General features: G+C 40.3%; 2 protein-coding genes across 7 annotated transcripts; one reads left to right on the top strand and one right to left on the bottom strand.

Annotated features, from left to right (window-relative positions):
• Nucleotides 1-3455: 3455 nt before the first annotated feature.
• On the top strand, nucleotides 3456-121118 carry LOC149310687 (lysocardiolipin acyltransferase 1). 6 transcript variants are annotated; one of them, XM_089529538.1, is made up of 7 exons: nucleotides 3456-3827; nucleotides 22340-22508; nucleotides 26007-26205; nucleotides 36490-36636; nucleotides 40306-40422; nucleotides 85243-85309; nucleotides 103392-103480. In XM_089529538.1, the coding sequence occupies exons 2-7, from the start codon at nucleotides 22344-22346 to the stop codon at nucleotides 103393-103395; spliced, it is 699 nt and encodes a 232-aa protein (XP_089385664.1). In that variant the 5' UTR covers nucleotides 3456-3827; nucleotides 22340-22343; the 3' UTR covers nucleotides 103396-103480. The 6 variants fall into 6 exon arrangements, with proteins under 6 accessions (XP_089385664.1, XP_089385663.1, XP_089385666.1 ...); XM_089529537.1 differs by lacking the exon at nucleotides 85243-85309 and adding an exon at nucleotides 120314-121117 and having other exon boundaries at nucleotides 3457-3827; nucleotides 103392-103472; XM_089529540.1 differs by having other exon boundaries at nucleotides 3457-3827; nucleotides 85261-85309.
• A 45334-nt stretch (nucleotides 121119-166452) lies between these two features.
• On the bottom strand, nucleotides 166453-267621 carry LOC149310686 (calpain-13-like). Its single transcript, XM_089529441.1, has 23 exons — nucleotides 267385-267621; nucleotides 250684-250753; nucleotides 245954-246072; nucleotides 235905-236038; nucleotides 229715-229889; nucleotides 227323-227397; nucleotides 222478-222563; nucleotides 217658-217732; nucleotides 216754-216917; nucleotides 212602-212738; nucleotides 209729-209788; nucleotides 205873-206036; nucleotides 203742-203796; nucleotides 203196-203255; nucleotides 197197-197256; nucleotides 194227-194284; nucleotides 189378-189451; nucleotides 186703-186771; nucleotides 185573-185651; nucleotides 179663-179779; nucleotides 174039-174094; nucleotides 171259-171312; nucleotides 166453-167029 (listed from the first exon to the last, which is right to left on the bottom strand). The coding sequence occupies exons 1-22, from the start codon at nucleotides 267604-267606 to the stop codon at nucleotides 171286-171288; spliced, it is 2136 nt and encodes a 711-aa protein (XP_089385567.1). The 5' UTR covers nucleotides 267607-267621; the 3' UTR covers nucleotides 166453-167029; nucleotides 171259-171285.
• Nucleotides 267622-288358: the final 20737 nt, after the last annotated feature.

Below are 288358 nucleotides of genomic sequence, written 5' to 3'. Positions count from 1 at the left end.
CCCCATTCCCTTGCTACGGCGACTCCTAAGCTCGCCAAAACAGAAGGTTTATCCCCACTAGGCCACACTGTCCCCAATTGCATGGATTTCCCCTCTGCCACTCCGCACCCACTGTGCTCTCCATGGGGACTGGACAACAAATTACGTTTGTACATTTTTAGATCAATTTCCCTGGTTTGTTAAGTCACTGAAGATAAAACCTGGGATGTAAAGTGCCTTGAGTATCTTTTGGAACGACAATATTAGTACAGTCAGCCCTCCATGGATTCAAGCATCTGTGGCTTGAAAATACTTTAATAAATTCCCAAAAACAACCCTTAATTTTTCCCATTTTACATAAGGGATACTGTTTCACTCTGCCACAGTGTATTTAATGATACTTGATCATACATGGATTTCGGTATTCCAAAGTCAAAGCTGAATTTGAATCAAGAGACTCTGCCATTTCCCCTCTAATTTTTGAATCACTTCACAGAAAACTATTGCAGAGAATAGTAAAGCCAGCTTTCCCTTTTCCTACTTCGTGGAAACATATCTGAATAGTCAAGCAATTCCAAACCCAAATTTCATTTCTGTGCCTATTCTAGTCTGATTTAGCTTCACAAGGCCAGGTCATCTAGGGTTGTGTGAGTCGATATCTTTAAAACTGCCCAGTCTGGAATGAGGCCTGATTGTAAAATAAATGTTGCTGTTGTGTGCCTTCAAGTCGTTTCCAACTTGTGGTGCCCCATAAATATTGGTGCTCTACTGGTAGCGAAGAGATAAGATTAAACTGCAGTAGAAGTGAAAGGTGCCTACCTGTACCTGTATAGAAATCTACCTGCCAAATTGGTTAGTCTTGCCTGTTCATGACCCACTCCTAATTAGGGATGCCATAACCCGGCGGCCCCCATGACAATCACGCTATTGGGGGGCCCCTCCCGGTCCCGGCACGGGGCTCCAAAACAGGAGCTTGTCCCTTGCTTTGGCCAGCCGGCCATTGGCCAGCTGGCCAAAGAGGACGGGCTCCTCGGCACGCGCCGCCTAGGCCTTAGCAGGGGCCAGCGGCAGCGCGCGCACCTGCCCCGCTTCCCTCCGCGCGCGTGCCTGCCCCACTTCCCTCCGTGCGCGCACCAGCCATCCTGAGGAGGGGGGAGAGGAGGAGGAGGAGGAATGAGCCGGAGGAAGGGTGCCTGAAGGCCAGGGCAGAATTGGGCCGGAGGAGGAGGAGGAGGAGGAGGAGGAAAGCTGAGTCAGTTGCCATTAGGTCTGCCTTGGTTTTTGGGGTTTTTAAATTATTTTTAAAAATATAAAATACTTATTTTATTTTATTTTATTAATTTTTATTATTGCTTGTCTTTATTTTATTTCATTAATTTTTTATTATTGTTTGTTTTATTTTATTTCATTAATTTTTATTATTGCTTGTTTTATTTTATTTCATTAATTTTTATTATTGCTTGTTTTTATTTTATTTTATTAATTTTTATTATTGCTTGTTTTATTTTATTTCATTAATTTTTATTATTGCTTGTTTTATTTTATTACATTAATTTTTATTATTGCTTGTTTTATTTTATTTCATTAATTTTTATTATTGCTTGTTTTTATTTTATTTTATTAATTTTTATTATTGCTTGTTTTATTTTATTACATTAATTTTTATTATTGCTTGTTTTATTTTATTTCATTAATTTTTATTATTGCTTGTTTTTATTTTATTTTATTAATTTTATTATTGCTTGTTTTGTTTTATTTTATTAATTGTTATTATTGCTTGTTTTATTTTATTACATTAATTTTTATTTTGAAATATATACACCCCTGCCTTGTTTTTTATTTTTTCCCCGTTATTTTTTATTATTAAATATATGCAAGTGCATTTTCTGTGTATTTATGGCGCTTTGAATGCTAACAAGTCTGCCTTTCTTGGACAACAATGATGATGATGATGATGATGATGATGATGATGGTGATATTGATATCAACAAGCCTCTGAGGCACGGCCAATGTAACTTGCTGTGATTTTTACAAACTCATGCGCAGTGAAGAAAAACCAAAGTCCCTTGCCCAAATACACACTTCTGAGAAGTACAGTTGAACCCGAGGGCAAGTACATTTCTGCCATCTGTCTAGGAATAATGCCAAAATGTCCTCCATTTTGATCATGCCTAAAAAACACGCATTTATATTCACATTTTTAAAAAAGCCTCAATTTTTTGGCACGTCCTCCATTTTTATAAAATGTGTCCTACATTTGAAAATGTTGCCCTACATTTGTCCTACATTTGCCCCGGTTTGGAGCTCCTGACTTATGGCAACCCTACTCCTAATTAACCAACTATTAATGCGGCTAGGGTTGCGATACTGAAAAATGGAGAGGGATTTCTATACCTCTAATGGCAATGTAGGAGAGGGATTTTCAGCAGGTGTTGTTTTTGATGCAACTGGGTAAAATATGGGACCAAACTGTAGGACAACTGCAGGACAAAACTCAGCCCACAATGTAGGACATTTAAGAAAAATGGAGGACCTTAAATGTCGTACGTTTTGGGCTGAGTTTTGTCCTGCAGTTGTCCTACAGTTGGGTCTCGAATTTGTCCTACATTTTGTCCCTGGTAATAGCGGACAGTTATGGCAACCTCAGATGTGACCTAATAAAAGCTAAAAAAGCTCTCATGGAAATACAGACTTCTTAATCCTGGTCGAAATGGAGGATCTTTGGACAGAAGGCTGAAATGTAGGACAAAATGTATTGGAAAGGGAGGGCATGTCTGGGTTAGTACACTAACACACACACACACTCCTGCCACCTCAGCTTTTTGTGGCAGCCCTACCTAGTCAACTTTAAACCACGTCTTTATAACTGGTCTGTTTTAAAGAATCTATTATGTGAGTGTATTTTAATGGGCTTACAATACCTTATGTTAATTGTTGGTTTTATCTTTGTTTTTAAATTGTGTTTTGTGTTTTAACATACTGTAACCTCCAGGAGAGGCAGGAAAGAAATACACTTTATTATTATTATTATTATTATTATTATTATTATTATTATTACCATTATCATCATCATCATCAATAATAATAATAATAATTGTATTTCTTCCCTGCTGCCTCTCCTCAAGGCGGACAACATTATTACTTTATATTAGATCATATCCTATATTACTGCTGGAAAATAATAATAATAATAATAATAATAATAATAATAATATAACATATTAAATTTATTATATTATTATATTAATTAATAAAAATAATTAAAAAATCAGGACTGGAGTTATATATATGAGTTCTCGCCGGAGCCAAAATCTCGCGAGATCTTTGCGAAGTTCCATATATATTCCACGCCGGCCTCCAGAAGTATATATGAAACGTCGCAAAGGTCTCGCGAGATTTTGGGCTCCGGCGAGAACTCAAATCTCGCGGGCGCTTCCCTTTCCCACCAAGCCCCCAGCTGCGTCGCCTTGGTTGCGGGGCAGCAGTTATCGCGAGATGAGAGGATTGATTGAGGTCGGAGGGGAAGCGATAGATCGAGGGACGGTTGGCTGCGGCGGGAGCAGGTGCCTCCCTGAGCCGGGCGAGAGAGGCGCCCCAAATGCCCTCCCTCCCCGGCCCCGACGTCCCCAGGGAGACTGGGCCGCCGCGAAGGCTGTGGCCTCTCTCGCTTCGCAAATACACCCCTCTCAACCTCATGGTTTGGGCTTCGGAATAGGAGCCCTACCTCCGCCGGGCAGCTCCTCCGAGGGAACCGCCCTCTGGCCGCAGAGAGGAGCGCCCCAGTCATCATCATAACCATAATAATACCATGCCAGCGACGTGACCTGAGGCCACAAGAGGAGGAGAAGGTAGGCTCAGCCTTGGCCTGGGGCTGCTGCTGCTGCTGCTGCTTCTTCACTGCTCCGCCCTCATTATCATCATCATCACTAGCAGCCTCTTTTTAAAAATAGGAGCAAGGGTCCCCTTTTGCTGCTTGATCATAGAGTTGCAAGAGACCAAAGTCATCTTATTGCCACCGTTCCTTTGCTTAGATCTATCAGATCGTTGCCTCTCATTGTCACACCAAGGCATTAATCAATATAATATTGGGGGCATACTTATTAAATTTGCAGATGACACCAAATTAGGAGGAATAGCTAATACTCCAGAAGACAGGATCAACATTCAAAATGACCTGAATAGACTAGAAATCTGGGCCAAAGCTAACAAAATGAAATTCAACATGGAGAAATGTAAGGTACTGCACTTAGAACAGAAAAATCAAATGCACAGATATAGGATGGGTGACACCTGGCTGAATGAGACTACATGGGAAAGGGATCTGGGAGTTCAAGTAGACCACAAGTTGAACATGAGTCAACAGTGCGATGTGGCAGCTAAAAAGGCCAATGCAATTTTAGGCTGCATCAATAAAAGTATAGTGTCTAGATCAAGGGAAGTAATAGTGCCACTGTATTCTGCTCTGGTCAGGCCCCACCTAGAATATTGTGTCCAGTTCTGGGCACCACAATTCAAAAAGGACATTGAGAAACTGGAGCGTGTCCAAAGGAGGGAGACTAAATTGGTGAAGGGTCTGGAAACCATGCCCTATGAAGAAAGACTCAGGGAGCTGGGGATGTTTAGCCTGGAGAAAAGAAGGTTAAGAGGTGATATGATAGCCCTGTTTAAATATTTGAAGGGATGTCATATTCAGGAGGGAGCAAGCTTGTTTTCTGCTGCTCCAGAGAACAGGACCTGAAACAATGGATGCAAGCTGCAGGAAAAGGGATTCCACCTCAACATTAGGAGGAACTTCCTGACAGTAAGAGTTCCTGCATGGCAGAATGGGGTTGGACTGGATGGCCATTCCAACTCTGTGATTCTATGCTGCATTGTTTCTATTCCACTATATATTTTTTGTTACTTCTATACCACTATACAAATTGGTGGTCTGTATCCCGCCTATGGAACGGCCTGCCAGACGAGATCTGCCAAATTGCCATCTTAGACAGCTTTTAAAAAGCTGTCAAGACAGATCTCTTCTGGCAGGCCTTTCCTGAATAAAAGCGCCCGGCCACAGAATGACTGCCCCCCACATCATGTATTATCCCACCACTTGGTCCTCATTGTATTTTTTATTGTGTTTTTAATAGATATTTTAATTGTAACATGTTTCATCCTGTTTTAAGGGGGGGAAATTTGAGACATAATGTTGTAAATGTTGATATTTTAATATGTTGTGAGCCACTTTGATTTTCTCATCACAGAAAAGTGGGATAAAAATAAAAATTTTATTTATTATTTATTTAGGAATGAGCGACTCTGTAGTCAGTATCTGCCAGACATTGGAGTTTATCACACGGGAGGAATTTGTCTTAATTTCAAATGAAAAGAAAGTGGGGCCAGAACGCATTCACGTGAATTTGCTAGTTCTGAGAATTTACGTGAATTCGAATTGCATTCGAACTGACTTCCCATTGCCCCAAAATAGCTTGCCATTGCCCGAAATTGCGTATGGTAGTCTATCACGCAATAACGTTAAACCCCATGATTGCGTTTGGATTGCCATTGGATTATACTTCCAATTTCCCTTGTCTGATAAACTCCATTGATCCTAGATTTGTGCTGGAGGAGCTACAAATGCTTAGTGGAATGTTCTCTCTAGGAATCTATTGGTAGAGTTGTGCTAAGAGGACCTTGATATTCCTGAAGAGAACATATTAATAAAACCTGTAAAAGTCAAAGCTGCAAATGTGGAGGGACAAGTGTATTTCTGCAGTGTGTTTTGGACCATAGAAGTATAAGCCCATGCTTCTGAGTCCTGAATTTTGGGAATTGTCGTTTTGTGAGACATGTAAACCTTCTCCATTAGAGTGCTGTTGCCACCAAAGACTACAAATCCCAAGATTCCATGGCAGTTAAAGCGAGGTCAAAGTGAATTATTTCTGAAGTGCCGATGCAACCTGAGTCTGGAATATCAGTATGCAAAGTGATCCTGTAATACCTTTGAGGCTATCTAGTGCACAACACTGTAGCATAAGCTTTCATAGACTTGGGTACAAAACACACTGCAGAAACAATCCAGTTTGAGACTGCTTTAACTGCCCTGGCTCTGTCAGAGAGTGCTGTTGCCACCACAGATTACAAATCCCAGGATTCTATTGCATTGAGCCATGGCTGTTAAAGCGAAGTTACACCGGATTACTTCTGTAGGGAGGATGCTGTGCAGCAACTGTAAGGTTAGTAGAGGGTTATCAGATGTCCTTGCTGCAAAGGAGGACAAGGTGCTGCAGAATGGAGGACATTCAAGAAAAAATATAGGATGCTAGAAAAGCATTCATGGAAATATAAACCCATGCTTCTTAGTCCTGCTCACAATGGAGGTCTTTTTGGAATGAAATGGAGGACAGATGTCCTGGAAAAGGAGGACATGTCTGCTCACTACTACTCCTCCTCCTGTCCTGGGATGTTTTTTCCTTCCTCACAACAGGAAGTGGGGGAAGCCAAGCCCAGCAACGGAGCAGTTTAGAAGGATGCACCACCACCAGCACTTCCTCCTCCTCCTCCAGTTTATTGTGGCACCAGACCTCTCTGAGGAGCTGAAATGTCTCACAAAACTATAGTTCCCACAATTCCTTAGCATTGAGCCAGGGCATTGAGCCAGTAGTTTTGTGAGACATTTAGCCTTCTCTGTTAGAGAGCTCTGGTGCCACAATAGACTACACATCCCAGGATTCCCTAGCATTGAGCCAGGGCAGTAAAACCAGTCTCAAAATGGATTATTTTTGCAATGTGTTTTGGACCTGAGATGAGGCTGAGGTCATGTTCTCTGACATTCCTAGCACAGGCATAGGCAGCTATGTTAGTCTGGGAAATCACTATGCCAAGGGATCTTGTAACACCCTTGAGGGTATCTGGAAAACATAAGCTGGGAGCATGAGCTTTCCTAGACTTGAGTCTAACTTTCTCAGACAAATGAGGGTGATGGCCCAGGGACAGACTTATAGGATGAATCTTGTAGCACCTTAGAAACTAACTGGACGAAAGAAACTGGTAGCATGAGCTTTCCTATACTTTACTTCCTCAGAGGAATGGCATAGAGTTGAAAGTCCAGGGACAGACCTATAAGATGGATCTTGTAACACCTTTGAGACTAAGGTCCGATACAGAGCGTCCTAAAAGGATGCTCTGCCGGTGCCTCCTTTTCCACCGGTGGGACACCGCAGTGGATAAACCGCGCAGTTTCCCGCCGGCAGAAAAGGAACCCGCAAAAAGCGGGTTCTTTTTTGGCCCACTTGTGAAACCTGAGTGCACCAATGGCACACTCGTGACGTCACAAGTGCGCCGTGACGTGTGGACGCTAAGCATCCGTCACGTCAAAATGGCGACAACCATCTGTAGAGGTCACCGCCATTTTGACATATGGAATACGTACTAGGGTTGTGGGGCGTCTGTAAGTGATGCCCCAAGACAACCCTTGCACGTCTGTAATGGGGCCTAACTGAAAGAAAGAAGCTGGTACCATCAACTTTCACTGTCCAGCTCTCAAATCCATACATGGTGGTGTGGAATACAGTGACTTGGAGTATCCTCACCTTAATGTTCAATGTTATTCTGTACACTTCATCATCTTGTCCAGTTCTTTCATAGCTGCCCTTCCCAATTCTAGTCTTCTGATCTCTTTTTTTAAAAAATTTTAAATTTAAATCACAACATTAAAAGACAAACATCAAGGAGGACAAAAAAATTAAAAATATACATACAAAAACATAGATGTAAATGTACATACTTACAATAAACAACAAAAACCCTACCATAATAGTTTCTTGTAATTTTCATTGATTTGTTAAATCTTCCTCATCTTTACTGCTAAATCCATATCCTTGAAGTTAAACATGATTCTCCTGATTCTGCAAACTAATTTAATAACAGTAAACCGTCTCTTTTTCAATTATTTTTTACAAATTGATAAATGTATATTTAACTCTCTCTCTTATTTTGTTAATACTAAAACTCAAAAGTTGTCTATTAAAGAAAAGCATAAATTATTCATGTGTAATATCTTACAACCTTTTATACAGTATCTATGTTCTTATGTTTTCCTTGATTTCCCTTAGTTTTTTCTAATCTTTCTTTTTAATTTAAATTCCATCCTGAATTTTTCTCATATTCTTTCAAGCATTTCCAATCATTTTCTGCCTCTTTTGAGGGTTCGTTTTTCATTATTTTGGTGAGTATATCCATGTCCATGTCTTCTCTTAGTTTCACCAAACATTCCACATTAGTTGGTGTTTGTTTTCCCCCCAATATTTCGCGTAGAGAATTCTCACGGATGTCGCCACATACAAAAGAATCTTTGTGAATTTCTCAATCTTTTTATTGAACATTTTTTTTAATTATATTGAGTAAAAATAATTCTGGTTTTAGTGGTATTTCTATTTGTAACATCTCAGTCATCATTTCTTGTATCCTCCTCCAATATTCTTTAGCCCAGTGATGGTGAACCTTTTAGAGGCCAAGTGCCCAAACTGCAACCCAAAACCCACTTATTTATTGCAAAGTGCCATGTCCCTCTGGCTTTCTAATAATAAACTCTGGTAAACTCTGTGCTGGGGCGACAGCACATGTGCCCACAGAGAGTGCTCTCAGTGCCACTGCTGCCACGCGTACCATAGGTTCGCCATCACTGCTTTAGCCTTTTGGCACGTCCACCAACAATGGTAGAAGTTTCCTTCGATCTTATCACATTTCCAACAATTTAGCTTTCCAGTTTTGTAGATCAAATTTATTTTTTTGTTGGAGTCATATACCAACGATACATCATCTTGAAATAATTTTCTTTCAAATTTTGACATAAAGTGAATTTGTTGGTGTCTTTCCATGATTTTTCCCAAGTTTCTAGTTTTATTGTTCTTCCAATATCTATTGCCCAACGTATCATTGAATGTTTGGCTACTTGTTCTAAGTCTAATTTTTTCAGTGTTTTATAGAGTTTGGTGATGTGCGCTCCGTCCTTATTAAAGAAGATATCGTCCAATTCACTTGTTCTTTTTGATATTCCAAATTCTTTATGATCTTTTTTAAACTGTATTGTCAGTTGGTTATATACGAACCAGTTTATATTTGATAATTCTTTCTGTAGTTGATTCATAGGTTTCATAGTATATTCATTGTCGCTCCCTTTGTTTAGTATATCTTTATATCTTACCTACATCTCATTTTTGATTCTAGTTCTATATAAGTATACTTCTTGTGAGGATGTCCATGATGGTAGTTCTTTATAAAATTGGTTTTTTATCCTATTCCACACTTTAAACAGGGAGCATCTTACAAAATGATGGTCAAAGTTTTTGTCCATCTTCAGCTTGTTGTACCACATGTATCCATGAAATCTGTAACGCAAATTGTAACCTTCTGATTTCTTGACTGCAGTAATTGTTTCATGTCTTTGGCGCGTTACAGACCGCCGGATTGCGGCGGTCTGGCTCCGCCTCCTCTTGCAGCGTCCAGGAGCTGCAGCGGCCAAACCGCGCGGCTCCCGGATGCTCTGAGGAAGGAGCATGGAAATCGCGCTCCTTCCTGGGCCCCGGAAGAGATGCCGCGAGGCGCTAGTCGCGCACTCGCAGCATCACTTCTGGGGCACGACGTGCAGATGCACAGCGTCCGCTACGTCAATATGGCGGCGGCCGTGTGGAACGGCCGCCGCCATTTGTCACGGACTCTGTCCGTGATAGGGTTAGGGGCGTCTGGAAGAGACACCCCTTTTTCAAACTGGGACGTCCTCAGGATGTCCCTAATGGCAGTCTGTAACCCGCCTTTGTTTCTTTTAGTGGTATGGTGTCATCTGTGTATCTTAGGTTGTTAATGTTCCTTCCTCCTCCTTCACACCTGCCTCTGAATCGAAGTGGACTCTGCATATCATGTTTGTTGCATACAGGTTGAATAGATAAAGTGATATATGCAGCCTTACCTAACCCCCTTGCTGATCGGGGAACCATTCTGTTTCTCGTTATGTATGTACAGTCCTCCCTCTGTTCTCATGGACTTGGGATCTGCATCCCTTGACTATCTGTGGGAGGCGAACGGAGGGGGTTAAAATAGGGTTTGAATATGTGCCATTTTCTGTTTTTGTGGGGGAAGATCCGGAATGGATCCTCCGTGAAAACGGAGAGAGGACTGTATATGCAAATGTAGGTATTCCAAAATGCCGAAAAAATCCAAATCACCTCAGGTCCCAAACATTTGGATAAGGTGGACTCAATACTGTGCCCCCCACCCCCAGTGTTCTGCAGCAGATCTTCCTTCTCACTGAAGAAAATTCCCACCATAGTCTAGATCAGCAGTTCGCAAACTTTGATCCTCTAGATGTTTTGGACTTCAAATCACAGAATTCTTGACTGTTGACCAATCTGACTGGGGCTTCTGGGAGTTGAAGTTCAAAACACTTGGAGAACCAGAGTTTGGGAAGCACTGGTTTAGATGAAATGAATCTGCCAGTCATTGGTGTGAAGTTGAACACTGTTTTGCTAGTCTTTCCATTAATCCGACTGAATTCAATTTCCAGTCCCAGCTAGAATAGCCCTATTAGCCCTATTGAATCATTTCCAGTTCACTAAGGGGTGATACAGACTGCCCCTTTGCTCTGCTGTTTGGCGGCTTCAGAGTGCAACATTTTGATGCTGCACACTCAAGCCACCCAGAAACCAACTTCTGGCTTCTCACACATGAGCCAACTTCCAGGCATCGGCGGTTACATGCCACAAGTCCCCAACTTGCTGGGAAGCTGTTGCAGGGCTGTGCAAGAGCCACTAAAGGTGTGGTTTTTTTGTTTTTGTTTTTTTTTTGGTAGCTGAAAAAGCAACAATTGAAGACCGTTCCTTTTTTGGCCGGTGTTGCAGCAGATTGGCAATGGCTGGATTGCCATATGTCAGGAATGCTTTGATTGTGTATTCCTTCATGGGAGGGAGCTAGACTTTATGGCCTTTGTGCTCTCATCCAACTCTTATGATTTTGTCTCCACCCTTTTCTTCTTCTTCTCTGTCTAGCTAAAACATTTTTAGCAGTATTGACACTTGGATGATGGTGAGGGGGAACTGAAAAAAAATCCCTATTCCCAGCATGTTCAAAAAGCACAAATCTATAAATGTGCCCACCTGAATGAAAATCATAAGAAAAGTGGGGGCTGGTGAAAGAAAGAAAAAAAAATCATCCCTGGATGTATTTTAGAAGAAGCTTTCAAGTGATCTCTAAAAAGCTGAAAATGTTTTTGTTTACTTACAGAAATCTTCTTTGACCTGGTTATTTCATTTCACATGTGTATATGAATAGTTTTCTGAGACATGTTGAACTGCTCTTTTTTCTGGTGTTGGAAGCTATTCCTATGCTATTTATATCTCTGTAACCAAACTTTCTGTTAAAGAAATACAGACCTCTTCATGGATCCTTTATCAATGGATTCATCTACCCACGGCTTGAAAATATTTTTAAATATATGTATATATATAAATTCCAAAAAGCAAACCTTGATTTACCATTTTATATAAGGGATACCATATTACTTACTTTGTATTTAATGGGAATTGAGCATCCAGAGATTTTGGTATCCATGAGGGGTCCTAGAACCAAACCCCAGTGGATACCAAGGGCCCACTATAATCTCCAGGAACTCACCTGTGTTCATAACTGAGTTATACAGGTAGTAGTAGTAGAAGTACAGTGGCAGTAGTGATTGGAAAGAGGTCTATATGTGGGCATATATTTGGCTTACCTGAAGATTCAAGGTGTTTGTTGCTGATAAATGGATTTGTGAGTGCTCTATTGATTTTTCACATGTGTATATACTTGAATATATACTAGCATAGCATAGTGGTTTGAGTGTTGGATGATGACTGGAGACCAGGGTTTGATTCCCACGCTCAGCCATGAAACCCACTGCAAGTCACATGCTCTCAGCCTCAGAAGAAGGCAGTGTCTCAACAAATCCTGCCAGGAAAACCTCATGTATAAGTTGGAATTGCCTTGAAGGCACACAACAAAATACAGTGGGCCTTTGGTATCAGCTGGGGTTTGTCTTCAGGAATCCCTGTGGTTACCAAAATTTGTGGATGCTCAAATCTCATTAAATACAGTGACATAGTGAAATGGTGTCCCTTATATAAGAAATGCAAATGTTTTCTATTATCATTAAGTCTTTAATATTTTTAATAGCTTCCTTGGAATAGAGTCTAAATGCATGTTAGGAAGTAGACTAAATATGGAAAGCTTATGCTACAACTTATTTTTTATTTATTTTTTGAATATTTTATAGCTGTGGATGGTTGAATCTGTGGATACAGATGACCAACTGAAAAGGTGCAAGGGAGAAATCATATAAACAAGAATGGAAAACTGACTTGAAACCCTTCTTGGGTATCTTGAAAATAACAGTTTGTCAGTTGAGCTGTAATAGCAAACTGTTATTTTAGTCAAACCAGCAGTTATCCATTAAACAAAAAATATAGTGCTACAAGAGGGTGTAGAGCTCTAAATCAGGCAGTTCTCCAAATGAGCTCTTACACAGAATAACTGTTGCATTTTATAATGAGATTTGAATTATATGAACAGCAGTGCAAGATGACAGCATTTTAACATAGAATGAACTGTATCATTCCAGAATGCAGTTGAAAACAGTGTGTAAAGAAAAAGATTACTTCCTGCCAGGTGAAGGGTAGCACAATAGGCACTAGCCTGGTCTAAAACATTTTCTTTCTTTCTTCTAATTCATATTGAGAGAGCATTCCAAAATATGAGGAATTATACTTTTGTAATGTATAGGTTGGCTTTCACAAGGTCATTTAACAATGTAAAAATCTTAAATGGAGGAAGCAGATTTTATAAATAATTCTTCCAGTAAATGACTTCTTTCCATTATGCCACATTCTTGTAAATGTACATAGGAGGTAATCGGCCTAACAAAAATCTCTAATTAAGTTTGATGAACTCAGATTTCCAGTTTGGGCAGGTGCCTTTGAGCTGAGCTCATTGTTTTTCCTATGTGTTTAACACTCCAGATTCTCTAAAATTAAATAAATGCACTTACTTCTGAATGTGGAACAAGTGATGTCATAAATGTAGTTCTTGTGGAATGGAAGATATTGGCAACTTGTTGCTTCTCCACTGTTGAGAAAAATGTTGATTTACTAATTGTAGATTATGCTAGAATATGGATTTTTACCCTGCCTTTCTCCTGAGATGGGATCTGAGGCAGTTTACAAAAATATAAAACAATATTACATTAAAAATCCTAGTCTACAGAAGTTTTAAAAAACTAAATATAGAGAACCTTTGGCCTACTTCCCACTTACCTGTTAAACTGGGTTCCAAACCAAATATATCATTAGTTTGGCCCTGAATGTGGTTCCCACTATCTTTGCACCGGAACAAGGCTGATGCCAGAGAGGGGAAGGCCAGGCTGCGCAGTGGAGAGACTTGGGAGATGGAGGAGGCAGGCCAGGCCGGGAGGATGGAGGAGACAGGCTGGGAAGAAGGCCGGGGACGGGAGGAGGCATGACCAGGGCAAAGAGGCTGGGAAAAAGGTGCTGCCAGTGGGAACCAGGCGGATTAGAATCCCCCTGGTTCCCACTTGGGCTGAATCGATTTATTTCTAAATAAATTGATTCAGCCCAAAAAAACACTCAATTTTACTAGTGTTTCTTTGACGTGGGTTAAATGGGTAAAACCATGGCCCCCTTTCCGAATTGCTTCAGCAATTCAAATTAAGTGGAACCATGGTGGTTTATACTGAATCATTTGGAATCACAACCTGGTTTAAACCATGGTGGAAATTAAGCCTTTGTTAACCAATAGTTCAAGACAAAACCTTAACCAAAGCCCATTAAAATACCTAATGCACCCACCATACTACTGGGCACTTTATTGCTTATAGTAGAGTAGTATTCTTCAGCTCAACACTGTTATTTTTATATTATTTTTTGTTCTCTTCCTATATTGCCCTTTACTGAATGCTTTGAAACACAAGATGTTTTTGATAATTAATTGACACTAGTTTCTTTCAGTTTTTTATATATTGCAGGATCCAGCAGTTCCTTGATTTTTCGTTTGTATTGTTCTGTTTCCATGATTACTATGGCATTGCCTTTGAGTGCTAGGAGAATGATGATTTCTGGGTCCAAACTGAGGCTTGATGGCTTTTCTTTCTTTTTTGGTTATGTTGCTAGGAGGTGGTTTTGCCTTGCGCAGAATTCTCTGGGAGATGGTGTTTCAACAAGACCCAACCAACAAAATCACCAGGAAAATGAACACCCTGATCAAAAGTTCCTTAATTCAGCCAACCACATGTCAACGTTTGTGCAAATCTGAGGCTCTCCCACCCAGATTGTATGGACCTCTCGAGATCCACAAGGATTCCATTGCACTCTGACCCATAGTGATCCCCCACATACTGTATGACTTGGCCAAGTTTCTAGCCACACAGTTACGAACCCAAATAGGGCAAACCTCCCACTACATCCGGGACTCAGCACACTTCATTGAAAAAGATTATCAACCTTGAACTCAAACCTGGAGACATACTAATCAGCTTCAATGTAGTCTCCTTGTTCACCAAAGTCCCCATAATGAACACTGTGGCACACATCCAACAATTTTTTCTGAAAGACATCTCAGCCCTGTTCAAACATTGCCTCACCACCAGCTACTTCCAGGGGGACAATGGATTCTATAAGCAGAGAGATGGGGTAGGCATGGGAAGCCCTCTGAGCCCTGTGATAGCTAACTTTTACATGGAACACTTTGAAAAGCAAGTCCTAGAAACAGCACCCCCAAAGCCCACAACATGGTTCTGATATATGAATGACACTTTCGCCATCTGGAGCCACGGAGAAGAAGATCTGACTGTGTTTCTGAAACCATCTGAACAACATCCACCCAAACATCCAATGCACAGTGGAAAAAGGAAAGGAAGGAACATTGCCATTATTGGATGTCCTGGTCATCCACAAACCAAACCAACGTTTGGGCCACACAGTATACAGAAAACCTACACATACGGGCAGATACCTACACAAGAACGCCAACCATTACCCAGGACAAAAAAGAAGCACATTAAAAACATTTGTAGACCAGGCAAAAAGGATCTGTGACCCCACTTCCTGAAACATGAATTGCAGTACCTGGCCTGGACTCTACAAGCTAGTGGTTTTTCCAGCTCAGAAATCAGAAGGCCTGTCAGACCCAGAAAAACCCAGAGGAGTGAAGACAAACTACTACACAAAGGGAAGGTATTTTTTCCATATGTCAGAGGAGTCACAGACACAATAGGGAAACTGGTGAGGAAACACAACCTCCAGATGATCTGTAAACCGACCAAGAAAATCCAGCAAATGCTGCACTCAGCCAAGGACATAGCCACAGGAGTTTACTGCATACCATGCAGCTATGAACAAGTCTACATAGGGACCACCAAACTCAGTGTCCAAACACAAATCAAGAACATGATAGACACTGCAGACTGAATCAGCCAGAAAAATCAGCAGTAGTAGAACATGTTATAAACCATCCTGGGCATAAAATGCTGTTTCAAAACACTGAAATTCTGGATCTTGCCAACCACTATCAGGTCAGAATGCACAGGGAAGCCATTGAAATCCACAAACACCTGGAGAACTTCAACAGGAAAGAAGAAATGCTTAAAGTAAACAGTTTGACTACCAGTCCTGAAAAACACCAAAATTAAGACCCAGCAAAATGCAAATGAAAACCACACAGAATCAAGGTTTTTTCCCAGCAGACAATGGGATCACTAATTAAGCAGACTCAGATCTGCTTTGTATATCCTCCCGTCCTGAAGTCTTGCCATTCAACAACAGAACAATACACAGATTAACCTGTAAATCAATCCTCCCAACCTAGAGTCACATAGCCTTCTATTCTTAGCCAAGAACGTTTAAAATTAACTGACAAATAAAACTATCTATCTATCTATCTATCTATCTATCTATCTATCTCCCCCCACTCACTTTCATTCCAGCATTCTCTGAAGATGCCAGCCACAGATGCTGGTGAAACATCAAGAATCAACTCTTCTAGTACCTGGCCACATAGCCTGACAAACTCACAACAAGCTATAGAGTTATGGTACCATTGATACTAGAGGTAATATATAATGATAGCATATTCCATAGTTTTATGTCCTGCATCTCCCATTTTTTACTTTAATCAGAAAACTCAGGATTCTAATAGGAGAGGGAGATTTTTTTTTTTTTTTTAGAAAACTCCCTTTTTAGATTAATCAAGTCAGGTGGTAAGACATAGACAAGGGGAACAGCAGTAATGAAGTGTGTGGTCTTGTTCATTCTTAGCTGCTGAAGTGTGGTTTAGCAAGCTGGGAACTGAGTATGTGAACTTGACTGTGATGGATAGATTTGAAGAGCTGGTGACATTGTTTTCAGAAAGATGTAATCAATGAATCATTTAGAAGAGTTTGTGAATAGTTGTAAATTAGGGATTCTATAGCTATTTGGATTCCTGTGTAGACTATTAAAACTTTGATCCCTTTGTGAAATTTGGCTTGGAGATAGTTTTGTATATTTTTGTGTGTATTGTATGTTTATTATAAAAATAAACTTTGTAATAAAAAAAGCAACTGTTTTGGAAAGTAGTCCTCTATTCTTAGCCAAGAACGTTTAAAATTAACTGACAAATAAAACAAAATATTTTAGGATTTACTGTTCTCTGTTACCTGGAAACTGAAAATGTTTTTCTCTTGCTATGGCAACAGGAAAATGTGAATGTACAATAAACCAATAACTTGGAGTTCTGCCACACAATAGATGAGAAATCTATTTTGTGCTGAAGTAGTGTTGCGTCTCAAAATTTCCAGCCTCCACTTTGAATTGTAACCTAATTCTTCCCCATACTTCTCCTAGTTTCCTTACAAGTGGAAAATTATTTGGAAATAAAGCTTTTATATGGTACTTCAGAAACTTTGTAGACTTATTCATGTCATCAGAAAAGAAAATGGTCAAATTTAAGAAAAATGTTTCTTTTTCTATGGCCTGTTACAGACTACCAAAATAAAGCTGCTTCGGGTCTCTTTGGAGGTATGCTATTTAAATGATGCATGGGTCCTAAGAGTCCGGAGGTTGCACCAAAGCCACACTCCATTCCTAAGCACTGGAGTGCAGCTTTGGTGCAGCTTCTGGATTCTTAGGATGCATGCATCATTTAAACAGCATACCTCCAAAGAGACCCGAAGCAGCTTTATTTTGGCAGTCTGTAACAGGCCTATATGACTAATTTACATTATTCCAAATCGTGCTATTTTTATGTGTGAAGCTGTGTCAGCTCACAGACTACCATTTGCAAATATCTGCTAATCCAAGAAAACAATCTCTAATTCGAAACCTGTTTTTAAACTTCTGTTGCTCTGTATTGCTGTTACATCTGAATTAATGAACTATTGATAGGCCATGCTAATAGCTGTTGCTCTGTTTCAGGAAGCTAGGGCTCCATGGAAGTGGAGGTTGCTTCAGAAACTATGATGCAAATATAAGTAGATGGATGAGAAAAAGGAGACAGACAGCTCTAAAATATGGTTTAGGAAGTGTGTATCTGGAAGCAGAAGCCATGGTGTAGTTTCCATAACTATGATTAACAGAAACCATGGTTTGATGTGATTCTCAGTAGCTGATCACATGTAATGACAAACCACGGTTTAGCTTTATGTACACAAGTCACAGGCTTATAGGTTTCCTTCTCCCATCTCCTAAAATGCAACCATGATAAGAATTCCAAGTCATCATTAATTATCCTCACTTCTTTCAACAAACTGTAGATAATTCTGTATCTCCCACCTTAGAAAGAACAGATAACTGTATTTGGTTTAAAATAGAATCATACACTTCTGTGGTGCTGTTTTGCATCTTTTGCATGGCTGGAATGCAGGGAAACCATGAGCCTGAGGCTTAAGCATACAAAGCTGTCTTACTGCTGCAAGTAAACCAGGCCATCATACTGGTTAGACTTCAACCCGTGGTCTCCAAATTTGAATTAAGCATTACTGGGTAACATTACTTTTATTTACTCATCATTTGTGTGACTTTGTAGATGAAGAACATGAAAAGAAGTCACTCTTGCAGGAAGGAGTGGCTATATGTTTTGATAAACCACATATATTTTCCTTTCTTGTACTCTGATATTTATAGATATAGAACGATGGTTTTTAGACACATTGTACATGTTGTACACAGTATCTGTGCCAGATAATTTTGCTGTTTCCCTGTTCTACTTGTGTTTACATCTCATTCAGTCTGTATAAGCAACATTGGAGAGAGCCAGAGTGTGTGTGTGTGTGAGTGTGTGTGTTTAGGGGAACTTGAAAATACATGAGTTCTGATGACTTAGTATAATGGATTGCTTTTCCACTGCTGTTTTCCCCCTGAAATTGAAAACACAATTTTCCTGTCTGCCTTACGTGAATTTTTGTATGTAATTCTTAACCAGACATTTAGAGGGCTGTTCAGAATAGTGAAAAAGAAGAGCCTGCGCAAAGCCCCATGTCTTGTGAGCAGCCCATTTAATTCTAAATAATGGAAAATAGACAGTTCCTAGATTCTAATTTGGAAAATTAGTGTTTCCAGATGTACAGTATTTAATGATAGCAAGGTGCCTACTAAGATGGAATGTTTCCTAGCTAATGAGCGGATATGCTGGGATTGTTCCACATTTAGCCAGCAAAACACCTCACTATATATATAGTCCAATAAATAATCAGAAACAAATTATAATCTTGACTGGGAGCAAGACTCCTAGAGTATTTGATCCATAATGTTTTATAGATGTTTGCCAGTACTGAATTCCTCTGTGAATGTGCTGCAACAGGGATTTAGGCCAGTAACATTTTCTATAGAAGAAAGTGAAGACACTTGGAACAAGGCGTAGATGAGGTAAAGACCCTCTTGAATTCCTGTTATGCTGGGGAAAAAAACCCCTGCTTTCTTGATATTAATAGTTTTGTGTACATTTCAAGAAATTCTATCTCTTTCCTGGTATTAGGAAAATCAGTCAATATGACCTAAATGAAATGGAGGTCAAAGAAGGTGATGTTTTGAAGGGATGGTGGATTCAACTGTGGTATGAGTTATCTAGGCAGGCGTATGTCTAATAAATGTGAAGTTCCTGGACCAAATCAGTTCCCAGAAAACTTGCCAAGAATCTGGCTATCTACCTCATTCTTGACTTGGGAGTAAAAGGACCATGATCATATCAGTAGGAACCTTGAAATTGAAAATACCAGTTTCTTGTCTGTCTGTAGCCCTAAAGGCTAAGGTAACATTTTTAATGCTACTTTTTGAGCATAGTTTCACAAAGTAGAGTTTAGAGAATACGACAGTATGTGATGGCAGCAAATTATGGCAAAACAGTAATCAGGTGTGATTATATTTTTAAAATGCACAAGATCAGAACCTCAGTCATTATAGAAAGACTGTCAAAAAGAGTGTCTGTTAAGAGGTTAGGTAGAAATGCCACCAATTAATCATGTGGACAAGTGGGTAAAGTAGTAGTAGACGAACTAACTGAGTTAGGAGGACAAATTCTCCTATCCAGAAAGAAGGGTTTTATCAGTTGTATTTTGCGTAGGGGCTTCTGGCCAGTGGCACCTGACAGGGGCTTGCTTAGAAAGTTCCAGTCTACAGCTCCTCTGTGCAAGACAGAAAGGATGAGAAGTAGGCTAGGCTGAGTTCTCTTCTGGACAGTACTTCCATTGGGAGTGCACCAGATTGGACACCGTTGCTTAAAGGATTCTTTTGGTCCTTTTAGATAGGAAACCATTGCAAAGAGGCAGTTATGCAACTATCCATACTAGCAGCAGCATTTTTCATAGTTCATCCATATCAATGAGTAACTAAGACAATGGTTGGCCCCTGCAATTGCCTCTGTAGAGCCAAACTGAGAAGTAAGGGTGGGATACAGACGGGCAAAAAGGGGTGTATTCATGACGTCATGAAGGTAGAGCCTTCAGACGGCCCTTACCTGAATGCCGCCATGAACACGCCGCCCGCACGCCCCAAGCGGGAAGAGGCGGCATTAAAAAGGTGCTGCTTTTCTCTGCTTCTTTTTGATTTGCGGCATACGTGCGCATCTCCGTCTGTAAGCTGCTGCACCGGTACGTCAGAATTGCTACGCCGCAAATATAAGTTGCCCGTTTAAAAGCTCCGTGTCAGCTGCGTCGCATATTGGGTCGGGGTCCGGGACATGCGTGGTTTGCAGTCAAGCTTTAATTGCAACGTCTGCTGCCATGCAGCTGTGGAAGCTGCGGCACAGCTGCGGCGCATTTTAAGACTCGTAACCCTAACCCTAGAGCTCCATGTGCGCATGCGTTGCTGGAATCGCGGGAAGTTGTAAGTTTTGCCGGCGGATGTTTTGGTTGTAGAAAGTGATAAGGGAAAGTTTGGAATTTAAAGTGACCCCCTACACACATTCCTGCGCCATTTTCACCTGGGAACGGGCACAGTTCGGCTGCTCCTGGCACAGCTGTGTGGCGGCTCCCCTTTGCCACCAGGCAGGATGGCACAGCCATCCACCAGCACCCCGAAAAAAGGCAGGGGGACGTCTTGGTCTCATACTGAGACGGCTGACCTCATAGCTATATGGTCCCAGCCAAACATTTTGCAGAAACTGGAGCAGTCCTACCTGAATGCTGACACATATCGAGAAGTGGAAGAAGCCATGAGAGCTGCTGCACCAGTACACCGGAATTGCTACACCGCTAATTTAAGTTGCCCATTTAAAAGCTCCGTGTCTGCTGTGTCGCATAATGACTTGGGGTCTTGGAACATGCGCAGTTTGCAGTCAGGCTTTAATTGCAGCGTCCGCTGCCATGCAGGTGTGGAAGCTGCGGCACAGCTGCAGCGCATTTTAAGACTCCTAACCCTAACCCTAACCCTAACCCTAACCCTAGAGCAACATGTACGCATGCGCTGCTTGGAAAGTTTGGACTTTAAAGTGAGCCCCTACACACATTCTTGTGCCATTTTCTCCTAACAATAAAAAACCCCTAAAACTGTAAATATTTACATATGTACAAGGGAGGTGATGGGGGATGGCAGGGGGACAGCGGTGGCAGCGGCAACAGCTGTGGCTGTGCATTGCAGATTCAGCAGGAGCGCGGAGACCAAAGGAGAGGAGGCATCCATGATGCTGGTGACACTGGCAAAGTGCAAGAGGACAAGGATGCCAACACCAGCTGATCACCAGCTGGCAGGAGACCACTATTGTTCTTGGGCAGAGCGGGGGAAAAAGTTTTAAAGGGGCTTGGGCACTTTAAATGTGCCCATAGGCTTTCTGCCGCCGCTGCTTAGCGCTGCAGCTGCGCAGCTGCGCATCCGCCAGCCGGCAAAGGAAAAAAAAAAGCCGCGGTTTGGGCCGCCCGTGCGGAAGCTGCCCCTTTCTTTGCGGCGTCCTCCGAGGCGGCGGTATAGAAGCTACGGGTCCGAAACGGACCCAGGTGAGGCGTCTTCACTGCCCCTCGTGTGGAAGCCCCGACACCTGAAGCACGCCCCCGGGGCGGGTGGTCTGGAGGCTCCGTATTCAGCAGAATACACCTCCAAGACGTCTTCCCCTGCCCGTCTGTAGCCCGCCAAGGAGTCTCCACAGCCAATTTCCAGGTTAGGTTAATGGGCAACAGCTGCTGTCTCTTAGAATATATAAATAATGGGAAATAGGAAAGAAAAAATGGCCTTGTTCTGATCTTTGTTGAACTTTCCAAGGATTCTCATTGGTCATCCATAGATTTAAAATGTTACTCAGGGAAAACATGTTAATATGGAATTAACTTACAGAAAAATGTAATATTCACCTAAGCTTAATATTTGTCTGTATGGAATATGGGGGTGGAACTGAAAGGTTTTATAATAATGTGCTGTATTATCTATCTATTTCGTTTACTGTTACTTTTTCCTGTGCATGCTTTTAATTCTATTGATAATTTATATTTTGTCTTATATGTAATGTACACTTTTTGCTGTATCTGTTTTAATTTCTTAGGGTTGGGCGAAAAGGCAGGATACAAATAAAGTAATAAAATAATGATAATGATTTTTGTTTTTATTGTTCTATCTTAATTTCATGGAATTGTTCTCTTCCTGTGAAGTACCTGATTAGAAAAGAGGGATTAGTCTCAGTTTTATTTTCCAGTATCTTTAAATACTTACCTTATGTCTATAAATGATTGCTTCCTGACTATCAGTAAGGGTGCCACTGCATTAGGTTTATTTAAGTGTAGCACAAAAAGAAAATACCATCAGGGGGAAAACCCGTGTCAATTCCTAAAAGAAGATATCATTAGAATTGCTCATCAGACACTTGCTTCTTTGTCTTTCAGAGCCATGGTGTCATGGAAAGGGATTTACTTTGTACTTGCACTATTCTTGGGAAGTTTTTTTGGAAGCATTTTCATGCTTAGTCCGTTCCTGCCATTGATGTTTGTCTCCCCAGCTTGGTATCGCTGGATCACTGACCGTGTTGTGGCAACCTGGCTTACACTTCCAGTGGTAAGTTACTTGTATCTGTATTTTATACAAGCCCCGTTTCTGAGATAATTCAGTTTTTACATTAACATGTAGTAGAGTGTTAAACAACATAACCCACTACTTTTCTGTACAGTCACCCCTCCTAACTCGTGGATCTGAGATCCGTGACCTCGAATATCCGTGGAAGAGCCTGTGCTATTTCAAATGGCGTGTGTGCCTGGGCCACATGCACAATGGGGTGCCCAATTCAAGCCTATGAGGCTTGAATATTTGTGAGCCTCTGTTTTCGCACGCGTGGGGGGGGGGGGTCAGTCCAGAATGAATTCCCCATGAAAACGGAGGGCCAACTGTATATGAAATTAATTCTGGGAAGTATAATAGACAGAAGTGTGGAAAAGATTGGTTTCTTTTGTCATATTGTACAATAGATTTTTAAAATGGCTATTTTTGTATGGTAAAGTTATGAAAGAAAGATTAAGCGTAGCAAGTTTCCTTAAAAGTCAGTGGCAAAGTTGCTAGGCACAACTTTATGTTAGGCACAATACAAAAGAGCTTTCAGTATAGCCAGATCTGCTCATCTCCATACTGCTCATCTCCATTTTGAATGAATTTACTCTTTGAGCTTTTTCAAAGAATTATTGGACAATCTTAGAAAAAAATCTCAACCACTAAGAATCAAAGAGAGAGAAATTTTTCTTGACAGGTCTGTAGGTCACACCCCCCTCAATTTCTGTGTGAGGTCACCTTTCTTGAAATGTATCTTCATCAACAACAGTTCAGTTGTCAAGTCAAAACTTGTGGCAGTTCTGAGGCAAACTGTCACAGAGGTTTTTTGGGCTAAATTTGTTCAGGGGGTTTATGCTTGCCTTCCCCTGAGGCTAAGAGACTGTGACTTGCTCAAGGTCACCCAGTGAGTTTCCATGGCCAAATTCTAGTGTCCTTGTTCAACACATCCATACTTCTCCACATTCAAAAACTTGTTGGAATGAGCATCAGAAATTATTCCCTTGCACATTTATGTGTGCATGCACACCTGCTAGTGAATGAATACAAAAATCAGACCAAATTAACATGCACACACATGTGCAACTGGATATATGAGTAGAGCACCACATTATTTAAGGAAATGAGAGGAATGGCCAATAGGGCTGGCTGGGAATATTTATATGTAATCTGACTATTTCACAAGATGGATAGAAATTAACTTGGTCTAATGTTTCTAAAAAAAAAAAAATACGAAATATCAGACCATTTAAATACAAAATCTGGAAAATATCAGTCATGCATTATCGTTACACAGCTTCTCCCACTTACTATTACAACAAGGATGCTTTAGTCAGTATAGTGCTCTGTGTGTGTGTGTGTGTGTGTGTGTGTGTATGTGTATGTGCGTGCGCCTTCAACTCACCTGTTGATTTAGGGTGACCCCAGAAATTTTATAGGGTTTAGCTTTCACATCAATAGATAGAATTGGAAGTACTGTAGCAGGGGTGATCCTGACTTTGGTGTTCAATTATACATAGACTTGAAGATTTTGTATACTTTCATAGTTGCCATTCCAAGTCCTGCTCTTTTGTTAATTTCTTGACTTTAGTGTCCGTTTTGATCTGTGACTGGATCAAATGTATAGAAAATCTTTATTTCAGTGTCTTCATCATCCACTTTAAAGTTATGTAAATCATTTACGTTCACTCTTTTTGTTTTCTTAATGTTCATCTGTAGTTGCATTTTCTTACTTGACTTTCCCCAATAGTGGTTCCAAGTCCTTGATGTTTTCTGTTAATAGTAGAGAAACTAGTAATGAATGATTCATGACATTTCCTTTTTTGGTTTTGTTTGCGGATTGATTTGATGCACAAATTCAGTACTGAAGAGACTGCCTCTACCTATTTTTTCATGAGCAAATATTATTCATACTTAAATAGACTGAATAAGGGGTGTCCAGTGTTTTCGATGCAGGCTTTGGACTTGAAGCCATATGTCTCAGCACCCTTGTGACGCCGCAAGTGCACCATTGGCGCCTTGCGGCGTCACAACTGCGCCGCAGAAAGAACCCGCTTTTTGCGGGTTCTTTTTGCTGTGCGAGGGAGCCGTGCAGTTTGCCCGCTGTGGCTCCCTCGTGCAGCAAACCAGGATGGCGGGAGACCGCCCTTTTTGGGTAGTCTGTATCCCGCCATAGTTCCATTCACACAAGAAACTAAAAACCCTTCATAGAGTTAAGTGGCATCTCAGGTGATTACATGAAGCATAGGGTCTGCCTTCATCTTCTCTCTCTCTTAATTCTAAAGCAGTTTTTACTGCTATACACCATGGCTAAGTTTGAATTAGAAGATTTCACTTTCTCCCTTGAATAGTTTGTAGGGGAAGATCTTTTATAAGTTTATTGGGTGTTCATACTGTTTCAAGGAACACGGTTGGTCCTCCCTGCATTCATTGTTAAAAGGCATCTGTTTTTATGTTATCATCCTTGTCTCCTTACTGTTATCCACTGGGCGTAGGATGACGTATGCATAGTTACCTTATCTTATCATAATAGCTCTGTGGTCACTTAGGCTAAAAGAAAACAGCGTGCTCTTGGATTTGAAGCTGAATCACCTTAATCATCCAGATATCATAGGGCCTAGGCACCATTTATATAGCAATTTTGTATGATTTCCCTCAATACAGCTCAAGGTGATGTACAACATCTCAAAAATCCTACATTAATACAAACACTAAAAATACAGAGCATAATAAAGATCCCAGAGAGAATGAATCCCAAGGCGTCCTTGAAGAGGAAGGTCAATGCCAGTGAAAAGCATAAAATGAATGATGTTTCATGAATCTTATGAGACTCTTCCAAAAGGTTTACTAGTGAGAAAGTTTTACTTCATGATGGCTGGGGAAACTATGCTGTCAGTAGGAATCACAACGAAGAGAAGCTCACATAGGAATAAATGTTCACTATTTTAGCGGATAAGTATGACCACTTGGACCACTTAATAAATCTGTTTTCTGGTAATTTTTGCTGCAACAGAGGAAGTTGTTCATGTAAAAATTTGGTGTGGAGTCCTTCAAACCTTAGAACGCCTACTCAACTCTTCTTCACAATTCTCTAATAACTGCTATGATCCTATATGGTTGGGTGATATGTCACCCCTCAAATTATATTGTTTTTTTAAAAATAGAAAGAATGTTTACATTTACTTCTGAAGAATAAACCTGTGCAAATCTCTAAGATATGTAGAAATACCATTCCCTCAGAATTTCTGTAACATACAGGATGTACACTCCTTTCTAACTTGTACAGAACAAAATAGCTAAACTGAGGTATGTCAAATGTTTTTCACTTAGGCCTAGATCACAGAATACAAGATATCCTGCTTTCACATCAAATTGCTCTATTCTAGTTCTTAGTGATAACCCCAGACATTTTGCTGCCTGAGGCATATTGTGAAATGACTCCTGCTTCCTATTTGTTAATTATGTTTAATACACTTTCAGGGTGGTTGTCATATAATCATATTTTTTTTCTTCTAGGCTTTGCTGGAGATAGTGTTTGGGGCGAAAGTGGTTATAACTGGTGATGGATTCATCCCTGGAGAAAGAAGTGTCATTATCATGAACCATCGAACACGAATGGATTGGATGTTCTTGTGGAATTGCCTGCTAAGATATAGCTACCTCAGACTTGAAAAAATATGTCTAAAATCTAGTCTCAAAGGCATTCCAGGATTTGGTAAGTCACACGTACAAAAACGTTTCTTTCTATCATATCGAGATAGATTGTGTATGTGTGTATATATACTTTTAAATATGAAAAGGTATATACAGTATATTATATCCTGTTAAAATAATTGCTTTATTATGTTGTATTTTAGAAAATTTGATTTTTGCCCTATTTTTCAAATAATGTTAAGTTTTACTTTTCAGTCTGTTTCTTTGTAATATATTGTTTACTGCCCTGGGAATTTTGTGGCACTATTTCAAAAGAGAAATTCCAGAATGATAAATAAAGCTCTCTAATCTTTAAGCACATGCTCCACTTTCTCACTTAGCAAGTCTAAAATAATTTCTGCTTGAAATGTGTGTTTAAGAGATTGCTTTTCAGATTTGATGCAATTTGTCAGAAACAGCCAAGTTCTTTCATATCAAAACCTATCTCATCCAGCATCCTGCATACCATATTGGTCAACCAAATAATAATAATAATAATAATAATAATAATTTATATTTCCCGCTTCTCCCTTCGGATCAAAGCGGGATTACAACAGTAGAAACATCATAAAATTCATAGATAATACAAAATACATCAATCAAAATAAAAAATAAAATAAAAAGGGGAAGAGTTGTTACAGTGTTGTCTATAGAAGCCCCAGAAACATGCATTTATATTAACATTTTTTTAAAAATCAGCAGATTTTTTTTTGCGTGTCCTCCAGTTTTTTAATTAAAAAGTGTCCTCCATTTTAAATTTTTGTCCTACGTTTGTCCCGAAGTATTTATTTATTTAATTTTTAAAAGATTACTTAATTTTTTTTGGCTCCCCCCCCCCCCCCCCCGAGTTGTCTGAGGGACAGCAACCTGGCCCCTAGGTCAAAAAGGTTGCCTACCCCTGGACTAGGTCGACCATGGCAGTTTCAACTCTGTATCCCGCCCTAAAGCCAGTTTGAAATGGGTCCAGATAATCGGTTTCATCGAAGACAGCCTGGAGTTGGAAGGAGACTGCCCTCTCGATCACTTTGCCCAAAAATGGTAGTAAAGAGACTGGCCTATAGTTGTTCCTTATCAGGGGATCTAGAGAGGGTTTCTTTAAGAGTGGCTTAACCACTGCATGTTTAAGTGCTGATGGAAATTTCCCCTCTTTAAGGGATGCATTTATTATAGTCTGAATCAGTGATGTTACAGTATCTCCTCCCTGAACGGTCAGCCAAGATGGGCAGGGATCGAGGGGGCAAGTCGTCCTCCTTACACATCCAAGGAGCTTGTCCACTTCATCGGTACTCACAAGCTCAAAATGATCCAGTCTAACGCAATCCACGGAGTCACTGGATACTTCTCTCATAGTCTCTGTTTTAATGTCGGCATCCAGATCGACCTTTATCTGAGAGATCTTTTTGGCAAAGAAGTCATTGAATGTGTCACAGCAGGCCGTTGTTGGTTCTAGTAATATGTTCGTGGTGGGAGCCAGTTGGATTAGCTCTCTGACCACTCTGAATAGCTCTGCTGGACGAGACTCTGCGGATGCAATATGTGCAGCATAGAACAAGTTCTTTGCTGCTTCGATTGCCACTCTGTAGGAAACTAAAAGGTTTCCTAGGAGCGTCTTGTCAGATAAGCGTCAGTGTTTCCGTTAGCGGCGCTCTTGTCGTCGCATGGCTCACTTCATTTTCTGAAGATCTTGAGCAGGGGTAGGCAGCCTTTTTGAGCCGGGGGCCGGGTTGCTGTCCCTCAGACAACTGGGGGGGCCGAAGCCAGGGGGTGGAGCTTCCACCCTCTGGGGGCGGAGCCGCACACCGGGGATGGAGCTTCCACCCTCTGGGGCAGAGCCGCACGCCGGGGCGGAGCTTCCACCCTCCGGGGGTGCAGCCGTATGCTGGGGCGGAGCTTCCTCCCTCCGGGGGGCGGAGCCACATGCCAGGGGCGGAGCTTCCACTGACGCCCCGCAAGGAGAAGTAGGCATGTGCCTGGCCTCTCCTCCTCGGTCCCTTCCTTTGGCCAAAGCCCAAAAATAAATAATTAAATAATTTTTTAAAAAAATAAAAAATAAATAATTCCTACATACACTGCAAACATTATATGAAGTAAAAAACAAAATGGGAACATACACAATATTCAAAATGAAGAACAAGAACAAGTAAAGTTAAATAAAAATTAGGAAATCAAGATCAAATGCATGCACAATGCCTCAACCCAGAAAGGAGAAGCCAGCCCATGTGGAGGGATTTTGCAAAGAGAATAGCAAGGGATGTAAGCATAAGAATAACAATATTTGCAGCATGGAAGCTACCTAAAAGTCAGAAAGCAGAGGGAAATCATAGAGTTGGAAGAGACTTCAAGGGCCATCCAGTCCGACCCCCTGCCATGCAGGAAATCCAGATCAAATGCATGCACAATGCCTCAACCCAGAAAGGAGAAGCCAGCCCATGTGGAGGGATTTTGCAAAGAGAATACCAAGGGATATATGCATGATAATAACAATGTTTGTTAGCATGTGGAAGTTACCTGAAGGCCACAGAACAGGGGGAAATGCATGCACACTGTGTCTCAAACCACAAAGGCACAGGTAGTAGGTTTAGCTTCCGATAACCCCCCTCCCCCAATGAACCAACCTCTTCTCTTGCGTGGTAGTGGCTCTGGCTCTTTCTTTCTTTCTTTCTTTCTTTCTTTCTTTCTTTCTTTCTTTCTTTCACTTTCTCTATCCTTCTCTGCCTCCTCCTCCTCCTCCTTCCCCCCCTCCCCACTCTTCCATGGGGGGAGGGCTGAGGGCAGAGCCAGGAGAGCCAGGAGAGCGGAGCCAGAAGACGAAGGGCAGGGCCAGGAGGGCGGAGAGAGAAGGGAGGAGGGTAGAGCCAGGAGAGCGGAGCCTGAAAGGCGAAGGGCGGGGCCAGGAGGGCGAAGGAGGAGGAGGGAGGAGGGCATCGCCCATTTGGAGGCCTGGCATGGCCCTGGAGCCCTCGAACAGGGCTCCAGGGAGCACACCGGGCCTCCTAGATGAGCGCCGCCATTTTGTTTTTTAAAATGGCGGCGAAGTCTCGCGCAATGAGAAAGGTCGTGTGAGACTTCGTCGCCATTTTAAAAAACAAAATGGCGGTCGGAGCGGCGGCAATCGGCGGCAGGAGTGAGTGGGGGCCGGTCCTGGCGCCTCCGGGGGCCGGATGTGGCCCGCGGGCCGCAGGTTGCCGACCCATGATCTTGATTGTACCATGGTTTTTTATTTGAAGCAAGCCGGAGAGGACGCTTGGGAGCGATGCTGTCTATTGCCCTGGTTAGGTCTTTATTCCAGGTATCAACCAGGATGTCGACAGAATCGCCGTCATTTCCAACCATAAAACTCTCTAGGGCTTCCTGGAACCTTTTGGGTTCCATCAGCCTTTGAGGAATGCTGCAGGGAAGCCGGTAAGCAGGAATGAAGGTAGTAGCCCTCTATTTTTATCGCCTATATTGCCTCTAAACTAAGAGTTAGCAAATAAGTTTTATGATTAGTCGCAGTTAAATGCTGTTTAATCTGTCATGAAACATTTCTTAAGAAAATCTTTTCTTTCTTGCTCAGAGTTCTGTATATCAGTAGCTATATTTGATAGGACAGCCAACTGTGGTATAGTGGATTGAGGATTAGAATAGGGGGCTGAACACACAGGCCAAAGGGCTCGTGTTCCCCCTAGCCTGGTATCGTCCAGTACAGAAAATGCAGGCCAATAGCCACAAGCTGGGATTGGCCAGACTGGATGCTGATCAACGGTCCTGGCCTGATCATGGCCCAAAAGGCCCTTAGCATGGCCTAAAAAGACTGACTGTTTGTGGTGGAGTTACGGCACGGGCATATACTCGTATCCTTCTCTGTTATTGCCGCATTCCCTTTGAAAGCACCAGTCATGGCCAGTGACTTTCAGAGGGGTGTCTGGCCATGTGAGTGAAGCCAAGCATCCTGTTCCTGGCCTTAAGGTGGAGGCCTTCAGAAGGAATGCAGTGACAGATAAGAAGCACATGGCAGTGGTAGCTCCATGACGTGGTGCTGTGTGTGTCTGAACACCCACTTGTTGCCACGCGGCCTGGGTTTAGAAATGGGTTGGAACAGTGGGTGGAATATTTTGAAGGTTGATCCATGGTATCCTGCTTATGTGTACAGGTCCTAGGGGACTCTGGGAATCAGGGTTCAAATCCCCATTTGGCCATGAAAATCCACTTGGTGACCTAGGTCAATTCACACTATCTCAGCCCTAGTGGAAGTCAAAGGCAAACCTTATCTAAACAAATGTTCAGTGATATGTTTGCCTTAGGATTGCCATGAGGAAGAACCAACTTGTAGACACAGAACTACATTATTTAGTAGAATGGAAATAACATAAGGTCAAATCATATTTAATTATCTCAGTGTAATAATTCATTACTTTTTAAGACAGAAAAGATGGTTAGGCTTGTGTGCTTCTCTCTCTCTAAGAAAACCACAACAGAAGCACTGGAAGCAGCCTATCTGGGGAAAAGCAAAAAAGTTGTACACAGCCACAAACTTTGTACTTGGCTTTAAAAACAATACAGTCCTCCCTCTGTTCTCACGGTCTTCGGATCCACGTCCTTTGCTTATGTGTGAGGGATGAACAGAGGGAGAATGAATGGGGTGCCCACCCGCACCTATATTCAAGCCAGTGGGGCTCGAATATAGGCGAAACTCTGTTTTCGCGATGGGGTCTGGAACGGATCCCCCATGAAAAAGGAGGGGCGACTGTAGTTTATTAAGCTCCATAGTGTACTACATTTGTTTCCTTTTACAGTTGCCAAGGGACAAAAACTGTGCTAGGATACTAAATAGATAATATATTTAAATTTAGCCCAGATATTGTCAACCACAATTTTCATGGCACAATTTTGAAGGCAGTGTTGCTCTTTCCATTATCTTATATATCTTTAAAGTAGTTAATAAAAATATATTTAGTACATGCACCAGTTTTATTAGGGAACAAACAAGTATTCTGTGTTGAAATTTCTTAAGGAAAAAAAGCCTGTTGAACCAAACATTCATCTGGTTCAGCATTCTTATCCATTGCAGCTAATCTGATATTTCCGGAGATAAGTCAGGACATAAAGGGCATATGGTCTCTAACATTGTACGTCTTAGCATCTGATCTTCAGTGGCATGCTAAAGTGGAAAACAGAATGCTGGTCTAGATAGGCCTTTGGTCTGATCTAACAGAGCTCTTCTCTTAGCTTTGTGTAGAGGCTGGTTGGTATTTTAGTCCATAACAATATAATTTGTAATCCAAATAGCAACATAATTCTGGAGTTTATGCTTTTCCCTCACTGGTACACTGCTTTTGAAAGTGAGAGAATCTGAAAAATAGTGATATTTTCCAGACACAAGTTGATAGCTAGATTCAGAGAGCTACATGTAGCTACTCTTGTATGTATATAGTATTCTTGTTTTTCCTTTTGAAAAGCACACGTAGTCATGCCATACTACAGTCAGCCTTCCTTATCCATGGATTCAAGCATCCATGGCTTGAAAATATTCCAAAAAGTATAAATTCCAAATAGCAAAAGAACCAATGTTCCTTTTACATTTTATATAAGGGACACCGTTTTGCTCTGCCATAATATTTAATGGGACTTGAGCATCCCCAGATTTGGTTATCCACGGCAGATCCTGGAACCTAACTCCAACGGATAACAAGGTTCCACTGTACAAACTCCTTTTGAGTATCAAAAATGTTTGTTCATGTAACACAAGAAGAAAACAAATCCAACAATTCTGATATTAAGAACTGGGACAAGATTCAGTTAATCTTAAAGTATGCCCACTGAAAATATGAGTTCGTTCCTCCAAACATAAATTTTTTTAAAAATGTAGTAAAGCCCTCATATTGTGACTTCATTTTTGCATATTGAGTTTGGTTCCTCATCTTTCAAACTTCAATAGTGAATTTGCCATAATATGATATTATTATGGGGGGTGAGCATCTGCAGCTGACATTAGTTTTTACTCCGTGTCTGTTGCCCAGCTGCACCATCGTATTATTGACCAAAGCAGAATACAAAATGTGAACCAGAACTGTCTGAAAGCCTACTTCTGGTTTGCACTTTCACTATGTTTGATACATTTGAAGCCAATGGTCTTAGTTGGTGGATTTGTTTGTACTAGTGGCTGTGCAGAAAAGGAAGCTGCCATCTTTTGGTGACATTTTTGGACACTTTAAGGCATTTTTAAACCTGAATTTCCATAGAAAAAATTGGGGTGGCCAGGGGCTAAGAGGACTTGGAAAAATGCATGCAGCCTTCTGTCCACATTTTTAATCTCTATTTTGCAAATCAGTAAAATTGTACAGCTAGGCTTTTGGCTATTTTTCTAAATTATACACTATAACAAGGCTCTGAAAGGTCAAGTCCACAACTCCTTAGAAGGGAGGTGTCTTCCTTCTTTCTGAAAGATAACATATGAATAGGGTCAAATGGATTTATTATTAATATTACTGAGCATAGTTGCTTGTTATCTAAATGCTGCATAAATAGCTTGTTCTTTGTGGATTGTGGACAGATTCTTTAAGTGAAAGACTGAGCAATGAATAGTGACATGTGATGTCTTCCAGCAATTTCATCAAGAGCTGTCAGACTTAATTACTTTAGGGTTATTTATACTATGAAGTAGCTTTGGGAGCACATGCTGAAAAGTGTTCTCTGTGATGCTATCACTCATGCAGAATTACACCAGAAATATGGATACCAGGTTTTTTTGTAGTATGAACTTCAACCCCCCTCTAAGAAGTGGGACTTAAATGACTTTTAGATTAATATGCAGCTTGGTTACTTGTGATAAATTGTAATTTTGTTCTTCTTTTCATTCAGCATTTAAATAGTTTTGGAGACGAACTGGTGAGAATAATAATCTGAATGGATTAAAAAGTTAAAGTTTTGTTTCAGAATAGGCACATGGCTCAAACACAAAACAGATAGCTGTGCTAGTATGATTTAATCTTATCAAATTTTGCTTGCTGTCTAGTACCAAAATTCTGTGGATGTTCTACAAATATAATAATAAAACAAGTAAAACAAATATTCTGCATCTTTGTATCTGCTAAGCAAATGTACCAGACGCCTCAAGGAAGCCAAAGATCTCACAGAGACATTTTGTTTATGGAACACCTCTCACTAAGGTCCCAAATACACTGCAGAAATAATCCAATTTGAAACCGCTTTATCTGCCCTGGCATAATGCTAGGAAATTCTAGGCACTATAGTTTTGTGAGACATTTAGCCTTATCTGTCAGAGAGCTCTGGTGCCTCAATAGACTACTGTTTCCGGGATTCTCTAGCACTGAGCCAGGGCAGGGAAAGTGGTCTCAAACTGGATTATTTCTGCAGTGTGTCTTCTAGACAGCCTAACCAATGGTGAAGAATGTTGGGAACTACAATTTAAGAACAACTGAAAGATCACATCATTACCACCCCATCTTGCAATAATCTACATTGGGCTACTTAGGCAATTAGCAAACTACATTTGTGCATGCCTTGCAAAACAGGATTCATGCAGTGTTTTGTGGTGTGTCAAGACCTATCTTTTGGCTATCTAATATCTTGTAGAAGGATATGTGAGCATTGGCAAAACTGGAAGATATAATGGTGCTCTAATATGCTGGAACTATCACAGAATCATTGCATTAATTTCTTGTTCAAGCAAGATGATGCTTAAAAATCTACAACAAAGACTCTAACCATATATGGATCGAGAATTGACAGATGTCCCACTGGGGTTCAGGAAAGAAAGAGGCACTAAGGATTGTATAGCGAACATACACTGGATAATGGAATGTACTAAGGAGTTTCAAAAGAAGATCAGCCTATGCTTTCTAATCTATAGCAAAGTGTTTGCTATGGTCGGATGCAGGGGAGGGGAGTGTGAAAATTGGTGGAAGGGATCTAGTCTGCTGCTCCAGAGACTAGAACACAGAACAATGGATGCACGCTACAGGAAAAGAGATTCCACGTCAACATTAGGAGCAACTTCCTGGCAGCAAGAGCGGTTTGTTCTTCAGTCTACAGAGATGAATCTACTCTATCTTTGTCTAAAAGATGTCAACAAGTATAGAAAATAAAATGATGCCCGACAAATTGGAGATGTTCAATAAACATTCCAGTTCTCAAGAAACAGGACAGCAGTTATTGCAGTAACCATAGGAGCATTGCATTAATTTCCTATGCAAGCAAAGCAGTGCTCAGAATTCTACAGCAAAGACGTTTACCATATATGGAGCTGGGTTCTGGAAAGGAAGAGGCACTAAGAACCATATTTCAAACATGCTGGATAGTGCTGGAAATATCAGAAGAAAATTACTCTGTTATTTATAGACTATAGCAAAGTTTTTGATAGTACAGATCATGAACAACTATGGTTTTCTCTTTAAAAAAACCTGTGTGTTCCACAACTTCTGATTGTCATGATGCAAAACCTGTACTCAGGACAGAGATCACTGTTAGGAGAGAATATAAGAGAAATAGAATGGTTTCCAGTAGACAAGGGGGTCAGGCAAATTTGCATTTTATCACACTATTTGTTTAATTATATGCCAAATATATAAGTAAAGCAGGATTAAATTCTGAGGAAGGAAGTGTAAAATTTGAGGAAGAACATCAGCAATTTAAGGTATGCAGGTGATACCATACTACTAGCAGAAAATAACAAAGGCTTGGAACAGTTCCTGAAGAACGTCAAGGCAGAAAGCGCAAAGGTAGTTTATAGTTGAACATTAAGAAAACAAAAATAAATACCACAGATTACTGATATAATTTTTAAAGTAGATGCTGAAGACATTAAAGGTGTTAAAAAAATTTCATACCTGGCTCAGTCATTGATCAGAATAAAGACTGCAATTAACAAATCAGAGGAAGACTAGAACTGGAAAGAGCTATGAAGACACCAGATAAGAACCTGAAGTGTAAAGATATATCATTGAATATTAAAATTAGGATGGTTTATGAAATCATATTTTGCTTTACTTTGTATGGGGGTGAAAGCTGAACAGTGAAGAAAAATAGGAAGATAATTCTATTCATTTGGTGTTGGAGAAGAGTTCTGTGGATATTCTGGCTTGCTAGAATGATAAACAAATGGGTCTTAGACCAAATCAGGCCTGAACTGTCCCTAGAAGCTGATTAAACTGAGACAGATGTACTTGGGAACATCATTTGAAAAAAATGACTAGAAAAAACAATAATGCTTGGTTAGGTGGAAGGATGTATGAAAAAAGGAAGTGCATTCTAGATGGGTAAACTCAATTAGGGTACCTATGGCCTTGAGTCTGCTAAACCTGTGTAGATGATAGAGTGACTAAGAGGTCTCACATTGATAGTGTCGCCAGACGTTGCTTGACTTGAAGGCAATTAGCAACAATGATACTGATCTAGTGTTTCAAAGACAAGTTATATATTTGAACATTTGAAAATTAATTATTGGTACAAGTATGAATATCAACATTCTCTAGTCTCCTGCATCCTAAATGTCTGTTCTGACTTAGATTTTTTCATGTCAGATATGACATGCTTGCTTTATTGGTTATCATGCCTATTAGATTTAAAATTAAAGCGTAAAACAATGCCTGCTTTTTTGTTAAGCTAAAGTATTAGTGAAAACAGACTATTTTTTTATATAGCTGTGTTAGTATAGAGTATCTTTTCCTGAAAACGTGTTGTGCATTTTGCACAACTCTCCTTTAATTATTGAGCCTAAGGCATGGATAGAAATATCATATTTTCCAGCGTATAAGACGACGGGGCGTATAAGACGACCCCCAACTTTTCAAGTTAAAATATAGAGTTTGGGGTATACTCACCGTATTAGACCATCCCTCTTCCAACGCACACCAAATAAAAATTTAAAAAACATCAGATTTGATTTCAATATGGTGATTTTAATTCAAATGTTTATGACATGCAGGTACTCAGCAGGAAACCTTGTCGTATACAAAGCCTGCTTGGATTGGTCAGCTCTCCCTGCCTGTCCAGCCCTCCCTGTCTCCCAAGACTATCAGAGCAGTATTACAAACACAGTTCTTTTTTCCATACCCCGGGCGTCCCAGACGCCTGCAGCTTGCTCCGCCCTTCAGTTACATATGTGGTGACTGCAGATTCTCCAGTCCGGCTCGGAAGTTTCAGCATCTGCCCTATAAGACGACACCTGGCGTATAAGACGACCCCCGACTTTTGAGAAGATTTTCCTGGGTTAAAAAGTAGTCTTATACGCTGGAAAATACAGTAAGTTTTTTTAAAAAAATAAGTCTGAACACGCTGTATAAAAGATTCTTCAAACTTGTTCTAGGTTGGGCTATGCAGGTTGCTGCCTTCATTTTCATTCATAGAAAATGGGAAGAAGATAAAAATCATTTTGAGAATATGCTGGATTACTTCTGTGACATTCATGAACCACTGCAGCTTCTCATCTTTCCTGAAGGAACTGATCTGACAGGTACCTTAGTTTAGTTGTCTTGATGTACAAAAATTGTGGCACAATTATGTATTTGTGACAATGTACAGTTTAAAGTACATATTAAGCTTGCCATGGACAGGAACTTTTTATGGATGTGTATGCTATATTATTGGTATTTTATGACACAAAATCTTTAAAAGTATGTCTACTCATAGAAATAATGATTGGATTGGTTGAAATTCCTACAACTGCATGTAGATCACATTAAATAACTATATTGGTTTCAATGTATATTTAATTTCAAAAATGGTTTTTTTGAGGGCTAGACAACCAACACTTTGATCCCTTAAATTTGAAGCCTGAAAACCTTCTTGACATTTGCCAATGCCCCCATGTAAGATGGCTTTTATAAAGGAAAAAATGACAGATTTGATAATAGTCGTTGCTTCTGCCAACTTCTTTATTTCACTTAGTCTCAAAGGTGCTACAAGATCTCTACAAGTGTATGAAATTTGTTAGAAATACTCAATGCTTTGTGAACCATATTCATAACATTTGAAAATTACGACATTACATTAAAAATGTAATGTTGTACAAATATTTTTTGAAGGTACTAAAAATTCTAGTTCCAGTGTCTGCAGTATGGTCGGAAAATGATGATTTATAGAAAATTCATGTATTAGAGTATCATTGGTGGGCATCACAAGGAAATATAAGCAGAAATAAGAAATTCATGTCTCAAGGAGCTTACAGCCAAATGTTTGACAGTAAGGAAAGAGGTTGAAACAGGAGACACAAGAAAGGCAGTTATGGAATGAGGAAAAAAAGGAAGGGCAAGAGGAGTTTGAGAATAGGTGACTTTAAGATAGCTAAAACCAAAAAATAAGAGGAGCCAAGTCATAAGATGGGATATAGCCCATGCTTTTAAAATAGGTCACAGGGGTTGTGTTGGCTGTAGAAGATGGAAATTCAGTGGAGTGGGTATTGCATGGTCTGAATAACTAGAGATGAAATATTTAAGAAGCAAATTTTAGGTACAATTGAAAAGACAATGAAAGCTGAAGAAAAGCATATAACAGTGGCTCAAAGGAAAAGCTACCCAGAGTTTTAGTTGAAAAAAGGAGATGTTTTTGTAGGTGAACATCATAGTGAAAGACTGGATTTAGTTTATAAGAGGAAACTTAAAGATAAGTTCAAAACTGTCCCTTGATTAGAATGGTGGTGATGAGGATGATGGATGGAAAGAATAATTTAAAAGAAAAAAGACTTAAGAGGTAAGATGAGAAGTGTAATTGTGTACATATTAAATCTGTGATGGCAATATAAGACTTTTTTCCACCTGAAGTATTCTCTCTGTGCCTCTCATTCTAGAATAGGAACAGTTATTTATATATACTCACCACAGGATTCTAGCTGTTCCAGAATTAATCAAGATGTGCCATAGTGCCATAACTTTGTTGCTAGGTAGTTGAAGAAATTTTTTCCCTTATATTTATGAGAGCCACAAGATTCAATTATTTTTGGCTTTTGTTACCAGACAAAATAATAATGTGTTAATGGTAGGTAACAAGTGATTCCTTTACTTTTAAGTATGCATTAAGGAAGATAATGAATAATTAATCAAACTCAAATGTTTGCTTTTGTGCATTTCAGCTAGATATGTTTGCATGACAAATGGAAATGTGTGAAATATACATTTATTCTCGAATATTTTAGAATTTAATCTTTTTTTAAAAAAAACTTCTGTACTCTTTCGCAAGCTTTTAACTATGTTGTGCACTGGTTTTGCTAACTTCAGGTTGTCTAAATAGAGCCATATCATACACAACACAGAGACAGAGAGAAAGAGAGAGAGACATACTAATACAGTTGCCCCTCCGTTTGCGTGGACTTCATTTCCGAGACCCTTGCTTACTTGCAAGGAGCAAACGGAGGGGATTAAAATGGAGTGCATGCCCATGGCGCACACCCACAGCCACTCACAGGCACACACCCCCATTTAAGCTGATGGGGCTTGAATATTTGTGAAATTCCGTTTTTGTGGAGGGGGGGTCCAGAATGGTTCCCCTGCAAAAACGGAGAGCTGACTGTACTATTATACAGGGCATTCACTAGAGAAGATAGGAAAATATGAAGTACCCAAAGGAGGATTGAATTTGGTTTGGGGAGCTTTTCTCATGGTAAGAGTGATCGAGAAGATTACTTTTCACAACATAAGAAGGTTGAATATCTGCTCTGGGCACTAGGATTAGAAATCACTGATCCAGCTAAGAAATAATAGTAAGCTAGGCATCTAGAGAAACTGTCAGGGTCATAAAGACATATTTTTATTGTTGATGTTGTTGATTTATGACTCTGTTTTCTGTGGGAAAAGGAGAAACAGAACAACCTGTTAGGATGTCACAGTAAACCATAGACAGATTTTTGTTAGGTAGTCCCACTAGAAGAAACAGCCAAGATCAGGCAGCATGGACTAGTATGCATCTTTGATCCTGATAAGCTATGGTTCTCTGTAATGTTAAGTCTCCTCCTTTTTTGTCTTATGCAGTTGTCTCTGGATATCAAATGTGCTAAATGTGCAAAGTACAGTATCGTCCAAAATACACAAAACAGTGATACATTTATTGGGCCAACCAAAATGCACATTAAAGATGTTGCAAATGCAGGGCTATGACTAACATCGTCAATTATTTTTGTTTCTCCTGTGTGATTTTTAACACCTTTGCCTGTTGAAAAAGCCAGTGGATCTTCAAAGCTTGCAACATGTATAATGCCCATTTAGTTGGCCCAATAAAGGTATCACTGTTTTGTGGATTTTGGATGATACTATACTTTTCTTATCCTGTTTTTTGTAGTGATTTAGTCCCCCTGTTGGGCAAGCAATTGAAGCATAACTGACTGCTAGGATTCTCAAGGAAGCCTTCTGTGGAATTTTGGATGGACTTTGCTTCAAAATAATAATTAATAATAATAATTTGTTTTATTTATATACCGCTATTCCAAAGATCATAGCGGTGAACAGCAAGTAAGCTAATTATCAAGTAAGCTTATTTGCCCCCCAACAGTCTGGGTACTCATTTTAGCGACCTTGGAAGGATGCAAGCCTGAGTCGAGCTTGGGCCCTTTTGCTGGTCTTGAACTCGCAACCTTGTGGTTTTGAGTGAATGGCTGCAGTACAGGCATTTAACCACTGCGCCTTTTGTTCATGCCTTTTGAGCTATGAAAGCTTCTGGCTAAGATTACGATTGTTAAGGTGTTTTTTTTTCATTAGACTTTTATCTGTGGTTTCTTCCTAGATCCCTCTATCTCTTTGCATTAGACAGAGAATTGGCATAATGTCCAATTAATAGAATTTTACTTTAAGTTCCCAGGGGAGCATTCTGCAAAGGAATATTACATTTACCCTAAGGTTTGTTGTTGGTGATTCTGGAACCAGAAATTGGACTAGTTTTGGTTCAAGATTCTTTGGCTGAGTTTTTCCATTTCATCCTTGCCACTTTTACTCTGCACAACAAGAATACAGATTTTATATATTTATGTAAGATAGCAAAACAAGTATTTCATGGCTTTATTAATCTAAAGAAAATGGCTGTTTTATAATCTCCTTGATCCCTTGTTCCTCTGATGTGCTCTGTGTTGCTGAAATGTTTTAAAGCTTAGTCACTATACTGATTTTAATCAGTGTTTTTCATGCCCTTCTCTTTATAGACAACACGAAAGCCCGCAGTAATGCATTTGCTGAAAAGAATGGACTTCAGAAATATGAATATGTGTTGCACCCAAGAACTACAGGCTTCACTTTTATAGTGGAACGATTAAGAGATGGTAATGGCTCTTAGATAATGTTTTTATCTTCTTGTAACCTGAAAATAACTGATTTCAAATAAGGAATGTAGTTGGCCACTGATTTCTTTGAACAGATTGGTGTCCTCAACTTGGATTTTAGAGCCTATAATTTGATTAACATTATATTTTTACCACAAGATCTAGGAAGGAGAGGAAGAAATAAGTAGCTCCTGTGCTACTTATCCAGTAATCAGTTATTTTCATTGTTATTCCCCTGACTTGTCTAATTTCAGACTAAAATTGCTTTTTACTAACGGTGCCCATTTATGTACACATATTTCGGAGTTGCATATGCTTTGCTTAGCAGCATGATCATATGAAAATAATAGTGTAGATAGCCATTAAAAAAAGACCAACATATAAAAGTATATATGCAGTGACTTAAGTTGGCAGTAGAGATAATCTGCTTGTAAGGACAAAGTGACTAAGCAGTGGTTTGAATCATTAGCAAAACTCTTGTATGCTTAAAGAACAATTTTGGGGAAGGCTGACCAACCTCTGTTTAGATCCTTTGTTACATGCCCCTGAGTTTGACCCTCAACCTATCCATGGGTCATATCAGAATCTATGATTTTGACCCCAAAACCTGCCCTCGACATATATGAGGTTGACTTATACACTAGTGTATACGGTACTCGGCTGTAAGTCAAGCTTGTGTGTAAGTCAAGGTCAACTTTTGAAGCCAAAATTTAGGATTTTTATATGACTCATGGATAAGTTGACACATTGGAGCATGTTCAGAGGAGGGCGACTAAAATGGTGAAGGGTGGAAACTATACCTTACGAGGAAGGACTTAGGGAACTGGGTATGTTTTGCCTGGAGAAGAGACGGTTAAGGGGTGATATGATAGCCCTCTTTAGGTATTTGAAGGGGTGTCACATTGAGGATGGAGCAAGCTTGTTCTCTGCTGCTCCAGAGACTAGAATATTGAACAATGGAACAGATTCCACTTCAACATTAGGAGGAATGTTTTGACAGTAAGAGCTGTTCGACAGTGGAACACACTCTCTCGGAATGTGGTGAGGTTTCCTTCCTTGGAGGTCTTTAAACAGACTGGATGGCCATCTGTCAGGGATGCTTTGATTGTGATTTCCTGAATGGCAGGGGGTTGGACTGGATGGCCATTATGGTCTCTTCCAACTCTACAATTCTATGATTCTAAGTCTAGGGTTAGACTTAAGATGGAGCCCAGTTTGGGAGAGGCTACAGGATGATCGATTGCCTTTCCCAGCCTCTGTCCAGCTGGGCTTTCCTCTGTGGAGAGAGTTCAACTGGGGAGAAGCTCCAGGATGATCGATCTCCTTTCCCAGCCTCTTTCCAGCTAGGCTTTCCACTGCGGAGGGAGTTCAGCTGGGGAGAGGCTCCAGAGTGATTGGTCACCCTTTCCCATCTCTCCCCAGCTGTGCTGTTCCTTGTGGACACAGCCTGGCTGGGAAGAGGCTCGCGTTGTACCGTATTGACCCATGTATTAGTCGACGTAGGTTTTTTGGAGTCAATTTTTTAACCTAAATTTTTCAACCTATACACAAGTATAAACGGTAATACATATTCTGATCAAATCAAAGACTTCAGGGAAAACTGATCAGTATAACCATGATCCAAGTTTTATGCTCCAACTACAGAAGCAGACGAAGATTTAAAAAAATGAAAGATTCTATACTGGAGTCCAAGAGGAAATTGATCAGACACCAAGACAGGACTTCTTGTTAATCATAGGTGATTGGAATGTAAAAGCAGGAAACAGCAGACCAGAGATTGTAGGAAAATTTAGCCTAAGATGAAGAAATGAAGCAGGAGAGTGACTGACTGAATGAATTTTGCAAGGACATCACTTTGTTTATTAGAAACACATTCCTCAAAAAACCAAAGAGGCCACTATATACATGGACATCATGTGACGGTCAGTATGGTAATTGAATAGACTGCATAATTGGAAACAAAAGATGGAAAAGCACCATTCTCTCTGCAAAAACAAGACAAGGAGTAGACTGTGGTACAGACCATGAATTGCTAATATCAAAAATTAAAGTAAAGCTAAAGAGGAACACTTATACCAACCATTGTGCCCCAATACAAACTGGAGAACATCTCTGTAAAATTTAAAAATAATGTAAAAATAGATTTCACTATTAAGACCAGGAGCCAGAAAAATTCTGGATTGAACCCACAGGGTAAGTATCAGAGAGGAATACAAAAAGACACTATTTGCAGCCAAAAAGAAAGAGAAGTCTCAATGAATGACAGGTGAAACTCTTCAAACAGTTAAGGACAGACTAGAAGCAACTTTAATGATTTTTTTAACTTTAATGTAGCAGATAAAGACATTGAAATAAAAATTTCCTAGAATTCAGTCAAGAAATTAGGATTGGAAAAGCAGCCATGAAGAAACTAGACAAGATCCGGAAGTGTAAAGATATATCATTGCATACTACAGTTAGGATTGTCCATGCCATCATATTTCCATTTGCTATGTATAGTTGTGAAAGCTGGAAGAAAATCTATCTGAGATGTGGTGCTGGAAAAGAATTCTATAAATACCATAGACTGTTAAAAAACCAACAACGAATAAATGGGTTCTAGAGCAAATCAAACCTGAACTGTCTCTAGAAGCCAAGATGACTTAACTGAGATCAAGACTTACTGTTTTTTATGTCTTCTCATAATATGGGCAAAATACAACAGTCTCAGTTGAGTGAATCAAGAAAGCCCTAACTCAGAGTCTGCAAGATCTGAGCTGTTGATGATAGGGAGTCTTGGAGGTCTTCTCATTCATAGGCTGAAATTGACTTGGCAGCACTTAACAACAAATTTATTGCCTCATCATTCAACAGTTGATTGAATTAGCCTACCAGGGCCTAACGAACAGGATTCTAGCTGTATAGATCAGTTTTATTGATGCAATATGCTTCTGAAAATGGTATTTCATTAGCGACCGGCTTCTAAACCTGCATGGCTTTCTTAACATAAATAGACACTGAAATTGTGTCCCTTTCCTGTTTCTGTGATTCAGAGCCATGCATTCCCTCTTTCCCAGCAGACAGGGTCCTAGCATCCTGTATTTTGGGTTTAGCTCCTCCTATTTGCTCCTGTAGGCAGGGACTATAAACAAAAGACCGGCCCCTATATAGGGAGGAGCTAGCCCCCCTGAGCCTCAGTCTTGTTCCTGCCTATGCTCCTAGCAGGATGTGTCTCTTCGAGCCAGCAAGGTTTTTTCCTTCTCCGAAAGTGGTTTGAGAGTTTTCTTGGCCTTCCCTTCTCCTCTCTCCTGCCTTTCCCCCTTCTTTGGTGGTGGCAATGGCAGAGGACCCCAAGAGCACAGGCTAAGGGTCATCCTTAGCTCAGGCTTCCCTAGCTCAGGGTCTGCCAGCTCAACAGAGGGAGCTGGCTTCAGAGGGAGACCCTTTGGGATGTGTTTCCTGTTGCTCTGCAGCTTCTTCATTACTGCCACTCCAGTCCTTTTATTCTCTTTGTTTCTCTTGCTGCCTTGGGAGCATGAAGGACTTAATATGGCAAGGGCTCCCAGGATTGGAGAAAGGTCTTGGCTTTGCCAATGACTCTCCCCCTCCTCCAGAGCTGCCCCCTATCATGGTGGGAGCACAGGAGATCTCTGCAAACAGCATTGCAGCACATGGGAGCCGTGGGAACAGATGGTGAGGGGTTTCCCCTCCATGTCTCTGTTTCTCCACATCACCTCTGCCCAGCCTGTTTAAGGCCAGGGATCAGTGAGGAAACTGGCCAGAAGTCATCGAAACTTCCCTCCTCAGCATCTCTGCCCAGCCAGAGTTCAGAGGACAGGCCAGCCAAAGCCATGGCAAAGGATTTCTCTGCATCACCTCTGCCCAGCCTGTTTAAGGCCAGGGATCAGTGAGGAAACTGGCTGGAAGTTATGGAAACTTCCCTTCTCAACATCCCTACTCAGCTCATTGGGGCAGGAGTTCAGAGGACAGGCCAGCCAAAAGCCATGGCAAGGGATTTCTCTGCATCACCTCTGCACAGCCTGAAACAGGGCCAAGGTCAGAGAGGCAAGCCAGCCAGAAGACACAGGAAAAGGGTGAGTACCAGGGGCTCTCTCTCTCCAGCCACCAAATAACCTTTGCCAGATCTAATGCCCTCGCTCGGGGCAGGCATTGCCATGAAGCCTCTGCCATGGCCATTGCAGGCACTATGCCTAGCATATGGTTTGGGACTCTGCCAGGAGGGCAGATGGGGGCATAAACCCTTGGTCTCCCCATTCCTTCCCATCTCTGGCCCCAATGACACCCAGGACCCCAACAGGTGTGGGGATCCTTTTGCAGACTGGTAAACACATGGTGGTATTGCCAGGGCTCCTGCACATTCCTTTTGAATTCTTATAATGAGATGGTGTGTAAAGAGGCAGTGGACACCTCCTCTATGTTGTACAGCCGAATGGCTGTAAAGGAAGCTGCACTTGGCCCAGCAGGAGCTGAAGCTTCCAACTCTAAAATGGTCTTTTTTGGCTGCCACAGAGCACCCCACAAAAAAGCACAAAATGGCGTCATGTCCTCCCCAGAGAGAGCATGGCCTCTGTCACCCACTTCTAAACAGAGGCTGGAGGGCCATCTATTGGTTATGCTTTGATTGAGAGTTCCTGCATGGCAGTATGGGGTTGGACTGGATGGCCCTTGAGGCTCAGATTTACAAGAGATACTGGTTAACATTTTCTGGTGTTCATTTTATTACTGTTAGCCCATTAAGTTTGAGTTGTGCTGTTTCTGCTCACCCCCTCTCCTTTTTCCAGGCCAGAGAAGATGCCTGGAAACTAATTCAACAAGGGAAGGGGCTAGCTATAAGCCAACATGATGATTTTTCTTCCTTCCTCATGGGCCTCCATCTCTGTCTCCATTGGGGCCAGAGCCTTTTTGCCTTAGCTGGAACAGCCTAAGACATAAGATGACCACATGGTTCTGCCTCCTTTGTTATCAGCCATAGCACTTCTCATTGAGAGCATAAGCTTTAACAATACAGATTCATTTAAATGCTAATAAACAGGTTGACTCAAGCAAGGAGAAGGCCTCTGGTCACTCAGCAGACCTCTAATGCTTACATGCATTGAGGATCTTTGGTAAAAAAACATCTCATATGAGGTGATAGATATATTGGATTAAGGTGACCAACTTTATTGTCATAAGGGTTATGTTCCTGTTATAAAACACAGGGAACCTCAGTCAGCTAGCCTCAGGAGAGGTGGCTCCCCTTGCCTTCCCTTCTTTCATAGGAGAGATGTCTGTCAAAGGGAAGAAACTAAAAAATACAGTTTCTTCCATGAGATGGTTCTCACTAATACAGGGGGTTAATAAAAACTCTTATCAAAAACAAACAGACAGACAGCCTTCTCTCCATGGGGGGAGAAGCTCCCTTTCCTCCATGAGTGTTTTAAAACAATATAATCAGGTTTTTCTGCTAAGAGGTTGCTTCAAATCCCATTCATACATCCGACAAAGATCACAATTACCTTTTACCTTGTCTAGATAGTTACATTTTAAATAAGAATGTCTGCTGATGGGCTTGCCATTCAGCTGTTGCCTGGCTTGGAAGACCTATTGTAACAAGGTCTATCATGCATATGATGAGTTGGGCTCAAGGCCATGAAGGTTCACGCTGCCAATCTCTTTTAGTGGTCTCAGGGTGCTACAAATTCCTTTGCATAATGTTGGGCATGCTTTGATTGTGATTTCCTGCATGGCAGGGGGTTGGACTTGATGGCCCTTGTGGTCTCATCCAACTCCATGATTCTATGATTTTATTGTTATAAGGTTAGCCGCTGTGTGGGTGAGTGTCTTATCCCTGACTGGGTTTCATGCCAAGGTTTGGCCCAAATAACACCATTGTCCACTGCCTTCTGAGGCTGGGAAAATGGACTTCCTAGTGCCTATGCTGTGTTTTTCTGCTAGCACAGCTTGTTTTATATAATATATATATATATATATATATATATATATATATATATATATACACACACCAAAAAAAACAACAACAACCCTGCGATTTTACTATTTTATATAGGAGACTTGATTTTACTATGCCATTATATTTTCTGTGACTTGAGCTTCCATGGATGTGGTATCCATGCAAAGTCCTGAATCTAACTCCAGTACATATCGAGGGCCCACTATACTATTTAAAATTTAGGTTTGTGTTCCTTTGACAGATCCTTTTGTGGAGAAAATTCTCTCCTCAAAATTAGATACCGGAGGGCTATCCTTGCCAAGCCCTCTGTTCCCATTTCGTGACTCCTTAATCAGCAGTTCATTCAGCCAGGAGACCCCTCAGCCTTCATACAGTTTGATGATAGTCTGCTACATGGAGTTGGGGTGATTTTTGAAGCCTCTAGACAAGTTCATCCTCAGATGAAATCAGACTTAATTCTGACCACATGCCCTGTTAACACAGAGCGCATCTATGCTTCTGCTTGGACTCACCAATGTCTGTGAGATAAAGGTTAATCCATTGTCTTCTTTGCCTAACCATGGGATTAGTCTTATTTTACACAGGTTCACAGATGTTCCAGTAAATAACTGCACGTTGTTTTGAAATTTTAATTGGAGGTCAGACATTAACATTCCTCTTTCAGAGTGCTAAGTCTTAATTACTACAAGTGAAATCATCTTTAATATCACCTTCATTGCTATAACCAGTTGACAAGATGATCAGTGATAGGCTGGAAGCTGCCATAGGTCCAGATTAGATCAGGTTCTATTCTGATTGATCACATAATCCACTGCTTAGACAAGTTCTCATCAACTGCTTCAGGTTTTCAGTGGCTGACCTGCTATAGTCCATCCAAGATGACATTAAGAAGGGACTTGACCCAACATGGTTATAAGGCAGGTGTCTGCCATCACGTCGGTTCTGCTCCATATGAGAGCAGCTAGAATAGCGACCATCCTCACATTAATAGGCTGTTGAGGGGAGTTTCCAACAGGGCCAGCCCACCAGACATCGTTTTCTAACTTGGGGTGTGAATATGGTCTTAAAGGCGCTGACGGTTGGGCCGATCAAGTCCCTTCGGAAGGCCTTCCTCAGACACCTCTCCCTCAAGGCCATCTTCCTCACGGCCATTACCTCTGCCAGACGGGTGTCAGAGCTGAGGCCCTGTCGGTACATAAAGACATATTTTTAGGCCAGTCTCAGTGTGCCTTCGTCCAGACCCTACCTTCATGCCTAAGGTCAACTTAGCCTTTCAGGTGTCACAGGACATTCTCCTGCCTTCGTTCTGCCCTGATCCTAAGAAGGACTTGGAAAAGACCTAGCACACATTGGATGTGCACAGAGCCCTCAAAATATACATCAAGAGGACTTCAACCTTAAGGTCATCTGAAATGTTGTTCATTTCCTTTCTCCCGGGCTCTTTGGGGTGCAAGGTATCTGCCTTGACTCTGAGTAGGTGGATCAGGTCTTGTATTCAAGAGAGCTACCGAACTCTTGATCTCACTCCCCCCGAGGGGGTGATGGCGCACTCAACCAGGAGTGCATCTACCTCTGCGGCCCTGTCCACTAGCGCCTCCCTGTCAGACATTTGCAGGGCGGCCACATGGAAGTCGCCTTCAACCTTCATAAGACATTACAAACTGGACGTGTCTCAGTCCGCTGAGGCGTCATTTGAAAGGAGGGTCCTCCAACCGATTGTGTCGGGGGCCACAGTCTCCTAGCAGCACTTCACTCCCAGTTTGAGAGGGCTTTTGTAAATCCCAGAATACAGGAGGTTAGGACCCTGTCTGCTGGGAAAACTAACGTTGGTACTTACCCGTGATACGTTCATTTCCAGCAGACGAGGGTCCTAGCATCCTGCCCACCTGGGTGCTGCCTGCGGCCTCCGACCCTGGCTGCCTGTTGGTGGACCTGCCTTGTTCTTCCTGTTGTTGTTGTTGTTGTTGTTGCTGGATTGGTTTTTCTGAGTTCTTGTTTGTTCTTGGACTAGTTTTTTTAAGGTGTTCTAGTTAACCCTTAGCTAATGTTACTAAAGTTCAGTTCCTTGATTTACCTTACTAGTCGCTTGGCTTGTTATTGACTGAGGCTCAGGGGGGCTAGCTCCTCCCTATATAGGGGCCGGTCTTTTGTTTATAGTCCCTGCCTACAGGAGCAAATAGGAGGAGCTAAACCCAGAATACAGGATGCTAGGACCCTCGTCTGCTGGAAATGAACGTATCACGGGTAAGTACAAACGTTCATTTTTATGCCATTCTGTCATATGTAAAATTCAACACTAGTATCTTCATGATGAAATAATATATTTGCCAGTCATAGTGTGCTTTTTGAAGTGATTCCAGCCTACATAACACAGAGGAATGCTTATTATTTTGGCATTAAATCTATAAGGAGGACTTGACAGGGATAATAGATAGGATACTGTTATAAAACTGGAAAGCACAAGTCAATGACAAACAGAAGAGAGTTGATCTAAAATGCAGACATAGCCTAACAATCTGGCCTAGTCTGATTATGCCTTGGCAGAGCATGTATTCAGGTCAAGTTGTTCAGCCAGATTTTCAATTCGGAATGATTGCTTTTGTTGCGAGGTTATATGTGTGCATAATAAATAAGTCTTCTGAATGGTCCACCAAGAGCCCAGATTCCTCCTTGCAGCACTGTAGCAAATAGACTTAAAAGATTTTTGTAGTGTACATCTGGTAAGCCTCTGGAGTGACATCCCCCAACCAATCCAGTACTAACAAATAACAATAAAATAACTCTTTTTAAAATTTAGCACCACAAACTAGTAATGTGACTTGGCCATTATTTATTTCAAAGACATTGCATCAAACAACATTAATGGCAGGTTAATTAATTCTTCCACTTACCTTGGTCCTTTAATGCAGTTAACCTGATAAAAGAAAACAAATTGCTATGCTAATAAGTATGGGCTGCAGTTCACATGGGTCAGAAAGCTGACAGGATTAAGAACATGTAGAAAGTTAATTTTTAGGTTGATATGGTGACGCTTTCAATATCATGCCTATATCTTTGCAAACTTTTCTCTCCTTTGTGCATGGATTACAACAAAATGCCTCATGCTTTTCTGTGAATAAATTTTGGCTCATGGCAGTTTTCCATTCCTCAGGCTAAAATGCATCCCCTTCAGGCATAAATACATTATATAGCTCCAAAAATAGGTCAATGGTGAAGTGAGAAAATGTCACAAGAAGTTTAATTGCTTTTTTAACTTTGCAAAAATTAATTTCAGTTGTCAAGAACCCTGATTAATCTGTATTGTGGACTGTCATATAAACGAATTACCTGTTATATTATAAATGCCAGTGTTATATGAACCATAAAAATGCTAAGAGAGAATCTGAAATAATAACCTTCAAAAAAGAGCTTTACTCACCTTTTGTGTGAACGTTAGCAAAGCCCTAATGTTCACTAAGGCAAAATATTGAATCTTACTTCTCAGTGCTTTATTGCTGAGGCTTGCTTTGGTTTCAAAATTGTATTAAGAGAACATTTTTGCCCAGCATGACAGCCTTTATTTGTAAATGCTTGACCTGTGTCAAGCAAAAATCAGCTTTTACTTAGTGTAGTTTAGATTCATTAAAGTGTTAATGGAACTCATAGCAAGTGGCTTTTCTAGGGCAATTGCTTTCAAAGCCATAGCTGGTACTCACCCTATGCTTTCGGGCATCTCTTCTGTTTGGGTTCTAGATTGTTATTTAACTAACATTGTCATAGTTCAGGCCATGTGGATACTTTACTTCTTTGTCCTGAGTTAAATTGGTTTTGACCTGAGACACCTGTTATTTGTGCATGTGTTAGCGGTGTGCTATAGTTACTACCAGTAGAATCCCACTCACCCCTAGTAAATTGCTTTTCTTCATTGTTTACAGCAAGAGATAAAATTAGCCATTTTCTCTTAAAAAATGGTTGTGTAGGGCTAAAGTATAGTATGTACAGAACAGTTTAAAAGTAAGCCTTTCATTTGTAATCTTTAGGTTGGGCTTCTTGGATTCTGTGAAACACATCATAACTTTCATAAAAATTGTAATGCATCATTTCCTTAAATGTCCAGGGAACAGTCTTGCAGGGACAACTCTCCTTCTTATTCTGTAGGCATGAAAACTTTACACTGTAAGATAGAGTTTCTCATACCTGTTGTCTAGGTTGGCTTTAATAGTGTAGACCATGGTGTGCCAAAGTTGTTGGCAATATTAGGAGCCCTGGTGGCACAGTGGTTAAATGCCTGTACTGCAGACATTCACTCACAAACCACAAGGTTGTGAGTTCAATACCAGCCAAGGGCTCAAGCTCCACTCAGGCTTGCATCTTTCCAAGGTTGCTAAAATGAGTACCTGGCTTGTTGGGGGCAATTAGCTTACAATTGTAAACTGCTTAGGGAGTGCTTAAGTGCACTGATAAGCGGTATAGAGATGTACTTGCTATTAATGAGGATGCAGGTGTTATCGGAATGTCTTACTTGAGACAAGACAGGAGGAGACCTCAATCGGGTGGTCATTCATCTGCTTTGCTGGTGAGTGCTGCTTTGCTTCATATAGGTTTTTCCTCCAAGCATTGCCAAAGTAATGGCTTCAGTTGCCTCGTGCAGGAAGTAGTAAGGGGTGAAGAATGGTATACTGTTTATTTTTTGCCCACATTCAAAGTGTGGCATACAGTTTTATCCTCTCTCTTGCTACTGTTGCAGAAGACAAGATGATAAACAAGCATAAAGGATAGAAGAATACTTTTAATTTATCTTAAAAATCTCACTATGTATGCTATTCTTGAATTGCATTTATTAACTAGCAGACTGGATTAAACAATTAAATAGAGGTATATTTGAATTCATTTTAGGGGTCATTTGACAAAACTTTTGATTGTATAGCTGATCTAAAGAGGCCCAATGTCTGTAGAACCAGAGATTTTAATAGTGTTCTGCTTTTCTTATAATCACAGCATACATTGGCTCAGTATATTCTGCTATTACCCATGTGTTGCAGTTGGTGGTTTGGCACACTACTGCAGTGAAGTAATAACAAATATTCCATTATGTTATTTAAAGGAAATGAAGAGCTTGGTATTTGCTGCTTCTGTCTTCCCTGCAGAAGGGAGTCTAAAAAGAGAATTCAAACGAGGAGAACATGGCATCAAGGACCTGCTCATGCTGTAGCATTCTTATATAGAGAATTCCTAACAGATTAGCTGAGATTCCAGTTTTTATCCCTGGACCATAAAGAAAGAGAGGTTGTAGGAAAAGTCATTGTATAGAACTGGACATGATGGACCATGCAGAAATATATCTTATCAGTATTTTTACACTGGTGAGGCCATTCTGACCAGATGCTCTATTATACAAAGTTCTGATGTTTCACAGAAGAGGGGGAAATAGAGCAAGATAGGAAATGAATAGCTTATGTATCACCATAAAGGTATTTTTGCAATCACATATCTGTCCTTTGTATTTGAGTATAGTAGTGTGTTATTAGTATCATCATAGAACATGTATTCACTAGGCTTTGTCTTTAGAATCAGCATGATGAGGTATTTTACCCAGGCACTTATAACTAAGTATTGGCTAGATTTCAGTGGTCCGAGTAACTTACAGGTTTTTTCCTATAGTTAACACAGAGCATAAAAATGTTTTGCCAACATTCTAAGAACATCCATCAACATTTTAACCATAAAAATAAAGCAAAATGTTAGATTTTTGGCAGGAGCAGTAATATTGTGGAATCTTTACATTATTGAGAAAGTATTCTACTTGTATAAAACTTTCAAAATTAAACTGACCTACCTATGAGGATTCTGAGAACATATTGGTTCACAGTTGTCTGTGCCCATGCACAATGGGAAACTGAAGACCAAAGTGCATAATTAGTTGTGCAATTATCAAATCCAGAATACCCGTGTGGGTGTGGGTGTGTGTGCGCATGCTGTGCTAAAGGTTTATAGGCTCTTGCCCTATGGGATTGTTTCACCAGAGTATCCAGAACCAGTATATATACCTGATAATACTCTTCTCCCCTCTACCCAGCAGAAATTTTCAACAGAAAACAATATCCACCTGAAATACTGTGTCCATTTCTGGGCACCACAGTTCAAAAAGGATGTTGGCAAGCTGGAGCATGTCTAGAGGAGGGCGGCCAGAATAGTGAAGGGTCTGGAAACCATGCCTTACGGGGAGACACTTGGGGAGCTGGGTATGTTTTGCCTGGAGAAGGGGTGATATAACCCTGTTTAAGTATTTGAATGAATGTCATATAGAGGATGGAGCAAGCTGGTTTTCTGCTGCTCCAGAGAGTAGGACCCAAAACAATGGATGCAAGCTACAGGAAAAGAGATTCCACCTAAAATGAGGAGGAATGTTTTGACAGTAAGGGCTGTTTGTCAGTGGAACACACTTCCTCGGAGTGTGGTGGAGTCTACTTCTGTGGAAATCTTTAAACAGAGGTGGATGGCCATCTGTCAGGGGCGCTTTGATTGTGTATTCCTGCATGTCAGGGGGTTGGAGTGGATGGTCTTTGTGGTCTCTTCCAGCTCTGTGATTCTATTAAAAAGAGCCAGAGAGGGGAAAATTATGTAACCTCATCTGCTGTCTTCCTCAGTTTAGATTTTATATTTTAAGTGGTTCATTTTGTTTGGCTGGGGGAAGCAGAAACCTTGCCAGTTTGCAGTGTAATATCCAATTGGAGTGATACATTATGTAGTCATGGTAAGTTGTAAGATTCTAGTAGGAAGTAATTTCATATAAAAGAGATTTTCCAATACAATGATTCACTATTTTTGTAATCTTGTTTGGGGGACAATTATTCAAATTACCTTAGACAAAGTATTCTTTTAGAGTAAATGGCTGACTGCAAATTCTGTTGTTCAAAATGTAGATAAATCTGGATATATTTTTTTCAAATATGGATGAGTTGAATGTTTTTCTGCATGAAGTCCATTTTAACAATCTCTGCCTTCAGTGACAGCTTTGTACTCACCTTGTCATGTGTTGGATTTATGCTTTATGTAGATGAATATGAAACATTTCTGAAGTTTCTTTGACCTAGTAAATTTTAGGATTGGACTGTTACTTTGCAGTAGGATCTTGTTGGAATTACTGTGAAATTCTTAACAACTAAATGACTTTTCCAAAAAGAATCTACTAACCTGTGTGATATGAATTGGAATTTGAGAACACAAGTAGAAGTGTAACTAGCCACTCTCGTACTATTGGTGGCAATATATTGGTGGCAAAATACATATTCTAGGGAGCTGTCTGCCACTGTGAAAGTGCTCTTTGCCTAGATTGCAGCCTAAATTATGCAGTGAGTGAAAATTTGGCTAGTTTTCCTTTCACTTTGTGAGTTCTATAGCCTGCCTTAGAAATGTTCCATGCACAGGTTGCCAGGGTAGTAATGTACATATGTTACAGATTGAAAGGCTCATGGTGGATAATTTCTATTTGCAATCTGAATTTATGAATTAAAAATTGTAAACCATTTTCTGCAGATGTTTAGGCTTGAACCCATTTTCATTGTGCAGTTGCTAAAATCATAGTTGTACTTTTTTCACATCAAAACCACTGTAAATGCATTCAGAACGGTGTTTTCCTTTCAGTCAGAACAACACTGGCCCCTAGAGGACAGTTATGCAAATTCAGTATGTTTTTGCTAATACAGATTCTCAAATTTAGAGAGTGGCTGCACAATAGCTAATTAGTCTAATTCAGAAATGTCAGACTTAAAATCTTAAATGTTTGTGCGTGAGCATTTGCTGCGTTTTCCTTTCAGATCCTGAATCTCTTTAGATATTCTGGTTATCTATATTGACACAGTTCAGGATTTATTTATTATGTAAGCTACAGTAGTTCCCTTGAGAAGCCAGTATGTCCCTCCTATGTGGGGGTTCATTTTTGCTGCTCTCTCTTTTATTCCCATGGCACACATATTTTGGGCTTTGTTTTTGAGGTGACTCACATTTTTTTAAGTCTGGCAGTCAATTGCTGGATTTTACTGAATAGCCCTTGAGAACATTGGCATATTTATTTTGGCTGGATGTTGCCATGGGTACCAGAGTTGAAAAGTCAAAATATACAGGGCAGAGATGCTTGGGAAAAATGTTGTAGCGGAGTCAGAACTCTTTAAAAATATACTTATTGGAAAACACAACAACAATTCATTTCTTTGCCTCTTTCAAAACTACTATATTATTAGAAGCATTATTTTCTTTTTCCAAACTTATTTTTATGTATCATGTTCCAACTGAATAGTAATTTTAAATTTGACACAGGAAGAAACAGAGGCCAGTTGCTAACTAGTTCATTTCCTGAATGCAGAAGGGTACTGAGTAATGTAATGGCCCTGTATGCAGAATTGGTATCCCAGCACACTGAACTTTGCAGGATTGGTGGTGTATGAACATCTCTGAAGATACAGTTAGTGCTCTCAAGTCTGACATCAACAATAATTGTTTTCTACTTCTCCTTGGAGGAGCATATGACATGGCAAGGCATAGAAAGAAATCAAGGGATGAGTTGAAGCCACTTCATCTTGGCCCTGCAAAATGACCCAGACTTTGTCCACAGCTAAGAAGTGTTTTGTTACCTAATTTAGCAGTGTAGTAGATTAAGGTGATGGACAAGGTGATGTCATCATCACCATTTCAGTAGATGCACATGTTAAGATTCTCACAATTCTGCAAAATGGTTGTACAGAAGTACTCACAGATTGTGTCTGATCATATCTCCCAGTATTTTTTACAATTAATTTTGAGTTAACATAATTCTGTGTAGTTGTTGTTACAATCCCATGACAAAGCAGAGGAGAGTTGTATCAAATGGATGGATCATATGTTTTTTGTGTCCCAGGTGCAGTCATGTGCATTTTCAATTTAAGGGATCATAAGTACTAGGACTGACAAAGACCTTGGCCTGAGGCTTTGGAAATATGTCTATTGTGCTAGGTTCACTGGAGTTTAGCTTGGTATAGTTGGCCCTTTGTATCTGCAGGGATTCTGTTCTGGACATTCCCTCCTGTGAATGCCAATTCTGCAAGATCTTAAATTCCATTCTTCTCAATGGAGGTATGATGTGTGCACAAAAGAATATGGGTGGGGCCATCTATGGATGCTACAATCTGCAGAAGGCACGCCTGTAGAAAGGAAGAGCCGACTGTGTAAGTCCATTTCATATGCTTAGCAACGGTTCTCAAACTGTGGAGTGGGACTCTTGCGGGGGGGGGGGGGGGATGAGAATTGCTCAGGGGAGATGTGAGAATTGGAGGCCCTGATTGCTATTGTTCCTCTTCCTAAATACTTTTTTGTCCTAGAGGGGGAAAGAAAGGCAAGGAGGGCTCGTGGAGCCTCTGCCTGGGGAGAGAAGAGGAGCAGAGTTATTTCATTATAAGATGTTAAAATATGAATATACATGAATGTGTGAAAAAAATACACATGCTAAACAAAATATTTTAATTCACATACTATGTGAAGTGAGGGGGAGGGTGATGTCTGGATGTAGGTGTAAAGTGGGTTAAAAGATTAAAAGCTCTTAGAACCATTGGCTTAACAGACTCACTCAATGTATGCCTAATAAAGCTTGACTGACTGACTCACTCACTCACTCGCTCACTCAAGAAAAGTTTTATATAGTAGAGAACACTCATAGCACATACAAACCCAGCTCTAGTTGAATTTACTCCAGCAGGGATAACAGTACATGTGAGTGTTTTTGGAATGGGTTGTTTATTCTCGCTGTCTTGAGTTTCTTGAAGCCAACTCCATTCTCGATCCCTTGTCTGGTTTCCACCCAAGGCATTCTACAGAGACAGCTCTCACTAAGATCTCGAATGACCTTTTACAGGCCAAGGCTAATGGCCTTTACTCTGTTCTCATCCTTCTTGATTTGTCTGCAGCCTTTGACACTGTTGATCACGGTCTTCTAATTGATATACTTTCTGACCTTGGGTTCTCAGACTCTGTTCTCAACTGGTTTAGATCTAATTTGTCAGGCAGATCTTTTGCAGTGGTAACAGGTGGTCAGACTTCATCCTCTGTTCCCTTATCTGTTGGAGTTCTCCAGGGCTCTGTTCTGGGTCCCCTTCTGTTTTCTCTCTACACACTGTCCTTAGGTAAACTCATTAGCTCTTTTGGTTTTTCCTACCATCTGTATGCCGATGACACCCAGTTGTATCTTTCCACCCCTGACCTTTCTCCAAGGCTCGAACAGCAAGTCTCGTCTTGCCTCACAGCTGTCTCACAGTGGATGCGCCATCGGTGTTTGAAGCTCAACATGTCTAAGACGGAGCTTCTTGTCTTTCCTCCTAAGTCCACCCTTCAACACTCCTTCTCTGTCTGTGTGGACAACATTTCTATACAACCAGTCCAGCAAACCCACAGCCTTGGTTTTATCTTTGATTCTTCTCTGTCGTGTATCCCTCAGATCCAGACCACAGCCAAGGCTTGTAGATTCTTTTTGCACAATATTGCCAAAATCCGACCATATCTCTCTGTCACCACTGCCAAGATCCTGGTCCATGCCCTAGTGGTCTCACGACTTGATTACTGTAACGTCCTCCTGACTGGGCTTCCTCTTTCTCACCTCCGTCCTTTAATTTCTGTCCAGCATTCAGCTGCACGCATTATCACATCCGCCCACTGCTCCTGTGTTGGCATCCCTTCACTGGCTCCCCCTCCCTTTCCGCCTTCCATATAAGCTCCTGCTGTCAAAGTTTAAAGTCCTCCATGGGCTGGCCCCTCCTTACTTATCTGACCTTCTTTCTCCTCACCTTCCCACTTGGGCCCTCCGTTCTGGTAGTCAAGGTCAGCTGTCCCAGCCCAGGATTTCCTCTGCCCCATCCCGGATTCGCCCCTTTTCACTTGCTGCCCCTCATTCCTGGAACCTTTTTCCCCCACGAGCAAGGGCCATCACTTCTTTAACCAGCTTCAAAATGGAGTTGAAGACCATCTTGTTCAGAGAAGCGTTCCCAGGCATTGCATAATTGTCACTTGCTATTTGATGCTCTTTTGTTACCTGTTTTATTGAATCATTTCCTGTATTGCTATGAATTTTATATGTATTATCCTACTAGAGAGGCAGGCTAGCTCCAACAGGCCTCCCTGGAAGAAGATTACCCATCCATTAAGAAGCCAAGCCCTCCCTCCAGTCCATCTCCCCTGGTCCAGGCCTCGGAGGTAGAGAAGAACTGCTGGACCTCACCCCCTTCCCCACCATCATTCCCTTCTCCTTTTGTGTCATGTCTTTTTAGATTGTAAGCCTGAGGGCAGGGAACCATCTAATTCAAAGATTGTATGTACAGCGCTGTATAAATTTACAGTGCTTTATAAATAAAGGTTAATAATAATAATAATAATAATGGCTGTGTATTGAATCTTAAATGCATTTTGAACCAGGTGAGCAGAGGAAGAAATCAAGAATCCAAATAAGAGTCTCTTGATTTTCCCCCAAAGGTGGGATGATCAGATTGCATTTTGTTAGAGAAACAATGCTAGGGAAAGGGTTTCATGGCTGGCATCCATAGGTTTTTTGTTGTGTTTTTTGTTTTGTTTTGTTTTGTTGTTGTTTTTTGTTTTTTTTTTGCGGTTTTCAGGCTATGTGGCCATGTTCGAGAAGAGTTTCTTTCTGACGTTTTGCCAGCATCTGTGGCTGGCATCTTCAGATATTGCTTGCCTGGAAAGGAGTTGGGTATGTATATATATATATATATATATATATATATATATATATATATACTGTCTGACTCTGGGAAGGCAGGAGTGATTTGCATGTGTATTGTTCTGTTGCTAATGGCAGGCCTCAGGGTGGGAGGGTCTGCAAAAGATGATTAGTGTCTGCTTGATTAGTGCTCATTTTCTGCTGGGAAACCCCTGACCCTGAGAGATTTCTCATTTCCATTTGTTGAGTCTTCATCTTGCTATTCATTTACTCTGTAGACTACCATGCAGCTGCAGACAAGTCTACATAGGGACCACAAAACACAGTGTGGAAACAAGAATCAAGGAACACGAAATTCAACACGGAGAAATGTAAGGTACTGCACTTAGGGCGCAAAAATAAAAAGCACAGATATAGGATGGGGGACACCTGGCTGAATGAGACTACATATGAAAGGGATCTAGGAGTCCAAGTAGACCATAAGTTGAATATGAGTCAACAGCAGCTAACAAGGCCAATGCGATTTTAGGCTGCATCAATAGAAGTATAGTGTCTATATCAAGGGAAGTAATAGTTCCACTCTATTCTGCTCTGGTCAGGCCCCACCTGGAATACTGTGTCCAGTTCTGGACACCACAATTAAAAAAAAGGACATTGAGAAACTGGAGCGTGTCCGAAGGAGGGCGACTAAAACATTGAAAGGTCTGGAGACCATGCCCTATGAGGAATGACTTAGGGAGCTGGGGATGTTTAGCCTGCAGAAGAGAAGGTTAAGGGGTGATATGATAGCCCTGTTTAAATATTTGAAGGGATGTCATATTGATGAGGGAGCAAGCTTGTTTTCTGCTGCTCCAGAGACTAGGACCCGGAGCAATGGATGCAAGCTACAGGAAAAGAGATTCCACTTCAACGTTAGGAGGAACTTCCTGAGAGCGAGGGCTGTTCAACAGTGGAACAAACTCCCTTGGAGTGTAGTGGAGTCTTCTTCCTTAGAGGTCTTCAAACAGAGGCTGGATGGCCATCTGTCGGGGATGCTTTGATTGTGATTTCCTGCATGGCAGGGGGTTGGACTGGATGGCCCTTGTGGTCTCTTCCAACTCTATGATTCTATGATTCTACGAGAGACACTGCAGACTGGGTCAGCCAGAAAAATCAGCAGTAGCAGAACATGTTACAAACCAACCTGGGCATAAAATACTGATTGAAAACACTGAAATTCTGGACCATTCCAACATCCACCATGACAGGATGCACAGGGAAGCCATTGAAATTCACAAAAACCTGGACAATTTCAACAGGAAAGAGGAAACACTTAAAGTAAACAAAGCTTGGCTATCAGTCCTGAAAAATGGCAAGTGCATTAGAAGAAAACTGATTGATTGACTTGTAATTAGCCTTCAAAGGGTTTTTATTCCTCACAGAGCTTGACTGCCAGTGATGATGATTCCATCCTCTCAGTCTAGAACATTTCTGTCCCTTATTTTCATGCATCTTTGCATTCAGAGAATCTCAGAATTTTTGTTCATCAGCCTTGCCAGAAACCACCAGCTTCTGCAGACCACATTACTTTGGTCTGCTTGAGTATAGCTGACAAAGCAGAATGCATTTTCTTTAACCAACCAGATTTAACCATATAATTGTAACAAGATACCCATTGGCATACCCAAATTTTTTTAACTTTCAAAACAGCAGCAACAAAAACAAATCATTTGAGAAAGTGAGGAGGGCAAGATCATATCAGCATTTCAAGTCTCTTGTAATTCTAAATTCTTTCTAGCTGATGTTGTAAAAATACAAAAGAAGAAGCCTCTTATACTTAAGCTAAAACCAACTTGTTACCTATAATTTTCTGATTCAGAACATATTCTGGAATACATGTGCTAATAATAGCCATTTGTGAAGTGCAAGTATTTGAGAAAGCTGGTTTGTTCATATAGCACAGAGGGAGAAATGATGGAGGGAAAATATTAAAAGCCATTGGCTCATTAGCTTACTATTATGATTAAATGCCAAAAGCAACCAATTATTTTTCTAACCATGAAGTATATTCTTGTTTGTGAGCAACACTCGTAATGCTAATGAAAACCATTTTTTAACTAATGTACTTGAAGGATATCCTGCCTTCTGTTGTATTATTAATACAGCCAAACCACTGGAAAACTAAGTGCAAATGCCAATCCACTTAGTGCTATCTTTCAACTGAGCAGAACTTTCCATTTGGAACTATAGCATGCGGAGAATGGCAATGAAATATACATATGCTTTTCAGTAGATTGTGTCAGTCTCCAAGAAATAATAATAATAATAATAATAATAATAATAATGATGATGATGATGATGTAAGCACCATGCTCACATCAAGTATTATTTCACCTTTGCAATTTGAACTTTTTCTAATAAATGAATACAAATGGAATACCGGTAATCAGTTTTTTCATGATAAGCTGTTGGATCATAGAATCATAGAACCATAGAGTCGGAAGAGACCACAAGGGCCATCCAGTCCAACCCCCCTGCCATGCAGGAAATCACAATCAAAGCATCCCCGACAGATGGCCATCCAGCCTCTGTTTGAAGACCTCTAAGAAAGGAGACTCCACTACACTCCAAGGGAGTTTGTTCCACTGTTGAACAGCCCTTGCTCTCAGGAAGTTCCTCCTAACGTTGAAGTGGAATCTCTTTTCCTGTAGCTTGCATCCATTGCTCCGGGTCCTAGTCTCTGGAGCAGCAGAAAACAAGCTTGCTCCCTCATCAATATGACATCCCTTCAAATATTTAAACAGGGCTATCATATCACCCCTTAACCTTCTCTTCTGCAGGCTAAACATCCCCAGCTCCCTAAGTCATTCCTCATAGGGCATGGTCTCCAGACCTTTCAACGTTTTAGTCGCCCTCCTTTGGACACGCTCCAGTTTCTCAATGTCCTTTTTTTTAATTGTGGTGTCCAGAACTGGACACAGTATTCCAGGTGGGGGCCTGACCAGAGCAGAATAGAGTGGAACTATTACTTCCCTTGATCTAGACACTATACTTCTATTGATGCATCCTAAAATCGCATTGGCCTTGTTAGCTGCCGCATCGCATTGTTGACTCATGTTCAACTTGTGGTCTACTTGGACTCCCAGATCCCTTTCACATGAGTCTCATTCAGCCAGGTGTCCCCCATCCTATATCTGTGCATTTTATTTTTCTGCCCTAAGTGCAGTACCTTACATTTCTCTGTGTTGAATTTCATTTTATTAGCTTTGGCCCAGCTTTCTAGTTTATTCAGGTCATTTTGAATCTTGATCCTGTCCTCTGGAGTATTCGCTATTCCTCCTAATTTGGTGTCTTCTGCAAATTTGATAAGTATGCTCCCAATTCAGTCATCCAGGTCATTGATAAAGATGTTGAATAGCACTGGGCCCAGGACAGAGCCCTGTGAGACCCCACTGGTCACTTCCCTCCAGGATGAAAAGGAACCATTATTGAGCACCCTTTGCGTTCAGCTGGTCAACCAGTCACAAATCCATGTAACAGTTACCTTGTCTAACCCACATTTTACAAGCTTGTTTGCAAGAATGTCATGGGAAACTTTGTCAAAGCCTTACTGAAATCAGGATATACTATATCCACAGCATTCCCTTCATCTACCAAGCTGGTAATTTTATCAAAGTCATAGTCTCCAAACCACTGCACTGTGTTGGTTAATTAGGACTAATTGTCAGCCTAAATATCCTTAAGACACCAGACCCATCTGATCATGACAGCTAAACAGAGTCAACTGTGGCATAGTGGTTTGAGTGCTGGACCATAACTCTGGAAAACAAGGTTCAGTTCCTACTTGGCCAGAAACCCACTGCGTGATCTTGGGTGAGTCACACTCTCTCAGCCTCAGGGAAAGGCAATAGCAAACCTCCTCTGAACAAATTTTGCCAAGAAAACCCCACGATAGGTTCACTTTAGGGTTGCCATAAGTCAGAAATGACTTGAAGGCACACAAAACACACACACACACACTAGTTAGTAACTGCCAATAAATAGCAGGTGCTGTAGCCTATATTTCAGAGGATGGAACTGGCAAAACCACTACTGACTGTCTTTGTCTAAGAAAATCCTATGAAATTTGTTATCAGCTTCGGCTGATACGCCAGCTGCGCCCCTTCCTGGAGCAGGGAGACCTTGAAACAGTTGTACATGCGCTGGTCACCTCTCGATTGGACTTCTGTAATGCGCTCTACGTGGGGCTACCCTTGTGCCAAGTTCAGAAACTTCAACTTGTACAAAATATGGCAGCCAGGTTAATTACAGGTACTCGTCGTACCGATCACATAACACCGGTTTTGAAATCCCTTCACTGGCTGCCAATTAGTTTCCGGGCAAGGTACAAGGTGTTGGTGATTACCTTCAAAGCCCTACATGGCTTGGGTCCAGAATACTTAAGAGATCGCCTCCTTCCATACTGTCCGTCCCGCACTCTAATGTCCTCGGGGAAGAATCTACTTCAGCCAATAAAATCTAGGCTAACGTCAGTCACCCAGAGGGCCTTTTCCATTGCAGCTCCGAAGCTATGGAATGACCTGCCAAAGGAGATCCGTGACATTTCTACTCTTACAGCCTTTAAGAAGGCTCTTAAGACGGATCTCTTCCAGCAGGCCTTCCCTACCTAGTTCTACTCCCCATTTACTGTGACTTATGTCACTCTGTCCATCAATTCTTCTCTTAAATTTAATGAGAAGAATTAAATTAAAATTAATTAAAATAAAATCCTTGCCTCAAGAAGAAGAGCCCTCCCTCCATGACATCACCATCAGACCTGGGAGGAAATTAAAAAGAGAGGCCCAACTTCCATCAGGCCTAACTGTGAGTGTACTCACTTCGCTCTCTTTAATTTTATTGTATTTTATTTATTGTATTTTATTTTATTATCTTTATTTTTACTGTTGTAACCCGCCTGGATTCCTTGTGATTGGGCGGGCTATAAATAAATTATTATTGTTGTTGTTGTTGTTGTTGTTGTTGTTATCTAGGACCTCCAGTACAACTCTATGGTCAACTTTAACCAAAAGTTGTGCTCAGTGACCTAGAGATTCCTAAAGAGAGTACTCCACTAGGCATTTGTAGCTCTTCCAGCACAGTTCTATAGTCAGTGTCTGGCAGATGTTGACCACAGAGTAGCACTGGAAGACCTAAAGATTCCTAGAGAGGTGTTCTCTGAGGCAAAAACATAGTGTTTTTGTTATTTATGGTTGTTTCATATTCACGGGGGTCCTCTGCCCCTAACCCCAGTGAATGTGGAGGGACAAGTGTACTCCCAACACAGTTTTTCAGTAACCCCATTCAGAACTAATTAACTCATCTTAAACCCCAGATTAGAACTCTTAACAGTAAACACCTCTGTCTTGTCTGGATTCAGTTTCAATTTCTTTTTCTTCATCCAGTCCATTATATCCTCCAGACATTCATTCACTATCTTTAGATGAGGCTGTTTGGAGAAGACATGGAGAAATATATTTGGGTATCATTGACATACTGATCGCACCCCACCCCATGCCTCTAAATGATGACTCCCAGCAATTTCATGTAGATGTTTAAAAACATTGGGGATAGATGAAGTTGATTTTCAAAATTCTGTTACATGTATGTGTTATTGAGAGAAGAAAGGGCAACACTGATTTTCCTGTGATCACCAGAGAAAGAATTTTTCTCTAATGATATTTCTAACTTACCGTAGACTGTTTGGCCATCTGTGCAAGTATGTATCCCATGCCTTTTGCACAAGCAGGAGGGTGATGATGATGGCAGGCATCTCAGCTACCTGCTGCAGTCATATGCTACAGCCAAAGTAAGAGAGAGCTCCCCAGAGTACATCTTGAGGCATAGGTGGATGCTCTCTAAAGTGATATGTTATTTTAATCCATTGTCCTTAGGAGTCCTTGGGCCAAGGCACTGGGGGTGGTGTGGCTTGGGAAATCATCTGTGCAACTTATCTAGCCTGTTGTGTTTTGGTTCTGGAAACTCTTAAGGATTTTGTAGCACCCTTGAAACTTATTGCGAGAAATAAGTTGCTGGCATAAGCTTTCATAGACTAAATCTGTTTCATCAGATGCAAGGAGAAAAGTGCTTGTAGACAGAAATTTAGACCTTGGTGTGTATGTGTTTATGTGAATGGCTATAGAGATGCAAAACGTGTGGGTATGGTGATGAGGCAACAAGTTCAGTTTTAAATTCAGTCTCTGCTGGGGAGACAGAGTTGGAAATATATTGCCTAAAGCCAAGGTGAGTAGGTAACTATATGAATGGGTGGAGGGAGTTATTGGAATGTAGTGTGATACTGGCTGGGAATCAGAAAGGCGATATGATAAAATGGGCAACACAGCCCATTTTTCAACCATTATTAAATGTAACTTGTCACCACAAGTTTTACATGACTGGTGTCATTGTCTCTTTTCTAAAACCTTGTGTAGAGAGCTTTTAATAGATCATAGGTGGGGAAAGTGTGGTCCCTGTGTCCTCTATCATTTTGAGAACAATATTTTTTGGATTTTTTTTAAGGAACCTGTATCCCTTAGAAGTTTTTTTTAAAAAAATGTTTTTAAAAGTTTGGGGGATGTGTGTGGCAGAGGTCATGGACCTCCAAGTTCTTGTGGTGTGTCTGCACTCATTCCCCAATAGTTGCTACCTCTGGATCTGGAAAAACCGCAGCTCAGCATGAACTGCCTCCTTCCCAGATTAGCCGGGAGTTCAAAGCAATTTATCCTGTAAGTTCCATGTGCATCAATAGTCACCGTTTAGGGAAGGCATGCCTTTGACTGTTTCAAATTCCTGTGCTTCCCTGGATCTTGGAACTTTGTTTAGGTATCCCATATTCCCTATTGGGGCCTCTCCTCCACACATTAAGAAATAGTGCAGAAAGTGTTTGTTTGTTTTTAAATAAAAAAACCCAAACCTTATTATGTAATCTATGGGCTTGCATTCCATCAGTTTTATATACAAGTACTTAGTGATTAAGATGCCAGTTCTGATGATTGAAAGATCGGAAGGTTGGCAGTTTCAGGCCCAAGTGCTGCTTGATGGAGTGAGCTCCTGTCACTAGTCCCAGCTTCTGCCAACCTAGCAGTTCGAAAGCATGCAAATGCAAGTAGATAAATAGGTACCACTTCTCCGTGGGAAGGTAACAGCGTTCAATGCAGTCATGCTGTCCACATGACCACTGGAGCAGTCTTCAGACAATGCTGGATCTTCGGCTTAAAAATGGAGATGAGCACCGCCCCCTACAGTCGGTTATGACTAGATATTTATGTCAAGGGACTACGTTTACCTTATCTTTACTGAATTTTAATAAATGTGGGTGCTTTTTGTGTTTTTTGTTTTGTTTTGTTTGTTTGTTTATTTGTCTGTTTTGTTGGCTAGCTGGATGATTAGTCCTAGTGAATTTCATAGGGCATACTGTAAGAGACAAAGGGCTGGATGCCAAACAAATTTAACTACACAAATACAAAATTAATCTCCTGGTTTGGTTTTCTCTACAGAAGGGGTATCCAACATGAATCATTCTGAGGGCCACTTTTATGTTCTGAAGAGAGCTGTGTCTCTACTTTAAAAAGAATCCAGAAGAAAAGCAACGCTGACATGGGAATAATGGAAGGGCAGAGGATTTTGGTTTCGTTTTGATCTTCTTTGGTAAACCTAGCTGCAGGGGCAAATATAGATGGTGGCTATGGACTAGATTCAAAGGCACCATGAGATGCATCTTCCCCTAGGGCTAGTGATTTCTCCCCTCCCCTCTTTTTTTCCCCTAGAGCATGAGATGCTAGTAATAAAACCCACTAGAAAAAAATGACATGAGAAATGTAGGGCTTGGTTGTTCATTTATTGATGTCTGTTGCAGTCTATGGAAGCAAGGGCATTTTATAGTCTTTGTAACAATTAACTGTATTTTTTTTTAATTTACTTGATTCCTTTAATAATGTTGCTTAGCAAATGAAGAGAATCATAGCAGTGAAACAGCATCTCATCTATTGAATGGAAACTTGCTATTACATATGCTCATCTTCAATTTCACTGCCTGAGCAGAGTAAGAGTTCCAGGAACTAATTATTCAGCAATGCCTGATGACATGGAAATATATTAAATATACATAGATGGCTACCCATGAATACTTTCTTTGTGGTAATGGGAGAGCATAGCTTATTTTTACAAAACCTACACAGGATTTATACTGGCAAAGTAAAACATAAAAGCAAATTATAAAGTAGCATAACATTTATGTGACAGAGAACAAATTAACCAGTAGGTTAAATAATGAGATTTGTGCTAGTTTGTCTTTGTGTAGATTATTTCACACTAGGATTCTAGTGTATTGTACACATTAGGAAAACACACATAAATTATCTGAACACACTTTTCCTATAAGAAATTTGAAGCCTTCATGGCATAGCATCACGAGACTTGTCTCTTTTTCATCCAGCATGTATTGGAAACTCCCTCCCCCCACATTTCCCAGTGAAAATAGTCCCTCTAGATCAGTGGTCCCCAAATGGTGCCCTTTAAGAGATTTTGGACTTCAGCTCCCAGAAGCCGCAGCCATGTTGGCCAATAGTCTGGGATTCTGGGATCTGAAGTCCAAAATCCCTTAAAGAGCACAGTTTGGGGACCACTGCACTGGATCAATGGGCTTTACATACATGTTGATTACCATTCACCAGTTGATTCAGTGGGTCTAGTTTGGAATGGACTAGCACTTGGATTTAGAGCATAGTATTTTGATTTATCTATCCTACAAATTATTTAGGGATCTGATGTGTACTTGCCTACCCATATTGTTGGCTTTCACCATTGGCTCTGGTATGCCAGGAATCCAAATGTTTATAGTGTGGAAGAGGAAAATAATACCATAGGTTTCAACATTTGCTGCATCTAAATTGCTAGGGTGAAGTTAGTGAAATTTATTATAAATGAACAAGGTGAAGTTGTTGATAAAGTTTTCTTCCTTCCCTTATCTATCAGTCTTCTTCATACTCTGCCATGTACTAAAAATATAAGGCTGATCCTAGCCTTGTAATAAGTTACAAAGTAAATGTTGTAATTCCTGGAATTCTTCAAATGCAAATTGTTTTATGTTTTAATTGTGTTTGAGGACACTTTCAGCAGTAGTATATAGTGGAAGTTCTTTCCTCACCCCTGACTCCATCAGTTTTGTTATAGCACATGGCTCAGGATCATCTGTATTTGATGATGATGCTTAACTTTATATATACCTTGCCTTTTCCCTGAAGGGAAATGTACTGCCTTTGGAGTACAAAATAGTTAAAACAAACAAAAAAGCAGCATTAAAACGAAACCAAACTTTATTACAACCTTTAAAAATACTTTAAAACACAATTATAATATTAAATTTTTTTTAAAAAATAGTACAGTTAAAACAGTACAGCTTGCTCTTAAAAGCCCTTTTTTAAAAAGTCAGTTTTCAAAAGCTTGTTGGTATAGAAAAGTCCTATGGCTTGTCACCTCTAATTGTGCCTCTAAATGTGATGGCATTGAAATGAACTGAATAGACTAGAAAGGTGGGCCAAAGCTAACAAAATGAAATTCGGTATGGAGAAATGTAAGGTATTGCAGTTAGGGCGGAAAAATGAAATGCACAAATATAGGATGGGGACAACTGGTTTAAGAAGACTACGTGTGAAAGGGATCTAGTAGTCCAAGTAGACCACAAGTTGAATATGAGTCAACAGTGTGATGCGCCAGCTAAAAAGGCCAATGCGATTTTAACCATAGTGTCTAGGTCAAGAGAATAGTGCCACTCTATTCTGCTTTGGTGAAGCCTGACCTGGAATACTGTGTCCAGTTCTGGACACCACAATTCAAAAAGGATGTTGAAAAATTGGAGCGTGTCCAAAGGAGGGTGACTAAAATGGTGAGGGGTCTTGAAATCAGGCCCTATGAGGAAGGGAGCTGGGTATGTTTAGCCTGGAGAAGAGAAGATTAAGAGGTGATACGTTAGTCCTGTTTAAATATTTGAAGGGATGTCATTAACCTAAACGAATATAAGTCTCCAGGTCCAGATGAACTACATCCAAGGGTATTAAAAGAACTGGCAAATGTAATATCGGAGCCATTGGCAATAATCTTTGAGAAGTACTGGAGAACAGGAGAGGTGCCAGCAGACTGGAGGAGGGCAAACGTTGTCCCCATCTTCAAAAAGGGGAAGAAAGAGGATCCCAACAATTACCCTCTAGTTAGTCTGACATCGATGCTAGGAAAGATTCTAGAGCAGATCATTAAACAGAGAGTCTGTGATCATCTAGAAGGCAATTCCATAATCACAAAAAGTCAACACGGGTTTCAGAGAAAGAAGTCATGCCAGACAAACCTGATCTCTTTTTTTGATAAAATTACCAACTTGTTAGATGAAGGGAATGCTGTGGATATTCTTGCAAACAAGCTCGTAAAATGTGGGCTAGACAAGGCAACTGTCACATGGATTTGTAATTGGTTGACTGACCGAAGCCAAAGGGTGCTCAACAATGGCTCCTTTTCATCCTGGAGAGAAGTGACCAGTGGGGTCCCACAGGGCTCTGTCCTGGGCCCAGTGCTATTCAACATCTTTATCAATGACTTGGAGGACAAAATTGGGAGCATACTTATCAAATTTGCAGATGACACCAAATTAGGGGGAGTAGCTAATACTTCAGAGGACAGGATCAAGATTCAAAATGACCTGAACAGACTAGAAAACTGGGCCATAGCTAACAAAATGAAATTCAACACAGAGAAATGTAACATACTGCACTTAGGGCGGAAAAACGAAAAGCACAGATATAGGATGGGGGACACCTGGCTGAATGAAACTACGTGTGAAAGGGATCTAGGAGTCCAAGTAGACCATAAGTTGAACATGAGTCAACAATGCGATGCGGCAGCAAACAAGGCCAATGCGATTTTAGGCTGCATCAATAGAAGTATAGTGTCTATATCAAGGGAAGTAATAGTTCCACTCTATTCTGCTCTGGTCAGGCCCCACCTGGAATATTGTGTTCAGTTCTGGGCACCACAATTCAAAAAGGACATTGAGAAACTGGAGCGTGTCCAGAGGAGGGAGACTAAAATGGTGAAAGGTCTGGAAACCTTGCCTTATGAGGAACGACTCAGGGAGCTGGGGATGTTTAGCCTGGAGAAGAGAAGGTTAAGAGGTGATATGATAGCCCTGTTTAAATATTTGAAGGGATGTCATATTGATGAGGGAGCAAGCTTGTTTTCTGCTGCTCCAGAGACTAGGACCCGAAGCAATGGATGCAAGCTACAGGAAAAGAGATTCCACCTCAACATTAGGAGGAACTTCCTGACAGTAAGGGCTGTTCGACAGTGGAACAAACTCCCTCGGAGTGTAGTGGAGTCTCCTTCCTTGGAGGTCTTCAAACAGAGGCTGGATGGCCATCTGTCGGGGATGCTTTGATTGTGATTTCCTGCATGGCAGGGGGTTGGACTGGATGGCCCTTGTGGTCTCTTCCAACTCTATGATTCTATACTGAGGAGGGAGCAAGCTTGTTTTCTGCTGCTCCAGAGAACAGGACTCGGAATAATGGATGAAAGCTACAGGAAAAGAGATTCTACCTCAACATTAGGAGGAACCTCCTGACATTAAGGGCTGTTTGACAGTGGAACACACTCCCTCCGAGAGTGGTGGAGTCTCCCTCCTTGGAGGTCTTTAAGCAGAGGCTGGATGGCCATCTGTCAGGGATGCTTTTATTGGGAGTTCCTGCATGGCAGGGGGTTGGACTGGATGGCCCTTGTAGTGTCTTCCAACTCTATGATTCTAGGATCTGGATACTTCTACCCTATTAACCAGATCAACAGTGTTGGATAGGATCAGATCCCCTGGTTGCCTCTTCCACCTAGACAATGAAATTATCTACAAGGCAAGTGAGGAATTTGTTGGACATTAAATTTTTGCCAGAATTTGACCTCCAAGAAATAATAGGATAGTTGACATCCACCATTACTACTACATCTCTCCTTTCTGAATGTGTGATCTTCTGTTCCAAGATGGCATCATCCATGCCCTCATTTTGGCTTGAAAGTCTGAATAGACCCACCACCACCACAACCCTGTTTTTTCTCTCAGATGCTTGCAACTTGGCATCCAGGATTTAAGTCATAGATCTGTTCACAAGTGTACACATCCTTAATGTATAATACTGTTCCACCTCCCTTCCTGTTTGGTCTGTTTCTCTCAAATAGGTCATATCCTTCTATTACTACATTCCAACAATGAGATCCATCCCACTAGGTTTCAGTGATGTCTGTTATGTCATACTTGCTTTGCTGTGCTAAGCTTTCAAGTTCATCCTGTTATTTCCCATTCTCTGTGTATTAGAGACATCTAAGATCATTGGCCATAAAAAGCTACTTGCCTTTTAATTTTCCCCCCTCCCACTGTTGGGTTCTTATTCTATTTACCTTGCTCAGTGTATAACATTTGGGCTACTATCTCCAGTGCTTGATGTACTGTCTCCCTGCCCCACATAATTCAGTTTAAAGTCCTCCTGACTGAATCTTTCAGACTATTTGTAAAAATGTCCCTGCCAATTGCTGTGAGATGCAATCCATCCCTTGCCAGAAGTCCTCCTCCATGAGATCATGCATCTTGGTCCAGGAAATCAAATCATTCCTTGCAGCACCATCTGCGGAGCCAGTTGTTCACTCCACTATTTTCTTCTACCTTCCTAGTCCATGCCCTTCCACTGGAAGGGCAGACAAAATCACTACCTGTCCATCCAGACCCTTCAGCTTCTTACCCAGAGTCTCATAATTCCTTGTGATATTCTGAAGGCTCTGCCTTGGAGTATCATTTGTTCTCACGTGGACCAAAAGGAAAGGATAATGGTCAGTGGGCTTGATGACTTATATAAAAAAGGGGGGTGTTAACCAGCAGGATAAATTTAGCATATTTTATTAAATTTATTTCTTTATATAAATGTTATACAGTTGATCCTCTGTATCCACAGATTCATTATCCAAGGATTTAAACATCCACCACTTGAAAATATTTTTTAAAATTTCAAATTCCAAATAGCAAAACTTGATTTTGCCATTTTATGTAAGGGACACCATTTTACTATGTCATTGTATTTAATGGAACTTCATCATCCACGGATTTTGGTATACATGAGGCAGTCCTGGAACCAAACCCCAGCGAATGCAAAGGGCCCATTGTACTTATATAAATCTTCTAACACCTAGCTATAATGCAGATGAAAGTGGTTAGTGATCTTACCACAACCGTTTGGAATAGAAACCATACGAAGGAAGAGGAGTAAAAAATAACTTGCGTCTCCATTGAACCAATACAGTGGTTCTGCGTCTCGTATCTTACTTGGGTACTGCCTACTGGAATGGCTGTGTCATGACACCTTGAGGAGAGGCAAAGCCAAATAAAACTGGCTTCCAAACGGCTCACGGTGACCTGCTTTCCTTCCTTGCTGTAGTCTGATAGAATAATGAAGACCTTTTGCATCAGAAAAAAAAATCTTGCCTATTAATAGGGAAAATCCTTCAGGATTAGGAAAAAGTGATCAGTTAGCCCTCATAATTTGGACTAAGAGGCAGGTTGGTGAAAAATTAATTGAAGAAGTATACAAAAGAATGTTGTACCGATTTGTAACATAAGCATTTGTAGGCTCAGTCTACTTCTTCAGGTGCATGATAATTATGGCTTCTTTCTTTTAGTCTCAAAGGTGCTAAAATGCAGGCTGAACATAGCTACATCTTTGAATAGAACTATAGTTGAGGAAGGTTATTCTAAGATGAGGTTTCCATTCTACATTCTTGTAGAAGTCGTTTCATATTTCATGCTTTAAATGTGCTGAGCCATTGCTAGCTTGCTTCTGAGGAAAGGTGATTGAGCAGTAGGTGGTCTAAGATGTCTGAAAGAGGGGAAGGTTAGAAACCTGGCAACCATTACAATGATCTAATAGGATCGACCTTTCTAGTTTGTCTCCCAGTAAAATTTGAAATTTAAATTAGGGACTGATAACATGAAGGTTGCAAAAGTATAGTGATACAAGCTAGATTCACCACATCCTCCGTTTGTTATCAGTCATATTACAAATATTTTGCTATTTGAATAACTGATACTTCAATGAATGTGTAATAAAAGTTGAATACAGAATATAGATATTCATTTTTAAAAAAACCAAATGGCAGGATTCTAAACTAGCCAGTTTGCCACTTGTATATTAAGAAAATGAGATAATGGACAGAAAAATAGCTCAGCTGGGAGGGTGAAAGCCACAAACGTGAAAGCCTGTAGGAGAAAGATTACATTTAGGCTAGTATTTATTTGCTCCACATTACTTTGCTTAATTCTTAATTAGATGTTTTTATAACCACAGATCTTAAATATTCTGTGTCTTTTCACTTTTTTAATACCTTAAAAGGCTTTTAAACTATTCAACCATTGCTTGCTTCATTTGGACTGAATCCTGTGGAATTACTTTTTGAGCCTTCACAGTGCATTGACAAATTGGAAAATATTATCCTAGAACAGAGAGGTTACCAAAAAAGGGTGTGTGTTAACCAGGGGGGTAAATTTAGCACATGTACATCTTAGTAAATTTATTGCTTTAAAATATTCAGCTTACTATTTAGTAGAATGGCCAACTGACCCTCATATTGTTTGTGCTAATGGATTTGCTAATGCTTGCCAAATACTTTTGGAATTACATCTTTCAGAAAAGTGTTGCTTTTTAGCAACATGAAGATATCTACCAGCTTCTTTTCCTTTCAAATCTTGATCCTTGAATACATCAATAAAAATGAGAAATACAGTAGTTTAAAAAATGACATGTTAATTCCTCCTTTGATTCTTTCATCTTTCCATTCTTTTATTAAGCGGTATTTTATTGAACATAACTTTAATTCATCTTTTAGTTAATAGAACTCTAAAATTTCAGGTATAGTACAAGAAATTTTCTGAAGCTTTGGTATTATACCTTAAATAATAGCATGAAATCTGTCGCGGCATAGAGACGCAGAGACGAGAGTGGGGTTCACAAGCCTCCAGCCAGGTTTTTGGCTGGGCTTTTTATTGTCATCTTGCTTACATTAGTCCGTTGTTTGCCTTACAATCATTTGCTAGGTTACGTGCCCTTTTTGCAGTGGAAGCAGGATGTGAAGACCGGCTAAGTCAGCATGGACTTATCTATCTGATTATGGATAAAGCATTGTTATCTTGAGAGAGGGTCACAGTCCTGTGGTTTGCCAGCAGAACTGCCACATCTCAATCTTGATGAGCATTGCTATCCTGAGAGAGGGTCATGACCCTGTGGTTTTGCCAGTGGGATTGCTACAGAAATCTTTACACTTTACACATCTAGGCTGTTTAGAAAAACAAAGTATGTATCTGTATGCATTTTTTTGTTTTTATAACATGATACTGTGACTTTCTTAACCATTTTTGTTCCATCTAGAATGACAAACACAAGAGAGATGAGATTATTCTGCCCTGTTACAATTTTTAAATGTATTAAATATTAAAGTTAGCTCTAGTCATTCAGCTTCTGGATATTAACAGTGTCTGGAATTTTGGTGATTCATTCTTAACATTACACAGCAGAATGTTGGTGTTGACAGAATGTCTGCATTACACTGCAGATTGTCAGTGTTGTCATCCAGATTTGTTTACTAAGCTGTCAGTCTAAGTTTATGAACCTGTGAGGTTTTCTTTTTGTCCTTTCTATTTTCAAATTGTTTTGCTGTTTAAACACAGTGTGGACTACTGCTTTTTGTTTTGTTTAAAAAGAAAAATTCAGATAGGAAAATTCACCATGGTTTAGTGTTGCTGAAAATTAATGTATAGAAAAATCATGCACATCTAAATGCTTAGTCACCCGTGCTCCTATCCTAGTTTTACAGTCAGTACATCATACATTATCCTTTTAGAGAGAGAAAGTGAGCAGGATATGAAGAACCAAGTGTTGTCATGTCTTCCCTCTAGGTCCAGAATTCAGAACCTGAAATTGGCTTTTAATCTCAAGAGGTTTGAACCAACTGTTGTATATTCTAACTGGCAAGGAGACTCAAACAAAGGTATTTCTATCCTTGCTACCTGAGATTGTTTTCAAGTGAGGATGATAGGACCATAAACTGTGCTTCATCAGACCAATGGCATATCTAGCCTAGTGTTCTATACCCACTGTGCCCACCCAGATGTCTGTGGAAAGTCCATAGGCTGAATATGAACATAATGGCACCCTCCTGATGACGAAAATTAAATATGCTCATGCTGATTAGAACTCATTTGTCCTATGAGAGAATACAATTAATAAAATTGATGTGTTCTTGGGCATTACTTTTTTAACAAAAAAAATTGGTATTAGAGACAGAAATAACATGGAAGTAAACAGGGATAGGTTTCTACACCACAGAAAGAAGAGCAGTTTGACCTAGTACTGTGAAAGGCCAAGTAACTTCTACATGTGCGCTTCATGAATACCATGCATTATTTTATACAAAGGTGTCATGTTTTCATCTTTTGTTTGTGTATGTGTGAGCATCCAAACACACACAACTTCAAGTCAACGTATGACAATCCCATGAATTTCATAGGATTTTCTTAAGCAAGGAATACTCAGATGGTTTAACCAGTCCCTTCCTCTAAAATATAACCTACAGCAGCGGTTCTCAACCTGTGGGTCGCAATCTCTTTGGGGGTCAAACAACTCTTCCACAGGGGTCACCTAAGACCATTGGAAAACACATATTTTTAATTAGAAACAAAAATAATTTTATGGTTGGAGGTCACCACAACATGAGAAACTGTATTAAAGGTTTGCAGCATTAGGAAGGTTGAGAAGCACTGGCCAACAGCACACGATATTCATTGGTACTGTCCCACCCAAGTATTAACTGGAGCTGACCCTGCTTAGCTTCCAAGATCAGACAGGATCTGGTGCCTTTAGGATATTTAATTTCTGCCAAAGTATAAATCACTTTTCACTTGTTTAAAGTTAATCTCATTTGGCATTTTAATTCTCATTCCTCTAGTTCAGATAGATCCTTTTGGAGCTATTCACTGTCTCTTTTTGTTTTACCCACTCTAAATATTTAGGTTTCACCAGTAAACCTAGCCACATCACTGCCCCTGTCTCCTGACTCTTGATCATTTAGGAACTACATATTGAGAAATTGGAATGTATATGGGGATGGGAAGTAATTAAGAAAGTTTGTACTGCTGTATTTCATAAGGAATGCAGTCAGAATTCTGCTGGGTCAGGATTTGCCCCTGTAAAATATGAATTGGGACAGATTGTTCCACATACCTTTTTTCTGAATCTTTGAATCGTCTGCCATGGTTTATCAAAGCTGCATGTGAAATGTTTTTATAACAGGTATTCTTCTTTTTCCTTGCTAAATGATCTTGAACAACCAGGGGATCTCAAATGTTTCAGCAAAAATCATATTTGGCACAGAGCAAGGAACTTTGGCCTATGTTTGTCTTTTTTGTTAATCATGAAGATAAAACCCATTCAGAGAAGGCAGCGTTCTGTTATGCAAGCTGATCAGTACAAGGGATTGATCCTGCCATCTCATTCCCCTTTCTTTTAGAAATGTGGTAGAAGTGACTTTACCCAGATAATGGACTTTCCTTCCAAGGCAGGCTGTAGGCCTGAACAGATGGGCAGGATACCATGGGCCAAGCCTGGTTCCAACCTGGGTCAGTCTCAAGACTGGAAAGGTGATGAGCAGGTGTTTACATGCCCGCCTACCACAGCACTCCGGAGCTACGTCTACCCCATGCTTCTTACCTGCTGTTGCTATTGCATCTTCCCTGAAGACTCCCATTGCGGCCCATGTGGCCAGGCGCCCCCATCTGACATTATAGGCTGTGATGGGGGCCTTCAGGGAAGATGTAGTGGCAGCAGATAAGGAGGCCATGTGGTGTGCCAGCTGTTGCCACAGAGTTTTCAAGAAACTGTGGGAAACATCTAACCTTTTTGCCCTGCACTAAAGCCCCTTTGGGCCAGGACCGCTGGATTGGCATCCAGACTGACTGATCCCAGCCCAGGGCTGTTGGCCCACCTCGTCTGTACAGGATGATACAAGGCCAGAGGGAATACAGACATACCCACATTATTATTATTGTTGTTGTTGTTGTTGTTGTTGTTTTTATAAAGCACTGTACATACACAGCACTGTACATACAATCTTTTTAATTAGACGGTTCCCTGCCCTCAGGCTTACAATCTAAAAAGACATGACACAAAAGGAGAAGGGAAAGGTGGGGGGGGGGGAAGGGGATGAGGTCCAGCTGTTCTTCTCTACCTCCAAGGCCTGCACCAAGGCAGATGGACTGGAGGGAGGGGTTGTCTTCATAATGGATGGTTAATCTTCTTCCAGGGAGGCCTGTTGGAGCTAGCCTGCCACTCTAGTAGGATAATACATATAAAGTACATAGCAATACAGGAAATGGTTCGATAAAACAGGCACCAAAAGAACATCAAATAGCAAGGGACAATTATGCAATGCCTGGGAAAGTTTCTCTGAACAGGATGGTTTTCAACTCCGTTTTGAAGCTGGTTAAGGAAGTGATGGCTCTTGCTCGCGGGGGAAGAAGGTTCCAGGAGTGAGGGGCAGTGAGTGAAAAGGGGCGAATCTGAGATGGGGCAGAGGAAATCCTGGGCTGGGACAGCCGACCTTGACTACCAGAATGGAGGGCCCGAGTGGGAAGGTGAAGAGAAAGAAGGTCAGATAAGTAAGGAGGGGCCAACCCCTGGAGGGCTTTAAACTTCGACAGCAGGAGCTTATACTGAATACGGAAAGGGAAGGGGAGCCAGTGAAGGGATGCCAACACAGGAGCAGTGGGTGGATGTGATAATGCATGCAGCTGAATGCTGGACAGAAATTAAAGGATGGAGGTGAGAAAGAGGAAGCCCAGTGAGGAGGACGTTACAGTAATCAAGTCGTGAGACCACTAGGGCATGGACCAGGATCTTGGCAGTGGAGACAGAGAGATATGGTCAGATTTTGGCAATATTGTACAAAAAGAATCTACAAGCCTGAACCTACCTTACAAGGTGATTGTGAGGACAGTGTACTTTCATATATGCTGCTTGAGTATAGAGGAGAAAGCATAAGATGCAAATAATGATGTCATTGAGGATTCAATAAAATCCTTTACAATGCCCACACTATGAATTAAATGCAGCTGAGTGCCCTTTATTGCGGCAATGCATTCTGCATCCAACATTTCCTCAAAAGGGACTTGTCCCTTTTAAAAAACCGTCTTCTCCATATTACCTAAAAGGTAGGTTCTTTTCAGGGTATGCAAAAATGTGTTTGAAAATTTTGTCTTTCCTCATTTCGTTGAGTTGTACACCCCTACATAACCCCAGCTGTTCCCACCCTAGCAGCACCTTTAATAGGCAGTACAGCAGTGGTTTGAATGCTGGACTTGTGCTAGGTTCAGAATTAGCTGACTTCTGATTTACTGTGATTAGTTACTACAGCTACTTGGCCCTTTCAAAGTTACAGCCATGTTAGTCTGGAAAATCATTATGCAAAGGGATCATGTAGCACTTTTGTGACTAATTGAAAGAAGGAAGTTAATAGTATCAGCTTTCGTAGACTTTTACTGTATTTGCCTTTTTATTCACTATATGTATGAGCAGAAAAACAATGTCTAAAGTTCTACAAAACTCTCCTTTAGAGTACTTTTTTTATAAATGTATGAAGCTCCCATGTATACTGTCATACCACCTAGCTGAACATTATTTACAGTACTTCAGTACTCAACAACCTTGACCCCTCTGGATATTTTGGTCTATAACTCTCTCAACCCCATCTACCATGGCCAGTGTTAAGGGATTGTATGGGTTGCAGTCCAAACCATCTTCAGGCTGAAAAAGTCCCCAACCTGGTCTACTTAGACTAGCAATAAGGTTTTAGAGTCTCAGCAGTCACTTTCGTCCTTGATGCCTGAAATCTTGTAACTGGAGTCCTGCTGAAAATACCTTTCATTTGTAGGTGAGCAATACAGCTGAATATAGCACCCAAATATAAGAACTGAGATTAAGTTAGATTTTTGTATGTGAACATCAGGACTGTTTGGTATGCATGCTGTTTATATATCCGTTGTTTTCCATACATATACAGAAATAGGGTTTTGAAGGAAGAAAATAAAGCCCATAGTCTCAATGTTTCTTTGTGCTCATTGTAGTATTTTAAATCAAACTTCTATTGTACTTAAATTTGAACCAGCTACTAACCAGCTTAGACATGTTTGCACACAGCAGTGTCTTCTCATTTAAATTCAGTCATAGTCACAAAGCAAGCCTGTCTTAGACTAGCTGAGGATATAAACTTCATTTTCATCTCATTAGGCCACCTGGAAGCAGCAATCACTGAGTAGTCATGACGTCAGTGGTCTCTCTGCTTCATTAAAATGTTAATTTCATGGCTTTAATTCCTTTTGTAAAACGTGCTGCTGCAGGACACTCTCTGCTGACCCCCCTCCCCCAAATTAGACGAATCTCCATGCCATATTTCTTTTTATTGCTGTAGGGTTTTTCTGCTTTTTTTTAGTGCTCTAAAAGGACATTGAGGACATCAGACAGATGTAAATATTTCTTGTAACTGGGAGCCCTTTTAAGAGCTTGTGAAGTTCATGAATTAATATTGTCATAACTTTGTATTGTATATTGTTCCTTAGCCATATTGAATCGATCACAAGATGACAAAAACATGATAAGCAATTTACCCAACAATGGGTTACTGAAATAGAATGCTATAAATAACATCCAGCATGCACTAGTTTTATACTAAGAATCTTACTGCAGGACTAAGTATCTGTGTGTATACTTTTATTCATACATCTAAAGCTACTATCAATTCATTATTAAACATTCTGTCTCACAGTAGTGGCTAAGGCTGACAACCTCATTCTGGACTTCACTAGACTTCACTTATGTTTAATGCTTAAAAAGGTGCCAGTTTCAGTAGATGTATGATATGAAAGACACACAAGTAGGTACAGTCAGGCCTCCATATCCACAGATTCTTTAGCCATGGATTTAAGCATCCACAGCTTGAAAATATTTTAAAAATATATAAATTTCAAAAAGCAAACCTTGATTTTGCCATTTTATGTAAGGGACCATTTTACTATTACACTCTGTTTAAGGGGCTTGAGCATCCATGGATTTTGGCATCCGGGGGGGGGGGGGGTTGCCCTGGAACAAACCCTAGCAGATACCAGGGACCCATTGTATACAACTCTTGTGAATTTGCTCTTCAGTATCTAAATATTTTTATTTTGGGGGCAGAACATTTCATCAGTTTTACAACAATGGAAGCTTCTCTTAGAACTCTTAGAATACAGCAGAAGGCAATGGTGACAACTTGCTGCAGTTGCTGACAGTAGTACAAAAGTGCAGAACCATGCTAGAGTGCTGAAGCAAGCTAACAAAGTGGACTGTTGTATGTATGGTAGAAATAAACCTCAGTGCTGTCTGCAATTGCATAATGTACTCTACTTGGGTGGGTTCAGAAGAATAAAGCTGGGACACTCCTAGATACCATAAACCATAGAAGGAATCTTTCGACCTTCAGATATTGTTGGCCTCTTTAAATTCAACCAGTTTTAGCCAGTATAACCAGTAGTGAGGAACACTGACAGTTGCAGCCAGCAACATCTGGAGGGCTGTATGATCCCCACCTCTGCCATAAACCAATACTGCCAAATTCTACACAGTGATGTTTTAGTGATATAATGTTTGACAGTTGTGGGACCAACTGAAAACAAGAGGCAGAGAAAAGAATGAAACATGGGAAATACGTATCACTTGTAGGAGAACTATAGAGAAAATACTTTTTTCTCACAATCTAGAGGGTAGTCTAACATCAGAAAAAGCAAAATGGTTGAACTGAAAGCTGAATTCAAGTTCTTTGTCTATCAGAGTAACAGACTTGTCATTCATTTCTTATGTACCTTGTTCCACTCATGCCAGAAGATAGTGAGTAGGTAGAAGTGGAAAGAGAAAATAACAAATCCAGGTCCAATATCCAATGGAGACTGGTACTGCTGAAGACAGTAAGGTGGTGAATCAACTCTTTTAACAGCACTGTCTAAGGCAGTGATTCCCAAACTTTGGTTTTGGACTTTAGCTTCCAGAAGCCCCAACCAGTTTGGCCAACAGTCAGGAATTCTTGGAGCTGAAGTCCAAAACATCTGGAAGACCAAAGTTTGGGAACCACAGAGCTAAGGTTCTAAACCTATTGTAACTCACTTTAGAATAAAGGGAAATATAGAAACTTTGTAGAACAAATCAATTTAAAACTGAGAGCCAAGGAATAAAATCCACAGAATTGAAACACAGATTAAAGATTATGTTTCCAGAAAATTTTGTCCTTTACTAGTCCTATTAGGGTTTTGATATATTGTACTATAAAATTGCACTTTTGTTTAAGGCAGTGGTCCCAAAACTATGCTCTTTTGGACTTCAGCTCCCAGAATCCCATACTGTTGGCCAACATGGCTGAGGCTTCTGGGAGCTGGGATCCAAAATCTCTTAAAGGGCACAGTTTCGGGTTCGCTGGTTTAAGGCACTGTATATTTCTATAGTTTTCTCTTCAGAAAACAGACCTTTTGCCTTATCATGAAAGTTGCTCCCAGTTGTTGCACAGGCTTGGAGAGACTCAGCTGGAAAATAATCTGTTGGCACTTTGGATCCTTTCTAAAGGGCCCCTTCTCCTGCCCTATTAAAGGGTTAACAATTTAGGGGCTTTTTTAAAGTGAGATTGACTTTCTGTATAAAGAAATTTTCTTTTAAAAAGAGTTTGTTTTATTTGTAAGATTAAGCTGGAAAGTGACCAACTTTGTTTCACCTTGGAATGTGTCTTTTTGCCAAAAAGGTCATCTCACCATAAATAGAGAACTCAGAATGCTGCTCTTCTTAAAAAAAATTTTTTTTAAGTATTAGGACATGTCCTTTACTCCAACCAAATGTGTGTGTGTGTGTGTGTGTGTGTGTGTTTGTGTTTGCCTGTTTTCATATTCTCATATCCTACCTCCCTTTAATGTTCGAAGACTGTGGGTATAGTCTTTTAAAAATGTTATTTAGATATTTTAGCTGTACTCTAGTCTACTCAGTGAGAGAATAAATGGATTATATTAATTATCAAAGATAAAGCCCATTTGGAGGTAAAATCTCCACTCCAAAATACAGTATTGATCTTCTTAAAAGCAGATGGTGGGGGTTGGGTGTGATTGAACCTCTTGCTCAGGGATAAATACAGCCCTAGGTTACAAAGCTGATGACCAGGAAGCTCCTTTTTACAAAATCTGTTTATGCCTACCCAGCCCTTTTTTCTTCTAGAGCAGCATCAGAATTGAGGAAATGGAGATGGAAGGCTGTAAAACACACCCACTTTGAAGGCAGAGTGTTTAGATCAGGGGTAGGCAACCTGCGGCCCGTGGGCCGGATGCGGCCCGGCAAGGCCTTGGGACCGGCCCCAGCCTGGTCCTGCCGCCGATTGTCGCTGGAGCCTTTGGCGTCTCGTGTGAGGGCGTGGGGCCTTTGGCCTATCAGGAGGAGGTGGGCAAGGGGGGCAATTGTCTATAGAAGCCTCCGAAACATGCATTTATATTAACATTTTTTAAAAAAATCAGCGAATTTTTTTGCGTGTCCTCCATTTTTTAAAAAACGTGTCCCCCATTTGAAAATTTTGTCTTACATTTGTCCCGATTTATTTATTTAATCATTTTTTAAAATTATTTAATTATTTATTTTTTGGCTTCGGCCCTCCAGTTGTCTGAGGGACAGCAACCCGGCCCCCGGCTCCAAAAGGTTGCCTACCCCTGGTTTAGATGATGCATGCCTCCAAAGTGGGTGGAAACTGAATTGAAGCTATGCTCCAGAGCTAAAACTCAAAGCAAAACGAATCTGGGATATTCCAACTTAGTCCGACAAATGCTTACCTTTGACCCTGCATATAAACGCTCTGACATGAGAGTAGTTCTGAAGGAGGGGTGGAACCTTAGCTTAACCTGCATATAAATGCACCAGCACACGTTCACATTTTAAAAGGATGTAGCCAGCGTACTCAAGCAGTTGGGGTGGCAATGCAAAAAAGTGAAAGCGTGACACCTCCAATGGATTAAATACAACATACACAAACCAGAAAGTCCAAGAGGGACATGGGGTGAAGGGGGCATGGAGGGGGGCATGATTGTGTTTTGCCAGTGTTTTTCTGGGCCCACCGATGCACTGATGCCCTATACAAGTGGAAGGTCGTAGGTGTGACTGTAGGTGATCAAAGGGGCAGCCGTTCAATGGGATGGCATCTAGGCAGCAGGCAGTCAACTGCATTGTGCTTGTGCAACAGTGTGCGTGCATGGTGAAAAGGCAATAAAAGTGGCACAGCTTGATCTTGCGTCGTGTGGTTGGGCCATGTGCATTCAGGCCGCCTTGGAAGAGGCCAGTGCATACGAGGATTTCGACACACTTTTGGAAAATGCAGGTTCCAGACACTTTTTCCTGCCCGTCTGTTCCGCCCCATACTCTTTGTTTTAGGTTGCAGCAGCATGTTTACAATGACAGTGCACTAAAGCTTAATCTGAGAAAGAGTGGGAGTCTTCTTTAGCCAATTCTACAGTAGCTGTGTGTGTCAGCCTACAACATGGAAAGTAAACAGCAATTGCCTCCAGAATTCCTTATTTAGCATGCATGAACATCATAGCAGAGACAACAGGGTAGAGTCTTACTAGCTGTCTCCAGCATGTTAGAAAGGCAAATGTTTTATAAGTTTAGGCATGTAAAAGGAATTCCTAAGAAAAGTGGAGGCTGGTGCACGAAAAATTGTCCTTTGATGCATTTTGAAAGAACCTTTCAATTGTCTTTAGAAAGTTCAAACTATTTCGTTTGTTTAGTCATGGCTTACCTGAGTTGGTTATTTTATTTCACAGATGTGTATTTGTATTTCCAAATAAGTTTGCTAGAACATGATTACCTGCTCCTCGTGTATGTGTGTGTGTAGGCACCTTTCCCTGTTGTTTACTATTTCTTCCTTTGGTACCAAATTTTCTGTTAAAGAGGTAATACCCAGGAACACATCCACTTTGTTAACTGAGGGATAACTGTCTTCCACAGTCTGGATGCCATTATTGAAATAGTCTCCTCTTTTTCTCATTGAACTTAACTTTTAATAAATTTCTAGAGTCACCTGATTGAAACTCTGATAAAAGTTTCATAACCATAGAAGAAATGCCTGAAATTCCCTGGTCCGAAAAATATGTCATATTTTGCCTACTACTTAGCCAAAAATGAGAAAAATGTGCTCTAAAAGTATTCTTCTTCACAAAAATGTTGGCTTGGATCTTAAAGTAATTTAACTTAATGAAGGAAGACCATGGAAAGAAAGCAGCTCCCCCACCCCACTGCCCCCATTCTACATTAAATAGCTCCTTCTGAACCCCCATGAATTTTAGTGGTACAAGTTGAAACAGTGGACTAGAAACTGTTTACATGAACTTCATTAAATTAAGACTCAAGCCAGACTCTGTAGAATCTATACTGTAAAATCTATTGTATTCTTGACATGTTATGATGACTTCAGACTTGTCAGCTAAATCACTTGATACTGAAGTTTTTAATTATAAGAGTTCCACAGAAATTACCATGGGTCAACCTTTTTCATTAAGTTCTATGTCCTTCCTATCTAAAGCTCTTGTGTAACACAGATTTTGTCAAATATTCTTTTATAAAGGCATGTCCTGACATTCTGTGTTCATAAATTAAGTCTCTCCTCTCATTCTTACCCATATATACCTGACTATAAGTCAATCTCATGTATAAGTCGAGGGCAGGTTTTGAGGCCAAATGTATGGATGTTGATATGACCCTTGGATAAGTCAAGGGTAAAACTTAGGAGCATGTAACAAACGATCTAATGGATGGAACAAAGGAAAACAGTGCCAAAGAATTTACAAAATTGTGGCACGTATAACTATTTGGGCTCACATTAAAGGCTGGATCCATTAGAGGATAAGGGGACATCAATGCTTCCAGGACAGATTTCGCTCTTACCTTTTGTGACGAACTGACTTACAAACCAGCCAATCAGAAGCCAGAGATCCACTAGCCAATCAGGTGCTGGCTGAGGAGTTTGAACATTCCTCTTGGCAATTGGGTTGAGTCAGTTAGGGTTTGGAATCCTGAGGGATGAAGCTGGAGTTCAGTGGGGAAGATAGTTAGGATCAGAGACTGAGGGAACAGTATTTTGATAATAGACCAAGGAAGGGTCTGTTAGGTCCAGAGAGGGACAGTATTAGTTCTGGAGAGTCTAGAGAGGAGAGACTCAGTGTAGCCAGACTCAGAAAGAGGGGTTTGGGTTACATAATTTCTGAAGTGATAGTATAGCCTGTGCGGCTGAGTTATTATTGGAAAGTTAAAACCAGACTGTATATATGCAACAAAAGAAGACATAGTAACAACTTCATGTGAAAGTTACCTTTGCCTATTCTGTGTTAAAATAAACTTTTATTCTTGTTTAACTATCCTCTTGGCCTGTGATTTAACATCCATCCATGCTACTGACCTTTAAAAACCCACAGGGGATTGGGTCACAAAGAAGGAAAGAATTGTGAGGTGGTGGGGAAACGTTACACCTTTCACCAGGGAATGTTTCCCTTTTTTATATAAGATGTAAATTACAATACTTACATTGACCTATGGATAAAAAGACTTGGGTTTTTGGGGTAAATTTTTTAACTGAAATTTCTTGACCTACACACGACTATATAAAGTATTTTAACATAGCTACTTTTTGTTAAAACTTGTAAAATGATAAATCTGTTAATTGGTGTACCCAAGGTTTGTATAGTGTATGAGAGAGCAGTTAGCCATTAGCAGTGAAACAGATCAACAAAATTGACTTCCTCATTAATCAGATATTTATGGGACACTGAGGTCAAGCATAGAATCATATACATGTATGTAACCTATTTATGTATTTGGATTTTTGAACACTCATGCATATATTTTTCAATATTTGTGCATGTTTTTTTTAAAAATGTTAACAAATTACCTTATGAGAAAATATTGCACACTTTGAATCAGGTTTGGGGCTGGTGAAAATGCTTTCTGGACAAAATTCAACCTGAATCCTGCCAGTTAATTATGCCTGATCTATGACAGCTTTTTTTTTTCTGATAAGGATTTAAATTTGTCTTCAGCAACAGGTGGCACACTGTTTAACAAAAGATATAACAGGACTTCCTTTCAGTAAGTACTAATTCCAGACCTTTCTCCTGTTGCATTTTTAAAAACTGTTCTAATGCTTCCAATGAAAAGCAGTTGTACTAAACAAGTCATGGGTGCTGCAAAGCAATATATCACCATTAAAAATCCATTACAGTCTAATTAGGCATTTGATTATTAAACTGATGTATTTGGCTTTCTCCAAGTCTCAGGCTAATCCTGAAACAAATTCTTTTTTGTGGATACATATTAGTCAGTCATAATTAAAGAGTGTTTTTTGGAGCCAAGACTTTTCATTAAATCCCTTTCTGATAGATAGATAGCTCTCTCAGTATCTCCTTGATTGAACTTAATAAGATTTGTCCACTTGTGTATTGTGGTATGGCAGAACCTGTTTCAGTGTCAGCAGATTAGCAGCTATAAGATCATTTCTCTGTCTGTCCACTCATGGATTTAAACACCTGTCACTTCCAAAGTTACATAGCCTGCATTCTGATCTGCTTCCTTGCATTATAAAGCTAGGAGATTTTAGTAAGTCATGAGGCATATTAAGTAACAATAATTACTGTGTATGAAACTTAATGTAACTCATCTTTAATGTTAACGGGGTTTTTAAACATCATTTCTGCTCACCAGTGCAGGATGCTCTTTGAAACTCAGCTAGTTTATCCATCTGAAACTTATTTATTCCTGAGCCACACAGATGAACTGGTTTGAGTGGTGTGATATGACCTCCTTTCCATGCCTTGAGATTACAATTTACCTTCTCTTATAGAAGGCTCCTCGTCAATGACAGCTGCCCAGTGTCCACTCTTTATACAAGTTGCTTAAATGTATCAGAGCTAGGGTCCCAAATGTCTTCCTCTTATTAATTTAATGTCTTGGATAGCATGTTTCTCTGTGCCTACAGTCAGCCTGCTCCATTATTTTCTATGGGGCTTCAGCATACACTCTTTTCCTCATACGCAGGGCAGGGATCCAGAACAGATCCCCCATGTATTGGGAGGGCAAACTGTATATGGTCTAGAAATCACTCAAGCAGAGGCTTTTGTTATAACAGATAAATATTAAGTAACATGTGGCAAGAAAGTAGCTTAGGTAGAATAGTTCAAACTTGGTATGGTTACATTAATATAACAGTTGCAGGCATTTCACAGTTTCTTCTTTACAATCTCCAACACGCTTTCTCTCCCAGTCAGTATCCTTCTCTGACCGTACTGAAACCCTTTGTCTCTTTCTCCAGTTTCTCTACTTGCCCATCAGAATACCCCTCTGACCCTCTCTAGGTCCAGTCAGATTCCTTATGTGATCCTCTTCCTAGAACTCTTCCTCAACAACCTCCCTTGAACTCAAACCTTCCCCCAGTTCTTTTCAGCTCTCTTCAACTCCCATTCAACTCTCATCTCCCCCTCAATTGAATTCAGTCACTTACGCCTACCTTTTATGTCTATTCTTTCCCCTGCAGCCCCTCCCTCAGAGTCAGCCCAAATCGTGATTGGCTGTCAGGAAATCATGTCTGCCCAGTGATTCCTTCATAAGTGGGTATATAGAAAGCTCTGCTAGGAATGTTTACTTACAAACATGTACCTGTTTACATGCAGTTCTAATGAAACAGCGAGCCTTTTAATCAGAGTATTAGCTGCTTTAAGAACCATGGACCAGATTTCATCTGATTCACCATAAATAAGTAAGGAAAGAGCTTAACACTGATTAAACTCCAAAATTATCCATTTTTTGATTAAATGGCAGTTTAGTGTCTTCCTCTTAGTTGTATTTTCAAATCCTCCTGAGATAAGACATGCATGACATTATGAAGTGGAGGAGAATTATTGGTTACATCATAATTTACGCAGTAAGCAAAACCAGTTTCAAAATTTCTAATGGCTTCATTCAACAATTATTCATTAAGTAGTTTAGCAGTTGGTATTTTTCCAGTAGAGCAGTTTACTGGAAAATAATTGAGTGTTAACCTTTAGTGGCTGGATCCAAAGAGCTGCTTAGGCTTGTGCTTGCCCAGTGAAGTTGTGCTTGTTTCCCACCTGTTCGAACAGTTGACTGCAGGCATATCATAAACTGCTTTTGAAACTGCCCTCCGTTTTATGTCATGAGATAAGAAGTCATGGTAAAAACACAGTGAAAAGATGTAGAACAATACATGCAAAAATGAATTTTATTTTAAAAACAGAAAACTCAGCACATTTTAAGCAAATGTTTATGGGAGAGGTACTTTCTCCATGCCTCCCTCTCTTCCTTAATTTTAAAATGCCTTTGCATAAGGCCTGTGTGTGAAGCAGCCATTTTCAGATTTTGCTTTAATCTGATTCCCCATAAACAAAGAGCATGGGCTTTAACTTCATTAGAATACAATCCATTTTTTAAAAAATATATTCTATTCTGCCCCTATTTTTCTTTTTATCATCCTCTCTAGGATGAGGAGCTGTTGTTCAAATGGAACTAATCACGAGGTTCCTTAGATCTTGGCTACTCTTAATAGTCATAATATTCACAGTAAAGAATCTAAAGATCTTGAACTAAAAATCTATTTGTTATTTTATTTGCTGAATCCAATCTTGTTATGTCATTGAATATTGTAAATATATCAAGTAACAATCCATAGCCTTTCAGTTATTTCACTTGCTTTTTCTGTTCTATGAAGTATTTGAAAGTCAATCAGTGACTTTTTATATGTATACATATGCATGTACATAGAAATGGTAATGTAAAAACGGTCCTGAAATTCCTAGGGATCCAAACAGAACATTTAAAAAAACTTATTTATGATTATCAACATCAGTTAATATAGGAATGCATTGACAATGAGCACAGTTTACAGCACTTGGTTCCTTTATAATGTGCTTTAAGTGTTGGCAGCCCAAATTTATCATATGGTCACTGAATACATTAATAGAACATTTTTGTGAACTCATGAAACAGACAAGATAGCACATTATTAGAAACCTTTTCCCTTCAAAAAATCTCTTTCCCTTATTTCCACCACACTCTTGAGTGTGGTGGTAAAGAGAGAAGGGCCTTCTGTGAAGATCTCAATACTCAGGCAGGCTTTCAGGATAATACTGTTCTTCAGACAACCTGGACCATTTGGAACTGTATAGGTCATAAGCAGCATTTTGAATTGTGCTTTGAAACAGATTGTAGAAACAGACAGTGGGACTGTTGTAACAAAGGAGTTGTGCACTCCCTGTAACTAGCACTGGTCAGTAGTCTGGCTGCAGTTCTTTGGACCAGCTAAGCTTTCTGCGTACCTTCATAGGTGCCCCATGTAGAGCATGTTATAGTAATCCATATGGATCATTACTCAGAAACTGTCAAGGAATCACTATGTGATTATCAATTGTTTGTCACACTGCAGTGGTCAAAATCAGTTTAATTATAGTTGTGTTTTTGCCTTATATTATTATGCCTCACTGTTTAGCAGATGTAGTTTGCATTAAGAAATAGCAATGAATGTGCAGGTTCTTCAGATTAGTATAGACTTCTGCTTTTACATTTATGCCAGTGCATTGAAGTCTGCACTCATATTCTTGTCAGTAAATGTTTTACACTTTGTGCAACAAAGCAAAGAGAGCAATTACTGTTTCTGTGTGCACTGAAGTCTTCCATTGAGCTCTGAACTTCAGCAGTGTGCAGTTTCTTTTATGTTCAAGAAAACACTGAGTTAGTAGTAATTGCAATGACAATGTCTCACACACATTGTGAAATGTACATGACACCCAGAGGGAACAAGTGTGCATAATCAGGGGAAATGTGCATTTACTAAGTCAGTTAGCTGAGTTAGAGAAGTAATAAAGAGCAGTGAGTCAATTCTGCCTGGTCATCCTGCGAGGCTGAAAATAACTTGTTATTCCACTCCTTTGTCCTTCCTCTACCCCACTTTTCATATGTTGTGTGTTTTTATTTATAGCTCAGTCACTTTGTAATTTATAGAATAGCACTTCAGAGGCTATGAGAGAAAGTGAAAGGAGATAGCTATAGAGGCTAAAATGCAGCAGGCAAGATGACATTTGGATAAATGCAGCTTTTAAATCACAGAACTACAATGCACAGTAGCAAACTTTAGGCAGTTGTCCATATGTCTCCCACCTCACCCCCCCCCCCCCGCCCATGTTCTTCAGTTTGTCCTTTCTGAACACAACAAAAGAGATCAGTCAAAAGGCATCTGCATGTTTTTTTATTGGCATTGCATGACAGTGTTGTTTATGTACATTGGTATTGCCTATCCTTATCCAGAGAAGAAAGATGAAATACCATCTCCATCACTACTCCAAACAAATCAGCCACTCCCCAGGAGATCAGTTATGCATCTTTTGTGTAGTTGATTTAAGTATATCTGCCTGATAAGAAAAGAGCTGTAGTCAAAATTTGGTCCCAGCAGTGATGAAAAGATTTTGATCATTAACCACACTACTGTTTGCCCAATTGCAAAATTATATTCTTTGATTGGAATAATTTGTTAGTGTCAGGAATTTATAATAAATTATATTACAGTCAGCCCTCCCCATAGGCGGGCTTGCCTTCCACGTGGAAGGTGGACCCTGGCAAAAGTCATGGGGCACATACTAGCGCCAAGACGCCCCATTATTTTCTGTGGTGCTTGAGCATATGCTCTTTTCCCCATTCGTGCGGGGTGTGTGTGTGTGTTTCTGGAACGGATCACCCATGTATGGGGAGGGCAAACTGTATCTAACTTTTTTCATTCATTTATGCAAAGGGCTAACTGTTAAAAACTAGTTTTAAAGGATTCAGCTGCACTGAGTTAAACCTCAATAAGAAGGTTGCAGTGTAACTCAGGGTGTTTAAAAAATATGGTCAGGAAACCTGTATTCCAAACTATATGATTACGGTATTTATACCCTGCTCTTCAGCCCTAAAGGCTCTCAGAGTGGCTTACGATTATTATTTTTCATTAGACGGTTCTCTGCCCTCAGGCTTACAGTCTAAAAAGACATGACACTGAAAGAGAAGGGAATGGTGGTGGGGAAGGGGATCAAGTCCAGTGGTTCTTCTCTCCCTCTGGACCATGGCAGATGGACTGGAGGGAAGGCCCTTCTTGCTCTGGCTAGCCCTGATAGAGTTGGACCAGTCTTTTACCTCCCTCCCAGGCCGGATGATGACAGATGGCTCTTCTTCTTCAGGCTAGCCCTGATGGAGTTTGACCTGCCTTTGCACTCCCTCCCGGGCCAGATGATGTCAGATGGACTGGAGGGATGACTTTTCTTCTTCAGGCTAGCCCTGATGGGTATTTCTTTATCATGATATTTTAGCTGTCATATAATATAGTGGTCCCCTCACCTGCTTTCCACTTGGGTGACAACCCTAGTACCCACCAGTGCCTATTTCTTGACATTAGATCTACTGTGTGTGCAGGACCCAGCAGGACAGTGGCATCAGCCATGCCCAGCTCACCACAGTCTCCTCCACTTCAGCCTCTCATATGTGAATACAGCAATGGCCCAGGGCTGCTCCTCCTCTTGCTCACACTGGTCTTACAGCAAAAGGGAAGCCAACCAGCTATCTGGCTGCTTGTTTGCTGCTCCCAGGGCAACAAGGTGCAAACGAAGTGCTTGGTGGCACAGTGGTTAAATGCCTATACTGTAGCCACTCACTCATAAACCACAATATCAGCCAAGGACCCAAGCTTGACTCAGGCTTGCATCCTTCCGAGGTCGCTAAAATGAGTACCCAGATTGTTGGGGGTAATTAGCTTACACATTGTAAACCACTTGGGAAGTGCTTAAGTGCACTGATAAGTGGTATAGAAATGTATTTGCTATTGCTATGAGTGGCTTCTTAGTTGCTGTTTGACTGGGTGCGGAATTGCTGTTCTCTTTGCACCTGCTTACCTTAGGAAAAGCAACTGAACAGTTACTAAGAAGTCAGCAAAGGCTGTCTGCTTAGTCTCTTCTCCCCTTTCGCCTAGTCACCTTAGGAGCAGCAACCAAGCAGTGACCAAGATGTTTCTCGCCCATGCCAGTCTTGGAGCAAAATTTGGCACGAGCGAATGGCTTCTTGGTTGCTGTTCCCTTGGGAGCATCTATCTGAGTTGCAACTGAGAAGCCGCTCACTTCCTGTGGCAAAGACCAGCTGCTCAACTGGTTGCTCAGTTGCTGTTTCCAATGTGACCAGGTGGAAAGAAAGAAGCTTCTCCTCGGTGAGGAAAGACTCTCAGTCCTTCTTCACAGGGGTGCGCAACTGGCTTCCCACTTTTCTCCTTGGTGAGGAAGGACTGTCAATCTGAGAGAGGATAGAGAGGCGAAAGGCTCTTTCAAAGAATTAATCCTGGACACTCCTCCCTCTCATTTCCCTCGGACAGGCCTTCCACACACAGCTTCAAGTTGTCACCCCTCCCCCCCCCAATTCTTTCTTCTGCTACCTCTTCTCTTGGCCATCCAACAAAACAAAACAAAAAAACAAAACAAACAAAACAAACAAACAAAAAAAAAAAACCAAGAGGAGCAGTGCAGCTCCAACCTGCTAGCTGAGTCCCAGGACAGCTGACAGAGCTTAAGAAGGGTTGCAGATGTGAAAGCTCCTTTTTGTTGCCGCTTCTCCCCTGCTGACACATGCTTTAACTCCTGACCCCTACCATGGACCTAAAGGTCACTGGTTCCTTTTATTATTGTCGTCATTGTTGTTGTTGTTTATTTATATAGCACTGTAGATTTACACAGTGCTGTAAATTGTCTTTCTTGCACCCCAGTACTTTGACTAAAAGCCTCCCTGCCATCCCCTTTTCCCTCACTGCCTCCCTGGATCTTTCCACTGTCGGGGGGGGGGGGGGGGAGCATACCATCCACTGATATAATTTACTTTGTAAGGTTCCGTTTATGTTCAAGGAAAGAAAGTACCAATTTTGAGGAAAAATCATTTCCATAAATAATCTTCTGGAAATTCAACTATTTCAGTGAAGTTTCTGAAGATTCAAGTAGTACATTGTTATTGAAAGGGAGATTAAGAGACTCCAACATAGTACAGGAGGTTAAAAGTTTTTTTTTTTAATTTGCTCTTGAAAATGACATTTAACTGAAGTGTGTGATTTATTAGTGAAACTGTTAGTTGGGTCACAAGCTTAGTTAGAATTCTTACAGTTGCCCCTTGCTGGCCTGAAACATAATGCCTCAAAGCAATTAACCTCGCTTTGTAATTACGGAGAGAAAAAACATCACATCTCTAGATGCTGAAATATGAACAACTTTAAGCAGAGAGTGAATGGTTCTAAAGAAATATTAATAAAATGGAGCCAGACAGTAATGCTTTTTTGATGTTTTGGTTGTTCTTTTTCCAGCTTTGTAATTTCTAAGTAGCTGGAGCCATGGCACATTTTACTGCTTCATCTTTATTAGGAATTGTCATGCATGAGTTCATCTTTCATCAGGAGAGTAATGATTCTGTTTTTTGAGGTGCCAGTATAATAAGAACAACCCTATCCCCAAATGAAAGGATAATTCTTCTGCCTAGTGCACTAACTGCAATTCTATACAAGTCTACTCAGAAACAAGTTACACTGATTTGAGTGGGGTGTACTCTTGACTAAGTAGGTATAGGTTTGCAGTCTTATCTGAAGAATTTTAGACATGACATCAAAATTGTAATGACGTTCTGATTAATGGAATATTCTGATCTGCAGTTGCATATAATGTGGCAATGATGGCTTGTTTCATAATTACTGATTGTATGCCCTTTTATATAGACCAATAGCTTTGCTCAATCAAGATTATAAGATATACATGTGAATATTAGGAAATAGATTAAAAGGTGTATTAGCAAAAATCATCCATGAAGACCAGAATGTTTTTTTGCCAGAAAAGACAAATTAGAAATAACATAAGATCTTTGTTAAATATTATTGAACACTATAAAATACATAATGAGAAAAAATTAGCATTAATATTTCTCGACGCTGAAAAGGCGTTCGATAATATTAATTGGCAACTTATGTTAGAAGCTTTAAAAAGAATGAATATTAGAAGTAATTTCTTGGCAAATATTGAACAAATTTATAAACAACAGAAAATACAAATTATAGTAACTGGAGAAAAAACAACTAATATTACTGTAGATAAAGGAACCAGACAGGGGTGCCCGTTATCCCCGCTTTTGTTCATCACAATATTAGAAATTATGAATAACTCAATAAGATCTAACGAAAAGATTAGAGAGACAAGACTTGAGGGATACGAGGACAAGTTGAGAGCTTATGTGGATGACATGGTCATCATATTAGAAGACCCGAAAAGAAATATAGGCTACTTATTAGAAGAATTGAATGAGTTTGGTAAGGTTTCAAAATAAAAGCAAGACACAAATTATGACAAAAAATGTAAAAGAAAAAGAAAAAACAGATCTAACTTTAAGAACAGGTATAAAAATAGAAAAGAAAGTCAAATACCTTAGTATATGGTTGTCAGAAAAGAATTTGGATTTGTTTGAAGATATAGTAACTATAAAAAACCTTGGAAGCAAATAAATAAGGATTTAACTCATTGGAACAATTATAACTTATCACTACTGGGCAGAATTGCTGCCATCAAAATGAGTGTGTTACTGAGACTCATGTTTCTTTTCATAAATCTTCCGATTATAAGCAATGAGAAGGTATTCAAAGAATGGGAAAATATAATACTCAGATTTGTTTGGAGGTGGGAGGGGGGAAGCTAGGATACAAAGGAAAATTTTAAAGAAAGATAGATCCTTAGGGGGATGTGCTTTGCCAGGCCTAAAAACATATTATAGAGCTTGCAGCATTATTTGGATACAAGAATGGGTAACCTTAACAAATAAACATCTGTTAGAACTAGAAGCATCAAATATAAGATTTGGTTGGCATGCGTACCTGTGGTACAGTAAAGAAACTGTGAATAGAGATTTTAATAATTAATTTCGGAAAGTATTGCTGAAAACCTGGAAAACAGTGAAAAATAAGTTCTATTTAGGTTTACCTCATTGGGTCTCGGTCCAGGAGGCTTTCTTTGAAAAGTGGGAGGAGAGAGAAGATTGGATTCGATACCGAGATCTTGTTAAAATAAAACCCGATGGCAAAGTGGAAATGCTTGCAAGGGATGATTTAGTGGGAAAAGGAGTAAATATAAATTGGTTTGACTATATGCAATTAGTACAAAAATGTAAAGAAGATATAAAGAAAATGGCAGTGTTCCTTCCTTTTCTTTTTCCATAGTGAATTGGATGTTGGGGTGGATGTTGTTCAGATGTTTCAGGAACACAGCCAGATCTTCTTCTCAATGGCTCCAAATGGTGAAAGTGTCATCCACATATCAGAACCGAGTTGAGGGCTTTTTCGGTGCCATTTCCAGGGCTTGCTTTTCAAAGTGTTCCATGTAAAAGTTTGCTATCATAGGGCTTAGAGGGCTTCCCATTACTACCCCATCTCTCTGTTCATAGAATCCATTGTCCCACTGGAAATAGCTTGTGGTGAGGCCATGTTCGAACAGGGCCATTTTGTCTTCGGGAAAAATCTGTCGGATGAGTATCATGGTGTCCATTATGGGGACTTTGGTGAACAGGGAGACCACATATTTAATTATGGTGGTCAGATTACTTCTGGCAAGAAATTGGGGGAAAAAATCTATACCCACAATAGACGATTGGCTTTGGAAAGTTATGGAAATAAAAGAATTAGACAAATTAACAGCATTAATTAATAACAAATCCAAAGAAAAGTATTTAAGGGAATGGGAGCCAACAGAAAAATATTGGTTCAAGAAATGTAATATAAATGAAGAATTGATATAGACGTCTGTACTCTTTTGAATTGTAGAAATATAAAAGATATACAGTAAAAGATACCAGACTTATCAAAATACCTAGTAAAGAAAGAGATGGTTTGACAATAACATAAAGTTTGAGATACAATTTATCAAGGTTAACTAGATAAGGAGAGATCCAACAAGTTAATAAATTTTTTATTTCAGCTAAATTGAGAGTTTGAAATGACGGTATTAAGAGGGAAACAACCAGCTATAGATTTATGTATTACCCTGTTCAGATATTAACGGAGTAAAAATAGCTGATGTTGTAAATTTTCTCAGTATTATAATTTTTTGGTATGAAATCTGTATATTGATGCTGCAATGGAATAAATCTTAATAAAGATTAAAAAAAATTGCTGATTGTAATGTTGCAGCAAGGTGTGTGTGAGAAAGAGACTGCAGTCACAGGAAGAGATGGATTTACCCTTTCCCGCATAGCAGATCAGAATGCCGCAATGGCAGTAACAGGAAATTCCCTCAGGCAAAGTCCTGACAATATGGTCATATCAACCACTCCCAACAGTCTAGCTACCCTGTGTTGGACCAACCAATGTTTTCAAATGATTTTCAATTACAGATCCCTGTGTAGTCCATTGCAGTAGTCCATTGAACCACAGCATGAGTTAAGAGTTAGGAGGATAGTCTGGTGCAGGTAGGAAACCACTAACAACCACTAACAGAGACCATTAAGACAGAAATCTTTAAATTATAATCAATAATATGATCAAAATGTCAAGGCATTATGCAGCTGTAGAAATGGGGAAAATGGGGTGGGGAAAAGACAAATTCAGTGCTGTGTTTAATTAGAGAAGGTATTGAAAATAAAACTCTTACAGTATATAGTTCTGGCTACCTGGAGAGATGTTGTAGAACTAGAAAAGATGCAGAAGGGTGTAGACACAAAAAATTGCATTAATCAAACAAAGGTAATCCACACTTCCTATTATGTGCATATGCACCTCTGAATGAAGTGGGACTTCAGAGTAAGCATGTATGTGAATGTGCTTAAAGAAGTAATTTTTCCATGTGCAGTTTCCTTTTCCCATGAAATTCTTATTTAAATTTACTGGCTACTTGGCTTAGAATTCCAGACATTTACGGTGATTGAAGAGCAGTTGGAACTCTAGGTCTGTCTTCCCTAACCTAGTGCCTTCCCAGTGTAATGAATTACAGCTTCCATCATTCCCAGGGGCTGGAGCTGATCTGGGAGAATTGTTGTAACTGATAATCTATATACAATCACATTTATTCCAGTTATACCCAGGAACTTTTCAAAGATTTCAGTCATGCCTTTTTAAAAAAGTATAGTCATGCCTTGGTCAACAGCTTCAATGACAGATGGCATCTCTCCTCTCAATCAGTTTCTTGAAGCGGTAATGGAATGGATGAGGAAAAACAAGTTCAAGTTGAATCCATACAAAACGGAGGCACTTGCAGTAGGGGCCCCCAAACCAGGTATTGGGTTGCAACCTCCAGTCCTAGATGGGGTCACACTCTCCTCAAAGGACTGTTCGCAGTCTGGGGGTGCTCTTAGATCCCTCGCTTCACATGACAAACCAGGTGAATGTGGCAGTTAGGAGTGCTTGTTACCAGCTTCAGCTGATATGCCAGCTGCGCCCTTTCCTAGAAGTAAGGGACCTAGAAACTGTAGTACATGCACTGGTATCTTCACAACTCGATATCTGTAATACACTCTACATGGGGCTACCCTTGTGCCTAGTCTGGAAACTCCAATTAGTACAAAACATGGCAGGCAGGTTAGTTACCGGAAATTCTAGGAGTGACCGGATAACACCTATCCTAAAGTCACTCCACTGGCTGCCTCTTAGTTTCCAGGCACAGTACATGACATGGGTCCAACCTATTTAACAAACCATCTACTTCCATACAATCCACCCCACATCCTCTGGGAGGAATTTATTGCAGCCTTTAAAGACCAGATTAACTGCAGCCTCCCAGAGGACCTTTTCTGCAACTGCTCCCAGGCTATGGAACAGCCTGCCAGATGAGATCAGTCATATTACCAACTTAGACAGCTTCAAAAGAAGATGTCAAGACGGATCTCTTCCAGAAGGCCTTTCCTGAATAAATTCCCCAGCTACAGATTGATTACTCCTTCACACCATGTATTTTCTACCACCCTGCCTATTTTATTATCAATTACTTTTAAAACTCTTTTAATTGTGATATATTTAATTCTTTTTTAAGGGGGGGATATTGTAAATTTATGTATTATATTGTATGTGGACGTTTTAGTGTGAGCCACTCTGATTCTCTTGCTACAGAAGAGCGGGATATAAATAAAAGTTTTATTTTATTTATTTTTAGTGAAAGATTAACTTGTCCAGTCTGTTTCTATCACTTAGAACTAAAACTGTTCTAGCTTATTTGTAGAGATATCTCATGGGTGATAAGCCTACCCTTGAACCTGAATCTCCTGGACTTGAACCTAAATTTCCCAAGTTCAAGGTCAAATGCTAACCAATCTACCCCTTCATCTATACAAAGCATTGCTTGTACAGGAATAGAAATAGACAAATTGAAAGTAAATATCGCAATTTCTTATGACCTTGGACTTAGGAAATCCAGGTTCAGATAAATTGAGCAACTCCACTGGGTAACCTAGTACTATTTACTGTCTCTCAGCATGACTTTCTTCACATGGCCTGAAGATACAACAGGGAGGAAAGCCTTCTGTCTTGAGCTGACTGGAGGAAAACAGGAAATAAATGTAACAAATAAACTGTTGTTGGTATGTTGATAGTATATATTATTCTTCCCCAAACTGATGCCCTCTAGATAAGTTGGCTCATGGTAGATGAAGATGATGCACATTATAATGCAACACATTTGCACTGGAAGGAAAAGTGCCTGCTGTGAAAGTTAGTATATATCTGCCTGGCAGTTAAGGAGATGAAGGACTGTCTGATGTTATTAAGTGTTGTAATAGCATTACTAATATATGAGGGTATATGTGGCGTCTGGGTTGGTTGCATTCTCTGATTTAGGTTAGGTGGCTGCAGTTCTGTCCAGATTATAAGAAAGGGAAGGCTTTTCACCCCAAACCCTTGACATATCTCACTATTGGTTAAGCAAGAACGGTTTTAGTTTTAGGTGATAGCAGCAGTTTGAACAAGAGCAACATCCAGAAGACAGTGCAAGAGACTGGCATAGGCAAAAATAGCACGGGGGGGGGAGGGGGGGGGGCTACAGAAAATAAATCTTAGTCATTGCTCATCAGAAGAAGCTATGACTTGAGTTGAGTGTCTTCTTGGGGAGTTATGAAAGAGCCAGCCCAAGGGATCTTTAAATCAGTTTTCTTTGATGGAATATTCAAATTTCTTAGATGTACTCTACCTAATGACCAACACTTTTTAATAGATGCAATGGAGAACATTTAGCTATATTTACACTTACAAAAAAAAGTGGTATGGCTCTAGTTGCTTAATGCTTTGAGAGGAAAGGGCATACTCCTATCAATAGTGATTAAATAAATCAGCTAAAGTTTGGCATCTCTGGGTAGCAAAACTACCAGCATTTTATTTAAATCTCCTAAAATGCCATTTTGTGTTGATCTGAAATATGCATGACCCAGATAATAGTTATGTTTAGAAGCCTGTAATCCCTTTGCATATTTAGAAATGAGCATTTTTCTGTATTTATACCACAAGGTAGCGAGACATAGGAAGCTTTAACAAGAGAGATCAAGTAAATAAATACATTGTGGAAATCAAATATTTGGGCATAGAAGATTATGCTTTTGCAGCGGATTAGCTTTTGCTGTGAAATCCTGTATATGTTTTAGGCAGGAATCTTCATAGTGGCTTACTCTGGGGTAAATTTGCAGAGAAGAGCAATCTTAAAGAGTTGAAAAAAAGCTGGTGAAATTTTCAACACTCTTAACAGTTTTAAGGTAACGGTGGTGAGAGTTGCCTTCAGTTCTAGTAACATAGGGCAAAATGCAACAGAGCAGATGTTATTGGATTATAGTCCCCAGCAGCCATGGCCAGCATAGGTAGTGGTGAGTCATGTGGGAGTTATTATTTGTATAGTTGCAGGCTATATTTTACATCTTTGTTTTGCAAATAGATGTTAAATTTCCTGGACTTTGAGAATCTCCCAGTGATCACATGGCCAGAAGGAGAAGGTTCCAGCCTGCAAGTAATACTCTTCTATACCATCTGAACTGAGAACAAGAAATAGCAGAATGCAGGCCCATGACTAACATTTTCAATTTGCTTCCTCCCCCCCCCCCCCCCTGTATGGTTTTTAACACCCTTGCCTCATGAAGAAGCCAGTGGAGCTTCAAAAGCTTGCAACATGTAATTGTGCATTTTGGTTGCACCAATATAGGTATCATTGTTCGGTGGATTTTAGATTTGCTCTGTGGCCAACACGGCTACCTCTGAATGTTTTTAAGGCTGTATTTTAATTATAGTTGCAGACTATTTCTTGAGAGTTGCACATTGCTAGCTTCTGCTTGAGAGCTACTGGGTTGTGAATATGTAGCTTCCCCTCTCAATGCATGCTATTGCATGAATTCTAGTTTCTAAAAAGCCATTTATCTGAGATTTTCTTGCTTTGAGTCAACTGGGAAAAAGCAGCAATAGAAATTTGTTGTTGTTGTTAATTATTTTATTGTTATGACTGCTGTTGCTCATTTTTATTTTTCTACTTCACAAGTAAAGAGTTATTCTGCTTTAAAAATCTGTTTATGTTGGTTAGAGATTCCAAGTAAAGCACATGTCCTTTCAGTTGTTATCATAAGCATATGGAGGCAGTTTGCCTGCATTTTATGGATCTCAGTCTGTTTCAAAAGTGCAACTTCAATAGTGCATTAAAATTGGTTCATGAGGGACTGGTGACTTTAGGGAATCTGGTGATTTTGAAAATGCTCCCACGTTGATCTCCATGTCTGAAAACTAGGGGCTATAGCTTGTTGGGTCCCATGCTCACAGATCCATTTAAGGATTCTGTAAGCTGAAAGAGAGCGGAGGCTGTTTTCTCAGAGTAATGGGGGATTTTCAGAAAGCAAAACAAAACACCAAGAACAATGACAGAACTGATGTTATGGATTGCCTTTGGAAACTGTTCGGAAACTCCAGCATGTGCAAAACACTGCTGCCAGAATGCTGACTGGGGCCAGTTATAGAGACCACATAACTCTTTTACTGAAACAGCTTCACTGGCTACTGGCTTGTTTCCGGGAACAATTCAAAGTGCTGGTTATGTCTTATAAAGTCCTGCATGGTTTAGGCTCAGATTATTTGAGAGACTGTATTTCCCCATACAAACCTGCTTGAGTGCTAAGATCTTCTGGGGAAGGCTTTCTGTTGGTCCCTGCACCATCACAGGCTTGTCCGGTGAGGACACGACAGTGAGCCTTTTCTGTGGCTGCTTCTGCCCTCTGGAATGCCCTTCTACAAGAAGCAAGGCTGGCATCCTCCTTGCTTGGCTTTTGTTGGCAGGTAAAAACGGCTTTGTTTGGGCAGGCTTTTAATGTCTAGTCATGGGATGGGTTTTATATAGGATGGGTATTGTGATTTTATTGTGGTTTTAATGTTTGTAATTTTATATCGTTTTTAGCTGATGTTTTAATCAATAAATCAATCAATCAACCATTTATTCTTACGGCATACAGCCAGTACAAGATAAAATACAATAATGATGACCAAACATCCATATAAACAATACACTCAAAATGACCTTTTACAAACAGGTACAAATATCAGCAAGAAATCTAGAATAAAATAAAGCTCATTGCCATATGTCAGTTAGCAGGGGAATTTAGAAGAGTTGTAAAAATATTATAAAAGTGTTTCTTTAGCATAACATTTAACAGTCAACTGTCAAAGTATCCATCTGTTATGGAGTGCTTATTAAAGCAGAATGTAATATTAAGGAAATGGTTAAAAAAATGATAAAAAGATGTTCCATCCGTACACATGAAGACTGGTTAATTGTTTTCTTACAATATGTTTTTAGAATTGTAATGAACCGCCTTGGGTCCCTTCGGGGAGAAAGGCGGGATAGAAATTAAACAAACAAACAAACAAATAAATCTCATTTATTCTACATGCCCAAAGCATCTGAGAGAATGTGAGTTGCCTAAGGAAAACCAGTACACTTGTATGGCCTAGTAGGGATTCGACCCCCATCTCCCAGAGTCCTAATTTAGCAGTTCTACTGCACCACCATGCTTGCTCAGGCTATCAATAAGTTATAATTTGTGAAACTCTTTCTTTCAAGTAACCAAGGTGATGTAGCAATTTGGAAGAGGACACTTCCAACTCCTTCCCCACCAAACATAATATGCACAATAAAACCTATGAGCTGTTAATGTTAAGTACAGGGTGAAAGAGATCCAGCATGGGACCTGCAGAAGCCATCAAGATACTTATTAATTTCTGTTAGGACTATTTTATATATAGCATCAAACGTGTGGCAGGCAGTAGAATGAAGACACAAACAGCTGGCTTTTTGTTCTTAACAGGCTCACTGTCTGGATTAGATCAGGCAGGAGAAGAATGACAGAACTGATGTTATGGATTGTAGTGGGAATTTGTATACAAGAAGGGTACAGCTAAACTGCAGTTGTGACCTCTAGCACAATTAGAAGATAAGAAGAAGAGCCTAATTCTAAGACTACATGGGAGGGTTGTAACTAAAAGTACACCCACCAGTATTCCAAGACATATGACCACTATATAGTACAGCATTGTTATTATGACATAGCAACAGCAGCACCAGTATTTTAAAAAAAAGTCTGGGTAAAAAAAATAAGTCCACAGAACTTTCAAAAACAACGAGAAACAAAAGGTTGAAATTTTACACCCCATAATGCAGCACGGTGCTTATTTCCAGCTTGGGTACATTAATAACAGAACAGTCCTGACTCACTTAGACCTCAAATGCCAGATAGCTAAACTACCTTTGTGTTGAATCTCTGACGCAACCCACTCTCCCTGGATAGCAAATGATTATTTTTTTAAAAAAGAAATACAAATAAATTAATATGCTGGCACGGCTTTACTTAAATGTCATATCCAGTGAGTTCAGCACCTACATTGGAATAGACAAGCTGACTTTATGAAATCTAAAAAAATGTAATCTGATAAATTGTTGAACAAGAAAGTAGTGCATCCTGTTAATACTTTAGTTTGTGCACATGCGCAGCACATCAAATTATACTATGCACTGCTTCTAGATTAAAAAAAAACAGCAAAACATAGAGCATCCACAGATTACTTGAGCATCATCTTTTTGTAGTTTCAGTTAGAACTGCCAACTGGCCTGTCAAAAAGCATTTTTAATTAATTTTTTTTTTTTTTTTTTTTGTACAATTCTTGTTTGTATTTGGTTTCGGACTAGCTCCCAAAGGAACAAAGCTGTACCCCACTCATCACTCCCAGTCCTCTTACCATTTTCCATCATCTCTCCTTTTGTTCTGCGGACAGATAATTGGTCTTTGGACAGTCTTTGGCATAAAATGATAAAATACTAAGAAATAGCCATTGGTAGCGTTAATATTTCCAGCAAAGAGAATAGGATGTGATGCCTGTGGCAGAGATAGAAAATCCTTTCACACCAGGGTTTCACATCCTTTGTTAGCTCTGGGCTACAGAAGTACTCCCACATCCCCAAATTGATAGGCAACATGCTCAATTGCAATTGCTGGGGAGCATTATTCTCACCATGGCCTGGCGGTGGGCTTTCCAGAAACATTTGATTGGTTGATATGGGAGATCCAATTAAATTACCTTTAATATCATCCAACAGGTACCTTCTGTGAATCATCTGTGTCTCTAGGCCAAATCTCAACTTCATTGTACACTAAGTACCTATATGCAAGCCATTAGCCTCCTAGCCTCAGTTTCCCACATGATCTTTAGGTATGGAAAAGAATGTCCATTCAGTGTGTAGAACATTGACTGAAACTTTGAAATTAAAAGGTGTAATTTTCAAAAATCATTGATGGAGAAAATAAATGGCAAAACATTGTTAAAAGTTGTGGCTTAATTTCCTGGATGTAGCAAAAGGGACAGTAACATTTCCTAATGGGTCATATGAATTTTTATGTGATCATTGTTTCCATGATTTAAAGAAGGCGTAGAAATCATGTGGCTCTCCAGATGTTGTTGGACTATAGCTCCCAGCATTCTTCAGCACTAGCTATGCTGCTGAGATTTTCTGGGAGATACAGTCCAACAACATCTAGAGGGCTGCATGATTCCCACCTTTATTCACAGTACTGAATCAGTGTTTCAGTTTCACAAATACTGATATTGGCTGTATTCATAGTCTTATCTATTTTTCCCTAGGTAATAACCTTGATGCTATCCATGACATAACAGTGGCATATCCTCAAAACATTCCACAGACCGAGAAGCATCTTCTATATGGTAACTTCCCAAAGGAAATTCATTTTCATGTCCAGAGATACCCAGTACAGGCTCTTCCAGCATCTCGGGAACAACTGCAAGTTTGGTGTCAAAAGCGTTGGGAAGAAAAGGAAAAAAGGCTCCGTTTGTTCTATGAAGGCAAAAAGTACTTTGATGCAACAGGGAGAAGCAAAATTCCACCCTGTAAATCTGAGCTCAGGGTCATGGTTGTTAAGTGCATTTCACTCTTGTACTGGACATTTTTCACACTGGCTGCATTTGTGTTGCTATACTTATACAGCTTTGTACGGTGGTATTTTGTTTCTGTGATTGTCATTTTTGTTGTGCAACAAAAATTGTTTGGTGGGCTTGAATTGATAGAACTTGCATGCCACCGATTTTTTTGTAATTTTTTTTTACAAAACTCAAAAAACTAAATTCATTTGATAAATATTGTGGGATGGCATTAACTTTGTGCACGCTTTTGGATGTGGCCTGTGAAAATGAGAAATTGGAGAAAAAAATGGGTTTTCAGAGTGGGAGTTTTTGCATGAGAGTCATTGATCTTTCCTAATGCTGTCATTGGCTAATACACTGTGCACTTTTATTGTGAAAGGACAAAAACATGGTAAGCTGTGTGAATTTTTAATATTCGAATGTATTGTCATTGTTTCTCTTGCTGGCAGCTACCATCTGCTTTATTGCTGCTGTTACCTAAACTGCTTCAAATTAATGCAAAACATTTTGCTGACCAATCAAAATATATATCCATTGAACTTTGTAAACATGTAGTTCTAATTAGCTGGGCAGATTTGTAGAGCTAAAGTAGTGATTCCAACACACCCTTGTCATAAATAAAGGGTGAAATGTGAAAGTCCCAGTACTTTACAGGACTAATATTTTGGCTAACTCTAATTCCCTAATAGAGAAATAATACATGATAGAATTATTTTTTATTCAGTAAATTATGTGACCTACAGAATGAGAAAACAAAACTCAGGACCTTAATTTGGATTCAGTCTTTTGTATTTCCTTTTGACATGCCTATTCCGTCTCAGTTGAATTCTTACAACCTGTATACTGTAATCGTATTTTGAAATAACTTTCACTGGAAATTGTTAAAGCATATATCTGAATAAGTGTGATGACAAAAGACTGATCTGTATGCATGGTTGAGTTAGTCACTGTTGTTTCACAAACATTAAACCCTCCTCAACATTCACCTCATTTAAACTAGCTATATCTAAGTCTTGGTCATATCTATGGCCTTTTCAACATCTGAATTTGACTGGCACCATAAACTTCTTGAAAACTATTCAAAAGATAGGGAGGTATATCTGATGTAAAATTGACCATAAAAGCAACAATTCTAGCCTGAATAAAATGAATCTTAACTTGAGTGTAGATTATTCCCCCCCCCCCCCGAAAATCATCTGTGGAAATAATGTTAATATTTTGGCTGTATAATGTGGTAGATTTGTAAGATTTTGGCTTTGATGCTCTGTTTTAATTTTAGGGAAAGTTTTCACATCCCGAGTAGCATACAACTATGCTCACTGCACATTTAAGTGATGTCAGTAGATTGACTACCCCTCACCTCCTCCCCAAGCAGCAAGTGTGAAGTGATAGTCCCCTAATAAAGCCAGAGTTGGAAAACAGAAAGGCATTCAGATAAACAACTGAATGTTTCACCTCCTCTATACTCTACAGAACGTTAAACTGTTATTGAAACAAACTTCAGTGGTACTATGAAAAGTGTATCCTCTCTCCTCCCCTAGATGCTGAGAGCTTTCTGGGAAGAAGAAACCACTTTCAATCACTGGCTAAAATAGGCCCATAATTTTCTAACAAAAATATCTTAATAGTTTCCTACTCTGTAGAGTGAATTTGAATTTCCTTGTTTAATCATTTGTCACCATATGTGGTTCAGCACTTTTTCTTGGGTAGGTTCAACTCTTAAGACAGTTGTTTGTCACCAACTCTTTGGAGCTGCCAGAATAGGCCAAGGCATTTCTCATCCCTCCACAGAATATTAGTAATACCAGAGCCATACACAAGGTTGTGAAGTATTCTGTGTTGAAGTTCCATGTCTTTGTTCAACCTCTGCTGCTTCTGCACTGTTTTTATAGCTTCATTTGATAAATAAATTGTGTTGATACAATGGGTTACAAAATATCTCCAGAATAGCCTTAGTCTTCTCATTGTACCAAAATGCTAGAAAGTTTTAGCCATGAACAAACAACATACTCTACAACAATAAAAAAGTTTAGAATGCATGTTGATATTCTTTTATTGGATTCGTGTGTTTACCACGGATGGTGAAGTTGACGGATCGCTTTGCATATTGATGGTGAAAATTGTCCTTGTTGATACGATCAGTATATTACTTCAGTCATATAGCATTTTGCTCAGCAATTGATTTGTTTTTAGGGTTTCCAGCCCCAAAGGATCAAAGATTTTTTATATTATAGCTGAATAATAAAAGCACGCAAAAGCGAGACATGATCTCATGCTGATTTATTGAAACCAAACATTTTTTTTAAAAAAATGATTAGGATGCTTCATCATGGCCAAAATAATTTAAAGGTTCAGCTCAGAACAAGGCAACCAGTAAGTTGCTAGATGTCTTCAGTGACCATCAGCAATACCATCAGGTATGGCGAAATAGCCTCAGGTACCACTGAAACCCAGTAGTCCAACATTGATGCCTGCCCAGCCTCTCCACTTTAAAATGTATCTAGGTCTAGAAAACAAGACCATTTAAATTTCTAGCAAGTTCTCAATGTAGCATCACTCTGTCCAGCATTCATTGGGAAGAACTGCCCTGGTGATCTCAGGTGCGCCAGAGAGGTCTGCCAAAAGCACTCATAGAATCATAGAGTTGGAAGAGACCGCAAGGGCCATCCAGTCCAACTCCCTGCCATGCAGGAATCCAAATCAAATCATCTCCGACAGATGGCCATCTAGCCTCTGTTTAAAGACCTCCAAGGAAGGAGACTCCACTACACTCCGAGGGAGTTTGTTCCACTGTCGGACAGCCCTTACTGTCAGGAAGTTCTTCCTAATGTTGAGGTGGAATCTCTTTTCTTGTAGCTTGCATCCATTGCTCCGGGTCCTAGTCTCTGGAGCAAGTGAAAACAAGTCAGCTCCCTCCTCAGTATGGCATCCCTTCAAGTATTTAAACAGGGCTATCATATCACCTCTTAACCTTCTCTTCTCCAGGCTAAACATCCCCAGCTCCTTAAGTCGTTCGTCATAGGACATGGTTTCTAGACCTTTCACCATTTTACTTGCCCTCCTTTGGACACGTTCCAGTTTTTCAACATCCTTTTTGAATTGTGGCGCCCAGAACTGGACACAATATTCCAGGTGGGGCCTGACCAAAGCAGAATAAAGTGGCACTATTACTTCCCTTGATCTAGATACGATACTCTTACTAATGCAGCCTAAAATTGCATTGGCCTTTTTAGCTGCCGCATCACACTGTTCACTCATGTTCAGCTTGCGGTCTACTTGGACTCCCAGATCCCTTTCACACATAGTCTCGTTCAGCCATGTGTCTCCCATCCTATATCTGTGCATTTTATTTTTCCGCCCTAAGTGCAGTACCTTGCATTTCTCCCTGTTGAGGTTCATTTTGTTAGCTGTGGCCCAATTTTCTAGTTTATTCAGGTCATCTTGAATGTTGATCCTGTCCTCTGGAGTGTTAGCTACTCCTCTTAATTTGGTGTCATCTGCAAATTTGATAAGTATGCTCCCAATTCTGTCCTCCAAGTCGTTGATAAAGTTGTTGAATAGCACTGGGCCCAGGACAGAACCCTGTGGGACCCTACTGGTCACTTCTCTCCAGGATGAAAAGGAGCCATTGTTGAGCACCCTTTGCATTCGGTCAGTCAACCAATTACAAATCCATGTAACAGTTGCCTTGTCTATCCCACATTTTATAAGCTTGTTAACAAGAATGTCATGGGAATCTTTGTCAAAAGCCTTATTGAAATCAAGATATACGATATCTACAGCATTTCCTTCATCTACCAAGCTAGTAATTTTATCAAAGAAAGAGATTAGATTTGTCTGGCATGACTTCTTTCTCTGAAACCCGTGTTGACTTTTTGTGATTATGGCATTGCCTTCTAGATGTTCACAGACTCTCTTTTTAATGATCTGCTCTAGAATCTTTCCTGGTATGGATGTCAGACTAACTGGACGATAATTGTTTGGATACTCTTTTTTCCCCTTTTTGAAGATGGGGACAACGTTTGCCCTCCTCCCGTCTGCTGGGACTTCTCCTGTTCTCCAGGAGTTCTCAAAGATCATTGCCAATGGCTCCGATATTACTCCTGCCAGTTCTTTTAATACCCTTGGATGTAGTTCATCTGGTCCTGGAGATTTATATTCATTTAGATTAACAAGATATTCCTCTACTATCTCCTTACTTATTCTGTACTGAAATTCCCCTGTTCTGTCCTCTGCTCCATTATCCTCAGGTTGAGCACCCTTTTCCTTTTTTGAGAAGACTGAGACAAAGAAGGTGTTGAGTAATTCTGCCTTTTCGCTGTCCCCTGTTAACATTTTGCCATCCTCTCGACGCAGTGGCCCTACCATTTCCTTCTTCCTTTTGCTGCAGACATATCCAAAAAAGCCCTTTTTATTGTTCTTAACCTCTCTAGCAAGCCTGAGTTCATTCTGTGCTTTAGCTTTTCTGACTTTACCCCTACATGTGCTTGCTATTTGTTTGAATTCCTCTTTGGTGATTTCCCCATTTTTCCATTTCTTGTACATGTCCCTTTTTAATCTTAGCTCAGTTGAAAGTTCCTTAGTCATCCATCCTGGTTTCTTGAGACACCTCCCATTTTTCTTTCTCACTGGAACTGTTTGGAATTGTGCCTTCAGTATCTCTCCTTTCAGAAACTCCCATCCATCCTGAACTCCCTTCTCTTTTAGTGTTCCTGACCATGGGATCACCTCCAGTATTTCTCTAACAAAATCTGCTCTCCTAAAGTCTAGGATGCACTCACTTATGGAAGAGCCTTCCTTCAAGTCTGGAGCATGCTCAGTAGTCACAGAATGCTGCCAATATGACCGCTTTGAAAATTACCTTTCTATTTATCAGTACAGTCTGAAATGCTGGTTTGTATGCATTTTTTAAAACTGTAGATTAATACTGGAAAGGAATAAAGTGACAGACCATGAGTGGAGTCATCTGGAGTAATCACCTAGCCCTGTTTCCTGTAGTTGTGTCTTTCTACTTCCTCAGTCCTCATAGCATGGACCTGAGCCTAAGCCTTTTAAAATGGAATAAAAGTAACTTCACTCTTAGGCAATGCAGCACATCCAGGCTGGAATCCTGTATCAACTTAAGTAGTATGTAGCACCATAACTACAATGCTTTCTAGGAGCCCCAGTGGGGCAGTGGTTAAAGGCCTATACTGCAGCCACTCACTCATAAACCACAAGGTTGTGAGTTCAATACCAGCCAGCGGCCAGGTTCGACTCAGTCTGCCTAAAATGAGTAACCACCTTGTTGGGAGCAATTAGCCTACACATTGTAAACCGCTTAGGCAGTGCTTAAGTGGTATAGAAATGTACTTCTTATCTGATAAATCTTGGGCTGATTCCCCAATCTTCAGTTACCAAACAGCAACTGCTGCAGTCAAAGTGGATCAATTCCCTTGTCAGTCAGGAAGCAGAGGGGTATCATTTCCATTCCACCATCGATTGCCTGTGCAACAAACAAATTGCATGTTGCAGTTCCTCCTCATGTTGCAGATCACTCTGCCAGCTTCCTGAGCAACAGTGGAATGGACCCCATCAATTGTGGCAGCTGCTTCCTGATAAGTACACATTGGGGGACTTTTTCAGTCCCTATGTAGCTGCTAAACAAGATTGTGAATATGTTATGTGTGTGTAACATTGGTACAGGATTTTGACCATATTCTTCCCTAGGGTTCTCTCGTTTAGTTATGTGGATTCATTCTAAAGAGGCTATATTGGCAGTATACCAGTAGTAGAGTTAAAGGTTGAGCATGTTCTAGGAAACAGCATAGTAGTGATGAGGACTACTCCCTGCTTTCCCAGAGCTAAGAGCCCTTGGGCACACACATCATATCAATCAGTATAATAAAGGAAATATGGTACTACAGTTCATGATTTGATTCAGTTAAGTATGTTTTAACTGCATGTCACATTTGCCCATACTTGTTAAGACATTAAAATGATTTAAATGGAAACAATTATTTAAATTGCATCCAGCAATTTAATTACATCTTCCTGATGATTCTTTAATATAATTTCCTTCTCCTTTGCTTTAGAATGTAAGAAAAGGGAGTTTCTTTTATTCCTTATTTGAATGTTTAGATGCCCAGTTGAAGATAATTTGTATGGGCAATTCATTTTTTGTAAAATGTTTTTTTAAAAATGCATCAGTCTCAAAATAATACAGAAGAAAGCAAACATTCCAACACTTGCTTTAAAACCAATTGGAACACAGAAGATAACAATGATTGATTGATTTAGACTTAAATTAAAAAGCCTTAAGAGTTTATAGAAAATGGGAAGGTCATCAAGTGTACTCCTTATGGGAGGGAGTTCAATGAATGGATCCACTGTTGAAAATGTCCTGTCCCATGCCTACCAATTTTACTGATTCTACAGATTCATAGACATATGATCAGTTTTTCTATACCTGATTTGAATGCACAGGAAGGCTTGTCTGAGTGAGGTGGCAGCTCTTCAGTTCACTTGTTCCCAGATAATTTAGCACTGTAATAATAATAATAATAATAATAATAATAATAATAATAATAATAATAATTCAAATCATGAGCTGTAGTACCACATTATTATTATTATTATTATTATTATTATCATCCTTTATTTATATAGCGCTGTAAATTTACACAGTGCTGTACATACAATCTTTTAGTTAGACGGTTCCCTGCTCTCAGGCTTACAATCTAAGAAGACATGACACAAAAGGAGAAGGGAGTGGTGGTGGGGAATGGGATCAGGTCCAGCAGTTCTTCTCCACCTCCGAGGCCTGGACCAAGGCAGATGGACTGGAGGAAGGGCTTGGCTTCTTAATGGATGCTTATTTATTACTTGCCTCTCCCCATGGATTGAGGTGAGAAACAACAATTAACAAACAAAAGTTAAAACACATCAGTTAAAATACACATCAATGTAAAAGGACAAACTTTTAACTTTAAACTTTGAATTAGCCTAGAAACAAATAGGCACAAAGTGTGAATGGCTAATAAAAATTGGTTTAATATGGTCTGAACACTTACTTAAAATTCTTATGTTCTGTACTAGCTGAAGCCCTTGAACCATAGACAGCCATTTGTAGAATGCACCTCGCCAGTCTAGTCTGGATATAATGATGATGTAAGTCATAGAGGCTGCCATTTCCAAACAGAGTTGCAGCCAGTGTTAACAACTTACACTGATTAAAAGCTCTCTTCTGTGCTTCCAGCAAGGTAACACCAACTCCAAGAGGCTGCCAAGCAGTTGTGAACTTGGTATTTCCTAGGCAGAGCAATTTCATCCAGATCCAAGGTACCAATTCCTACCCAGGTTGGTCAGCTTCTCCACCTCAGTCTAGTAATATTGATGTAGAGCTCTTGTTTATTTATGACATGCTTTGCACTGCCTTTAGCACAATGGATCACTATGGCACTCTAGATGTTTTGAATTACAATTCCCATAATCCCTCCCCAAACTATGCTGTTTTAAACTGAAGTGGGTTGTAGGCAAATTACAAAATACAGAACACTTCTTGTCCCAAGCATTTTTGATAAGGGATACTCAACCTGTAATAGAACATCAAGCCAGTGTGGCACAGTGGTTTGAGCGTTGAACTATGACTCTGGAGACCAGGGTTCAATTCCCAGCTCAGCCATTAAATCCACTGTGTGACCTTGGGCAAGTCACATGCTCTCAGCCTCAGGGGAAAGCAATGGCAAACCTTTGAACAAATCTTGCCGAGAAAACCCCATGATAGCTTCACCTTAAGGTTGCCATAGGTCAGAAACAAAGGCACACGATAACAACAATAAGCAATTAGTGAAGGCAGAATCTTGTGATTTAAATGAGCAAACTAGGGAGAGAGACCTTAGCTATAGAGGGAGGTTCAACTGGCAGAGCTTTATGCAGGGTCAAGAGTGTTGCTAATGGTGCAGGGAGAAGGCATTGCAGCCACAAATAAGAATCGTGCCCCCTGATAAAATTTTTGCCTGTAGTGAAATTTTCCTTCAATCCCTGATTTTATATCATCATCATCAATCATTTTAAAAAAAGAACATTCCAGCTGAACATTTAGAAACAGAGTTTAGGCATCCAAAGGAAAGGGGCAGGCAAAATTACCAGGGGAATGTGAACACAGCAAAGATCAAAGTTCTAGATGTGAATGCTTCTCAGCAATCACTGTCTCACTCTACAATGATAGAAACTTGCAGATGGAAGGAATATTTCATTGGGGGGGCAGTATTCTTACTTTAGGGGCAATGCCCTCAATTGCCCCTCCATGACTACACCCCTGGATGGCATATGTCATGTGAGGTAGCCGTACAATAACTGAGTTTCTTCATTACATTTAAACTCAGTCAATTAGCTTACAGAATGCATGGTCTGGTTCCAGAGTAAGCTCTCTCGGTGATACACAAGAGCAGCAAGATTACTTGGAACCTGGAGTACTTCCAGGGAGAATGAAATTACTGAGTCACTCATTAGGTAAATGTGACAGGGCATCATTAAAAGATAGTGAAATACTTTTCAGCAACAACCACCACATCAAGGTGAGGTGTAATGTCTTACTTGTGGCGCAAATGGTTTGTAAATTTGTGCCCAAAGCAAATGGGAGGATGCTCATCAGTCTGTGTAAGAAATAAAATGAAAACACATCTATATTTATCAAGGTTGCATAACGTGTACATCTAAGGTCAGTTCAGGAGATGCATTAGTTGCCATAGGTGGAATCAGCAAAGCTCATGGCCTAAAAATGAGCATATATTTAGCAGACAGGCCGTCATGGGATTGACTTTGTAAGGCAACCTGGCTCTTTAAAAACCACAGTCTTCTACTTTGTTAGAGCAAAGGCAGATGTGACATTTTTCAGAAAGCAAGGGCTGTTTGAAAGAGCTGTTCCTCTTCTGGATTGAGCTTTGCAAAGTCACTTCTCTTGGCTTGAGTGTTGATTGGCTACTTTTTGATGATGTCATTGGAACAACCCTGCCCACTCACCCTTCCTATAATCCCAACATATTATTTCAACCCTTTTAAACACATGTATTTGGTCTTTAACAGCAAGTAAGATAAGGAATGTGTGTAAAAATAAATCAGCACACATTGGCATCTTCTAAAATATGTCTTTAAAACAGGGATTGGGAAAGTGTCCTTCCAGATGTTGTTGGACTGAAGTACCTATCATCCCCTGCCATTGGCTGTACTGGGTAGAACTGATAAGAATTGTCATCCAAGAGCTTCTGGAGCAAAGCAGATTGGGCAAATCTGCCATTTGCTTCAGCTTTTGACTTGTTAGTGGACACAGCCAAGTTTTATTGCTAAAGTGAATTCACATTGTCAGTAGAGAAGTTTCTTTCCCTGCTGTTTAAATATTACAGCTGCCTCCTTCATATAATTCTTTTAAAGGTTTCTACACCACTCCTTCATCTGGGAGCAATCTGGTGTAGTATACATGAGAATGTAAGAACACATACAGTATAATAATAGCATAAAAGTGAGCAATAAGAGGTACAAAAACGGTTAAACCAGCAAGTAACGACAACCAATCCGTCCATATCATCAATTTAAATTGAGCTTATGCCCAGGCAAATGGGGACATTTTAATAAAGGATGGGAAGAATATTTTAAGAAGTTCAAAGAAAAATAATTGGGAAATGCACTTCTCAAATGTTGGGGAAAATTGACAAGTGGAATCCCAGACTAAACAGACTTTTCATAGCCTGGGACAAAGTCTGCACAAAATTTTCACAAATTTTGCACAAACCCCAGCATTTTCTGCATAGGAAATAGCAATTTCTGCACAGAAAATAATATTCTGTTATTATTATTATTAACCTTTATTTATGAAGCGCTGTAAATTTACACAGCACTGTACATACAATCTTTTTAGTTAGACGGTTCCCTGCCCTCGGGTTTACAATCTAAAACGACATGACACAGAAGGAGAAGGGAGTGGTGGTGGGGAAGGGTAAGAGGTCCAGCAGTTCCTCTCTACCTCTGAGGCCTGGACCAAGGCAGATGGACTGGAGGGAGGGCTTGGCTTCATAATGGATGGTTAATCTTCTTCCAGGGAAAATACATACTCTCAAGTAGGATAATACATATACAGTACATAGCAATACAGGAAATGGTTTGAAAAACAGGCACCAAAAGAACATCAAATAGTAAGCGACAATTATGCAATGCCTGGGAAAGCTTCTCTGAATAGGATGGTTTTCAACTCCATTTTGAAGCTGGTTAAGGAAGTGATGGCTCTTGCTTGTGGGGGAAGAAGGTTCCAGGAGTGAGGGGCAGCAAGTGAAAAGGGGCGAATCCGGGATGGGGCAGAGGAAATCCTGGGCTGAGACAGCAGACCTTGACTACCAGAACGGAGGGCCCGAGTGAGAAGGTGAGGAGAAAGAAGGTCTGATAAGTAAGGAGGGGCCAGTCCATGGAGGGCTTTAAATGTCGACAGCAGGCGCTTATACTGAATGCGGAAAGGGAGGGGGAGCCAGTGAAGGGATGCCAACACAAGAGAGATGTGGTCAGAGCGGTGGGTGGAAGTGATAATGCCTGCAGCTGAATGCTGGACAGAGATTAAAGGACAGAGGTGAGAAAGAGGAAGCCCAGCCAGGAGGACGTTACAGTAATCAAGTCGTGAGATCACTAGGGCATGGACCAGGATCTTGGCAGTAGAGGCGGAGAGATATGGTCGGATTTTGGCAATATTGTACAAAAAGAATCTACACGCCTTGGCTGAGGGATACACGACAGAGAAGAGTCAAAGATAAAACCAAGACTGCGGGCTTGCTGGACTGGTTGAATAGAAATGTTGTCCACAGAGACAGAAAAGGAGTGTTGAAGGGTGGGCTTAGGAGGAAAGACAAGAAGCTCCATCTTGGACATGATGAGCTTCAAGCGCCAATGACGCATCCACTGCGAGACAGCTGTGAGGCAAGACGAAACTTGCTGTTCAAGCCTTGGAGAAAGGTCAGGGGCGGAAAGATACAACTGGGTGTCATCGGCATACAGATGGTAGGAAAAACCAAAAGAGCTAATGAGTTTACCTAAGGACAGTGTGTAGAGAGAAAACTGAAGGGGACCCAGAACAGAGCCCTGGGGAACTCCAAAAGATAAGGGAACAGGAGAAGAAGTCTGACCACCTGGAACTACTGCAAAAGATCTGCCAGACAAGTAAGATCTAAACCAGTCAAGAACAAAGTCTGAGAACCCAAGGTCAGAGAATATGTCAATTAGGAGAAAGTGATCAACGGTGTCAAAGGCACACACAATATAATTTCAACAAAATATAGCTAGAACAATTTTGAAAGAAAATGCTTAAAAAGATATGAAGGAGGGAATCCAATGAAGAAACTTAAAAGCAGAGGAGAGGGAAAGCTTTTTCCTGTTAGTACTTACTTCTAACTGGTGGGTGTCTGTCAATCTATAATATACTGAAAATCTATGTTCCTATTTTTTGTGGGATTTTCGAGCTATGTGGTCATGTTCTAGAAGAGTTTCTTCCTGGCCACATAGCCTGAAAAACCCACAAAAAAACTATGGATGCCGGCCGTGAAAGCCTTTGACTTCACATCTATGTTCCTCTCTCAGTAATTTCTGCAGCCATTTCAGCTTTAAGTGCCACTTCACAAAATTCAACATGGTTTGAGTCCCAAGGTTCAGCTAATGTGTATGTATGTGTAGGTAAGTTATACCAGGTCACTCAGAAGGCCTTCTATCAAGTACAACATTGACTCTAGAAAGAAAAGAAAGAAAAGAGCCTCAATGCAGAGCTATGTAAATATAGAGCTACTTCCAAATGGACTTTCAAAATTCTTCCCCTTATTTGTCAGTAGAGAACTTTGGGAAACGATTTCCCCATTTTCTTCCCAGGGAGAGGAAATATTCTGTTTCTTTGAGATGGAGCTCTCACTTAGCCATGACTGTACCACAGCAGCTACAGTTTCTTTTCCCCTACTTCTTTCCCCCCAGCTAGTATTTTTAAGCAGCAATGACAACAACTGTGTTGACGGCCTGGATACTATTATTCCATGGCATTGTGGGATAGGTTGTGGTTGCATCCACCTTCCAAAAAATAACATAACATGAATAAAATAAAATAAAAGCTGGAGAACTTTTGGAAAAAGTACTGCAAAGTTGCTTTTCATTTCTAGGGTGTAATCTGCACTGCAGAAATAATGCAGTTTGACATCACTTGAACTGCCATGATTCCATGCTATGGAATCCTGGGATTTGTAGTTTGTTGTGGCACCAGAGCTCTCAGATTGTTGTTGTGTGCCTTCAAGTCTGTTGTTGTTCACTGCCCTCAGGTTAAATGCTTTGCTATGGTCTGTCTTGGGGATTCTTGGACATGTAGGCGTGTTACAGACCACCCAAAACGGGCAGTCTCGCGCCGCTGCTGGTTGCTCCGCGAGGGAGCCGCAGCAGCCAAACCGCACGGCTCCCTCGCGGAGCAAAAAGAAGCCCCAAAATGGCGCTTCTTCTTGTGCCCTGGATGGGACGCCGCGAGGCACTACTCGTGCACTCACGGTGTCATATCCGGGGCACGACATGCGGACACTATGCGTCCGGCACGTAAACATGGCGGCGCCTGTGTGTATAGAGCACCACCATTTTTACGCTCCCGTCACGTGCTAGGGGTGAGGCCGGTGTGGATGCTAGGTCCTCAGCCAACCCCTAGCACGTGATGGGGGCGCCACATTTGGTCTTAAAATGTTTTTTTTTTTTTCAAATTCCACATTTCCTGCCTTATGTAGAACCTAAATAACTGTCTCCCCCAAGCACATACACACACATATAACCTAACAATTCAAGAATATCCTACTGTACCATTGATACCAGTTTCTGCATTCATGGCCTCTGTAAATTTCACAAGCTCTTTCACTACTGGTATTTAGTTGCATAGTGCTTCTAAAGCTGGATGTTCCATTTGACTTTTATGGTGCATCGTTGTTGGACCAATCATCTGCAAATTTATCTAACACACTTTTAAGGCCATCAAAGCTAGTAGCCTCCATCATGTTTTATTGCAATCACTTGCAGACTTTAATTATGTCTTCATGAAAAAGTGTTCTCTTTACCTTTGGGTTGTGTTGACACTAAGGTTTATTGGCTGCCCCTGTGTTCTAATAGAAAGGAAGAAAAGCAATAAGCTAGGATTCCAGGAGACTTCTGATTTATTAATTTTCAAGCACAGACATAATCTAGCAAGGAATCATAGCTTATTTCTCTGGCTTGTCTGAGGAGAGACAAACCAGAATGCCATTTTAAGACATGACAAGTGAATAGTGAGCACGTCTCTGGAATTCTGAAGAATTTTGGCTTACTGTCTCAGTGTGCCCATGTCTTTTTCTTTCCCTCTCTCCCTCCCCCATTAGACTAACAAGCAGAAAATATAGAATAAGTAGTTGATCAGCACTGAAGGACAGAAAATAAAACTGAGCAGAGGGACCAAGCTACAACACAGATGCATCTTCAGTACTGAAGTTGGCTCATTCCAGTCCTAACAGAGCAGTTTGTAAATGGCTGCATCTGCTATGCAGAAATAATCCAGTTTGACACTGCTTTAACTGCTGTGCCTCAACACTATGGCATTCTTAGATTTGTTCTTTTGTCAAATATTTAGCCTTCTCTGTCAGAGAACTCTGATACCACAACAAGCTACAGATCCCAAGATTCCATAGGATGGAGCCATGGCAGTTAAAGCAGTGTCAAACTGCATTATTTCTATAGTGCAGTTTCAGCCCGGGTTACAAGGGAACCTATAACACTAAGAAGATTATATATTTGTGTATTTCCCAATGGGTTGCAACTCTACAAAGGAAGCCTATTTATCCAGAGAAATGTCAGCTGTCCATCAGAAGGAGACAGCTTTCTCTATGCCTGGTAATGGTACATCTTGATGTTGCAGTGAATTGGCCAGTGATGAATATGATGATGACTTTCAGCATTTATTTGTTTTTAATCAACAAAGGAAGACATACTGTGATACCGTTTGGTGGCTGTGGGAACGAAGCACGTGCCCAGAAGGAGCTCAGTTTCAGAGCTCCTTGTTGCTCTGCAACCAGGCTGCTGTAAGCAGCCTGGGATGGCGCGAAGATGTCACACATGCATTGCCCCATTTGGATGCGGCGCGTGTGTGACGACATAATGGTGGTACACAGGGCGGCGCCATTATCATGCCGCCAGCACATATTAGGGTTAGGGAGCGTGTACATGGTGCACACTCCCTAACCCTAATACCGGCGCCGGTACGCCACTTGTTGGTCTGTACAAGTCTGGAATATCAATATGTAAAGAGATCTAATAGCATATTTGAGACTAACTATGCAAAAAAGTAGTAACATAAGCTTTTCATAGACCTGGTCTATGATGCATTAAGACTCTACTCCAAGGAAGCTTTTAAAAAAATATTAAAGACTTAATGATAATAGAAAACATTTGCCTTGCTTATGTAAGGAACACCATTATTTTATTATATGCTCTGTTTCTTTTTTTTTATCTGGCTGTAATACCACCTCGATCCATAGGGAAAGGCAGGAAATTTAAATAAATTTATCATCATCATCATCATCATCATCATCATCATCATCATCATCCAAAGGGATTTGAGCATCCACAAATGTTGGTATCCACAGGGAATCCTGGAACCAAACCCCAGTGGATACCAAGGGCCCACTGTATATTCAAGTTTTTAATCAACATATATAAGTCTAGAGGCCTGATATACACTGATACTGTACAAATGTGTGTAGCAGTAAAGCCTTTTTGTATAAAGCTGCATGCATGTTTATTGGATTTCCTGAACCTACAGAGAAAACTTGTATCCTTCCCTAATCTGCCCATTGTATGTGGCTGGCCTTTTGACAGTCATAACATTTCTGCTTCTCATGGTTCATCAATAATAATAACAATAACAACAACAATAATAATGTGGGATAACTATGAGGGATCTCTGAGTTTCCCACCTGCTCCCAAACAGCTGGATGGGACCCCTTGAGACTACCTTTCCTATCTAATAAATTTGCCGCCACCCCCAAGTGAATTGAATCCTCCCACTTTAGCAACATAATGGGAAGTTGCTGGGATTCCACTGGTACTTTCTGCCTCTGTTGCTGCAGAGCCTCTTTACATATTTTAACTGATTGTAATCCCAAAAGAAAGCCATGATAAAGGGAAAGACTCCAATTTATCACCTTCCCCTCAAAAAAATTTCAGTTGGTCTGACAACAGTTGGAAGCTGGAACCACACTGGTTGTTATTTCATCCTGTAACCAAGAAAAGAAAAAATAAATAAAATAGACATGAATTGCAAAACACTACAGGTTAACTATACTGTCATATATCAAATATGTAAGACATTCAGCTGAGGCACAAATTGGCCCTCATTATGCTTGATTGTCAGTTCAGCATTCCTGATGCATTGGAAAATGGTTTCAAGGTGTTTCCAGTGGTTCTTCTTGGTGGTTTTTCCAAGGAAAGGCCCCAGGACAACAACAAAACTGTACATGTCATGTTAGTAAAACTGAGGAACATCTTTCAGTATTCTATATTGTCTGTTTAGTTACCTTTGCATAAATAAGTGACATCTCCCGGCCCATCCCCCAGGCCACCTTAAGAATCAACAGCTAGATCAAGAGGAGATCCATTCAGCTTCCAGTCAAGGCACAGGGAGGATGATATTTCCACCCCTTTGCCACCATGATTTGCAATGGGGTGGAATGTCACTCTGAGGGACTAACATGACCGATTATGATGCATGAAGGTCAAAGTTTTCTTTGTTGCATCATTGGTTTCATAGTTTCTCAAAGTCTTGAGCATATTCATTGATAGGAACTGTGGACCATTTTTACCCTTTCCAGGTTAAATTCCACTTGCTTGCATTCTTGTGAGGTAACTACAGCTTGGTTGTGTGAAACATCTATTATGTACAGATCAGTCATTCATAGAGAGAGATTTTTTCAACCAGCAGCAGCCATATCTGCCAATGGGACACAAGCTGGGCTGTGATAAGCATGCCACTTGAAAGCCACTCTTTTATTCTGGGAATCATTTGGTCTGAAAAGATAGCAGCATGTATGATGAAGAGAATAGCCAAGCTGGTCTTGACCATCTTATGCAAGTCTACATTCCCCAGTGGCAGCCACTGTGCACTGAAGCTAAACAACTCGTGATTATGTGTTGAATTTAATCCTGCGCCAAAATGAAACCAGTGGAGATTTTATTTTTGACTGGAGTGGAAATAGGAAACATTTCACCGTAGCAACTGCAGAAAAGCAAAGGGAGAAGGGAAAAAATAGCTCTTCGGCAGGCTTATTATTTTGTGTGCAGTGTAATTTATTTGGAGGGAAGATATTTCTTTTCTTGGCAGAGCCCTCTCAGTACATTTTTTGCTGTTTGCATTGACATTTCACTCCATGGATAAGTTAGTCGTCACTGTGGCTCCTGCTCTCCCTCCCTATCTTGCACTCTTCTTTTCCCACTATCCACCTCACCCCTGCCTTCATTCTTCCCCAGCATGAAATTGCAAAGACTGTTTCTTCTCTGCTATGCCTGATGAAATTGCTTTTTATTTTTATATACTGAGATACAAAAGATCCACCTTTATCGCTTTCTTGCAGCTCCTGCAGCTTCACATCTCCTAATTAAGCGACTACGATCATCAAGTGAGCATGACAGAAGCTGAGGCACAGCAAGCAACCCCTTTCCCAGTGAATGCACAGCTGGTCCTGCCTGTTTTTTTTTTAAACCAAAACTCCAGCAGAATGAGGATAGGAGGAAAAGATCTCATTCATTATTGGGTGTCAGACTTGGAACAAACAAAAGCAACCTTCCTGTTTCTTTTCAAAAATGAAAAGAGCAGGTTGAAAGAGTTGGGAATGAGGCATCTTTTCCTCCGACCCTGTGACAACTGGTGGGCTCTGTCTGATGAGAAAGAAATAATAAAATGCATGCAATTCTATTTTCCATTTCTGGAATCTATTTCTGGAGATCCTATTTTTGTATTTCGAAACCGACGTGCTGCTTTAGCTTGATGCTCAAGTCACAAGCCAAACAGTTTCTCTATTGAGCTTTCCACTTAGAACAGATTCTGATGAGAGGTGCACCAAATTACAGAGAGAGAGACCGGGCTCAGACTGAACTATTACATATAGGAAATATTAGTAATACAGTAATCATCGTACCAACAGCCATTTATATGCACTAGTGAGTGGTTATTACAGTCTCATTAATGTGGGAGCACATTTTAATGGTCTTCTAATCATTGATGTGGCACATGAACTTCCAGTGTTGTAAAAACTCAGTCTGTCTTTTCAGATGACCTTGCTCAGACCACCTTCTTGCAAGTTAATGGGTGAAAATGTATTCCATTGTAATTACACTAACAGTGTAGCCTTTAAGTCACAATAATGAATGGAACAATAATAATAAACCCTGAGGATACTGCTGATATTTTTGTTGCTGTTATTCTTAAAATCATAGAGCTGGAAGGGACCACAAAGGCCATCTACTCCAATCCCCTGGCATACAGGAATATATAACTACCACACTACTGAGAGATGGTCATCCAAACTTTGTTGAAAGACCTCCCAAGCAGGAGAGTCCATCACATTCTGAGGCAATCTATTCCACTGTGAACTAGTCCTATCTGTTAGGGTGTGGAAAGACACGCTGTGTCCACCACAACGACCTACAGAGTTGAACCACGTCAACAGGACGCCAGGGAGAAGGAATCTGAAGAGATGTCTGCAAAGGTATTCAGGCCAAGAAGGAAAATATTCCTTCACCACTGCAAACGGCCTTGAGCTCCCGGCTTGAGAAATAATGACAAGAGCACTTCAAGCCTTCACTCTACACGAGGGCTTTAATAATAAAGTTACTTTAATAAAATAAATTACTTTGCCAACCAACAACCATAACAACAACAACAGCAGAGAGGCAGTTACTTGAACACCAACTGTCATAACTGACACACTCTCTCTGAGGGACCAACTGTCTCACTCTCCCTCAGTGACAGTTGAGAATGACAGTTGACAGTTGCATCAACATTCCAATGATGCACTGTTTGAATGCTGATACATATAACTGCCACTAGAGCTGTAAATAGGTTCCGCTACAGCTCCACCTTGTGGACACATAAATGTCATTTTATCAACCATGGTCTTGACACTACCATCAGGAAGTTTTTTCTAAAGTTTAAGTGGAATGTTTTTCTTGGAATTTGAATCCATTGATTCATGACCAAAGCTGCTGCCACACTGTAGAATTAATGCAGTTTGACACTGCTTTAACTGCCATGGCTCCATGCTATGGAATTCTGTGATTTGCAGTTTGTTGTGGCCCCAGAGCTCTCTGACAGAGAAGGTTAATATCTCACAAAAATATAAATCCCATAATTCCATAGCACTGAGCCATGGCAATTAAAGCAGTGTCAAACTGCACTATTCCTACAGTGCAGATTAGTTTTAGGAATTACCCTTTGTGACATCACCAGAGGCTGTCCCTACATTATAAATTTGGGCATCTCAGGAGCAAGGGTGCGCCTAACCTGCCAACTCAGTGTTCAATATAACCTTTTTACAGACATGTCCCCTGAAATCCTGGAAAGATAGTGTCCTAGGGTCTTCACTGTGTTTGCTGTATTTTTTCTTAAGGGCATCACTGAAGCAGCAAAGTGAACCAGGGTGGTGCAGCAATAAGAATATTGGACTAAGGTTAGTGAAGCAGAGATTATAATCTCCATTTAGCCACAAATTTACACTCACTGGCTAAGAACCCTAGTCCTCTTCAGAATGTCAAAGTAATTGTGTGATGGTGGGAGAGTAAGATCACATATGCATAAGCCTATTAGCATCTCTGCCCAAGAAAGAACTCCTTCTCATAGGCATGGAGACATGGAAGTGGGGCTTCTAAGCTCCTTGTGCATGTGAAGAAGACTTCTGCCTTGCCCTACTTTACAAAGTTGTTGTGTGGATAAAATGGGAGAAGATCTATGTATACCATGAACTATTTGGAAGATGGTTTGGATATAAATGCAATTTATTTATTTTTTTAAAGACAGTCCAGCTCTTGGGTATAAGCAGAATGCAAAATGAAGATGTGTCTACCACTATAAAATAAATGTCAAAAATCTGCCAATTGAAGGATAGCCATTGTTACATACTCACACCACAAAACCACAGTTCATGCTCTCATTTCACTATATGCATTTGATAAAATAGGCTAGGTGGGCAACTGTGGCCCACAATGGCAGTGTGGTCCATGCATGTCCTCAGGAGAAGGGTAGATATTTCACAGAAAGATATTGTATGCCTCCTTCCACAACATCTGAAAAAGAACATATACACGCACAAAGGTTACACATGTATTTGTCATGAAAAAGATTCTAGATAAAGTATGTATGTGAGACAGAGAATCTGGGCATGCCCAAACTATTTAAAATATGTTAATGGAAATCATCATACCTTTTAGAAATTCTTAGAATATATATTCCACTGTAATAATACAGTGCAAAATATACTGTACATTTGCTGCAGTAGGTTTTACCAGAAATGGTAAATTATGCTGATTTTGGCAAAAAAAAAAAAAGGGGGGGGATGACCTTTTGAGCTTCTTTAGTTAATTTAAAAAACCCCACAGTGATGATTATGGGTTGTGTTTGTGTTTTGTTTTGTTTTGTGTTTTTGCACCCCACAAATATAATTAGCTTCAGTACACAACTTCAAATGAAATCATAATGAAGCTTCCTGCGGCTGTCTCTGAAACAAAAATACTCTGCATTTGCTGCTCAGGAAATCTGCTACTGTATTATTCTCCTTGGATCAGAACATGTTGGAATTTGGTGAGCTTTCATTTATTTCTAGAATTGGGGTGGAGCCCACTCTTGACAGTAGACACTGCATTATACTTTAACAGCTTACTGGGAATTAGATGGAAAGGAGAGACAGAAGTGGGTGACACCATCATATTTGTGACACCAGACCCCAAACATTCAGACAACCTCTCTCAGTGGTTTTCATATATATATATTGATCATTATGGGGAACAAAACTGAACCCTGAAGGAACCCAAGAGCCATCAACCATGATGTTGAACAGGAATCCTCCAGCACCACTGTGTCTACCCTTCTAAGAACAGCTGGAACCACTGAAAAAACCCAAGTGCCCCAAGTCCAATTCCAACAAGGTGGCTTAGAAATGTGCCATGGTTGATAGTACTGAAAGCTGCTGAGAAGTCCAGTGCAAGCAATAGGGACACATTCTTTCTCACAGGGCATTTCTCTTTTGGCATAAGCCATCCACCAATGCAACCAAAGCTGACTCTATAACCAGGCCTTACTCTAGAGTGAAATGGATGTGGATAATCTATTTCTCTCCCCCCCCCCCCCCCCGCAAAAAAAATAATCATATTCAAGGGTTGCTGTACTGGTCGTGTAGCAAAATACAATAAAATACAAAATTCACAAAAGAGATACCTTTATTGGCTAGCCAAAATGCAGAAAATACACCATGCAAGTTTTCAAGGGTTCAATGGCTTCTTCATCCAGCAAAGATGTTAAAACTTATACAGGAGAAGAAAAGTGACAGTGTTAAAATCACAGAACTGCAATTTAATGTTCTTTTGTTGTCAGCTAAGTAAGTAAGGTCTAGAGGGATATCACTGCAGGCAGAGGGCACTCACTTTTTTGACCCTGTGGGGATGAGGGACAAAGGGCAATAAGATGGGTAGTAAAAATGTCAGCTCCATTTGCAACAGAAAAGTAACTTCCTTTGACCTTGAGATCCAGGCTGCCTCCCCCTTTCTCAAGCAAAGAACATTGACTTTTTCAAGAATCCCTTGTATTGTTACAGTGGGCCCTCCATATCCAAGGATTTGTCACTCATGGATTCAAGAATCCATGGAACGGATCCTCCTCCAGCTACCGAGGGTCTACTGTATATATGGAAAAATCTTTAGGTGTTGTATAAGTAAAATTTGCAGATTGTAGTCCAAATGAAAAGATTTTACCTTTGTTGAACATAAAGAGTTAAGGGTTAAGTCAAAGAGTTAAGGCCTAGTCCATTAACTCGTTCTTCTTAATGTTTCCTCTATTGCAGCAAAATTCAGTATCTTCAAATCCAGGAAACATATTCAGGGATAGCTGTGTTGACAGTGCAGTAAAATATAACTAAATCCACAAATGTTCACTGGCTTCAACCAGGAACCTATGGAACTGGGAGGTTATCACATGATCTAACACCATGCTCAAGAAAAGGATATTGGTGACTGCCTGATAATACTCTAGTAAGGTGGGGATTCAGGAAGTGTTCCTCTCCCTAACCATAGCCTCACTTCAATCTCTTTAAGACAGAATGGGAACCTGCCCTGCCATTGAGAGGCACTACTAACCTGACTTGCTCACCCAATCTCCCTCTGGTTCCACACATCTGCCAATCCCAGGATTCCATGGGATGCTGGCATGACAGGTAAAGTAATAGGACTACAATTGTGTAGTGTAAAAGTGCTCCAAGTCTCGAAAAATCTCAGCTTCAAAGGAAGATGGACATCAGGGCTGGCCACTGACATTTTGTTTTTTCTCCAGGCATTCCATCCTACAGACACTCTCTCAAACCCTCTATCCCACTTTTCAATAAAAGGGGAACAATGTCTTGTCCTGTGTACAATGTACCATTGCTTCTTTTAATAAGGATGAAGCCTTAGGTGATGTTAAACAAGTATGAATGATTTCTCCACCCACATCTCTTCCTGTCCCCTTTTAAGAATACTTTGATGAATGAATATTGAAATTGATGGATCAAAGAAGAGAGTGTACTAAATCCAATTGAAGGAGACAAGAATAACATTATGCATCATTTGATTCAACCAGAGATGTCACAGGAGAAAATGACAGTGGAAAAACAGGACTTCACTTCTTCTGCTGCTGCTAAGGAGCCTGCATTAAAATGTGCTGGGCTTATTATTGAGCAGAAAATTATTGATTTGGCTTGTATGATGCCCCCTACTATTAAATATAATTTCAGTAATGTAATCTTAATTGTTTCTTTAAATGTCAGCCTCGCTTTGCTGCATCTGCTTGCTAGGAAAACCACACCGAGGATTTGTTTGTTGCATATGGCAGCTGAACCAGAGTGTGGAAGAGTTGTTTTTGTTGTTTTACTCCATTTTCCAAAAGCTACTGGCCAACAACGCAAAGCTGGCTGAGAATTCTGGGAACTATTGTCCAAAACAAAAACAAAAACCTTTCCCAAGCTCTATGTTTGTGCCTTTACCTATTCACCCTGCAGGTAACAGTAATCATGAGATTAGCAACAACCTGAGCTGCAGGTATGGTGGTATTTGTAGTATAAGAATAGGGCTGTGGGTGTAATCTTCACCTTGTCCTACTTCTTCCACCTGACATACAAATGGTACAGCAAAACAGGAAGTTGCTATCCAAAGGATATCTATGTAAATCACTCATAGGACATTTAGGTGGTGTTGCCTCATTATCCTCCTTCATGTTTCAGCTCAACCCTCCTGTCTTCCATGACACCTTGGGCATCTTTTCTGTTTTCTTCCACTGCACTTACTCTCATTCATGCACTTGCTGCCCTTAAATCTTCTTTCCTTCTGTTGTTGTCTCACCAGTTTAAATTTAGAATGTAAGCTTCTTCAAGCAGGGACATATATTTAAATAGAGCCAACTTTCAGGGACACTTTCAGGTGGATCCTACAGTGCAGCATTTCTTCAGCAGAAGGAAGAAGCTCTTCCATTGATGGTCCATTAGTTAGGGTCCCAGAGTATATTCATCAAGTGATTGGTCAGTTTCAATTTTTTAAGGCAATGAAGTAGATGTCTTATGACTTTTTCATTTGCCTTATTATGGGTTTTCCCCTTGCATACTGAGATAAAGCCAATGTGATACATTGGTTTGAGATGGAATTAGGACTCTCAGAGACAAGGGTTCAAATTCTCACTCAGCCATGGGAACTCACTATTGTAAGCTAAGCAGAGTTGGCTGTGGTCAGTTCTTGGATGGGAAACTGCCAATGAGTACCAGGCACTGTGGGGTATATTTCAGAAAAAGGAATTGGCAAAACCACCTCTGAGTATTCCTTGCCTAAGAAAGCCAGAGTCACATAAGTTGACAGGTGACTTGCAAGCACATACATTCACTCAAACTTGGGCAACTCACTCTCAGCTTTAGAAGAAGACAATGACAAATGTCCTCTGAATCTTTTACCAAGAAAAAACTTTCATGGGGTCACCTTAAGTCAGAGTCTACTTGAATGCACATAAGAGCAACAATGTTGTTGTTAAAAACTTTGGACTTTCTTGGAAGAAAAAGTTATAAGGGTGCTCAAGAGTGACAGGCAAGGGCTGATTTGTTGGTAGTCAGATCCAGACACTCATAACTCATTCAGATAACCACAATGCCTCTTGTGACAGGCTTCCAGTTGCCAAAGAGAAGTTCTAATGTAGCATAGACAGAGCTAGGGGAATTTTGGACTACAATTCCTGGAATCTTCAGGTAAGCCCTCATGGGTTCAAAGAGGAAATTTTCCAAGCTCTGCACATCTGGATAACTTGCACATGACCTCTTTCATTTGCGTCTCAGGAATGAGTGATCATTTGGTTTTTTTGGGGGGTGGTTTACAGACCACCCCTTTGGGGCAGCCTGTTTCCCCCCACTTCCCCTGCTGTATCATGGCCTCAGCTGCCACAGTAGCAGCCTCTGAGGCCCCGATCCATCACTTTCCAGGCCACGAGGAAGCGGCAAAAGGCCGCTTCCCCATGGCCTGGAAAGGGGTGTCCTTGGGGCTTCAAGCCCCAAGGACACCCGATGGCGGCGGGGACAAATAGAAAGGGGCTGCTCGGCCCCTTTCTGCTTTGCATTGCTGGCGCAGCCATCTAAAGGCTGCGCCCAGTGACGCAAAGCTGGAAGGAGCTCCGAAACGGAGCTCCTTCTGGTGCTGCGGAAAGGGCGCCCCAGGCGCCCTCGCACGGCACCAGTACCTCACTTCCGCACCGTTCCATTTGGAGGCAGTGCAGTCGTGACATACCAATGGCAGCACCCATGTGTATAGGGCACCACCATTTTCTATGTGCTCAGCATGTACTAGGGTTAGGGGGTCCAGAAGGGATGCCCTTTCCTAACTGTAGTATGTGCCGAGCACGTTCTTTACACGCATCTGTAATGCGCCTTTGATAAGGATTTACCACAATTCAAATGTTTTCACATACTCAAGATTGTAAGAATGTTATATTTAAACAATTTAAGTAAAAGATAAACTCAAACTGACAGAATTCAAAGATATAGCCCTGCTAGTATGCAGAGAGATCTTGTAGCACCTTTGAGACTAACTGAAAGAAAGAAGTTGGCAGCATGAGTTTTCATAGACTTCAGTCTACGAAAGCTCATGCTGCCCACTTCTTTCAGTTAGTCTCAAAGGTGCTGCAAGATCCCCCAAGCTCACAGAACATGCATTTTAGGCTGAGAGCTTTGAAACTTATAAACATCTGGGTTTCACTCAATCCTGTCATGGACCATGGACCTAAAAGAGGAGTTCAAAGTATTATCATTGAGAGAGATCTAATGCCTCCTCAAACTGCAGACTTCAGAGTTCCATAGGATGTTGCTAGGGCAGTTAAAGTGGAATCATAGTGCTGTAATTGTGCAGTGTGAAAGAGCCTGTCTCTGATGTTCAAGCATTATAGTGAATGTCAAGGGAGAAAAGGAACCAAATTTAGATGAAATTCAAAAGCAAATTGAAAACTGTCACACAGCCCTCAAGAGGACCTGGAACAACATCCTAGAAGTTAAAAAATCCTTTTGTGGCTGAGCCAATAATTGAGTTGGCAGACTGAGCATACTGTACCACAGATGAATAAACCTGTGGGACTCAACTGTCCAGACAACAGGTGGTCAAAGGCATTTGCCACACACACTTTAACTGACTTTGATAAAGAACTATAATGAAAATGATCAAAACATTTTGCTTGTGAATCAGACAGTGTCCACACATTCCAGCTAAAGACACTGATCAACTTTCTGTAATGTAGTTAATTTTCTCCTTCAAAGTGCTAAATATAAACTCATTTTGCAGCTCCACAGTGGGAAAGAGCTATTCCCTTCACCCTGTACTGCCAGCTGTTGAGATGCTATGACTCTCTATCGAAGCCTCTTCTGTTCTACTGGTGCTCCTCCTCCCCCAAAGCCACTGACTTTTGCTACCCTTCAAAATACTTACTGCCTAATCCCAGACATCTTCTTTTGGAAAAGTCAAGAGCCTCATATTTTCTCTTGGGAGCCATTTATTTTAATGGGAATTAATTCGTAACTCTACTTTAGAATTCAGCTTTTGCAGGTCAAAAGGCAATATTTACAACATTGTCTCTTTTCCCTAGAAAATAAAACATTTCTATACTCCTTCCCTGCTGTGTGATACTAGTACATATGTTCTATTGCTGTAGCAGGTAGGTATATAGCTGATTGTTAGGAGAAACTGAATATGTATGCAACGGGGACTGAATGAACAAAATGGCAGTTCAGTTGGAGTAGCTTGAACTCCTGGCCATAAGATCTTCCTGGAGAGGAAGGAATATAAGAGCACTTCCTACTGAAGTAAGCTTGCTTGTTATGTTTCTATATCAGGGTTGGATGAATTCCAGTCACTCAGGGCTATTTCCCCCCTAAACTTGGGGATCACTACAGGCCACACCATGTCTAGAAATGTTTTTTAAAAACAAAACAAAATGGAATCCCAAAAGGAACTGGCCAGACATATACTTCCAGGGTTTGGGTTCTCAGAAGAAACTGGGAGTTTGGGGGCCAATTTGTATTCCCATTTAGAACAAAATAGTTTTTCCTGGAACTCTCCAGTATGGGAGAACATGAAAAGATATTGGGAGTCCACAATAATGTTCTGGGCTGTCTATGACCTGCAAACCACACTGTGCTCTCCTATATCAAGGTTCTACAGGAGACTTTGACTACATTTAGTATACGAGCACTGGCAGAGCACATCTCTCCACCAGAGCAATCTTATACTGTTGCCATGAAGGGGCAGAGGCTGGTCTTCATCCCCATTTCCTTTCAACTGACCAACAGAAGCTGGGGGATACTTGTTTGCAGCTTTGTCCCTTATAATTTATCATCTGCAGCAGTGTGTCTGGCTCTTTTCTATCTTGAACACCCAGGAAAGAAGAACCACTGTCTTTTCTCTCTTTGCATTAAGGCAGCCTATCAGAGGCCAGGGGATGGATCTTTGACTAGGAATCCACCACCCTGTTTTGTCAAAGAAAGTGCAAGAGACATTGCATTGTAACGCAGGATCCAGCCCTCAGTCACCCCTCGGTGACCATTGATATCAAATTAATATGAAACAGGGAGGTTGCGAGTGGGTAACCACCAGGAGGCTCTCCAGCTCAGGAAACCAGCCATACATCTGGGTGGCCCAGCATGGGAGAAGCCAGAGGCACTTAGCCCAGATCACTTAAGATCAGAATCTGCATAATCCCTTCTCTAAGGGAGTGGTGGTGGTGAGCCATACTTGGACATTGTTTTCATACAACAGAGAAAGGGAGTTTCCTGCTGGGAATGAAACTCTTTTTGTCTGAGGACATTTATGTCAATTGTCTGGACATTCTTGCATGTCACACCCCATTCTTCTCCCCTTGGAATGTTGCTTAAGGCTTTCAATTCCTGAAATACTGCCCTCAGGACATGATCCTTGCTATAAATACATGTATGCAAACACTAGCAAATCAGTCTAGTTTGAAGCTGGACAAAATCTCTGTTCAATTTCAGCTAGACACCTCAATAGCTGGCCACTCCACATGTCACTGGCAGCTACTGAAAGACACTCATTCCTGCAACCCTGCAATTGGAGCTATGCTTTGGATTGGTACAGTATTTCCTCTTAGCCACACTGCAACTCCCTACTACCCTTGCATCATTAGTTCTTGTGGGGGAGGGGGGTTGAGAGAGTGTGCTTATGTGGATTCTACTTTTTAAATAAACTAAATCATGAAAACTGCCTCTGTAATTTTCTGGGTTGGGAACTGTTATACAAAGCTGAAGATCATGGCTTTCCATTAACAAAGCCCTCTTGCTGCTTCCTATTGAGCTAAATTAATTTCCCCATTGAGTACAATTTGTGGGTGCCCTATTAGGACCCCTGAAATTTAGATAACAGCATGAAGAGATAAAAGATAACTGTAATTGGCTTCATTACTATTCTTATTGCAAGTTCAGGTCCAAGACTGATCATACAAGGCTTTAATGCTAAGCCTGCAGCTGGTAAGATGAAGTTAGCTGATCAAAGACTGGTGAAATGGACCAAATACTTCAAGTTAGACTTACATTGAGAAATACTTTGTTTCACTGATTCAGTTTGCTGGTTCTTAAACATATTTAGTTCTGTTTAGATCAGTGGTGCTTGTCAGTGGTCAGTGAATGCACCCCAAGTTTTAACTCAAAACCTCAAGGAACTATCCAAGGTGTTGAATTCTGTTTGCTAAAGTATGTTTAACACTGTGGAGAGGACCTGTAAAATTTGGACTGAAATCCAGAGTTGATTCTCCACCTGTCTTCCGCATGGGAAAGTCACACACACACACACACACACACACACACCACAGATTAGACACATATTGTGCTTCTAAACCCAGGGTCCTCCTTCTCCCTCCTCCTGCCATCATCTTGGGGCACCTTTTCAATCTTGAAGTCTGCTATTGAATAAAGCATACGTATTTAGGTTTTTGTAGAATTCAAAGACATAGCTGTCTTAGTCTGGAAAATCAGTATGCAAAGGGATCCAGTAGCACATTTGAGACTAACTGAAAGAAAGAAACTGGTATCATGAGTTTTCATAGACTTGGAACTATGAGTGTTCATGTTACCGGCTTCTTTCAGTTAATCTCAAAAGTGCTACAAAATCCCTTTGCATACTGGATTTTTGTAAGAAAGTCTTATTTATTTTGTCTTTGTACTAAAAATGGGTAAGTCAGTCATGGAAGAAGGGAATTCATAAATTAAAACAGGCCAATTTGAGGTCAGTAAAGTGACTTTGAAATCATTTGGCTATGTTGAGCCAATCCTAGTTTAACCTTATCCAGAACCTTTGTTGTCATTTTCTGGTTACTTGGAAAGGGCTTAAATGAGGTACATTTTGGAGATGACGTTTTTGTTTTTTTGCTTGCCCCTATCCTGCTATACCAGAGGGTTTCATAACAGCCATCACTTTTCCCTGGAAATGCAGGGGCAAACAACCACAGTAACAACATCTTAAAAACAGCAAGCCTTTTGGAAGTACAACTTGTGGAGTGGGCAGGAGGGGCTGTCACACAAAAGGAAAAAGGAAAATAAATAGATACCAAATGCAAGCTTAGAAAGCTTTTATGTAATGCCAGCAATTTCCCCTTCCTGTTCTGGAAAGAGAAGGTGCACAACTACATGCGGTTGGCTAGGATTTGCTCTTTCAATCGGCTGAATCAAATGCCATCAAATTACAAACAGCCGCACAGAGATCTAAAGGACACATAATGACAATGTTCTATTATTCTTCCCTGGCTGTGGGAAAGAGAAAAAAGAATTGTATTAGGGTTCAGATAGGACTTTGATAGCAGTTATTAAGTGAGATTTCAGGGCTATTTTTAAACCACAAAACACAGGTGCAACATTAAACATGTGCCCACTGGCAAAGGCTTGAGTGTTTCCTTTTTCTTTCACAGATTTCAGGGACAGTATCTACTGGGCGGGCTGAAACTACAAATGGAGAGAAGATAACAACAACAACAACAACAACAACAACAACAACAACAACAACAAATCATTTCTAGCTGGCCTTTTTCCCAGATTGGGACTCAAAGAGGCTTACAATTATTTTAAAAAAATGAAATTGTTAAAAATCCACAAGATACAAAAGGTAAAACAAAACTAAACTATCAGAAAAAAATTAAGTGAAAACATGTATCATTAACATACACACACAAGCACATCAATTAACAATATCAAAATAATAATGTTAATGACAATGACAGCAGCACTGGTGGCAGTGATGAAGATGATACATTTTTTCCTTGCCAATGGTATCATGATAAATAAATACTACTAGAACAACACTCCCAGGTTCTTTACAGACTGCAAATAAACTCTTTCCATCTTCTCCTTTATATAGTATATTATTCTGAGCAAAAGGCCAGGGCTAGGAGCAAAACTGTAGCAGCAACAATACATTAAATTATCTCAAAAGGGAGTTTACATTGTCACATTCAGCTGAGCTCAGGGTTATTACTGAAATATATTCAACTCCAGAAGTTATTGGACTAGGTTCAGGTCTTAATCGTGCTTAGAGGAGTCCTTTGAAATCAATGGTGCTTAAGTTGTTAATGACAAACTTTAGTCCCATTGGTTTCAGTGAGTCTGCTTGAAGTGTGTCTAGGCCTGGACCCAACCTATATATTAAAAAGTGAATTTAACAAGTATTAAAGTGAACATTTCAGCTCCCACCTTCACCCATAAGCCAGAGCTATTCAATTAAAAAAAATAATGAATTTTAAAAGGGCACCTTAAAACTACTTACCCAGTGGTAATATAGTGTGGCATAGTGGCTGGAGTTTTAGGAATATTTATTACATACATGGTCATGGGGAAGGCTACAAAAATAATTAAAAAATCCTAGGAGGCCCAATACTTTGAAATATATTACCATATGTCCAGTGCATTTTGACACATAATCTTTTATCAGTGTTCTAACACCAGGACAAGACTCTGAATAATAAGTCTGTTGTTACCCAGCAAACTGACACAGCAGACTCTACTTTAATTCAGTCCTGATTAAGACATTATATTAAGTAAATACACAAATAGGGGAGCAGCATAGTTTCATCATTTCCATTGTCACTCTCTGCAGAAAAGAGCCTCTCCTGTCCTTGGAGACTCTAATTTGGTATCCGTTTAAAGATTGAAGTTGAAGGCTTTCATGGCCGCCATCCATACTTTTTTGTGGGTTTTTCGGGCTATGTGGCCATGTTCTAGAAGAGTGGCACATAGCCTGTAAAACCCACAAAAAAACTTTTAAACACTCTTGAACTTGAGAAGGAAGGAAGGCAGACAGACAGACAGATGGACAGACACTGGGACAAATTATCATGGGAATGTTTTAAAGGAAGTCATAAAATCCCAAATCTACACACATATAACCAACTATTGTGAAATTCCTGTCTTGCAAAGCCTCTTTTTCTTAGTTCTCTTTCACAATACACAATTATAGCACTTTGAGGGCACTTTAACTACCATGACTGCATCCTATGGAATCCTGGGATCTGGTAGTTGAAGAAGCACTACATTTTTCTGGCAAATAATTTTTAATACCTCATGGAACCACAGACCCCATGATACCACTTCATAATGTGGTACCAAAGTGCCATATCTGTGATAGTGACTGTAAAAGATACTTTAGTGAATCTGCTGTAGTTTTTAGGCTGAATTCTTAAGGAGGTTTCCAAGGTGCTGAACTGTGAAAAAGGTGGCATATAAATGCAATCAATTAATCAATCAGACAAAAGCCTGGAGCAGACATAGGAGCCACGAAGTGTCCCTGGCTGCAAGATCAATTCTAGAATGTCTCAATTCTACCTTCTATCCTTATTCACCACTTCTTTGCAGAAGTAGAGAATCTCTCTCAATGAAGCCCGGTATTCATTGTGAACTGCATCATCATATTATTCATATATATTTGTATAGCCACTAATGCCAACACTACAGAAAGGAAGGGTAGTGTAGAGCCCCTAATAATAATCAAGGCTACCCTCCTTTTCCACCCATAGCAACCTATCTATATCAGGGATGTTAATCAGAGCTGGAAGGAAGTTGGAAAGGATTAGGACCTCAAGGGACTTAATGCTTTGACAAGCATTACATCATTTTCTTATGAACCTATTTCAGCAAATCTGATTACTCTTTTGGACTGTGTATACTAGATGACCACCATGATCAGTCCAAGATTAACATTCAGAAGGGATAAGCTGTTTCAGAGAATTTATCCACAGGCATTTCAATATCTCTCTCTTTAGCCTTCTCCCCAGACAATAGCAAGTTAGAAGAGGGAAGCAGAAGCCAAACAGAACAAAAGGGTGTGAGAAAAATAGGGAGCAGGAGCAAAACTGATTTGTCATGAATGAAGGACTGCAGAGCAAGGCCACCTAAGGAAAAGAACCCAGAAGAAACAGTTTTGAAAAATGAAATCCAAACTGCAATTGCAAGATTAAAAACACACAAATGAGGGTCTATGAAATCTGCACCTGCAGGTTTGAGAGAGCATCACAATGTGAAGCTGATCACAATAAATTAGGCAGGTGAGGGGGGAATCAATGTAGAGTCTACTATTCCTGTATTTAAGGAACAGAGAGGGATAGAACACCATCTATGATACCATTATATCTAGGCACCTTCATAGCAAGGGTAGGCAAAGAGACAGTTAACCTCCAGATGTTGGTGGACTGCAGTTCTTGGCATAGCTTATAATTGGCTATGCTGGCTAGAGCTCATAGAAACTGTAGTCCAACTTTGCCCACTCATTCCTTACAGCAAAGTGACCATCCCTTCTTTGCAAAATGTCACATGAGTTATGACCAATTTTGTAGATTCAAACTATGTGGACACCTCAGTTAGTTTTCAGTTTGAAAAACATATGATTGATCAGGCCCACAAGAAGGTCCCCTACCACATTCTAATCTAAGAGCCCTGCCAGATCAGATCAAAAGCCTATCTAGTCCCACATTCTGCCCAGTACATACTGGTTGAACAGTTGCCTGTGGGATGCTCACAAGTATATGGCTGTAACACCTTTGTCAAAAAGCCTGAGGTGGTAGAGCCCTGTTTAAGTAATTCCCTGATCAAAACTCAGATCTGTCAGTCACAAAAACAAACTCTATCCTCTTTTCCTTCCTCTTTTCCTTTGCCAGGCACATTCCTTTATGGAGAGCTGGCCTGTGGGAGATTCAAAAATGTGTCATGGTTGGTCTCACAGAAAATTGGGGGATTTATCCACACTGCATATCATTTTAACTGCCGTATGATCCCTGAAGTCTTGTAGTTTGGTGAGACTATTCTGCTGGATAGTTCTAATCCACTCCCCTGAACTACCATTAGAGTGAGCACAGACTTCTAGGTTACTCCCAAACTACAAATCCCAGATTTTCATATGATGTTGCCATGGCAATTAAAGTGGGATCAAAGTGCTAAGCACCCTCTGAAAAAGAATCAAAGCTTCAAGAACAGTCTGCGTGTCTTTGAAGAGCTTGGACAACAGCAGCTTTGAAGTCCTTTGAACAACAGCCGCCTTGCTTTGCTTTGAAGGTTATCTTAGTATTGCCAAAGTGGCCCACTTTTGTTCAGCACACATCGAAAAACAGTACTTGGAACTTTTTGGAACTAAAACTTCCACAACTGGTACTTTCTGATCACAGGTTAGCTTTGTTGTTGTTGTGTGCCTTCATGTAAATTCCAGTTTATAATGATCTCAAAGTAAATCTATCATGGGATTTTCTTAGCAAGGTTTGTTCAGAGGGGTTTCCATTGCCTTCATCTGAGAATGATAATTATAAGTGGACTGAGGTATAAAATTCTGGCACTGGGATAACATGGGCAACACCTTAGGGCAAGAGGTTTGTTCAAGATGACTACCTAAAATGAACTCTGGATAATGTATTCTAAAGAAATCTGGTGCATATCAAAATATAATACACTAATTTTAGGTTGTCATCTTGAACCAACCTCATGCTCTCAGATGTTGCCCACATTATCCCATTGCCAGTATTGAAATAAGTTTTATCTAACTCTGGCAAGGATCTGGCAAGGAGCCCTGGTGGCACAGTGGTTAAATGCCAGTATTGCAGCCACTAACTCACAAACCACAAGGTTGTGAGTTTAATCCTAGCCTGGGGCTCAGGGTCGACTCAGGCTTGCATCCTTCCAAGGTTGCTAAAATGAGTACCCAGCTTGTTGGTGGCAATTAGTTTACAGTTGTAAACTGTTTAGAGGCTGCTTAGTGTGGTATGAAGCAGTATATAAATGAAGCTGCTATTGCTATTGCTAACTATGACTCCAGCTGCTGAAGAGGAAAGGGGAGAAGGGAAGGTACCATCTTGTCCTTTACCTCAGGCAGCAAAATGCCTTGGACTAACCCTAGTTTCTCCTGATAGAACATGTTTTAAAGTCCTTGGTTTAGAACATATTGAAAGTAAGCTGGAGGAGAAAACGAGGTTACACTGATACTCCCCCAATGTCTTACAAGATGTGTCTAAAGAAAATTTTGGAGTGCCCCTACAATGATAATTGCTCAGTTTGCATGACAAACCATTGCATACCAGCATCAATAGGACAACAGTAGTGTTTTGCTGAAGATGAGAAAGAAGCAAATCAAAAACCATACAAAGAGCACATAAAGCTTCATCAATAAAAATATTGATGGCAGAAAAAAAAATCTTTGCATTGAGTCAAATTACTCCCCAACCCTTTGCTCCTCTTGCCTGAGAGTTGACCTCTGCGATCCAAAGCCTTTTCAAATTGCCTTTTCAAAAAGACATTTGTTTTTTAGTCACTTCCTTATGTACTTATCTGATCTGTGCTTGGAATGGTGATGAACTGTCATAACCATAGCAACAGCTATTGATTTCCTTAGCCCCAGGAAACTTAATGTAGGCTATGGTGAAAACGTTTCTAGCTGGCTTGATGGTCTTTGGTGTGTCCATAAGATGTGGGATACTTTGGACTTTACCATATGACTCCTGTTCTCAGTACAATTGCTGCAATTTTAGGAAATACATACAAACCAGTTTGGGAGCACTCCCTATTATATGTCTCTTCAGTAACATGACTAGGCTGTTGCTGGTCCTACATGCTCTCTTCTGCCCTACCAGCAAAATTGGGAGATTATTAACAGGTTTCCTCCATCAATATGCTCTAACAATGTTTTAAGGAAAGACAGCAATGAGGTGGAGATGGCATTGTGCAATAGTTACAGTGCTATTTTCCAACTTCTATGACAGTTAAAAAGCTGCATGCAATAAAGTTCTTCAGCTTTCTTTCTCTATCGCTCCACTGTGCCATGACACCAGAAGGAACTTCTGTTTTCTGGAGACTATGGTTGCATCCACACTGCAGAAAAAATCCAGTTCGACACCACCTTAACTGCCTTGGCTTAATGCTATGGAATTCTGGGCACTGCAGTCTGTTGTGAGTAGAGTTCTGGTGCCACAACAAACATCACTTCCCAGAATTCCATTGCACTGAGCTGTAGCAGTTAAAGTGGTGTCAAACTGGATTATTTCTGCAGAGTGGATGCAACCTAAGTGAAGTACAGAATGAAGGTTTCAGGCATAAGATGGAGAGCTGATGCTCTTTTAAACACACCAGGGCTGCTCTCATTGCATACAATCCACCCACTGAAGATTCTGTTCCTGCTGCTTATGCTTCTCTGTCATCTCTAGCAAGCAAAGATGGAACAAGTGGAACTAGGAAATGTTCTTTGTACACCTGGAACAGAGAGGTTGTTCAAGAAGGTACTGGATACCTCCTTGCACAGTGCCAAAAGGGTACTCATGTTAGAGTAAGCAAAAGTTGCACCAATGTAAGCCACCAACAGGATTCTGGCCCTATATTCCACTTTATATCCAAAGATGCTAAGGTGGAATGAAAACAATAATATTTATGTTCATTTTTATTATGGTCATAGACCAGCACAATAAAGGCAATAAACATAGGCAATGTGGAAACAATTTAGAACAATTTACAACAAAAAAAATACAGTCTAAAATAATTTTAATGTGTGAGTAGTGTACAGTAAAACAAAATGTTATACCTCAGTTCATTTACAATCACTGAATCCAAGAGATTTGAGGGGCAGTTGAGTAAAACTTGATTTGATGTAAATATTAAACCAATATTGGTGCCAAGTGGGCTTTCTAAAGAGAGTATTATTTTACAATTGGGGTGCCACAGCAGAGAAGGCCTCCCCCAATCTCCACTTCTCCAGCTAAGGAGAGAAAGGAGAGATTCCCCAGCTGATCTCACTCACAGTCAAATCTATATCAGGAGAGGCACTTCTTCAAATGTCCAGGTCACAAACATTTGTAGTTCTTTAGTTGCAATTCTGTAATCCTTGCAAGCAGCTCTGTAAAATGGGTTGGAATTGTGGGACCCATCAGATGTTGAAGTGCAACTCCCGGTATTCCTTACCATTAGCAATGCTGGCTAGGGCTGCTAGGAGTTACAGTTCAGCAACATCTGACAGGTTGCACAATTTCTACCTCTACCATAAGGTAAATATTCCCATATGGCAGCTAGGGAACAAGGGACTGATTTGGAGAGAGTGACCATCTATGGCAGAGGCCAGATTCAAACCACTGACTTCTAGATCAGAATGTCTACACTTGGGAGAAAACCCCATGAAAATCAGTGGGAGTACCCTCTGAGCAGGGCTGACCTTAAGATTAGACAGAATGAGGCAGACATCTCAGACAGGATGTTTCTGATGTTGTGAAAGGACAGTGAATTATTTGCTAACAGATGTAATACCCCTTAAATACAGGATTGGGAGAGGTGCATGTGGGATTTTCTTTCATATGTGCTACTATAAAGTGGCATCCTTCCATGTGAGTCTGCCTGAAATTTGAGATTCTTTGAAGAGGCCCTGTTGGCTGTCTGAACACCTCATGAAGTTTAATTGGTATATAAAAATAACAAGACTTTCTCTGTAGTGGCACCACAACTATGGAACTCTCTACATAAGGATGTTAAGTAGGCTCCAATTCTTTTGGACGTCCATTAGGTAACTAAAACAGTTTTGTTCTTCATGGTCATGTTTCAAATTGCTCTCTTTTAGCTGATTTGTGTTTTAGAATTGTTTTTAGACTATTTTTAAAAGGATTTAAACAGTATTTTAATATGTTTTAATATGTTTTAAAATGTTTTATATTTGTGCTTTTTAAATTGGTTTTATTTTTTCCTCACATTCCATCTGCTTTCTGATTGATAAGGAAACAGACCCTTGTCACTCACAGAGGCTGCTGCCTAGTAAATCATAATGCAGGGATGGGTTGGGCTAGGAGACATCATGGAGCTATATAACTATGATGGTTGTGTAGCTAAGTAGATGACAGAGAATTCCAACTCTAATTTTATATTCTTTATGGTCTATATTCTAAATCTTATATCTGATTTTTTTAAAAAAATGTTTAAATTGATTTTAGCTGTACAATCTCCTGAAATTCCATGACACAAGATAAGATATAAATCTTTTCATATTCTTAATTTTATCAAAAAAGAATTATAATTTTTTTAAATATTGATTTTTTGTAAGCCTTCCAGATAATTTAAGATATGGGATGGAGTATAAATATTTTATTTAAGGACCAGCACGGTGCAATGGTTTGAGCATTGGACTAGGGCACTGGGAGCCCAGGGTTCAAATCTTGGCTTAGCCATGGAAACTCACTGGGTGATCTTGGGCAAGTCACACTATCTCAGCCGCAGAGTATGGGAGTGGCAAACCCCCTTTGAAGAAACGTGCCAAGAAAGCCCTACGATAGGCTTGCTGTAAGTCGGAAACAACTTAAAGCCACACAGCAACTAATAAATATTTTAAATAAAATGAAATGAAATAAATGTCAGCTTTATAAAATGGTTGAAAGGGCTCATTGTAGAGAGTATATGAAAGAACATTTGTGTTGAATGGATATGAGTGAGTGGGCAGACTTATCCCTTTAGTAAAAACTACTAAAAGGGTTTCAGGTGCAGTGGCTCCTAGACTGGCTATCTTACCATTCTGCAAAATGGCAATTTCTCTCCACAATTGCCAGTTGTTTTTTTCTTGAGGCAAGGATGATCTCAGAGAGTTCTTGCCAGTCCAGAGGCCAAACATTTTGTGGGCACAATCAAGTCAAGCTCTGGCTTGGAAAGCACTATGAAACGCATAGTATTTATGATCACACACCACCAAGCTCTGTTCCTTCCCAATGGCTGCTTCCCAAGAGGGCTGCTTTGTCTCTAATTATACAGCCAGCATTATGTAGACATGAATCACTGACTTTGCAGCGCTTCTCAAAATAGATAAATGCCTGTAAAAGTTGGGAATGGAACCCACTTGTTTACAGCAGACAGGGCAGGTATTTTGGGATGAATGGTTTCATTCTTTCCTGTCTAATTGCTTTGATTTCCGATTCATTCACAGAATGCCAGAGTGAGTCCGTTTTTCCCATTGAGAGTGACAATGAGTTGCTGGGGACACACAGAAATCTCAGCTCTGAAGATATTTTTAGGAAGGGGCTAGATGTTGCTGTTTTTATAAGGAAAATGGGAGGGGGAAAGGCCTTCTCTGCCTCTGAATTGCTTTCTTTTGTTTCTGTTTGATTGATTTCCTGGAATTATTGCATAACCAGATCCTCTTTCCCACTTACTGAAAAGTAATCAGCAGCTACCACCTCCATAGCTGAAGTTAGCTATCTATGTGAAGGAATATCTATGAACAGGAGGAAACTTTCTTAGAAACCCATCTGTTTATATGTATTTAAGGCCACCAGCTTCTGCCATCTGCTAGCCTGAAGTGTTTCCATTTGATGAAAAAATTAACATGGGCTTATCCAAAAGAGAAAAATGACTCTGGAACTTCAACAGTTTCTATTTTTGTTTGTTTGTTTTGATATTCCCAAATTTGCATCCAAACTCTCTCTTGAAATATTCGAGGTTTCCGTCACTCCACTTCCCTTGTGTTCTTTCTTCCTCCGACTGATCACATGCCCCATCTAGACTCATGCCACACTTCAGAAATTGATTTCCCTGCCTTTTTACTGAGCCTTTAAAATGATTATTTGGGAATTATAGTCAAACTACTAAAATGCTTTAGCAGTAAAACACTACTTAAGCATTAAGATCAGTTTACTTGAGAGTGAACATTCCTCTTTCCATTACTTGATCTCTGCTGAATCTGTGTCCTGAAAAAAAACCCAGCTGGGTTTACTGGTGGAAACCATCTTAGCAAGTTCTGGGATAATATAAGCAGTCAAGTGGAGATATATTTCATTTTAGAAAATACTGGGTTAATTTACACTGACCTGGGAAGTAGGAATGAAAAGTCCTTAATAATTCTGGAAATTATTCTAGGGAATACTTGGGAATGAAGAAAACATTATGTGGATCTCCAAAATAAAATCAGTTTATACAGGAACAGAGCCTGGGACGCATCTAGAGGGGCTCATTATCTGGTTCCCCTCACCCCAAATATCTTTGGCCTCGTTCCCACTATCGTTTAAACCAGATCGTGATTCGTTACGATCTGGTTTCAACAAGCATGGTTCCCACCTAATCTAAATCATTGAAGCGATTTGGAAATGAGGAGCATGCTTTTGACCTGTTTAACCTGCATTAAAAAGATGCTGTTTTTTCCCAGGTCTTTTGAACTAATCAATTTATTTTGAAATAAAACGATTCAGCCCAAGTGGAAACCAGACGGATTCAAATCTGCCTCGGCAGTCACTGGCCTCTCCTTCTCTGCCATGGCACTCCCTGGCCTTTCCTTCTCCGCCCCCAGCCTTACCTTCGCCACCCCGGCTTCCCTAGCCTCTTCTTCTCCGCCCCTGGCCTTACCTTCTTTGCCCCAGCCTCTTGCCTCCTTCTGTCCTGACTTGGAGCTAAACCAAATTGTAAATCCGGTTCAGAATTCAAATTAAAAGGTAAGTGGAAATGAGAAATTTGTTTGTTTGCTTTGAAATTGTACTGAACAACAGAACTGAAGAATCATTTGTATCCTATGAAACATGTATCTGTTACTTGCTGATGCTATTAATGCTAAATCTTAAATCTTGTTTGTAATCCAGACTAGAAAAGCTCCATAGAATCAGATAATGAAGGGTGAGTCAATTTGTAGGTATAATTCACAATACATTGTTTCTGAAAAATTAATCCTCACCAATCTACTGTTAGAAATGCAAATAAGCTCAAAAGGAAGGTGAACCCTGGGTAATGCAGTAGCTATTTAAAAAAAAAAGCCTTGGTACTTTGATGCCGACAACTCTGCCTCCACTGCATCTAAGCCTGTGTCCATTGCCATTTCATGTGGCAGTGAATTCTACAGATTAATTAAGAAGAACAATTTATATCTGTTTGTTGTGTCTCTCCCAGCAATCAGGACAGATAATGGAAGTACATCACACAGAAATGAACTGTCAATACTATCGGTTTTGGGTTTGTTTGTTTTTTAATGGCAATAATGTTCAATGCAAAATATTGGAACACTGAAACCAATTTCTTTGGCTTGCATTTGCTATTGTGTTGAAGGCTGGTGACTATAAGTATGCAAGCTAGATAGAGTTCGAAGATTTCCCCAAGAGCTAAAATCTGCTGCATCTATTTTTCTTTCATTTGGAAAGGTAAGTAGATCTTGAGTATTGTGCACTCAAGCATGCTGCCTTGCCTGTGTTGTAATGGAGACTGAATGGTGTAAAGTGCTTTTCAGTTGCACATTTTACTCAGCTTCATTGTGTACAGAGAGTAGAAACAAGGAGAGGACATAACCAAGTATTCTCAGAAGTGCCAGTAACAGTGTTAAGTGGCTGGCACATGCAGGAGTTTGTACAATTAGAGATCAATCTCTCTGTGGTAGTCTGGAAATTCTGATTAGTCTCCTGAGTCTGCTTAGAGACTGGGGGATTGCTTACAGGACACAACAGTTTCCATGAAACTGTGAAATGCAATTGATGCTTCTGTTTTTAGAAAGGTACCCATGTGGGTACAATACATAGATTTTTACAGAGTTCATCAGTTCAACATATGTGTGTTCAGCTCAAACACATGTTTGTTCAACCCATGCACATTTGGACACTTGAACTTCATCCCTAATGTTGAGTGTTGGATTAGGACTCTGGATACCAGGGTTTGAATCCTTGCTTGGTCATGGAAACCCACTGGGAGACCTTGGGCAAGTCACATTCTCTTAGTCTCAGAGGAAGTCAAAGGCAAACATCTGTCCACAATAATTCGTTTCTCATAGTGTGGGTCTAATCTTAGTTTTTATCCCAGCCACTTCAGAAAGGAGTGAAAGAGAATTTTCTCTCATTGTGATTTTTCTTGCTTGAAATTTAAAAGGGTTTAAAATGTTACTCAGCTTGCAAAATTAAAAACTAGTCACAAGTGTGTGTGTGTGTGTGTGTGTGTGTGTGTGTTAGTATGATATCCAGGCTTATGGACTAGATAGCCAGCATGGTGTGGTGATGTAGCTCCCCAATTCATTCCTCACAGAATTCAGTTTCCAGACCTTTTAAGACCTTGGTTGCCCTCCTCTGGACACTTTCCAGCTTGTCAATATCCTTCTTGAACTGTGGTGTCCAGAACTGGAGACATATTGCTTAACTCTTTCTGCACCTGTCAGCATCCACAACATGAGGTGATTACCTGACACCAACTTGTTTTGCTGGCTTGTGGTGAAGCAAAGCAATAGGGCACCAGGTTTTGGCACAGCAGATCAGGCTTCCCTGATATTTGAAAGGCTTGGGCAGGCTTCAGAAAGAGTGGGTCACACTAGTCAATATGATTTGAATCTTTGGCTAGTAGGCAAGACTGCAGAAATCTGGGTTGAAGTCTCACTCTGGTTAGGGAAGAGAATATGTACCGTATTTTCCAGCATATAAGATGACTTTTTAATGCTCAAAAATTGCGTTAAAAGTCTAGGGTCATCTTATATGCCGGGTTAAGCTCAGCCACAGAGGCTGCTAGAGAGCCTCGCAGCCCGGCACGTTAGCCACTGACTTCCTCTTACCTTCCAGGCCTCCCTGGAAGCCAACGTACCCAGCCTCCTGCCAGCTTCGAGGCCTCCAGAGGCTCCTTGGAAGCCAGCACACACGTGCCCAGTGTGCTGCCGGCTTCTAGGCCTCCAGAGGCCCCTTGAAAGCCGGCGTGTGCGTGCCCAGTGTGCTGCCGGCTTCTGGAAGCCGGTGCATGTAGTAGGCCAGGGCGCTGCAGAGGCCTGAGGGACCGGTGCACGTAGCCATATGAAGAGGGGGTCGTCTTATACGGTGAGTATAAGCCAAACCCTATATTTTCATTTCAAAAGTTGGGGGTGGTCTTATATGCCTGGTCGTCTTGTATGCCGGAAAATATGATATATTAAGGTTTCCAATCATTCCATCTCAGTTCTGTTGTTTCTCTTTCCAGTCTTTCCTTTGTAGTTTTTCCGTTCAAGAACCACTGCTCTGAGGTCTAAGATGGAATGTCCAGGGAGATTGAAATGTTCTGCCATTGGTTTTTGTGAATTCCCATTACTAAGGGCTGATTTATGTCCATTTATGCTCTGGTACAGGGACTGGCCTGTTTACCTGATGGAGAGTGCTGAAAGGCATTGCTGACATAGTATGGCACAAATCATATTGATCTATGAGCATGTGAAAGTCCACCTAATATTGTGGGTGATGTTGTTGCTGCTGCTGCTTGTGCTTATATCCTACTTTTTTCCCTAATGTGCCTTCTTCCTTCCCCACAGCAATCATTTGTAGACAAGACTGAAAAAGATAAGGCACTCATTCAAGTCATTTTGAATTTTGGTTGACTGGCTGAATCCTAAGGGTGCTCAGCAATGGCTCCTCTTCATCCTGGACAGAACTGACCAGTGAGGTGCCACAGGGTTCTGTCCTGGGCCCAGTGCTATTCAACATCTTTATCAGTGACTTGGATAAAAGAATAGGGGACATGCTTATCAAATTTGCAGGTGACACCAAATTAGGAGGAATAGCTAATATCCCAGAGGACATGATCAAAATTCAAAATGAGCTTAATAGATTAGAAATCTGGGCCAAAGCTAACAAAATGAATTTCAACACAGAGAAATGTAGGGTACTACACTTGGGGCAGAAAAATGAAATACATAGATACAGGATGGGAGTCCTAGTAGATCTCAAGTTGAAAATGAGTCAACAGTGTGATGCAGCAGCTAAAAAGGCCAATGTGATTCTAGGCTGCATCAATAGGAGTATAGTGTCTAGATCAAGAGAAGTAACAGTGCCACCCTATTCTGCCTTGGTCAGGCCTCACCTGGACTACTGTGTCCAGTTCTGGGTACCACAATTCAAAAAGGATGTTGACAAGCTGAAGCGTGTCCAAAGGAGGGTGACTGAAATGGTGAAAGGTCTAGAAACCATGCCCTATGGAGAGAGACTAAGGGAGCTGGGTATCTTTAGCCTGGAGAAGAGATGATTAAGAGATGATATGATAGCCCTGTTTAAATATTTGAAGGGATGTCATATTGAGGAGGGAGCAAGCTTGTTTTCTGCTGCTCCAGAGAATGGGACTCACAACAATGGATGCAACCTAAAGAAAAAGAGATTCCACCTCAACATTAGGAGGAACTTCCTGACAGTAAGAGCTATTCAACGGTGGAACACGCTCTCTCAAAGAATGGTGTTGTCTCCTTTGGAGGTCTTTAAAAGAGGCTGGATGACCATCTCTCAGAGGTTGTGATTTTGATTGTCATTTCTTGCATGGCAGGGGGTTGGACTGGATAGTCCCTTGTGGTCTCTTCCAACTCTAAGATTGCATGATTCTATACTGCATGACTTTCCCCACTCAGGCTACTGTGAGATATAAGAAAAATGAATAACAGCTGCTCCCTTATTCTTGAGTGAAGAAGTGATTATCCTTTCAGTTCTCTAATTGCCCAATCAGTGTTAAATCAAGCAAAGAAATCAAGCCATTCCGTGCAAAATTAATCTTTAACTATATCCTTTGGTTTATGTGTACGTATGTGCGTGCGCCTGCACGCATATGTAGAAAACTGGTAAACAATGACATGCAAGTATCTTAAGTGGGGAAGAGAGATAAAGGAATTTACACAAACCATACTCTGGCTAAATATGTCTAGTGCTTTCTGAATAGAAAATTACTGAAAGCCCAAGTTATGTTCATTATACTTGTTTAGAATCTGGTCATACTGGGTTTTGAGAAATAAAAGAATGCAAGAACAACTCCATTGGCAATGGCGATTAGTGGCTTCCATGTTGGGGCAACAAATCTGCCCTGGAGTTTAGGCTAAACTTTAAAGTAGATGTCCAAAGGGCCAAACTCTCTCCTCAAATATGTTCAGCACTTTGAACAACTCCTTTAAAGTTTGATTTTTTTTTAAAAAAAATAAACAAAACCAAAATGAGTTCACTGTTCCATCAGCATGGAAGTCACCAGCTGCCACTGTCTATTGCAGGGCTGGGTTGAGGGGCTATTTTTCAGCTCTTGTGGACCCTTTGATGATTTTCAGCTCAAAACTAGCCAAAAATGTTTCAGTTCTTTCACAAATGTCTTAGTTTACTTCCTTTACCCCACAGCTGACCAACCCTGAAAAAAGCACCAAAATAGACTGAAAATCAATCAAAATGGCGGCCAAAAGTGACATTATATCCCTTCCTGAATGTCAAAATCAAATGGTGCAGTCTGTCAGAGGAGCAGCCTGGCCCATCTAGTCCCACTTCTTGTTCCTTACAGTGGCCAATCCGATGCCTCCAGGATGCCCTAGGACACGAGTGGTGGAAATCCATAACCAACTTTTATTCTGTAAACAGCATGCTTGACTCAAGGAATTTTATGGGGTGGAGGGTCCAGTCAGCTTCATCTTCCATTGGTAAGTCTTCCATATTTCCCTACTGCTTATATTCTTTTCTTTTTGCCGGATATAATCCATTAAGGACATCAGGATAGAACAGGTGCATAGTGTTTTTTATTGATAGCACTAGAAGCTGTCTGCTTGGAAACATCCTTACTGTTGTGAAGTCGAAGGCTTTCATGGCCGGCATCCATAGTTTTTTGTGGGTTTTTCGGGCTATGTGGCCATGTTCTAGAAGAGTTTCTTCCTGATGTTTCGCCAGCATCTGTAGCTGGAATTCTCTGAAGATGCCAGCCACAAATGCTGGCAAACATCAGGTAGAAACTCTTCTAGAACATCGCCACATAGCCTGAAAAGCCCACAAAAAACTATCCTTACTGTTGCTCTCCAAAGCTGGTGATTCGAAGGTGTCGCTGTTAAGTGCCTTTAAGTCATTTCTGATTTATGACAACCCTGAAGGGACCCTATCCCAAGGTTTTCTTGGCAAAATTTATTCAGAGAAAGTTTGCATTTACCTTCCTCTGAGACAGAGAGAGTGTGACTTGCCCAAGGTGTCCCAGCAGGTTTCCATGGCTGAGCAGGGATTCAAACTTTAGCCTCCAGAGTGAAGATTATCACAGAGGAAATCCATACTGGGATAGATGTGGGTTGTAAACATCTGGAACAAATCTTATCACACAGCCAGGAGCCCAGGCAGTAGGCAGCCCATATCAAACTCAGGCTTCTCTGGCAGCTTTTAATGAATGGGATTTTCCCATTCTTGAGCAATGATATACAATTGAGCACTAAAATTCTGTCTTGGAGGTGTCTCATTCACAGGGTTTCCATGAGCTGAGGTTGACTTAAAGGCAGTTAAGAACAAACAAAAGTCATAAACTGTTTGATTCAAGGCATTCCATTTAGTTTTATATGGTCTGATTCACCAGAGTTTCAAGTCTTTTCCAGTCTCAGCAGGAGATGTTTTTATTTATTTATTTATATACCGCTATTCCAAAGATCATAGCGGTGAACAGCAAGTAAGCTAATTAGCAAGTAAGCTAATTTGCCCCCAACAGTCTGGGTACTCATTTTAGTGACCTCGGAAGGATGCAAGCCTGAGTTGAGCTTGGGCCCTTTTGCTGGTCTTGAACTCGCAACCTTGTGGTTTTGAGTGAATGGCTGCAGTACAGGCATTTAATCACTGCGCCACCAGGGCTCCTATGCTGTGGTTTAAACCTGGGTTTTTCTCAATTTACCTACAACTTACAATCCCTTGACTTGACCAGGGCAGCCAAGCCGAGGCAGCAGCAGTTCATGTAGGAGAAGGTGAACAAAGACCAGAGCAAGTAGTCTCTCCTTGCTGCCATCCATATCCCACCCAAGCTGCCTGGCACCCCCTGCCCAGCTGTGCCTCACTCCACCAGTCTGTCTGCCACTACCAGCCACTGGCTGCAGCTGCTGGCAGGAGTAAAGGGCTGCTGCCACCTCTTCTGGATCTTGTGGGGCTACTGGCCAGGTAGGAAAGCAAGGTGGTAGTGGCAGGAAGGGAAGAGTCCATGGCTGCTGCTACTGTACCCCACCCACCACCAGGGGAATATATATTTCTAGGTGGGACAACTAGCAACAAATTGCAATCTAATGTCAATTTACAAAAAACAAACAAACTCTAGAGCAGGGGTAGGCAACCTGCGGTCCGGCGAGGCCTTGGGACCGGCCCCAGCCTGGTCCTGCCGCCGATTGCCGCCGGGGCCTTTGGCCTCTCGTGCGCAGGGGCAAGGGGGGCAATTGTCTATAGACGCCTCAGAAACATGCATTTATATTAACATTTTTTTAAAAATCAGCAATTTTTTCGTGTGTCCTCCACTTTTTTTAAAAAAGTGTCCACTATTTGAAAATGTTGTCCTACATTTGTCCTGGTTTATTTATTTATTTATTTATTTATTTATTTATTTTAAAAAAAATTAATTATTTATTTTTTGGCTTCAGCCCCCCAGTTGTCTGAGGGACAGCAACCCGGCCCCCGGCTCAAAAGGGTTGCCTACCCCTGCTCTAGAGTAAGGCAGCAAAAGGGGGCTTGGTGGATACCTGCAGCCCATGGCCTAAACTTTGCTCATCCCTAACACACCCAGATGATAATATATGAATGCATTTGTATATATGAAAAGTAAAAAAAAGCTATCCTTCACTTTTAGCTTTTAGCTGAAAACTACTAGAACTTGTTGAAGTGGACCAACACAACTGCCCACATTTCTGAATTCTTCTTGGGAACATGGCTATGGGACCTATCTTGATGACACTCGCACTTTGAAATTTACCACATCACCAGCTTGGTTTTAAAAGAGGATCTGAAAAGTTAAGGGAGGAGAAGGTCATCACCAGCTCGTAATTATGATGGCAAGTCTTAATTGTTCTCCTAGATCAGTCAGAATGTGTGTAATATTATTATTTTTTTAGTTTGTTATATTCATATAATCATAACAATCTCATCCGAAATTAATTCAATATGCAAAATATAGTCACAAATTCACAGGATCATAGGAGTTTATCACATGGGAGGAAATTAGGAGTTTAAACAATAATTAACCCATGAAAATCATGCAATTGACATTAAAACACAATTAAAATGTGATTAACACAAGAGTCATTATCCTGTAAATAACCAGAGAATAACCAGGGAATAAAAAGCAAAAAGTCCCATGAATGATTTGCTGCTGTTTCTTGCCTGGTTGTTCACGGGATAATGCCACTTTAATCACATTTCATCTTGACATCATGTTGAAACCATTAGCGCAATTGCGGGATTATTACAGGTTAATCACCGTTTATACTTCCAGTTGTCCCCTGTGTGGTAAACTCCCTTGAATTGGAAGAGATTGCAAGGGCTATCTAGTTCACCTCTTGTCATGCAGGAATGCACAGCTAAAGCACTCCTGAAAGATGCTCATCTGAACTTTGTTTAAAGAACTGCGAAGAAGAAAAGCTCATTGCCTTCTGAGGTAGTCTGTTCCACTGTCAATTTGTGTGTGTGTTTGTGCATGTACATCCCTTTAAGTCATGTTCTGGCTAGGAAATTTTTCCTAATGATTGGGTAAAATCTCTTTTCTTCTTATTTGAATCCATTGGTTTGTGCCCTAATCTCGGGAGCAGCAGAGATCTTCTACACAACATCCCTTATCAGATATTTAAAGATTGCCAGCATATCACTTCCTAGTCTTCTCTTCATACAAAACATACTTAATTTCCTTAAGTGTTTCTCATAAGGCTTTATTTCCAGAGCTTGATCGTTTTCCAGATATGTTCCAGCTTGTCAATATCCATCTTGAACTGGACAATGCTGACTTTAGTATCCAGTTGTACAGTTGGTCCTTCTTATACATGGATTTTTTATACACGGATTCAAGCATCCACAGTTTGAAAATGTTCTAAAAAAGTATAAATTTCAAATATCAAACCTTGATTTTTCATTTTTTATAAGGGACACCATTTTGCTATGTCATTATATTTAATGGGACTTGAGCATCCACGGATTTTGTTATCCATGGGGATCTTGGAACCAAACTCCAGTGTATAACAAGGGTCCACTGTATATCATTATACTTTAGGGTCTTGTCTAGCTTCCCTTCTCATTCCAGGTGAGGTCTAAATATAGCAGTGAATATAGCAGTGAAGCTGGGTAGCATCATCATTGTGAGAGGCCTAGTACTTTCACACTCTCCATATAGCTTTAATTGGGCATCTGGTTTGGGCCTGTAGGGAACAGGATGCTGTACTGGTGTCACTTGATGCAGGTGTCCAGAAAGGGCTGCTGTGAGAGGACCAGAGGTGAACTTCTCCACTCTCCCTCCTCTCCTGCTGCTTCATTTGCCTGCCCTTGACCACCTGTTCACTGCATGACCAAATCTGGAAAGGGCTGCCTACCCTGCTCTCCCTTCCCTCCAGCTGCCTCACTTACCCAGCTGTCCAGTTGCTCACCCCCCACCCAGACCCAAAAAGGGCTTCCGGGGGGCAGCCAGGCAACTGGTCAAACAAGGCAGTGGAAGGGGATGGAAGAGAGAGCAGGGTTTATCTGCTGCTTTGGCACCCAAGAAAGCCATGGTAGCAAAGAAGAAGGGGTGAGCACCAGTGGTACGGTTGCAAACTCACCACAGTTGCCAGCAGCTGACCATTTGAGCTTCTCCATGGCTGTGGCTCTCTTGACTGAGGGAACCAAAGCAGCAAAGAAGGGGAAGGTGCCAGTGACTGCAGTGATTTGGTGCTGCTGGCCAGCAGCTGGCCAGACAGAAAAAGGAGGCAATGACAGCAGGAAGGGGAAGTATCAGTGGCAGCATTACTGCCACCAGAGCACCTCACTTTCTTGGCCAGCAAGCAGCCCCACTAGATCTGGAAGGGTATGTTGGGTGGCAAAAGCACTGCATCCTCCCTGCAGCAGGCCCAAGGCCCAAGCAGGTGTCTAGTGATGATCCTGGGATACTGAATTAGATGGACTTCTAGTGTGATTCAGCAGGCAATTTCCTTTGTGCCCATGGGCTACTGAGCAAGGCAAGAAGTGAACGTACAAAATGTACAAAAAACCATTCTAGCTAGCATAAGATACATCTTTGCCCTTTGATTTCCTTTCTGCAGGTGTAGTAGGAGCACCTGGAGTTGGATCACAAAGTGATCCAAGAAATTTACTATTATTATTTTATTATTATTAACCTTTATCTATAAAGCGCTGTAAATTTACACAGCGCTGTACATACAATCTTTCTAATTGGACGGTTCCCTGCCCTCAGGCTTACAATCTAAAAAGACACGACACAAAAGGAGAAGGGAGTGGTGGAGGGGAAGGGGCCTTTCTAGTAGGATAATACATATAAAATACATAGCAATACAGGAAATGATTCAATAAAACAGACAACAAAGAAACATCAAATAGCAAGTGACAGTTATGCAATGCCTGGGAACACTTCTCTGAACAGGATGGTCTTCAACTCCTTTTTGAAGCTGGTTAAAGAAGTGATGGCTCTTGCTCGCGGGGGAAGAAGGTTCCAGGAGTGAGGGGCAGCGAGTGAAAAGGGGCGAATCCGAGATGGGGCAGAGGAAATCCTGGGCTGGGACAGCAGACCTTGACTACCAGAATGGAGGGCCCTAGTGGGAAGGTGAGGGGAAATAAGGTCTGATAAGTAAGGAGGGGCCAGCCCATGGAGGGCTTTAAACTATGAGGCTAGTCATTCCCAGTTGTAGTTCATCACATTTGCAGGGTATTGAAAGGTGTCAAGTAAGCATTACAAACATTGGGTGAACTGCTGCTAACATAGAAGGCTTCTCTGCATGTATCATATCCCTTGATTTTATTTCTGAAACCAGCGGAGCTAGGAATCCTTTGTTTGTTCCAATAGCATAGTGACATCTGTTGGCCTACATGTCTGTGGGGCACTGATTTGAGGATTTAATCTGAATTTAAAGAACCTTTCTAAGGTATTGAATACTATCTCCCAAACAAGCTTAGAATCATGGATAGCTCCTTTAAAATAATCATGCTAAAACCCAGAGCAGACTCATCTAACTAACATGGAAACCTCAAAATGTCGTGCTGCATGGTGCATGCTAGAGATGGTGGCAAACATTTCCCTTTTTATTTTTTATTTTATTTTTAAATCATAAGGCAAAGGAAGGATCAGGTATTTATTTCTGAAGTTACCTGGCATTCAGTATGAATTTGGAACATATTACAGAGCATGTATTTATATAGGATATGTTGTATTAAGGTCATACTGCCTCCCCTCCCTTCAAATAGTAGCTCTTTCCTTCAAGAAAATCAATGCACTCTCTACTCTGTAGATACTTCTACCAGTCACTGTTCTCTTAGCCAAAGAACTGAATTCCTCCCTCTAATTGGATGCTGTTTTGTTTCAGGCTTTACACCTCACTGACCTTCCTTACCCTTGGGGAATAGTTCGTTGGAACTACCCAGATATATAGAGGATTGCCCTTCTCAATCTGCATTATATGTTCTGTGCTCTGTGTTTAATATAAAGCATAAGAGCAGAGGAGCCATTTCAAAGCTGCCTAGTCCAGTGGCACATTGGCAGAGTTCTTAGTTCTGATTTCAGATAATGAGAACTAGTTCTTAAGTTCTATCAGTTATTGACTGGGAGGATGAGCCTGAACACACCTGGAACAGCATTCTCTCCCCCTCAAAATCATTTGGGGGAGTGAAGAATTGCAGAGAGGAGTTGCCTACAGCTGGCCTGGTGTACCTTGGACAAAGACACTGTGCAAGGTGTGGTACTGTAAACCTTTTTACACAATGCCCCAAATCCTGTTAGTGTCATACACATGTGTAGGTTTCATGACACATGTGATTGTTAATTTTTGGCCATTGTGAAGTATTCACTTCATGTTTGCATAAGCAGAGTTCCATAAATTTAACTATTTCACAAGGGTCTAAATCTAGAATATCGCTATCGAGCCAATTAGATTTATATGTGTGTGGATTTGCCATTCAACAAATGATTCAATGGGTCGACTTTGGTTGGAATTGAGCAACAAGATTCCAACTATGCACTTGCTGTTTCTTGTGTCACTTCAGTGTGCCACTTTATTGACAGAAAGAGCCTCTGTGCCATCCCCATTGCACAATGGGACATTGCTGGTATTAAGCAAAAGGAAGATGTAGCACAATAATTGTGTAACATTAGCAGTGCATATTTATACCTCACAAATATGATATAGGATCTTGGCCATTGTTTTAAGAGTACATTGTTGTTGTTGTCATCATCACCACTGATGCTGTTATGCCCTTTAAATTGACTCTGACTTGTGGTGTAGGGCTTTCTTGGCAAGATTTGTTCAGATAGGGTTTGCTGTTGCCTTCACCTACAGTTGAAAGAGTGTGGCACAGTGGGTTCCCATGACTGGGTGGAGATTTAAACCAGAGTCCTAGTCCATACTCAAACCAGTGCATCACACTGGCTCTTCTTAATCATTTTATACCAACATAATTGGGGGTTATGTTAGCATAAACTACAAACAGAATGGCCTTGACTAGAGAATGAGGCAGGGGCATTTATTGTTCTTCCTTGGGCAGAATGGTCCTGACCAGTTAGATCAGGATTCCAACATCCAAGGAGACATTTAATCAGAAGAATTATGAAAAAAAGTCTTAAGATGGTTTTGAAAAGGATGATAAATGAATACTATAAATGTTCGCTAGACACAATATTCTAATTCAGCTGCTGTTTGGTGGGCTGGCAATCTTGTGAATAGACATGCAATAGCTTGCACTGCAAGGCTGCAGTCTTAAATCTACTTACTAGATAGAAGTAGTTTGACCTACTTCTGGGCAACCCTGCCTAGGAGCCTACACTTGAATTTACTTGAGCTCCAACAATTGTCTAGTAGCAGAAATTATACTTTGGGGTTATTGGACAGGGGTTGTTTTATTCCGTTTACTATTTTTACCTGAGCCACTTTATTGACAGAAAGAGCCTCTGTGCCATCCCCATTGCACAATGGGACATTGCTGGTATTAAGCAAAAGGATGATGTAGCACAATAATTTGTTTCTGCTTTATTTGCTATGCCAATGTCAATATTGCAATTATTCCATGGTCTGAGATAAATTTTGGATATTATAAGGTAAACTGAGTTGTGACCCCTTATGCTTCAGTCAAAATAGTGTAAATATCATGAAAAGATCTCCAAATATCAGAGCGGTCTTAGGCCTGTTTCATTTGCCTTATCTTTGGCTTTTTGCTTGAAAAACAACTACCTCCAAGCAAACATTTGGCAACTCTGTGCTGCCACCTGCGGGCCATATTGTACTTTTCCAGATCACAAGAGGTAGCATTGCCCCCCCCCCCCCCATAATATGGAACAATTAGTAAAGAAGGTCAAAGAAGAGTGCAAAGGCAGACCTACTGTTGAACATAAAGAAAACAAAAACAATAACCACAGAAGATTTACATAAGTTCAACCTAGATAATGAGAAAACCGAAATAAAGATTTCCCATGCCTTGGATCAGACACACTGATCTGAATAGAGACTGCAGTCAAGAAATCAGAAGATTAGGAATGAGAAGGGAAGCTATGTAAAAATTAGACAAGACCCTAAAGTATAATGATATACAATTGGATACTGAAGTCAGCATTGTCCAAATCATTGTATGCCCCATCAACATGTATGGATGTGAAAGCTGGACACTGAAGAAAGCAAATAGGAAAAAAAACTCATTTGAGATGTGCTTCTGGAGAAGAGTGCTGAGGATACCGTGGATGGCCAAAAAGGCAAACAATTGGGTCCTAGAACAGATCAAGCCTAAACTTTCCCTGGAAGCCAAGATGACTAAATTGAAGCTGCTGTACTTCAGCCATATCAGGAGAAGGCATGACTCATTAGAAAGGACAATAATGCAGAGAAAGGTAGAGGGCAGTAGAATGAGAGGAAGACTGCATGCCAGATGGCTAGACACATCACAGGGAGGTCATAGATCTGAACCTTCAGGATCTGAACAGAGACTGAGAATAGAGGGACACGGGGATGTCTCATTCACAGGGTTGGCATGAGTCGAAGTTGAGTCAAAGGCAGCAAAGAACTCCCTCCCTCCCTCCCTCCCTCCCTGTGTACAGCATCATCTTATTTCTAGCTTGCTGGCTGTGTCAGTTGAGATACAGTCATATTTTATTGCTCTGCCACAGCCCCTGCAGCAGCCCTGAAGATATGGGCCAAAGTGCCATTCATTTCCACTCTACTACAAGTATGCTTGGTTCTATGTATGTCTCAATAAAATAAATAACCTTGAAAAGGCTTTCAAGTTTCCCAGATCCCTTGAAAGTATATTCTTACCAGCCATGATGAAGTGCAACCCATCTCTTGCCAGAACCTCTTTTTCATGTAAGCATTGACCATGGTCCTAGAAGCTAAATTTTTCCCAATGGTATCATCTACACAGCCAGTTGTTCACTTCCAGTAGTCTCGTCTCTCTTTCTGAGCTGTGTTCTTCAACAGGAAGGAGTAATAAAATAACCACCTGTCCCCTTAGGTACTTCAGCTTCTTAAGCAGACCCCCATATTCCGTTACAATGTACCAAAAATAATATATTTCAGTATCATTTCATAGAATCATAGAGTTGGAAGAGACCACAAGGGCCATCCAGTCCAACCCCCTGCCATGCAGGAATTCCCAATCAAAGCATCCCTGACAGATGGCCATCCAGCCTTGGTTCAAAGACCTCCAAAGAAGGAGAATCCACCACTCTTTGAGGGAGTGTGTTCCACTGTTGAACAGCTCTCACTGTCAGGAAGTTCCTCCTAATGTTGAAGTGGAATCTCTCTTCCTCTAGTTGCCATCCATTATTCTGGGTCCTATTCCCTGGAGCAGCAGAAAATAAGCTTGCTCCATCCTCAATATGACATCTTTTCAAATATTTAAACAGGGCTATTAACAGTCTCTTTGTCATGGCCAACCAGGCTGAGGACTCAGAGGAGGAGGCTGAGTTTGGGCTACTTGGGCTACCTGAGAAGAAGTTGTTGATTCTGCTTCAGGAGTTCCTGAACTAAAGCCGACTCAGCCATCTTGTTATCAGCTTAATTAAGGCCAGAGCCTATTCTGTCCAGGAAAGCAGCCAAGGACTGCTGATAAGGGCTGAGACCAGCTTTAAAGGCAAACAAACACAAGATCTTTGCAGAAGCAAGAAACCAAGTCCAATATCACTATACCAGTTCAATGTCCAATATAGCAGGGTCAGGAAGCAAGCCAAAGGTCCATGGGTCCAGAAAGCAGGTCAGCAAGTCAGTCCAAAGGTCAAGGGTTTCAAGTCAGTCTGTAGTCAAGAAGCAGAGTTCCAGACAACAAAGTCCAAGGAAGTCAGAGCAACATGCTTTTCTCCAGGAAGCTTAGATAGGCTCTGACAAAGAATCTCAGCATCCTGCACCTGTTTATATTGGCCCAGTTCCTAATCACAGGTGCTTAGTGATTGCTGAGCATTTCTCATAAAGCCTCCTGGATTGGCAGAAGCACACCCTTTCTGTCCTTTGCTGGCTGAGGGTAGGTAACTCCTCATCCTGCTCCTCTATGTCTTCCAGGCCTGGAATCCCAGGCCTGCTGGGGGGGGGGGGAAGCTGGGTTGCTGAGTCACAGGCTCTGCTGGAGCTGGCAGAGCAGAGCTAGGGCCTGGCTCAGCCTCAGGTTCCACCTGCACCTGAGGCCCAAATTCAGCCTCCTCCTCTGAGTCCTCCGAGTCCTCAGACTGGCTGGCCATAACACTCTTCTCCAGGCTAAACATGCCCAGCTCTCTAAGTCTCTCCACATAGGCCATGGTTTTCAGACACTTCACCATTTTGGTGGCCCTCCTCCGGACATGCTCCAGCTTGTCAACATCCTTTTTTAATTGGACATAGTATTCCAGGTGAAACCTGACCAAAGCAGAATACAGTGACACTATTACTTCCCTTGAGCTAAACACTATACTTCTATCAATGCAACCTAAAACTGCATTTGCCTTTTTAGCTGCTGTATCACACTGTTGACTCATGTTCAGTTTGTGGTCTACTGGGACTCCTAGGTCCTTTTCACTCATAGAACTTTATCGCACTGCATCCTTTCGTTCTGTTCTGAGCAAGGAACGGAAAGAGCAGGGACGAGTGCAGAACGAGTGGGGGACGGATTTTACCACTCACACCTGTCTCTCATTCGTTCCGTTCTTAATCCGTTCCAGTTGAACAGTTCTCAAAAAGCGTTCCCTCTGGAACGGAATGGGCAGGGAAGAGAGGGGGAACGGAATGAGTGAGGGACGGGTGTGTGCGGTAAAATTCCTGCCGTGCCATGCCGAGAACGGCCCTCAACCCCAGTGCAATAAAGTTCATAGTCTCATTAAGCCAAGTGTCCCCCATCCTATATCTATGCATTTCATTTTTTGCTTAAGTGTAGTAACTTACATTTCTTCATGTTGAGATTCATGTTGTTAGCTTTGGTCCAGCTTTCTAATCTATTAAGAACATTTTGAATTTTGATCCTCTCCTCTGGGGTATTATCTACCCCTCCTAATTTGGTGTCATCTGCAAATTTGATAAGCATGCCTCCTGTTCTTTCATCCATGTCATTGTAAAGATGTTGAACAGCACTGGGCCCAGGACAGAACCCTGTGGGACCCCACTGGTCACTGCTTTTCAGGATGAAGAAGAGCCATTGCTGAGCATCCTTTGGGTTCGGTCGGTTACCCAATTACAAATCTATTTAGCAGTTGCATTGTCTAGCCCACATTTCACTAGCTTGTTTGCAAGAATGTCATGGGGGACCTTGTGAAAAGCCTTACTGAAATAAAGATATGCTATATCCACAGCATTCCCTTCATCTACCAAGCTGGTAATATTATCAAAAAAAGAGATCAGATTAGTCTGGCATTACTTGTTTCTCTAAAACCCATGTTGAGTTTTTGTGATTATGGTGTTGCCTTCTAAATGTTCACAGACTCACTGTTTAATGAAGTCACATAACAAGAACAACATCAACAATAACAACAACAGGATGGCAACCATCATTTAGAAGACTGCAGAAAGGTATCCCTAGGTTCTAAGCAAAGGACCATTCCTTCAAACATGGAGAGCCTCATAGTCCTGGGGTGGGGCATATGTTTTGGGTTAAGGAGTTTCTCAAAGGCAGGGCTGACATTGACAAGCAGGAGGAAATGAGTAGGGGTGCATACAAGGTAAAACTGATGTTTGAAATACAGAACAAATACAGTCTTCCCTCCGGATTCATGGGGGTTAGGGGTGGAGGACCCTCGTGAATATGAAAAATTCACAAATAATGGGCAGGGACTAGCATGTGTGCCCATTCCCCCTCCAAAACCTTAAACAGCTCCAACAAAGCTGTTTGAGATGCTGGAAGAACATGGGACCACGTGATGGCTGCTTCTCCCTTCCCTCCAAAGGCTTGGGAGAAGTCCAGGGACCTCTCTCAGGCCTTGGGAAGGAAAGAAGGAAGGAAGGAAGGAGGGTGCACCTGCCGCTTCCTCCTTCAGTCCCAAGGCTTTATGGAGCTCAATTATTTGTGAATCCCTAGCTATGCGCGTGCAACCTCCTGGCTTTTCTGGCACTCACAGGGGAAAAGCCTGGGAGGGACGAGAGGGAGGACAGCTAGGGACTCGCAAATAATCGAATCCACGAATCCCAAAGCTGTGAATCTCGAGAGAGAACTGTAATTGTAAAAGTACAGCCATTGGTATCCATTGGGGTTTGGTTCCAGGACATCTGTGGATACCAAAATCTGTGAATGCTCAAGTCCCATTAAATATAATGGCATAGTAAAATGGTGTCCCTTACATAAACAGGAAAAATCAAGATTTGCCTGTGGTGATTTGTATATTTTTAAAGTATTTTCAAGCCATGGATGCTTGAATCTATGGATAAAAAAATCCATGGATAAGGAGGGCTGACTGTACCTTTACAAAATAGGAAAAGAGTTGGATATCATTTGGACACTTAAAAAAAGAAATTCCAGAATGAATTCAAGGTGCTTGTGATGACATTTAAAGCCCTAAATGGTTTGGGACCTTCATGTTTGAGGGAGGCCCTCTCCCAAAATGTGCTTGCCTGAAGATTGAAGTCTGCTGGGGGGAACCTCATCACAGAGGTCAGCACTGTTTTTTTAAACATGGGAGAGAGTCTTCTTAGCTATGACACCTCAGTTGTGGAATGTCTCCCTTTGGCACCCCAATTGGCACCAATGCTGTTTTCATTTAGGCACCAAGTAAAAACATGGTCATTTATTAAAAGCCTTTGGCCTTCATGTGTTTATTTTAAAATGTCAATTCATAGTATTTTAAAATGCTTTTAATCTTTTAAACGTATATTAACTTAACTTTAACAGGTGCCATGTTATAACCTGGCTGTTTACCAAAGCCTTCAAGCATCATTCATTCAAAGAAAGAATTTTAAAATATAAATAAATATCTGTTTTTAAGCCATTCTAGCTTTTAATATGTTTTAGCTTATTTAGATGATCTTACTATTTTTACCTGTTTGAATGCCATTTGTTATCTGCCCTGAGCTGTCTTGATATATGGCAGAGTATAAATATTTTAATTAAAAAATGTATTTACTATTTTTAGTCTATTTATTGTTATTGTTTTAAATTGTTGTAATTCATTTACAGTGATTTTATTTATACATGCCTCTCATATAGGGCAGGGTATAAATAGTTTAATAAAAATATGGCAATTATCCAGGCAACAAGAAAAGTAGCAAATTTGAATTATTTTATTCCTCATCACTATGGATTTTTATATTCTTCTGATATTCTTTTGCAACAAAATTTAAAAAGCCGAGAACAAAAATAAGAATATATTCAATCAGGCTAACTCATTAAAAACCCTCACAAATTTATATATATATATATATATATATGTAATATGGATGTAAAAAATACCAATTCTTCCTCATCTTTGATGAGAAAATGTTTCTTGGCACAGAAATTCATTGAACAATTGTCAGCCATCCTGTAGTGGAGTGAAAACAAACAAACAGACCAGGGCTTGTTTCATTAGCTGGAAGATTAAAAAGTGACTTTTTATGGAAAAATCAGTATTGTGCAAAAAATTGTGAAAAGTCTGCATAACAAGCTCTGAAACATGAAAAAAAAAACATTTTTAAAGTGGACAAAATCTTTTGTGATTTTATTATGAACACATCCCCACTTATCCCTGAAGATGTTTTTGTTTTTCACAGCTTTATGAAAATAGCAAGAACTGGTTTTCGCTTCAAAATCAGCAATGGCTGTGTGCTTAGTATAAAATGCCACTAGATGTCAGTGTCACTCCACACAAAATGAGAGAAATTCTAAGCTGTTATGTTTGAATCATTTTCTTATTTTCTGTGTCTTCATATAATTGAGTTTTCATATAATTGCCAATTTTGACATTACCAAAACTCTCTTCACTGACCTGAAAACTATCCACAATGAGCTTGCAGAAGAAGAAACACAATTGTATTTCTGCAGAAACAGGTGAGAATTTCATCTCACTTCGTTTTTTGATAGGAGTTACTAAAACACACAATTTTCTTCATGTTTGAGGGGAAAGAACTTAAGTTCAGGTTTGGGAAAAATCAAAGCTGCCTGATTTCTCCATCTAGACCCAGGTAATTTGTTGGACTAATTTCTAAAACAGTATTAATAATTGCCCTTTTGTGTAATACTGAAGGTCATATACTACTGTATATAAGTGAGACATTCTCCTGTGAGTGAAAATAACTTTGTAGAACAATGGATCCTCTTTTTTTTAATATTCTGAAATGACAAATTTGCTGAAAACACTCTTCTATATTCTTATTGATCTGGATTTACATCCCAGGAGTAGGAAGACCATAGCTGGAAACCTGTTGATATGTACACCAGTGTTTGCACTTTTTCTAGGGAAAGCAGAAAAAAACAGATAAAATCTCCTAGCTCTGAGCAGGCAATTTTGCCAATGCCAATACCATGAGCTTTTGTAGACTTAAGTCTAGGAAAGCCCATGCTGCCAACTTCTTTCTTTCAGTTAGTCTCAAAGGTGCTAGAAGATCTCCCTACATACTGAAAATAACAGTGTTTGTGTCCCTGTGCTCCTGTACTAGCCTTTGGCTTCTGTGTGTTGATAGACTCTATGACAAGTGTACATGCATATGCAGTGGCGCTTGGTGGCTTCTACGTCATTGGGACAGTGAATCTTCTCCATGTTTTAGTCCATATGTTAAAGTTGCTATCCAAGATGGCAAACACTATCCCCAAAATAGGTGCCAAATGAACCTTAGATAACTCCATTAACATTTAGACTAAAACCCAGAGTTGATTCACCATTCCACTGGCATAGACTCCATCAGCCACCATTGCACATATAAGTTTTATGGTTTCGTTGGTGTGATCTACGATACTGATTAAGAAAAAGTCATGTCTCAGACAATATGGGGAGCATGTGCATTCACAATTTGTATGTATGGAACTTCCATCTACAATGAACCAATGTGGAGCAATGAAGAACAGAAAAAGCGGTAGTTGCTGCTCAGCTGCTGTTCATTCAGAAGAACAGGCACATCTGTTCATTTTCTCCAGCATTCACTTTAATCTGAGTATATGGCAAATATGGGTGTAAATTGTCAATGATTCCATCCTCACATGCATCAACCCATTATTATTGTAGTATTCTCCTTGTTGCAGAAAAGAACAAATATTATTGTTTTTGGGGGGTTTTCAGGCTATGTGACCATGTTCTAGAAGAGTTTATTCCTGACGTTTCGCCAGCATCTGTGGCTGGCATCTTTCTCTGAAAATGCTAGCCACAGATGTTGGCAAAACATCAGGAATAAACTCTTCTAGAACATGGCCACATAGCCTGAAAAACTCAACAAAAAACTATGGATGCCAGCCATGATAGCCTTCAACTTCACAGAACAAATATTTCTCTGCAGTTTTTTTGTGGGTTTTTCGGACTATGTGGCCATGTTCTAGAAGAGTTTATTCCTGATGCTTTCCCTGCATCTGTGGCTGGCATCTTCAGAAAAGATGCAGTATTCTCTGCAGTATTCTCCCTGTGTTTGAATATTACAAAGTGTTGCAGAGGAATTATTCTGCATAGAAAACACGTTTTGTTTTGTTTTGCACAAAGACCTATTTTCTGCATGGAAGAAAAGTTTCCTGAACAGGCTGAGAAAACAGAGGGTTTTGTGCAACTTCCTCCATGTTTTTCTACATTTTGGGATGTTCAAATGTGGGGAGAACATTGCACAAGCTTGTCACTGGTATATCATTTTCCTGAATGGGATTCCCCAATTGTCAGAGCAGTTGCTTTTCAATTTGGGAACAGATTACAATAGATATTCTTTCCATCCCTGGTAACAAAGAAGGCTTACAAATAAAAGAAAACTGAAGAGTAAGTCCAGCCCAGGTTAATACCTTTAATTCCCATTGAGTTAGATGTAGTGAAAGCATCTTGCAGAGAGACTCCTCCTATTACTGGAAAGCTTTTATTCCAGTGAAGAACAGATCTTTGTCAAGTGCATTCCTTGTCCTGCAGTCCCCCAAATTTGGAAGCCCACTGGGATTTTCCAGAACAGAAGGGAAGATGGTTCTGGGAGCTGCACAGGGACAGCACAATTAGCATAAGATGTCTTCCTGCACATTCTAGTAGAGAAGAAGTTCCAGGCAGAACTCCATTCGTGGACATTGCAACAGTGGGGTTTGGAAGTCTTTCACCTTGGTTGGATCATGCCTTAAATCTGCAATGGTATTAAATACACCAAATAAATGAGACAACTCTATTCACAAATAGTGGCTTTGAACATTTGCTTTGGTTTTTTTTTTTTTAACCAGCAGTCTGAGTTTTTGGTGCACGTGAATTGCCATGTTATGCATCCCAATTTTAGTAGCTTGCATTATTGACCTGGGTTTTTCCACCCCAGGATACTAGCCACCTTTGACTTTGCTTGGGGATGGCTGATCAACAAAGCTGTCACAATGATGGATTCCTCCTGAATTATTGCTTAATTAGCTTAGCTGGAGGTATAAATCAAGCACAATGCCAATTGTCTCATTCCACACACAGGCGGCCATGCTCAGCCTGGCTGTAATGAATTATTAGCTCCTGCCTCAGAGCACTTGCAATATGCAATCTCAAGGCTGTAATGGGAAAAGAAATCTAGATTCACATGTCAGGTCCAGAACTTGGAATAGCCCAGATATAACAATACACAGGGGAGCTTTTCTTTATTTCTGACCTTAATGGCAGTTATAAAATCCTCAACAATATTGCACTTGCCCTTCTGTATCCATGGATTTTGCATCCATGGATTCAAAACCTCTCTCTCTCTCTTTTTTTTTTTTTTTGCATATAAGGGGCACCATTTTACTATGCCATTGTATTGAATAGGACTTGATTTTGGTAACCATGGGGAATCCTGGAACCAAACTCCAGCAGATATCAAGGGCCCACTGTACTCATTGGCTGAGCTAGATTGCAACCATGTCCACTAGAAACACAAGGAAATGAGAAAGGGTAATACTGAGGGAGGAGAGCCAACACAGTGTAGTGGTTTGAATGTTGGACTGGGGCACTGGAGACCAGGCTTCAAATCTCCACTTGGCTCTGAAAACCCACTGGGTGACCTTTGGCAAATCACACCCTCTCAGGCTGCATCTGGTGTAACAGTGGTTAAATGCTGGTACTCAGCCACAAGGTTGTGCGTTCGATCTCAGCGGCTCCAAGATTGACTCAGCCTTCCATCCTTTTGTAGATTGGTAAAATGAGTACCCAGATCGTTAGGGGCAATTAGTTTACAGATTGTAAACTGCTTAGGGAGTGCCAGGTTCACTGATAAAAGGTGTAGAAATGTACATGTTATTGCTATCTGCACTGCAGAATTAATGCAGTTTTACACCAGTTTAACTGCCATGGCTTAATGCTATGGAATTTTGGGATTTGTAGTTTTGTGAGCTATTTAGTCTTCCCTTTCAGAGAGCTCTGGTGCCACAACAAATCCCAGGATAGCTCTAGCACTAGCAACGGCACTTTACATTTCTATACTACTTAATAGTGAACTAATCACTCTCTAAGCAGTTTACAATGTGTTAACCAATTGCCCCTGACAAGCTGGGTATTGATTTTACCAGCTTACAAAAGGATGGAAGGCTGAGTCGACCTGGAGCCCTGCAGGTTCAAACTCGAACTCACAATGTTGTGGCTACAGTACCAGCATTTAACCATTGCACCACCAGGATTCTACAGCATTGAGCCATGGCAGTTAATGTGGTGTCCAACTGCTTTATTTCTGCAGTGCAGATGCATCCTCAGATGAAAGCAAAGACAACCCCTCTCTGAACAAATTCTACCAAGAAAACTGTGTGATAGGTTCACCTTTGGGTTGTCATAAGTCAGAAATGACTTGAAGGCACACAGCAACAAATGCTGAGGAAATGCTGTAGAAACCACGTAGTTACTGTATTGAACAGCAACTTTGAACAAATGTCTTGAGTAGAGAGAGGATTATATTATACTTAGGGCCATAACTTCCACATACCACATAGTGCATATTAAGGTATGGGTTAGGAATATGGCTACCTGAATGAAACAGGATTGAAGACAGAAGCAGAAAGAAGATGGACTCTTCTTTACTACATGGTTTCTCTTTTTAGACTGGTTCAAAGTCCTGATGCCACCTCTTTCCTGATGTACTAGAGAAGCAGCAGAGGGAGGCATAGACACAGCCCAATAATCATAGACGGAGATGTTCGAAACTGTTAATGATAACAAAGTGCTGGAACCAGGTGAAGCACTGTGAAAGTCTGTGCCTTGCTGCTTTAATGGAATTTTAATGAAATGCTATAGAATTTCCTGTTTATTTGCTTTTAAAGTGAGCTTGCCATGGATTATTGAGCTCTGATTACATAGGCAGTGTGTGGAACTGCCTTCTGTAGTGATTAGTTAGTATGCAATGAAATAGGTTACAAAGTATTTAAAAAGCGACTACTCCTAGATGTGTGCACTCACTCTCTTTCTCTCTCCATATGTATATCCCTGTGAGAGATTTGGGATGTCTAAATCAAAGGAAGGCAAACTTCAGTTTATTTGGATCCATCTTGGTGGTTTTTTTAAAAAACTAGAACACTGAAATCTGCTAACCAGAGGAATGTGCGCTGGCATCTAATGGTATTACCATGACAAGTGAGGTGACTCCCCCTGTTGGGAACAATTGTCTGCCACTGGTGCAAAGGACTACAGCCTACAGTCAACTGGCACCTTTGTGTCACACTTATCTTTGGTGTGTGTATGTGTACGGCCAAGATCCTGCCTAGGAAGATGTAAATATGACAGTGTCGGACAATGATTTAACATTTATCAAAGAGATTTAACGTTTATTGATGCTGATCCACGGAAGAAGAAAAATGGGAAACATTTGAAAAGCCAAAGTGGCTGCGCACACAACTTGAGGAGTAAGTGACAAGAAAAAAGTGCATGTATTAAGAATGGAAGGAAAAGTAAATTTCCAAGGAAGAATGCCAGTGTTGTAGCTCCAAAATTGTAGCTCAAACTTGCAGATATAGTGTTAAAAAAAAAGCTAAAGCTCAGAATGAGCTGAAATGTGCAAGCAAACAAGGAGCAACACAAACAGGTTTTTGAAGCAGGAAAATGATGAAGGAAATGGCGGGACTGCTGATCAACAGGGATTGTAAATTGATAAAAGATCACGGTGAAAAGGCAGAATGGCTCAAAACATATCTTGCTTCAGTCCCTCCCCCAAAAGAGGATGGTGTGCCTCCATGCATCAGCATAAAACTCAAAGGAATCAGGATTGTAATTCAAGATTGATAAGGAGTTAGGTATCAGTTAGTTAATCTAAATCAGTTCAGATCTGCAGAGACACATGAACTGCATCTCAGAGTATTAAAGGAACTTGCTGATGTACTTGCGGAACCACTTGCCATCATTTTTGAAAAATCTTGGAGTGAAGTGCCAAAGGACTGGAAACAACTATATATTATCCCTCTCTTCAGATCCAGGAAACTGCAGGTCAGTTGTCCTGGCTTCAATACCAGGAAAAACGTTAGAACAGATTATACACTGTTTTATGTAAGTGTCCCCTGTGCATATCTCTTTGTTTTACATTTTCCATATCATATCCAGTTCCCATTCATTAATGCTGTCTTCCTTTCAAACTTAAGGCTTCAGACTTAAGTATTTTTCAAAGGCACTAGAATGTTTAAATTTCACTCAGAATTGAGCAATCTGGAAAGAGGAAAGAAGATTAAATTCAAACTACTATTCTCCTCTATATTTTCTTAAATGTATCAAACAATTATCAAAAGCACTGACCCCACTCTATTCTCTCACTCATCCAGCCTTTATTGTGAGCACAAACTGTTATGATTGCTGGGATGTTGTAAGTTCTTTGGCATTGTTTTCCTTTGTTTTATACTTTAGAGCCTTTGTTACATGTCCCTATATTTTACCCAGAACTTACCCACAGGTCATATCAAAATCCATAATTTTGCCCTCAAAACCTGACCTCAGTTTATACATGAGGTCAACTGTACTGTAGAGCTGTTGTAACACTTGACCATTTGATGCCTGGTGAGAAGTGGAGAAACCAGAAACGAATTCCTGCCTGGCAGGAGGTTGGACTGGATGGCCCTTGTGGTCTCTTCTAACTCTATGATTCTATGATTATATCAGATAATGAGACCTTTGGATGATCATAATGGACTTCAGCAAATGATGAAGCCATTTTGCATCTGGCTAAGGGGATTCAGCTAGATGCTTCTGTGACCTGTCCTACTCTTCACCAGGAATGGATGTGGGGGAGGATCTGCAGTGGCTCTATGATACATCTGTGCATTGGAGAATGGCCAATGGTAGAATCACTCCACATGGAGAACAATGCTACACTGCTGTCATTAAGGCTTAGTTCAAATGTTTCTATTTTTTAGTGAGTTTATTATGGCTACACCCACACTGAGAAAATAATCCAGTTTGACACCACTTTGACTGCCATAGCTTAATGCTATGGAACTCTGGGGTTTGTAGTTGCTATGGCACCAAAACAAAGCTCTGGTGGCAGAACAAACTACAAATCTCAGAGTTCCATAGCATTGAACCTTGGTTGTCAAAGTCGTGTGGGTGCAGTCTATGTGAGCTTATTCCTAGAGATGTGAAGACTCAGAAAAATTTGGGATAAACCTTGTTTTTCCCCCCTGAACCTTCATTTTTTCCTGGAAAAAATGAAAAAAAAATTGATAAGGAATATTGTTTTCTGAATAAAGAGTGAAATGTTTAAGACCATGTATTCATATATTTACTCCTCCTGCTTCATATCCAATGTAGGGTCCAAAATCACATTGGATCTGGTGCCTTTAAGGTGTTTAGGCTCCTTACAGAGAACAAGAAGAAACTATATTGTTTTCATTGCTCTGCTAAATGTTGAGAGTGTCTCCTATTTTTAATGTTTTGGCTTTCACTTGTTTTTTGTTTGTCTTTTCTAGCTCATAAAAACAAGAGGTTTTTTGGTTTTATTCATTTATTTATTACTAAAACAATAGAAAAAAAAGATTTATTTATTTTTTAAATGGTTCTGGTGTTCCTTACAGTTCAGGACGTTGTAGCTCCATTTTAACAAAAAATAAAAAGCAAACTCCAAAAAAACCCACAACAACCCCTACTTGTAATTATTTTCTAAAAAAGAAATGTACTTTACCAGACTTGACGTTTCTGTGCCAAACTAGGCTATACATAATTCATTTTATATTCTCAAAGTAACAAAAAAACTTTCAGTCTGTAATGAGAGTTAATACTACTTTTTAAAAAATCTGAAAATTTGTTTATTTTCTGGAAAAACATGGAGAATGTGTTAATGGCTTTAAATTTCCAGAAATTTTACATCTTTATTTATTACCAATTCAGTGTTATGCATGCCAATACTGTCCTTAGTCCTATAACTAGTGAGAGTGAGACCATGGCCTTAGGCCTCAGAGTCTGAGTGCCATGATATAACGATTAGTTATTTTTTATCCTTATATTTTTATGAACAGGGAGGGAGAGAGGTGTTTGGGAAATTTTCTTTTTTATTATTATTTTAGATTTTTTATGATTAATAAACAGAAAACATTCTTAAATCCTCTATACAACATCTTGTAACATTACATTATCATCATACACAAACCAAATACAAACAACACTAATTGCACACATTTTCGTATTTATGCTTTAACTTCCTCGTAGTGTGCCTGGATTTTTCCTAGGACAACCCCCTCCTCATAACTTTGCTTGACATTCTATACTACAGTTACAAATTCACAATCTAGAGCTACAGATCTGTAACTGCTTGGTATTCAGTAAGACTACATAGTCTTACTATAAAACTATGTAAATGCTTCCCAGCCCATCTAACAGCCAGTAGTCAAATCAAGCTAAAGAGGTCTTTTCAGCTTCTATTTGGCATGCCAAAAGGATTACATTTCCAGCTCCTTCCCACCAGCAAGCAAGGCTGTGATGGCAAGAAGTAGGGCTCTTGCTGCAGTTCCTTGTCACAGCCTCACTTGCTGGTGAGTTTTTTGTCCTCCTTATGCCCCAGCTAGCACCTGAACAAATCTCTTTCACCCAATTTGCCTTCTGGCTGTTAAGTTTAGCTGAGAGAGTCAGGGCAGGAGATGTTACATAGGGGTTAGTCAGACGGTGAAAGAATGTGAGTTGAATCTGTGTTGTTCACGTGACCATTTGATGCCTGGTGAGAAGTGGAGAAACTAGAAACAAATTCCTGCATGGCAGGGAGTTGGACTGGATGGCCCTTGTGGTCTATTCTAACTCTCTTCTAACTCTATGATTCTATGACTCTGTGATTACATTGAATGCATCCAATGAAGTTGGGAAGAGGGGGCTGCCACCACCACCCAAAACTCAATCCTGAAAAATCTGCATTGTCAGCTATGTGAATAACTAATGTGGATAGACCTGGGATAAACTGGGATAAAACTCTGCATGTCTTGAATATGTTTTCAATACATCTGCATCATCAACTCCATCTTTATTCACAGTGCCGACACACGTGGGCAACAGAAGCCACAGAGATGGGGGTTCTATTTAAAAAAAAATAATGTGAACAACAAATTGAGAATGGATCATTGAGATTATTTGCATAGCCATGTTGCAAAACAAAATGTGTGAATAATACCTTAGTTACACATACATAACTAAGTAGCTAGTGTAGAGTATCAATGTTTGTTGATTCTAGGTAGAGTACACTTTGGCTTGGGCTGTATATGCACTGCAGAAATGATCCAGTTTGACACAACTTTAACTGCTACGACTCAATGCTACAGAATTCTGGGTGGTGTCAAACTGTGTTGTTTCTGCAGTCCAGATACAGCCTTGCACTTGCTGCTCTGCCTTAGGTATCAAAATAACTTGAGCCCGCACTGAAAAGTTCAATTGCATTCACACGATGCAGGATAACAACACTGGATTATGTGGCAGATGGATTGTAAACCATTCTCTCTTTTACCTCAGCCCATCTCAAACCTCCAAAGAGAGAATATTACCATTGTACTGAGGTAAGTGAATTCATTTCTCTACTACTCTCTCAGGTTGAATAATATAGGCGGGATACAGACCGCCGCTTTGCGACGGTCTCCCGCCAGCGCCATTTGCTCCGCGCGGGAGCTGCAGCAGCCAAACCGCGCGGCTCCCGCACGGAGCAAAAAAGAAGCTCCATTTCGGAGCTTCTTTCCGCGGTGCACTGATGACATCACGAAGCGCCAAGGGCGCATTCGTGATGTCATTAGCGCCGCGACATGTCTGGACGCTATGCGTCCAGTACGTAAAGATGGCGGCGCCCATGTGGAAAGGGTGCCGCCATCTTGTACGTATTTTATACGTACTAGGGTTAGGGGGTGCGGAAGCACCGCCCCTTCCTAACCCTAGTATGTATAGAATACGTACTATATGGCGGTTATTATCCCGCCAAACTCAGCAGAGGAAATATTCATCAGGACACCAGCATGGGGAGAAAGAATAATCAGCCCTTCCATCGTTTTTTTAAAAGAATATATTAAATGCCTACAGACATCCAGGTTTGCCAGCAGAAATGTCTAACACTGGAACACAGGCAATTCTATGCATCCTTAATTTGGGAGCAACTCCCATTTAACTGAGTTTAGGGTAAATTCACACAGGAGCAAGTAATTTGGAGAACTGAAATGCATTATCCACTTGTTGAATTCAGCTGTGGGTGTCAAGAATGCAAATTGCTTGTTGACTATACACAGGAGTAAAGGTGACTGGTCCAAGAGCATGCGGAAATGAAAACTGGTGTTAAAGAGGCATCAGATAGTGGAGTGAATTCAACAACACATTGTGCCATGGCCTTTCTTTTAAGCACAGAAATGGCTAGCTTGTCTGAAAGCAAGAGAGAAATTATAAAGTCCTCCTCCTCCATCATAAGTAGTGTTTGTGTGAATTCTTACCTGTATTTATAGAAATGTATCACTTGATCAGCAATACATGACCATTGTAACCCACTAGAAGAAAGGCAGCGGGAGAGAAGAATGAGGAAAAAAATCAGTGTTTTTCGAAAATCAGTGCAAAAATATATTCAATATATAGGGATGCCTATCTATGTATCTCATTCTCTCTCTCTCTCTCTCTCTCTCTCTCTCTCTCTCTCTCTCTCTCTCAAATTACACTTTGATTTTGGAACAGTATCAGCTACTTCACAGATGGTGTTAGAAATTGTTCTCTTAGCCCCAAAATGGTTAATTATGGTGATTCTAAACCACAGGGAGAATATCCAAGAGTAGAGAATCACCACGTACAGAGTTGGACATTTTCATTTATTTACTTATTTATTTATTGGGGAAATACAACTCTCACAGCTTGGGGATTCTGAGATTTTATTTCTATCCTTGGAAGGTGGCAAAAAATTGATGGAGTACTGAGCACTAATCCCTGCTTCCCCTCTTTCCATGTTTAGCTTTAATCCATCAGAACAGTTCTTTCATCTGTCTATTAAGACACATTCATCTCACACTTTAAAATAAAGCAGCAAAACTGGATCCAGATAAATGGCATTATTGATCATTTGATCAAATATTCACTTCAAAAAATTGGACATAGTACATGTGTAGATGTGAAACTGATCTTGTGTAGGGCTTGGCAATCTTAGGTCTTTAGATCTTGTTGGACTTAAACTCCCAGCCAACTTAGCTTGTGTAGCCAATAGTAGGGATCATGGGATTTACAGTAAAAAAAACCCAACTGGAAGGCTGCCCCTGCTCTTATTGAAATGCGAGCGAATGTGTGAAATTCAACTATTTTGTCTTTATCCTTCTGTGGAAGGATGGTTACAGCAAGGGTTTGTGAGAAAAATGATCATTTGTATCATCATATTGGTGAAAGCCTAATTGTAAATGCAGGAAATCAACAAATAAGTTTTGACTTTCCGGTTCTCACTTATTCTGTCGGTCCACTCTAGTTAGGATTACCAAAGATAAATTGATTAAATCCTTAAGGAGATTCAAGACCCTTTGATATTTGTGCTGTATCATATTAATTAATTAACTGGATTTATATCCTGCCTTTCTCCCAAAATGGGAGGGGGCTTCTCCTCTTGAAGTAGCAGAGATGGATTTTTCCAAGGCAGAGTAATGTGTCATGGAGGAGAATTCATGTTGACTTCCCTGAGGTTTATCACAACAAATAAATCTCTGTCTTGGATAAGAGACTGTTTACAGTCAATGTAAAACTCCTCAGGTCCAATGCAGAGACTAAAAATGTCAGGCAGTTGCACACAGGGATTTGGTTTTTCAAATGGCACCCTAAATGTAGTTTTGGTTCAATGCATTTGTAAAGTAATGGAAGTAGATTGAATCAGGAGTACAGAGACAGCTGAGCCACTGTCCAACTTTAGTTCAATAGACTGTGACTTCCCCCTAGGCTATAGAACAAGCATTTGCAAAGCCCATGATTTTTCTCCTCAAGAGTATGTAAGGCTGCTTTGTTTAAAGCAATAATACAAGAGCAGAACTAGGGAAAGCCACTTTCTTTGGACTACAGTGCCCAGAATCTCCCAACCAGCATGGTCAGTGGTCAGGAGGATTGTGGGATTCTGGGGAGCTGTAGCCTCAAAAAGGAATGCTTCCTTGCTTTCCATAGATGCCCCGTAACCCCATATTTTTGTTAATGTAAATGGCTGTGATATCATAGAAAGCGGCCCCATAACAGCTCAAACCAGACCTGATACTGCCATTAAGTCAAGTGGGAAGACTGTTTTCAGTAATAAGGGCAGCAGATTGAGGGCAAGGCCTGCCTGGGTACATATACTGTCCTGCTTTCTGTTAGCAACATATGCAAGCATAATTCTACCTTATGCTTGCAGAAGTACCTTTCTCTCTGTTGCAGGCAGAAATGAATACTTCTCTACAGTATTCTCTCCATATTCAGACATTCCAAAGTGTTTCAGTGGAATTTGTATGCATAGAAAAAACATTTTAGCCCAAAAATCCAAGAAATGGGTAAAATATAACCGCAATTTTGCACTGAAATGAAACTCCCCTAGTTCACTGATAAATTGATGCACTGTAACATTTTTTTTCAAACATGGTGGAGCTGAACCCAATCTCAGTAAACCACAGCCCCAGTTTTAAAAGTAATCTAGTGAGAATTCAAGAAATGGCTATGCCTGGAAACAAAACAGACGCTCTCCCCAAAACAACAGGAAACTGACAGGAAATGTGTAGACATGGAGTTTACAACAACCATCAGTCCCCAGCAAAAGCAACAGGGTTATATTGTGGAAGTTATATTGTGTTCCCCCATACCAGTTTGGAAGAGCCTAATAACTTGATTGGCTATTCACTTTAGCGTGGGGTGGGACATGGAAGACACCATTTGCTCCTGTACTTTAAGGAGAAAAATACCTGGGAAGAGCCCTGCTAACTGCTCATCTAGCCTGGTATGGTCTACTCTACTGTCAAGAAAAGGGTCTTCAGCATCACCAGCAATCTAGCCCTTCTATATATGAATGAGAGCACCGATAAAGGACATTTTTTTAAAAAATTAAAAAAAAAAAAATCCTACCCATTGTCCCTGTAGGGAGGAAAAATACTATGCCAGGCCCAAAGCAGCAGGGAGCACAAATAAGCTGTTTGAGTCACATTTGAGAGGAAAAGATGTTTTATTTCTAAAGGTGAAAAAGAAACTATGCAGAACTGCAGAAAAGACAAAAATGGTAATAAGCTCCACTCACCTGTTCTTCAGTAAAATAGATTCCCCTCCCATCTGTAGATAAATTGTGAAATGCCTCTGGAGAGTACAAAATAAAACTTCTTGTTTTATGAGAACTTGAAAAGGAGTTTGTAAAAGGACAGAAAAAGGAGCAATGCTATAAAGTACTATGAAGTATTTTCTTTTACATACTGCTTCATACAGTCAGTGATATCTGGGGGGGGGGGGTCTAATTCTAAAGCTTAAAAAGTGCAAAAGTAAAATTCCACACACTAGGGTTTTCCTATAAAGTGCAATCGCAGTGGAAAATGAGCAGTGTTGCCAATCACCCTTGAAGGAAATTCCCTGATTGGCTTCCTGGAATGCCCCCAAATTTCCCAGAATGGGGGTGGGGCTTCTGGGTTGGGGCACATGTAAGGCACTATGGGAAAGCTAAATGGGGTGGGACTTCCAGGATGGGTTGTATGTCGGGAGGTTTTTTGGGGGCAGGAAGGTATTTTGGGGCTTTTTTTTGGCAGGAAGGTTGAATTTTCCTGAAGGCTGAATTTTCCAGAATCTTCCCAGAAATTTAGCAATCCCAGAAATGACACAGAAAAACTTCAATTTCCGGGGGGAAATCCCAAAATTGGCAACACTGGAAATAAGCCCCAGTCTGAGTTCAGCAATCTGAAAGAATAAAGGTTCACAAATATGTTTTTTGTGATTTAGCCCTACAGCCTATGCACAGACCATCAAAATAAAGAGGGACTGTGCAAAAGCCAAGTGTTCCCTAGAGACATTGGCTTCATTTGGACATAATATTAAATCATAATAGCAGACTCTAGGTATAGTTTTAAATCATGAAGATGACCCTGGACAAACCTTGGGCTCATGTGCTCTCCTCTCTTCTTTCATGTGGCACATACATGAAACAGGAAGAATCTAATTCCTAATTTAAACTAACAACAGTTTACCATTATGGTCATGCTACAAACTGTTTAATTTAAATTAAAGTGGAAAGGAATAAACTAGGATCAGAAATCATGCTTTAACTTTGACTTGTTTAAAACAAACTATTGTTGAAACAATGGGTAGGCCAAGTCCATCTTCCCAAAGGCCAGTTTTTCTGTCTGTAATCTGCTCACCCTGCCCACAGTCCAATGCATCAATGCACCTAAAATTTATTGCAGTAAAAATACATTTTCTCACTCCTGAAGGCTTCCAGAATGATGATTTTCACCCAGAACCCAGCACAATGCCACCCACCCAGCAAAGGCTTTAAAATGGGAGGGGGATACAACACTGAAAGGTGACTTCCCTCCATTTCCATTTTACAAGAATTCCCCCCATGAATTTTAGAACATTGCCCCCCCGACCATTTCATGTCACTCACTCCTAATTTAATTCTGATCCACCAGTTTAATGCATTTATATATTTAATTCTTATTACTATCTATTTTCTGTTCTCATTGTTGGTGAAAGGCTCTTTATTTCTACTTAGCTCGGGGGGGGGGGGGGGGGCTTCGATAAGAAAGCCCCATGGACAGTACTTTTAAGTGTTTGAAGAAATGTATAACACATTTTTTCAGGAAAATAATAATTGAAAGATACCAGTGGATTTTAGTTGCTCATTGTAGACAGCTTTGGAAGTGTGAATACTCTCCTGTACCAGCTTTTTAAAAGATCTACATTTTATTATTACTCTGACTATGTGAGCTGCTTTTTATCATACTTGAATAATTTAAAGTGGGCATGAATAAAATTTTAACATCCATTGGGTGAAGAAATCTTGCAAATATTTTGTGATCTGCAGTTTAATTTATTAACTTTAAAATGGTTCTATGATTTTTAAGAAAGATACTATTTTCACTGTATTTTCACAGGTATGTGGTAAAATCCAAGCTAGATTAATCTGAATAAAATTTAATAATGGGGAATATATGTAGCCTGACAGTTTTGTTTGCTACAACATGTTCTAATTCAGAAGTTACTTTAAAGACAATGGCTTATTTCTTTAGCAGTGTGCAGTGTTGCTCAGGGCAACTTCCAGTATCAATTATAGACTGAAAAAAGACTTTTACTATATATTTTGATATGCACACTTCCTCCTGTTTATTGCTGGGGGAGTTTTTGTTTTTTTTTTTGAAGGAAGGGAAGAAAAGGTTTGCAATCAACCAGAGCAATTGAGCCAAAGACTTCCAGATGAATAAGATGATCATCTTATTGCAAGATCTGAAATTGTATCATATTTTGGATGTCATGCTCTGCTACAAGCTCTCTGGCAAAATAAAATAAAAAGTTTTTAAAACCAGGAGGACAGTCCTTTAAAATAATTCTATTTCACAGCATAGTTTTAGGAATGGACAATGCAGAACATTAGGTCACGTTAATTATGTTGTATTTAAACACAGCAATATATTTGGTCCTTGCTATTTTTACATTCTGTTTTCTAGCCTTGTGAATGATTCTAGGGAACAGATTACATATTCTGAATTTCCAAATGCTTGGTAAGTAAGTTACTTGGTTCCCAACTACAGGTTCCAGACTATTGGCTAAAGTAAAAATCATTAAAACATATGAACACCCAAAACACATTAACACTATAAAAACACATTGATACCTGGTTTAACATGTATAATGACACAAGTAAGGATAGAAGAGAACTGAATTTAGTTTTCATTTTAACTTGAACTGACACAATTCACATTTCCTAACTAATATGTAAACCAGGATGCACTTCTCATTCAATTCCTTACGCTTGTCAGAATTTTTGCAATACACTAATTTTTTTAAAAAAATGTATACAAAATGCATACCTGGGGGGAAAGTGCAATGATAAATATATATACTAGGAGCAATGCATAGTTAATAGCAAGTATGAGGTTTTTTTTTTTAATGCTATATGCTTAGGAAAGCATATAAAGTGCATAGTTAAGAAAAATGTCTGCAAAAGTGCAATGAATTTTCACACAGTTTTTATCTAGAAATGGAATGAAATGAACTGGTGCTTTAAAAATGCTTTAAAACTGTAGGATCTGAAAAATATCCAGCCACCCTTAACTGCAGAGGAATCTTATTCTAAAGTGTGTAAGTCTTTGTCTGTGTGTGATTAACAAACTAAATTGAAAAATATAAATAAACAAAATGTTTAAGCTTCCACATTCTTCAATTATTGAAGATGAAACAAACTGCACACAAGGTGGCAGTTCAGAACTCTCTGTTTCCAGCATTCTTTAGTGGATGATGGTATTATCTGCTAAGTTGAGGCCATGTGGTCTTAAGTCTATAGATCCAAAAATTCTCCCTTTGGTCCAACATGTCTGAAGGGGAAGGCACATCAGTACCAAACAAGGACATGAGAGGGTGTGATATATATGATTAAAATGCAAATCAACAGCACTTCTTCCAAGTTTACCTGGAAAGATGCAGTTAATCACTGGTGATACATATATTTATTGACACAATTAATGATCATAACTTAATATCTATCTAGAGCAAAACATTTCAGCTTCTACCTTTTTCAGTTGCTAAAGATGAAAATGAGCCGTATAACAGGTGGCAGTTTAGTGTTCTATACGGCTCAGTTTCATCAGCATTCTTATTGATCCTATTATCCTGTAAGTTGAGTCCATGTGGTATAATATTTTTTTAAACTATAAATCCAAAATTTCTCCCTTTCGTCCAAGTGTCTGGATGAGGTGGCACCCCAATGACAAAAGGCACAAATCAGAGTGGCTGCAATGTTTCCAGTTGAAATATCTACTCACTGGTTGCTGTAGGTTCCTGAAGTGTGTATGCAAGTCTATGGTTGTTTGTCTACATCCTGCAGATAACATCCTGCATGCCTGCATTCGATTATACAAATAAGTTTGCAACACTGGCAGGTGATGCATTGTTTAATATAAGATTGCAGGGCTGCCAGGTGATGTGTTGTTTAATATATGAATCACAGAAAGCTAAAGATGAGAAAATACGCAGATTTTTGGACAAAGACTTCATAGTGCAGATACATTGAAGACATCTTTATAGTCTGGACTAAGAGAAAGGGATCCTTTGAAAAGTTTACATTATACATCACTACTATCAAATTTACCTCTAGTAACACAAGTAAACATTGATATATCCCTTTCTTTATGGTCCTCCTTACCACGGAGAATCTCAAAGTTGTCACATATCTCCACAATAAGCTCACTGATAGTCATGCTTATCTGGATTGGAGTTCCTGCCATTCCAAGTACATTACAATAAATTATCTACAGCTTGGTCCTAAGAATCAAAGGGTAAGTCCACACTGGGCAGAATACATCAGGCTGCCCCAGAGAGCCAAAAACATCAGGCTGCCCCAGAGTATTCTGGCCTCTAATTCTCCTCAAATTTGCCCCTTACCTGATCTTTTTTGCTATGGGTTTTTGGCTCTTGCAGTGAACAATGGGTACCTGTCTTTCCTTGCAGTCTCCGTTCATTGCCCATTTCCAGTGCTGAGGTCAGAAGGGGGTGCTCAGCAATGCTAATGATGCTAATAATGCGGAGCACTCATTCTGACCTCAGAGTGAATGTGCCCACAGTGGTACCGCTGGGAGACGCATAAAGACCATGGGTGAAGGCAGCCAAATAGAACCAAAAACTGGCAGCAAAAGATGAGTTATCTAAATGTAGGGGAGGAATTCCTGAATTGGGTGCAGGTATCCTGACCCAATTTGAGGTTTTGGTCTAGTGTCATGTAAAGGGGATGTGATCAGCTCAGGGGAAATTCAGAGGTAATTTTTCCATGTAGACAAGTCCTAAAACATCTATAACACTAAAACAAACAAACAAACAAAAACCTCCTACTGTAAAATGACCAACATACTCAAGCAACATCTACTTCAAAGGGGATATCCTTCATATATAAAGAGTGACAACATCAGGGCAGCAACCATCATTTTGAGAGAAAATCTCCCAACATTAGAGAAATTTATCAGCTGGGAACAAATTCAGAACATCTTTCTAGAGCTATCAGGAAGCCTCCAGTTATAGCTTTCCACTAGCCAACAAATCGAAGGAGATTGCTAATAAAAGCTGTCCTGAAACCCCAGTTAGGAATCCAGAATTGCACCCTTGTGATTCAAAGCACTGTATTCCCTGCAGATACCTTAAGCAAACTGTCACTTTTAGGAGCATAGTGGCTGGCAGGACCTACTATATTAAACAATATTTCACCAGCTAGTTGAATACTTATATGTATATGTTTGAATGAAGGCATTTGGGGTGTCATGTGCTGTACATGGGCAAAACAACCACAGATCTATGTAACCAAATCTCTGCTATTCTAACCAGGAAGCTAGAGCAACTAGTGGCCACATGTTTCAACTTGGGACATCAACGCATCTCTGATTTATCTCTGTTTGGCACTGAGATGCATCCCTTTCAGACATTTTAGACAGAAGGAAGAATTTGTTGATTTATAGACTATAACACACATGGTCTCAATTTAAAGGACAATACCTGCCTTTACTTTATCCACTATTCTGATAACAAGATGTTCTATACTGCAACCTAGTATGCAGCCAGTTTCATCTTTGGCAACTGAAGAAGGTGGAAACCAAAATGTTTGCTCCTGATATGTATAAGTTTTCTTTGTTAATCTCTCTCTCTTTCCTGACAAATCCTGACAAATGTGTCACTTACTTGCCATGGTCTCCAGGCGTATCATACAACACACAAAATCAGGAAGGTTTATCCTCATGGTAGAATCCCCATATCGCACAGTCATCAGCCTGAGGAGCTTGTCACTGATTGACAGGCCTACAAAAGAGGAAAAAGTTAAGGAGATGACCATCGGAGAGACACTGTTCAATAATGCTCAATATCTGCAGATAACAGGGTGCTGTCTATATTTAACACTCAGGTCAACCTATGTATCAACATTGCTAATGAAATAGCTCAGAATCAGGAAATATCCTTATATACGTGGATGAACGTTGCACAACTTAAAAGAGCAGTCTCATTGAGAGATCTTATTAATTTCAAAAAGGTTTATTTCCAGGTTAAGTGGATATAAAACCACAGCACTAGTGGATCACCTCCCATATTAAACTCAGAAATGAAAGCAAATGTGAGCTTTGTACAAACATCGACCCTGGGTTGCCAAGAGCAATATTTATATTCAGATCAAGAAGACTTGATTCCAGACTTGAGTTTAACTTCAATCTCTATGAAGGGTTCTGAACAAATCTCTAAGAGTTTATCTGCACTGCTTAGTTATAACTATAGCAGTTCAATACCACTATTACTGACATGGCAACATCCAAAGGAATAGTGGTTCTCTGAGGAGAGAGCAGAAGGTGAACTGTGTTTTGGAGTCATCCTTGACTCTGACTGTGTTTTTTGTTTGAAGGCATGTGGGGGGAGGGCTGTTGTCTGTTTTTGTATGCACTCCCTGAGGAGTCTAAGGGAGGGGGGTCTAAGGTGTCCTTAGTCATTGGCTTGCTTGGGGGAAGAGCTAGCAACCACTAGTTATTGCAGCCATAGCAGTAAGAGTTACTATAGTCTGAAAGGGATGAAAAAAATAACTGCAGAGATGGAGGCAGAAGGATCTGTCATTGTTGGCTGGCTGCAATGTATGTACAATGTTTGTCTTCTTGCCAGAAAACCACATTGACTAAATTTGCTGCAAGCCCATTCTGTGTGATGGCTGGTGGCTGTCTTGGAAGAGAAGGTTAGTGCACTGAAACCACATGTGGGGAATTTCAGTGCATCAAATTATACAAGGGCTTCCTGGACAGACCAATAGGGAGAAATGATCCTACAGAACCAACAGGAAGAAACTATGAAGGAAAATGAAGTGGGCTGTAATAGTGAGGAAAACCTTGGAAGAAAGTCACTGTTGGGAGCAGATCATGCACAAAGGATTTGGAACCACTACAGTGGTACCTCGGGATACGAAATACCCAGGTTACGAAATTTTCGGGATACGAAAAAATCCCATTGGAAAACATTGTTCCGGGTTACGAAAGTTTTTTCGGGTTACGAAAAAACTTTTGGTGCTTTTCGGCGCGATTTCACACCAAATCGTGGCTTTTCCCCATTAGCGCCTATGGGAATTCGGCTTGCGAAAGCCTTTCGGGTTACGAAATTGACAGCGGAACGAATTAATTTCGTAACCCGAGGCACCACTGTACCACTAAGCAATCACTTCCTAAATCTTCCTAAGGATAACAGTGGTGGTGAGATGCAAACAGGAAACCAGCAGCAAGATGCACTTCATACCAAAGAAGGAGTCGACCTAACCAACAACAGTGTGCTAAGGAGGACAAGGCATTGCAAAATGGATGGCATTTGAGAAAAATGTAGGACATTACAAAATAACACCTAAAAACATTCATATAAATATAAATTCATGCTTCTTAGTCATTCTCAAAATGCAGGACATTTTGGAATTCTTCCTGGACTGAAGGTTGGAATGTAGGATATGTATTGGAAAAGGAGAGCACTGGTCACCCTGAACAACAACTACACCAAGAAGAAAAGAAAGGTGCTGGTGGAAGTGATTCATTTCTCATTACTACTGAGTATAGTATAGTATAGTATAGTATAGTATAGTATAGTATAGTATACTGTGTTCCAGCTGGACAAGATGAATCAGGAAGTGTGTTGTCTTCCTGGTGTGTGTATCCAGGATGCCACTGGCCAGTTGCTGAATCTCATCAAGCACAGAGTACAGTACCTATTTTCTGATTCATATGGGCACCAATGATACTGTAAAGATAACCTTTCAGCAGATCACCTTATACTAAGAAGCCCTAGGCAGGAAAATGAAGAATTTAGATGCACAGACTGTATTCTTGCCAATTCTAGCAATAAAAGATAGAGGAGAACATAAGGACAGAAAGATACTGCCATTGAATGACTGGCTAAGCAGATGGTGTCAACAGGAGATGTTGGGTTTTTGGTACCTTCATCTTCACTTCTTAGATGAAGGATTATTGGCTACAGATGAGCTACACCTAACAAAGACTGGGAAATACATCTTTGAAAAAAGCAGGATAAATTTGATCAAGAGGGGTTTAAACCAAATCCTTGGAGGAGGAGTGGGTGGAGATGATAGCTTAAAAATCTGTCAAAAAACAAATTCTAAACACATGGTTGCGAACTCTAGAGGAGAAGCTGAGGCTGATAATTGGAGCCACAGTAAAACTTACAGTAGAATAAAAGATGAGAACAAACAATGCTTTAGACGTCTATACAACAATGCAAGCTGTTTGGGAAACAAACAAGGTGGGCTTGAATTCCTAGTGCTAGAAGGTAAATATGAGTTTATAGGTATAACAGAGACTTCGTGGAATGACTCCCATGATTGGAATATAACAACTGAAGGATATAATCCATTCAAAAAGATTCTATGTGGCATGAGAGGAAGGGGAATAGTCAAAGACAAATTCACTTGTACAGAAATCCACATGAATAATCAAACTGAATCAGTACAGAGGATTTGAGTAAAAATAAGTGGAGAAAGAATTAAAACAACATGATAGGAGTTTACAGGCTATCGAACCAAGATGAGGTGGTGGATTATCTCAAAAATCTCCAGCGAGCAAGAAATGGTAGTTATGGGGAACTTCAGTTATCGTGATATCTTCTGGGAGACTAGCTCTGCTAAGCATAGGCTCTCCAACAAATTCCTGATGTACCTTGCCGATAATTTCTTTTTTTCAAAGGGTGATGGAAGGAGAAAGGGGATCAGAAATCCTAGACTTAATCCTAACTAATAGGGAAGAACTGGTCACTGGAATCAAAGCAGTCGGTGCTTTATGGAGGACTGACCATGTAATGCTAGAATTCATTATTGTGGGAGAGGCCAACGAAGAGTATAGTCAAATCAGACCATGGATTTCAGGAGAGTTAGTTTTATCAAACTTAGAAGAATACTGGGCATGGGTAGAAATCCCATGGGTAGAAATGCTAAAAGAAAATACATCGAGCTTGGGTGGGATTTCATGAAGAAGGACGAAGGAAGGAATTTCATGAAAAATGAAAAACATCTGAAAAAGACAAAGTGGTAGAACAGAAAACTCAAGAAGAAAGTGAAAAGGAAAAGGAATATATATAAAGAATGGAAGAAAGTATCTGGAGAGCACTTTGAGGATGTGTAGGTGGAGGGGAAGGAGAATTGATCCCTTGTAGTTACACTGACCAAAGTTTTTCCATTAGCGGAATTACAGTATTGGGCCCAACCTAAGAGAACCACACAGCTACTGGGAAGCTTTCACCAATGAAAATGTAGTAATGGAAAATGCTTCATTGGACAAATTTCTGTTTGGCATACAGCAATTGTTGGCACAGGCACTGTGACTGAAATCAGCAGGAGCAGCCCCAGTCACAATCAGTGATGTCCTATCTTGGACAATCCATCCATGGAGTAATCTACTCCTACAGCTAAAGCAATGTTGTCCCACAAGGCCTTTGGTGTCTGAAACTGCTCTGTTTCTTTACATTTCTTGTTTTAAAATCATATTTAAGGATTGTTTATAGACTGTTTTAAGGTGTTTTTAAAGAGAGTAGTTTAATGTTTTTCGAATTTTATCTCTGTATTTTTCTTAAATGATTTTGTCTGTTATGCATCACATTGGGAACCCCTATGGGCTGGGAGTTAATATATAAATACCCTACACAAACAAACAAACAAACAAACAAACAAGTATGATATTTGTTTTAGGGCATATTGAGCTATTACTCTTCCAATATTATTCATTCCTTAATTTCATAAATCATTCACTGACTTCATACTTAAGCTTATAGCACCTTAGAGCAATGAACCTTAGGGAGAGCCTTTGAACAGGTATTAGGTTCAAGATGACAGACAAAAGAAATTGCTGCACAATGTTTGCAGAATTCACTGTCATAAGATGTGACGCTAGGCACTGGCATGAAGGAATTTAAAAAGAAATTAAACAATAGGTGTACGTTATTTATTATTTCTCCTTTTTTTGTATAATAAAATGAAACTTAAGGTAGCAGCATGATCCATCAGTAGAAGCCACAAGAACTAGATAGAACCTTGGTGTTCAAAGGCTTTGTGCCATGAACTATACAAGCGGTGATAACTGAAAATGATGGTGAAAGCAGACTACATGTTCTCTCAAGAAAGCATACTGGAAACAGCAGAAGGATCTAATCCTGAGCCTGGCAACAAATATTTGCAATTCTTTTGACTCCAAAATCAGTAATTAGATGCAGTGTTTTTGTCAGATTGGGGTTGAAGGACGTACTTCAAAGCAGTCTAGGGGGAGAAACGAAGAAAATCTTAAGGAGGTTTACATTTTCTCTTAAAATTCTGCTGTTCAGGGAAAAGGAGTTGACTCTGCCATATTTACATTCCTTTTTCTCATGCACACACCTTTCTTTAGTTCATTTCCTGCACTCTTTGTTGTTTGTCTTTAAGGACTACAGAGCATGCAGCTGTCCTCGCTATGCTACACTTTATGGCCTTGATGATCACAACATTACATAAGTGGATAATGCTTCTTAAAGAGCTATGTTGTCATCTAAAAGCTCATCTCCAAGGCAGCATTATTGGCTGGTAGCTTTCTGTATGCTATGTGAGGGATTGCATATATAAATGCAGCCACAAGAGGATTCAGTTAGTTAGAACAACTCAGGAGAAAGGGAAGCAGTAGTAGGGATCAGCAAGGAGAGCTCAGCTGCAATTCCAAAATTAATCACCAGGTGTCAGGGTGAATTTAAAGGAGTTTGGTCTTGAACTGTATGGATGGATGAAAAGGGAAATTTGGGCAGTATTTTCATAGGGAAATGGGAACCCAGTTCACACTTCTCTGGCAATGAGAGGAAGCACAACATGCCTGGATAGCCATACATTTTAGAAGACTTTTAAATGTTGGCAAAACCAGCAATGTAGCTGGTGAGTGGAGCAAAATGAATGCACTAACCTTCAAATTAAGAATTCTGACTCCCAAATGAAACTAGTGCACTATGCTGCTTTAGCCATGTGGCTACATCACCTCTGCAAAAACCATGCATTCATTGGAAAAAATGCAGAACTAAAAATTCTTACTTTCGAAAAATAATGTTTTCAGATTGAGTTCAGGCAATGAGAAAATGTGTGCAAATATATTTTAATCAGTGGAGAAAATGGGGGGTGGGGGGGCTTGCACACATTAGGGAAACTGTATACCAAAATATAATACCTATGGGAAGGCTTAAAAAACAGCAACTTGATGTAGAAGTGGGATTGGACTAGAATGCCAGCAAAAACATAATGACAATGAAACAAATATCTTTCCACAAATCTACTATTGCAAGTCCAATGCAGTCAGAAATTAAATATACGAATTTATCCCCTAAGGCATCTATCATATATCTGCACCCACCAGGACCCACAACCAAAGTTGGCACTAATTTCTTTAATAGTAGCTAAATCTGCACACAGAGAAATTTGGCACACAACATAAAGTAGATGATCCCCTACCTCATTATCAGGAAGAAAACTTCTTGTGAAATTTCGCTTTTAGAAACATGTTTTCAAAAATTTCAGATTTCAAAATTAAAGTGTCTTATATATCTTCTGAAAACATCACATACCTCTTTCCTGGATTACTCTTTTCAGATTGGAGACATTCAAGAAACCAGAGTTCTGTTCATCTTCCATTCTAAAAATGTCCTGGAAAATATTTAAACTTGAGCCAACATTTTTGAGGACTCAATCAACTTTTGTAGGACCAGTTCATTGTCATATCATGGGGAGGGTGTTGTTCTTAACATATTTATGTATAAAAAAATTCCACTTGGGAATACGGAAGGAATTGTTCAAAGAGTAAGATATATGTATTTAGCTCCTTTTGCAGTAACTGAAGAACAACTTAGAGGCTGTACAGACTGGCAGTAAGCGCTGGCATCGGGGTGGCATGGGGGCGTGGCGTTTGGATGATGCATACCCTGACGCACCTTGATGCCGGCGTCACACCACCTGCCTGACTGTAAAACAAGTGGAATGGTGGCGCACCCTTGGCATGGCATCCACATGCCATACGCCAAAAGGAGTACCAAAAAGTGCTGCCACTGCAATAATAACATCATTTTCTGGGCAAAAAAAGCAGCATTTCGCTGCTTCATTTTGGCCCAAAAAAGTGCAGTTGACATGGCTCTGATCCAGTACTCAAAAGGGGGGCACAGAGCCACTCCTTCAGGGTGGTCCGCTTTGCCCATAAGTAATACTATGACTGTAATCTAAAGAAAGGAATTCAAGGACATAGTCATGTTACTCTAGATCAGTATGCAAAGGGATCTTTGAGTCTAATTGAGAGAAATAACTAAGGAAGTAGAGGAAGAAGTATGAAAACTTATGCTACTAATTTCTTTCTCTCAGTCTCAAAGGTGCTACAAGATTCCTTTGCATATTAAAAAAAAGAATAACATTAGTTCTTTCCCAATATAACTGTAATTTTAGTTACTTCTCAGTTACTTGTATTTATTTATATTTTGTACCACACACCAGTGCTGTGTAGCTTGTCTAAAAAGTAACATAAAGTAATGCTAAGTAATTGCAAGTTACTTTTGAACAATGGAATTAAATTACCTTTTTAAATTCTCATTATAACAGAAAGTAAGTGCTGTATGGAGACTGGTAACAAAATATTTTTAAAGTGAACTTTGAAGCTCTGAGGACAACAACATATGACAAAAGAGTTGAGATTCATAAATTCCATCCATACCTTATACTTATTGAGATCTCTCCAAAGTTTTTCAAATTCGACCAGTGAAAGACTTCCATTAGCATTGATCTGGCTATATGGTCAAGTTTTAAGTCAGTTTTGATTTGACAACCCTTAAATAAACAAACCTGAAATACCTGAACCTGTAGTTTGAATGGCAGAAGTGCTGAGTAGTGGCTGGTGGTTCCCATCCATGTCAAGAAGTACAGCAATTTTGCTCTGGGTTTTATTCTAGACAGAAAGGAACTATCCAAGGTGCTGAATATATTTTCAGGGCAGAGTTCAACACCTCCTTTCAAGTCCAGGATGAAATGCAGAGCAAAATCACTGCATTTCTGACATTTACGCCACTAACCACTATTAGGGGTAGGGAATCACTGATAACTGATAAAACAGTTAACTAATGGTTGGCTAGACAACAAAGAAATAGGAAAAATCAAAGACTGCTGAAAATGTCATGGACAGTCAGAAGGTAAAACAAATGGGTACTAGAGCAGGCCTGAGCTCTCCCTAGAAGTCAAAATAACAAATTGATACTGTCATACTTTGGCCACATCATGAGAAGACACAATTCACTGGAAAACAATTAATAATGTTAGGAATGGTGGAGGGTAATAGAAAGAGAGGAAGGCTGCATATTAGAAGGATGGACACAAACAAGGATGCCACAATCCTGAATCTGCAGGGCCTAGGCAGAGAGGTTAAGGACAGGGGGTATTGGAGGTATCTCATTCATGGGGTTGCCATGAGTCAAAGTGAACAACAAGGGCACTTAACAACAACAACAGCCGACTGGGTGGAGCTTTTGAGTTGGAAAGAGAATCCTTATCCTCATCAGTAACAGTAAGGAGATATCAGTGGAACAAAAATCTGTCAAGTCAGACCATTTATCTGTATATGTATAGACTACTTAGCTGTCTCCACAACTGGCTCACAACTGAAATGGCTTAGCCAGCAATATTATTTTCAGTGTCAGGTCAGAATTTGTCTGCCAAGGCATTCTAAATTGATTTATGGAACCAAGAGTTTTTATAAGGATTTCATAATTTAATCAATGTTGTTGTTGCTCTTGTTGTTGATCTTGCCTTCAAGTCATTTCCAACTTATGGTGACACTAAGATGAACCTATCATGGAGTTGTCTTTGCAAGTTTCTTTAGAGTGGGGTTGCCATTGCTATCCTCTGAAAGAGTGTGACTTGCCCAAGGTCACCCAATGGGTTTTCATGGCTGAGAGTAGGGATTTGAACCCTAGTCTCCAGAGTCATAGCCCAATGCTCAAAGCACTACATCACACTGGCTCTCATTTAGTGAACAGTGATATACAAATATTTTAAACAAATGAATAACTTAAGGCAGTAACCACATGCTTTCAAGGTACTGCTTGAGGTAGTCTTTGTTTCATCATCACTCCTGTCCTGTCTGCTACCAGGTATGGTGGGGATCCCCTAGAATGATAGCCAGTGATTCTTAGGAACCTCTTGTTGAAGAGAAATTGTTGAAGAGAAATGAAACAATGTGTAGGAGGCCCGTGAGCTTAATTCTGAGTTAACAAATACAGGTTTGAGTTGCAAGGTATACCCATGGGCACTCCTGGAAAATATATTCACTTTCCTCAGTTTTGCACAGTGGAGTTAAATCTCCACGGAATTTCCAGTAAGGCAGCTCTCCCCTAGTATGCTTTCAGCTGCTAAATTCTTCAGACAACAAAGACTATTTCATTACAGTCAGGTAAGAAGAACAGGTGAATATAGCTTTCAAAAAGTTGGCCTAGGCAGGCAGATTGTGACTTGATTGACAATTATATAGGTTGAAACCTGATGAAAGAAAGAACTTTGGAATAAACACAGAACCCTGGAATAAAAATAGTTTTCCTTTTTGGCTAACAAAATCAGAACTTTCATCGGCACTCTTCAGATAAAATTATTTGGATCCACCCAGAGTTGGATGTTATAATTAATTTTGATGCTTTCTGTGGCTAATGTATGTCACTTCATCCCAAATTAGAGATACTAAATCCATCAGTGGCCTTTGGGTTTCCAGTTTACACCAAACATTTATGTCCCCCCCCCCCCCCCCAGTCCTTCCATCAGATGAAGAAATCATGGAAATATTCTGTGATCTGATATCTAATTTATTAATTTCAAAATGTTCCTGTGATAAAATCTGGGGATGTTTTTTAAAAAGTGTATTTTGATTGGTACCTGGTAAAATACAGACTAGGGCAAAAGGCAGACTACAAAAACGGGAGGGGGGGCAATACATATTGCCTAAAAATTTTCTATATTCCAGTATGTATCAGTTTAAAAGGTACAAATAAAAAATGAGTCTGGTTATAAACTGTTTCACATCGCTAACCTTTCAGAGAAAGATAAAGTTTTCCTGGAAGGGCTAGTTGAAGGTAATATGTTATACACTGTAGGTAGGCTCTGGAAGCCAGAAGTCTGTAAAAGGGGATTATTATGATCATCTTCCACTTTCCATCTGACATCTAATGGAAAGAAAGGCCCTCAAAGGGAAGAATATGGTAATTTATAGATTCCTTGCCAAAGTGGAAGGCCGATCGTATGGCAAATATTTACTCACAGGGCTCTTGCAATGGAAAGCTCAGCACAGCTGTAACTCAGACTAAGGCAGGGCAGCATAAGGAAGGTTTATTGCATTTGTTGAAAAGATACATCCATCAGAGCTAAAAGGCTCTTGCTTGAATCGAAGCTGAATCCATCTCTGCTCCCTGGACTGGCCATTAGATCTATAAATGGATAAATCAGAAAGCAACACACACCAAGAATAAGAAGCTATGGGGAGGGCAATGGTGAAACCATTTACTTTTAAACAAGGAATTTTAGAATATAATACCACTTCTGTGTACTTTTTCCAGAGCCAGAAAATAATTCATTAACATCGATTTCTTACCCCCAGTCCATTGAAACAAGAATGGGCAAAGCCTATGGGTCATATGCAGGTCCTAGGGCCATTTTTGTAGCTTCCAGAGCCCCAGAGATTTCCCCCAAAAAAATACTCTCTGGGGGTGTGGAAGGTATTTTCATCATGTTTTGGGGGTCCCCGGGACTCCCAAGGTTTTTTAAAAATTGCATTTTTACAATTTTTTGTGCCTTCAAAGACTCCCCCACTCCCCCGGAGCCAGTTTAGGCAGAAGAGAGGCCTTTTGTGAAACAGAAAGTGAACAAAAATGACTTCACCTTTTATTAAGAACAGACTTTCCCCCTTCCATGGACCTGAAATGGGCCAGGATAGCCCAGAAAGACCAGACCTATATGAAAATGATCTCTTAGAGAGAGTTTTGGGGGCATGTGGGGTAATGGTTTTTGCCAGGAGTAGCTGCTGTGTGGAGGTGTGATCTTCCAAGGTCTTCTGGGGGGAGTAATATGTCCTCCTAGCCCTCAATAGTTGCATAAAAGACTTAATGTTTTATTTACATCCTGCTTTTCTCCATGGGACATAAGCCAGCTCACAATATTTTAACCAAAATACACTTAAAACAATGGAAAAGTTTTTTAAAAAACACAATTGTATTACAAATTTTAATCTAAAAGAGCTTTTAAAAGCTGCCAAACTATAATATTAATGATAAAAATAATAACACAGCCCAGTTAAAATATGTTCTGCAACAGACAAATAATACCGTCCTGTGTAAACTTCACCTACTGGCAAAAAGAGAACAGGGGTGGGAAGACCAACTTAGCTTCTTGTGGAAGGGAATTCCACAGTCTGGGAGCCACCACTGAGGAGTAACAGTAATAGACATGTGCAGGAGTGTGATAATATTCCCCCAATCATGCACATGAGACAATTTAAAGACGGAAGGAGGACGCTTGCCTTCCATGTGATAATCAGTCCTTTATCTTTACAAAATGCAACTTTGATAATGATGGCACTGAGAAACACACTCAATACCCACTCATAGCTTGGGCAGGCTTATATTGAGACTTATGGGCTTTCAGATCATCTACATTTAAGTCATTAATATTAATTTTAAAAGTAACTATCTTAAACGTGAATGTTGATTTACTGAGTCATGATTTATGATTCACACCATTTTAAATCCTTCCTGGGAGGGGGATTACTTGGAGTCAATAATTTGTAGTCATTTTAATTGATTCTTCATTTTTAAAAACCAGCATGTAACCAATTTTATTACTGATTAACATTACAAATTCATTCTGTAATTTTCACTAAAACTTTTAGCACTAAGGAGTAAATTTCCAAATTAATATGAGCAATTTATCTTTAACATCAATGTTCCCAAACTCTGGCTGTCTCACATTTAATATTTTGCAAACTACACAAGAAGGGAAATAGGTATTGGGCCCTGTATTAGATGTATTTTCTTATGAAAAGTGGGATTCAAATGTGCTTGGGAGCAGTATTTATGTAGTAATTGCTGAAATCATACCATGAACAGTGACCCAGATGAGATGGCTATGCTGAGTGCTCTTCCAGGATCTGCTCTGTGTGCACCTTAAGGCAGACTGAAGGAGTGAATGCATGGGATGTGTCTCTCCAACAGAGCAGACTTTAAGCTTGTGGGATCTACTGTACTTTGTGCTTTAACTGCATGCTGCAGAATTCAAAGTCATAGCCATGTCAGTCTGGGATATCAGTATGAAAAGGGATCTTGTTGCACCTTTGAGACTAACTGTGTCAAAGAAGCTGTAGCATAACCTTTCCTAGACTTGTTTTACTTCAACTGAATGTTGGAATTAGTCACTTGGAACCAAGCAGAAAATAATGGCCAAGGAAGGCAGGCCTAGGTTTGCAGAATAAATGCCTCTGAGCTGCCAAGACAGCTGGTGGAGCTACTACTCTCTGGGAGGTGGAATCCCATCTGGATTTTACTCACTGTTTCTCCTCCTCCAGCTGGTGTGAGCTGAACATTGAGATGAAAGCTGTCATCCTGTTCGGCAGTTCTAATATAAGCTGGACAGATGATGTTGTAACTACTAGGGATTCACATTTATGGTCATTGATGACCAAATGTGACCCTCAAAAGCTAGTTTGACAGCAAAGGGCTTCCAAGGTGATGCAGGGTTGAAATGCTGTAGAGCACTCCTGGGCACAGAATGCTTTGGGGCAAGAAGTTCTGGCAGGGCCTCAAGGGGTCTCTCCAGCTACCCCTTCTCAAGGCACCACATGACTGGGAGAACACTGCAGATGTCATTTCTAGTGTTCCAATCTCCAGTCTCCATTGCCTCAAAAATGCTTCATGTATGGCACTGTCAGTCTGTGAAGAGTAGGTTGGGGTGGCAAGTCAGTTATAACTACAGTGATACAGCTCTGTCATCATAGTTCTGATCATAATTCAAGTTCTCAGCCAACATTTATAATTTTATCACTTGTACAGGGAATCAATGTTAACATTTGCCCTGTTGTAATTACACTGTAATCCTCTTATTTCCTGTTTGTGACACATCTTAATCAAGATTATCAATCTTTTGCTCTTGGAGCTAGTTTAGGAACTGTGCCTTCTCAGGCCTATAGAGTCTCATTGATATATATGCAACAAACTGATTAGGGAAAAGAGGCACATGTTCTGTACCTCAAGCAAATCAAGAATAAGGAACCTTGATGTTCATCAGCCCTAGCCAGCTTGGCCAAGAATGATGGGAACTGTAGTTCAAATAGCTTGGGAGCTGTAGTGCAAATAACATCTGGAAGTCCACCTGTTCTTTGTGTCCTTTTTAAAGCATAGATTCATGAAATTCATAGCTAGTTTATAGTAGGCGAAGAACAGGTAATTGGCAGTCCAGAGACCCAGTCCATTCCTTGTGAGGTTTACCCTGTTTTTTCAGCATAGTCCAAATTCCCAAGGAGTCCTTTTCTTATTATAGATGGGAAAGTGGTAGATAAAGGAGAGAGTGATTTCACCACATTCAATCTGCATCCCCATTCCCACCCTGTTGCTTAAGACTCGGGAGAGATCTTTTACAAAAGGAAATCAATAAAAGTTTGTTGCAAAAAGGTGTTTGCTAAGCCTAAAACACTCAGGGGATGAGGAAGGGCACAAAATTATGAGTTTTTTAAAACAAAGAAACAAACATGCTTTTCTTGAAGTTTGAGAGGTGCTAGGGATCCTGGGCTATCATGTGGTTCACAAGCCACTCTTTCTACTTCCCTGAGGTATCATGTATGTTGTCTAGTTTTCTAAACATTCTTTTGCCTGAGGCATAGACAGTACTGCTAAAAGGCATGAGAACACCATGCACCGATCCCCACTGTCTCTCCCCAAAGGAAAGCTTTTCTCCGTTGGGATCCTGGACTGGAAGGCAAGACAACTGAGAAAACAATATGTAAGTGAAAGGAATGTGGCAGGAGGCTCTGGGCTTAGTGCTCCTTTTCTGTATGGAGACTTCAACACCTGGTTAGTGACACACTTGCCTTTAACAATAGTTCTGCTGCTGTTACTGAGAGTGTCTATGTGTCCCAGCACTCTTGGTAGCCAGGGAGTAGATGCATTCACCTACTTTCTGTTCAAAATATGGCTCCTGTTATTTTATTTTCTGTCTCTTAAAAAGATAAATAAATAGTGCCATGCCTTCACATGCAGACTCCTCTTCAATGGAGGAAATAGAATCATGGGTGGATGGCTCTGGGGAACAGATTATCTGGAGCCTTAAAGAGATAGATGTTCTCTTGAGCCTCTTCCTAATCCACACATAGTGGTGCAGAATGAAAGCACAAATGAGGGTGGTGGCAACCTGACAAAGTGCCCATCTTTAAAGGAGATGTCCATTGCAAACTCTACTAACTTATCTTCTGGCTTCTCCCTGGTGTGACTGATGACTCCATAGCAATCAGAACTTTTATTTGATGTTACCTTGTGTTTTGACTGTCTCCTTCATATGTTCCTTTGAACTACTGATCTACTGTCTTTTCCATGCATTGGATTTGGCATTCTCTTTCCCAATGGCCATTTGGGGCAGTTTGCCTGGCAAACTCCTCAGCCCAGTTGCCCATGTACAGCCCTAGACTGGAACATTGAGTGTGTATCACCTTTGTGTGACTGATCTACCATTTAGTAGATTTTTGCTAGGCTGACACACTGAACTCATTGACCTTGCTTCTAGAACTGCCCTTGCTGAAATAGGCTGCTCAGTTCATGGCTATGACTGGTTCAGACTTGGCATTATTGAGATATTTCTGCTAAAGCTGTTTTTGGACCTTATCACACACTCTTTTGTTTCCATTCTGGGCATGGGCAGGGAACGCGTGTGGCTGAGTGAAAACGGAGATTATTGCATGCTAAACTGTCAGCAAGGTGTCCCCATGACATTGTTGACCCTAAGTTGTCCCCGAGATGGGCTGAGGCATGTGAATTTTACTCAGCCAGAAAGTTTTCTTGCTGAGCCGGAAACTTTAGCATGTGATAAACTCTGTTTTCACTTGGCCATGCACATTCCCTGCTCATGCCCAGAACGGAGACAAAAGTGTGTGAGATAAGATCCCTTACTGAAAAATAGGTAACTGGAGCTGGATACAAGCATAATATAAACAAAAAGGTTTTACCTTTCAGGACTACTTGGTTAAGGATCCTTTGTAATTGTGAAGCATCTAAGGAGGAGCTCTGTTAGAGAACATAACAGATATTTTCACAAATGCTCTGAAAATACATTTATTTGTACATTCCCCTTGATTGAATTAACACTGATATTTTTAAAAACAAAACAAAACAAAACAAACTTTGCTGTCTTTCTTCTTCTGATTTTGTGTATTCTATAAGTAAAGTAAGGCCTGGCTTTTCTAGCTAAAATTTGAAGAGTGGATTCCAGAGATGTTCTGGTTCCAGCATGAGTTACCATGCAGAAGGGGAGGGGGGGAGGAATCCTCATGTGCTGCCTGGCTGAGTGAACACACTATCTCTGCATGGAGAAAATGACCATATCCAGTAGAGATGACTGGGAGAAAAAGTTATATAAGTCACTGGTAGTCAACTTTTGGCCCTCCAGATATTTGGGGCTTCCACTCCCAGAAGTCCTGAAAACTGACTATGCTTGCTGAGTTTCTGGAAACTGACATGTAAAACATCTGGAGGCTCAAAGCTTAACTACTCCTCTAAGTGAATACTCAGGTTCTGAATTCCAACAGTAATGAAGCCAAAACAGGCAATGAATGAGAAAGGAAGGAAAGAAAGAAGGAATGAGAAATATGAGGGAGCATGTTTGGGGGAATGCCAAGGTTTGCTAAAGTAAAAAAAAAAATACCGGGTGGTGGGGACAAGAGAGCAAAGGAAAGCCCAAACAGCTTTGTGAAGATTGAGCATGCTTAGTAGGTATGGAGTGCTGGATGTCATCTGGAAAAGAAAAAATGGGAAACTGAGGTGGGGGTGGATCATACAGCATTATACTGTTTGACAGTCATACTACATTACATCTTCTCACACTGGCTGAATGTGCATCTAGTGAGAGGTGTGGATGATGGGTATGGAGGAACCCTGCTTTCCATCTCAGTCTGTGTTCAAGAGAACTTAAGTCTTCCTTATGTCACAGTGAATGTCTGAAATATACTGAAGACATTCACATAAGTAGTGACTGTCAAATGTACTTTTGATAGTTAAATGTACTTTTTGAATGTTCAGTTTACCTCTGCAATGCACCTGTGAATGTGAATAATAGTTTTAATGGTAATTGTTCCTTTCAACAAGATAGCTCATCCATTACTACATGAAAATTTGATACAACCAGAAAGTAACCCCATTAGACAGTAATAAAATTTGTTGAGGATAGTCAACAAGTATGTGAATATCCATGTTCATCACATTTCAGTAACTGACTATAACATGTTGTATGAAATTATTTGAATGAAAACAACCAGTTTGTTTACAGTTCTGGAAAAGACTGACCTTTTATGCAGTCAGACCTCTTCAACATACTAAGTGAATGCTTCTCAAAACTCAGGGTGACCGGACATTCTCCTTTTCCAGGACATGTCCTACATTTCAGTCTTCTATCCAGGATGAATTTCAAAATGCCCTCCATTTTGAGCCTGACTAAGAAGCCCATTGAGTAATAGCACATTAGCTGTTCCCCTTAGAGAAATTTGTCTACTTGGAGCCTCTCCTAAATAAAAATTGAAGGATAGGATGGATTCTTCTAAAGTTATTTTTTTCTAGAAGCAGCAGCAGACAAGACTTGCCCTCACAACCCAGGACAGCTTTGTTTCTCAGAGGGGGTAAGGACAACAAATGTGTTAGGCAATGGGCTGCCTGAAGATACAATCCAAATGTTAAAAGGTTCCCCCCCTTAATTTCAACACATTGGACAAATGAACAGGATAATTTAAATGTATATTCAATGAAGGGTTTGTTGTTAGTAAAGTACCATTTTAAGTATTTGTCTTGCTCAGAGATCTATAAGTATATTGTAAACCAACAAGGCATTTTAGCAAAAATAAGTTCATCAGAAAAAAAAAGGGTTGAGTACATAATAAAACACAGTATATGTAATATATCTGTAAATAATTCATATGAAATTGAGGTATATTTATATTAGTGATTTTGATTTTTGTTTGGCAATGTCCCACATTTTTCTTAAACATCCTACATTTTATGGTGCCTTGTTCTCCTTTGCAATGATGACATCTGGTCACCTTATCAAAACTACTACATTCTTACATTACTTCTCCCCAAATCAAGTTGAAATCTGCTTTACTTTTCCTTCTAAGGTAACCATCAACACTTCCCAAGGGGCTACTAGGGATGATGATGATCACTGTGGCTGATCTTCTGGCACACATATACAGGACGATTGGAGTGGGAGCAGCTGTGTTGTGCCTCTGTTGCATTGTCATAACATCATGGTGTAAAGAGGAGCTGAGAATCTGGCATGCTGCCCCTGCTGCTTGGAGCTGCCAGACTCATGAGCCATGTCAAATCTTCCTTCCTTGCCCTTAGTGCTCCCAGAAACAAACCTTGCACATTATTCACAGTAGGCAGTGTCATTTTCACCTTTTATGCGTTGATATAACTATTAGCTGTGAGAGGTCTATTGTGCAGAGGCTTTTGGCAGCAATTTTTCTCTTGACTAAGTCAAGGAGTCCTTTATAACAGTTTATTAAGCCATTAAGAGCATCTCCTGTGAATGCATGCAGCGTAGCTCAGAAAGAACGGGAATCAATTACCCAAACATTGACTGATGTCTGCTTTCCAAACTCAGCAAGTGCAAACTGGAAGTAATTCTGATCGGAGTAAACTACGATATACATACTTGCATATATTTGTAGCCAAGGGTTACTGCTAATTGCTTGTTTAAGGAACACCTTTTTCCTTGCAAGCAATCAGCCCAGAGTCATTTATTATATTCTAGCTGAGTCCCTTGCCCTATTTGTTACAAGCGGCTGGAAAATCAATAGAGTTTTTTGAGATGTACACTTGAGATCTGCATTTCTGAAGCCTGGATTAAGAGCAAGATGGGAGTCTTTTATTTCCCAATTCCACTAGCTTTGTTGATATATACAATTCCTCCCCCACCCTCAGCATACCTGATTAGCATATCTTAGGAAGATGGTTTTGTAGTTGTCTTGATTCCACTTGGGTATATCCTGGATCAAAGGAAACCATTCACATATAAAAATCAGTCAAAAATATCATTCAGCAGGAGACATCTTATTATTATTCACATGGCCCACAGATGTTTCTAGCAATTTGGAGTCAGCAACATTTGCACAGATAAAGACAAAACAAAAAAGACACAGTTGTATCTTCAAAAGTCTGACAAAGAGAAGAAATGTAATAGAAGAGGACCTGTATCTGATCCTGAATTATCCCCCTCCTAATTATCTAAATTCTCTAATTCTACCCTGTGGCCCTCGGTTAATGCAGACAAATATAAGATGCATTCCCATACATTCAAACTTCAGATTAACCAAAACCATTTGGATGTGCAAGCTCTAGGGTGCATGAGAAAAGAAGACTCTGCTGGAATATTAAGTTATGAAGCATTTATGGAATAGCTAGGCTTCAAAAGTGATTTGAACAAAAACGTCAAGCATGCAATTGGCAGTCATTCACAGGGAGATTGTGTTAGGTTTATGGAGCAATATAAAGGTGGAAAGAGACTTGGAAGATAAAACTGGAAACCATCAATGCTCCATATAATCTTGTATCTACAAGATTTATTCCAGTCAGCCAGGACTAGGTTTGCAACCGTCAGCCAGAAGACTTTTTCTTCAGCCGCCTCTAGACTATGGAATGACCCGTCAGAAGAGATTCAACATTAAATACCAGCCTCTTCTGGCAGGCTTATCCAGATGATGTTTAAACTATGAATTTTAAATGATGAATTTTAAATATGGATTGTTTTCTAATGTGTATGTCTTATTTGTCTTTGTAAACTATTGCATGTTTTAATTTATTTGTTTTAATTGATGTTGTGTATTGTTTATTTGTTGTTGTTTCCCACTTCATTCCATGGGGAGAGGCAAATAAGAAACAAATATTAGAAGTAGTATTAGTATTACAATATCTCAGCTAATGGGACATTGTAGCTGAGATATTGTAGCAGAAAACAAGATAAGCCATTGCCCCAAAACAAAATGGAAATAGAACCGCTCTCCCAAATACTTTTGTGGAATAGCTACAGGAGTGCTATCATGGACATTATGAGGAGTAGCATTTGTACTCTGTATCCTATGCCCTTTCAATTTGATGAAAGAAATCAGTTCTACTCAAAATAGTGACTATGGACCAGTGTGACTCCATGATCTATTGGCTGCTGGTCAACAGTGAGTTTCCAGAAAAGAAATAAATAATTGTAGCTAATGGGGAAAAATACGGTGCCACTTTGGGGAGGAAAGCCAGTCTCCTACACCCAAAACCATGAGAAGCATAAAAATGCTCTCACTGTGTTTGGAGGCATTTGAAGGCATTTATTGTATTTTATTTTGTTTTGTTTGGGGTTGAAGCACTGGGTATGGCTCTCCAAGATCTCGAGGAGGCCTCCAAACCCCTGACAGCTTCCCATCCTTTGTTTGTTGTTGTTAACTGTCCTTGAGTCATCATCAACTCATCCCGACCTTGTCAATGGATATCTCCAAGCGCTCTGCTCAGGTCCTGCAGCCTCACGGCCATGGCCTCATTGATTGATTCTATCCATCTTCCATATGGTTTTCCTCTCTTTCTACTCATACCTTTCCTGACATTATTGCCTTTTCTAGTGAGTCATCTCTTCTCATGATGTGGACCAAGTATGACAGCTTCATGTTATCATCTTGACTTACAGGGAGGAGTCAAGCTTGATCTGTTCTAGAACCCATTTGTTTGAATTTTGCACCATTCATGGTATCCCTAGTGCTCTTATCCAGCACCTCATCTCAAATGCATTACCAAAACAAAAACACTTTAAATTACAGTAGTGTAATTTAAAGATATAACTACAGTCCTGGTTACCCCTTGTTGCATGGGAATGAGGGGGGGGGGGGCTCCCCCAGGCAAAGCTGAAATGGTTCTGGTCTAGTTTGCTGACCCAAGATTGGTGTTTTGCAGACATCAGTCAGTTCCAGAAACCAAACAGCTACTTTAGAGGTTCTTATAAGAACTGGGAACATTTCACACAATTATTCTTTAAGGACAACTGTGTTTTGTTTCAAGACAGATCAGGGAGCCATAAGACAAAGAGAAGCCATTTGGATAGTATGGATCCCTGAGGTAACCTTAATAGCTAAATACTAGGCATGGTGTAGCCAAAGTTAAGCTGGTGAGACCTAGTGTCTTCAGTGGGAGGTATTAGAATAAATTTCTCCCACTGAAATCAGAAGGAATTCAATTGACCTTTACTTTGGCTAGATTCTGCTCAGCAGAAAAGTCTTTGCTTCACATACTATGTAAATTCTTCTGTAAACCATATTAATTAAAAGTCAGTTTAAAATAACTATAAAACTACAATCAGAATGTTTTCCTGTTATTCAGAAACAAACCATTCAACTACTCTTTTCCTTACAAGTTGCTAATAGTTTCAGAAGTGTTAAAACATTTCACTTTATTTGGTATAAATTTGATGTAGATCATTTGATATTTTAAATAGCATAAAGGTGCAAGGGTACATCCTGGCATTATATTCTGTGACACAACCACAATAGAAAAGACAAAGGGAAGTAATTTGTCTTTTATAGATAAGTGTTGCAGACAGAATACCAAATCATGGCATATACTCTGGGTTATTTGTTACAGAAAGATAAGATGATAAGATTTCATAAAAGGGGAGGGCAAAGCAGACTATATTCTACATTTCAGTACCAGCAAAGTGTAAAATATCAGCACTATTATTTATTTTATTGCATTTATTGTAGACATTTATAGCACTTGGACATTTAATGAACTTCCAAATATAACAAAAAGGAGCTGTTTCAATTTGGTTCCTGGGCAGCGCTACTTGGGACTGCAGGCAATGGCCTGCTTTGGGTGTGGGCTGTGGGCTCGCTGCAGTCCCAGTCTGATTGTGGCTGGATCGACCAGAGGCTGATCCTTGCCACCAGTCTGCTTCACCCCAATAATTCCAATTCACTGTATATATTCATGTGTAAGTCTAGAAATTTTAGTAAAAAACCCAGCCCTAAAAACCTGGGTTGACTTGTTCATGGGTCAATGTAAGTACCATACTTAAACTCTATAAAAAGAAAAAGAAAATAATGATTCCTTTTTCTGAGTGATTAAAGGTGAGAGCTTAGTCCATCCCAGGTGCACCTAAAAGAAGCACTGACACCCCCCCCCCCCCCCAAACACACACACTCAGGCCATTTCACACAATTATAATACTATATTCCATTAACTGCCATGGCAACATCCTATGGAGGTTTGGGATTTGCAGTTTAGGGAGGAGCATTTCAAATTCTCAACCAGAGAGCTTTAGAGCCTCACAAAACTACGACTCCCAGAATTCCATTGGCTATGTTCTTTACAATTAAAATGGATTATGGTGTTAGAATTGTGTAGAAAGAAAGTCCTCTTTTTGCTTCCAGATATTCATTTATGTAAGGATTCACCAAGTCTCAATTTCCAGCATTCTCTCAATCTTGAAATATGTTGTATTAATGTCTGTTGGCATGGGTAGAGAGCCCGTTCCTCACCACAGGGTAACCAGCATGACCTTTGGTTAGCTCTAAAGCTCTTAAATTAATTGACAAAGTTTTCTGAACTCCAAGAATTAGATAAAAATCGGATATGCAGAGGCCAAAAAGAAGAAGATGATGATGATTAGATATTTAGGAGTCTGTATTTTTTTAAAAAAAGTGGATTTGTTTAAAAATAATTATGATAAAATCTAGTCAGATGCTAAAAAGGACCTAACCAGATGGGACAAGTTAAACCTGTCATTATTTGGAAGAATAGCCACAATTAAAATGAACGTACTCCCCAAACTTATTTTTCTTTTTCAAAATATTCCAATCATATTCAATTGTAGTCCTTTTCAAATCTGGCAAAGAGATCTTTCTAAATTTATAAGGGGCAGAAGAAAACCAAGAGTAAAAATGAAAGTCCTTTTGAACAAGATTACTAGAGCAGGTCTTTCGCTACCCAACCTGGACTTGTACAGTGATGCTGTTTGTTTTGAATGGATATGGAAATGGTTTAATTTGGTTGTCCACCTAACTCTAGAGGTGGAAGGGCACGGGCTTCATTGTGGTTGGCATGTATATTTATTTTATGGAAAACATCAAGCCAACAAGGAATTTTCAAGCCACTTTATAAAAAGATCTTTATATATGCCCACAAATACCGTTATGGGCTTCCCGTAATGAAGCCCTTTTTAAAGACTCAAAATTAGCCAAGGGGGTTATTGCTTGCTTATAAGGACTTAACTGTGAAAGAAATAGAAAATTCTAATGTAAAATTTACCATCCAAAAGCAGATGGAAGATCGGGGTTGTTAAAAAGGATGGTTCTTTTATAAACAACTCCATGGCAGTTTGAATCCAGAGAAAACGGAAGTACTGGTGATAGGTTCCCCAGGCCTGGGGAAGGAAATTTGTCCACCGGTCCTGAATGGGGTCACAATTCCCCTGAAGGATGAAGTTCACAGTTTAGGAGTACTTCTGGACTCGTCCCTGCAGTCGTCATCTCAAGTAGATGCGATGGTCAGAAGTGCTTGCTATCAACTTTGGTTGATACGCCAACTGCGACCCTACCTGGGCCAAAGGGACCTTGAAACGGTGGTACATGCTCTGGTAATCTCTCGCTTGGATTTCTGTGATGCGCTCTACATGGGGCAACCCTTGTACCAAGCCCGGAAGCTTCAGTTAGTACAAAATATGGCAGCTAGATTGGTCACCAGTGTGTCCAGGTTTGACCATATAACACCTATTCTGAAAGATCAGCACTGGCTGCCTATTCGCTTCCAAGCACAGTACAAGGTGTTGGTTATTACCTATAAAGCCCTACATGGCTTTGGCCCGAGTTACTTGAGGGACTGCATCTCCCCATATAATCCGCCTCACACACTCAGAACAACGGGGAAGAAGTTGTTGGAAATTCCACCTTCTAAATATGTTATTATTTCCCAGATGGCCTTCTCAGTAGCGGCCCCACAAATCTGGAATAGTCTTCCCGATGAGCTCCGTCTTATCACCCCCCCTGGAAACATTTAAAAAGAGGCTTAAAACCTTCCTCTTCTGTCAAGCCTTCCCCCCTGGAAAATGAAGTCGTGTACTCTGATCCCATTGACTCTCTACCTTACCCTACTGATTGATTGAATGATTGTTTTTAGATTGTATATTGTATTTAGTGCTCTTGGTTTTATCTATTTTATTATGTGTTTTGTAATTGGTTTTAAACTCTATGTAAACCGCTTTGATCTTTGGAAAAGCGGTATATAAATAAAAATTTATTATTATTATTTATTATATGATTGACATTAAAGATCCTGGGATTGATATAGGCAATGTAAAATTTTTCAAACTGTTCCAGAATAGAAACATGTATAGAATTTTAAATATATATAATCTTTTTTTAAAAAATGGGACACAGAACAAGAAATAATAAAAGAACCCATGGTCAAATAGGCTCAAGACTTAGGCCAGAACTTCCCATTGGATGAACAGGAAAAAAAATTGGAATATAAGAATCAAATACACAATTAGTACAGATTTAAGAGAAAATCTTTTCAGAGTGCAATCCAGATGGCATTTAACACCCACCAAAATTGCTATAATCTATAAAACATCTAACAATAAATGTTGGAAATGCGGGAACGAAATAGGCTCTCATATACAACTCTGGTGGAATTGTAAAGTCTCTAAGAGATACTGGTTACAGATTCACGAATCAATTAAGAAAAATTTAAACTGTAAAATGAATTTTTATCCCAATTTTTTTTTACTAAGCATGGTGATAGATGAAAAACTGGAAAAACAATATGGAAAACTGTTATTCTACTTGTCTACAATAGTGAGGTTAATGTTTGTAAAATGGTGGAAAAGAAAAGACCATCCAGATATACAGGATTGGTTCTCTAGAATACTTGATTTTATTGGGATGGATAAACTTACCTGTATAATAAGAGGCTCTGACTGGGAAGAAACCAAAACAGATTGGGGGCTGATATTAACCTATTTGTAAAAAGAGGGGGGAAATTAGTTATTTAATTTGTATTTTTGTTTCATATCTACCATTGCCATTTTATATATTTACATCAGGATGATTTACTTCAAATCATGTTTAGATACTAAGTTTAGTATAATGTTATACTTTAATCTACAGAACAGTAGTCATTATAGTTGTTATAATTGATTAATTTTATTAGACATCTTTAGAGATAATCTTTGTTTATTGGAATTTATCAAGCTTTGGTACTATTGCTCTTTTAGTCTTCAAGTTTAATTTAAATAGTTTAATCAAGATACTAGAAGGAAAACTTGAGTTATGATAAAGATCAGAAAGAATTCCAGGAAGTCAATCTTGTCTTTTTCTGTCTGTTGCTGTCAAATGTTAGTTAATTGTATTGTCTTTATTTTATGGTTTGTTGTCTTTTTAAATATTTAATTAAAAAATTAATTGACAAAGTTTTCATAACTACACTTTATAGACCTACATACCTTTGTCACCACTGGAGGGAGTTCTGTATTTGCTTCCCTAAGAGTGGGAGAAAACCTACACACATGAGAAATGCATTAGAACAGAACAAAAACTCTTTATTGTACTCAATGTCAAGTAAGCACAGTGTGTTGCCTGTTAAGTCTGGAATACTGAATTCAGGTTCCACACAGGTATTGGTAACCCAGCTGATTTATTTACAAGATTATACTTGACTTGCTGGCAAGGCTCCAGGCCTACCACAGGGCTCCTCCTAGTTCTTCAGGGAGTCTAGAGGCTGTGTTGTTCAGTTCATTGTATCAGAATACTACACAGGGGGCATCACAAGCAGAGCTCACAAAAGTTGCTTTTCTGGCAGGCCGATAAAGTATAGAGTAGCTGCAGATCTTGGGTGTGGGCGTGACTGGTTAACCCTTTCCTTCCAAGCCCCATCTTCCCAAGTACTGTACCTTTTTTGATTGGGGGACCTGAATCACCACCACCACCGTCACCACCACCACCACCTGGTTTTCAATCATAGCCAGATGTCTATACATAGGGGAAACACTTCTGTTCAGACTTGTAACTTTCCATATGAGAAAAGCAACAGAACTAAGAATGGAGCGGGTCTTCATGTACCAATTTAAAACACCATTTAATGGGTGAATAGGGCTATCAGTGAAATTTAATGGGTGAATAGGGCTAACAGTGTTCTGTGACTGGTTGGAACAGCAACTTTCAGTTGAGAGGGGACTTCCAGGTATGGAATGGCTGACTGACATCTCTTTCATGGGGCTCCATGACAGAGAGAGCAACAGCAGTATTATTAGTGGTCTGGAAAGAGGATCCAACCAGTGATTTACCTCCTTGAACAATAGGGGACAGGGAGATTGCCCACAAAGGTCCAAAAACCTCACCAAGTTCTTGAGGATTGTGGCAGTTGGCCACAACTAATGTTGTGGGTATTGTGGGACAAATTCCATCAGCTCAGCCCACTGCATACAAGCCTTTATGGTCACTCCATCAACAATTGTATTTTTTAAAACTATCTTTGTAGCAATAATGGGATTGATGGGATGAAACGAAATCTTCAGTTCAGTGGTTGTTGTCAATCCCTAGGTGAGTGCTCTGCTTTTTGTATTACTGAGTAAGATTACTCAGTAAGGCAGTGAGGATTACTGCCAAGACATTAGGTACTGCTAGGTCCCACATACTGCTATCATCCATCCCAAACTAAAAGAACCCGTAGAAATCTTCCAAAGATTGAGTCAGCTGGTTTCCTTGAGAATGAGACTTCCTCTAAATGTCTTGCATTCTGCACTCCCCCATTTACCCAGAGGACCTCCCAACCCTCCATAGCAGATTCTGCAGGATGAATCAATTTTTGCAACAGTGGACATTCCATTGATGGATAGTCATTGCTGCATTTCGTCCATGGTGAAAGTTCTCATCCTAGTGGAGTTCTACTTTGTTCTTAAGTGCTTATGAATGGAACCAGGTTATCATAACTCTTTGTTCTCTGTCTTTGTTCTTTCTTGTTAATGTGATAAACGGTATCTCATTATCTGTTAATCTTCACAATTATACAGGGAACTAGCACTATCTTATCTGGGAGACTTGTGTTTGGATTCCAGACAAGGAATTTTTTGTGACAGAGCAGAAACCTTGTATCCGGTCATCTGTCAAATGTGAATTGCTGCTACATGAACTAGCAAACATTGCCTATTACCAGTTGTCAAACACTGGAACTAAATGGCATTGTCAAGTAGGAATTTCTACTGAAATCTCATGAAATGCAAAAAATTAAAGTCTACCCCCTCCCCCACAGAAAATATATACTGAAAATTTTGCAAGCATTCACATTATCATAAAACACAGGGCATCAACATCAGAAAAACAGTTGAGCATTGTGGGAAATACATTTATATAAGCTCTGGACAGTAAGAAATGCCCTTAAATGAGGAGAAGAGAGACTACATGAGGAGCCTTGGGCCTCCCCTCACTAGCCATTCTGGTTAGGATTCATGGCTGCCAAAAATTTTGTTGGGCAAACATCTGGAGGGTCAAACGCCTCTCATTCCTACTGTGGGAAGATGTGGTCAGGTAACTTTTCTCTAGCTTCTCCAATTCAAGTTTTACTCACAAGAGAATTACCTGAAATTGTTCCAACTCTTCAGAAAGGTTCGTAGGAGGAACTCAGATTCTTGACCTTCTTGTGATGCAATTGGAATAATGATGTAAGTCCCAGGGCTCAAGTGAAAGCAATTAACAACATCTCTCTGTGGCAGAAGCCCAGAATTGTGAAGTGTGGTTTTACCCTTAGATACAATATACAAGAGGAAATGATCTAGCAAACTGAAGTAATTAACCACGAATGACATCCTCATCTAATTTATTTGTAGATGCTGTAGAATCATCAAAGTTTGAAATCGAATGAAGAAAAGTTTGCAGCCTTTTTCAAGATTACCTATCCTTCACCCCAAGTTAAACAATGAAAGAGTCAGTGGGGAGAGTTTAAGGTCCAATAAAGGAATACAACAGCACAAACCTACATGGGCTTATCTAGAACAATGACAAGTTGAATACACTAGGGCATACTTCCAAGTAGATATGCATAGAACAGAACTTTAAATAATCTAGATTCCCTTGCCTCCAGTCCAGTGTAGCCACACAGGAGGGAAGGAGAGGCCACATATCACATTGAATTTAAAGTGACTTATCCCCAACGGGATAAGGTCACATTTAATTTTAAAAGTGGGTGCTATCACACATAGTTGCAGCTGGGCAAGTGCAACCTGTATTCAGCCTGGATCCCAGGCATGCCTATCCAGCTGGTTTTCAAAAAACAGGAACATGCCATGGCTTGGGTCCAACCTATCTCCGAGACTGCCTCTTTCCTTATAATCCACCCCGTGCACTCAGGTCCTCTGGGAGGAATTTGCTGTAGCCTATAAAAACTAGGCTGTCTGTGACCGCCCAGAGGACCTTTTCGGCTACCACTCTCAGATTATGGAATGGCCTGCTGCATGTGATCCATCATATAACCACCTTAAACAGCTTTTAAAAGGCTGTTTAGATGGATCTCTTCCAGCAGGTCTTTCCTGAATAGATGCCCAGGCACCAGAAGAAAACCTAACTTGTTGAACCCTTCTTTTGCTGCAGTCACTGTTTGTATACTGTTTACTTTTAAATTATGTTTTATACCATAAATTGTTTAATTGCATTTTAAAGGGAGAGGGAATGGAGGATATTTAATGTATATTTTACTGTTGTAAGCTGCTCCAGTTGCATTGCGCAGAGGGGCAGGATAATAATAATAATACTTATTATTATTATTATTATTATTATTACTGAAAAGTGGCTGGATGGGCTGCATACAGGTTGCACTCACCTGTCTGTGGCTGTATAGAATAACACCTGCTTTTAAAATTAAATGCAACTTAATCCCATTGGTGATAAATTGCTTTAAATTGAACGTGATAATATCCCTTAACTTTTCTCCAGAACCAATTTGAGGACCAAAGGTAATTTAAGGCCCTACTCTCTGTCCACCGTCCCCTCCCTGATACAGTTTGAGCTTTTGTCATTATGGGGCCAGGTAGGACATTTTTCTCATTTCCATATGTTTATTTTTGTGCACCCCACACTGTTGATAGTGAACTGGGATAACTGGACAGGTTGGTGTTTTAGATAGGTGGTCACTTGACAGGTAGGGAGGAGAAAGTAGGATTCTGTTGAGCATCTATGGTACCCCCCCCCCCCTTGGGAGAAGGAGAGATCTATGGAATTGCCTCTTTTGGTCATGTGGGTAGGGAAAGAGATTTCCTTGGAGCTAGCCTGAGAAGTAAACCTTCAGTTTAAGTCCTGTGTCTTGAGGGAGGGAATTTCAGGCTGGCCTTCTAGATGCTGGCTGGTTGGGGAGCAACCCAGATTTTGGGTCTCCTCAATTCTCAGATGCTTTACCCAAGGAAGGCTGCAGGGGAGGGCACCTCCCTCAGCTGCTCCAACAATAGACTGCTCCCCTCCCTTTTTGCAGTTTTCAAGAGGGATTAATAAATAGAAGAATTTAAATAAAATGGCCTATTTTACAACCCAGTGTATTGTGTCTGGTCTAGTTATTTCCCATGTTGGTCAGCAACCTACAAAAGACTCAAAATGATCACCAAGAGTGTTAGGAAGTCTTTTAGAGATTCTGTTTATATCTTTAGTAACCTTCTTGAACATAGAGAACCCTATATCCATTGTCATTAGAAAGTGACATACCCCATCTCATTTGTTGCTGTTCCAATATTTTCATCAAGATATAACAATAAATAAAACGCAACAGCTATTACTGTGGTGACATATAAAGGCAGCATAATAAAAAACCCTGACTAAACATATTCTTACAAATACACTGGAGTGTATAAATCCCATTTAGAATGCTTACACACAGTGGCACAATAATTTATGAGCCGTGCCTTTTAGAAGGGGGAAAAGAGACTATAAACTGTTATCTTGCAAAAATATGAAAAAGGAGAATTTTAAAGGGGTCCATAAGAAGTGTTTGAATTTTAAAATATCAAGCCTTAAAACGTCAACAAATCTAAATGGAAACATCTTATTTGAAGCTAATGACACCTTACATGTCTTTCTCTTGTCCTAGACAGTCAGAATAATGTTATAATGCCAGAAATGTTTTTAATTGGTCACCTTATTTTTTTTATAATATGATTTAATTTGGATAACTGTTGTCAGAAACAGAAATCTCTTCTATAAGACCATTGCATTGATATTTGACAGTAATGCACAAAATTATGTTTTATTCTCACTCCACCAAAGCCCATCAATTAGATCTATATGTTTGGGATTCTGTAGGCAAGATTCTAAAAGCAGAATTTTAACAGGATAAAAGCATTTTTGGAAGGTACTTAATGTATGATATCATGTCCATCCTGCTGCTGCCTTGCATTCAATTTGTTACTGTTGTGCACTTTTTCATTGACTGGCAAAACCCATCAATAAGCCCTCAGTCATATTGCTACTCCATTACTGTCTTTGTGTGATAGCTCTCTTCTGGGGCAGCTCCACTTCCCAGGCATTCATGTGGTGTGAGTAGATGATGATTCTGCTCCTCCCCACCTCTGCCCTCTACCCCTCACAGTGATCCCAGCTGCTAACCCTTATCCAAGCCAGTTGCTGTTTGCTTTTGAAAGGTGTTAGCAGTTGGGATCATTTGCCCCCCTCACTTTTTCTCTTCCCCTCATCCTAGTTGCCCCATTTCCCTGTCCCACACCCCCTGCTGACTTCCCACCACCACATGATCTCCCTTCTCCTCCTCCCTGACACCTCCCTCCATGATCAGATCTCCCTTCCCCACACCCCTGCTGTCCCCACCACCTCCCTTCCTCATGCCCCTATCACCCCCACTGCCTGATATGCCTTCCCTGCACCTCTGCCACCCCACCACCTGATCTGTCTTCCCTGCACCTCCCACTGACCCCCTAACAATTTCCCCTGCTCCCCTGACACTCCCCATTGCCTGCTCTGTCTCCTCCCATCTGCACACCCTAAGTAGAGCAATAACAGGGAGGAAAGAGGCAGTGCAAATATTGACGCACTGTATAGTGCAGCATCATATTGGTATTGAAACAGAGATGTGATAAAGATTGCTTCAATACCAGTATGGTAGAATTCAAAGATATAGCTGTGTTAGTCTGTAGAAACAATATGTAGAGAGATCTTGTAGCACCTTTGAGACTAACTGAAAGGAAAAAAAAATTGGCAGCATGGGCTTTTGGAGAGTTCAGTCTACTTCCTCAGATGTCTACTCTGCTTAGGAATAAGAATAGAATTCTCTTGGACTTTTCATTATTAGTCCTTGTATACCATACTGTTAGTAAGATACACTATAAGTAAATATTTAAAGGACAAGGCTGTAAAACTAACATTATAATAATTATATGGAAACTAACTGGCCAACACCTTTGTTAGCTTGTATTAAAAACTGACCTCATTCATAAAAAGTAGCCAATAATTCAATGAAAGAAAATAAAAAACAAACAAACAAATAACATACCTCTGGCCCAACCTGAAATGGAGAGAAGAAAAGTATAATAATAAATATCTACACCTATGGTATTATACCCAGAGATTACTTATTTGTTTATTACTGCAATTACATCCTGCCTTTCTCCCAAAATCGAATCCAAGGTAACACCCAAGGCAGATATCAGAACATATGCATTAATATTAAATAGGTTAAATTATTTGAGGGGCAAGCCATTTCAGCTAGACTGTAAAATATCCTTTTGCTTGTACATCTTCTGCCTAAACAGATTGGTCACATCATCAGTTTTAGGATACTCAGACAAGGGCCTCCATCCTACATCCCCTCAGCATACCATAAATATCTGCATGCAGACCATTCCCACCCCCAATGTACTGGCAACCCATGAAACCATTCCACATGGCTATTGCATACTTTCATGGTGAGCAGGCAGGGGTGCACGGCTACATCTCCATAACCAGACGTGAAATTATGACATCAGCACTGATATCCATCAGGGTCCTCTGGGGTCTCAGTGCTGATGTGATCATTTCACATCTGGCTATAGGTGTATAGCCAGACAGTTTTCCCAAGTCTGCCTCCTCTCTTGCAAACCACAGAATGGCCATGGGGTCTTATCAGTAAGTTAGGGGGCCTTTGTTCACCATGAAAGGAAGAAGCCAATACCAACACATGCCACACTCAAAAAAGGACATCTGCATGCGTAAGGGAAACTGATGTATGCATGTGTCCCTAAGAGAATTCTGACCTTGGACTGTAACATTTTTCAAAAAATAGTTCTTGCCACAGTGGTAAGTGTGAATTGTAATACATTTTAGTGTGGGTACCCCCCCCCCCCATTTTAAAGTGCTCCTGAGACCCTTGCCATGGAATATTTACAAAGATGCCATTAGCAGTAAGCATCCTTTTAGTGGATAGTCCATTTAAGATCTAATTAAAAACACACATTTCAAATCTGTGCTTAATGAATAAATTAACCATATTGATTACTTAATTAATTATTTTAGTGCTAATTATAACTCTCTTGGATCAGATAGTGTTTCCTGTTTACTCTGTGCAAGTTTGTTTTCTTGTCATCTCTGCTCCATGACTAGAATCTCACAACAGTATTTCGTATACAAAACTACATGTCTGTGGCAGTACCTTTGTCACACAAGAAAGACACATCATTGCAAACACCTAAACCACTGCCTACACTCATGCAATTATTTCTACATATGTTTTGGATGTTTTCTATCTTCTTTATCATAGATAGGCAAAGTATGGCCATAGGGTAGCATTTGCCCTCCAGGACTGTGCCTCTGTGCCCCCCGAGTGCTCTCAAGGGTGGCAATTCTGCCATGTTTTTTAGAACTATGTTAGGCTTAGGAGAGGTCTGCTTTAAAAAATCAGGAAGTGAACCAGAAGTGACTTTTTATTTTATTTTATTTTATTTCTATGCTGTCTTTCTCCCAAAAAGGGATTCAAGGCAGTTCACAATATAGAAACATTTACAGCGCTTTATAAATAAATGTTAATAATAATAATAATAATAATAATAATAATAATAATAATAATAATAGACTTCCAGGTCATTTCCTATTATGAAAAATCCTAGGGGTGGTCAAAATGGGAAATGCATTCTAAGTTCCCTTGGAGCTTCAGGAGGAATTTTTTCCAGGTTGTGTGTGTGTGTGTGGGGGGGGGGGTGTAGTTCTCCTGGGGGATCAATGCAGCCTCTTGGCAGGCCTTTCCTACATTCTCCATCCTTTTCTCTCTGAGCTCCCCCTACTCCATCAGATGCTGTTTCCAGAAGGTGCTATTTTCAAAAGAAAGGGCACTTCAGAGGTAGCAACAACAATAGCAATGTTCAAATGTAAAATCTTTCAAAGCTTCAGAATTATTGCTTTTCAATTTCAAACATTTTTCAACAAAAAGAAATTTATTTTTTTTCTCCCTGCTGAGTGAGATTATGAGAGTTTTGTGCATTTTTATTACTTTTGCAAACATTTCCTTTGCACAAAGACAGATTTTTTTGTGCAAAAAGCATTTTTTCAAAAAAAAGTTTCTTTGAAAGTCCTGTAATGTACAAAATGATCTGTTCACCATTATTTTCCTTTTGATTTATTGAGACACTATGTCTGGTCAGGGACAACAAAATTTGTTAGTATTCTTTACATTTCTAGTATCATTTCATAGCCTTTGTATTTTGAATTACAACACCAAACAGAGCATTCTGAAAATGAGCGTATGGCTTAAGTCTCATCAAATTTAATTTTCTATTGGTTGAAGTGTAACTATCTGTAACTCTAATAGCATTCTTTTCCTTTTTTAAAATGAAAGTAGCAACTAATTAATATATCTGGAACATAATGCTGTTCATGCCTAAAGGAGAACATTTGCCATTTGACCTGACAGCAATGGTGATGAAAAACAGAAAAATCTGGAGATGAAAAATAGGGCAGCCATAATTATTCTGCAACTGCAACCTTCATGATAACTAATGTGATGCCAAAGGGAGGTAAACTTTAATAATGAAAGTAGTTACTCTGCCAGAGGGGTGGGAATCATGCAGGCCACCAGGTGTTGTTGAACTGCAACTCCTACCATCCCTTACTACTGTAGAGCTACATTTGAATAAGTACCATCAACATTGCCATTGCCAACATCACCATCATTATTGCTGCCATCATTATTTCTGGCTTCTATAAAGAAAGACTTTATATGAGATAATCTTTAAATGGTTGCAAGAGAGGAAGGGAAAGAGAGAATAGCAGGTTTGTAACATTTCACTGTGACCTGAAGAAGGGGAAAGAGATACTGTGTGTGTAAAAAGGTTAACTAGTATTACTTACCTTGACAATCACAAAGCCAATGTGCACCTTGCCTGTATCATTTTCAGGATTCTGTGACAGTGCTACCACAAGATTGTAGTTCTTCATCTTAGACTCTGGCACCTGGATGAAATACTGAGGGTATCTGGAAAGGGCATCTGTTGTGAGAATGATGATTTTTATTATCAGGTATGTGTAACCTAGCTTGCATTTGTCAAGGCCTCCTTTCTCATCTCTTTATTTTCAATGCTCCACTCTACTCACTGACACTGATGCCATGCTGGGCAGTGAATTCCATTTCAATGATGCAGGGAATTCACCCTTGCTTGTAGTCTGTACATTAAAGGAGCCACCCAAGTGGTGTGTGTGTGTGTGTGCGTGCGCGCACATGCATATGTATGTATATGTGTTTGTGCTTTTAAGTCTCCTGTTAAACTATAGAAGGTTCTGGGTAGAAGAGCAAGGATAATAACGAGTAAGGAAAATAAACATATGAGGTAAAGTTGAAGGTACTGGGCGTGTCCAGCTTGGTGAAGAGAAGACTGAGGGTTGACCTGATAATATTCTTTAAATACCTCAAGGACTGTCACAGAGAAGAGGGGGCAGTCCCGTTCTCTGCTGCCTCAGAGGTTAGACCAGGTGTAATGGTTTGAAGTTACAGGAGGGTAGATTTCAGCTGAACATTAGAAAGAACCTCTTGACATTAAGAGCAATTTGACAATAGAGCTAATTGCCTAGGTCAGTGGTAGGGTCTTTTTCTCTGGGCATCTTCAAAAGAAGGGACACCTATTTGCTGGGGATGCTTTAATTGCAGGTCCTACACTGAGCAGTGCCTCAGTGGCACATGAGGCTTCTTCTGACTCTATGATTCTATGATTCTGTGTACAAAGCAAGTCTTCTATTGCTGAGCTGCTGGTCCTTTCCTCAAAATAGGATCCTATCTGCTCTGGTCAGGTTATTGTGGGTGCAGCCCTCTGTTCTAATATCGAGGGCCTCTTTGCATGTAAATCCTGCGGTGACACCCGGCATGGTCACCACCTAAGTAAGTCGCTGACTTCTGAGGTCAGAACAAGGGGCCCAGCTTCAATTACACAGCCAAATGCCTTGTTCTGTTCTCAGAGCAAAGCAACTTCTTGTGGCAGAGATAGCCGCAGCAGGTGGCACAGCAGGATGGCTGTGTGAACAGCTGTCTGGCATCTGAACCCATTGCTCTGGATCTTCCAGGAACTTGGAACTTTTCAAAATCCTTTCTAAGAGGTTTATACCCTGGGTTTCATGCTGAATGGACCAGACATTGGAGATTATCACATTAGCTTCACTGCCAGGATAAACCAGGATACCTCTTTCTTAAGGCAGATCTTATCTCATTCACCCATTGCCATGCAGCATGGAACCTGGGTTTCTCTCATAGCTTTTCAAGAACAGAATTTTCCTGTTCTTGTAGAGATGCAGGACAAGCCCAGAAAAGCCCAGGTTTCATATGGACTGCATACTGCCTGGCAATGGGGGAATGCAATAAGATCTGCCTTAAGAAAGTTACATCCCATATCTATTCTGGCAGTGAGGCTAATGCGATAATCTCCATCATCAAGTCTGTTCAAATCAGACTAGGGGATTGGGCCCTGCATCATCAAGTCTCCCCACTGAGAGATGAGGGAGGGAGGCCAGTTTACTTAGCCCATGCAGGCAGGGCCTAACTCCCAGTGAATTCAAGGGGATTTCAGTCTGGGTTGATATGTACAGTTGTCCTTCCATTTTCGTGGGGGATCCATTCCACACCCACCCACCCCATGAAAATAAAAATTTGCAAATATTCAAGCCCCATTGGCTTGAATGGGCGCGCACACCATTCTAACCCTCCCTGCTTGTTGGTCCATGAAGGGCCAAGACCGTGGACTCGAAGTCCTTGAAAATGGAGGGGTGACTGTATAGGATTGCACATGGTGTATATCTGATCATTTATTTTCAGTCAAGCATCTCTAGAATTGCACAGAATGAGACTGAAAAAAGAGGTCCCTGATTCAAATTTTGACTCTCCAATAAATTCACTACCTGACTGGAGAATAAAGTAAAATTAAAAAACCAAGATTTAGGAATCCAGTGTGTCTGGAAACACTAGACCATTCATATGGAGGCCCTACCAACACCAGATACAGAATATGTTTGGAACACCATGAACTCAGAAAAAATATGTCAGCTCTCATTCTGATTAAATAAAATGCAAACAACTGTCAGTCTGCAGACTTCTCATACAGCCTTAATATTACTAAGCAACAATTGACTCTTCTTACAGAAAGGGGCTAAGCATATCAGATCTTCACCTAAGTAAGGACTGGGATCACCGAGGAGAGAAAGGAAAATAGTATAAATAAATAAAGTTATTTGTTGATTTCAGTGGTCTTAAGCATCCTAACTGTGTGCCAGTTTAATCTGTTATTTCAAGGTTGAGGACTGGTAATGAAAATGGAATCTGTGATTGTGCTGTATGCCCTGTTGCTGAACCTAGAGCACAGTTGTAATAACTACAGTTCTTGGCTTCTGTCTCAACTCTGCACTTCTAAAATAATTTTGGAGTCCCACTAAAGTAGACCCATTGGTTCAATGGGATTTAGCTATGTGTTGACTTATAGAATCATAGAATCGTAGAGTTGGAAGAGACCACTAGGGCCATCCAGTCCAACCCCCTGCCTTGCAGGAAATCACAATCAAAGCATCCCCGACAGATGGCCGTCCAGACTCTGTTTGAAGACCTCTAAGGAAGGAGACTCCACTACACTCCATGGGAGTTTGTTCCATTGTCAAACAGCCCTTACTATCAGGAAGTTCCTCCTGATGTTGAAGTGGAATCTCTTTTCCTGGAGCTTGCATCCATTGCTCCGGGTCCTAGTCTCTGGAGCAGCAGAAAACAAGCTTGCTCCCTCCTCAATCTGACATCACTTCAAATATTTAAACAGGGCGATCATATCACCTCTTAACCTTCTTTTCTCCAGGCTAAACATCCCCAGCTCCCTACGTCGTTCCTCATAGGGCTTGGTTTCCAGACCTTTCACCATTTTAGTCGCCCTCCTTTGGACATGCTCCAGTTTCTCAACATCCTTTTTAAATTTGTGGTGCCCAGAACTGGACACAATATTCCAGGTGGGGTCTGACCAAAGCAGAATACAATGGCACTATTACTTCACTTGATCTAGACACTATACTTCTATTGATGCAGCCTAAAATCGCATTGGCCTTGTTGGTGTTGTTGTTTCCAACCCTAAACCTATCTTAGGGTTTTCTTGGCAAGTTTCTCCAGAAGTGGTTTGCCATTGCCATTGCCAACCTCTCTGAAAGAGTGTGACTTACCAAAATCACCCAGTGGGTCTCTATGGCCAAGCAGGGATTCGAACTTTGGTCTCCCACAGTCCTAGTCCAATGCTCAAACCACTACACCACTCTGGCTCTCAAGATGTGTTGTCTTACTATTCAACAACTCATTGAATGGGTCTACTCTAGTTGGGACTAACCAACGGGATTCCAGTTCCCATCTGGAAAAGGAAATGTTGGAGTATGTGTTTAAAAGTTAAGCAGGATCATGGGAGCTGCAGCATGTTAATTCCACAGATGTGTATGTCAACAGAGCAATTAAACAGAGCAAATTTATTGCCCAATCGGTTTTTCTACTGAGCTTTAAAAGATCAAATTATTCTGTCAGGATGGCAGTCATAAATTCTAACTCTGTCTATTGTGTCAAATGCCTTCAAGTCACTTCCAACGTATGGTGGCTCTATCCTAGGACTTTCTTCGCAAGATTTATTCAGATGAGATTTGCCATTGCTTTTCTTTTAGGGTGAGAAAGTGTGACTTGTCCAAGGTCATCCGTGAATTCCCATGGCTGAGTGGGGATTGGCAGTTACTTGTGTAACATTCAAGTCACTACACCACATTAGCTCCCACAGCTGGTCTATTGACTTGCAAAATCAAGATCTATCTTTTTTTCTTTCTATCTGTGAACTTGTAGCCTTGTGCTATGCACTGGTTAAATAGTAGTGGTATGAGGACAGGAAAAAAAAAACATCAGCACACATTAAACCTTACTTTCCCATTTCAGATTATTAGAATAGTTTATTAGTTGGAAATATATTGATTAAAAGATGGTTAGGGAAATGTCTGGGAGGACAGGATACTTTTTACCTTCATAATAAGCACTTCTTCCTAGAGAGGGTCCTGTGAACCTATTGGAATGTATATCCACAGACCAAGTGGTGTTTCCCTGTTCTCCGCAGTCCAGGAATGTTGGCACATTATTGCAGACAATCAGGAATGAAAAGTTTTCTTTGAAATCTTTATACGATATCCTGATTTTAAAAAATAACATGTTTATTCCAGTTAAATATGCAGTTGTTGCCAAGTAATTAATTCTACCATTGGTTTGAATTTTTAGGGAAGCCCAGATAAATTACTTGAGGAGCATATTTTGCAATCTCTGTTTTATAATGCCTAAAAAGTTTCCATCACATTTTTTCAACCCTAGTCTGCAGACATGTAGACATGAAATGAAGAATTTGTAGGATTCTGACAAACTATTTTGAAAAGACCATTGGAAGTTGCTTGTTGCGGCCAAAATGTTTCTACAGAGTTTCTTCCAAGTCCTGCTGCAAGCTTATCTTTAATATAACTTTATATATATATATACACACACACACACACACACACCCATCCCTCCCTCATTTATTTGTACACCTTTAATATGACAAATAACTCACTAAAATCTCTCTCTCTCTCCCTCTCTGTGTTCACAAAATTTCCAAAATTTGGAAGAGTGGCCATGCTGACTGATGGCTTCTTGGAGTTATAGTTTCAAAGCTCTGATCATTCCTAGGAAGGGAGGGATTAAGCTGTCTGTTATGTTTTCTTCCCATTTGAATTTTTAAAAACCTAAGTATCTTCTATCACTCTTATGGGAAAATGTGACAATTTTGGTAGGTTCTTCCATATAAAAAATAAACTGAACAAAATTCTTACCCATCCCTATTTCTAAGCTTGGGGTCTCAGCTATATTACAATGAGAAAACAAATTTTATAATGGTAATCATACCAGAACTCGCCATCATCCTTCGCCTCATAGAGTTTTTTCTTGTATGCTATTGGGACTTGATCCCACTCTACAGACCTATAAAAAGGGCACAACCATGAACACCATTGAAATATATGAAATGTACATATAAACATTTCATATATGAATGTTTTCAAGCAATTTTCATTACTATAATGCATCTTTGTATGATTTTTTTCTTTTTACAAATAGATGTGTGTGTGTTTTGTATGCATTTCTTGACTGGAGAACTGCATCTGAACATTTGGATAAGTGCTAATAAAGAAGGATAAGTTTGTTTTGGTTCATGCATTAGTTCAGAAAGGGTTACATTAAGCCTATAGGTTAAAATAAGACTTTTAAATTCATATTAAAATTAAGAATGAGTGAACTTCTTTGCCATCCCTACTTGTTTCTTATAATGTGTAGTGTGAAGTATGTAATCAAAAGTAATTCAGCCATAAGTTTATCACTGATTGATTTAAACTGAACTTGTTGTGAGTAAAAAAAATCCAACAAAACTTTCCATTTTTATATGCTGAGTGTGTGCATTTGCTACTGGTCCAACAGAGAGCAATAGCAATATTTTGATGGTTATCAACATTCTTGCAAGGCACCTTTAGTACAGAAATAATTCTTTGTATCTCTCCCTGCTGATACTGGCTCTATGAAGTTTCACCACACAGATTTTGTAAACTATCTCAGACTGTTAATTCCCAAGCTGTAGTTTTATAATTAAGTGATAATTGTGTTGTCTGCACAGCATTAACTAAGCACGAATCAATAACTGTATTGATCCATACAACTTAGGGCTGTTCCACCAAACTTTTACCTGCATTCAGATTGGATTTCCAACTTTTCAAAAAACAAAACAAAACAAAACAATGCTCAGAAAATTCTGTTGCTGTTAGTGAAGTTTCAGATAAATCTGTATATAAATATTAAGCTATTATAGTATCAACATAATACAAGGCTACCCATACGGGTTTCAAGCTTGAAACAGGTTTTATTCTGCCACCCCATTGCTGAAGGTTCTTTGCTGCTTGCTAGCTAACTTAGGATACTACTACACAGGGGTTTGAAGCTGCAATTACAATCAGAAAGTAGTGCCTTTGGCAATACTTATAGCAAAATGTTGACTGTAAACTATAACTGCTGTTTCTCCAAAGCATGGTTAGAGTGTCCCTTTTCATTGACAGGGAAAACTATCAATAAGCTACCAATCACACTTCAGTGCCATTAGTCTTCAAGCGTGAAACAACACTGCCATGGCAGTTCCAGTAATGGCAGTCCCATGGTTTCAATGCTTCCTTCTGTGCCCCCCCACTCTTCCCAAAGAGACTGATTTCCTCCCGCCTCCATTTCTTTTCTTTTCAAAATTCGCATTAGGGTTTTATGGAGAGATGTGATAATGACTGCTTTGAAACCAGTATATGTTTCCATTTTTATTAACTAACACATTTGTGGTAAGAACAGAGCTCACATGGTAATGTCTTTATATCAAGCGGAAGTTCCTCTATGTTTACTGTTATGATTACTTATACTACCCAGACAACATCCAAAATCCACAAAACAGCAATGCCTTTATTGGACCAACCAAAAATGTACAAAATTTGTTACACAAGCTTTCAAAGCATAACTGTTTTTTTCATCAAGCGAAGGTGTTAAAAATCATACAAAAGAAGGGGGGAAATGACGATGTTAGAGTCACAAGCCTACATTCAATCATGATGTTGATTTTCTTGTTTTCAGTTTGGATGGCCTGGAGGGATATCAATGGAGGCAGAGATCAAGCCTCTCTTTAGCCATGTGGCTCTTGAAAACAAAGAGTCGTAAAATACAGGCAATAAAATTTGAACTCTATTAGCAACAAAAAAAGTAACTTTCCTTGATATCTGGGCTGTTTCTGTCCTGGGGGAGGCTACCCACCCCTTTCTTAGTCAAATAACACTGAATTTCTCAAAACGTCTCTGTACTGTTGCAATCCCAATTTTCAATATATATATATATGTGTGTGTGTGTGTGTGTGTGTGTGTGTGTGTGTGTGTGTGTGTCCCTTTTGCTGGTGATAGAATCCTCAAACACTTTGGTCCCAGTCCCTTGACTCATTCTTCTTAGGATTTGGGATTTGAGGATATTGCAAAATTTCCCTGTTGTGGCTAAAATACCCAATAAAATATCACTATTTTGTGGATTTTGGATGTTACTTGATTTTGCTGTATTGTCAATATGGCTACCCCTGGATAGGCTTCCCAATACTGTAAATGTCAGTACAGTATTGGCACGTAGGTGTATTACATCAACACTCTCCTTAAGTATACCTTAGGACCTGAAATTTCAGAAAATGTTATAATGGGAGAATAAACATATGGTTTTATAATCATTTATGCTATTTGTTTATATAAAATAATCAGTAAAATACTTTCAATCCCACTAAGGGGGATCATTATCTCACCTAGATTTTTACATGATCTAGGTACATGGTTTCTAAGAAGAACTTATATATCTCTGAAACAACTTCTGTAGAGGAATTTGTATAACTCTTTAGTGGATGTTTCCAAATATTAATTATACAGATATTACAGTCTAGGCATCTTGCCATCTCTCATCTGCTGAGGAAAGAATACATCTCAAGCTGGTGTTTTACTCCCACCTTTTATTTTAATCAGCATTGTTTAAGTTTTACCTTGTCTAAACACTTCATTTAGTGTCATATCAGATTGAGAGGGATAGCTCTCTCTGTTTCCAGCATTATGAATGTTGATACTCATGCTAGGAACACTGTAGGCAGCATACATGAAGTCACTGGAAGCAATCATGAAATTGCTTGCCTCTGCTTATCCTGAGATCAGCTTTATCTAACTTCCAACCAGATTGTTGACATTTTCCAACCCATAATTTTACAGGATTCAAACCGAGCTTCCTTCCAGATATCTGCTGATTTTACTTATCTACTAATGAGAGATTAATTTTCACCAAAGGTCTCTCTTGATCTGGCTATCTGCTATCGAGTAGATTTAAAAATAATAATAATAATGGCCTACTTCAGAGACCAAAAATAGCAAAATCTATCTTTCCAGTCTGCAACATAGTAAAAAAAATTAGCTCTTTAGTTTCTGCATGAATGCTAGTATAAAACCATGAGTCACAAATCCATTGTGTTATTTTACATCTTACTGAGTTCAATATGTACATGCTTAAATCCCTCCTAATGAAATCAATATGAGATAAAAGGCACTAAATGTATGGGTCATGGCTGAGTCTCATGAAATGTTAATACATGCAAGGAAGGAATGTTCTATCTGCAGTATAAGAAAAGGGAAATATAATACCAGCAACCAGGACCAGATCTTAAACCATTTAATCTGAAATTTTGCCAATGCTGGAAGGGGTATCGAAGAAGGCAGCAGTAGCAGCAGCAGTTTAGGTTTTTGTGGTGGCTGTCAATCTCTCCTTGCCTCCTCCCTTCCCCACCATGCTGGGGGGATAAAACTGGAAGAAGTGCTGGGAAGACATCTGCTGATTCAGCTATTTTTATATCACTTAAGGAGAGCCTTTGGATTAGACTTCAAATAGAAAGATATAGCATTCAATACCAAAGTCAGATTAATTGAGGAAAATGCTCAAGAGTTCTGTGGGCACCATAGACCACCAAAAAGACAAATAAATAGGTCAGGTACAAATTAAGTCTGAATTCTCACTGGGAGCCAAAATGACTAAGGCTATCATTCTTTGGAAAGACCATGAGATAACATGACTCACTGGAAATGATTATAATGCTCAGAAAAAACAGAAGGCAATAGGAAAAGAGAAAGACCACTTCACAGGTGGAGCAATTCAGTCACAGAAGCCCTGGCCCCAAGTTTGCAAGATTGAATGAGGGATATTGTTGATTAGGGTTCGTAGACTTATAGGGTCACAAGAAGTCAAAGTTGACCTGATGGAAAATACCAGCAAGTTTAGACTTCTAAAAGCTTGGTCCATTCTGGCTGAGGCTAATGAATGTTACAGATAAAAGAAAACCCTACAGAAAGACCAATAAGGAAAGTACTTTTGGTGATGTACAGAGTTCTGCAGGATCACTGCAGCAAACAAGTTGCACAGCGCTGCTGTGCAGGAAAAAAAGAGCACCCAGAAGTGGCTCCTTTTTCTGGTGCTGCTGCGATGCAGCACAGCACCAGAGATGTCGCAATGATGTCTCAGCTGCGCCTTCCTGTTTGGAAGCAGTGCAGCTGTGACATTATCATTATGCGCCCTGTCTGGTGGGTGTGCTGCAGCTGCAGTGGCCTCGTCACATGCAAGGGTTGCCTGGCGCTCCGCCCACCAGGCAACCCTCACACGTGACGAGGACACCGCAAAGGCCCGTCTGTTCTGGGCTTTAGATTAATTAAATAAAGAAAGCAAAAAAGAAGGCACTCAGTCTCAACCAGATTGGATTGATTATGAATATATAGAACTGAAACATGGACTGCATCTTCACTGAAGAAATAATCCAATTTGACATTGCTTTAACTGCTATGGCTCAATGCAATGAAATTCTGGGATTTGTAATTTTGTGGGGCACCAGATGTCTCTGACAGAGAAGGCTAAATGTCTCACAAAACTACAATTCCCAGAATTTCATAGCACTGAGCCATGACAGTTAAAGTGGTGTCAAACTAGATTATTTCTGCAGTGCATATGCAGCCATAGAAACATTTGGCTGATAGGCCCTTGCAATGTATTACTCTGAACTCTTTATATTCCAGTTGTTGTTGAACATTCTCACCCCAATACCCCCAAGAATTCATCCTTCTTGTGAAATAAAATCTAAAATGTTATACCGATCACTCCAAGCTCCTTTCCATTCCGTATCACCATATGGATTCCAAAGTCTGACTAAGCTTTCTTTCCTATTCATGTATGGAACCTATTCAGAAGAAAGAACAAGGTACAATTACAACTTTGCATGTTTATGTTGTTGACTGGAAAAGAGATAGGTAGATGCATTTGCTTGAATACTTAAAGTATACTTTTATACTTTAGAATGTTGTTACATTATGGCATCGTTGTTTTAGCTCCTGACATTAGCTGCCTGAAGCTAGAAAACAATTGATACAGTTCCTCACGTGGTGAGTTTAGTCTCATTGTGTTCAATAGTATATAGCAACCTCACTGTGCACAAGAGATGGAAGAGAATTTTTTGCAGTTTGCATTTTAAGGAGAATAACCTAATTTGCTTTCCAAATTACTGTATGAACCAAAGGTAGCACAGTGGTATTCACACTTTCCTGCATTTGATTATAGAGTTCTCCAGTAAAAAAAGCAAATAAAATGGGTATATCTATATAAATGAGCACAAAATAAGTATATTAGTGAAAATACATTTCATATGCATTATATTACTAGAAATTGCTTGTCCTTGCAATCTGGAATATGAAAACCATGGAAAATACAAGATGTATATACAAAATATGTATGTTAGGAGAAATAGGCATGCAAATGTAGATGCCTTTTTATGCAGATTTTTTAAAATTAAAAACTGACATGAAAATGTGGCAAAGGAAATTTAAGGTTGGTAAAATGAGAGCCAGAGTGATTGAACTACAACTCAGGAGAACAGAGTTCAAAGCCCTGCTTGCGCGTGTAAATCTACTGGGTGACTTTGGGGAAGTCATACTCTCTCAGGCCCAGAAGAAGACAATGGCAAACCCCTTTTAACAGACTTTGGCAGTAAAACCCCAGGACAGGTTCACCTTAGGTTTGCCATGAGTAAGAAACAACTTGAAGACAAACAACAAAACAACAACAACAACAACAACAACAAGAGAAACTGCACCAAACCAAAAAATTGACAGTTCCTTAGTATGCACAAGGTGTCTGCCAATGCATCTTTGTTGCATTTGACAAGTTTAAAAAGTGGTCAGTGAGTAAAGAACTGAAATGATGAAATGCCCAATGACACTGTGGCATTAACAGAAAGTTTCAAATTCTTTCTGATCAGCTACACTGACATGGACATACCAAAGAGCTGGTTAATATATATATATATATATATATATATATATATATATGCATGCTGTTCTAATGGAAATAAGAACTGGACATGGAGTATAATATGAAGCTCTTTGAACCTACTAAAGTGATGGTGGTGATTTGCTATTGGTACTTACTATTACTGCTATTGGCACTACTACCCTTGTTCCCACTGTGTTTTGACACCCTTAGGAATGGAACCCAAATACTTTGTCAGGTCGACAAAAGCATTTGCTGTGAAATCCTCAGTTCTCTTCATGCTACACTCCATTGAAAGGAAATTGAAATGTTCACATAAGCTGCAGAGTCTATGTGGGAGGATGGTGGAAACATTAATGGGTACAAACTATATTGTGATATCTTCTTTTAAGAGGTACTGCTTTCTGTACTTCAGTTACAAATAAAGTGAAAAGATGAGATGCTCCCAAGCAGGTATGCAATAAATCTTAGAGGTTTGTCACCTTGGAATGTAATTACCGAGTCCTCCTGCATTTTGTTTATAGCTTGATATTAACATGTTTCTCTGCCTCCATATCTAACAGCCAACTAAATCTATATGTTCAGACTTGGTGAGCATTTTCCACCCAAAAATAATACTGCTTTTTCATAGATCCCATTTCAGGATCATTACAAAATCTCATAGCTGTTCCTGAATGTTTACATACCTCCTCTTTCAAAATAATGTAATAGAATGCCAGTGATATATTGGGGGTGGGGAGGGTCACATGAAGGCATGTAATATTCTAGAGTAAAAGTAATACACTTTTGTCATTCCCCCTCCCCCCTCTTTTTAGGGTCAGTTTCAGTACACAGTCTGGTTGTTTCCTCCCTCACCCCACTCCACTTTGAAGCTCTCAATATGATTGTATCCTTCATGAGATTGGATGGAAAAAATTCAGTTCTATCCAACTGACAGACATTTCTACAGTCACAATGTACTTCCTGCCAATTAGAAGTGATTGCAAGGGTGTGTCCATATGCAACCAAAGTCATGCAAAACTATCTCTGCGGTTCCAGACACACAAGAAGTCAGATAGGATTGTATGAAGTTAACTACTGCCAATGGCAGGGCCAGTTGGTGGGGGAGGTGGTACAAATTATTGTGGGACAGTGGTCTCTAGAAGAGAAATTCCTACACTTGGTGGGAAAAAATCACTGTGGTCCAAACCCATTCTCAGTGGCCTTGGCCAATGGAATGGCTTCTGCCCGTAAAATGGAAATGAATCAGAATAAAGACAGAGAAGATTCTCACAATACTCTGAGATCCTTCTACTCTAGAGAGTCAGACAGACCCTGGGGGAAAGGCTTGCAGGGGCTCAAAAAAGAAAGCGATAGTGAGAAAATCCACAAAGGGCATTTCTGAGCTAAAAAATCCCATTGTCACTCACAAGTGGCTACTGTCTTGGGCTGGGGAGACACTACCTGGGGGGCCACTTGAAGCCTGGTGTATCTGGCCAATGGTTAATACATTATCTTCTTCATCAGAGTTCAATCCTTAAGCAAAAGCCTCAACAGTAATAGGCATATTTACATTTAAAAGAAGAGACATTCAATCATAAAACGATATGACTGTCACAGACTATTTAACCTTACATTCTGCACAGCATGAGCTTAATTTTTCCAGCTTCCAAACAACAGCTTATATAAACACAAAAAAGCAGCATTCACAGACACTGATTCTCACTCCTCTCTCATATGAGAGTGAATATTTATGCGCTTATCAACTAAACATCAAACATAAATGATGGAATGCATTGTAAGGGGATAGAAAATTACCTTAAGAATCAAAGAGGGATGGACACCCACAGTGAGCTGCTGGGGCCTCATGACCTAGAAGGGCCACATGAGCTGCTCAGCTGGATCTGGTTGTTTAAAATTATGCACAAGATGGAGAAAGTAAAGAGGGATAGGTCTCTCTCCCTCTCTCATCATTCTAGAAAGGATTAGATAAAGTAATGGAAGATGGAGACATCCATGGTTACTAGTCAGGATGGCTATGTAACACCTCCAGTACTCATAGGCATATTGTACTGTTTTTTAAATATTGTAAGCTGCCCTGAGTCTCAGTTTTGGGGAAAGGATGGGATAATAATAATTATAATAGGCAGTAGGATATACAGCAACTGTACATCAGTTGCTGAATGGACATAAAACACCCCCCTCCCTCAATGGGGGATTAATGTCCTTCAGAATGGACTAGAATTGGCCACAGGCAAGATATCAACAACTCAGTGGCTAGTCCCATAGATAACTGATTGATCACGTCCCTTAGTTGGTAGGCATCCTGTGGGCAACTGACCGGCCACTATGTGAACAAAATGTTGGACTAAACAGGCCAGATCCAATATGGCCCTTCATCTGATCACAATGGCCTCCTGTCTCCAGTATAAGATCACCAGGGCCACAAAAAATAGAGCTGGAACCTCTCCAAACCTGAAACATGCTTTGAAAAAGAACAAACTACATAGAAATAATTGGGATGTTTAAGACAAGGCCAAGATCAAGTAATGATCTTCCATTTGGATGTTAAGATATATTTCTACCACAGAGTTCTTCACATCTTTGCAAAGCACTTTAGTTCCCAAAACAACTGTATATATCCCATATTAGTGAGCATTCTTATAGCTGGCAAGGGAAGGAATGCTAGAGGATTAGCTGAGGTCATTTGTCCGCCCTGGCCCTTTCTTTTGCTGTAGTGGATATGAACATCATAAATGATGGTTCTGGAGGGATGAGCTCTGAAAGCAGAAGCACTTCACTGCAGTAAATCCTTTGCTTTCTTTTCTGATTGCTGGATTATTTCTTTCTGCCAAATTGATCTCCCTCTGCAGAAGGTGATATTAGAGCCTGGGCAAAGGAAAGGTTTATACTTGGGAAAGAGAGGCTTTTCAGGTAAAGAAAACAACTCCTTCATCCCACTCTGAACTCTTGACCCTGCACTTTAGCGTATACAAAGCAGTTATTGGAACCGTGATCTTAGGTTGTGTAATTGAGCCCACAGCTTTTTCTGCAGGTGTCTCTATAGTTCACTTCACAATGCTTTACACTCCTCCATGGAAAATACAGCTCTTTTCAGACTCACACCAAATACAGAAAAGCATTTAAGTTTTCATTAGTGGAATTTTAAAAACTGATAGTTTTGATGGGGGGAAATAGACTGAACCCAGATTTCTCCAGGAAAGGCTAATTTATGTAATTAATTAATTAATTAAATTTATATCCTGCCTTTCTCCTTGCACAGAACCCAAGGCAACTTACATCCAATTTAAAACAAGGTGCAGCTAAAAAACAAACAGACAAACAAACCAATTAACAGAAAAAAGTTGAAAAATAATAATGATGGTGGCTTAGCGGTGGAGTTGGGGCATGCATTGTGCAGCCACCACACCACCACTCGACCCCGATACCAGCCCTTTCAGCCGGTCTGTTTAGTCCCTTAATTATCCTTTTAGCTGTCTATAAAGTCCCCAGGTTTGGAAACCAGAAAGGGTGAAATAAAAGTATCTGATGGCCGATATGTATGCAGCTCTAGATTAGATCAACACCTAAAACCAATGAATCCATGAAAATAGATAAAAACAGCAGATGGTCAGTCACTCATTAGGAGAGATGAAAGCACTAAAGAGGAATAGGAAGGGTGTTTTTTTCTTTACCTCTGCTGCACACACAACAGTGTAAGCATGAAGTTGCACAATTCCATTCTCTGAAATCATGTTACGTGAGAACTTCTGAATGGGAGGGAAAAAAAACATTTAAAAAACAATGTGAAAGTACTCACAAACACACACACATATATATATTTGATTCAATGGACTATGTAGTTTGGGATTTTTTGTTGGGGGGAGTCAGAATGGCATTCTTTTTAGGCAGGAAATTAACCACAGTGATGGGGATGACAACTTCCAGAATCCCACAGCTGGAGGTGTCACTAGCCCTCTGGCTGCAGGATTCTGGAAGTTGTTGTCCACAAAAGTTGCATTTCCAAAGTCTGCCAGCTGGCTGCCAGCTCTTCATAAGGGCCATAGCAACATAACACACACACACACACACACACACACACTAAATGCAGTCTAGGCTGCCCTGTTTTCTGCCCTGTCTGGTGCTTAGTACTTTCCCTGCATGAAGAGTTAAATTTAGTAAAAACAAGAAGTTTATGGAGCCCTAGGGAGCTACTGGGCAAAAGCATTGGGAGCATGGTGGAGTGGGTACCCTTTATTGAGGCCCAACTGGGCTTAGCCCAGAGTGCAAACACAATGTCATGAAGGAAAAAAATTGATTCCAAATACAGTATTGAAGACATCCAAAGGGTTTTTCCACACTAAACAGTTAACACCACGATTCTACTTTGTCATGGCTTCATCTATGGAATCCTCAAAAAGTAATATTAGGATGGATGGGAAATCAGTTCTGTTCCCACCCCACTCACAAACACTGTGTTTATTTCCCACATACTATGTGCATATGAGGAGCGGGGGGGGGGGGGCCCTCTGTGCATGGGCAAACTGCAGCTGTGACCTAGCTGTTACATTTTGGAGACTGGGTCATCTGCAGCATGTGTCATAAATGTAGCTCAAGGAATCATCCAGAATAGTCCTCCCATGAGCAAGAATCCACACCTATTGTAATATGAAAGACAGTGCATAAACTCACTACAGAGATCTGAATTTGGAATGCTCATGATGTGCAAAGTCCAGGAGCCACTTCACACTATACCATTATAATAGCAATAGCAAGTACATTTCTATACTGCTTATCAGTGCATGTAAACATTCCCTAAGTAGTTTACAATGTGTAAACTAATTGCCCCCAACAAGCTGGGTACTCATTTTAGCGACCACAAAAGGATGCCAGGCTGATGTGAAGCCAAAGGCTTTCATGGCCGGCATCCATAGTTTTTCCCTATAACACTATGATTCCACTTTTATTATCATGGCTTCATCCTATGGAATTTTGAGGTGTATAGTTTGAGGATGCACTAGAGCTCCCTGGCTAAAAATGCACATCCCAAGATTCCATAGGACACAGCCATGGAAGTTAAAGTGGAAATATAGTGCTATAATATAGTGTAAAGAGGTCCAAGGTAGATAGAGGGAGTGCTTCACTTTCAGAAGTTCTATTCTGTTCAAAACCCTGACAGGCTCTTGTTGGTGGTATGGAAGTATCAGGGAGTCATTTTTTCAATTCATTGCTACCTCTGCTGGACATATTCACCTCTCTTCTTTCCACTACAAAAACCTGAAAACATAAAGCATTTGCTCTACAAACTGCAATAGGACACTGAGTTAGATATTTACACTTCAGTGCATGTTGAGGTAAGCATTTGGATCCAGTGGATCTAGATCTTCCCTCTGGTTGTATTCTTTTTGCTCCTCTCTAAGGTTGGACTTTTGATGGGAAGGGGCACAAGGCAGAAAACTCCATGGTAGATGGGATGAACTAGAAGATGTTATCAGACATTATATATCACACTATATCATACTATATTACACTATACAGGCTGAGTCTCCCTTATCTGGAATTCCAAAAACCAAAATATTCCAGAAATCAAAACTTTTCCATGGACAGCTGGGATAATAACATGTTTGCTTTCTGATGGTTTAATGTGCACAAACTTTTGTTTGATGCACACAGTTATTTAAAACATTGAATAAAATTATCTTCAGAGTATTGTATAGATTTTGTGTTTAGACTTGAGTCCCATCTCCAAGATATCTCATTAAGTATGTATATGCAAACACAGGTATTTCAAAATAATAATAATAATCCAAAATCCAAAACATTTTGGCCCAAAGCATTTTGGAAAAGGGAGACTCAACCGGCATTATATTACATTACATTTATTATATTATATTCATGCTTATTTCCATATGAAATAGTCCATAATATACAACCATCATGAAATATGTGCTCAGCCTTCTGAAGATACAGGTTGTTAGATACCTAAGACTGGGAGTTTTCAGTAGTAGCACCCCTACTGTGGAACTGCATCTGAAGGAAGATTGGTATTACATACAACGGAACCAAACAAAAGAATTACTGACTTACCCCTTCAGGAGTGGTGCATCCCATAAGGCAGCCTGATTCTACAGCTGTTTGTAGCATATCAAATAGACAAGCAGGAGGGTTCTTAAGGCTAAAAGGCACCTGAACCCCACCAGTGAAGTCCACCAAAGCTTCTGAAAGGTAGCCCTGGTCTAAATTTGTATAGGAGCCACGCAACCTGGAAGATGAAAGAAAATGTCAAAGTAGTAGAAGAAAGGGGATTTCATCTGTATTTATATAACATTTGTATGGCATAACAGGAGAGAGGTTTGATTGGTGGCAAAGTTATAGCAGATTCATAGTGTGTTTTCTTCTTAGCTGCTAAAGTTTAGTATCATATTTCAACACTCTTCATATCAACTAAAAAATGGAAAAAGAAATAGTTTTTAATTGAATTCATGTGCTGTTATTAACTTCAGAGGCAACAAAACACAAAGAAACACCTTAAGTGTCACTTGAAAATGTGGCCTTTAAGGCCACGTCTGAAAGATGCTTTTACTGTAGGGACAGCAGAGGAAGCTGTTCAGTCTGTATCTGAATATAAAATGAATGATATGATTCACACTTTCGTAACTAATATTCACACTTCATTAACTGATAAAATGAAGTGGAACACAAGCATCCTTTGGTTTTCTCACTTCTCTGCATTTATGACATGGTGCTCTGATCAAAAATACATACATTAAGGATTGCATACATTAGAGAAAAGAGCATACCAAAAAAGCATATACTGAGGAAACTGATTGTGAACATTCACTTTTTTAGAGCATTTTATTGGAAAGAAATGATATTAAAGGTGAAATGCATACATAAATGCATACAAACTTTCACAAACTGATAATGGAACAATGAGTTGGCGCTTGGAAAAATAATAGAAACATTACAGCAAGTGAAACTTTACCCACCTTTATTTTTACTGGGCCGTTTTACTGGATGTGGTTTTAAGATATAAAGGTGCTAGGGAAGGAAACTATAAAGCCAATACCATCCTTTTCACCAACACATGCAAGTAAGTACATAAGAATGATTAGTGAATGAGGCTGTTTGAAATCCTTCCCAGAAGAAAATGAGTTGCATTCAGAATAAACAGATATGCACACAGGTAAATGTCAGTTTTGATATTTTCACTTTTCTTGTGGGAAAACAGGATTGATCAATATCATGCTGTGAAGAGGATCTCTGTTTTCAAGCCACATTTATATTTAAAATAGCCATTTAATGAAGATGTGCAAGGTTGCTGTGCCACATTGATTGTAGCTGCCAAAGGGGAGTAGATTGCTTGGAGTGGCTGAAAGGAAATAGAAGAAGGGAAAGATAATTCATACGAACATCAAATGAGATGGTAAAACTCTTATTGGATTGTAACTGTTCCTTGGATCTCATGTGAAGAGAAAGGTGGGATATAAGAGAAAGAGAGAGAGAGAGAGATCACTGGAAAGTTAAAGTTAGAAATCACATGGATAAGTACTCCCACATCATATGAGGAAACGTTGAAGGAGCTGGGTATTTTCAGCCTAGTGAAGAGAAGTGGGGTGGGGGGGGTACTGATATGATTGAATTATTTAAATACCTAAAAGCCTGTCACAAATAGGAGAGTGCAGACTTGTTCTCTGCACCATAGAGGGTAGAACTAGATCTAATGGTTAAGCAACAGGAGAGTAGATTTCAATTGAATTTTAGAAGGAACCCCTTCAGAGTAAGAGTTGTTCAGCAAAGTCGCCTAGAGAGTTGTTGGGGCCTCATTCTCTGAATGTCTTCAGAAAGAAGCTAAACAGCTACCCACTGAGGATGCTTTAGCTGGAGATCCTGCACTGAGTAGGGGGTGGACATCCATCACCCATGAAGCCCATCCCAGCTTTTACAATTCTATGATTCTATGACAAATGACCTTCCCTTTCCCTTGGGAAAAATGACAGAATAAAAATAAAGTGATTCTTTGAGTGACTGATTCATTTCAGACTGAAGGCTATGATAGATTTCTTTTCTATGCAACATTTTCTGTGTGTATGGAAGCTTTTCCTTCCTAATAGGGCAGCAGTAATGCTTTAGGCATTGGACTATGACCCTGGAGACCAGTGTTGGATTCTCTCTTTGCCATGAAACCCACAGCATGATCTTGGACAAGTCACATGCTCTCAGCCTCAGGGAAAGGCAATGGCAAACCTCCTCTGAACAAATCTTGCCAAGAAAACCCATGATAGGGCTGCCTTAGGGTTGTCATAAGTCAGAAATGACTTGAAGACACACAACACACACACACACACACGTTTTTGTGGTTTCAAACCTGAAGCCAAAATGGTTCAGTACCACACCACCTGCTAGTAAATAAACTGAAGCCTTTTGTCAGGAGACCATTGACCAGAGAGAGGAAAATAGTACATACATAATAGGTATAATGAGACTTAATGGTGGGTTATATTTACAGTCTAAACCTGAAGGCAAGAGGCACTTTGAAAGACCAAAAAAATTATGGCTATAGATGATAGATCAGCAACAGGGATCATGTAGCCCATGAAATCTAGTTAGAATATAACTCCCAGAATTCCCCAGTATTTGCTCTGCTGGCTAAGACTGTTGAGCACTGAAATCTAACAGTATCTGGAGGGCCATTTAATCCTGACTATTGCAATAGAGGCTGAAACTGGCCTTCTCCAAAGCTGAGATTCTAAAAGAAAATTTCCCCAGCTCTGCTCTAAAGGAACATTAGTATAGCCTGATGGATTAGACCAAAAAGCTACCTAATCCAACACCCTGTTTTTTATAGTCACTCACCACATGCTATGGGAAAGAGCTGGAGAGACACCTGTGGCAATCTCCATAGCTGCCTCTTCTGAGTTATTCAACCAAGATAACTCAATTACCCAATCTTTCAAGTATGTTTCTTTATCTTAGGCTTTTGATCAACAAAGACATGCATTTGCATGGACAGAGGTGTATGAGCCTCCTGACATGCTTGTTGCCCATTACTAGCAATGAAATATGATTCCATTGCTGATCCTGTTAGCTTCTGTACATGGAAGCATGGGGGAGTGACACATTGCCTTTCATCCCAGACAGGCAAATGTTTGATTGAGTATCCCTGCATGTCATGGGATTGAATTAGATGGCTCTTGGGGTCTCTTCCAAGCTTATGATTCTCTATTGGGCTAGATTTGAAAATCCCTTCCAAAGAAAGAAAGAGATTCCTGTCTTTTCGTTAAACTTATTGTTCTTGTTATCAGATATTTAAGTACAAATAAAGATTTAAAATAATATCAGAAATATTTTAAAACACATTTTATTTTAACTGCTTTGGCTTTTCTTTTCTGTTCAGTTTAAATCTGTTTATATCCTTAGATAGCCCTTTGTACCTTACTGAATTTTGAACACCAATGCTATGCCACACATCACATTCTGAGAGCCTTAAACATCTTCCCTTGTTCCATGTTTACAATCTTCTGAATTCAATAAAACAAATTGCCACTGCTGGAAAGTGATTCGATAGAAATCAGTAAGCATATAGGTAAAGAGTGGAAGTAAGCACTAGCAAATTTATGTACAACATGGGCACTAATCTTAGATTACTTCATTTTTATTTTGTTCAGGTCATTGAACGTTCATCAGATAGCATCATGTCTGGGTATCTCCAGGTGGCATCTTTCAAGTATGTTTCTTTATCTTGGGCTTTTTATCATGAATGCAGAGAAGGAAAAGGGGTAGATGAATCAGAATCTACTATAGATAACAGGAATACGTGCCATTAAAAACCACAGTAAGTAGACTATCTTAGTAACATAGAAAATCAGAAAATGAAATCCATGGCTAATTGCTTTTTAAAATAATGTTCCCTACCTAGACTGGCAAGAAAGAAATTTATAGTATGCACAGGGGAAAATTCTCTTGCCTACAATCTCATAAACAGCAATTCCTTTCATTTTAATGTAATCACAATCTGGAATGAAAATGCTGCTTAGCCAGTGGTGTCACTAGGACTGGTGTTACCCAGTGCAATAACTTATGGTGTCACCTCTGTAGACCTCCTCCCACATCAGCCCATACAGAATCCTTAGTAATGGTTTTTGTACTAATGTTACTCATAAATCATTAAATCCTGTAAATCACTGAATGAAATGGTAAAGACATAAAAAATAACAAAATTAAAATTACACCTTAAATTATAATATCATATGCACAGCCTAAATGTATTCACATAGTTTCATCTGGTTAAAGTGAAAATAGGGTAAGAAAACAATAAAACTGCAAATAAAAATGTTTAAGAACTACATTGGACTTAAGTTCATTTTAATGTTAAACATTACTGTTACATGGGATACATGAATGGATTAGGTTTGCATAATCAATAATGGCCTAAATAATGTGGAAGTCAAAGACAAATGTATATGAAAATATACTCATAAGTGAAATAATATCCTCTCCCCCTGGAACAAATAGTATTTCAGCATTTAGTGAATGTCTCAACTAAATCAGATTCCTCTCCTGGCCTTGAAACTGGTGAACTGGTGAATCACCTCATAGAAATCAATGCCTTTTGCCAATTCACTTTGAGCCAGAAAAGGAGGAAGTAGTATCCAGAGTGGCCATTGTGTCAGCAAAATCCTTGCTGCAAATGGACCAGTGGGGCTATGTCAGTGGAACAGCTTCATCATTGCTTTTCTCCAAGGGGCTCAGTGCCTAGAGGAAATTAGCTAAGAGCAGGAGGCAGTGGCAGAACTGGTGGAGAACAGCAATAGCAATAACAAGTACATTTCTATGTCACTTATCAGTGCACTTTAGCACTCCCTAAGCCGTTTACAATGTGTAAGCTAATTGCCCCCAAAAAACTGGGTACTCATTTTAGTGACCTTGGAAGGATGCAAGGTTGAGTCAACCCTAAGCCTCTGGCTGGTATTGAATTCACAACCTTGTGGTTATGAATGACTGGCTACAGTACAGGCATTTAACCACTGTGCCACCAGGGCTCTTGGGGAAAGAGGAACATCCCTGTTCCATGGGTGCAGCTGCCAGCAGCCCCAGAACAGGGTGCCCAGAATCTGCATTCCAGCCATGGGAAGAGAGAAGAAGGTCCTGCTCCCATCAACATCCTCACAGTTGTTGTCCTTTTAGCCCTTGATGGAATCAGGGCCTCCACCTCTCCTTCCATAGGAGGAACTCCCTCCCCCCAAGTGATGCCTCTGTGTTTAGCAAAGTGGTACCTGAATCAACTCTTTCTAATTTAAAATGTATTTGAGTCCCAAAAGCCATATTTTAAAGACCAGCTTATTATCATCTGTTCTTTTGTTTTGCTGTTGAACATCCTGCTTTGTCACCAAATGCTTCTGAGGAAGTAGACTTAAGTCTATGAAAGCTCATGCCACGAACTTCTCCCCCCCCCCCCCAGTTAGCCTCAAAGGTGCTACAAGAGCGCTCTACATAATGATTCTACAGATTAATATGGCTATATCTTCTAATTCTGCTTTGTTTTGTACTGTTGCAGGGAAAGGCAAATTGCAATTCTCAAGAAACTGAAATTCCATCCAAATATAGTGAAAAATGGAGCTCACGTGAAATGAAATGAAACAATTCTGCTTAATGTCAAGAATAAGTGAGGAGGCTGCCTTCACTGTGACTGCAGGGAGGGATTAAATTTTCTGTGCTAGTATTCAGCAATAGGATAATGCACATTGTTATCACTTATATGTATGGACAAACCAATCTAGAGAAGGCAGATAGAAGATAAGAAGAATGACAGATGCAAGTTTCCTAAATGGAATGAGTAGCCCCAGAAGCAAAACTTTCCATATTAATTAAGTTCTACATCCACTTATTTGTTATGAAATCTCATTGAACACAGATGTATGTCTGAGTACACATTTGTAAACATTGCACTGTTAACCACTAGACTCCACCAGCAAACAAAGGAAATGTAGATCTACCTTGTCCCTAGAAACAGTTTCTGATCTGAATCCTACTGTTAGACCTAACTAAAGTAAATCTGTTACATCAGTGGCATTTACCAAAGAGCTTACTTACCATTGAATGATTAGTTCAATGGAATCTACTTCAAAGAGGAATACAAAAAACATTCAGGCAACTGTATATGTCTTTTGTAATAATGTCCTACATTAACTGCCTATAATGTCAGTTAATATGATGAAGGGCTTACTTGCTGATTTACACAAAATTGGAAAGACAAATGGGTTCTATGTATACTTACTTTGCATAGGCTTTTTCAAGCAATGGTGGCCAGAATTCATTTTTACTGCGGGGATGGACAAATAAGTAATTTCCATTGTGGAAAGGAAGTTGGTCATCTATTACCACATCCACCCAGTCTCCAAAGTGCCAGAACTAGAAAAGAGAGAAAAGGATGAACTTCACTTATAAGGACATGTACTACTTAAAGGCCACAAAAAAGGAATCCAAAATGAAATGTTAAAATTCTCTTATAGCACACACAGGCATCCAAAGCAACTACAGTGGACCCTTGTTATACGCTGGGGTTTGGTTCCAAGACCCCTCGTGTATAACAAAATCCGTGTATGCTCAAGTCTCATTAAATATAATGACATAGCAAAATGGTGTCCCTTATAAAAAATGGAAAATCAAGGTAAATTTATACTTTTTTGGAACATTTTCAAACTGTGTATGCTTGAATCCATGTATAAAAAATCCGTGTATAAGAAGGGCCGACTGTAATACCAAGTTCATGTGAGCCAGGTTAAGCTTTAAAGCTAAGACCTCTATGTGCCAACATTGGTAATACACAGGTAATACAACACTGGAATCTGTGCCACAGCGACAACTGATCTACTTAGCTCAACACTGGCCCCATTCCCACTGGCCCATTTAACATGGGTGGAACTGGGTAGATCCGGATGCCCCTCCCCCGAATCTCTCCGTTAGGAAGTGTCCACTAGATTTGAGGGGCATTTTAACCCGAATGCCTTATCGGGTTTAACTTGAAGGCGCCTGCTGTCAATCAAGCAATTGTCATTGGAAGTGTGAGTCCTTCCCACCTTTTTTTTAAAGAGCCATGCACAAAATGCCCCAAAGTGCGCACATTTTGTCAAAATTTAAAATCTCTTGTGTGTGTGGGGGGGGGGGCATTTGGGTCAGTGCAGGTTATGATCTGCCCTTGGCCCCATTTTCAACCCCAAAATGCAAGTTAATGCATCCTGTATCCCCCAGTCCTTGCCACCCCAGAATGCCTCTTACACATGTAATAATAATAATGATGATGATAATAATAATAAATTCCTCACCTCGGAAATGCCAGAAAAGGATGCGATTGTCATGCATTCTTTTTTGCTTTTAAAAGCAATTCAGGGCTACCCCTGAAGAGACAGTAGCAAAAGCATGTATCGTTTTGCCAATTGCCTAATTTACAAGAGCAACAAATGTAACATTCGAATTGTGGGATTGATTCGCAAAGGAAAAAAAGTCTAGCCCATTTGCAACATTTCCCCTTTGCTGAAAGCCAGCAAATAGAAGGGAAAGTGAACAAGCAGCTAGCCATGTTCTATCCATCTATATATCTGCCTCAAGAAAAAAAAACATGCACATATTTTGTCAAAAATAATTTTAAAAAATAAAAAAGGGGGGAAGGTGCCTGATGGGAGCTCTGTTCGTGCCCTGCCTTTGACCTGACCTGACCTGACCCTTTTCCTCCTGCTAGAGGAGCTTTGCCATTGCCTTCCACTGAGGCTGAGAGAGAGTGACCTGTCAATTCCAACTGACCCATGGAATCAATTGGGAATAAAAGGGAAATGCAGCACAGGCATTCTGACTGTAGCATCCGCATATAACACAAATAATAATAATAATAATAATAATAATAATAATAATAATCCAGGAGCAAGAGGAAATGAAAGTAGAAGAAGCAAGCACCCAAAAAATCATGCGCATAAATTGTCAAAAGAGGCTGCTTCTGCTGCATCCATTTCCCTACATACCCCAGCATGGCCCCACAGCCCTATTTCCCTGGGCAATCCTCCTCCTCCGCCTTCCTTCCGACCCTCACCTCCCTCTGAGCTTCCCTGGCTCCTTCATCCTCCTCCTCCTGCTTCATTATAGGATGCCCTCCATGGCTCCCTTCTTCCCAGGGCTCCCCCCCTCCTCCTACTCCTCCTCCTCCATCACTTTCTCCACTACCCCCTCCCTCTTACAGCCCTTTGCAGCCCAAAAGTCACCCTGATTTCCCCATTTGCCTCCTCTCAGCCTCCAGTCCTTCGTCTCTTTCCTCCTCCTCCTCCTCCTCCTCTTCCCCTCGGATGAAGGGAGGGAATGCTCTGACCTCTGCCCGCCCTCTGACCTTAATCCCTCCCTGAATTTGCCCTGATCATGATCGAGGGCAAGTTCATATTTTGCGGAACCCGGGTCTTTTGAGAAAAGATGGATTTTAGCCCGATTCTGGATACCCCCAGGGTAAGGGGCATTTCCTTGTGCAAGCCTCGACATGAATTGTGACAGAATCAGGCCCAAGGTAATGTGAATGGCCCCAGTGCCTACAACAAGGGTGGGCAGTGTATGTCCCTACAAATGTTGAGAATTCCTCACTAATAGCTATCCTGAATAGATCTGATAGGACTTCTAGTCCAACAACATCTGGAAGGCCAAACTTTGTCCTTCTGATCTACAGTTTATAGAGCCATAAATCAGTTTATATGGAAAAGATTTTGCATGTATTCAAACGTAACTCTGTTCTCTCCAATTCCTGTTTGAATATGCAGTTAAAAATAACAGCCTGAAAATCCATACAATGTTCCCTAATATATAAAATTTACCCACTCCTTTCTGTAACATATTCAATTTTTATATCCAGTTTTTGATTTCAGAATTGCATCACAAAATTTGAAGTAGTTATTCTGACCACAGAAGTCCATGCAACTGAAACTTCTCAATTAGGCTACTGTAATGCACTGTGTGTGGAGCTCAGTCTTGAAGAGGACTCAGAAATTAGAGCAAGTGCAAAATGTAGCAGCAAGATTGCTGATCAGAATACCGCATGGACAACATGTAACACTGGTCTTAAAGGTGCTGCATCAGCTGTACAGTGCTTTCAGTCTGCATTCAAAATGCATTCAAAATGTCAAAGTGAGTTGATATGTAAAGCCCTAAATGGCTTGGGACCTCAGTACCTGAAGTAGCACCTTTCCTTGCATAACTGCCTGAGAATTGGGGTCTTCTGAAGGGGCCCTTCTCTGTGTCCCAGAAGAAATGTGTGGAAATAGCATAGGGCCTTCTCAGTTGTGGTACCCCAACATTGGAATGCCTTCCCCTTGGAATTCTGACTGGCATCAAGATTGCATTCTTTCAACCATGCAATGTTCCAGACAGAAAAAAATGTCCTGCAATCCATTACTGAACAAAGGTGGGTTGAGAATAACAATGGGGAAACGGGAAATGAAAATGGAAGTGACAGATTTTCACACCTCTAAGACCCATTTCCAGTGCTCAGTACTAATCATGTGACAGAAGCCTAAATTCAGTTCCCAATCCCAATGAGAACAGATCCACTGAATAAAAACTAACCCACTGATTAAAAACATATTTTAATAATCTGTACTTTTAGCTATATCTGTTTTTGACTTTTCTAAACTTCCTGAAGTCTCAGGGCTGGGAAGAAGATGGGATGACAAGAAGAATAAGAATAATTGTTTAATAAATTTCTGTCATACATGTGTCCCTGAATGTGTCATTTCTCTAAACTAAAAAAAAGCCCAAACCCTCTTATCATTTCTTTTTAGGAAAGGTGCTCAGCGTTCCAAATGGGGACACACAATAAATCTACAGTATGGAACTATAACCAGTTAACCATTTTAGTTTCAGTTTCTGTCCTTAAAAAAAGAAGAGAAAGTACAGCCTAAAAGGGATTTGCCCTTTTCACTGCCACTGCATGCTGACTTGACATTTTCATAGAACAAGCCATTACTCCACCACAATCTCTCTCCTGGGTAGTCACACAGCCAGTTCAGGCCCCATCTTGCCAGCAATTGAAAACATTTCATTTAAAATAAGCTTTTGCTTCTCCTGATGCTTAATTTAATTTATTTATCACTACTCTTGTCTCTGTGGGTTCTTCCGTTTACTATTGTTTGCTTTTTAAGCTCTTGCTACTGCTTTTAAGTTTGGTAGTCTGTTTTATTTATTATGTATTTATTGTCATATTTTTTTTTTTGAATTGTTACTCCACTTGAATACCTGCCTTGCCTGACTTACAATAAAACTATAAAAGGAATAAATGATCTGCATTATAAAAAGATAGCAATAAAGATAAGAGAAAAATAAAATCAAGGAATGGAATTAAGAAAAGAACAGAAATGGGGGTGATATTCATATGGAGCTGATTTAATTTGTTCTTCAAAGACAAGAACACATTTAACCTTTGTTTTTCTTCCTACTCTACATTTTCCTAAGCAGCTCTCTGATTTTAAAATGTACAGATAAATGTTTACAGCAGGGGAAATCGTGTACAAAAATGCACACCTCAAGGAAAATTGCCTACTACTATACATAAGCATTTTCACATGGACACAACTGAGTTGTGTGGGTGTTTTGAATTTATGTAGGCCTATCTGTGAGTTTATATACTGTCGGCCCTTCTTATACACAAATTTTTTATACATGGATTCAAGCATCCATGGTTTGAAAATATTTAAAAAAGTATAAATTTCAAATATCAAATCTTGACTTTCCATTTTTTATAAGGGACATCATTTTCCTTTGTCATTATATTTAATGGGACTTGAGCATCCATGGATTTTGTTATCCATGGGGGACCTTGGAACCAAACCCCAGCGTATTACAAGGACCCACTGTATAAGTTTCTTTATGATATGTCCATACTCAGAGGCAGGATTAGCCAGAGGAAACAATGAGAGGGAGGGAAGAAGCACTACCCTAGTCCCACTTCAGATCACATGCAAGTAATGCATGAATACATCATTGCGGGCAACATCAAATTAAATAGACCAAATGATCTAACCTAGTCTATGATCATAGCTCTCAATCTTTGGCCTTCTAGATGTCCTGGACTCCCAGATTACCTGGCCATTGGATCTACTGGGGGTTCTGGGCATTGTATAAGGTTCCAAACCACTAGACAAAGGGTGCATTTATACTGTAGAAATAATGCAGTTGGATACTTCTTTAACTGCCATGGCTCTTTCCTAAAGAATTTTGGGATTTGTAGTTTTGTAAGGCACTAGCACTTTGGCAGAGAAGTCTAAATAACTTGTAAAACTAGAGATTCCAGGGCTGCATAGGATGGAACTTCAGCACTTAAAGTGGTGTCAAACTGCAATATTTTTACACTGTAGGTGCACCCTAAGTCACCTTCTCCTTTTGACATACACATGTAAGTGTGTGTGTGTGTATGTGTCCTTCAGTTATTAAAAAAAAGTTAGGTAACTTCAGGTATGAGGTTAAGATTGTTATTTTTCTTTAGGCTTGATATCCATAAAGATTAACTGCCAAAAATGGATTACTGAAGTTTGAAATAGAAAGAAGCATTTGATATCCCTCCCACATTGCAAAAGCTCCCTGTTGATTTAACTTAAAAAGAAATCCAGGAAGCCAAGTTTAAATTTTGCATAACAAGAACTAGAAAGGCTGTGGATGCAAATTGGGTTTATCTGAACCATCAAAGCAAAAGCACTGCTTTGAGCCAGTAAAAATAATCAAGCTTGTTTCATCTTTAATTGTAGCTCTTGGTAGAGAACTTAGGTATAGACAAGAGAAGATGCACTGGGAGCTTCATCTTTCCAAACTCGTTGACACTGGTATATATTTCAGCTCTCAACTAAAAGCTGGTGACAGTTACATGTAGTATTTTGTGGTTCATCTGTTGACTGATAATGTTGAAGGGCCAGAATGTGGAAAAATTACTTTCTTGGACTACAATTAACCAAGCTGAGTGGGAAGTTCTATGATTTTTGGTGCCAAAAAGTAACTGTCCCAAGCTCCAGCAAAGTAATAGTAATAATAATAATAATAATAATAATAATAATAATAATAATCCTGCCTCTCTACAAAATGCAATCGGGGCGGCTTACAAGGTTAAAATATACAATCCAAAGCCTCAACCCACCACCCCTTTATTAAAATACTTCAAGAACCAAGACGTTTAAAGTGCAAACACCAAAGTGTCTATCAAGAGAGTGCAACAATTTGATCCAGATAGTGGAAGATATACAAAAAGATCAAAGTAAAGTTCTCAATGAATCAGAAATAATTTTTTTTAAAAAAAATCATGGTTTGAAAGGGTGCAGGGTGACCTGGATTTCTTGGGTTACCAATTTTTTGCTTATTTAATTGGTTCACTTTAAAATGTGTTAATACGGTTTTCCATTTCTTTAAAAACAATAACCCCAACACACATAATAACTTATGGAGAGGAAAACCAATGGAACAATAAGCAAATATCAGTCAAAGGCCAAACTTGGTCATTAAAAGCCAATCAGCAGTCATGTGTTAAAGAGGTTCAGAAAAATCCAATAGAAATCAGTGAAACCAGTTTGCCAAATGTGAATTAAATTAAGAACAGCATTAACAGATAATACAACCTTTTCTGTTTTGTCTGAGACCATGCTTGGCTTAGGAGAACACACTGAAATATTTCAGTCACCCTTCAGTCTTTCAGTCAACGGGTTGGGAGTATCCATTTAACATACTATTCTTGTGCCATTTTTCAAGCCCTCTCTGTCTTACACATTGCTGAAAAGTAGACTCAACCTAGCTGTGATGAACCCTCCACAGAGAAGCTTGCCTGTCCCCCAAACTATGGCCAGTAAATACATTTGTATTCTCTTAAGATTTGCAGGGTGCTCCCTAGATTTTTTTTTTATTCACTACAAATATTTTTTATATTTACTACTATGTCCATTTTAATATAATTTCTTAAAAGATCATTAAGGTGCCTGTTTAGTCTCCTAATATAATATCCAGATATTTGAATATTTAAAAGGGTTTAAATGGAGTGTTGATGCTTGTTTGAACTATATTGTTGGACACAGGTTGGGAGCCCAGGTAACTAGAAGGCGATGAGATCCTGAGCTATCCCTGTTCTAATTCAAATTATTTGCAAGTGGTTTGGTCTTGAATAAGGAATTGACCCATCTGCTTGACAAAATGTTTATTCCTAGTGGGGATAAAAATAGCTAGAACTAGTTTGACCATATGAATCAAAATAGCAGCCTGCATGTTTGGACTCTCATTGAGCCATGGCTTTGGGAACTGTCATGATGAGCCCCTGTATGCTTCATAATTTATCACGACATCACAGAATACAAATATATTTATAGCAAATGTAAACACTGCTTTCTTAGTTGATCATCTACATCTTTGTTTTATTTGGTTTTGTGGAGTGCAGTTTGAGTTTCCCATGATATTAACCCTTTTAAAGGGCAACAAAAATATGCAAGTATGACAGTTAAACTTGTTAGAGTTCAGCTTTCACTAGCAGAACAGCAAAAGTGTGGGTCAGACTATTTATTCTAAATCTGCCTTCCTAAAGAATAAAGACGTACTCAAAAAAAAATGACAAACATGCAGTCCGTAGTTTAAAAACAAATAATAATGACTTTAATAAATAAATACATAACAAACTAAATCCTATCCTAACTGGTGATGGTTTGGGGAAAGAGATGAAATCTCACAATCATTATTATAGCAGGAAGAGACTGTTAGTCTAACTCAGAGGAGACTGTTACTGTATTTTAGACTGAGAGGAGACAGTTACTGCACTGAGAGGCGACTGTTTAGAATCTTGAGAGAGAGTCTGTTAAACAGCCTCCAAGATTGAGTGACAGGAGTCATATGTATAGATAGAATGAGATAGATAGAGAGAAGTCCCTGTCTAGCTAAGGAGGGAAAGGAGAATGCAATACATAAAATTTCCAACAGGTTTTATTTATTATGTTTATATTCCACCTTCATTCTGAATGGGGCCGAAGGCATTTGCAATATGAATTAAGACAAGGCCACTCTCTGCCAAAGAATACTGGTACCTAACAAAACGGCAAACCCCAGGATTCTATAGGATGGAGCCATGATAGTTAAAGTGGTGTCAAACTGCATTATTTTTGCAGTACAGATGCAGCTTAAGACAAGTTTTTTTTATATTTACTCCTCCATATTATTTCTAGTAAAGTGGTGTCAAACTGCTTTATTTCTGAAATATGGCAGCAGCAAGGGTTGGTTCTACTATTAGGCAGAGTGAAATGACCATTTAGGTCAGCAGATTTTGGCTGTCATATAAAGCAAGTAAATTGCTGGGCATTTACTTTTTTACTGTAGTTTTACTGAGAGAGAGAGAGAAAGAGAGAGGCTTGAGGGATTTTCTGCCTTGGGTGCCAGAATAACTGGCTTACTGTGAGTGCTATCTACTTTGACACAGTGGCTTCTCTTCATCCTGCAGAGAAGTGACTAGCAGGGTGCCGCAGGGTTCTGTCCTGAGCCTGTTGTGGTTCAACATCTTTATAATTTACTTGGTAGAGGGCATGCTTATAAAATTTGTAGATGACACCAAATTAGGAGGGTTATCGAATACCCCAGAGGACTGGATCAGAATTCAAAATGACCTTGACAGATTGGAGAACTGGGCCAAAGCTAGTCAAATCCACTTCAGCAGGAATAAATGTAATGTACTATACTTATGCAAGAAAAATGAAATGCAGAAATACTGGATATATGACACCAGGCTTGACAGTAGTAGATGTGAACAGGATCAAGGGGACTTAGTAGACTACAAGCTAAATACGAATATGAAATATGTGATGCAACACTCATGAGAGCTATGCATTTCTAGGCTGCATCCACAGGAGTATAGTCCAGACTGAGGGAAGTAGCAGTACCAACCTTTTCTGCTTTGGTCAAGCCACACTGACACCACCAAGCTCCAAGCCTAGAGGAACTTTCTCTTCCCATAGCTTGGAGCTTAGACGTGGTGTGGTGGTGCCACTGACCCCCAAGCACACCCTGTGTCATGGCTGCTCTGCTGGTCTGTATCTGATAATGCCATTCCTTTAAGCAGCCTCAGTGGGTGCCAGAGAAAAGAGAGGGACAAAGGCATGCAAGCTCAGTCCTTTTTATATACAGCTTTAAAGTTAGGGTTAGGATAGATCACTCCTTTAGTAATTAATAATATCAATGCTCTTTGCTACATTTCCATTCCAACCTGTCTTCTAGAGACAGATTCCTAGCTAGTCTCCCATTTAGTTATTTCACAAGCTCACTCCTGCACAGATATGAAACCAGAGCTTGGAAAATATATGGGGTGGTGTCTACAACTCACAGAATCTTCTAGCCAGTACACCTGGAAAATTCTGTGAGATGTAATAAAAAAGTAACTTTTCCAAGCTCTGCATGAAATTATATCAGGCTCCTTATAAACAATCTGTGTATGCAGTTGTTAAAGTAGTGCTTTCCAGTTTCTAGAAATCATTTAAAGTAATATAAAATGTCAGGCACTGCTGCTGAAATAGAAAATAGGCTTTTTATGTCTTTGTAGAAAAAATGATGCACCCTTTACAAAGTTGTATGAAAACTAATAACCAAGCTGTGCTATGTTAGCAGCAACTCTGAACAGATCATTGAAGAACATTATGGAAACTGATATTTGATTCAGGGATGTGGGGTCTTTGGGCTGTTTTTGTTTGCTTTGGTTTTGATCTTCTTGTCAGAATAAAAGTAGATCCAGTTCTACTGGGCTGCAGATAAGAGGATAGTGGGGAATGTTTTCAAATAATGCAATAGACTCCACTTTTTAATAGAGATGGAAAAGAATTTTGCTGAAGTCAAGATTCTTATATCTCCCACATCTCTTAAGACTTATTGTGAGACAAAGTACATCTTGCCTTATATATTTTTAAATTTGTGAGGCTTGTGAGGTTCAGTAAAATATGGCTTAAGCAGAGATTTTAAAAAAGCAAACAGACAAAATGGAGAAAACGGTAAAGAGAGAAGCTCCACAATGAGGCTGAAATACATTGGGCTTTTTAAACACATAAACAGTTGACCATCTTTTGTTTTAAGTTTCCCCTGTTGTGGCAAAATTCATGTAATTTAACTTTAACATATTTTAATTTAGATGCTATGTATTTTGTCCATCTGTTTTGTTTTTGCTGTGATACTTACATTTTGATTATTACTTGCAGAGAGCAATAAAGAAGTATTATTATCTATCACCATTAACAGCTCTAGGTTCTGGAATTTTGGAACATAACTCACATTGACACTACTACAACAACACACTAGGCTACATACCCGGAAATGGAAAATCCCTGCATAATTGTATTTGAATCCTTGGTCCTTTGGAATAACATTGTTCAGGAACTGCTCTTGTCGAGTCAAAGAACCCAGGGCTGCTAGGACCCAACAATCACCTTGAAGAAGGAAAGAGACAAATTGTCACTGACTTCAAAACTAGTTTCCTACATCCTTAGTAAATATCCCTTACTGGAGCATTAAGAATAATAATAATAAATAAAAGCTTTATTTATATACCGCCCTTCAAAACATCAGGGCTGTTAACATCAATAAAATACAACAATACAATACAACACAATAAAAACAATACAATTAAAACAATAAAAGAACTTATGCCAGATCACCAACTGCTAACAGAGGGGGGGGGGAGGGCGTTCAGGGAGGAAAATCAGGGGTAGGCCTGCTCGAAAAGAAACATTTTCAGCCCCTTCTTAAATTGGGCCAGGGAGGTTGCTGAACGGAGCTCAATGGGCAGCGAGTTCCAAAGGGTAGGGGCCGAGGTGGAAAAGGCCCTTCTGGTGGTATTCACTAGTCTAGCCTCCGGGACTCTTAATAGGTGCTGCCCGGTAGATCTGAGTGTGCAGGGCAGATTGTACGGAGAGAGGCGGTCCTTTAAGTACCCTGGGCCCAAGCCATTTAGGGCTTTATAGGTTATAACCAACACCTTGTATTGCGCTCGGAAGCGAATAGGCAGCCAATGTAAGTCTTTTAAGACCGGTGTTATGTGACTGGTCCTAGGTGTATTAGTGACCAGTCTTGCTGCCATATTCTGCACCAATTGCAGCTTCCTGGTATGGTACAAGGGTTGCCCCATGTAGAGCGCATTGCAGAAATCCAAACGAGAGGTTACCAGAGCATGTACTACTGTTTCTAGGTCCCCCCGGCTCAGGTAGGGGCGCAGCTGGCATATCAGCCGAAGCTGATAACAGGTGCTCCTGATCGTCGCATCCACCTGAGATGTAAGGTGGAGCGACGAGTCAAGGAGCACTCCCAGACTGCGTACTGAGTCCTTCACAGGAAGCGTGATCCCGTTCAGGACAGGTGGAACCACCACCATCCCTGGGCCGGGAGAACCTATCACGAGCACTTCCATTTTCTCTGGATTCAGGCTGAGTCTGTTTTCCCTCATCCAGCCCATTACCGACTCCAGACAGGCCACGAGAAGAGAGATGCCATCCCTGGTCACTGCATCAGTCGGAGACATAGAGAAAATTATTTGGGTGTCATCAGCGTACTGATAACCCCGTGCCCCATGTCTCCGGATGATCTCTCCCAGCAGTTTCATGTAAATGTTAAAAAGCATGGGAGACAGAATGGCTCCTCGAGGGACCCCAGATGTTAGGGGCCTCTTGTTGGAGCACACGTCTCCCAGCTGCACCATCTGGAACCTCCCAGAGAGGTAGGACCGGAACCACTGGAGCACAGTGCCCCCGATTCCCACCTCTGCCAGGCGCTCCAGAAGGATACCATGGTCTATGGTATCGAAAGCTGCTGAGATGTCTAAGAGCACCAACAGGGACACGCTTCCCCTATAGGAAGCTACCCTAAAAACAGTCTGTCTGGCAGTCTACCTAACTCAGTATAAGGATGAACTCAGATTTAGTTAGGGTTAGATTGGTGGAATTGAGGGGTTTTGTTTTTGTTTTGCCTTCTCTTCCCATAGTGACCCTCTAGCCCAATGAAAATATCAGAGAGAATCAGAAGATATATGGTCCAGAGGGATCCCTGAGAATAAGTGGCAGCACTTTGTACAGGGATGGACAAGGTAGAAGGGTATAAAATGAGGATATTGCGCTCTAAGAAAAAAAATCTTCCTCCTTAAATTCCTTCATTCTTCATGTTTCTAGCACTGTAAACCTTAGTTCAGCAGTTGAGCACTGAGAAACAGTTTAGGTGTCCAAAGAAAAAAGGCAGACAAAGTTACCAAGAGAATGTGAGCATAGTAAATGTAAGAGTTCTAGGTGTGAGCAGTTTTCAATGCATTGCCCTTTGCAGTGCTAGAAATTTAGGGAGTAAAATGGGGAAATCATTTGAAGAAGATAGCATTTTTATTTGAAAGGCAGTTCCCTCATTTTGTCCCAGTTGTAGCTGTACCCCTGATCCTTGTGTGAGTATAGCTCATCTGCCCATGGTAGTTAGATGCTTGGCCTGGTATTCGTGGACCAAAAAAAGGGACACACTAAGGTTTCTGGGCATATAAACAAGGGGAAGCAAAGCAAGAACATAAACCACCATTTGATGATTCACAGGTCCCCAATCTTCCAGTTTCTTGTTTCATCACTTGCTGCTTTACTGACATTTCCACCTGATCATCCCAATAAAATGATAACCCCCAGTGATTTAGTCCATGTTTGTCCTCTCTGCCCCCTTTTTTGGAAAGTGTATGTGGGGATAAGTACTGGGGATCATATTATCCCCTACCACCAACCTCACAGAAGCACAACTAAGGTATGGTGATTGTTTCATTTTTCATTTTTCATTTTCCTCTTCCTAACCAGGGAATTGCTGGATTCTTCCATTCCCTCCTTTGCAGCATGTATCAAACTTGCCTTTTTTCCCCAGCCTCAATTGTGTCTGCCACTGAAAACTCTTTCAATGTACGGGCCATCTCCTATGTAGACAATATCAATTTATTCCTTGTGAGATTTGCCTACCACTTTACTTGTGGGAACAATTTTGTCTTCAATCACTCTGACTGTATGACCTATAACTTTCTGTCTTTGCACTGAATCAGCACAACTTCATACCACACAGACTCCCATGTTTCTTTTTAAGGTTTTCCAACACACTGTATTAACTTTACTTTCATTCTCTCACCCTCACCTCTTCTCAAATGTGCTATAACCACTGTTCCTTGTCCTATTTCATATGCATGCTTTCTTTTCTTGATGTTTCCCTTGCTTCCTTGCACAGTCTTCCTTTATCAGTCAAGCCATTCCCTTCTTCTCTTCTGAACCTCTCCAAGTAAAAACACAATATATATATTTTGCAAAACATTTTCTTCACACATCATAGACTTTCCTATTCCAGACCGCATTTTCTTTGCTTACCTCTTAATACTCCATCAGCTTTTTTATTCATTTATCAAATGTTAGCATCTGTTTTGCTCCCCACTGTCCACCCAAATTTATTGCCAGTCTGCCTGAAACCTGGACCATATAATTAAGTATGTGCTTAAGTTTTCCTTCAAAATCAATGGTGCTTAAAGACACCTAACTTTGATGGGACTGGGTCCTGGATAAGAAAAGTACTCTTTTCTGCTCTGATTTTCCCTATATAAATATATAAGTCAATAATGCTGATCAAAGTACATGCAACCAGACAAAAGACAAGTAATGAGCTCCTCTATTACACATGTTTTAAGACTATGAAATTAAGCTCAGTAGAAAATAAACACAGAGAAGTTCTTTTTTTCTCATGATACCAGAATGTTGGATAAACTGATGAAACTGACTAGGAGCCCTGGTGGCGCAATGGTTAAATGCCTGTACTGCAGCCACTCATTCACAAACCATTAGGTTGCGAGTTCAATACCAGCAAAAGGGCTCAAGCTTGGCTTGCATCCTTCTGAGGTCGCTAAAATGAGTACCCAGATTGTTGGGGGCAATTAGCTTACACTTTGTAAACTGCTTAGGGAGTGCTTAAGAGCACTGATAAGCAGTATAGAAATGTACTTGCTATTGCTATTGCCAATAGTGAAAGATTGAGGAAAAGGTTCACTTGTTCCTATAGCATATGGATAAGCTATGGAATGATGTATAATATGATGGCAGTCAGATGTTTTTTAAAGGTTTGGGGTTGGAGGAGGAGATTAATGGAGGATAAAGCTATTAATAACTGCAGGTCATGGTAAACATAGCTTGCTTCTGGAATGAGAAGCAGTATGCCACTGAATTTCAGCTGCTGGGGAACTATCACGGGAGGAAAGGGTGCTTGCATTCATGTTCAATTTGTGGGATTTGCATAGGTGTTTGGCTGGCCTCTCTCAGGGACGGAGCCAGGATTTTAGGAAGGGGGGGTCCAGACTAAGTGCCACCATTATATTGGGGCTTGGGTGTGGCAGCACAGCAGCACACACCATTCATTTTTCTAACGGAAGGGGGGGTCCGGACCCCAAGAACCCCCCCCCCCGGCTACGTCCCTGCCTCTCTTGAAAACATGATGCTTGACTAGCCTGATCATCGACTCACTGCATATTTTTGTACAATAAACATATATCATGTTTGGGGATCATGTTCAGTGGTCTTGTTTACATTTTCTGGATGTCCATCAAAATGGGCAAACAGAACTTACATACTTAAAATCTGTATACACATAAACACTGTCCTCATGATCAGTTGTATGCATTTATTAAAGAACAGATCCTACATCTATAGCCTGCAATCATACAACTTTACACGTATAAGATCTGTTCAAAAATTCCATTCCAAAATTCTGAGTAAGCACCACAAATTAGGGGCTGGCAAGTGGGTTCATTCCCGAGTCCCTTATACTTCTCCATTGTACATTTCACATTAGTTCCAAATAAGAGTGCAGGGGATAAATGTCTGTAGAATGAATTTTTTTAAAAAAATGCACAAGCCAATTACACTGTAACAGAGTTTATCTGCTTCCTATACCATTGCAACAAATAAATACACATTGGCAGGATATGCTAAGAAAGAGAAGATATGTTTCTTCAACTGCAGATCACTGGGCTCTAAGAGACAAGAGAATTTGAATCTTACCAATTTGTCCTTGAAGAATATCAGCTCGGCTCACACCATCCACAAATAAACAGGGATCCCTCATTATTTCCTTAAAAAGAGAGAAAGAAGAGAATCATGTGAATTTCCATCTATTTATGGTAGCACATACTTATATTTTGTTGAGTGAACATAGTATGTCACTCCTCAACTAAGTGATTGTGTACTCAGTGGAATCTAAAAAATGCTAACGCAGAAGCAAGTTCCTATGATAATCCATAGCAAGTATACTAAAAGCTGCTTTTTATATACATTGGGCCCTGAGTATCAGCTGGGGTTCAGTTCCAGGACATATATATATATATTAATGGTTGAATTTGTGGATGCAGAATCCATGGATGTAGAGGACTGACTATAAACAACTCTGGGAGTCCCTTCAAGCTGAAGAGTGAATACATAAAATAAATTTCCCAGTTCTTGGTGGACATATAGGGGCTTGGATTTTGAGTTTGTCATCAATGAGTCAACAGTGTGATGCGGCAGCTAAACAGTGTGATGCGGCAGCTAAAAAGGCCAATGCGGTTCTAGGCTGCATCAATAAAAGTATAATGTCTAGATCAAGGGAAGTAATAGTGCCACTCTATTCTGCTTTGGTCAGGCCTCACCTGGAATACAGAGTCCAGTTCTGAGCACCACAATTCACAAAGGATGTTGACAAATTGGAGCGTGTTCAGAGGAGGGTGAATAAATAGTGAAGGGTCTGGAAACCATGCCTTATGAGGAAAGACTTAGGGAGCTGGGTATGTTTAGCCTGGAGAAGAGAAGGTTAAGAGGTGATACGATAGCCCTCTTTAAGCATTTGAAAGGGTGGCACATTGAGGATGGAGCAAGCTTGATTTCTGCTGCTCCAGAGACTAAAACATGGAACAATGGATACAAGCTCCAGGAAAAGAGATTCCACCTCAACATTAGGAGGAACTTTCTGACAGTAAGGGCTCTTCAACAGTGGAACACACTCCCTCGGAGTGTGGTGGGGTTTCCTTCCTTGGAGGTCTTTAAGCAGAAGCTGGATGGCCATCTGTCGGGGATGCTTTGATTGTGATTTCCTGCAGGGCAAGGGGTTGGGTTGGATGGCCCTTGTGGTCTCTTCCAACTCTACAATTCTATGGTTCTGTAATCACTCCAAGTTGAGCCTACCAGATGAAATGAAGAGGCTTTCAGATATTCCTCTTTTCTTTTGATGCCCCTTGCTCTATCCAAAAATCTGTTTGGTGGGTTGATGTACTCTCCAGAACAAGAAAGTGAGTTAGCAGATTAAATGAAAACTGCTCACTCCTTCTTCTGCCAACAGCATCTTCCACCAGACCAAAAGGTTTGAGGAATATGTCTTCACAGAGCTAGTACTTCTGTTGAACGAGAGTTTCCAATTTCCACCATAATGTGTAACATGTAAAAAAGATAATTTTACATTGTTTTTTGTGGTTTTGGGGGGCAATGTAGACATGTTCTAGAAGAGGCACATAGCCCCAAAAACGCACGAAAAAAACTATGGATGCCAGCCATGAATGCCTTTTACTTCACAATTTTTACATTTCTCTTCTGAGGAAATACACCATCGCCAGGGTGAAAAAGAGCTTACTCATTGCTCATATGGGGAAAGGCATAAGTTATATTCTTTGTATTCCTATAATTCACATTCAAAATGTAGGCTTGAGTCCATGGCTGCCTGTATTTTGCCATGATTTGTAAAATGGAGAGCAATCCTAAAATCAAGAACCAAAGGAATCATAAATGTTATTGTGGCTGATAACTGCAGCCAGAAAGATAGTTGAACAGAATTAGAAAGCTAAACCAATGAAATGTTACTAAAAGTTTGTTTCCAAATGCCATGATCATTTCTGAACAAAAACCTGCAGTCAATAGCTTCTTTGAGTTTACTAAACCTAGCATAAATGTTTTCTTAAAATGGTATACTTGTAGAATAACAACACAGTCCTAACACTATAGTTGCCTCCGACTACTGAAGTTTAAAATTAAGACAAGCTCATTCTGCCAGCAAAAAATGCATTCCTTCTGGTTGATTTCCGAGATCTGCTGCCAGAGCCACTCTGCTGGCTAAGATCTGTGGGTGGCACAAGAAAGGAACTGAGTAAGACTAGAGCCAATCCCCCTCTAGCTCAAGGTGACTGACAGAGTGCCAGCACAAAGCTGAAATAGGGCAAAGACAGGCCTTAGTAACTTGTCACATTGCTAGGCTGAGTGATTTGGATTCAACACATCTTCAGCTAACCTAGCATTGGGTCGATTTGCCTTTGGCTATCTTCACTAGCTTGTATTCCACTCTAGTTTCTTTTCTCCTAGTGTAACCTGAAGGAGGTTGAATTAAGTCACCATTTTGTTCTCTCAGTTTGGAGGTGTTGGATGTGTCCTTTTGTTTCTAACTTTAAATCAAGGTGGTGGTTTTCAGTTTTAAAGCCCCCAATGGCTTAGGTTCTGGGTTGATCACAGATGACTTTCTGACCTGCGGGTTCTATTCCGTATCTAAAACCTAGCTCCATCTTTTCAAGCCAGAGGTGTTGCGGATGGCAATGATGAGAAGCAGTGGCTCCCCAGTGGCAGCATCCTTCTTATGGGTGAGTTGTATTCTAGATTAAATGTATCACTGAGGATGGACAAAAGTGTGTTGACTGTTTCCCATAATAAAAAATAAATAAAAAGAAAACCATATTCAGATATTGACTTGTGTGTTTGTTTTTAAGTATTTTCTATTCCCATTTGTTTTGTTTTTTATGATCACTGTTGTTCCTTTTCTTTTTATTTGCTGCTTTATGAACTGCTGTTATTGTTATTTACTTGATTTATGTTACTTGATTGCTGTTATTGTTATTTACTTGATTTGTGGACTTAATATGCTAAATGTTATTATGTTTTCCATAATTACTCAGTTATGCAGTTATGGGATATGTATACATAAAATGAACAAATAATAATAATAATAATAATAATAATAATATGTTTTATTTATAGACCGCTATTCCGCGATGATCATAGCGGTGTACAGTAAAATCGTAATACAATACAAAATACAGTTAAAGGAGGGAGAAGTCTCGTCCTTCAGGCAGTCCAAGATGTTGCTGGGTCTGCCTGATGGCTCCCTCTGAGGCCGAGATGACAGTTGAGGAGGGAGGGGCCTCTTCCTTCAGGCAGTCCCTGATGTTGCTGGGTCTGCCTGATGGCTCCCTCTGAGGCCGAGATGACAGTTGAGGAGGGAGGGGCCTCTTCCTTCAGGCAGTCCAAGATGTTGCTGGGTCTGCCTGATGGCTCCCTCTGAGGCCGAGATGACAGTTGAGGAGGGAGGGAAAGCTGAGAAAGGTTCAAAACACATCCATACACTTGGTGATTATGTTCTTTGTGTATTTTTCTTGTACCTGTTGACTTTTCCTTCTCACCACAAGTTTGACTGATAACAACTTTCCATTCTTCATAGTGTATACACAGGCTGGTGTTGAAACATGTATTTAAAGCTCAAAAGACAGCTAGATCTAGGTATGGTGTGATTTGGCAAAGCCTGATTTGCTCTTATACACCCATTTTTGTAAATATAATTATCAGTGAGGTGTTTAATCCAGGGCAATGCAACAGGGCAGGTGCTTGTGTTAGTTTGCTTTGGGCCATAACTTCTATGATGCTGGAATTGAGAATCAGAATATCCTGTGTTCTCTTTGAAGGTCTGGCATTAGATCACATCAGAAATTTGAGCACTCCATGTGCCTTAACACCCCAGTTTATCAGAACTGAAAGAGATTGATGGGGTTATCCAGCTGGGCCTTTTTACCTAAAGCAGGAAATTCTTTATCTACAGCATCCATAGCAATGTCACTCTAGATTCCAATACCATCCCTTACAAAAGCAAGATAAAACGGAAAAGTAATATTTTCAGGCATCATCTTTTAAAAAAATCTAATTTACTTCCTTGTCAGGCTGTCTTTAGATGGGGTGTGCAACAAACTGAAAGTTTGGTTCAGATTATGCTCTTCTTGGCCAGTATAACTATACTGGCGTAGGGGGCACTGGTTGTATAGACAGTAGTACAACAGCAGGGATAAAATGTGATGGAAGGGAGGAGGATGGCACTGAAAGTTAAAAGACAGGGCAAGTTTTTCTAGTGGTGGAAGTGTGTCTTCTGTCCTTCTTTTGCTGCTGCTCACTACTCCCTAAAGTGCCATATACTCTGTTATACCACAAAAGGATTTCAGCCCCTGATTTCAACATGTAAACCTTACGTCTGGCAGTTGACCCAATCAGGTTGCCACTCACAAGGACCTGGTATGTCATCCTAGCAACAGATAGTAGACAGATTGAATGCAAACAAACAATTGCTTTTACTTCAAGAATACTGAGTGTGTAGGGCAGTGGATACTCTTTAAGTACTAGGATATTGGGCATGAAAACCAGATGGTACTTGAATTTCAGTGCTGAGCTGCTGCAGTGAAGGAGAAGCATGAAAAATAATATTCAGTCACTGCTAAATTATTACATTGCATAATGGCAGACTCCTAAGAAAATTTAAAATTAATTAAATATTAGAAGATTTTAGCAGATCCATCTGCTAATTTAGAAAAACAAATAGCAGGTGAGGGTGCACTGGTAGTGAACAATTGCATAAGAATGATGTTTGCTCATTCAGGAGAAGTGGTCAAGGTGCGGAAAGCCTAAGAGGAAAAGGCTCACTTGAAGAAGACCAGCTGGTCCCCAAGCTCGGTGTCCAAACAGCTGTGTTACGATGTTAGAATGTTAACATAGGCAAGAAGCCTAAGAAAGAGAGTAAAGAACACTAAGGAAACACAAAGATTTGTACACTGCAAGAGAAAGATTATGAATATTTTGGTTTGGGTGAGGAGGAAAAGAATAATAAAATAAATTGAATCAGGAGCTAGGAAGGAAGAAGAAAATATTTGATTACAGAAGCCAGTTACACCAAGTCATAAGCACCAGATAATGTTATTACTCCTGGCTAACTCCCTGTCCACACACTAAATAGGAAAAGGAGGAAGCAGAGAAAGTTGTCTGTTGTTGTTTGTTTTGTGAAGCCCACAATCTCTCCTGTAAAGCACAGTGACAAGGTAAAACCTATCCAATTATTTAAAGGTGGGCTTATCAGTCAATCAGTCCTCCTTCCCTTTCCACTCTCCATCTCTCACACCTTCAGCATTTTCAGAGTAATAAAATTAAAAAGAAACTATTTTTCAATGCAGGCAGCTGGTGTTTTTGAAGTCCAAATCACAAACAAGGGCTCCTGCAGATTCTGCTCTAGTCTGGGGCACACTTCACCTCAGAAACCACTTTAACTAGTCCAAAGGGGCTATGTTCAGCTTGGGCTTCACCCGAATCTAATGCACACTCCAACTCTTTACCATCATCTCCTTTGAAATGTTCATCCCAAATGTATGTGATTGAGATTTAATGAGAATGCAGAATAAGTTTGATAGGTAACAATATTTCAGTATGAATATTTGCCTTTCTTTAGGCAAACTACATTCTGTTCCTTAGATATCAGTGTAATGGGAGACTACCTACCCCCTAGGCCTGCATTTGTGATCTTTATGCAACAGGGTCTGGCAGTTGAAAACTATGGTATGCTGAGAACTACTCTGTTCTGTACAAAAAAAAAAGAGGTATTTCCCAACATCATTCCTTTTGTTAATATTACCAAGGCATGACTTGATGTGTTTATACGGGGGTCACTGAGGGTTTAAGCCCTATGCACTCAATATTCTTGAAGTAAAAGTAGCAATTGTTTGTTTGCATTCAATCAGCTTAATGAAATGGAAACAAAATTTCCTGCTTGCAACTGCTTCATAAGAAAAGGTGTCATTGCCTGTTCAGCCAATTAAATTAGATGTAGATTTCAGCAGCAATTGATGTCTGTAAAGGTGAAGTTGCATTATGTGATGCTACCATTTGCTCTAGTTCAGCAGCTCTAGCACAAGACCTTCTGAAAGGGCATGACTCATTACAGTGAAGTCAGAATTCCTTTCCTAAGGCAGGAACAGGTGCCCCTGTTTTTGATTCTTAGACAACTGAGAGATTTGGGCTAAGCTGTTAGGATGGTCATTGCTAGGGGACATTGTACATGGCCTAGTGCCAGAGAAAGAGCAGAGAAAGAAAACAAGGCAGAAAGGTCACACACCTTCCTTCTTGACTTGAGCACCAATCTCAGAGACACCACAGAAAGGCCTTTCTCATTCGGAGCCCTTCTGACACACAACTGTTAACATTTTCCCAATCTTACCTAGCAGCAGACCCACTTTCCTTGGTCATGCTCTTGCTTTGAATGCCTCTGAAGAAAACAAGCAACCATTTTGTTGTCCCCTGCGTGCCTTGCCAGTCTCAGCTCATTCTAAACTTCATACTATTTATGCAAGCTTGGGTTACACATCTGTACTCCTCAGTGTCCCTCCTTCCACTCCTCCTACATGCTCTTTTTTCTTTTCACATCCTTCTTGAATTTGTTGGCCAGCCACATTGTCTTTTCCAGATGTTTCCCATTTTTCTTCCATGGGGTTGTTTGTAGAGCTTATCGCACACACATTTAACTCGACTGCACCCTAATGGAATGCAGCCAGGACGCAGGATGTAGGTGGGAATTATCACATGTAATTTGCTGCAAATTCTGCTGGCTGAGTACAGCCGAACTGCATCCCAGCTCCCAGGCATGCTTTGGCAGCAGCTTTGCAAAACTGGGAGCTTTCTGACTTGGCAAAGCAGCTGCCAAAGCATGCCTGGGAGCCAGAATGCACCCGGGCTGTACTCAGCTGATGGAATTGGCAGCAAATTGTGTGTTTGCATCCTGCCTGCATCCTGCATCCTGGCTGCATTCCATTAGGGTGCAGTCGGGTTAAATGTGTGTGCGATAAGCTTCTGTGGTTGTGCTTTTTTGGAACTCCTTCTGCAAGGGTAGGAATTCTTGATGAACTGATGTAGTGTAACAGTTTGTTGAACTAGGACTCTGGAAACCAGGGTTCAAATCCCCATTTGGGTATGCAAATGACTTTGGGTGAGTTACACTCCCTCTGCCTCAAACAGAGCATCTTCTGAACAATTCTTGCTAAGAAAACCCTGTGATAGGCTCACCTTAGGGTTTCCATAAGTCAGAAACAACTTGAAAACACATAATAACAATAACAGTTTCCAAGACAAAGGAAGTAATAGTCCCATTATATTCTGTACTAGTCAGGCCTCGTGTAGAATACTGCATTCAGTTCTTGGCACCTCATTTAAAGAAGGATGTAGACTAGGTGGAGCACATTCAGATAAGAGCATTGAGGATGATAAGAGATATGAAGAACAAAACGTATGAGACAGAAAAAGCTGGGCATGTTCATCTTGGTGAAGAGAAGACTGAGGGGTGACATGATCATACTCTTTGAATGGCTCAAAGGCTGCCAGAAAAAAGAAGGTGCAGGCTTGTTCTCTGTTGCTTCAGAGCATAGGACCAGGTCTAATAGTTTTAAGTTACAGAATGGTAGATTTTGATTAAACAATAGAAGGAACTTATTGACAGTAAGAGCTGTTTGACCTAGCAAAGTATCTTCAAAAAGAGACTAGACAGCTACCTGCTTTAGCTGGATTGCTTATTTTGAGCCAGGGGCTGAACTCAATGGCCTATGGGATGCCTTCCAACCCTGTGGTTCTATGACACATGAAATAATGAGCTTCAAATCAATACAAAACCTATTCCTGTGCCTTTGACAGGACCAGCTTTACTGTTCTACCAGGAGACAATATGGAGCCATTGCTTCAGGCAGTACAGGCAAGAAGAAAGGGAAGGTAACTAAGAGTTAGAGGACAAAGCTGTATATGCCAGAGGATGTTCCGAGTATATCCAGAGCTGTCCTCTGTACTGCAGGCGCAAAGTAAGATTTCTTTGTACATCAAATGGAGGTGAGCACCATCTCGTCTTTACCTCAGGCAGCAAAAGATTTTCAGCTGGCCACAGCCTTTAACAGCAGTTTCATCTACAAAAATCTGCAGGGGAGTTTTTCATGGTATAAAGATCAAAATGATAACCTATCATGTCCACAGGTTAAGGTGCTCTTGAAAAGCACAGGAGCTGGGAACTAAAAAAGTTAGCAATCGCTCCTTTGTTTAGATGTACATTACCAAACTACTCAGAATGGGACAAAAGCCCAAAGAGTTTCCTGGAAGAAAAGAGTGCTATTGCAATATCAAAATTGCATGTTTTTTTAAGTTACGTGTAAATTACATTTCTATCCTTCCTTTCACCAAGGAACAATTCTCAGGCTCACAGAGAAGAACTGGCACAAGGTCAACCAAAGAATTTCAGAGCTCAGTGGGAATTTGAACTGGAATCTTTGGAGTCCCAGTCCAGAGTCTAATCACTACTTTACAATGGCTTAGATTGTGGTCTATAAAGAGCCCCATAAATGTGAATGAGCAAATGTTCTTTAAGAGAAGGAAAAGGAAGTGATGTAGGTGGAGGAGCTGTACACAGATAAATACATCCAGTGATTTGCACCTAGTGGTGAAGGGGAGGTATGTTAGGATCAAGAAGGGTGTAAAAATGACAGTTTTTATACTCCATCCCTGTTCCCCTGAGGGGCTCCTGTTATCAAACTGGTGCTCACTTTACAAGTCAAAACAAGTTGTTTCTAGCTGTCAGTGCTGCCTGACATCTGCAAATCAAGCTGTGTTCTCTCTCTGCTTTATGCATTACCACCAGCTATAAAGATCCCAGGCTCTGAACGTAATTGGCAATTCTCTTGTTGATGCATGAGATAAAATTGAAGCCCGCTTCACTCCTCAGCTGCTATATTGGAGCTGGAACAGTGACAGTAGAAAAAAAATGTTATCTGTCACTTAAATAACCAGATACTGCATGACTCAGAAGTCACAAAACAAGCAAAAACATTTTGGATTTTAGGTGCTGTTTTTCTTTACCATCACACTGAACAGCCAAACTTTAGATGAAAAAAAAAATATATATGAAAAATCATTGAGAATAGATGCAGGCCAATACTGTTATTCTTGTAAAAAGTGAGTTGATTTAATGGTTCATTGGAACTTGCACTTATAATCAGTTTCAAGATTCTGCTAATTTGTGTGGATTTACATACCTGGTCTTTAAACATGTAAAACAACTCTTGCCTGTTACTGGACTTCAAAGAACTATCCTCATTTTATTGAGTAATCTGGGCTCAATGGGGTTTAATTTGCATTTGAATTTTTACTTTTAGACAGTGTTCAGTGCATGTTTTGTTTATTTTTTGTTGTTGTTTTTTTAAATTTTATCTATATCCTATTATTTTTTTCAGCATAGGACCTCTGGCAGCTTACACAAAGTTATAAGATAGTTAACAAGATAGTTAATACAAAATAACAACTGATAAAATCACCTACTGGCATTAGAAGATAAAGATGTGAGTCATAAAGCAATACCTCTTCATTTCTGCCCAATCCCATTTACCCTGCCACTTTCAGATAACCTATGTGACACTACAGAATTATGGAAATTTGACACCACTTTAATGCTCATGGCTTCATCCTATGGAATCTTGGGATTTGTAATTTGCTGTGGCACCAAAACCCTTTGGCAAAGAAGGCTAAGGCCTGTTATGTTACAGACTGCCAAAATAAAGCTGCTTCAGGTCTCTTTGGAGGTATGCTGTTTAAATGATGCATGCATCCGAAGAATCCGGAAGCTGCACCAAAAGCTGCACTCCGGTGCTTAGGAATGGAGTGTGGCTTTGGCGCGACCTCCAGACTCTTAGGACCCATGCATCATTTAAATAGCATACCTCCAAAGAGACCCGAAGCAGCTTTATTTTGGCAGTCTGTAACAGGCCTAAATATTTCATAAAACTACACATCCCAGAATTCCATAAAATTGAGTCATGGCAGTCAAACTGCATTAATTCTGCAATGTAGATTCAGCCTCAGTCTCTATATCTCTCTGAAAATGTCCCATTTATCATGTTTAGGAGTCATTCACATTCAAATCTCATGTGTGTGTGTGTGCGCGCGCGCAGTCTCCCATCCAAGTGCTAACCGTAACTGACTCTGCTTAGCTTCCAAGATTAGATGGAATCTGATGCCTTTGGAGTATTTTAGCCAGGAGTATTCATTTAAATCTCCCCAAGGCCAAATGTGACCTTATTACTAGGGGTGTACTCCAGATTCAGCCAAATCCCAAGGTGAATTTGGTTTATTTGGAGAGATTAAGGGAATATCTCTGGCTGTGGTCTCTTTGTGTTCAGCAGTTACTGATTTTAAAAGAGTTTAAATGAATTTACAGCTCTACACATGTAAGGGGTTTCTAGAGCTGGAAACTGTATCATTGTCTGGGATGAAAACCCAAAGATACTAACTTCTCCACCAGAAACAGTCTCTCTGCTTCGGAGCCCACATGGCACCTACTGAACCACAGAGTTGGGATGAAAAGAATATTCATAAGCATTTAAATTTCAGATCCCCGCACAAAGAAGTGTTTTGGGAAACTCTGATGGTTCTTAGAATCATAGAGTTGGAGAGACCTCAAGGGTCATCCAGTCCAACCCCCTGCCATGCAGTAACACACAATTAAAGCACCCCTGACAGATGGTCATTCAGCCTCAGCTTAAAAACCTCCAAGGAAGGAGACTCCACCATTCTCCAAGGGAGTGCATTCCACTGTCAAACAGCTCTTACTGTCAGGAAGTTCTTCCTAATGATGAAGTGGAATCTCTTTTCCTGTAACTTGAATCCATTGCTCTGGGATCTATTCTCTGAAGCTGCAGAAAACAAATTTGCTTCATATTCAGTAAGAAATCCATTCAAACAGTGCTATCATACCACTTATTAACCTTCTCTTCTCCAGGCTAAACATCCCCAGTTCTCTTAGTCACACCTCATAAGGCATGGTTTCCAGACCTTTCACAATTTTAGTCACCCTTCTCTGGACATGCTCCAGCTTGTCAACATCCTTTTTGAATTGTGGTGCCCAGAACTGAACACAGTATTCCAGGTGAGGCCTGACCAAAGCAGAATAGAGTGGCACTATTACTTCCCCTGATCTAGACACTATATGTCTATTGATGCAGCCTAGAATCACATTAGCTTTTTTAGCTGCCACATCACTCTGTTGGCTCATGCTGTGGTTTACTAGGATTTCTAAATCCATTCCCCAGATGTCCCCCATCCTATATCTGTGCATTTCATTTTTTATGCCTAAGTGCAATACCTTACATTTTCCCCTGTTGGTGTTCATTTTGTTAGTTTTGGCCCAGCTTTCTAATCTATTAAGGTAATGTTGAATTTTGATCTTGTCTTCTGGTGTATTACTATTCTTCCTAATTTGGTGTCATCTGCAAATTTGATAAGCATTTCTTCATCCAAGTCATTGATAAAGATGTTGAATAGTGTTGGGCCCAGAACAGAACCCTGTGGCACCCTACTAGTCACTTCTCTCCAGGATAGAGAGAGAGAGAGAGAGAGAGAGAGATCAGAGAGATTTTTTTTATTATTTACAGTTCAGGACATACTCTAAATGAAAAGCTTTCTGTACAGAAATGTTATTTTCTACACCAAAAACAAGTTTCTCTCTCACATAACAGCACGGTGGGCTATTTTTTGTGCAACCTCCTCCCACTCCCACAAAACAACCCATGTGTGGAGTTTTCACAGAATAAACTCCAAACTGTAACATTCTTTAAGGACATTCTTGCAGCAGGGAGAAAAATAGTTAAATTGCCCATGAGAATTAAATATATCCCTACAACAGTGAAGTGCTGTTCTCACCTGATTTTAAAGAGTCAGATGCAGAAGGCAATTCCCTGAGGCATTTTGTAAGCCAGAAAGTCCCAGGAAACATTACCCAACCACATCGGCAATCTTCAGACCCTCGCCTCCCCACTCCCAGAAGAAGCTAATGCTTGCAGAAAAGGGAGAAAGTTCTTTAAAAGCCAAATAAAAAACCATAAGGGAGTAATGCTGCCTGGGCACTCTTCTGGCAAATCTATAGACCCTGGAGATTCTGCAATTGTTGTTCCTCTTTTACTTTACCAGTAGGATATTTAGAGATAATCCTCATACAAGGTCAACAATTTCTGGGCCAGTAATTGCACTAGTCATACTGAGCTTGATCTGTTTCAGATGTATGCCAGTCATAAACCTTCCCTTGTGCATTATTGTTCTAATTGTTGTCTTTCAGTGGTGACACTAGGGAGGTGCGCGGGGTTCAGACTGCACCAGGTGACACCCTAAGGGGGCAGTGACACCACTGCTCCTCAAACACCTACCTTTTGGCAGAAATGGGCTGTGGCATTCATCTGCTCCCCTTTAAAATGCTTTAAAAGATGGTGGGAGTGGGGTGAAGCTCAGTGGAAAGCGAAAGTAGAGGCCCCAGAATTTTTTAAAATTCAAATTTCAAAAATTTAAATTAAAAAAATAAAATTGTAAATTATTTTTCAATTTTCTTTAAAAATATCACATTTTAACCAAATCTTCACTATGCATATGTAAATACACTTTGGCATTGTATATGATATTGTAATTTGAAAGTATAATTTTAATTTTGCTAGTTGTTTATGTCACAACTATTAGCATTACACACAGTGCTATATGGGAATTATGATGTGCAAAAAAGCATGGCTAAGGATTCTGTATGGTGTGAAATGGGAGGAGGTCATGGTGACACCATGAGTAATTGCACCAGGTAACATCTACCCTAGGGATGCCACTGCTTCATTTATATCTCACCTTTCCCCACAAATCTGAGTTGGGATGATGAAAACCCAAATGGAGCACAAGACCCTGCACTGGTGCGGCTGCAGTTGCATGCAAGCACTTTAGAGCCCCCCCCCCTTCACATATTCCGTTAGGGGAGATGGAAGTGAAAGTCCTAGGAATAAGCGAATCAAAGCAGTGAGCCAGGTATATTCAGCACAATCTTATAAAGCAATAGAAAGATGGAAAGAAGTGTGCTTGTGTGTCTCTCTGTGTGTAGAGAGGGTCAAACTAATTCCAGACTGTCTTATTTGAACAGACACAAGGGCATCACTAGGGAGGGTGCAGAAGTTCAGACCATACCCAGTGACACCTCAGAAGGGGGTGAACACCAAGTGGGGTGATCCCTCCTGTCTGTCCCCTGTCCCCCTCTCTCTTCCAGCCAGGACACTTCTGCCATTCATTGGCTATGGTTGCTGGTGGGGGTAAGGTGCTGCTGCCACCTGGTACTTGCTTCCAAATCTGACAGAACTGCTGGCTGAGCAGGAAAGTGAGTTACCAGCCTTTTCTGCTCAGCAAGCAGCCTCGCCAGAACTAGAAGGGGGATGCTGGGCAATACTAACACCCACCACCACCACTGGTGGGAAGGGGCTGCCTTCCAAGTCTGGTGCGATTACTGGTCATGTAGAAAAGAGAGTTGCCTTTCTTTCCCACTCATTCAGCAGCCCCACCAGAGCCAGCAGAAACAGTCTGGCTGGCAGAGGGGGATGGCTGGGGTGACAGCATGAGTTACCACATTGAGGCAACACTAACACTAGTGAGGATACTGAGCAATGCTATGGATGCAGTTTTAGACTTTCAGCTTTTTCTGACCAGAAGAAAACCCACCTTTCTTCCATTAATATCATAGCCTTACTTCAGTGCCAATAGCATAAAATCCCATCCCTGCTTTATAAATGGGAGAGAGATGCGTGTACTGTGGGGGATAAGAAATGCATGCTTGATACATGATGGTGGTGGTGGTGATGATGATGATGATATATATTTCCCTGAACCAAAGCATGTCTCCATGCCTGGTACCTTTCCTCTGTCCTAATCCATGCTTCTGTTTCAGTGATCTTGTAATTTTCAAAGAGTAATTCCACTAGTTTGTTGGCTCATTTTTCAAGATTACTAATCTTGAAAATTTGCATATTTATGTGAACCTCAAGATGGCCCTATAAACAGCTTCATTTATATACCGCTTCATACTGAACGGTGTCTAAACGGTTTACAACTATAAGCTAATTGTCCCCAACAACCTGGGTATGCATTTTAGCGACCTCGGGAGGATGCAAGCCTGAGTCGAGCTTGAGCCCTTTCACTGGTACTGAACTAAAAACCTTATGGTTTTGAGTGAGTAGCTGCAGTACAGGCATTTAACCACTGTGCCACCAAGGCTTATAAATGTAATATGGATTTTGGAAGATCCATTGAAACAACCCTATTTCACTCTAGCCAAGGATAAACATTCTTGCATGTTTTTATATCGTCCTTTTAAAGCCCCAGTCTTTTAGTGCAATTTGTCTTCTGCTTCAGTCTCTGAAATGCTATGAATGCTGCCAAGCTTCTGAAGAGTTCACCTTTGAACATTACCCTCGGTGACTCATAATTTTCATCTTAAAACTGTAGTAAGTATTATGCCCCTAGTCAAACAACACCATATTTCCAACCCATCCAGAGTTTGCCACTATTCTAGTTTTGGCAACCGAAGCTCAGTCACAAGTGCAAAGGACAGTGATGTTCGGCTCTCCTTTCTTCTTTCTCTGTCCTTCCTGCATCACTGAGAAATGCTGTTTTTCTTGGCTACCTGCTCACCCTCTCCTCTTCTGTGACATTCACTGCAGCCATGTTGACAAAGACTTAAGCAGAAGTTCCACTTCCCCACCACCACCATCTTGCCTCCTCTGTCCTTCCACCCCAAGTATCTGAGACAACAGGAAATATAGACTTCCCATAGCATGGCCTGGGAAAGAGGACACACCCCTTAACACAAACCTTCTTTAGTCATGGCAGGTGAAGCACATCTGGCAGCAAATTCTCTGCACCTGATGGATTTGCAAAACTGTTTTTTAATGTACAATGCAAGAAAGAAAGGAATGCAAACTATTTAGAACACTAACGGAGGCCTCCAAAAGACCATCCTAACCCCTTTTCCTTCTTTTTGTCCTAAAGAAGTTTAGTCTAAAGCAGGAGTGGACAAAGTGCAGCTCATGGGCCTCCAGGGTAATTTTAGGAGTTGTTGAGCTTGTGAGGGTACAGCCCTCCAAGGTCTCCTGAGAGGCCAGTGCAGCCCCCTAGCCTTCCACAGTTGCCCACCCTGATCAAGAGAGTCTGGAATGTTGATGGGTCAAAAACAACTCCAGGAACACTACCCACAACAGATTTAAAGAATGGGAAACATGACAGCACATCTCTAATTGTCAGGCCCAGCCTGGCTGAGGACTCAGGTAAGGACTCTGAGGCTGAGGTGGAGCCTTGATCTGAACTTGAGCCTCAGCCTGGTCCTAGCTCTGCCCTGAGAGCATCTGCAGAGGCTGTGGCTTTAGAAGACAACCAGGAGCCAAATCTCCTGGCAGCAGAGTCGTCTAATACTGTGGACATGGAGGAGGAGGAGCATATTCCTATCTTTAGCTAGAGACAATTTGAAAGGGCATGCCTCTGGTGCTCGAGGAGGCTTTATGAAAAACACTAGCTTATCAAGACCACCTGCACTCATGAGGACTGATAATAAAAGCCTGGGAAGGATGTCAGGGCTTTCATCAGAAGCTATCTAAGTACTCTGGAGAAAACATCTTGCATCCTGACTTCATATTGATTTCTTGGCTTGAACCTTTTGACTACGAACTGACTTGACAACACCGCTTTTCTGGAACCCTTGACCTGGACTTTCTGACTTTGCTCTTGGCTTGACACTTTAGCGTATACTCGGAGTGATTCCTGACTTTGTTTGCCTTTGCCTGTAAGTCTGCCTTTCAAGACTTATCTGGTTCCATAAATTCTGCATGTAGTCTTTTTTTGTCTTGGACTCTTTATCAGCCATTGGCTGCTTTCCCAGACACCAATGTCCATCTGTTTGTTTGGAACAGAGCTAGTCTCTCTGCATGTTCAAGACATGAACCTGGACAGGAAACTGAACAAATGTGCACAGTGAAGGTCTTCACATACATTCATATGCAGTATTGCCATCAAGCCTCAAATATATTTCTTGGAATGTTTTACCAAAATCCCCAAAATTCCCCAATATTAATTATTATTCAGTCAAAATCCCCAGAAAGAAATTAATTAAATCCCTCAGATTCCAGGGAATTCCTTGGAAATTGGCAACATTGGTCATATGTACATTGCTTCACAGACAAACATGAGAAGGCTTGGAGTCAAAACAACATGCAAAGCTCCACTCCATGTTAAAATAATGCCAGAAAAGGACTAATTACATTAAGATAAATGGTTCTATGTGCAATTAATTAGCTCACTAGGACCATAGGTCCAATCATCTTCCATTAACCTTCTACTGACATAGCTTTAGGGGAGCCTGAAAATTATGGAGATTGACACTATGAGTGCCAAGTAGTCATGTTGGCTGTATATTACTTCCAGTATTGGTGGCAATCTCTCTGTCTATCTAGTAAAGCCTCCAGTTGCCCACTACACGAAGAGAAACCTAGACCAGATATACCTTGGATCAAACCTAGCATGATTCTTCTTTTCTTTTTACCATTTTAGCTTTATCTTCCCCTTGACAGCATGGGCAGGACTTTTCATTCTTTCTCTGAATGCTTGCTTTAGAGCTAAGGCAGTATGCCTTAGTGTTTCTCAGGTGTTGTAGCAGTAAAGAACCTTGTTGTGAAGCTATTTGCATATTTCATGTGTGTGTTGCCTGGACAGCATTGCTTATGGTAAACTACAAGCTGAGCAGGTATGCTAACCTCACCTCACTAACCACAGCCAAGGGCTATTAGAAGTTTAAGAATTACTCACAGTTGGTCTCAGCCACTGTATTCGATGCAGATTGTCTTCTGTGAGCACTTTAGGGCCAATAGAACTGAAGTGTGCGGGAAATGTATCATCTTCAAAAAGTATGCCATGATTCAAGCAGTAGTCTCTCAGGCGAACAAAGTCTTGGTTCTTAAATTTTTGAGGAAAATCCAGGCTTCCTATTTTCTCTTGGCTAGGCTGTTGCTTGGGTTTCCTTTGATACATATCAGCAGGCAGATTCCAGTCCCCTTCCTGTAAAGAGGCAATGGCAAGAAGATCATTAACTGTCAGTTTTGAAGAAAGGAGCTGAACAGTCCAGTAGCCATTTTGCAAAGCTGGGGGGGGGGGGGGCACAGATTTGTAAGAATTGTGTATATGCTATCCAAATACATCTTCAGAAATCATTGCTTTGATTTTAATAGAAATAAAAAACATTTCACCATAGTGGGGAAAACTAAAACTTCACATAATCTCTTATCCAGGTGCTGTTGACAAGCAACTTCAAGGCGCCTCCTCTCTCTTATGTTTCTGTATTGAAAACCAGACCTGGACCAGTCAGGCCTTCAAAAAGATAACTTTCTTCTGTCAGGAGATAGGAGGCCTCATTATCTGGAAATTTCCAAAAAACTTGATGAAATGAGGGCCAAAATTCAATCCATCCAAATCATTATCCCATATACAATTTTAATTCTTCCCAGAGGTGATAAAGACGAAAGTACTGCAGAGCTACTGAGCTGCTCTTCAGCCTTGCTGTCTCATTAAAATCTTATGTGGCTCTGATCTCCCCTTTATCATGAATATAATCACAGATCTTTTGAAGCAAAACTAAATGATCCTGCCGCTATTTCAAAGTTCATTCACTATCAATAACCAAAAAGTCAGGTTGCCAAATTCAAAATGAATGGCTGTTAAAAATATACCTTATGATTTATGGGAACCATTTGGTTTATAAACATATTGGCATCTTCTTTGCATCACAGACTTTGGATTTCAGCTCCCAGACTCCCGAAATTGCCAGTGATCAGGGATTCTGGGAGCTGAAGTCCGAAACATTTAGCTGACCAAACTTTGAGGACTGCTCATCAAAAGGCATACTGCAACATCATTAAAATCAATAGGTTCTGGATAAACATATGGATGCAACCATGGAGTCCTTTGGCTAATTAGATGTATTCATGGTTCCTTCTAGGTATGTTAAGAAATTTCATTAAATTACTCACTCTTGGTGAGACAGGCCATCTCAGCATGCCAAGACAGCTTGTCCAGAGCTGGGTAAGCCACATGATACTTCTTGGTACCAGTGTGGGAATGAGACAACTGCTTCTTTTTTCTCACTGAGTTTTCCACAATTTGTGCTAAAGAATAATATTTTCCTTTTTGAAGTAAAGCTTACACATATACATTTGGGCAGCATTTTGGTTTGGGCAGCATTTTGGCTGCTGCATTTTCAACCCATTCTGAACAGGTCCCAAAGGCTGACTCATGTAGAGTGTATTGAAATAGTCCAAATGGGATGTAATCAAGGCATGTGTCACCATAACTAGATCTGACATCTCAAGGGATGGGTGCAGCTAGCACACAAGTTGTAGCTGAGCAAATGCACTCCTGACCACTGCTGAAACCTGGGCATCCAGGCTCAGAGTTGAGTCCAGAAGAACATCCAAGTTGCAAGTTTGAGATTGCAGGGGGAGTGTAAACCTGTCTAGCACAAGCAAAATCCCTCTTCCTTGATCTCCCTTACCACTGACCAGGAACATCTCTGTCTTGTTTGGATTAAGTTTCAGCTTGTTTGGCCTCATCTAGTCCAATACAGATATCAGACATAAAGAATCAGTAGCCTAGAGAGGTAGTGTGGTCTACTTTGTATGTCTTCAAAAAGACATTGTACAATTACAGTGGATCCTTGTTATACGCGGGGGTTTGGTTCAAAGATCCCCTGTGTATAACAAAATCCATGTATGCTCAAGTCCCATTAAATACAATGACATAGCAAAATGGCATTCCATATAAAAAATGGAAAATCAAGGTTTGATATTTGAAATGTATAATTTTTTTGAACATTTTCAAACCGTGTATGCTTGAATCCATGTATAAAAAATCCATGTATAAGAAGGGCTGACTGTATTTACCTAATGGGGCTGCTTTAGCTAGAGATTCTGCATTGGAAAGGGGTAGGACTCAATGGCCCATAAGGCCCCTTCCAACTCTGTGGAGTTTATCACAAGGGATGGGATCGCTCCCTGTCCTTATCCCGAGTGAAAGTGATTTGCGCAAATGACTTTCACATTGCAGCTGGCTGAAAAGTGCTTTTAGCCATCATGGTTAACAGGTTAAACCTTTAATACAAAAGACTGCAAATGATGGCTAAAAACACATTCAGCTGACAGCTGATAGAGTTTTCAGCCCACTGCAGTATGAAAGTGATTTGCATGACCACTCTCACTCAGGCTTCCCTGCCAGGTCAAGTGCGAAAGTCCTCCCAATGTTGGGTGGGAAGGATGGGACAGAGATGGGACTATGACATCCCATCCCTCATCTGAGCAACTCCTATGGTTCTGTGACTTTATGATTCTAGGTTGTGGTAGAGTATGTCAAGAGTCCAATGCCAGTTCATCTGGTTTATATTGGTAGAATGGGTGAAGGACACCTTTTTGGCCTTGCTACTGCAGCAAAACATCTTAAGCCAACGCTAGCTAGATAGGAAAGAGGAAGTACGTCATCCTCCCATTCAGAGCCATGAGTAGTATAGAGGAAGAAAGAAAGTTTCATTGGCCTCTGTGGTGACCCTTCTAAGCCTCTGCAGCAGCATCAGTACCAAGAGGGACTTCAGCTGTGAGAAGGAAAACCTGTAAAGAGAATTCTGACTCCTGCCTTTGAATGTTCCTGAGCAGTGGTCCCCAAACTGTGTTCTTTAAGGGATTTTGGACTTCAGCTCCCAGATTCCCAGACTATTGGCCAACATGGCTGAGGCTTTTAGGAGCTGAAGTCCAAAATCTTTTAAAGGTCACATTTGGAGACCACTGCTCTGGAAGAACTAGAATGCTTGATAAGCACTAGGAATACTTAGATTTTATTTTGACCGTTTGATTGAAATTATTTCAAAAATCAAATAACTCTGTTTCAAATATATTAGATCACCAGTACAGTGGTGCAAAACCGAATAAGAACAGCTTTACTGTTGCACCATTCTTTTTAAACCACCCGCTATAGTTTTATCCTCTCAAGCCGAGTTCTTGCACTTTCTCACAGTGTACCTTTAAGGCCTTTTACCATATCATATCTGGCAACTGACAAGCAGCCTGTCTAGAAGGATTATTAAGCTACTGGTCCTGCATTTTGCACTTTTAAAAAAGGAATAGCTATATATCCTTCACAAACCTGCATGCATGTCTGTGTACACTTTTTAATTAAGAGTGTTTCCTTCTTTTTAAAGAGGAAATCAGATGAAATTCAGAAATAACCTTCGACTGACACACAGAGCAAAAACTCTTTTCAGCTTCCATTTCTTTTTATAATGGAAATAAATCTTATGTAATGTAGCATAACATGACAAGAGAATGGTTTTCCCTTAACAAATACTCATTTGCAACCATGCTCAAGCCCACTGCATGCAAAGATCTATTTCCTGTAACAGTGTTCCAGCAAAACTGATTACTAATTCCACAACTCAAATTAAAACTAACAGAGCTTGAAGGCTGGGACTGACACATTCGTTCATTCTTTGTTCTCTCTCTCTCTGCTGATGGAGAACAGCAAGAGTTTTTCTCCTGTGAGCGTGTGTGTTTAATTACATTGTTTAACACAGTGGGAATAATTTAGCAAGTGGAGTGAAGAAAATAAGGCACTTAGCTATCCTCCGTTTTGCAGAACAGCCTTGTCAGCTTCACAAAGATGGTGTTAAGGTACGGAGATGGACAAATGTAGAAGCAGTTGTTTTGCATGATTTAAAATTCACTGCTAGGGAGAAGGAGGCACATCACAAAGTATTGTACGTATCTCTTATGATGCTTGCATGTTATAACATAAGAAGCTGCCTAATGTCATTGCCATCTAGCTTCATAGTTAGCAACATAAGAAAAGCCCTGCTTGAGCAGAATAAAAGCCAATTTGGTTCAGCATCCTACCCCTTATATCAGCCAGATAGATGCCTCTATGAAGCAGAAAAGGAAGATTTGAGCACAAAGGAACCATCCAACACATGTGCCCCACCAACTGGTGTTAAGAGATATATTGCCTCCTATGCTAAGGGTGGCAAGTAACTATCCGATTAGAGCCCATTGATTAACTCTTCCTGTCAGGGCTGCACAAATTTTAACTGGCAGCTGCTGTCTAGGGTCTCAAGCAGATATTTTTCAAATTCACCTACTGGTAGCATTTTTAAATGTCATACAGTGCGTCCTTGCCTTACGCGGGGGATCCATTCCGGATCCCTCTGCGTAAGGCGAATTCCGCCTATGCTCGAGCCCCATTGGAAACAATGGGGCTCGTGCGCAGCGGCGCGGCAGCGCGGGCACGCGCAGGGCGCAACGGGCGCGAGCGCCCATTCAATTGAATGGGACGTGCCGCCCCTTCTGCCCCGTGCGCATGCCGCGGCTTGAGCGCGTACGCTCAAGTCCGCGTATGGCGCGCCCGCGTATGGCGCGGGCGCACTGTATTTGCATGTAAAGGGATTTTGACTAAATGGACACCTGTAGACAAAATGCAACAAATAGTTACTTGAAAATACACATATCATAAAGGTGCAGGAGAAAAAAAAAACAAGCAAAGGTGTTATGTATGTCCATGAGAAGAAGAAACCTAAAATCTACAATTGGACAATACTTTCACCAGGATCAACCAAACCCCACAAATGATTGTGCAAAGCTTTAAGGGCTACAAAACATTTCATCGGGTTGGGTGGTGTTAATAAAACAAGGAACAGGAAAATATAAATTTAAAAACTGAGACAAGTGTAGCCATGAAGGCCACTCTTTAAATACAGATTGTAAACTAACCATTTAGTTCCTGGTAGGTCTTGCAACAGTATGAGATTCTGAGCATTCTGAGACAAAGTAGCTATAACTGATGACTTCTGAAAACAGTAATCCTGGATTTAACTCAGATCTTTCTCATGTTCAGGAAAAAGCCCATAAGTTCCTAAGTAAGTAGGAGTAAAAAGAAACTTGATCATCATTACTGTGGAGAGTAAGATGGCTCTGTCAAGATTATCCCAAGCCCCCTTAGACCAAAACCTGAAAATTTGGGATGATCTCTTGTAATGTCACAGGGAACAGGTCCTGGTGAGGTTACAAGGAATAAGTCCTGGGAATATTGCTAAGCATGATGCATTAAACCTTAATCTGTGGAGGCAGAGGCAGCGTCTGGGGCCGTTTGGAGGACTCCTCAAGCCCAACCACCATCACCTGGGCAGCCCTGAGGCAGCCTCAGCAGCAGCAGCAGAGCTGGAAGAGGGCACGGAGGGCATAAAAACCCTCCAGGGACATCTCCCCCAGCAATCTGTGGAGGCAGAGGCAGCATCTGGGGCTGTTTGGAGGACTCCTCAAGCCCAACCACCATCACCTGGGCAGCCCTGAGGCAGCCTCAGCAGCAGCAGCAGAGCTGGAAGAGGGCACGGAGGGCATAAAAACCCTCCAGGGATATCTCCCCCAGCAACCTGTTGAGGCAGAGGCAGCATCTGGGGCCACGGTGGCGGTGCTTGCGGCGGCGGCGGCGGCGCAGGGACCTAGAGGCCGGAAGAGCTGGGCTATAATAGCCCCAACATACCTTCTCTCCCATAGCGGCGGCGGTGCTTGTGGCGGTGGTGCAGGGACTCAGAGGCTGAAGGAGCAAGGGTTTGTGGGTATTTCACCCTCTGGAGGTGGTAGAGGCCGTGATTGGAGGAGGAGAGCGGATGCTGTAGGCCCTTTAGGGCCCAGGGGAACACCACCATTCTTCCTTGGAGCACCAACGCCAGAACTGGAAGTGGGGATAGTACATGGGAGTGCTCTTAAATGCCCTCAGGAACATCACCCTCCTGCTGGTACCGATGGCTCCAGTTGAAGGAGGAGAAGCAAATGCTGTGGAACTCTTTGAGGGCCCAGGGAACATCAATACTCCTCCAATCTGTCAGACTTGTATCCTGCCATCCCACCTGAGGCCGGGAATGTGGTAGGGGCGACCATTGGAGTAGTGCTGGGGAATGGGAGATATGGCTGGAATAGAGGGAACAGATGTTGCAAAAGAAGACGGGATCGCTGTTTGAAATCTATCCCGCCTTCAGTTCCCTCTGTTTCTCGAAATGGTTTGGACAGCAGACCAACCATTCCACAGAACCTCACTCTGCTCCTCTGCAATGCCAGGTTGGTCAAAAACAAGACCCATATCATCCAGGATCTTCTCCTGGATGAAGACGCTGACCTGGCTTGCTTTGCAGAAACCTGGCTGGGAGAGGAAAGTGCTGCCATATGGGCGCAGGCCCTCCCAGCCGGGTACTCTGTCAGTGAGCAGGTGAGGGGAAGTGGGCGGGGGGGGCGGAGTGGCTCTGGTTTATAAGAGCACCTTGACCTTGACCAGGATACCTCTCTGGAATACAATCCATTTCGAGTGTATGTACCTCAGCCTGAAGACCAGGGATAGATTGGGGATTTTGCTAGTCTACCGGCCACCCCGTTGTCAAGCAGACTCCCTGACTGAGCTGACACAGCTGGTCTCTGAGTTGCTGTTGGAGACCCCCAGACTATTAGTTTTGGGGGACTTCAACATCCCACTCGAGACCAGCTTAACAGGTGCGGCTTGGGAGTTCATGGATACCATGAGAAACATGGGCCTATCCCAATTGGTCAACGGGCCTACACATTGCGCGGGTCATACACTCGATGCGGTCTTCAGTACGGAACAGGAATATCCGTGGGCGGAGGTGGTAAGTACCTCCGCTTTGTCATGGACGGATCATTTCCTGGTCAAGATGAAACTTAGAGCCAATATCTGCCCCACTGGGGGGGTGGACCCATTAGAATGGTCCACCCTCGAAGACTAATGGAGCCAATAGGATTCCAGAGAGCCTTAGAGGGTTTAATGGTTGGGAATGCCGGTGATCCTGTCGAAGCCCTGGTTAAAACTTGGAACACCGATCTTACCAGGGCTACCGACATGATCGCTCCCAAGCGCCCTTGCCATCCCGCTCCAAATCGGAGGCCCTGGTTCACGCCAGAGCTGAGGAAGATGAAGTGGTTTGGACGACGGCTAGAGCGCAGATGGCGGAAAACTCAACTCCTATCTGACAGAACTTGCCATAGGAACTTTCTTTGTTCCTATCAGGAGGCAATACGTGCAGCGAAGAGAGCCTTCTCCTCTGCACGTATTGCGTCTGCAGAGTCCCGTCCAGCAGAGCTGTTTAAGGTGGTGAAGGAGATGACGCAGGTGCCACCTGCACCAAATCCCTTGCTTAACCCGACGAAGGCCTGTTGTGACGCGTTTAACAACTTCTTCGCAGACAAAATCTCTCAGATAAGAGCCGACTTAGACGCCACCATGGGAACAGAGTCGATAGCCGAGGTGTCCAGTGACTCCGCCGATGTAGTTATACTGGATCAGCTCCAATCTGTAAGTACCGAGGACGTGGACAAGCTGCTTGGTAAGGTGAGGAAGACAACTTGCCCTCTCGACCCTTGCCCATCATGGCTGGCCATCCGGGGGGATGCATTGATGAGATTCCTCACAGGTATCATCGGTGCATCCTTCAGGGAAGGACATGTTCCATCTTGTTTAAAGGAAGCGGCGGTTAGGCCGCTCCTGAAAAAACCTTCCCTGGACCCCATGGATATCAGAAATTATAGGCCAGTGTCATTGCTGCCATTTTTGAGCAAGGTGATTGAGAGGGCGGTTGCTCTTCAGCTCCAAGCTGTCTTGGATGAAACCGATTATCTAGACCCATTTCAGACTCGCTTCAGGACAGGCTTTGGGGTTGAGACTGCCATGGTTGCCTTGGCCGACGATCTGCGTTTGAGCATTGACAGGGGGAGTGTGACCCTGTTGGTGCTCTTAGACCTCTCAGCGGCCTTCGATACGATAGATCACGGCATCCTCTTGGACCGCCTGAAGGGGTTAGGTATCGGGGGCACTGCTTTGCACAGCATAGTTCTCTCCTATAGAATACTGGAATGAATAGTTTATGGAGGGGCACTTAGAATGATCAGCCAGAGCACTCTCGTGCCTCACCAAACAACCAATTCCAGGATTCTACTGGATGAAACCATGGCAGTTAAATTGAAAGAATAGTACTATAACTGTGTAGTGTGAGTGGACACCTGGTGTTCTTCCCAAAGACTCTTAGATGGTGCTGTTGTACAGAATCATCAAAAATTCATTACTCACAATCTGAACATGTTTTCAGAACTCTGGAATCCCTAATGTAATGCTCATTGCCAGGTTCTCTTGGGATCATTATCATACCATATTTCCCTTCCAATAATCTGAAGGAACCTGATCCATTTTGGGAAGCTAAGCAAGTCAGGTTCTCAACAGAACCTTGAACGAAAGTACCACTGGAAAACCTTACAGAATATTTACAGCGCAGAGCATTTTGAAAAAGGGTGGTCAGATTCATATGCTAAAATTTATTATTTGAACATAAAAGCTTAGGATCCATTGGTGACAATAGGAAGAAACATAGGGCCTGAACAGGCCTAGAACTGGAAAGCCCCAAACCTTAAACATTCAAAATGCCAGAGGACCCTCAGTCAGAGACCTTTGAAACTGGAGCAAAAACTGCAGCTTTATGATAGTCCGCACATCTACTACAAGTACTCCAGAATCTACAGAGCCAGTCTTCCAGCATAGACAGAATATCTAGCAGAAGGTTTTAGAGATGAAAAACTACTAGGCTTCAGGCCAGAGATCTGTTACTTTGAGGTTTTCCACTTTGTAAGGAAAGGAAAGAGTCTTGTATTCTGATTAAATATGCTTGGTTTTTAGTGTGTTTGGATTTTGATTAGCTTGTCCTGATAAAGACCCAGTATTTATTTGTTTGTTTGATTTCTCTCAAAATGGGATTCAGGGTAGTAGAAATTAGGATAAGTGACCTGAACCTAAAGAGGAAAGGTAAATTTGGCAGGAGATTGTTATTAATGTGTTCCATGAGAATTTCCTACAAGAGGAAAGAGTAGACACTAAATGGAGCTCTGGTAGTTCAAGCATAAAAAGCTGGGTTTGATTTTAAAACTTGTTGGAGTACAGGAGGAAGAACCCCTACTTAGAAGTGGTCCTTACTTTGCCTGTGGGCTCCTCCTTGGAACCAGAGCACTTTGTCTCTAGTACAAATGCTGCATTTTCTCCAAAAGCTGTCATGATTTGAAAGGCTTATTTTAATAGTTGATATACTTAATTCACAGTATTAGAAATATGAATGCATTTGATCTTGATGAGATGACAGCATGTTAAAAGAAAAATGTCCAAACATTTTCCAAACAAATGTTTATTAGTAATTTTATGGTAGTTTGTTAGGTTAAGTTACCTAATTTAAGGTAACAAAATTGGCAGATTGCAAATGGAGTTGGCAGATTGCAATCTGGAAAGTTTTCTTTAGTCTCTCAGTGGCTTGAATTTCATTATTGGATTCAGACAATCATGTTGTTCCCCAAACAACTATTGATTTGTTTATTCCTCACGTGTTAGGGAAAAATTGAAAAGTCTTTGTCTGAAAGGACCCACTTACCAAGCAATATTTCAGCCAGACTTCAGTAGGGTTTCAAAATCAATCAAGTAGGGTACCTGATAAATAGATATAACAGATGACTAAGCACTATTGCAATATCCTATTCATACCACAGGGTGTGACTGTGAACACTGGTTGCCTGAATCTATAGATAACCCTCATATATGAGATTACTACAGCTATAATCCTTGTATTTGAGATCATTACAACCTTCAAATCACAAAGTATAGCAGACTCATTCTCTTGAGTATCTCCCATTCTGAAGAGAGGGAGAAAAGTAGTGGTACTTTGTTATTGTGGTTACATTTGGAAGCACAGGCAGCTGATTTTAGCACTACTACAATATGAGTGTAGTGGCAACAAGATCTGAAAAAAAAATCAGTATATTGTCCCATAAGTCAACACTGTAGAAATTTTGCCCTTTGCTCAGGTGAATGTTAGTCTAGTTCAGTCAATAAATTAATCACCTTAAGGCTCTAAAGTAAATTTAAAAAATACAAATAAGAAAGGTGTGTTTGTGTGTTCATGTGAGCACACATGCACACAAAATACACAAGCAGTTTATGTCAAGAAATTACTACTGGGTCCCACAGATATCAGTGATGTTGGAGATTATCACATGGGAGAGGAAAGTGTCATGTTAACTGCACATTAACTGCACATTAATACCCAATGACTGTTACTGTTTACAGATGGTAGAAAACAGGATAAGCATACGTGTGTGTGTGTGTGTGTGTGTGTGTGTGTGTGTGTGTGATTATCTTCCCCCCAATCATGCCATTAACGCAATTTAAACATGGGAGAAGGATGCTTTCCTCCCATGTGATAATCTGCTATGATGACTTCCACATTACAACTTCTGAGACAGATATGTCAGACGCACTAAATGTCCTGGCACAAGTCTTCCCTGAATTAAGCATGAAAATGCATAAGGAAGCTGAAGTTTGATTGCAACTGTGCACTATACACAAACCAAAAAAACCCAAACAGCTTCATTTATATACTGATTCATACTGAACTAACAGTGTCTAAGCAATTTACAACTGTAAGCTAATTGCCCCCAACAAGCTGGGCACACACACCCATTGTACTACAGTTACTCACAAGAAGAGTTAATAAACTGCTACCTCTTTTATTTTATCTCCAGTCACTTTGCAGACACAGAAATTGTAACTTCACCCCCTGTCATACAGTCCCTTCCCTCAGTTGTTTACTGCATCAAGTGAAATGTGGGAGAATCTTCAGACTATATCCTGCCAAGTCTATTCACAGATGACTGATTATACTATGCACTTTATATGCTGAATGGTCTAGAGATGAGTCAATACACTTTATATGTACACATATACATCAACAAACCCTATAATCACCTATATGCCCTTACTCTTCTCATACACAGTTGTTTCATTGATGTTATCATTTCTGCTAGTCCTAGAAAGCTGTCTGAGAGGGAGGGAAAGATCTCTACCCACCCAGTGGATTGTTCGTGTAGTTTTCTGGGCAGCAGTTAAAATGTACAGCAAACAACACTTGACAAACTGTTTCTATGATTATAGTTATACAGTTCACTCTCCTTTTTCATCATGTGTACAAGACTGTTCTGCAGGTTGTTTCAAAACTGTATACTGAACTGAGGCTCTAGCTTTCTGTGTCGGGAGTGTTCATTCCAGTTTTAGCTGTGTTACTTGGAACAAAATTCTAACCAATCTACCAAAAGGAAAATTGCCAAGACTAAATGAAAAAGGTGCCTTGTTTAAATGTTTGTTTATTTGTTTATTGCCAGCCATAGTGCAAGTCAGCAAGTTTGTACAACTGGGAAATCCTGCACAGAGATAAATTTCAGGAAAGATATCTTGAAACAGCAATTATAGTGGGAGACTTTAATGCCAAATGAGTGTCTGCCAAAAAGAAATGAAATGTGACTGAAGGGCAAAGATGAAATAGATACTTAAAATTTGAAACAGCCATCAGATCTTAGAGAGATGAAAGAGCCTTTTGAGGCAACTCTGATAATGGTTGATACAGAAAAATATGAATTAAAAACAAGTGTTGTACAATATCATTTTGACAGATACATTGGAAAACCTAAGTAGCAGAAAATGTTATAGGCTAACTGTAAGTATAAAGACAGAATGGTATGTTAGCAAATAGGTTGGCAGTTTCTTAGGTTCAACAGCTCAAAGCAATGATCCTGCACAACAGAAAACTTGGGGGGGGGGGGGTCAATTTGGATGAAACTTCAGAGGTCCCTGTGTATAGAGTGGTACACCAACCTCAGCAGCACCATGCAGATGGGAGCTAAATGTGTCACAAGTGGCTAAATTGGTGTGATCGTTACATATATGCTACCATGTACTAGCCTTACCTGCATACACACTCTAATCCACTGGACAGTTCTTCATTATTTATCCAGTACAACAAACACTTCCTAGTCTGCAGCTTCCATGGTGGCGATTTAATAAAATCAATCCATTGAAAAACACAGCTGGGAACAAAGACATAAGGAGGTGAGGTGCAGTGTTTTGAGTGCTGGACCAGGAGTAGGAGACCAGGGTTTGGATCCTCACTCAGCTATGGAAATCCACTGGGTAATCTTGGTAAAGTCGGTATTTTTCAGACTCACAGGAAGGCAATGATAAACCTCTGAATAAAACTTGCCAAGAAAACCTCATGATAGGGCCACTTTGGGGTATCCATAAGCTGGAAATGATTTGAGGACACACAACAACATACATAAAGAAGTTTAAACTGTACTTTTTGAGTCTACAACAGGAACTCACAATCGCAAAATCTATAATGAGAGATGGAGACATGCCAGTTTTCCCTTTTCTTGCATTTAGATTTTTCAAACCTGAGTTCTTGGACAGAAAAAATTTGGGAATTTTGGTAACATCTTTAAAAATGAACTGAACTAAAATTCTTCTATTGTACTGGACAAAATCAACAGGTCTTCCCAGTACAGAGAGAACCCCAATATAACCCCTAGAACTCCTCAGGGAAAAAAGAGAAAGAGCAACCTAATTCAGTACTAACATGGATGAAAACATACAGGGATCCAACACTCAAACATAAGTCACTCAAACCCTGGGCCTGGATGAGTGAGTCTGTCAGTTCTGGTTTCTCCCACATTCATGTTCATTTTATTTTAATTTTTGAAAAATATCATAGAATCACAGAATCAAAGAGATGGAAAGGACTGCCAAGGTGTTCTAGACCAATCCACTGCCATCTAGGAATATACAGTGTACCCTTGTTATACGCTGGGGTTTGGTTCCCAGATCCCCCGTGTATAACAAAATCTGTGGATGCTCAAGTCCCATTAAATATAATGACACAGCAAAACGGTGTCCCTTATAAAAATGGAAAATCAAGGTTTGATATTTGAAATTTATACTTTTTTGGAACATTTTCAAACCGTGGATGCTTGAATCTGTGTATAAAACATCTGTGTATAAGAAAGGCCGACTGTACAGCTGAAGAATTCCTGAGAGATGCTCATCCAACCTCTATATATAGACCTCAGAGAAGGGGAGTTCATCACCCTTCCAGGCAGTTGATTCCACTGTCAAAATTTCTTTCCTACCTGAATATGTAGAAATTGTGAATTTGGGTAAATTCTTATCAGAACCTCATCGGAAAAAAATTCCAGCAAGAATGTAGCTATCTAAGATCTGCACTGAGCATTATCAGCACACTCAGTCGTCACTGCACTGTTTGGGAGGAGACATATTTGTTTGGATATTTGATATTTAATGTGATTGGTGGGAGATGAGTTTCTTCAACAAAGTTCACTTCTCCTGAGAGACATTTTCACTCAATTTTTTTTATATGTATATATTTTGGGGCACCATTTTTTTTTGGCAGAAATCACTTTACAGATATCACTGTTATAGGGGTGTGATAGTGGCACAAGGATGAACCCATTTAGTGAGAGTGACACATACTAGTAAAAGTCTATATACACACAAATTCAGTCCTCTGCATATTTGCTTGAGAGTAAGCCATACCAACCTCAACAGAGCTTTTTTCTGAGAAAACACTAATAGAAAGCTGTGTTGTTTATAGAGAGAAAATAACATTTTGGGTACAATTGTCAAGAAGAGCTGGGGAAGGCAATTGAAAATTAGAATGTGTTTTTATTTTATTTTTTTCTGGAAGATTATAGAAAGGAGTAATAAAAATTACAATGAGATGCCTGCCTTACATGTTGCAGGAAAAACACGAGCAAATTATTTCAAAAATAAAGTTAATTGTACCACAGATCATTACATTTAAGGCTGACAAATTAGCTGTAAGGAAAACAAAGAGAACAGGGAGAATGAAATGGGAATGCAGTGTGTAAAAGCGTTTTAAAACAATTTCTGATTTTAAAGGATCTGCTGCAATAATATCAATGAAATGCTGTGAAAGCCTAATGTTTGTATAAAATTCTACCTATCATTTTCAGAAAATGTTCTGAACAGTATTGTTCCATTATGCAGATAGCAGAATGGTTTGTAATCTCCCAGCATGTAGTTGGAAATAATACACTATAAGTTCCCTGAACAAAAAAGAGAAGGGAGCTGACCCAATTTATTACATTCCTACCTAATAAATAGAAATCCTTCTGTTTCTGATTCAAGTCTTCCCAAGCTTATGCAAATGTAGCAAAACTATGCCTTCCACTCAAAACAGGAAGGTATTTGTAGATGCAGGGTAACCTTAAAATAATTAGTTACAATTCCAAAGGCCAAAGCAGAAATTAACTAGTATTAGAGTTAGTCTTAGAGCCAGTGTGGCATGGTGTTTGAATGCTGGACTACAACACTGGAGACCAGGGTTCAATTCCCTGCTCGGCCATGAAACCCATTGGGTGACCTTGGGCAAGTCACATGCTCTCAGCCTCAGGGAAAGGCAATTGCAAACCTCCTCTGAACAAATCTTGCCAAGAAAAACCCAGGATAGGTTCACTTTAGCATCACCATAGGTACTCAGAAACAAGTTGAAGGCACACAACAACAAAGCATTAGATATGTTTAAAAAAACCACCAACTTTCTTAATACTGAAAAGTAATTAAAATAATTTTTATTTACTTCAGGTGGAAATTCAGCATGCTACAAATTGCTGACTAGTGGCATAAAACACACATCAGTTACAGACACTCTCTATAACTATAAAGGTAACTACTACTAGTTATAGTTGCATGGTAAAAGGATTACATCTTATTGCATTACTGTTGCAAGGTAATTTATTTATTGCAGAAATGAACAGTTTACAAGTAATACGTTGGCTGACTTCCTGTTAGTGACTTATGTGTTCATAGGTGCAGCTTTTGTGAATGTAAATCCCTTTTTGGACAGGGTGTAAAGGGTTATTCTATTTCCCTTGTACTCCTTTCAAAAATCTCCCATGCCTACCAGCTGTCAAGCCCCAGAGGAGCTGCTGGTTTTCCTTCTTATTAGATGGAGGGGGTGGGCAGGTGATTGAGACCATGAAGGTCTGGTTGCTCTGAGCTCCTGGAGAAAAGAAAAGGTATGTTCTATTTGAAACTGCACCCTCATTTCTCTTCCTGACTGAGCTGAGATCAGTTGCATCTCTATAAACTAAATAACCTCCCCTTTCCTCCTTTCCCCACCAGTAAGTGATGGCAGTTACTCCCCCTCCCTGGTCTTGACAACTATCAGGGATGAAGAATACAGACCAGTGTGTGTGTGAACCTAGTACATATCTAGGTCTCAGCATGATTATCATTATTATTTTCAAATCTGGGTGCAAAAATCTTAGCAGAGGGAACATAAGGGTCATATTTCCTTGACAAACAACGCGCTGATGGCACATGATTTTGACAGATGTTGAGAATAAAAGCCTGACAACCAAGTAGAAGGAGTAATGGAATAGAGTGGATGAAAAGAAAGAATAAAGGAACAGACATATGGTAGACATAATAATCTTATTTCCCAGTTCCCACTGAGAAGATATTTTACAACATCACCAGTGACTGAAGTGACAGCTACCCAAAGACTTCAAAAGAGAAATCGAGTATTTTAAGGTAGTGTGACTGGGCAGAAAGATTTCCACATCACATTTTAATCAAAATTAAAAACAAGAGAACAAAATTGTCCCATCCCACAAGAGTCCAATGAGTCCTCTGTAAGGTCAGCAGGCCTGGATTGATGAGCACCTGTTGAGGAACAGGTACGAGGAAAATAGGGGATCAAGGGAGGGAATAGCATGACATGGCATGGCATGGCAGCAACCATGAGCTGAAATATATCCCAGTGTGACATTTTGTCATAGAGCTATGAGAATGAGAGACTTAGGGGATGTACAGATTGGGAGAAAGGGGCAGCCAGAGGCCACCCTTTTCTCCCTCGGATGGAGGCCACAGCAGACAAACGCTGCGGCTTCCATGAGGCCTAAAAAGCACCCACTCCTGGTAGGTTCTTTTTGTGCCATGTGTGGGGGTGCCATTGGTGATGCAACAATGATGGCACGGCATGGTGCTGTTTGTGCACTATACCACGCAGACGTCATTGTTGTACACCCAGTATGGACAGGAGCGCACAATCATGGCGCCCGCATGCCAATAGTAGGGCTGGATGCATGCGGACGTCCAGCCCTACAGAATCTTAATTTTGGCCCCAGTCTGTACTGGGCCTAAGTGCATTACTAAATGAATTCCATTCTTCCAAAAGAGACAGAATGTTTGAGAAATTTTGAGAAAGATATGCATAAAAAGAAACTTAAAGAAAGATGCTCAACTTTATGTAGCCCCAAGTTCTTTGACAAGCTAGAGGAAGAGGGAAACCAAACTGACAAAAAGTATAAAAACCAAACCTTATGAGGAACAGCTTCGACAACTAGGTATATTTAGCCTGGGGAAGAGAAGACTGAGATGTGATACGATATCCACAGTAGCATCACTAGGGTTGGTATCATCCCAGTGGGGTACTCCTATTGTCACCTTCAGATAGGCAGCCACTCCAGGAGAGACAACATGGGGAGAGACCAGGAGGGGAAGGAGAAGGAGAAGTAGCAACAGGTAGGGAAGGGTGTTCACCATCCACCCTCTTCCTCCAGACCACCTTGCTACCTTTCCTATCCCACCTGGCACACACCCCAGCCACCTGCTTCTGCCTGTTGGGGCCATGGGTGGGGATGAGCAGCTGCCACCAGGCAGCCGCTTCCTCCATCCTATTTTTGACTGCAACTGGCTCACCAGAGCAGTTACCTCCCATTCAGGCTTCTCTGTGGCCTTGGTTCTCTTGGGCAAGAGAACTCACGGCAGCAAAAACAACTGGGTGGGTGCTGATGGTTGCGGTGAGCTTAAGGTCACTAGAGTTCTGTATTAGAGGATTCTAAGCACCTCACCTAACTGTAGTGTATAATCGTGGCAGTTCAAGTGATATCAGACTGCTATAATTGTGAACTGTGGATGTACCTTCATTTTATTGTATGTGGTTGTACTCCTCATAAATGTGTTTTTGGTTTGTTTTTGTTTTTTGTGATGATTGTTTTAGGGCTCAGAGGGACTTTTCAGTGGACTCGGCAGCTATGGTTCTTGCTAGAAAATGTATATATGTCAGTTATTTATACCCAGCTAACATCTAGGTAACATTACTTCAATGCTTTTGAAGACTCTCCAGAAAGTAACATTATTATAAAAGGGCCAACTATATTGCTAACTGACTTAAGCATTTGGGAATATATATTGCTGATTCTGAAAGAACTACAATGGCTTCTGTTCTGTTTCTGGTTGTAGTTCAAAATGCTGAGCGTCCTCTTTAAGGGTCTAAACACCTCTGGAGCAGAGCACATATATGAATCGTCCCAACCACTAAATGTACCCAGTGGCTTTCCACAAACTTTGGAGGAGATTTACTGGTCTTCTGGACAAGACTCTCACCCTCCACCCACCAGACCCTCCTCCACAGTGACCTTTAGAAGGAGGCTGGAATTGTTGCTCTTCTTGTCAGCTTTTAATGTGAATTAATTTTGCTGCTTTTTTTTTTTTTTTACTCTGCCAACATTTCTTGTCTGTTTTAATTGCTCTCATTTTATTGTGGCTTTACAGTGTAGCTGGTTGGTGAATCAGTGTGATTAAAGGCAGGAAAGACTTTAAATATTTTACTAGCTAACTAATTAACTAACGGGTAAATACTGAGATGTGCTGCCTCATCACATATATGCAGGTATTGACACTGGCATGTGGAGGCAGGGGGTGGGAACAGCATACAGCATGGTAGAAGCTGAAGGATTTGTAGTCCAGATTCATAGATGAAAGTAGTGGAAAACCAAAACTGTCGCAAAGGGGAAGGTGAGCAGTGATGTTGCCGATCAGTATTGCTACCATTAGAGAGCTAGGGTTTATCTGTACTGTAGAAATAATGTCATTTTGACACCATTTTAAGTGCTGTAGCTCCATCCCATGGAAAGCTGTGATTTCTAGTTTTACAAGGTCTTTAGCCTTCTCTGACAAAGAGTGCTTCAGATAATTACTAATTCCAGGATTCTGTAGGATGAAGCAATGACAATTAGAGTGGTGTCAAACACTACTGTTTTTACAGTGTAGATGTATCCCAAACCTCTGAACCATTATATCACTGGTAGGAAAAACGGGACAAATAAGGCTAAGTAACAGACAAAGCTTGAGAAAGTTATTCCTTAGTCAGCATAACTAGAGGCTTCTCAACGTGTTAGTCCAGCATAGCAACTTTTCCAAAAAGAGGTGTCAAAGGAGAGTCATGAACAGAGCAAATAAAGTAAACAGAAATACCAGACACAGCCCAAGGATTTCTTTTTAAAACTGTTGACTTAGCCACACAGAACCCTGCCCTGTTTTAAGCTGGGAGAAGAGGACTCATCATCGGCAGGCAGATTGTTATTAATTTTCCCTTCTTGCAGATATTTGTAAGGGGAGAGCAAATCACTGTGCCCATCCATTATCATTGAAACATCCCTAAATGTGAAGATTCTTACAAGCACAATGTCTACTCAGAAGTGCCCTCCATGTGTAACTTACTCTCAAGTAAATGAGGATATGACAGATTGCAAGCAGCCTGTCATTATTCCTGGGAAGGTTCAATGCCAGTAGCTGTCTTAATAGTTCTTAGTGCTTCATCTTTTAGTACACTTCTGATGGGCAGAAGGGACAGCTTGAAGCTGCCCCTTCCAAAAACAGATTGGGGATGTGGTGAATACAGATTGAGACTGCAACTGGTGAAAAGGATGCTTTTTCCACCCCACCATGGCCCCATGGAGGCTTCAAGCCACTCCAGCAGCATGCAGCATATAAATGTCATGCCGCAGGAGCACCTTTAGGACACCCACAATGTGCTCCCAAGCTGCCCAGATGGCAGATTTAAAGGCCCATCTATTCTGGCCCTCAGTGGCTTGGTTTTGCACAATTTTAGTGTAATATGCTATTGATTGTATCGGACTACAGGGGTGCCATAACTCAGTAGTATAGCACATCATTTAAGGTCTCAAGGTCCCATGTTCATCCAAATTCATCTCCAGTAAAAAATAGTGTGTTATGAAAATGCCTGCTAGAGCATCTTTCTGGACAGATGAACAAATAGTCTGACACACACACACACACACACACACACACATTCAGTTTACATGTTGAGTTCCAGTCATGCCATCACCATTATTTAATAAAACCTCTCCATGACACCACAGGTGGGCACATGTGCTTTAAAGGCCAATTTTGCCTTTGTAGAAAAATACAGCAAGAAATTAAATCTTGTTCTTCTCCCCTCCCTCCCCTTCCCATTCTAGACAAGCCACTGGCCACTCTGGCACACTTCTGCAGCTCAGATAGCTACTGCAGTTGCTGCACATTTTTGCTTACAAACCACCAGCTCTTGTCCTGTCCTACACATTACATGTGTCTAAATATGAGTGGTGGACAGGGACACAGGTTCCAGCATCATCCCACATGAGGCTGGTAGTCAGTGGGGCAATGAATCTGCTCCATCTTTAAAGATCCTGTCCATGGTGCTGAATTCTAGGCTCCAAATGAGTTCAGTACCTTGGATAGCTCTGTTAAAGCTGAGAGTAACTCCAGAGCAGAATCACTGTCCCACTGATATCACCCTACCCTCTCCACCTTCAAGACCCCCTCCACCCAAAAGAGTTTCCATGGGGAAGGTCTGAAAGCAGAAATGTCATTTATCTAAATGTGATGACAGAGCTATGCATGCTCTGCCTCACACCTTTGGATGGGTTATGTGAGGTTGGAGCCCGCACACACACCCCTACTGCCCTCATCATGTACATTTTTGTAATTTCTGTAGAGAGCTATCACTAGTTCCATGGCTGGTAATTTCACTGGAGATCTGTGTGCACAGTAGCATCTCATTGCTTTAAGGCTGATGTTTTGTGTAGTTTAATTAGCCTTCATTTCCAGTTCCAAAGTACTTTTTCTGTGTAAATTGTACTCAGTAATGTCTCATGGCAAATCTTTGTGACAGCTAACAGCTAAAACAATAAAATTGTACTGAACTACTCATTATACTGACATAAAACACATTTTCTCAAAAACGACTACTTGTGGGTTTATGACCACTCTATCAGCTGGGAAAGAAGTGATTAATAGCACAGTCCTATGCAAATAGGTCAGTCAGTTGCCTATTGTCAAAAAAGAAGGAAAGGGGTGCAGGTTTGCTTATGTTTTGCATATATTAATTTACTTTTTATAGGTACACATTACTAAGCAAGTAATATATTTCAAATAGGAATATACAATGGGCCCTTGGTATCCGCTGGGGTTTGGTTCCAGGACATCTCTGGGATACTAAAATTCATGGATTATCAAGTCCCATTAAATACACAGCAGCACAGTAAAATTGTGCCCTTGTGTAAAATGGGCAAAATCAAGGTTTACTTTTTGAAATTTATATATTTGTAAAATTTTATCAAGATATGGATGGTTGAATCTGTGAATATAGAATCTATGGATGTGGAGTGTCAACTGTATTTGTTGTTGCTGTGTGCCTTCAAATCATTTCTGACTTATGGCAACCCTAAGGTGAATCAGTCACAGGACTTTCTGGACAGAATTTCTTTAGATATAGTTTGCCTAGTCTAAGAGTGTGACTTGCCCAAAGTGGGCATCCATGGCCAAATGGGGATTACAACCCTATTTTATGAGAGTCCAAATCCAACTCTCAATCCACTACACCACACTGGTTCTCAGAAATATATTATGCTTTGCCAAAATTGTGACACTCTGGTCAGATGACCCATGCTCTTGTTCAATCTGCTATGCAGGTGCCAATTGTTGATGGACAACTTCAGGG

Source organism: Sceloporus occidentalis, unplaced genomic scaffold, assembly GCF_023333645.1.
Source record: "Sceloporus occidentalis isolate IW3139 unplaced genomic scaffold, rSceOcc1.0.p SCAF_6, whole genome shotgun sequence".
Lineage (NCBI taxonomy): Eukaryota > Metazoa > Chordata > Lepidosauria > Squamata > Phrynosomatidae > Sceloporus > Sceloporus occidentalis.
Note: the sequence above shows the minus strand (reverse complement) of the source record. Positions and strands in the feature narration are given on the sequence as shown.

Bases quoted from the DNA above. Each gene is read 5' to 3' on its own strand.
- LOC149310686 (XM_089529441.1), bottom strand. From the start codon at position 267,606: ATGTATCAAAGGAAACCCAAGCAACAGCCTAGCCAAGAGAAAATAGGA. The intron at 209,789-212,601 runs GTAAGTAATACT...TCTCCATTTCAG, and splicing joins TTGGCTTTGTGATTGTCAAG to GTTGGGCCAGAGGTATGTTA. The intron at 179,780-185,572 runs GTATGTGATGTT...CCTCTTTTGTAG, and splicing joins AAGAGTAATCCAGGAAAGAG to GCCTGTCAATCAGTGACAAG.
- LOC149310687 (XM_089529536.1), top strand. From the start codon at position 22,344: ATGGTGTCATGGAAAGGGATTTACTTTGTACTTGCACTATTCTTGGGA. The intron at 26,206-36,489 runs GTAAGTCACACG...AACTTGTTCTAG, and splicing joins CAAAGGCATTCCAGGATTTG to GTTGGGCTATGCAGGTTGCT. The intron at 36,637-40,305 runs GTACCTTAGTTT...TTCTCTTTATAG, and splicing joins TGAAGGAACTGATCTGACAG to ACAACACGAAAGCCCGCAGT.